Source organism: Perognathus longimembris, chromosome 28 (genome assembly GCF_023159225.1).
Source record: "Perognathus longimembris pacificus isolate PPM17 chromosome 28, ASM2315922v1, whole genome shotgun sequence".
Lineage (NCBI taxonomy): Eukaryota > Metazoa > Chordata > Mammalia > Rodentia > Heteromyidae > Perognathus > Perognathus longimembris.
The window spans coordinates 105,517,458-105,805,815 of NC_063188.1; the positions used below are offsets into that span (position 1 = coordinate 105,517,458).

A 288,358-nucleotide genomic window follows, 5' to 3' on the forward strand; every position below is an offset into this window, starting at 1 on the left:
CTCTGGCTACGGAGAAATATGTCAAACTTTATGCAAATGGAGATAGAACATAGTCAAGTTTAGTTGGGGAAATCTGGGAATAGTATGTGTAATGTGTTATCTTTTGTGACTGTCTCTTACATGCTCTGAAAGAACAACAAGGTATAAAAGATAGCAACTATATTGTAAAGTACAAAGAAATTGTAAACTATGGTTTATTGAAAGACTAAACTGGATTTCATTCTAATTATTTGTAAGGAAAGTTAAGATGTTAAATTACTTTTACAAGTTAGTTTTGTGCTCCAGAATAGTCTTTCTACTTATTACAAACTAGAAAAACTAAGCTTAAAGAAAAGACACCCTTGTCATTTTGGTGCTTCATTTGTCTGTTTGTGTTTGCAAGCAAATTCCATTGATCATAGACCTGTGGTCAAATCCAAGGTTCCCCTCAAAAGCACAATCCTCTCAAATGCACACTACTCACAACAAAGTTTCATTGTGAATACAGCCCTATTTGTTGGCCTCTGATCTCTTGAGCCCTTGACTAAAGATGTGACACACTGTTCAGTTTAGGGACTAGGTTTAGTGAGGGAGCAATAACATTTACTGACCAATGTCAAATCGTATCTTTGAATCACACATGTGCATGAGCGCATGCACACACAAATACAACACATACTCATATTAATATCTATACATACACACACATATATATGTATATGCATACATATTTATATGTGTAAGTCATATATATGTATGGTTAAAATTCTTTATAGAAATCCATAAACTATATTAGTGTTGTATTCAAGATGAAAACTAATCAAACTAAGGAGACCTAGAAAACCATCTTGAGCCTGTAACTCAGTTACAGATTATTTCAAAATACTAGACATTTTAAGAATTCTTAATAATGTACAATCTTTTATTTTCTATTACCTTTTTGTCCTATTTAAAATTGGCTTTTTTAATGTCAGAAAGGAAAAGAAATAAATTACATCCCGGCCTGCTTTCCCTAATAACCAATTTTGTCCAGTCTTGGATAGACACTAATATAAAGTCTCTCTTTCCCTCCTTCTCCTCCTCTCCTCTCCTCTCCTCCCCTCTCTTCTCTTCTTCTGCCCTTCCCCACCCCTTCTTTTGCTTTCATCCTTTCCTCTTGGACAAAAGCATATATAGAGCAGAATACTTTTTCTTCCTTGTCCTCTAGGTGGCAAAAATATTGCTTTCTATTCAGAATTTGGGGGTAAAATTTTTTTCTTTGACATCCCCTTCTAAAAAATGTGAGGCTTTTACTTCTGAAGACATTGTGATACAGTGGAAAGAAAGTTGACATATAAACAGTGTATTTACTTGAATTCTTCAAATGTTTGTTCTGTTTTCCATTTTGGGATGTGTCTATTTGTTACTTGAATTGTTTACTGCATGAACAAAATAGCCTTATCCTATTGTAGTAAGTCCTGCAATATTAGAAGTTTCTACGACTGGATTTTTATTTGTACCTAATTATGGGTAAATGAAAAATACAGCTTTTACTGGAAAAATCTCTTTTTATCATCTCTAGGTGTTTTATTTTTAGATACTAACAACATTCTACTAGGAAAACGAAAACATTTGACTTCAGCCCTTAGTCTGATCACTTCCTATGCCCCTATTTCAGGAGTCTGGTCTTGGCTTTTTATTCAGTAGGGATTCAGGTCCTATTCAGTTTCATAAGTGCAGTAGATCAAATACCCACAGTGCTCTCAATACTTAGATTTTTGCTTCTCTATACTTATGAGAAGCAGTAATAGATAAAAGTACCTCTGTGTCTAACTGTGGGTTAACATCATGATCCTCAGTTCATGTAAAAAGCTTCTTTACCACATTTAAATTCGTCTTTAATTATCAATTTCCCCACAGCAACAGCCATGTGCCAAAAATACAAGTGTTGTTATAGCCACTAAAGCATAGCATTTATGAGAACATTCAGTACTGGGTACTTGCTCAGTCATGAGTCGCGGCTGATTTTATCTTCCATGTTTATTTTCTCCTTTCTTTCTTTCTTTTTGTTTTAACCACAACTCTCCTTTTGTTCAGGAAACTCCTTTTCCCACAGTGTATGTGATTTGGAGATGGTCTCCAATCACAGTTCCACAGGTAAAGTCTCACTATTTTATTTTTTTTCTTATTTATTGTCAAAGTGATGTACAGAGAGGTTACAATTTCATACGTTAGGCCTTGGGTACATTTCTTGTGCTGTTTGTTGCCTCCTCCCTCATTCCCCCCTTTCCCCTCACCTCTTCCCTCTCCTCCCATGAGTTGTTCAGTGGGTTTACACCAAACAGTTTTGCAAGTATTTTAAAGTTGTAAATGTAATATCTCTCTTTAGCAGCGTAATCAGAGTGAAGGTAATAACTAGGATCATGGTCCAAGAAGATTGTATTTGTCCTGCTGGAAGTAGGTGCCTCTAATTTTAAAATGTTAGCATTCTAATAGCCACAAGGAAATTATGCCACCATACCCATCTTCAATTCTTCTTATTATAGCAACCCTTCTCATTTTCTTAGTTATCTCTTTGCCAGGAGGAAGAGGAAGAAATACTTATCAATTTTTATTCTAAGAACAAAAAAACTGATTTAATGTATGACTCTTTAGGAAATAGAATGGTGCTGTGATATCAAAAGACAGGTACAGCATTATTAATTTAAAGCTTGTAGCCTTTCCAAAGATGAGATATGTACTAGGAAGTGATAGATAACCCTTTCTAATTTCATTCTAACCTCCCCATAAGAAAACAAAGTGATGATAATTTTTAGGATATTTTTGAGCCCCAGGAGATATGAGATCTAGAGTGCTTGAATAATTTATGTCAAGGGTAATAATGAAATCCTGTCATAAGTTTTCCAAACAGGAAATTAGTATATTTTAATACTTAAAAGATTCTGATAAAAGTAGTAAATACCCTGAAAATTTTTATAGGTGGCACAATCTTCAAAAAGAAAATTAAAAACCTGAATAGGCAGTACACATGCGCAGGAAGGATACTTGGGGCTTAGTTTGCTGTATAGACTAGTGTGCTATTTCCTAAAGACAGTAATATCTGGAAGGGGAAAGAATTGGCCAGAAAATATAAACAGATGTAAAAATCATTATCCCTAAGACTTACATATTAATGTTTACTATTAATATTTATGTAGGTGTTAATTTGTAAATTGAGTTGTGTATTCCTGCAAAAAGATTATGTTGAGAGATCATGAATGTAGTATCTTAGAATATGACTGTATTCGGAAATATATCGCATATGTGGCTGGAATGAAGTCACACTGGAGTAGAGTAAGCCCCCAATAAGGGCTGATATCCTTACAAGAAGATGGTCACATAAATACAGGGACACAGTGTTTTTGCCATGTGACATTGGAAAGGACTGGATGCAAGCCAGGTAAGGCCAAAGATTGCCTGATAATCATCAGAAGCTAGAAAATGGCAAAAGGGGATTCTCAGTTTTCAAATGGAGCCTAGATATGTCAACACTTATCCTAGCTGGGTGCCAGTGGCTCATGCCTTGTAATCCTAGCTACTCAGGAGGCTGAGATGTTAGGATTGTGGCTCAAATCCAGTCTGGGCAGGAAAAGTCTATAAGACTCTATCTCCAGTTAATCACAGAAAAAGCTGAAAGTGGTGCTGTAGCTCAACTGGTAATGCTAGCCTTGATCAAAAAGAGCTCAGGGATAGCCCGCAGGCCCAGAGTTCGAGCCTTAGCACTGGCAAAAAACAAAAACCACACCAACACTTTGATTTTGGACTAACAGCCTCTAGAACTGTAAGACATATTTGTTGTATAACTCAGTAAGTTTTGGTATTTTGTCACAGCAACCCTAGGATACTAGTAAAATATTTATTCATTATTAGTTTTAAAGACTAGAAAAACAAGAGTATGTTGAGGAAAGGGAAGCAGTATCACATTTGCAAAAAAGTAAGGAGTAAACCTTGGGTGGGGGAAAAAGAAGTGTGGTTTTCATTTTATCATTAGTGGCTCCAGATTGTTATGTGGCTGCGTGTAATTTTTTTTTAATTGAGGAGACCCACAGAGTTGCACCTTTTTCTTTTGTGGGGTCAGAACACTAAAAAGTGGCACCTTTGTCATCATTATTTCATGAAACAGAGTATGTTGATGCTAAATATAAAATCATAGACTATAGATTATTTAATATGAATGAATTTCGTTTTAGTGAAAAAAAATCCCATTGCCTAAAATGTTTCTCAATTACATTGTATACCCCCAATTAAAGTGTGAGAACTGTATTAATGTTGATTCATTAGAGATTAGAAATTGGTATTGGAATGTGGCTAGTCAAATTTGTTTTTCATAAACTATCATGTCATTTGAAGAGGTAATATCAGAAAATTTGTTAATGACACTAACGCAAGGATGTGTTTAGAAAATCCCAATTTGAAAAACAAACCATATTTCTACTTATGATATGGCTTATAATGATGTCATCGAGGGTATATTGAAAGGATTAGAAAATAAAGACCCATTACCTTCAAAGATGCAACTGCCAGGCGCTGGTGGCTCACACCTGCAATCCCAGCTACTCAGGAAGCTGACATCTGAGAATTATGGTTCAAAACCTGCCCAGGCAGGAAAATCCTTGAGACCCTTATCTCCAATTAGTTATCAAAAAAAAGCCAGAAGTAGAGCTGTGGCACAAGTGGCAGAGTGCTAGTCTTAAGCAAAAATGGTCCAGAACAGTATCCAGTCCTTGAATTCAAGCCCTAAGACTGATACCTAAAAAGGTGCAACAGTATGACTGACAGCTGATGGTTTGTTGAAATGATTGGAAGCAATGGAACTGCATCTTTAAACTGATATTACAAATTACACCCTAGAATCCTATCCAGCAAAAATGGGCTTTAAAATTAAAAATGAGACATTTTTAGCCAAAGTTTAAAGGAATTATTTTCAAGCAAGCTTGCTCTGAAAAATATTAAAATAATTTCTTCAGGTATGAACAAGATGATACTGGATGGAACAAGGAAAAGCAAGAGGAAATGAAAACCACATGATAACATACAAGTGTAAATGGATAACATTATACAATATAATTGTCTTGTTGACTGCTATTGATGGAACAAAAGTGAATAACACTCAAAAGAATTCAGTCGAATAAGTAGATTTTAATAATTGTGTTCTAGACATGTCAGGAAAGCAAAAAGTACTTTGTATTAGGATGTAACCATCAACATACTCATAATCCATTAATTAAAAATTAAAAGTTATTATAAAAAAAAAGAAAATCAGAAATGGAGCTGTGGCTCCAAGAGGTATTCTTTCCCTTAGGATCAATGAAGGAGATCAAAACAGAATAAGATATCCCAGTCCTAGGCTGACAGATATTATTAAGTCTGATATTTATTTGTGAGGAATTTTTGCAAATTAAGCATACCCATATTTTTTCTAATTATGCTGCAAATATTTTCTTAAATTTTGACTTTGTGCCATTTTCCCTCAAGGAAGGTCTTTTTAAATTTTTATCAAGTCCAACAGACATTCATTTTTTTTTTCGTAACTCTTAATACTGGGACTCTAATGCTGTCATATTATTATCTTTATTCTTTTCCATGCCCTATTGTACCAATCAGTCTTCCGTGTATAATGTTAAATATCAGCATTAAAAGTTAGCACTTGTAGGGCTGGGGATATGGCCTAGTGGCAAGAGAGCCTGCCTCATATACATGAGGGCCTGGGTTCGATTCCCCAGCACCACATATACAGAAAACGGCCAGAAGTGGCGCTGTGGCTCAAGTGGCAGAGTGCTAGCCTTGAGCAAAAAGAAGCCAGGGACAGTGCTCAGGCCCAGAGTCCAAGCCCCAGGACTGGCCCCCCCCCCCAAAAAAAAAGTTAGTACTTGTATTTTTGGTTCTTGTAGGATCATAAAATAATTTACAATTTAATATCTCTCTCATAGGCTTATTTTTTTCAGTCATTCTTCATCATACTTGAGTAGTTTCCTTTAGCACTAACTCATTAACAGTTCTTTGGTTGGCTTAGTTTTGCTTTTATCATGAATGGATGTTGATACTCACCACATCCTTCAACACATCTATTGAAAAATGATTTTTCTGTAATGTGTTAATATGCTGTGATTCTGTAACGTGCTAAATTACAACCATAACTGTTCAATGATAAAAAAAATAAATAAAAATTAAAAGATATTTAGTCACAGTACATGAAAAAATTGTCCATTGAAATAATTTCAAAAACAATATTAGGTCATGCTATTTATTTATAATAGCTTCCAAATAAAGCAAAGCAAATGTCCCTCAATAATAGAATATATAAACTAATGATATGACGTCTACATTGTGGATTACTCATCAGAAATGAAATACAAATTCATTCAAGTAATAATACAATTTCACACCAAAAATTAATAATTAGATATCCTGTAATTCCTTTTATATGTAGTGAACAAATTTATGATTGGAGAAATTATTATTATATATTTTTTTGGCCAGTCCTGGGGCTTGGACTCAGGGCCTGAGCACTGTCCCTGGCTTCTTTTTGCTCAAGGCTAGCACTCTGCCACTTGAGCCACAGCGCCACTTCTGGCCGTTTTCTGTATATATGGTGCTGGGGAATCGAACCCAGGGCCTCATGTTGAGGCAAGCACTCTTGCCACTAGGCCATATTCCCAGCCCCAGCTGTCCTATTTCTTGATTGACATGATAGTTTCAGAACTGACACATGAGTCAAAAATCATCAAACTATTGTCTAAAATTTGTGCATTTTAAAGATTTTCATTAGTTGTACAAAAGCATGTGATGCACCCTGACCCATCTCACTCTTTCCATCACCCTCTTCCCCATTTTTGGAACAGTTTCAACAAGTATCAATGTATTTTCTATATTTTTTATATATGCATACAAATGGATCATATTCACCTTCATTTATCCTCTCCACCTTTTTACTGGAATCTACCCCCAACAGAGCCTGAACTTTATTTCATGTAACTTTACCTAAGTTATTGACAAAATCTCAATAAGTTCATGTAGCAAAAATATTACTGTTCAAAAAGACTGCAAGTTAGGTAGGCATGGTGATTTACACTTGCAATCTGAGCTACTTGAGAGGCAGAGATAGTAGACTCCTGCTTTGGGACTACACCAAGTAAAAGTTAGTATGACCGTTTCTCATAAAACAAGGTGGGGCTCATGGCTCATGCCTGTGGTTCCAGTGACTTGGGAAAAGAGGTAAGATGATCATGATCTGAGCCTGGCCCAGGTAAAATCATGAGGCCCTTATCTTAAAAACAAACAAAAAGCAATGAAAATAGGTTTTGGCTCAAGTGGAAGAGTGATTGCTTGGGAAGCCCTAAGTTCAATCTCCAGTACTGAAAACAAATTATAAAGGAACATAAACTAGATAGGTCAAAGAGATTAAAAAAGAATAAGATGGTGGATATAAAATCAACAATATTAATAGTAACATCAAATGTGGAGGGAGTGAAAAGACTAGGCTAAAAAAGTTATCAGTGTTGTTTTGTAGCCTTTGTAGTTTAGATTTTCTGTGCTTTATATAGAACAACTTGAAGTTGTAAGGCAAAAGAAAGGTTGAAAATAGAGTAGACAAAATACACTATGTAACCTGTAAACCAAAGCATGCTAGTATAATTATATATGCATGAATATATAATCAATATATATGCACATATGTATGCATGTGTATATATATATAGTGTGTGTGTGTGTGTGTGTGTGTGTGTGTTGCTGAGGATCAAACCCAGACCTTGTGAATACTAGGCAAGTGTCCTATCACTCAGCTACACCCCAGCTCTAGCATAGTAATTTTCATCTACAGACAGTATGCTACATCCTGTCTAAAATATATTGAATGAGCTGGGCACTGGCCACATCTTGTATAGAAAACCATTTGATGAGTTGGGCACTGGTGGCTCATATCTGTGCTTTGGGTATTCAGGAGGCTGAGATCTGAGGATCATGGATTGAAGCCAGCCCAGACAGGAATCTATGAGGCTCATCTCCAGCACCAAAAAGTCAGAAGTGGAGCAGTGGTTCAAGTGGTAGAGAGCTAGCCTTGAGTGAAAAAGCTAACAGAGTATAGGGGAGGCAAGGAACAAGTTTCTTTAGTCCAGAAATTCCATTATTTTCTTATAGAAGCCTTAGGAACATAATCAAGAAACTAATAGCAACAATATCCACTTTGGGAAACAGAAGTGGGAGAGGAGTATTTACAGGTGATCTTTTGTGTTATTTCACACAATGTATTTACATTTTAAAATGTGTTGAAAATCATTTATTTTCAATTAAAAACATTCTTCTACTTTCTAGTTAAGACCTGGCCCCAAATTCTGCAGAGCTGCCAGCCATAGGAAAGGGACTTGACTGTATTCCCGGACCTTCACTCTCTCTGTGGCCCTTGACTGGCTCCTGAAATGAAGACTCATAGGTGAGGAGCATTCCTTCCTTTTCCCTAGCACAGTCCAGCTATTCAGAACTCTTGTCAGAGCTGCTGATCAGCTATAGGCTGTTTTCTCATGGCTTACCCAAACTTCTCAGGAATTTGGGTGGAGGTCTTGACATTATTGCCTTTCATAACCAGGGTCAATGATGATTTTCTAACTCTCCTTGAACGCCTGCCTTTTGGCTTTACCTCTCTTGTGACACTCCTCTCTGGCAAGTAGCCCTTTTGAACAAGATCATTTCAAAATGGCTCTAATTGGCTACATTCCACTGAATCTGTCTGACCTATAGAGAAAATTACCACTATCATGCCCATTAATCTTGGAAGTCACTTGTTACCACTGTTTCTTTTTCTTCCAGATGTTGGGTGGGCAGCTCTAAGGCCCCTCCAAAGATCAGCCTGGAAGTGATCTTGGTATTTCTTGGAGGTCTAGAGTTACTATAGTATCTTCTGAAGATACCATGCTCTACTGTGTACACTCTACTGTGGGGTCTAGGGAAATCTTATGGCAACATTCAGCTCAGATGCATCAGCTATGCAATGATGTGTCCTCCTTCTTTTCTAACAGACATTCCTTCCATCTCTACAAAGGATTCATTTGCTGCCTGATGAAGGAGAGAATATTCCCCATGAAGAATATAAAATGCCAGGATGCTGTCACTTCTCACTTTGAGACATCGCCTCTCTTCTCATTTTTCTAATACGTCTATCTGGGTTTCTCTTACAGAAGCTAAAGGTAGGTGGTGGTCACTGAACCAGTTTATCTACTTCTTGCTAAGTTGGCAGCTGTCTTTAGAATGACTAGACACTTCTTGCTACTGGCCACAGATCTGTAGTCATCACAGGGCTTCACAGACACTAAGAAAACTCCCACATGAATTTGTGTCAACCCAAAAGAGAACCAGAAAGGTTATAGTTTAAATAAATTAGGTTATATGTGTCACAAATTATAGAGAATGTTTTGTCTTATTGTGTTCCATGTCATATCATATGTCATAACTATTTGTCAGCTATATGGCTGTGTGTTAATTTGTTGCTTAGAGGGCAGCATTTCTGACCAGATATTTTAAAATATAATTAGAAATGAAATTAGATGAACTCTTTTTCCCTTGTTTAACTGGCTTTTATCAAGCTTATACCCTCAGCATGGGGCTTTACTTTCCATGCAATTGTGTTCTCTGTCTCACAAGGGTTTTCTGTAATTGAGACATATAACCTATTCATGAACTGTGGTATTATTATACTACCTTTCAACTGTACCACTGTAATGTATTTCAACGAACACAGTTTTTAACTAAAATAATATTTTGACCATTAGAGGCATCATGGAATATTTAGAATTAAAGATGTTTGTGACAGAAATAATCTTTCCATTTTATGTATTTTATCTTCGTAGCAATAAAAGCAGGTTGTAAGAAACCAAACTCATGCTGAGTGCTGGTGACTCATACCTATAAATGTAGCTATCATGAAGCTGAGAACTGAGGATTATGTTTCAAAACCAGCCCAGGCAAACAAATCTGGGAGATCCTTATTCTCAATTGACAGACCAAAAGCATGAAGCTCAGGTGTGGTTCAAGTTGGACAGCATTAGCCTTGAGTGAAAAGGCCAGTGAGAACATCAGACCCTGCATTCAAGCCTCATTACTGGCACAAAAAAGAGAAAGAAACCAAACGTATCACAACACATTTTGTAATGTAATGAAGAGAATACACATCTGAACTTATGGTCGAAATTTGTTTGAGGAAAATTATCAGTTTCTCATTTCTTTTGGCTTGATATTTTATGGCATTCCTATGTTGAAGGAGATGACATAACTGTGAGGAAGAAGATGGATACCAAAAAAACACATCATTAAAAGCTTAAATTTAAGTCCATGTCAGATTACTATCTGAAGAGTTGCAGTTGTTGACAGAGAGTTCCTGTGATACTCTGGCTACGATTTAGAGAATAGAGTGGAGCAAGTCCAAACAGGCTGGATTGGGAAGCTGCAGCAGTAATCCAGATGAAAGATAAAAGTGCAAAACAAGTGAATGGAAATGAGAATTGTTTTGACATCCAGAATGGTAGAACTGGATGACTACTTGTGTAATAGATTGCCTGTTAAAGCATCTATTGAATAAGATGCGTTTGACAGGTAGAGTAGTCATCAAATATTGCAGACTGAACTCCTTTGGTTATATACTCTTCCCCATAAAATGCATGTAAAAGAGAATAGTGGGGGGGAAAATGAGGCACAGAAACTAAAACCCAAGCCAAAAGAAGGAAATATCACATGTATTCTTTGATCAAATCTTCCATCCATTTGCCTGTCAGATCCTTGACTCCCCTCCATTTTTCCTTCCCTACCACCAGTTCCAGTCCTCATTATCTCACATTTTTAAAACAATTACTACAATAAATGGTCCACTGTCTATCTGTTTGTCTGCCTTTTCCTTCAGTTTAATTTCCCTAGAAATCTGGTTTTGACTTGATACTCTCCTTTCAGTATGAGCTAGTATAGGATGGCTTAGTTTTGTAGACTAGTTCATCGGTGGTCTCCCTGAGTTCTGCCTTCTGAGGGTTTATGTAACTAAGAAACTTTTATTACTCACCCCCAAACCCACTTTCTAGACTTGAGCCACCTAATGCCTAGCCACTAGCCATATGTATCATTGAGTCTTTGAAATTCTTCCCAGGGCATCAGAAAACTGAACTTTTAATTAATTGGCATTTACATTTAAAAATTGAGGCAGTTATCAATGTAGAAGTAAATGTTGATAGACAGTGATTGTTTGGTAATTGATTCAATTACTGGAACACTTTTAAGTGTATTTGAACAATTTGGGCATGTGCATTCAATTCTAGAGCAAGTAGAACATTTTCCTCATTCTTGCATCTCTTCAATTTAAGATTTTTCCCGGGAAGTCACAAATGTTAACATTTCTTGTATACCCCCTAAATTTCATAACTAACTCACTCAGTTGAATGCTTTGACAAGTATAGTCCAAGTTTCTATCCCTTCTTGTACTTCTTCTTCTCCTCCTCCTCCCCCTCCTTCCATCCATCCTCCCCCTCTTCCTCCTCCTCTCCCTCTCCCTCTCCTCCTCCTCCTCTCCCTCTCCTCCTCCCCTCCCTTCCTCCTCCCCCTCCTGTCCCCATCCCTTTCTTCCTCCTCCTCCTCCTCTTTGTTTTCATGTTCCTTTGCCTTCCTCTTCTTCATTCTCTTCCTCTTCCTCCTCCCTCTCCCCTCCTCTCCTTCTCCTTCTTCCTCCATCTCTTCCTCCTCCCCCTCCTCCTGTTCCTTTCTTTGTGGTAAAGGGGATTGAACCAGAATTCAAGGGCTTCATCCATACTGTGTAGACATTTTTCTTCTGGATTATAAACCCAGCTTCAGTCCTAGCATTTTCTTACATTGTTCCTTTGTTCTGGAGACTTCTGGTTTTCTTGTACAAAGCCTACACAGTTAGGGGCCTAACTTAGGTGATCTTCCCCCTTAGACGACCATCTGCCATGGGTTGCTGTTTTCTCTCTCAGAGGTCCCAGAACATCTAGAGCTGTGATACATTCCAGCTTATCACTTGCATTGCATTTCCTCACTCTGACTTCTTACATGCTAATATTCCCTTTCCTTCTAGAAATTTAAGTCATTTGAATGGAGGGTCATGCTTTCTGTTTGATATACCTTCTACATGTAGTTGTTTGTGTTTTTTTTTTAACAACAGAAAGGCTCAGTAAGGAACAGTTGATTTCTAATAACTCATAATATCTGAGGGAAATTTCCCACGTAGTGGAAATATCTATTGGCTAGCTAATTATTAAACTTGTCTTTTTTCTTTCTTTTTTTTTTTTTTGGCCAGTCCTAGGCTGTGAACTCAGGGCCTGAGCATTGTCCCTAGCTTCCTTTTGCTCAAGGCTAGCACTCTGCCACTTGAGCCACAGCACCACTTCTGGCCATTTTCTGTATATGTGGTGCTGAGGAATCGAACCCAGGGCCTCATGTATACGAGGCAAGCACTCTTGCCACTAGGCCATATCCCCAGCCCTCTTTCTTTTTTTTCTGATACTGGGGCCCAAACTTGGGGCCTACACACTTCCAACTTACTTTGCTCACAGCTACAGCTAGTGCTTTACTCTTTCAGCCACATCTCTAGTGCTGGCTTTTTGCTTGTGTACTGGAGTCTGAAAGATTGTGTGTGCTGATTCTGAACATTGATTTTCAGATCCCAACCTCCAAAGTAGATAGGATTATAGACATGAGATACTGTCAACTGAATACATATGTCAATCTTTATAAATTGAGATATATATATATATACACACACACGCACACACACACATATATATATATATATTTGTGAAAACATACAATAGTGGAAAAAGCAGTTGCCATGGAGTCTACAAGTGATGGCTGCATCTGTGGTGTCTGACCTTGGAATATGCTTCACCTTTCTTGGATTCTTTTCCCATCTTGCAGACAGATTAGATAATCCCTAAGGTGCACTGCAAATCATATATTGTCTAAGTCTACAATGGAAATCTTTCTTGGATCCCTTATACACCACTCTGAATTTTCTAAAATAGAACATGCTGAACAGAAATTAGCATTTTTAAAATGTCAGAGTCATTATTGGGAATGTCAGTTATTATTCAGTGACAGTGTAATACAGCTAAGCGGTTATTGTGATGTATATAGCTGCTTACTCTCTTGAGCATTGGGTTATTTTTAATTAATATCTGCCCATTAATTTCCTCTTTGAATGTCAAACTCTTTTCCTGTCACTTCCTACTACTGACACCAGTCTTGCCTGTATGTACACTTTCCTTGTCCCTATTCAATTTAATCCGAGACTTCAAACATAGAGGGATGTGGAAAAACTTAGTAATGTTATGCTTATTTGACCAATGTCTAAAATTAGTCATTTAGACCCTCAGTAACCATTTACTGAGTACTTATACCTGTATATAAGTTGCAAGATCAGAGGAAGAAATAACTGATAAACCATCTTAAATATTTTGAGGTATTTACAGTGTGAAATGTACTGGGACTTTAATGCAGGGCTTCTGCATCCTTTTTATTCACACCTATACTTCTGACCCCTTTCCCTGTGAATGAATTACCTAGATAAGTCACCAATGTATAATAGGAGGTTCAACAACAACAACAATAATATTTAACTACTCGGTGTGACACCCTCACAGGAATATGCAGAAGCAAGGAAAATAACACAAGATACTGAAAGAGACTCCTATGAATATAGGAAATGGGGTATAATAGCAGTAGTTTCTGAAAAGAGAGGGAAAAATAAGTAATTTTAGTATCTCATTTGATATTTTCAATAAGCTTTGATTGGGTAACCTTGTTTCTTCCACTTTATAACTAAGGTAAATAGAGATTTAGAGTCATGTTCAAAGGTCATGGATGGAATGAATGGTAGATCAAGGAGAAAGTGTTCCATCTTTGATATATTTCTACCTGACTATTCTGAATAGTTTCATCCTGATTGCTAAGCTTAACTCTTTCTACATCCCTTTAATATTCAAAGGAAGCAAATAAAAAAGTAATCCCCAACTAGGAGTGAACCTGTTTTTAACAATATCTAGAAACCCTTTGATATTGAATTTCGATAGGGATGGCATTAAACCTGTAAATTATTTTGGATAATATTTTGATAATTTACCAATATTAATTCTGTCAAGCAACCCAGAGAGGGGTCTTTCCCTCTTCTTCTATCTTCCTCAATTTCTTTCTTTAGTGTTTCATAATTTTCATTGCCTTTCATCTTCTGGGTTAGGTTTATTCCTGGGTTTGTTTTCCTAAGGCTATCATGAATGAGATTGCCTAATTTACTTACCATGTTTTTGGGCTATAGAAAAATTTGATGCTGATTTTTAAAAATCCTACCTTTTCATTGAGGTATTTATTAGATCTAAGTTTCTTTTCCTTGTGGAGTCTTTAAGTTCTTTTTAAAGATTCTTTTAAGTATACTCATATTATCTGCAAAGTATACTCATTATATGCAAATAGGGATTATTTGAATTCTTGTTTTCCTATTATATATTTTTTATTTCTTTTTATTGCCTTATGGCTCTTGTTAATATTTCATTCATGATATTGAATAAGTGGAGAGAGTGAGCGCCATTCTCTCACTGCTGATTTTGGAAGTTAATGCTTTCAGGTGTTTTTTCCTAATGCACCATAAATTGATTCCTATATAACTCATGTATTTTATCATGAAAGGATATTGAATTCTCTCAAAGAATTTTTCTGCATCTATTAAAATAACCTGATTTTTGCCCTTAATCTCTTTTTGTGCAATATTAGATATGTTGGTTTATATATTTTAAACCATCATTGCATCCTTGAAATAAACCCAATGAACTTGTAGCATATGAGTTTTTTAATGTATTGTTGGACTCAGTTCGCAAGTTATTATTATTATGTTTTTGTCTGTCATGGGGCTTGAACTCTGGGCCTGGGTGCTGTCCCTGAGTCCTTTAGCTCAAGGTTAGCACTCTATCACTCGAGCCACAGTGTCACTTCTGGTTTTTTGGAGGTTAATTGAAGATAAGAGTCTCACAGGCTCTCCTGCCCAGGGTAGCTTTTACTGAGATCCTCAAATTTCAGCCTCCTGAGTAGCTAGGATTACAGGCGTGAAGCCTGTAAAGCCAGCAGTGCCTGGCTTTGCAAGTATTTTTATTAAGGATTTCTGCATATATGTTAATCAAAGAAATTGATCTATAGCTTCTTTTTTGTTGTTTTTCTATACTTAACCCAGTTTGAGTATCTGGGTAATACTGACTTTATGGAATGAAATTGGAAGTGCTCTTTCCTTTCTATCTTACAGAATACTATGTTTTACAGAGGAGTATTGGTGTTATTTTTAAAGGTCTAGCAGAATTCAGCAGCGAGCCATCATTTTCTGGACTTTTCTTTGTTGGGAGACTATTGCTGGTTCAATCTCATTGATCATTATTGATCTCTTTAGATCTTTCTTTTCTATGCTTAGTATTCCTTTAAGTATCTTCTGCAGTTCTAGCTTAGTGGCCAAGAATAACCTGATCTTATGCTTATGAGAAGCTTCTTATTTTTCCTTATACTTTAAAACATAACTCTCTTAGATGTAGTAATCATAGTTGGCAGTTATTTGGTTTCTGGGCTTGAAATAAATCAGTCCATGCTCTCCTGGTCTTCAGGGTTTCTACTGCTATTTTGGTAAGTTTGCCTTTCTAAGTAACCTGGAACTTCCCCCTTATAGCTTTCAGGATTCTTTTTTTTCTGCCAGTCCTGGGGCTTGGACTCAGGGCCTGAGCACTGTCCCTGGCTTCTTTGCTCAAGGCTAGCGCTCTACCACTTGAGCCACAGCGCCACTTCTGGCTTATTCTATATATGTGGTGCTGAGGAATCGAACCCAGGGCTTCATGCATGCTAGGCAAGCACTCTACCACTAGGGTACATTCCCAGCCCAGCTTTCAGGATTATTTTGCTTTTCCACTCTTGGAATTCTAATTATAATATGAAGGGTTTTTAAAGTCATATCTGTGTTAGGTTCTAAAACCCTCCAGGTCTTGCATGTCCATTCTTTTCCTTACATTTGACAAATTTTCTGCCATAATATCATCAAGTAGTTTTTCTGTATCTCAACTCTACATTTTACTAGCCTTTTCTGCACTACAGACTTGCATGTTTGGTTTCTTATGTACCTGCAGTGGACTTTGGGTTTAGGGAACTGTTGGTTTCTCCTTAGGCTAGGACTGAGTGCCAATCTCTTTTCACCCTGTATGTCTGGTTTACCTTGTGATTGTAGCTTCCAGAGCCACAACATTATAGAGCCAGTGCTGAGGCTATAGACTGTTTCCTACTTTTTCTGAATTGCCTTTCTATTTCTCTGTACTTTTTAACTGTGCTGTCACCACCTTCTTACTTTCTTATATTCTTCCTCTCTTTCTCTCTTCAGAATATAGTCTCTCCTTTGTTTCTCTTAGTCCTCTTATTCATGAGCACTGGCAGTGAATGTTGATATGAAGAGCCATAAAATCTAAGTGGAATGGATTTATAAGATGTAATCTGGTACTAAATCACTTATAATTTTGGAGTTATTAGTGTAGAAATTCTAAATTACCCTGAATAACACACCAATCTTAATTATCAACTACTGTTAAATCCTTGAGCTCTACAAATTTCTGAAATTCTGCTTCTGTATTGGAAATAAAGATGTAGTATTTTGCATACACATTGACTCACACTGCTTTCCTAGATTTGTATTAGCATTGTAGTAGTAGAGAGTTGTTAGCTTCCATAAATCGCTTGTGAGTCTATACTTAATACTATGTTTTCACAGATAGTTGTTCGAAGTGTGTGTGTGTGTGTGTGTGTGTGTGTGTGAATGTGAATGAATGATTTTTAAGTTTTAGAAACACATTTTTTGCCTGAAATGATTTCTGTTGGCATTAAAATATATCCTAAACTGTGACATCTCAAACTTGATGAGTTTTTCCTTCTTATATAAAATCTATCATATATGATATAATAGAAATTGGGGAAATTATAGGATGACTATAATCAACCTTTCTCTCTTCTCTGTCACATTGATTTGAACAGAAATAGTGCCATTAATTCCCTGATTCGTTGAAACAAAATAAGCTTTCTTGTAAATTAATATCTCTAGTGCAATTTTACTAGCCCAGTTTTATACCTCTTTTAATTTATACTTTATCTAATTATTATTTTCATCTACTCAAAAGTATTTGTTTACTTCATAGAAGTTCTACAGCTTTCTGAGTAAGGGCTATAATTGTAACCCAAGAGTCAGCTGCCTGGAAACACGTAATTTTTCAGTCTTATGAGAATTCAATCTCCTTTTCCCTCATGTCAAATATAGTGCTCTGGGACACAGTCTCTCAGGAGGTAGAAAATCTGATGTGTTAGCCAAGATGTGTTATTAGTTCTATACATCTGATTTTTTTCTCCTGGTCAGTCTATATTATAACCTACTTCCTTATCATCCCTTGGACACTGGCAGCTGCCTGTGTTTCATACCTCTAGCTTAGAGTACTGTTAGCACAAAGTACAAATGTAACAGATTTTTTTACAGGAGGCTTAGGGGTCACAAAGGAGTTCACCAGTCAAACTCGTCACAAGTCAGGTAAAAACTGATTAGAGGCATTCTATTTCTCCAGAATCCCTTGGCTAACCTGATTTCATAGCACAGTCCTGGGCTGTTTCATTTCCACACTCTCCTTAAAAAGCTTGTTTTCCTTTGTCAGAGCCGGCATTTCCTGTCAAACTTTTCTCATTTTACTTCTTTGAAACGTGAACCCTGGTTCTACCTTTCCATTTTATGAACTTCAGCCAGGCATTCTGCCAAACAGAGGTCACCCACTCTAGTTAGATACCCTTTTGAAGCATATGCCTTCAGATTAGCATTTTCCTTAATATAATTACATTATTAGATTGTGCCTCCTACTCAAAACATTTTATAAAAAAGAGGAAACATAAATTCCAAAACATTCAAGAAACAAATAAAGAAATAGGTTTATTTCTTTGTAGATAGGAGTAACAGAAATGTTGTGCTTTAGTCAAGGGGATTGGAATGAGGATAATAGACCATATAATGGAGGATTTGGGGAAGAGTTCATAGACAGCAGGAAACTGGCAAAAGTTATAAAGATGCATCATATACATCCATGTGAGGTAGTGCTTACCTATAATTCTAGCATTCAGGAGGCTGAAACAGGAAGATTGCCAAGTTCAAAGCCAGTCTGAGCTACATGATAAGACCTGTTCTCACAAAGAACCATCACACTCAAAACTGTACTCTAAAAAAAATCATTCAGAGTGAGGAACAATAGGGATAAGACTTTCAGTCTGAAAGGATGTGTGAAATTATGCCCTTGCTAAGGCAGAATAGGAGTGAAGAAGGAAAATGCATTCATGATAGAGCTTGGTAGTTGGATAGGCCAATGAGACAGTGAGAGGATGAAGCCAACTTGAGCATTTTAGGGAATAATGGTGCATCTGAGGTAAGAGAGTAAGGACTCAGGAGTAGTTGAGGTAGGATTAAAGGAGACCATGGATTCACTTATGGCTGAGATTTGTTTAAAGTGCACCCTATGATTGAACATACTTGATTTGGATTGTATTTGAGGGCCTTGACATCACTAAATCAAGAGTAAAAGAAATGGAAGAGGATGTTAAGGAATAAGCCATGAGTTTGAATGAGCCTCACACATCTACTTTTGAGAGGGATTTGGGATATTTGGAAACTGGGGGCACAGAGACAATCTGGAGAAGTAGTGAGGTAAGTTGAATGAAAAGGAGGAGACAAATCTATCTTAATTATGTGAGATGTGACAGGAGAGAGTAACGTTCAGGGGATATATCTAAATACTTCTCAAAAGTCAAGATTGGAGCTTGGATGATATTAGGACTCAAGGCAGAGATTAGACAAACATTTGAAAATCTACAACCTTTGATTTCTTATGTCTGTTAAGTAATGTATGAGCTGTGAAACTGGACCTGGCATTTGGAGTTTGCTCTACTTGATACAAAGTATACCATCAAAATTCGCCTAGAAAGACAGGGTTTTAACTTAGTGATTGTAGTGAATAATGGATTTGGAAAAGAGAATAGAATATAGTTCACATTAGTAGAATCTTTGTTGTCTATCTATTCTGTGGGTCAAAAGCAAATAGGGACTGGGGATATGGTCTAATGGCAAGAGAGCTTGCCTCATATACGTGAAGCCCTGGGTTCAATTCCCCAGCACCACATACATATACATACAGAAAATGGTCAGAAGTGGCGCTGTGGCTCAAGTGACAGAGTGCTAGTCTTGAGCAAAAAGAAACAGGGACAGTGCTCAGACCCTGAGTCCAAGCCCCAGGACTGGAAAAAAAAAAGGCAAATACAGTATTTGAAGCCAGAAGACATGCTAACTTTTAAATTGTAAAACCTTAATTTTTCTTCTTTTAACTTTACTGATAACTACATGAGGCTCCTGTCTCTCACCAGAAAAACAAAACGTGGCAGGAATTTCATCTCCTTAATACTCCCGCCCCTCCCCACAAAACATATAAGCACATCCACCCACTTGCAGAGTTATTATGTGTGCTTTCCCTGAAAAAGATATTTCTAAATGTAATGTCTTCATTAGTAAACACAGTGATGATTTAAACATATTGAGTGGCAAAAGGAATTCCTGACTATTTGTTTGAAAATAATAGATAACAATTGAATCTGTTTGCTGATGCCAAGCTTTGTAACCGAAACTTGAAATTCCTAGGTGATCTGCACACCACACCTCTAAGAATAATAATTACTTCCTTCAGGAGAGCTTGTGTTTGAAGCCCTCATAACCACAACCTCTTTGTATATACAAAACGATTGATTTTTTTTTCATGTCAGAGATAAATTCCTGAGATCAGGATTACAGCAAAGCCTGGCTGACGCTTCTCCTCCCATGCAAACATCTTGCTTCTTAAAATGAAGCTTAGTTTTGCATATATTGAATGATAAGAGTTTATTCAAGTCTCTGCAGTACCTAGGACCTGAATATATTAGCATCTATGCTGCAAATTTTCCAGACTGTCTTTTCCCCCATGTTGGTACTGGGGTTTGAACTCAGGGCTTCATGTTATCCTTTACCTTTTTTGCTCGAGGCTGAGGCTCTACTACTTGAGCCACATCTCTACTTCTGGCCTTTTGCTGGTTAATCAGAGATAAGTATCTCAGATTTGTCTGCCTGCGATGGCTTCAAACCAGAATCTTCAGATCTCAGCCTTGTAAGTACCTGAGGTCAGATATGAGCACTAACATTTTTCATCTTCTAAAATACGTTTTAAAGGAACATAGTAGAAACCATTGCCTGATGACATTAAAGGACTGCTTGACTGAAGGCCCACACATTGCTTAGATTGTTTGATTGCATTTGGACTTGGAAGACAAATGAAGCAGTGCCATATCTAATTATCTTACATCCTCATTGACCTAGATGTCCCATAGGCACAGTTACTCAGTTTGGCTCAAAGCATATACAGTTTCTCCTCCACATTACTATCGATCAATCCCCAACCATTTAATAATGAAGCTTAGATATTATTTAAAACTTCTGCTTTTTTTTTTTACCAGTTTTCTTGTTTTCTTGCCTTCATCTCTGAGAAATTTTATTTCTGTCCCTTCTCTTGCTTTCTCACCACTTTAATTAGTTCATCATTATGTCTTTTGGTCTGTGGTAGTCTCATCCTATTGAAGCTTCCTGTCTTCAAATAACTTACCATCCCTGCTCTCAGCAATTGATTTGACTCTGGTTACAAACTACCTGTGTTGCAAATATCATAATTTTATAACAATTCAACATCGCTCAGTGGTTTCCCATGACTAAAGGATGACTTTGTGAGTGTTACACAGCTTCTTGACCACTGAACAACACCCATCCAGCCTGTCTAAACTCTTTAGCATTCCCTCTTTTCATTCTAGCTGGTCTGTGCTATTCATGGTCTTCCATTCTTCTGTGTCACTGGTAGCATATGCACCGTGTAATATGATACTCTGTAACATACCAAGTCCCATGGACTTGTTTATGTTTATTTGATGTGCCCTTCCTAGACCCTTCTCTCTGCTTGCAGTGTTTTCTTCTCCATTCTCTGACAGAAAAATCTCCGAGTTATCTTTTGAAAACCTCTTACCTTTGGCAGTGGCATACCTTCTTTTCATTAGCACTCACTAAAACAATTACTGTGTTGTCTTGGAAGATATCTTTTTTTGTGTGTGTGTGTTTTGAAGTTTTATTTATTCAACAAACATTTACTCTCCTGAAAATTTTACAGACATGTTTCTAAACTTTTTCATGCATTTTATCATTATAAAGATGATGTACAGAGAGGTTATATCAGTCAGATAAAGAGTACATTTCTTTGTGAACAGTGTCACTTGCCCCTTCTCTGGCTCTGTTTGCCCTTCCGTCCGCACCCACAAGTTGTATAGTTCATTTTCAACAGTGTCTAGTGAGCACCACTGCTGCACTTGTTCACCCTTTGTCCCACAATTTCTGTGCTCGCCTTTACTCTCCCAGACAAATGAACAAACAAGACAAAAAGAAAGCAAAAACAGCAACAAAGAAAAAACTTCTTGCTTCCATTTCCTGGAGTTCATTCCGATAAGTAATATTTTGTATGATCAGAGTCACGAGACATTGTACCTTGGTGTTCTCCTAAGACTATCCTTCTTTGGTTTCACTGTGTGGATGCCTAGAGACCTGAATAATTTATCATGTCCCATTGTACTCTTTCTCTTTCTTTTTTTTTTTCTCAAATTTTTATTATCAAACTGATGTACAGAGAGGTTACAGTATCATACGTTGGGCATTGGATACATTTCTTGTACTGTTTGTTGCCTTGTCCCTCATGCCCTCCCCCCTTCCCCCCTTTCCCTCCCCCCCCCAGGTGTTCAGTTCACTTACACCAAACAGTTTTGCAAGTATTGCTTTTGTAGTTATTTCTCTTTTTTTACCCTGTGTCTCTCAAATTTGGTATTCCCTTTGAATTTCCTACTTCCAATACCAGTAAACACGGTTTCCAATATACTCAGATAAGATTACAGAGATAGTGTAGGTACAACCATAGGAAGATGATACAAGAACATCATCAATAATAGAAACTACACATACACATAGGACGTTGAAAGTAGTTACAACTGTGATATATCACTTGTTTCCATAACATGGAGTTCATTTCACTTAGCATCATCTTATGTGTTCCTAAGGGTATAGCTATTGGGCCTTGTGATGCTCTGCTATGGCTTGCCTAATCCTGTACTAATTATTCCCAATAAGGGAGGCCATAGAGTCCATGTTTCTTTGGGTCTGGCTCACTTCACTTAGTATAACTTTTCTTGGAAGATATCTTTAGTGTCCTTTTCAGGACCAACCTTGGGTCCTTCAGGACCCAACCTTTTCAGGTTGGGAGCACCAACCTAACTCTACCAAAATACAGAGAAGCAGATGTGAGGCCGTAGGAAATTCTTAAGGAAATCACAAGGCTATTAAGAACGACTAGACCACAAAATACTTCTTAGATGTAGATTTTTACCCTTTTCTTTGTGTCTTCTAAAGACTGGAGCTTTTGGAAGTCACTTGCTTCCAGCAGACATCAGGACCTTTGGCCTGGGAATATGGTATTAATTTAAAAAGCTGAAGAACAGCTACATAAACTGTTAAAAGGCCAAAGGCCAAGGTCAGTTTTAGACTGAAGGGAATTTAGAAGTATAGATCATTCCCTAATGCTATATTTTTCACATTTGTAGTGCACACAGACAGATAGACAGACAGACAGACACACACACACGCACACACACACACACACACACACACACACACACACAAAATGGGAAGCATTAACACTGTTATACCAGCACTTAGGAAGCTAAGGTAGGAGGATAATGAATACAATGTCAGTTTCATCCACAAGGAGAGGTTGAGACCAGCTGAGGCTCAAGTTCAGATCCTGTCTTATGAAAAGAAAACAAAAACAAATAAATTAATTAAACCAGTCAAATGAAAAACAAAGTGAGCAAAAAAGTTCGTGAAAGATTCTACTGTATGGCAAGTATTTTGTTTAGCATTCTATCTCATCTTTCCTGTTCTGTTTTAGTTTTTGAATGAATTTGCAACTCACCAGGAGGTAATGGCTCATAGTTTGAGGCAGCCTGCTGCCTAAGCTGCTTTCACTCAGGTATGTGGATTTATGTGCCTGAAGATGAGCCTTATTTCCAGAGGCCTAGGAGAGACAAAGGTTTGTGGGAGGGAGTGGTGAGAGTCAGTTGATCAATATCAACTTATGATAGAATTCCTTGCTGAAAGATGTATGTAATCCAGGCCAATTTCAACTCTTTCAAGAGCTGGAAGAAGTTATGGGATTAATAGTATTTAACTCAGTGACTATAACTGCTGATGACTGTAGATTGCAGTTACTTAAGTCACAGGGATTTGAATGCTTGTGTTATCCTTGAACCATCTTAGAACCATTGTGGTGGTCATACTGTTATCCATCTATTGATGCTTTTACTTCTGCATTTTGTACTCTGTAGTCATTTATATTGTGCCTAATAAGATGACTGACAAAAATGAAAAAAAGATGACTGATAATTAGCAGATCAATATGTAAGCAAACTCCTGCAGAATTAAAATCTCTTATTAATGAGTAGTGATGTTTGTCAAAAGAAAACTTGTTTATTCCTTTGAATTTCACCTGCAAAAGTATTGTCTGAGAGTTTTATAATGATGTAATAGAAGAAGAAAATCAGAGATCAAGGAATATATAAAGAGAACAAAATATAACTTGGAAATATAAGCTAAGTTTTAAAAACTTGAATTATTCAATTAATTTAATCTAATGTTTATTAAAACTTTTGTCATTCCATAGACAAATATAGATCTATATGTATGTTTGCTACAGAAGGAAATTTCAGCTAGTTAATATAGTTTTGATACTTTTCTGTATTACTTTCCTAGAATTGCAATAGCAAGGTATTATAAAATAAATGCCTTAACAAATGAAAATTTATTTTTTCACGTTTTTGGAACCTCGAAGTCTAAAATCCTAGTATTAGCAAAGCCATGCTTCCTCTGAAAGCTCATGGTTAAAATCATTCCCGTTCTCTTTTTAACTTGTTAGTTACTGACAAGCCTTCACTTTCCTTAGTTTGCAAATAGGTCTCTTCATCTTCACAGGGCATTCTCTGGGTGTGTTCTCCGTTGCCCTTTCAATCCTGGAAGACAGTGTTTCTTTATATGTAAGATTCTCAACGATTTGTCAGTTTTCATCAAATTAATAGGGGTCCAAATGAGACAAGGGTTCTTGATAAATTTTTCCTAGACAACCCTAGCTCTACTTCTGTCTGTTCTGGAGATTGTTGGTTGGATTAAAGCCACATGCTCATTTTTTTGTTTTGTTTTTTGCCAGTCCTGTGGCTTCAACTCAGGGCCTGAGCACTGCCCCTGGCTTCTTTTTGCTCAAGGCTAGCACTCTGCCACTTGAGCCACAGCGCCACTTCTGGCTTTTTCTTTGTATGTGGTGCTGAGGAATTGAACCCAGGGCTTCATGTATATAAGGCGAGCATTTTACCACTAGGCCATATTCCCAGCCCCCTCAATTTTTTCTAACAAATGATTATGTGATTTTTATCCTTGGTAGTTTTTCCATGGAACTTTCACATTTTCTGCTATCCAAGTAAACTGAGAATTTTCGAAATAATGAAATGCTGGCTCCTTTTTGAGTTATGGTATTTTCCCTTACTTACCTCTTTCCTCTAACATTTTACACTAAGCATCAAAAGCAAACTAGGCTATATGCCTTTGTCATTTTATTTGGAAAACTCCCCAGCTAGATATCCACAGAATGCTAGAACACAATCTACTCAAATTCTCTGAGACTTTATAACTAGGATCACCATTTCTCCAGTGTCCAGTCTGATATCTCAACAGAAGCACCTTTAACTTTCATATTTATACTAGGATTCTGTTTATGATGATATGTATGGATATATGTACATATATGTATATATATGTGTACCTTTCTCATTCTATCCCAATACATATATCTCTGTCTGTCTGCCTGCCTATTTATCTATCTATCCATCTGTCTATCTGTCTATCTATCTAATCTAGCTATCTATCGCTCTAATCTTTTCAAATATTTTGGGGCCTGAAACATTTAATGGACTATCCTAAACTTTATATTGCATTTATTGAAAAGGGAAACTTAAGATCCCTAACTTAAGTTAGAACTGCTTCAGAAATACAGTAGAAGAAGGAAATAATAGAATTACAAAGGGGTGATATTGTTCAAACAGAAAGGTATTTTTATCAGAATTATGTATCTGTAACCTCTCTGCACATCACCTTTACAATAACTGTGAAAAAATAGAATTGAATCTGCCTGGGGGCCATTTGCCATTACTTAAAGCAACACTACACAATTGCCCAACCTGAAATTGAGAAGCTTGAGACTCAAAAAACCCTTTCTCTTATTGTTACCCAAATATTCCCAACCTTTCTTTACTTTTTAAAGTCAGAAAGGTATGTTCACTCATAAATCATGATGAAATGTTCTGTTGGAAGGCAGCCTTATCTGGTGGGAGAATCTCTGTCACAGGGTGGCCACCATCCCTATCAACCACACCCTCTTTTGCATTCTTCCTTTGGAATGTAAACTACAAACCAATTACCCTGGGTTGTAATATCTCATCCAATATTGCAACTATCCTCTTCTCACTCTACAGGTATTTCTGGAACAAGTCCCTCTAATGCCATGTCTGTACGACCTAGAAAAGGTCAGTAGAAAACAAAGAAGACATGGACTTGTCATTTCTTAAGTTAGTTGAATCCTGGTTCTGCTTCTTACTAGCTGTGTGCCTTTGGGAAGATTCCTAGAATCTTAGTGTCCTCATCAATAGAAACATTGTACATCTCAGAGTTGTCAGGAGTATTAAATGAGATGATTTTTGACAAAGTTTTTATGGTGGCAGTTTCATTGCTTTTCCTAGTCACAGGTGACTTTCAAATACATGTAGTGCCAATGTTCTCAGTAAATTTAAAGCCATGCTTCCAATGGTGTTACAAAGCTGCTCATTTCAACACAGTAACTCAACTCATTGCCTTCATTATTTGTTCTCCTATGTTCTCTAGTTTAACAGCTACACCACACAGTTGCCCAACAAGAATACTTTTTTTTGCCAGTTCTGGGGCTTGAACTCAGGGCCTGAGCACTGTCCCTGTCTTCTTGCTCAAGGCTATCACTGTGCCATTTGAGTCCCGGTGCCACTTTTGGCCTTTTTTTTCTATATTTGTGGTGCTGAGGAATTGAACCCAGGGCTTCATGTATATGAGGCAAACATTCTTGCCACTAGGCCATATTCCCAGCTCCCCCAACTATAATACTTTTTCATCCTCTTTTTTCATGTTTCTCTTTTTTAGTTTTCATCTCAGGTTTGTCAGTCAACAAACTGTTGATTCACCCATAGAGTAATTTAAAAATCGTGTCTCTTCCTTTCTACCTCTACTGCCTTGGCTGTGTCTTCCTATGTCTCTTTGACCTGAGCTATTGACAGAAACATGTTGCTTATTTGCTTTATATGAAAAACAAGACAATGTCCTTAGTGCTTATAAGGAAAGCTGATTTATCCTTCACATTCTGACTTCAGACTTTCCATCCATCTCCTTATGCAACCCAAATGTCACTTTCTCCATAAATTCTTTTCTGACTGCGGATTCTCGCAAATAGAAGTTACCAATCTGTTTTCAATAATTGAAAATCATGTTTTATATTGCTTTACTTAACAAAAAAAGAAGTCTCTCATGTGTTTCCTGTGTTTAACTCAAGGTAAGAATTTCCATTTTCACATTCATTTCCCCCCTCATGTTAATTCTGCTTTTGCTTCAAACATTACAGAATTAAAGTTTTAATTGCATTTCTTACTGAAACAAACTTATTGATTTTAAGAATTGTCTTGTATTTTGGGTAACAGCTTGAGATATAATTGATGGACCATACAATGTATCTATTTAACTTATGTTATATAAGTGTAAATTATCCGAGAAACGCCATATTGGAGGATCGAGTCTTGGAGTTTTTAATTAGAGCATTAGCAGTCTGCAGACAGCCAGTTGTTACAACGCTCACAAATACCCTTAACACTATCAGGAAACAGACAGAGAGGAAAGAAAGAACAAAAACAATACCAACAAGCCAATCCCACTCCAATGGACAGCTGGTAGGGGAAGCCATGGTAACCAGAGAGGAGCCAGGAGACAGGACATAGGATGTAAACATGGAGACATGTGGCATGGAGTAATGGCCTCTGAGCTGGCCTGACCCTAAACCGAGTCAGGTCAGGGGGCTGGGTCACAGGAAGCTCCCAGACCTAGGCACTTGATGGACAGGTTCAGTAACCTATAGGCCATGTTCCCACCCCTGTCTTCTTGGGATTCAGGAACACCCATCAGCTGGGGGTGGGACTTCCCTTCCTGTAGGAATCCAGGCACACCCATCAAGACAAGATGCCAGACAGTACAACTCACCATGTGGCCAATGATGGCGCTGGCCAGATCTGACCTCCATATTACACTTATACAATTCAATTGTTTTTAGTATATTCACTAAGGCAGCTCTTAGAACTGTCAATTTTAGGATATTTTCATTGCTTAAGAAGAAATCCTATATACTTCAGTTATCACTCCAAGCAACCAATGACATGTATTCTATCTCTATATATTTGCCTATTCTGGATGTTTCATACAAATGGAACCATGTTGTATCTCCTCTTTTGTGACTGGCTTCTTCTACTTACCACATTATTTGGGTGTTCATCCATATTGTAGCATATATTAGTATTTAATTCCTCTTCATGGCCCAGTATATTACAGGTTTTTGAAAGATTTTCAGTTTTTACAAATCAATGGATAATTTATATGATAAAAAACACATATTGTCCTGCCTACTTTGAAAATTCAATTACTTAGCATATTAAATACAAATTCCAAGAGGTAAATATGGAAGATAAATTAAGTTATGCCCCACTAAAACATCAGTGCAATATATAGTTTAAGTGTGCAATTAGCTACTTGTGCCTTTAATATTTTTGTTTGGTGTGATATATCGCATGAAATTTCATAATAACTATAAACCCAAGACATGATAAGGTGAATATATAAAGTAATAAAGCAGAGGAAGAGGAAGAAGATGACAAGTGCCTGTGGCTCATGCCTATAATCCTAGTTACTCAGGAGGCTGAGATCTAAGGATCACAGTTTAAAGGCAACCTAAGCAGGAAAACTCACTCCAATTAGCTGCCAGAAAACTAAAAGTGGAGCTGTGGTTCAAATGGGTAGGGTGCTAACCTTGAACACAAAAGAGGTCAGAGACAGAGCCCAGGCTCAAGCTCCATGACCAGCCTACCAAAAACATAACAAAACAAAGAAAGAAAAGAAAAAGATTTTTAGGGGTGGCATCAATAAACATACATTGTATTCATAAACTGCTTGGTGAATGGCCACTTCTTTGTATAACTACACAAGATAATTAAAATGCAACTAATTTTTAAATTAAAAAATAAAATAAAATATTGTGGATTGAGGAGAATATCTTTACTCGAAAAAAACCTAATACCTTCATATGCCATTTACTTTGGAAATTTTGTGTGTGAGATAAAAATGTTGCATTACAATATATTTTGCTGTGTATTTAGTAATGAGAATATGTGTTAGAAAATAATAATACCTCTCATTTCCTATCCAACAGAATAAAACCTAAATATCACATTTCATTTTGAAATATTGTTTATAAGATGCCTTGAATGCTTCCAGTATGTTGTGTCCTTTGTGTTTTTAAGTCTTGACAAATTATAACTCTTTAAAAGTAAGACAATATATTGAAATTTTGACTTGAATATGTTAAATTTTTAAAAAATGGTTTGATTTGGAAATCGAACCCTTCCTTTCAGTTGATCAACAGGGTTCAATTTCTATATTCATTCTAGAAAATTGCTTCACTTCAGAGAGGGGCAGGTCAGCTAGGTGGGGAAGAAGTTAGCTTCTAATCAAAGCAGGCCATGATTAAGGTATCTATGGGAAGTTTTGTTCTTTGTTCATATCAGACTTACTCAACATCTTGAAAAAAACTCGTCTCACTAATGTGTGCATGTTTCTTTTGAGATTGATACTTTTGGAAGGAAAGTACAAAATGACTGTCTGAGAGCTGTGCTTTTAGCAAGATACTCCTGACCCAGTTAGAGAATTTCAAATTTTAGGCAAAAACAAAAAAAAGCCCCTCCACCATGCACCCAATTTCCTGAGTTTTTCTATGATACATTTTTAGTGAGTTCATTGCAGTTTTAAGAGCTTTCCAATAAAAAAGATTATGAATATAAATGTAAGATTTATAAGTGTGGCACTGTTCTATATTGTTTTCTTTTTTGAATCTCACCCTAAAAGAACAGAGTAATACTGGAAATCAGGCCATTAAAATGTCCCTTTTCAAATGTGTTAATAAATTGAATTGGATCATGTAAAAGAGCATATGGAATCTCACTGGCTGCTCTAGGGAGGAAAGGTGTATGAGCAATCGAGAATAGGAGAGTTTAATGTTACTTAAAACATATTGAGCACAAAACAAACCTTGAGAAAGCTTAGGTTCTAGTTCTAGTTATTGCAGGTAGTGATTTTCTTATTCTTTCTGGTGGGGTTGTTGAAAACCAACAGGCTATTATTGTCTGAGTCCCAGCATGTTCACCATCTTTTGGCTTTGAACTGCAATCCTTAGACCTCATAGTCCTGAATATGAGGAACACAGGTGTGGGCACTGACGTCCAGTATGGACTTGTACAATTTGAAGCTGAAAAGTTAGTTGTCCTTAGAGGGTTGGGATGTTGACATATTTGGGACAATATTTCATCACTCAGGAATGGGACACCGTGGGAAAATGTGCTGGAATCCAGCGTTTTTGGTTGACTGATTCTCAGGAATGTTGTCTCTTTTCAGAAGCCCTGGTGTGACTGGGAGTGCTAATTGCTCTAGCAGTAATTCCACTAACAACCCTGATTTTGCCTTTCTCTCTATCTCACTATCCTTTTTTCTTAGTAAAACTGTTACGATTTCTTTTCTGAAAGAAATGACCAATATTCTGCTTAGACTATCTCCTTGTCTTAGATTCTACTTATGATGCAATCCAGTATGTTTTTATCTTCAATAGAAAACCATAGCTAATCCCCAATAAGATTCTGTCTTGTTATAATGATAGTAATGCTTGTTAGGTTATGATTTGATAAATATGAAAAATACATCTTTATGGTCTCCATATACTTAGCCTGTTAGTATAATCATAGCAAACGTAAAATTATAGCTTTATTGTTGAAAATATCTCTGAGAGCCTCCTCACATTTTCACAAGCTCAAAAAGTATAGTTGATAATATTAGAAATAGGGCTATAATTTAGGTTCTCTGTTATCTAAATTAACATTTTTCCCCTGTAGATTTAATTTCTGTTGCCAGGAATACTTTGTTATTAAGTGCATTTTATTTGGAGGGGTATTTTATAAGCTTTTAAGGTAAAAGAATATAAATTTCATAAGAACAGGGACAATTCCTACATATATTTGTGACATACCTGGGATATATTGTTCAGAGAACCAGTGTAGTGCATATCCACTGTTTGCAGTATAGCGGTAGAGCATTTTTTTCTGGTGTACTCACTGCTGAAACCTAAGAAGGTGGAATAATGCCTAGCATATTATAGGAACTCAATAAAATTTATTTGAGTGACTGTAAAATGTATATATGTGTGTGTGTGTGTATGTTTTTATACGTGTGTGTGTGTGTGCATGTTTGTCAGACAAGAAATAATTGTGTCTATCTCTTATGCCTTCTAGTAGGGGTCCACTCCAAACCCATTAATAATAGTACAATCCTATATGTCAGAAATGTTTTAGATTTCCTATATTCATAATCTCATTTAGTCCTTCAGATATCTCTACAAGCTAAAGAAACTGAAGCTTAAAAGAGCTTAGTAACTATTGCAATGTCAAAGCTAAGGATTGACCTATGTCTTCACTTCACTACCATTAAATTAGCATGACATAGATAACTTCAAGAGTAAATATTAGAGAAAATAAGACCACAAAAGCCTGCAATAAGCAGTCATCTTGTAGATATCACAAACCAAAAGGGAAGATCTCAATCCACTGTTTCCAAACATTGAGTGGGATGGAGAGGGATGACTCATCCTAAAACTAGAAAGACAACCTTTATTCCTCCATGTTGGCTTATTATCAACATTGTATGTGAGCCTAATTCTTTCAAAGTTTAGTTACTTTCATTGTCCTACTTCTTTATTTTATTGTAAGCCATTTGATTTTTTTTTCCCTGAGAAGTAACATAGTACTGAACAACAAATAAAATCTTGGGGAAGTGTGGGGTCCATTTGATAGCCTAACATGTATATTCCAAAGGCTAAATCAAGGGCTCTGTAGTACAACCTGCATCCCTTTTGAACAGCAAGAACATATTTTACATAAACTACAGAAACAATGGTTATAGTGCATACTATTCCATAGGCAAAAAGCCACACCACATTTTTAAAAATTAGTTTATTTCTTTATTGTCAAAGTGATGTACAGGGGGTTACAGTTTCATATGTAAGGCAGTGAGTACATTTCTTACCAAACTTGTTACCTCTTCCTTCATTTTTCTCCCACCTTCCCTTCTCCCCCATTCCCCCCTAGTTAGACAGTTGGATTACAGGATATAGGTGGAAAGAAAGGAGCCACGTCCCCTCCTCCTTTCATTTCTCTGAGTTTTTATAGTGTTCTTATCATTCTTTTTTGAGACTCATTCAATTCTTCCTTTTGCTTTTGACATATTTTCTTCACTGGAACACTCTTGTGTGCTAATGACACATCATTTGACTCACACAGGTTTAAATAAATACATGGTCTATGAAATCTGTCATCATTGGATTTGCTTTTACAAATCTAGAGAGTTTGGCACTAGGGAGATGACAACCAGGGATAAGATAGCCCCATCCATGATAGTAACTTCTCAATACCAGTGAAGGCCAGTTGGAGATTGTTTATCTGTCTCTTGGACAATTGTACCCCAATTTCTTTTCTTTCTGCTGCTGCTTATTTTTTCCATTAAGGACATGGAAAATTTACTTTTAGGTTCATTTTCAACTTCCTTGTCAACAAAGGAAAAGAGAGATTAGGTGGAATAGGTATTAATACAAACAAGGGTTTAAAATAGATATTTTTTGTAAGAAGATTTATTCTTTTGTCAGATTCCATTCTTTTTTTGGTCAGACCTGGCCCTTGAACTTGGGGCCTAGGCACTGTCCCTGAGCTATTTGATCAAGGCTAGCATTCTACCACTTGAGCTACAGTACCTCTCCCACTGGCGATACGATTCTCATAGACTTTCTACCTGGGCTGGCTTCAAACCGTGATCCTCAGATCTCAGCCTCCTGAATAGCTAAGATTACAGGTGTGAGCCACTAGTACTGGACTAGATTTCATTCTTGATAATGGATGATAGAGGAAAGGGCCAGGCCTCATCATATTTAGATAAGGGTTCAAGATGTCACAATGTCCATTGGGAGATTAAAAAATTTTTTTCTTGGCATTTCCCAGGTGCTGTAGCAGGATTTTGCCATCCTTTTCTCATCACTCATATTATATGCTGCTACATATCAGCCACGTTTCTGCTCAGTATTAAGCCACCCATTTCCCGTTTACCATCTGGGCTGGTTGTCGTTGACAACTGTCAGCAAAATCTTTCTTTGGGAATTGCTTTTATACCGGAACCAATGCATCACACTGTTTCAAAGGGTGAGCTGCATCCCTTGGCTAAGGGGTGGGTGTATAAAGGTCCAGATTCCCTGGTTCAAGTCCAGACAATTTAAGGGACTATGTGAACTTAAGAGCTTGGCTCAACTAAGGCCATTGTTGTGGTCAGTACAATACATTTAACTCCTTTGTGCGCCCAATGGCTTTCCCAAGACCCTTGTACATATCTTCAAGAGTACGCCTACTCCTGAGAGGTTTCATTTTGGGTGTGGCAATCAGTAGAGGAAAGAGAAGGTCAGACAGCATATGGTATAGGATCTTATGATCATCAAAGCATTCCTAGGACACTTCTATTGTCAACCGAGAAGTACTCTCCTTCCAGGAGAGAAAAAGGATGATACCCTATGTTAGATATAGCTAACATATGCTGTTAAGGTGCAGAGGAGGACTATGCTAGTGGAGTGTGAAGGTACTTGTCCAGGGAAAGGGAAGAAAAATTTGAATCAAATGAAATTTATTGATTGTAGAGCTCTTTTCTGTGATGCAGGATTTAACACCTTGGCCAGGATTCAAGGAGACATTGTGGCACAATCAAGATGGTTCTTGGGAGTTTGGATAAAGTAATAACCTGCACCAAGTCAAAATTTCCATAGCAGATGGTGAAAGAAGAAGTCAAAATTTCAGAGAAAGAATATTGTAACCTAGATAGACTACTAGAAAACCCAACAGTTAATGATATTTCTAATCCTCAGAACCTGTGATTATGTTGTCTTACATGGCAAAAGGGACTTTGCAGATATGATTAAATTAAAAGTTTTGAGATGGAGAGTTTATCCTGGATTATCTGGGTGGGCCTAATGTCATCACAAGGATCTTAATAAGAAGTTGGCAGGAGAGACAGTGAAGTCATGAGGTGAGGATAGTCACAGAGGTCACAGTGATAGGATTCCTCGAATTGAAAATGGGGGAGGGGACATAAGCTGAGAAATGCAGATAGGTTCTGAAAGCTGCAAAAAGGCATCAGTTCTCCACCAAGATCCTCCAGAAAGGACTGCAACCCTGTCTACACCTCAACTTCAGCTCAGTGAGACCTACAGCAGAGGTGTATGAACACACATTCATATTGTGGTAGTTTGTTACAGAGACATGTGTTGCTATCATAACACGTCTGCATCCCTTGACATCACTGCTGCATAATTCATGGTAATATGAGCAAGTATCCTCTTCAGAAAATATTTTCCTGTAGTTACGTCCCCATATATTCTGTAACCCATTTTTATAGTAAACATTTTTATGCTGCCTTTATATATTCTCTTTGAATTCTACATTAAGTCCCACAAATACCTCCTGAATTTATTCTTTCATAGTTTAATACATTTTGTTGAATCTTCTACTATATCAACTTCCTCTTCTCTGGATATTCCACATCTTTGCTAGAATCTGTGGTTATTGAAACTGTGGCAATAACTGGTGGAACATAAATTTTCTGTATGGGAACTCACTCAGGCTAGGAAGTAACAGTTTCTTTAAGTAAGGAATGGACTAACTTACTCTGTAAGCAGAGAAGACTCTGTAGGAAGTACTCCATAGGGGGTGGGAACTTTCGGGACTCCCAAGAATGTTTTGGATATTTCCATTCAAATTGTTAGAATTGCACTTTTTAGGTCACTGCCTTTGCTCACATCAGACACCTGGAAGGACTGTGAATTCGACTGATACTGAAATTTCACAAATGAATTTGGATTACATCAGATTCAAAGTCTTAATTAGATTGTGGAATATTTATTCCTGCTGGCGGAAGAGATAATGTGAGTTTTTTTAAAGCATGGTTACATGAGTTTATTTGTTTTTTTTTTTGCCAGTTCTGGGACTTGGACTCAGGGCCTGGCCACTGTCCCTGGCTTCTTTTTGCTCAGGGCTAGCACTCTACCACTTGAGCCAAAGCGCCACTTCTGGCCGTATTCTGCATATGTGGTGCTTGGGAATCCAACCCAGGGCTTCATGTATAGGAGGCAAGGACTCTTGCCACTAGGCCATATCCCCAGCCCCAACCATGGTTCCATGAATACTTCAATTCTAATCTGGGCCTTGAGGTAAAATTTTAGGCACATGACGGTTATGTTCTGAACACTTCAAGTTTTGTACTGCCACCAGGAGCAGCCATCCAGCTTAATTAGTATTTCAGCCCTGCCTAGTGTCAACTGTATCAGATTGTGAATATACAGTCCAGCGTGTTTTCCATTTTTGCTAATCAGAGTATGATCTGCACATCAGCAATATGGACATCCTCTAGGGGTTTGTTAGACATGCAGCATCTCAGGTTCCATTTTAAACCTGCTGACAAAGTCTTCATTTTACTAAGACATTCAGGTGATGTGCATGTACATTCATGTCTACGAAGCACACACCATACTCTCCTGGCCAGGTAGACCATGGCTTGATTCCAAGTTTAGCTTCTTAGTGTCTTTGGGTATGGCTTTCAATTTGAAACTTCAAGTGCACCTCCTAGCCTCAGCATACTCCCTATCTTCTAGATTTCATGCTAGGAGTGGAGTACCATATTCTTTTTGTTTTTTTGAATTTTATCCTTTTGCTTCCCCTCTTATTTTATTTTTTTAAATTTTTATTATCAAACTGATGTACAGAGAGGTTACAGTTTCATACGTTAGGCATTGAATACATTTCTTGTACTGTTTGTTACCTCGTCCCTCATTCCCCCCTCCCTCTCCCACTTTCCCTTCCCCCCATGAGTTGTTCAGTTCATTTACACCAAACAGTTTTGCAAGTATTGCTTTTGTAGTTGTTTGTCTTTTTTTACCCTGTGTCTCGATTTTGGTATTACCTTTCAGTATCCTAGTTCTAATACCAGTATACACGGTTTCCAATGTATTAAGATAAGATACAGGATAGTGTAGGTACAACCACAGGAAGGGGATACAAGAACATCATCAATAATAGAAGAAGCTACAGATACACATGGGACGTTGAAAGTAGTTACAACTGTGATGTAACAGTCGTTTCCATAACATGGAGTTCATTTCACTTAGCATCATCTTATGTGTTCATAAGGGCATAGCTATTGGGCTCTTGTGATCCTCTGCTGTGACTGGCCTAAACCTGTGCTAATTATTCCCTATGAGGGAGACCATAGAGTCCATGTTTCTTTGGGTCACTTCACTTAGTATAATTTTTTCCATGTCCTTCCATTTCCTTACAAATGGGGTAATGTCATTCTTTCTGATAGAGGCATAGAATTCTATTGTGTATATGTACCACATTTTCCTGATCCATTTGTCTACTGAGGGGCATCTATTCTAACATGTCCCAGGAATGTGTAATTGCCCTGCAATAATTCTGACTGGGTCTCACATTATTCCTGAACCAACCTGAGGGTAGTGGGGGGGGGGCAATGAGTGTAAATATGGTCAGATTACTTTACATTCATGTATGAAAGTGGAGCAGTAAAACCTATTTAATTTAGAAATGTGGAGTGTGCTGAGGAGGAGGGTGATTCTAATCGAGATACGTTGTAGGCATGCATATAGGGAAGTGTCCCAATGCAATCCCCCAGTATAACCAATATGTGCTACTAAACATGTTGAAATAAAACAAAGAACAACCGATAGCAAGAGAGGGAGAGGAAGAGAGAGAGGGACAGGGAGAAAGAATGCTGAAATAGAACAAAGAACATGATGCTGAGAGAGTATGTGTGTATGAGAGAGAGAGAAGAAGAAGAAGATGAAGAAGAAGAAGAAGAAGAAGAAGAAGAAGAAGAAGAAGAAGAAGAAGAAGAAGAAGAAGAAGAAGAAGAAGAAGAAGAAGAAGAAGAAGAAGTGGCATACACTTATTGACCAATGGGAGAGGAGGTCCAGTCAGAAGCACATATTGAACATTGTCTAGGATTAATCAGTGGGGTATCCCAAGAAAATATCTAGAGCTTTAGTAGGTATTCTTTTACCAGAAAGGTAAATAAATAGGGGCAGAAAACAGCAGTCTGTTCACTGCATTTCTCCATTGGGTTTTTATGACAACTTCCACTGTGAGTGAGTTCTCTTTCCTGGCAAATTTTGCCCCAACTCAAAATGTCCACTTGCCCAACTTGATTTCAGACAATGGTGTCTCCTTTCATTCTCTTCTGAGTGAATGAGCGAGACTGCAGACCAATACTTTGTCTATCTCTTAGAAGATTTGTGCACTTGTCTTTTGTTGCATATACAATGCCTTCTGTAGTGCTAATGTCTTTTGTTGCATATACAATGCCTTCTGTAGTGCTAATGGCCTCATTTAAAAATCTACACTCACCCATAGTCAGGTATAGAGATAAATGTTTCCTTTGTAAAGTAACTGATTCTGGGGCACAGGAAAATAAGCCTCCTTTCTACAGTTGGCTATAATCACCATTCAGTCATGATTCTATTCATGCATTTCTAGAGCACAGAAAGAAATAACACCCAAAGAAATCAACACCTAAGAAATTTTCATTTTCCTCCATTACATTGTGCTATAATTGGAAGTTCCTCATTACTTAGTAATGCACTTGGAAAATGTCCAATAAATTATATTTAGTAGGAACTACAGTTTATTAATGTAGCCAATTCTATTTTATGCAGAATGTTCTTCCTTACTGCAAAATCATTAATGATTTTCCATTGCTCACAAGATACATCTAAATTCCTTAGTTAGACTCATCCTGGATGCAGTCCATCTCTGTTACCTTCCACTGTCATCAAGTCCACACTTCTCTCTTGATCTTCCTGACTTTTATATAGTCCTTGAGTATGTTTGTTTTGTGCTATTAGAGCAAAATGCCTGAGACCAGGTAATTAATAAAGTACAGACATTTATTTGCTTGTTTATCATTTATATGTATTTGTGTATATTATTTGTGTGCCTTTACTGGGGCTTGAACTCAGGGCTTCTCACTCTTGCTTGGTATTTTCAAGTGCTCTGCCACTTGATCTAGGCCTCTAATTCCCACTTTTTGCTGGTTAATTGGAGATAAAAGTATTGAGAATTTGGGGCTGGGAATATGGCCTAGTGGTATAGTGCTCACCTCGTATACATGAAGCCCCGGGTTTGATTCCTCAGCACCACGTATATAGAAAAAGCCGGAAGTGGCTCTGTAGCTCAAATGGTAGAGTGCTAGCTTTGAGCAAAAAGCAGCCAGGGACAATGCTCAGTTCCTGAGTTCAAGTCCCAGGACTGGCAAAAAACAAAAGAAAAACTAAAAGTGTTGAGAATTTATCTGCCCAGGCTAGCTTTGAACCATGATCATCTGATCTTAGCTTCCTGAGGAGCTAGGACTGCAGGTATGAGTCACTGGGGACCTACAAAGAAATATATTTTCTCACATTTATTGAAGCTTGAAGATCTAAGTCCAAGGTGACAGCATCTAGTGTGCAGTGAAGAGCCTCACGGTCTAATCATTTCTTAATGGTCTCACTTCTTGATACCATCACATTGCCAATACCTGAATTTTGGAGGGCTCCTATATAAGCTAGAGCATCTCCTAAATCCTAGCTAAATAGCTTTTTACTCTGAGAAACACCCCATTATTCCTGATGTCAAAGTCATCTCTTTTCTTATTTTTCCTTCTTTCCCTTCCCATCTCTTCCTTTCCCTTTTCTTTCCTTTCCTTCTCTTCCCTTCCTTTCTCTCTTTTTCTTCCTTTCTTGGCAGTACTGGGAATTGAATTCAGGGCCATACTAGCTAGGCACATATTCTACCATTTGAGCCCACTGAAGTCTTTTTGCTTTTAGTTTGTTTTTCAGAGAGGGTCTCATGCTTATGCCTGGGCTGGCAACAAGTATGATTCTTTTATCTCTGCTTCAAAAGTAGCTGCAATTAGAGGCATGCCAGGACACACCCAAAGTATCTCATCTCTTCTTATACAGTGGGTTGGGTTTTCCAGAAGGTGACCCAGTAACCAAGATTTATGGGTCTTTGATATCTTAAGGAAGCATTTTCAGCTGAAAACGATGAAGAGATGGAAGCAAGACAGGCAAAAATGTAATTTCATGTGAACAGTATTTCAACATCCTACAGGAAAACGTGGGAGTATAAGCTGTTTTTGACTTTGTCTTAACTTGAGAAAGAGCATTTGGATTTTTATTCTCTCAAAGCCTGGAATTGTTTACTATGGATTTGCTACTTTCTATGGATGCGGTCAAAACAGCTTTAGGTGCATAAGGATATCTTTCGAACAAAGATAGCACATGAAATCCATTCAAGCAAAAGTACAGTAAAGCCATAGAAATGCATACAGAAGTGGTAAGAAGAATCAATACTTTTAGCACATCATGTTCTCTAGTGTGTGCTTGTCATGAGTCATGTAAGACATGACTTGATTCTATGAACCAAATCAAGTGCTACTACCGAGTTTCATTGGAGGGAGAGCATTGTGGGAGAGAAATGTGACTTGCTATTCATCTGAGGAGCCTTGCTCTTATGACTAAACTTCTGTTCATCTTACATTGTGCCTCTTTAAATGAAAAGAGTTCAGTTCCATCTGCATCAAAGGAATATTCATCAAATTAAAGAGGCTGCTTGGGAAGCTAGAACATAAAAGCTGTCGTGCATATGTTAAATTTGAAATTGCCTCACTCTGGAAACCTCTTGTTATATGACACAAGAGAATGTATTAAAAGCTTCTCTCTTCATTATAGCTAAACACAATTTGACAAATTGTGCATCATGCCCTGAGTTAGGAGTACTTCTTAATACTCAACTAGTGACATTTTGGATGGGATCATTGTTTGTCATGGGTGGCTATCCTGTATACTTCGTAGCATTTCTAGCCTTTTAACATTACATCCCAGTAGCATTCCCCAAAGCTGTGACAGCCAAAAATGTCTCCAAACATTGGGAAAACTGTCTACAAAGAAGTAAAATCACTCCTGGTTGAGCACCCTTAGATTAAATAAATTCCCAATAAGTCAGAACTTATTTCTACATAGAAACCGTGCAGGTTAAAGAACAGAAGCACCCTGTAACTGCTGGAAACATTTCTCCCTTTTACTCTTTAAATAATTGAAATTTTCTTGCATGATGTCTTTTTCCCTTTCTTTCATGTTCTGGAGTGAGTAGAGTTCCTATTATTATATCTTGAACATTAGGAAGCAGTGAAAGGATTTGAAGAGTACCATGCTATGAGCACTATGTGGGTCTTGGAGATGCAGAGAACCTACAAAAATCTTATGTCTTCAGGGCTGGGAATATGGCCTAGTGGCAAGAGTGCTCACCTCGTATACATGAAGCCCTGGGTTCGATTCCTCAGCACCACATATATAGAAAAGGCCAGAGGTGGCGCTGTGGCTCAAGTGGCAGAGTGCTAGCCTTGAGCAAAAAAAAAGCCAGGGACAGTGCTCAGGCCCTGGGTTCAAGCCCCAGGACTGGCCAAAAAATAAAAAAATAAAAATCTTATGTCTTCAAAGAAGGAAAAATATGACTTGAAATTGTCTTGCTTAATCTAACGTTTTTGAAGCAGCCATTGAAAGTCTATGATATCTTTCTGATGTGATATTTTTCTGGAAATGAAAGAAATACAATGAATGTTATTGGGTGAGACAAGACCTCCTTTTAGTAAGGAAATATTGACACAGTTTTGTGACTGTGATTCTAATGAACCAAATCAAGGACTATTTCTGCAGAAAATATTGTCCAGTAATCTTACCTTTATATGACCTATTGGCTCCAATTTCAGTCATCATTCATTTTTGTCTTACTCATCCTTGTCAAAGAGAAAGCCCGAGTAGTTGAAATCATCAAATGACTAGAACTGCAACATTATACTAATCTAGTAATTATCTTTTGAATTCAGTTTTCAACATTAATTATTGAAAGACATGTTTTCCCCATTCCAGAAAAGTAATTTACCATTTTCAAGTTTTCTAGAAGTAATGATAGGTAACTACAACTGAGAGATAGCTCATAGTAGGTAGACTCCTGAGAAAAATCAGCATATTTGTATTAACATCAGACCTTCATTTAAGGGAGGCTTTTTATTTTATTTTTTTAAAGTTTTTATTATAAAACTGATGTACAGAGAGGTTACAGTTTCATACGTTAGGCATTGGATACATTTCTTGTACTGTTTGTTACCTTGTCCCTCATACTCCCCTCCCCCTCCCCCTTACCCTTTCCCCCCCTGAGGTGTTCAGTTCAATTACACCAAACAGTTTTGCAAGTATTGCTTTTGTTGTTGTTTGTCTTTTTTTACCCTATGTCTCTCAATTTTGGTATTCCCTTTCAGTTTCCTAATTCTAATACCTGTATACACGGTTTCCAATGTACTCAGATAAGATTACAGAGATAGTGTAGATACAATCACAAGAAGGTGATACAAGAAGATCATCAATCCTAGAAGCTACAGATACACATGGGATGTTGAAAGTAGTTACAACTGTGATATAACAATCATTTCCATAAAATGGAGTTCATTTCACTTAGCATCATCTTATGTGATCATAAGGGTATAGCTATTGGGCTCTTGTGATCCTCTGCTGTGACTTGCCTAAACCTGTGCTAATTATTCCCTATGAGGGAGACCATAGAGTCCATGTTTCTTTGGGTCTGGCTCACTTCACTTAGTATAATTTTTTCCAAGTCCTTCCATTTCCTTACAAATGGGGCAATGTCATTCTTTCTGATAGAGGCATAAAATTCCATTGTGTATATGTACCACATTTTCCTGATCCATTCTTCTACGGAAGGGCATCTGGGTTGGTTCCAGATTCTCGCTATGACAAATTGCGCTGCAGTGAACATTGTTGTGCTGGTGGCTTTACTGTGATTTTGTTTGTGGTTTTTTGGATAGATATCCAAAAGTGAGGTTGTTGGGTCATAGGGGAGTTCTACATTTAGCCTTCTGAGGAATCTCCATACTGCTTGCCAGAGTGGCTGAACCAGTTTACATTCCCACCAACAATGAAGTAGGGTTCCCTTTTGGCCACATCCCCTCCAACAACTGTTATTGTTAGTTTTCTTGATATAGGACATTCTTACTGGGGTGAGATGGAATCTCAATGTTGTTTTGATTTGCATTTCTTTTATGGCCAGTGATGTAGAGCACTTTTTCATAAGTCTCTTGGCCATTCTCATTTCCTCATCAGAGAAGTCTCTTTGTAAGTCTTTAGCCCACTTGATGAGCGGGCTATTAGTTCTTTGCGGTTTTGTTTTGGAGGAAGGTAATTTTTTTAGTTCTACATATATTTTAGATATGAGGACTTTGTCCGTTGAATGGCCGGTAAAGATCTTCTCCCAGTCTGTGGGCTTTCTGTTTATCTTGTAAGCTATGTCCTTTGCTGTGCAGAAGCTCTGCAGTTTGATGCAGTCCCATTTGTCCAACCTTTTTTTGATTTGTAGCCTTTCTGGGTCTTTGTTAAGGAAGTTCCGTCCTGCGCCAAGGAGCCCAAGTGTTTCTCCTACTTCTTCCTTTAGTTTTTTCAGGGTGTCTGTTTTGATTTCGAGGTCTTTAATCCATTTGGAATTGATTTTGGTGCAGGATGATATATAAGGATCTAGTTTTAGTTTGTTGCATGTGTTGAGCCAGTTTTGCCAGCACCATTTGTTAAAGAGGCTATCTTTCTTCCATACTATAGTTTTAGCCCCTTTATCAAAGATTAAGTAGGCGAAGTTCTGTGGGTTCATTCCTGGGTCTTCAATTCTGTTCCATTGGTCTTCAGGCCTGTTCTGGTGCCAATACCAAGCTGTTTTAATTACTATAGCTTTATAATACAACTTGAAGTTGGGTATTGTAATTCCTCCAGCACTGTTCTTTCTGCTTAGGATTGTTTTTGCTATTCTAGGTCTTTTATTATTCCATATGAATTTCTGGATTGCCCCCTCTATTTCATTAAAAAATGGCGTTGGGATATTAATGGGTATTGCATTGAATTTGTAGATAGCCTTTGGCAATATTGCCATTTTGATTATATTAATCCTCCCAATCTAGGAGCATGGGAGGTTTTTCCATTTTCTTAGTTCTGACTTAATTTCGTTTTTCAAGGTTTTAAAGTTCTCATCATAGAGATCTTTCACTTCTTTGGTTAAGGTTATTCCTAGGTATTTTATGTTTTTGGCGGCTATTGCAAAGGGAGTTGCTTTCCTGATATCAGCCTCGGTCTTCGGGTCGTTAGCATAGAGAAAGGCCGTTGATTTTTGAAGGTTTATTTTATATCCTGCAACTTTGCCAAAGTTTTGGATCAGCTCTAGTAGCTTGGGGGTAGAGTCTATGGGATTCTTTAGGTATAGGATCATGTCATCTGCGAAGAGAGAAAGTTTAACTTCCTCTTTTCCTATTTGGATCCCCTTTATATTTTCTTCTTGCCTAATTGCTCTGGCTAGGAATTCTAGTACTATGTTGAAGAGCAGGGGAGAGTGGACATCCTTGCCTTGTTCCTGATTTCAAAGGGAATGGCTTTAGTTTTTCACCATTTAGAGTTATGCTTGCTGTTGGTTTGTCATAAACTGCCTTGATTATATTCAGGAATGTTCCCTGGAATCCCAGTTTTTCCAGGGCTTTTAGCATAAATGGGTGCTGGATTTTATCAAACGCTTTTTCCGCATCTAGACATAAAACGATGTGGTTCTTTAGCTTGCTCTGGTTGATGTGGTGGATTACATTAATTGACTTGCGTATATTAAACCAACTTTGCATCCCTGGGATGAATCCAGTTTGATCGTGGTGTGTGATTTTTTTTGATGACCTGTTGAAATCAATTGGCCAGAATTTTGTTGAGAATTTTTGCGTCAATGTTCATCAGGGAGATTGGTCTGTAGTCCTCTTTCCGTGATGAGTCCCTGCCTGGTTTTGGGATGAGGGTTATACTGGCTTCATAGAATGAGTCTGGAAGTGAACGTTCTCTTTCAATTTCATTGAAGAATTTGAGAAATATTGATGTGAGTTCTGTTTTGAAGGCCTTGTAGAATTCTGCAGTGAATCCGTCTGGACCTGGGCTTTTCTTGGATGGGAGATCATTTATTGCCGTTTCTATTTCAATACTGGATATGGGTCTGTTTAGGAGGTTTAAATCTTCATGGTTCAGTTTGGGGATATGAATTTTTTCTAGGAAATCATCCATTTCTTCCAAGTTCTCGAATTTGTTGGCATAAAGGTTTGCAAAATAGTCCCTTATTATTTTCTGAATTTCGGTTATTTCTGTGGTGAAGTTACCTGTTTTATCTCTTATCTTGTTTATTAATGGAGGCTTTTTAATCCTATGGGTTGAATTTGTTTTTTTTTTTCCCTGTTAATACTTTTCCTTTTTTTGAATATTTTATTATCTTTAAGTACTTGTACAAAGGAATTGTAATTCAACAAAGCAGTTTATGAATACAGTGCCTCTTGATCTTCTGGACACACACACACACACACACACACACACACACACATATATATATATATATATATATAGAGAGAGAGAGAGAGAGAGAGAGAGAGTCCCTTCCCCTTGGTGACCCATTGTAAGATTAAACTGAGGTTTCACTGGGCTATTGAAAGTATTTCCCACAGCTTGAGGTTGGCTGTACCTTGGGCCCTCATCTCTCCTACTGGGTGCTTCTTGCCACATTCTAGCAGTGCTCAAAGTTGCAGATGTCTTTACAACCCTGTTTCCTGACTCTGTCTAGTTCTTCTGAATTTACCTGTTCCACACTATTTGGCCAAACAGTGCTACTAGAATGAGTGAGAATAACAAGGAGGTGGCTGACAGTAGGAAACTCTGTCAGGTACAGTAGCCACCATTATTTGTCTAAGACCCCAATGAAAGTTTGAGTTTGTGGACATACTATGTTTTCCTTTTACATACACAATACAAATTTAATGCATTCTCCATCTTGACTGAGCATGTATGCAGTGTGGCATTAACTTTTGCATTTTGAGGTATACTAGTGAAACCAGAACTTGTTTCTCTTTTTTATGTTTTCAATGATAAAACAATATCATTCTTATCAAAAGTCTTAGAAACCTCAACATATATTTTTTTTCTTTATTGAATTAATAACTTTTACCTTTTCATGTAAGGGAAGCACTTTATAGATTCTCTTTGGTATATCCATATGTCTAATGTTACCACTCTTGCATTTTGGCCCATTGTTAAGTAAAAGAAGAGTTACTTGAAGACAAGCATAGTGATACCACAACAAGCAAAGGTTGATCTGGTAATTGAGAAGATACTAAGTAAATAATGGGTGGATTGTTAGAGAAAAAATTGATTGTTTTCCAGGGCAGGATGGAGCCAAGCAGCACAACATAATATTACTCAGAATATTACTCAAAATGACATGCAATTAAAAACATATATGAATTTCTTATTTCTGGTGGACATGAACTATGCTAATAGGAAAAGAAGGGAGCAAAACTGGCTAAAAACTCCATTACTACAGTCTAGAGTGCAGCTCAGTGGTAGAATACTACTAGCTTAGCACACACACACACATGCCAGGAAAAAGAGAAAAAGAAAAAGGCCTTGATCACATGATCATGATACTCAATGAGATTCTCACAACTACACAAAGGCAAGTAGAGAAAAAAAAGAAATATTTTATATTGTGTAGTACTCTTTCAATTAAAACCAATTGTAGGGCTGGGGATATAGCCTAGTGGCAAGAGTGCCTGCCTCGGATACACGAGGCCCTAGGTTCGATTCCCCAGCACCACATATACAGAAAACGGCCAGAAGCGGCGCTGTGGCTCAAGTGGCAGAGTGCTAGCCTTGAGCGGGAAGAAGCCAGGGACAGTGCTCAGGCCCTGAGTCCAAGGCCCAGGACTAGCCAAAAACAAAACAAACAAACAAACAAAAAACAATTGTAGGCTGGGTGCCAGTGTTGGCTTATGCCTAAAATCCTAACTTCTCAGGAGGCTGACATTTGAGGATCAAGATTTGAAACCACCCTGGGCATGAAAATCCATGAGATACCTTTTTCTAATTAATCACAAAAAGCTGGAAGTGGAATTATGGCTCAAGTGGCAAAGTACTTCCCTGAGCAAAAACAAAACAAAGCAAAACAAAAACCCTCTAAGGGACAGTGCCCAGGCCCAGAGCTCAAGACCAAGTATAGGTACAAAAAAAGTTTGTAAAATGGGATTGCCTGTTGTGTCTCATAAGTAGCAAGAGTAGGATTATAGTTTGTGATACTTAAGAGTGTTACTAGGACACTCTGTAGATGTCAGCTTTCTTTTTTTCCTACTATTTTCTTTATAAAATATAACCCATCCTTCCAGCTTTGGCCTTACAGTCTTAAATTTCTCCACCCAAGGAAGTTTCCAATTCTGAGGTCCCAGAAGAAAAAAACAAAACAAAACTGATTGGCCCGAGTCACAGATTGATGTGTTCATTCAGCTTCCAGAATGTGGTAAGTTTCTATGCCTCATATTCCCACCTAAATCATATAATTAGACTGAGAAAGAAGCAATTACTTGAAAAATGAAGGCCACTAATAATCTGGAGAAACAACAAAAACTTATGGTTTAAATGTTCAAAATCAGTATAATGGTTAGATAAATAAGATTTAATGAGTCACAAGCAGCCACTATAACTTTAAATTGTGTTTGATAAATGTAATGAGATTCCCCCTAAAATGCTAATATATTTTCTCTAGAAGCAGGCAAGTTAGTTGTAAGGTTAAATTAGAAAATGGGCAACAATTACTAAAAACTAAGTGGGTGGGCAAGTAGAGAGGATGCACTTCAAAATTTATTCATTGCAAACTTCAAACATTTGTTCCTGATGTCTTCCAAGCTGCACTTATCGGAGGAAAACTGCAAAAGTTCTAATATATATTTATTTTTCATGGAGCTAACTAAAAATCACCCATTTTCTCCCCTCTAGGACTTTTAAGGTTTCAGAGTTTTAAATAACCAATGAAACTGGCTTGGCACACACTGTGAAGGACCAAGCAAAAATTCATTTTATAGCTGAGGGCTAATCAGTTGTCCCTAAGACATTTAAATGAATGGTGATATATTGTAATGGTGCTGTAGAAATCAGAAAATGGGCAGATCTTGGGAGTTTCAGGAGACATTTCAAAGGCAAAGGTATAAGGCAATCTGGCTGGAAAAAAAATCCTGGAACTGGCTCTTCAACCATTGCTAAAGTTTTAGTTTTCAGTCTTACTCTTTACAAATTACTATAAGCATAAAGAAAAATTAATTTGGAGCTGAAGGCATGGCTCAAATGGTAGAACACCTGCCTAACAAGTGCAAGACCCTTAGTTCAAAACCCAGTACTGATAAAAAGGTATATCAATGAAAACACATTTGGTCAGCTAGTTTCACACATTGGCCTAATATATCCATTGCCTAGCCCAGTGTTGGGATAATTGCTTTTCAAATGTTTGCTGTAAGAAAATTACTGAGAATCATACAAGTATTTGCTTGTATTAAACTTAACAGTTGAGTTTTGCTTTCTCAGGTTCTGTTTGTCCACACATACTTGGGAGAGAGATATTCAGAGGATTGTGGTTTGAGGCTAGCCTGAAGAAAATGTTCATGATACTCCATTTCAACCAATGGCTTGGTGTGGTGGGTACATACCTGTCACCCCATCTACATGAGGAAGTACAAATAGGGCTGGATGGACCAGTGCATAAATCGAGGCCTTATCTGAAGAATAACTAATGCAAAAAGGGCTAATGGAGTGGTTCCAGTGGTAGAGTGCCTGCCTAGAAAACACGAGGCCCTGAGTGCAAGCCTTAGTCCTACTAGAAAAAAAAGTTTTGCTTTATTCCTTCTTGTATTTTCCTGTGTGAATTTAGTATTAACTCAATTTTTAAATGCTTTTTGAGGAAAGAATACATACTTGATTTATTCTCCACATCATTTCCAGGTGCTCACTAATTTATTTAATAGCCAAATGAGTTTTTTGTACACAGTGATTTTTTTCCACAAACACCTGTCACACTAAAGCACTCAGTGAGATTTTGATGAATGAAAAAAGAAATGTTTGACTATATGAATGAATATCAAATGAGTAAATTAAAGAGTATAGACTAGATCAGTGAACTAAGTATTTTCAAAGTAGAAAGCTCTCAAACAGCAGAGAATTAGGGCAATTTAATTTGTCAGTACAACAAAATCGTCCATTGATGTGTCCTTTCCACAAGATTGGGTAACCTCAGCAATGATGACATTTTGAACTAAATGGTTTTTTTGATGTGAGGACTATGTGAGCTTGCACGCACACATGGGTGTGCATGTGCACAATGCAAGATGCTTAAGTAGAAGCCCTTGCGTAGACCCACTAGGAGCCAGTATTATCTGCCTCTAGTTATGACAACCAAAACATTTCTAGGTCTTCACAGATGTCCTGAAGGGAGTAAAATAGCCCTCAGTGGAGAAGCATTGTTGATAAGATCCTCTGGTCCCCCATGTCTTCTCTTCTCTCCAGCTACATGTTTAATAATGTGTAAATTATTTTTAAACGTCTTTCTCTTCTCCAGCATCAAAGTGGACACTGCCTGATCTCTCGGTTGTATAATGAGCATTTGCCATTTCTGTCTTAGCTTGAGGAACTATGGGACCTTCTATTTACAACAAACATCACTTGCCTGTCATCAGCATTTCCAGGCTGAATCAAGCTGTCAGCCTCTGTTATGTTGAAGCTGCTGTTGCCAACTTTGGTAAGCACGAATAACAACAAAGGAAAAGCCTTTTGACTTCCCTAGCAGGAAGTACAGTTTGACAAAATTAATTCAGTCGAATAGGTACTAAGGTGTTGAATATATGATGAAACTTAACTGCAATTTTGAGATTTCTTCTCACTTTTCCATTACAGAAGTTTGCCATTTAAAAGATGGAAACATTCTTGAGAAGTTTATCTCATGAATGAAACTGGCCAACTAACTAAGATGATGTGTAGACACTTATTGTATTGGTTCTCTCATGCTGTGTTACAAATCACTACATTTTCCCAACCTTAGAAGCTTTAAATAATAAGCCAGACACCAGTGGCTCACACCTGTAAGCCTAGCTACTCAGGAGGCAGACATCTGAGGATCCAGATTTGAAGCCAGCCCAAACAGGAAAGTCCAAGAGATTCTTATCTCCAGTTAACTAGCAAAAAGCCAGAAGAGGAGCCGTGGCTCAAGAGCTAGAGGGTTAGCTTTGAATGGAAATGTTCATGGAGAGCTTCAGACCCTGAGTTCAAGGCCCATTTTCTGCACAGAGGGAAAGTTTTAAATAACAAACCCACATTACCTCAGTTTCTGAAGAAGAGATACTTGAGAGAAGCAACTCCAGGTTAAGCCTTAGTGGCTCATAAAGTTGCCGTTATAGCCAGATAACCTGATTGAATTTGAGCTAAGGAATCTGGGACACTATCATAGCTGTTGACAGATAGGGTTACTATATTTTTGAAAACACATGCAAAGTACCTTTAAGATGGCAGATTACATTTGGATTTGATATACATAATGAATTTAATTTGGTACTATAAATTACATCTCATAACAATACTTTGGACGTATTTGCTCTGAACTATTTTTCTTCATCTAAAATTCAAATGAGACTGACATTCTGTTTTATCTGGAAACCTTATTTTTAGTAGATTTTAGAGTTTTGGGCCATGTGGGCCTCTCCTGAGACCTGTTTGAATTTGCTTATGGCATGTGGCCAGCTTCCTTGAGAACTAGTGACAGGTAAGTGGAAACTGCATTGCCTTTTTATGCTAAAGTCTCAGAAGTCCTGTCAGCACTTTGGCTATATTCTGTTGGCCACATAGAGCATCCCTGATACAAATTGTGAAGGAATTTATATATGGGTATAATCACTAGACATGATCTTAAAGGCTGGCTCCCATACTCTATGGTGGGACTTGAGGTTTCCTGAGGAAAATCCTTGCTAATCTTCAAACATTACCAATATTTGTGATAGACATGCTAGTGTGTTTTGCTCCTTTGTAATATCATTTCCTGTGTTGAGGCAGAACCTGGGATTTGCTTCTAGTTCACCTAATATGACAAAGATGTTGTGATAATATTCCCTTGATTGAGTTACACTATGTAGTAAAGGCAATGGGATGATATTTTCATAGCCCTAATATGTGAGTTCCTCAGCTTGCTCAGGCAAGTGACTCTTCCTTGCTTGCCCTAAAGAATCTGCCATGTTGACAGGCCTGTGAGAGAGTCTGCCAGAAGAGTACAAACAGACTGTAGGAACAAAGGATACCTCTTCACTGGCACACATCAAGAAATTGGAGATCTCAGCCTGTCAGTGGCAAGGACCTGAATTTAACAAATAGCTACAACTATGTGAGCTTGAAAAAGAACCCCAAGAATCCTAAAAGGACTTCAGCCCTGGTAGTATCTTGCTTCCAGTCTTAGGAGACCCTGAAACAGAGAATCATAGCTGATCAGCACCTGCCTCAACTTGTGAGGCACAGAAACTGAGAGTGTTGTTTTAAGATGTTAAATTTATAGAAATTTTTAATGTAGCAATAGATAAGTACTTTAGCCTTTGGCACTGAAAAACATGAGGACCCATATTCTACCCTTGGGGAAGTACTATAAAGTACTATGAACTCTTCATTCCTTCCTTTGTATGCCCTCAATTAAAGCTTATGCCTTTTCTATGTACCTGAAGAAAAACCCCAAAGTCAGTTTGCAAAATGTAATTAAGCAAGTACTTATAATTAATGTACACAGTTTTTAAGATAGGTGAATAATGAGGGTCTTGGAGCACGTAGTACGATGAGCTAAAATGTTCTAGACACTCAGGAAGGATTTCTAGAAAAAGTGATATTGCAAACTGGAATAACAGGAATTACATGGACAATACCAAGATGTGAAGTATGAAGGCAGAGTTCTTTTTAAGTGTCAACTATGACAAAGTAAATGGAATAAATGCTAAATGTACTTCTTGCATTTATATATACTAAGATCAGGAAGTGGAATATTTGTTGCCTCCTAGAAAAACCCCAGTCTCATTCCAGACAGTAATTTGTCATTAGTCTCTGCAAGGATTAACCTATTCTGGTCCAGAACACCATGTTTGGCTATTTTTGTACTTTATATACTTGTAATAATGTCATGTGTGCTATTCTATACCTGCACCTGCCCCCAGTGTTATGTTTGTGAGATTCATTTATATGGCATATAGTTTCAGGTGCTTTTTTGTCTCATACTATTGTGAGTGATCTGCGTTGGCTTCTGTTTGGGCCTATTATGTAGAGTGTTGCTATGAATTTCCTTGTGCAGAAGTTTGTTGAACAATATATGTTGAGTCGATGCCTAGGAGAATTAAATCATAGGACAAACGTGTTTGACTTTTGAAATCAAAGAAGACCTATACAATCTAACATTGATCTATCTTTACAAACTCTATTTAGACCACTCAGAAGTACAAATGTATGTGTATTAGAACTAAACAAGGGAAAGGGAAGATCAAAATCGAGAGACAAAGGATAAAAAGACGAACCACTCCAAAAGCAATACTTACAAAACCATTTGGTGTAAACCCACTGTACTACTTATGGGGGGAAGGGGGAGGGGGAGGGGGGAATGAGGGAGGAGGTAACAAGTTGAACAAGAAATGTACTCACTGCCTTACATATGAAACTGTAACCCCTCTGTACTTCACTTAGACAATAAAGACAAATTTTTTTTAAAAAAACAAGTACAAATGTTCTGAGAATTACAGTGGTCTAAATAGAGGCCAGAATGATATGTTCATGCTAGATTATTAATTCTACTGTAAACCATATTATCACTGAAGAAGTTATTTTTAGGAGCCAATAAAGCTTAAAATAAATGAAACACAAGATTAAAACTCATTTTAAATATACCTTCTTGGTTATATCTTGGAGAATGAATTGGAAGGAATCAATCCTGGTACAGGGGAAAGAAATCAACTAGTAGGTAAAGTAGTTGTGAATGACAAATTTGTTCTTTTAGTTTATTGAGTCTGATGTTGGAGTTTTTCAATTTAAGATGGAGGGGATCTTCCTTTTAGCCCTGATCGCTCCTATAAACCGAGGACTTAGGAGTATTTTTTTACAGGAGCAATTTAAGAGGTGCCGGCTTTACACATTGGATTTTGTTGGCTGCCACACATGTTTGCAACAGTTACACTGTCTGCAAATACCACTGCAAAGAAAACAGGAAACACATGAGGATCACTGTTCGAATGACAACCTTAGACAACAATGTTAGCTACATAGACATGCTTGATCTTAATGAGTTAGTAATAGATATGACTCAAGCTAGATTGAGGAGTGTACCCTTTGCTTTGTCTGTTTAGATATCTATAGCTAACATACCCTCCCTCATACATGGACACAGTTCCTCTACAATGCTCTGGTTAGTTTCCTCATTGACTCCAGGTTGCAAGCTCCTCATTTTGCTCTTTCTGTTGACTGCCACTTAGATTTAAACATCATGTCAACATCATGCATATCTCCATAGTGCCCCCTTCTTCCCTCTTATTGTAGAAATCTAGCTCTTGGGGCTGGGAATATGGCCTAGTGGTTAAGTGCTTGCCTTGTATACATGAAGGCCTGGGTTCGACTCCTCAGAACCACATATATAGAAAAATCCAGAAATGGCGCTGTGGTTCAAGTGGTAGAGTGCTAGCCTTGAGCAAAATGAAACGAGGGACAATGCTCAGGCCCTAAGTTCAAGCCCCAGGACTGGCAAAATAAACAAAAAACAAAGAAATGTAGAATCTCGTTCTTTCTATAGATTCAGCCATCCTTTGGTATCTAGCAGGGATTGGACCCAAGATCCCCTTGAATACCAAAATCTACAAGTTCTAATTTCCCTTGTATAAGATGACATAATTGCAGAAAACTTCTGCATGTCATCCTGCATACTATAAATCACGTCTAGATTACTTATAATACCTAATAGAAAGTAAATGCTACACAACTTCTATTTATAATGATTTTCTTATGCAATAATGATATGAAAAGGTCTTTATGTGTTCAGTGAAAATGTATTTTCAGATTTTTTTTATCCCAGTTGAGCCCACAGATGTGAAATCCATGAATATAGAGGGCTAATTGTTTATGCTTGCCCTCTTCCATGTGTATTCACTCTCTTGTCAGGTTTAAAAGCCATTCCTCACATCTGATCAGCTGTGTGAGCAGAAGTGGTAGATAACCCACTTCTCAGGTCAAATAAATGTAAAAGATGGATGAATTCATAGATTCATCCTTTGATATTGAACATACCGCAAGTTGTTCTCTTCCTACTTATGCCCTATTGTTCCTTTCTAAAGATCTTCCAATTCTCTTTTAAGGTTTTCCATGATGGGGTGTGTGTGTGTGTGTGTATGTGTGTGTGTGTGTGTGTGTGTGTGTGTGTGTGTGTGCATGTGGTGTGTGTTCTGGAGCTTGGACTCAGTATGTAAGTGCTGTCCCTGAGTCACAGCTTCACTTCTGATTTCTTTTTGGTAGTTAACAAGAGGTGGGTCTCATGGACTTTCCTGCCTGGGCTGTCTTCAAACCGCAAGCGTTAGATCTCTGCTTCCTGAGTAGCCAGGATTACAGTTGTGAGCAACCAGCACTTGGCTCTTCATGACATTCTTTATGTGAAAAATCAAGGGAGAAAGATTTCACACAAAATCTAACCCAGCCTTCATATTTATATACAAATAATCCATGTCCTATTTTATCTAGTGTTACAGATGTGTTACTCATAGGGAGATGGGGATGAAATCAGTCTTGGAAGCCTGAAATTCTTTCATAGTACCACAGAAAAAAATGGATGTTATCTAAAAGCCTGAATTTTCATCTATCATCTGAATCCTAACTCAGGTATAATAAGATAGAAAAATCTCCTTACTCCAATTATTATTCTTCCTTCCTCCTTTGTTCTTTTTCAGAATACCAGGCCTTATCTTAGTCTCCTCTTTTGCCATTAGGCAATCATGTAGATTATGCTTTTTGCAAAACCTCATATTGTGGACTTACAGTTGTAAGTCCATGAATGAATGAAACGATACCTTTTGGAGAGGAGCAAGATCTACTACTCTACATTAATGAAGCTCTTTTTGGGCTAGGTGAGGAAATGACCCCAGCTGCAAACTTGGCAGGCATGATGATGTATGTCACAGAGGAGCCACACTTCCAGGTGTGAGCTCATCACCATGAATTGCCAGGGCGATGTGACCCATTCAGTGTCCCCCATTAGTCCTCTGAAGTTCATGCAGTACAAATAATTCATATAAAGCTCACACACCCCTAAGAAAAGACAAGCCACTCTCTGGCTGTGGTAACAAACAGGATCTAAAGCTGTCCAATCCATTACTTATTTTCTGAAGGAAAGACAGTGACTGACTAATGTAACGTGTGTGTGTGTGTGTGTGTGTGTGTGTGTGAGAGAGAGAGAGAGAGAGCAAGACAGACATACAGAGAGACTGAAAGTGAGACAGAAGAATAATTTAAATATTTATTGGTCTGGGTGAAGTATATGGAAGTTCATTTTGTGTGTTTGCCTGGGCTTGAACTCAGGGCCTCAGCATGTCCCTGAGTTGTTTGCACAAGGCTAGAGCTCTGTCAGTTTGAGCCATATCTCCACTTACAGCATTTTTGGCGGTTAACCAGCTTTCTGATGGTTATCCAGAGATATGAGGATTTCCTGTCCTGGCTGGCTTCAGACTGCAATTCTCAATTCTCAGCCTCCTGAGTAGATAGGATTCAAATTGTGAGCCATCAGTTTCTGGCTTTCCATGATATTTTTTTATATGGGAAATCAAGAGAGGGAGACTTCACAGAAAATCTAACTCAGCCTTCATATTTATAAGCAAGTCATTCATATCCTATTTCATATAATGTTATGGATGTACTGTTAATTAGGGGGAGTAAAATCAATCTTGGGAGTCAGAAATTCCTAGAAGCACAGCAAAAGTGGATGTTATCTAAAATCCCAACTTTTTATCTATTATTTGATTCCTAACTTAGGTATAACAAGATAGAGAAATCTCCTTACCCCGATTCTTCTTTTTCTTTCCTTCTTTGTTCTTTTTCAGAATACCAGGCCTTATCTTAATCTCTTGTTTTGCCATTGAGTAAACATGTAGATCCTGCTTTTCGCAAAAACTCATATTTTGGACTTACAGTTGTAAGTGATGATGAATGAAACGATACCTTTTGGAGAGGAGCAAGATCTACTACTCTACATTAATGAAGCTCTTTTTGGGCTAGGTGAGGAAATGACCCCAGCTGCAAACGTGGCAGGCAGGATGATGTATGTCACAGAGGAGCCACACTTCCAGGTGTGAGCTCATCACCATGAATTGCCAGGGCGATGTGACCCATTCAGTGTCCCCTATCAGTCCTCTGAAATTCAAGTAAGTCATATAAAACTCACACATCCCTAAAGGAAGAAAGACTGTTCTCTAACTGTAATTATGATCAAATACCCAAACAGGATCTAAAGCTGTACAATCCATAACTGATCACATTCTGAAAGAAAGACAGTGACTGACCACTCCAATGTGTGTGTGTGTGTGTGTGTGTGTGTGTGTGTGTGTGTGTGTGTGACAGAGAGAGAGAGAGAGATTAAGGAGAAATTAAAATTTTATTGGTCTGGGTTAAGTTGCATGGAGGTTCCTTGTTTTTTGTTTATTTTTGTTCCTGAATTGGGCCTGAACTCTGGGCATGGGTGCTGTCTCTGAGATTTTTTGCTCAAGGCTTGATCTCTAATTCTTTAAGCCACACCTCCACTTACAGCTTTTCAGTAGTTAATTGGAGATAAGACATTTTCTTGTTTGGGCTGGCTTTGAACTCTGATCAATAAATCTTAGACTTCTAAGTAGCTATAATTAAAATTGTGATCCACTAGTGTAAGGGTCTTCTGATTTTGTTCTGCTAGGGCTTGAACTTCAGGCCTGTCTTCCATTTTTTTATTCCACCACTTGGAGCCATATCTTCACTTCCATATTTTTGCTTGATAATTAGATATATGGGTCTGGTGAATTTGTCTACATGAGCTGGCTTTGAGTAAGGAATCGTCTTCTGATGTCAGCTTCCTGAGTAGCTAGGATTACAGGCATAGTCGCCAGTGCCCATCATTTTTTGTCTTGCACTTTTTAATTTTAAATATACCTTAAAGTTATATAAAATATAGCAATAGAAGGAAATGAAAAGTTTATTGATACAGTTTCTTACAGAAATTGACTAACAATGATTATCTCATTTTTTAGGAAGAAGTCAAAATACTTCATGACATAGGCATTATTTTTAGAGGTTTTGATTGAAATAGGAAGTGGGATTCCTAAAATCATGTTCATTTCATACTGATCACATGTTAAGAGACACTGAAGCCCTTTAATGGTATGCAGTAGTAGGCTGGTAAATGGCTCATGTTTGTTATCTCAGTTATACAGGAGACAGAGATCAAGAGGAGGCTGGTTAAAGATCTAGGCAAAAGTTCAGAAGACCCTTTCTCCACCAATAAAAGCTAACCATTTTGGTGTAAATCTCTCATCCTAGGTATATGGAAGACATAAATGTGAAGATTATGGTCCAGACTGGCCTGGGGAAAAACAAAGTCATATTAAAAAGGAAGTAAATAAGGCCGGCCCAAGTGGTATAGTATAAGAGTAAGTAAGTGTGAGATCCTGAGTTGAAACGCCAGTACTGCCCCCAAAATGTATGAGGTAATAAAAAGTATGCTGGAGAGAAAGTAGAAAATATGTCTTTACCTTACTTCTGTCACAACTGTCACTGTGTCTCAAAGAAAACTAATCAACATTCTTGGCCTTAATTTTCTTCCTAGATTAAATGGTAATCTTTTAAGGTTCCTACTGATGTTAACATTAATCACTTATAAAATTAATGTGTTAATCAGTAATTCCTGCTGTTATGATCTTCGGTACCCTTTGTTATGTGATGACTATGAATGTCATATTTATGAATGCGCCATTCAATATGTAGAAGCAAAATGGAGCTAGGCTTGAGTTATGTGGCTACACCCGTGAAAGCCAGGTTATTTGGAGGTCATATCAGTAAGAGAATGAATATTTGTTTTGTTTTATTGCCAGTCCTTGAACTCAGGGCCTAAACACCATCCCTGGCTTCTTTTTGCTCAAGTCTAGCACTCTACCACTTGAGCTACAGCACCACTTCTGGTCATTTTCTATATATGTGGTGCTGAGGAATCGAACCCAGGGCTTCATGTATACGAGGCGAGCACTTTACCACTCGGCCATATTCCCAGCCCCTAGAGAATGAATTTTGCATGATCATAAGGTTAGAAGCCTCGTTGGTGATCAGAGTAAGTGATATAAATTTCAACAATTTGGATAAGTAAGGAACACACACACACACACACACACACACACATACACACACAGAGGCTAGCTCCCTCAGCATACCAAAATGACAAAAGAAAGAAGAATAGAAATTTACAACGACAGAATTCACAGGGTGGCATATGGAACAGGAAGACATTATAATCTAGAGGACATGTAGTGGATTACCCATGGGAACAATTCATACTTTTAGCAGTTTAATAAACTTTGCCAAACAAAAATGCCTAGGTCACTTTCAAAAAATGTCTGGAAACTTTTGTAATTATCAAGGATTTGGGACATATAACAGAGGTGTGATTTCAAAAAGTACTGGATATCCCTGGTTCTTGGTACCTTATAATCTTTATTCTGTGTCCTCTCTCTTCCCTTTTGGTGGCTTGCTTTTATGTTTAGAACATTCTGCTTCTTTCCCCCTCTTTCCCTTGATAAAGCTGGTAGCACTTTGGATTAACCTTTAAGCCCTATAGGCATCTTTCTGTCAAAAGACAGTATTAAAACCATTTTATGGGTGTAAATTTACATATTAATGCATTTTCACAAATTGCCATTTGCATGTCTTTTCTCATATACTAGGTCCTTCCAAGGGTAATAATTACTCTGATTTTGAACAACCCATTTGAACATAGCTATTTGGATCCTTACACAAACAGATTCATATTGCATTTATACTTTGGTTTCTTTTGCTCAGTATGTATGTATGAGATTTGTCCAATGTATGTAGCTATAGTTCAACAGTGCTAGGCAGTGTTTTGTGTGAAATATACCACCATCTATGTATCCATTCTACACTGTGGCTATGGGTATAGTTTCTGATTTTTTAGCCATTATGAACAGTATTGCTAAGACCATTCTGGTACTTAACTTTGGGTAAAGATATATATTCATTAGGTAACACCTGTGCGTGGAGTCTCTGGGCAATAAGAGATGTATGTAACCCAACTTTAATAGATGGTGTGAGGACATTGTTTTATAAGTGCCCTTTATGAGCTAAGCCCTTGCTATGTCATTACAGTGGTAATATTGAGCTTATGCTGTTGTTGAAGACATTGAGGTTTGGAAGGGTTAAGTAATAGAACATTCCTAATTGAGCTGCAACAGTGATTAGAACTTAATTTGGCTTGACTCCAAGGGTGTTTTTTGTCTTTGTTTTTGGTTGTTCGTTCAGATAGGGAAGTAGCCTGGACTAGCCTCCTGCATCAGCTTTCTTTGTGCTATGGTTACAGGAGTGCATTTCCATGCTCAGCTTATTCCTGTTTGTTTGTTTTTTTTATGCCATTTCACTATTTTCTAAGCTAGACTTAGAACCATGTCAGGACTATTTCCGTATGACTTAGAGATATATGTCAATGGCTTTGCAAGCAATGCTATCTCTTTTATTGGTAATATTTCTGGCTATAAAAACAACCTTTGATGTGTGCACTGCTTAAAAATACTAGCATAAGGAAAGAACACCAAGTATAAATCAATGTCTCCCTGCTCCCAGGTAAGGCAGAAATGACTACCTGTCTTTCAGAAATTTGGAGTCCTCAGTCAGTGTTGAGTTGTTGCCAGCCAATCAGGAATAACGTCTCCTCTTGTATCTAGAGGGACCTATAACATGTTCTCGTGACAAGAATGTGGATACAAATGATATGCATCATCTGTGGCATAATTGTGTGAAAGCAGCCATTCCTTTTTCTCCAATTGTTTCCTGTCTATTAGACAGATGCCAAGGATTCCAGGCACTTAATCTCATGGAGGTGGCAGAACGTTTGAAGCTTCCAAATCGCTACTTTGAAGGTAGGATAGCTATCTTTGAAATTGCTTTGAAGTAATGTCAATGCTTTGTACTGTGTTAAGCCTCTGTGTTTGGTGGTTTATCCATTATAGCAGCTAGTGTTACCTTAATTTACACACCAGGGAAGTCTCCATTCTCATCTAATCATTGATCCTCTGCTTTTGTCATTTGGATTCTGATACTTCCTCCATGGCAGAAACTTTGAAAACTTACTCATTTGGCTGGCTTCTGTCGACTGGCCAGAATCATAGGAATTAAGTGTTCTGTATATTAGTCATTTTCCATCATGGTGACAAAATATGTGAGAAAATTAGTGTAAAAGAGGAAAGATTGATTTAAGCTCATGGTATCAGAGAAAGAGAGAGAGAGAGAGAAAGAGAGAGTGAGGCTGGGTGTGGAGAGCAGGAGAAAGAGGAAGAGAGGGAAGAAGAGAGTCTGAGGACAAAATATAGTACTCTGAGGGTACAGTTTAAAGATCTACTACCTTCAACTATGTTCTACCTCCTAGGTTTCCAGCACCTTCCAATAGCTCATCAAATAATGAAACCATCATTTGATCAATCCATTGATGAAGTCAGAGCTCTCATGATTCAGTCACTCCCCAGAGCCCCACCTCTGAGTATTGCTGCAATGTGAATTAAGCCATTAACACATCAGTCTTTAGAGGACATTTCAGATTCAATCCCTAACACTCTGCCTTGCAAGACCTTGATCCAATTATCTTTATGAATCATTTCAGCTTCATTACTTATTGCATGTGCTGTGATAATGTGAGTCAATTTTATGCAATTTAGCCTTTGAACCTCTGTTCTTTGTGAAGGAAACCATTACAGAGAGCTTTTCGTGGCCACATGGAAAACTTAATAGAACCTCTTAAAATATATATTCAGATGTTTGCACAACCCTTCTAGACATTTCAAACTTCAACACTCATAGAAGGTTCATGACATGAGGAAGGTAGCTATTATGATCTCCATTGCACAGTTGAGGAACATGAAGAACAGGGGAGGTTAAGTCTTGCTGGACTAGAATCCAGACATGTGTCTCCAGGCCAAAGTTATTTGGGCTCTTCTCAGAGATGCCAGTGTCACTGTGTCAGGAGTCAGTGAATTATCACAGACTTTACTAATCTAATTGCAGAAGGCTATTATATTTGGTGTTCTTCTCCCTGATTCTGAAGAATCTATAATTAAAAGAAGTCGGTATTTTGGGGAAAAATCAATAGTTTCCTTGAAACTGGCTTATTGTGGACTAATTTTGCCTATCACAGAGCTGTCCTCTTCTATCCAGGTGTGTAGATGAGTAGAGTATTACATAACCATATGATCATGTCTTGGAAGATCCAATTGCTACAAAAATCCAGGTAAGGGTTTCAGCATACTTGTATGTAAAAATATGAGCCCAGTAGCTACAGATAGAAGCCTTTTCTATTATCTTCTGTTTCAAGATTGCTTTCCATGGCTATAACAAATACCAGAGATGCGTAATCTGAAAAAAGATTTGGCTAATAATTTTGGGCCTGTGGTGTTACATGATGATGGATGGGACTGTGACAGCAGAGACCAATTCATCTTATAGATGAATACAAAAAGAAAGACAAGAAGAGAATATGGTCCCACAGTCTCCTTCAAGAGCATTTTTTTTTTTTTTTGGCCAGTCCTGGAGCTTGGACTCGGGGCCTGAGCACTGTCCCTGGCTTCTTTTTGCTCAGGGATAGCACTCTGCCACTTGAGCCACAGCGCCACTTCTGGTCATTTCATGTATGTGTTGCTGGGGAATCAAACCCAGGGCTTCACCAATGCGAGGCAAGCACTCTTGCCACTAGGCCATATCCCCAGCCCCCAAGATCATATTCTTTTAAAAAAAAATTTATTATCAAACTGATGTACACAGAGATTACAGTTTCATACGTTAGGCCTTCGGTACATTTCTTGTACTGTTTGTTACCTCCTCCCTCATTACCCCCTCTCTCCTCCCCCTTTCCCTTTCCCCCTCGTGAATTGTTCAGTTCATTTACACCAAACAGTTTTGCAACTATTGCTTTTGTAGTAGTTTGTCTTTTTTTACCCTGTGTCTCTCAATTTCGGTATTCCCTTTCAATTTTATAGTTCTTATACCAGTATACACGGTTTCCAATGTACTCAGATAAGATACAGAGATAGTGCAGGTACAACCACAGGAAGGGGATACAAGAAGATCATCAATAATAGAGGATACAGTTACCTATGGCACGTTGAAAGTACTTACAACAGTGATATAACAATTGTTTCCATAACATGGAGTTCATTTCACTTAGCATCATCTTACGTGATCATAACGGTATAGCTATTGGGCTCTTGTGATCCTCTGCTGTGACTTGCCTAAACCTGTGCTAATTATTCCCTATGAGGGAGACCATAGAGTCCATATTTCTTTGGGTCTGGCTCACTTCACTTAGTATAATTTTTTCCAAGTCCTTCCATTTCCTTACAAATGGGGCAATGTCCTTCTTTCTGATAGAGACATAAAATTCCATTGTGTACCTCTACCACATTTTCCTGAGGGGCATCTGGATTGGTTCCAAATTCTAGCTATGACAAATTGTGCTGCTATGAACATTGTTGTGCTGGTGGCTTTAGTGTGATTGTGTTTGTGGTCTTTTGGATAGATACCCAAAAGTGGAGCTGCTGGGTCATAGGGGAGCTCTATGTTTAGCCTTCTGAGGAATCTCCATACTGCTTGCCAGAGTGGCTGAACCAGTTTACATTCCCACCAACAATGAAGTAGGATTCCCTCTTGGCCACTTCCCCTCCAAAAATTGTTATTGTTAGTTTTCTTGATATAGGACATTCTTACTGGGGTGAGATGGAATCTCAATGTTGTTTTGATTTGCATTTCTTTTATGGCCAGTGATGTAGAGCACTTTTTCATAAGTCTCTTGGCCATTCTCATTTCCTCATCAGAGAAGTCTCTTTGTAAGTCTTTAGCCCACTTGGTGAGGGGGCTATTGGTTCTTTGCAGTTTTGTTTTGGAGGAAGGTAAATTTTTAGTTCTGCATATATTTTAGATATGAGGCCTTTGTCCATTGAATGGCCGGTAAAGATCTCCCAATCTGTGGGCTTTCTGTTTAATCCTTCATGCTATGTCCTTTGCCCTGCAGAAGCTCTGCAGTTTGATGCAGTCCCATTTGTCCAACCTTTTTTTGATTTGTAGCCTTTCTGACTCTTTGTTAAGGAAGCTCCGTCCTGTGCCAAGGAGCCCAAGTGTTTCTCCTACTCCTTCCTTTAGTGTTTTCAGGGTGTCGGTTTTGATTTCAAGGTCTTTGATCCATTTGGAATTGATTTTGGTGCAGGGTGATATATAAGAATCTACTTATAGTTTGTTGCAGGTGTTGAACCAGTTTTTCCAGCACCATTTGTTAAAGAGGCTATCTTTCTTCCTGACTATTATTTTAGCTCCTTTATCAAAGACTAAGTAAGCATAGTTCTGTGGGTTCATTTTTGGGTCTTCAATTCTGTTCCATTGGTCTTCAGGCCTGTTCCGGTGCCAATACCAAGCTGTTTTTATTACTATAGCTTTATAATACAGCTTGAAGTAGGGTATTGTAATTCCTCCAGCACTGTTCTTTCTGCTTAGGATTGTTTTTGCTATTCTGGGTCTTTTATTGTTCCATATGAATTTCTGGATTGCTTCCTCTATTTCATTAAAAAATGGTGTTGGGATATTAATGGGTATTGCATTGAATTTGGGATAGCCTTTGGCAATACTGCCATTTTGATTATATTAATTCTCCCAATCCAGGAGCATGGGAAGTTTTCCCATTTCCTTAGTTCTGCCTTAATTTCATTTTTCATGTTTTTAAAGTTCTCATCATAGAGGTCTTTCACTTCTTTGGTTAAGGTTATTCCTAGGTATTTCATGTTTTTGGCGGCTATTGCAAAGGGAGTTGCTTTCCTGATATCAGCCTCGGTCTTCGGGTCGTTAGCATAGAGAAAGGCCGTTGATTTTTGAAGGTTTATTTTATATCCTGCAACTTTGCCAAAGTTTTGGATCAGCTCTAGTAGCTTGGGGGTAGAGTCTATGGGATTCTTTAGGTATAGGATCATGTCATCTGCGAAGAGAGAAAGTTTAACTTCCTCTTTTCCTATTCGGATCCCCTTTATATTTTCTTCTTGCCTAATTGCTCTGGCTAGGAATTCTAGTACTATGTTGAAGAGCAGGGGAGAGAGTGGACATCCCTGCCTTGTTCCTGATTTTAAAGGGAATGGCTTTAGTTTTTCACCATTTAGAGTTATGCTTGCTGTTGGTTTGTCATAAACTGCCTTGATTATATTCAGGAATGTTCCCTGGAATCCCAGTTTTTCCAGGGCTTTTAGCATAAATGGGTGCTGGATTTTATCGAACGCTTTTTCTACATCCAGTGATGTTGGGGATTCATCTTGGCCTTAAGGGGGGAAGGGCGAGGAGAGCGCTCCCAAGAAGCCACCCTTCCCCCAGCCCTGGGGCATTGTGGAAGTGAGCCACACCTATCTCCTTCTGGGTCCGGAACCGGAAGGGGTAGCTTTGAGACCATCCCCTACCTTGCACCAGCGAGCATGTGTGCTCTCCTTTCGCGGGCTTTGCCCAGAGGGCGGTACTATGGGAAGTGACGTTAGCCCATGTGGGAGGTCCTTGGGAGCTGTTCTTGGATGGACAAGCTCGCCAGCCTATCGCCAGCTCATGCTCAATCCTCATCATCACTACTATATTACTGTGAGTCCCTCCCGATTAAATTGTATTTTTCTCCGAAGCGTCTCCGAGATCCGTCTGCGCCTGGCTTCCTTGGTGGGTTTGGAGGGAGGAAAAGGGGATCTCGTTCGGCCACGTGCACCTTAGGCTAGCCCGTGTCCCTTTGCTCCACCTTGGCGGCCCGCTGTTCGGGTGCCCAGGGGAGAGGGTGAAAAGGGGAGCACTGATAAGGGAGTAAGCTTAGCATCCCCGCACCAGGGGAGGTAAATCTAGCCCGGCACAGTGATATAACCATGTGGTTCTTTACCTTGCTCCAGTTGTTGTGGTGAATTGCACTAATTGACTTGCGTATATTGAACCAACTTTGCATCCCTGGGATGAATCCAGTTTGATCATGGTGTATGATTTTTTTAATGACCTGTTGAAGTCGATTGGCCAGAATTTTGTTGAGAATTTTTGCGTCTATGTTCATCGGGGAAATCGGTCTAGAGTCCTCTTTCCGTGATGAGTCCCTGCCTGGTTTTGGGATGAGGGTTATACTGGCTTCATAGAATGTGTCTGGTAGTGAACGTTCTCTTTCAGTTTCATTGAAGAGTTTGAGAAATATTGGTGTGAGTTCTGTTTTGAAGGCCTTGTAGAATTCTGCAGTGAATCTGTCTGGACCTGGGCTTTTCTTGGATGGGAGATCATTTATTGCCGTTTCTATTTCAATACTGGATATGGGTCTGTTTAGAAGGTTTAAATCTTCATGGTTGTGTTTGGGATATGAATTTTTTCTAGGAAATGATCCATTTCTTCCAAGTTCTCAAATTTGTTGGCATAAAGTTTTGCAAATTAGTCCCTTATTATGGTCTGAATTTTGGTTGTTTCTGTGGTGATGTTACCTTATTCATCTCTTATCTTGTTTATTTGAGTGTGTTGCCTTTGATTTTTGGTCAGGTTTGCTAGGAGTTTGTCTATCTTGTTGATTTTTTTCAAAGAACCAACTCTTTGTTTTGTTGATTCTTTCGATGGTTTTTTCATCTCTCGTTGATTGAATTCTGATTTGATTTTAATTATTTGCTTCCATCTGTTGACTTGGGTTTGGCTTGTTCTATTTCAAGGAAATTAAGGTCCAAGAGCATATTCTTAAGGACTTAAAACCTCCTACTAGCTCCCACTTTTTGTGCCAGTTCTAGGGCTTGAACGCCGGACCTGGGTACTGTCCTTGAGCTTTTTTGCATAAAGCTAGTATTCTACCACTTCAGCCTCAGCTCCACTTCTGATTTACAAACAATAAGGTTTGGGGAGAGAACACACTTCTTTAGTCTGATCTTGAAAGTGACATCCTGTCAATTACTCCCTATTCTTCTTATTAATGGGAGCTTATGAATAGCCATCTGTTTCTTCTGTCAAGTTGAAAACAAGTTGAAAAATCAGAAAAATAAATAAGACAAATGAGAAGTACAAGATGGTGACACATCGTGCTTAACATTGCTTTTCTATTAATGAAATTCATTATACTACATGCTAGTAGTAAAGGAGCCCCCTTCTGATTATTGTAAATGGGAAAGCTTACTATTCACTACATATCAACCCAAACTGCCAACTAACTAGAATATTAGAATGCCCATCTATAAGTATGAGCTGTTATATCACCAAGTAAATGCTTAAATTATTGCTTCCTTGATACCAAGTAGTATAATTGTTAGCAAGCAGTGGTATCTTTATTAGTGCCAGCAACATCCTAGCCACAAATTCCTTCTGTTACCACTTCAGAATATCTGTGTGTATCTGATGCACCCCAACCTGATCCATTTGAAATGCCAATTATTTTGGAGTGAAACTTGAGGTGTTTCTACATACTCTTTTGTGAAAAAGAGTGAATTGTTTTTTAAGGCATAAATGTAATTTTTAAACACATCCCTCCTTCTCCTGAAAATCCTTAGGTGAAGGATGGATATTAAAAACCAAGAAGCATTATTCTGATAAAACATTACCAAGGACACATTCTGGACACTCAAGGATACAGTCACTTTTATTGTAAATAGCATTGATACTGGGAATTGTGACTTACATCCATGAGCAAGCCGGCTGTAAAGTTCTTTACCCTGGGATTATTAAAGCTTATCTGTTGAGTCATAGATTGTGCTGGAGAGTTACAGAAGCCTATAGTTCTCTCTGTATAGTTTTCTTCCTATAAAAATGCATCATCATTATATTGAAAGCGTTATATTGAAAGGCACAATATACCATTTTGCAGTATTTACCAACAAGAAGAGAGAACAATGGGCAGGAGAAAACCTCCAAACTCCCTAGTCACATTCAGTCAGTCTTTCTTTCTGGGTATTGCCTAAAAGAAACCCAGAGGAACACCCTAGTGAGCTCCTTCTGCATGTAAAGTAATTGCCTGTATGGGCACACTCTGAATATTATCTTCAAAGGTACCTTTTGGGCCCATTAACAAAACTTTTTTGTGTCTTCATGGATACTATTCAGATACATTGTAGTCTGCAAACCTTGATATGTGTCATTTTAATGATACCAGGCAATAACAAAAGAAGAAGAAGAAAACTCAGCCAGATTCATCCAAGACCTTACTGAGATCAATACCATAATTACATTTTAGACCCTCCAGGCATTAATCTTCTACTTTCAGAAAAGCAATTCCATTTTCCTAGCATGGTGTCTTAGAAATAATACTGCTTTTCTATGGTTCCTTTTTATTTTTTACCCCAAGGGGAAAGGGAAGGCAAGCCTTTCCCTGTTTTACCCCTCCTTGCTCCTCCAACCTTTCTCCGTTTTAAATTGAATGTTCATTGATGCACAGAGGGGTGATGTGAAAATATTTTAGAATATTAACGATGTGGATATTTTCTACTACTATCTGGCACTCTTTGCTTTTATTAGTTTATTTAACAAATACCATGTTCACTGTCCAAAAGGTTAATATCTTTTGTTGAAATTTATTATGAGATAGTTCTTGTTCTAAACCTTTGATCTCAATGAATCAATTGCAGGTGAACTCTGCCTGAAAAATACAGACCATTTTACACATTTGGACACTGAGGCATAAAGCCTTGGGAATCACTGCTTAAGGGCTCCCAGCCAGTAAAGGCAAATGAAGATTTAACCCCAGGCAATCTCACCTCAGGGCCTACATGCTCAGCCACTAAGATATATCTAGCTGAATCCATATTATACACTGGAACAGGTGCTTGGAAGACTATAAAAAATTGCACATGGTTGATGCCTATACAGGATTGAATAGTATCCCTTCCCATTTCAAAAAATCTGTCCTCACCCAGAACCTCAGGATGGGATCTTATTTGGAAATAGAATATTTGGTTATATAATCTAATATTAGGTCACATTGAAATAGGGTGGATCTTTTAAGATATCCTTATAAGGGGAGGGAGATTTGGAGATAGGCAGACAGAATGAAAATGGCCATGTGAAAACTGAGGCAGAATTTGGCGTGATGCAGCTATAAGCCAAGCAATACAAAAGATTTCAAGCAACCACCAACAGCTGGGAAGAGACAGAGCACCTGCTGACACCTTGATTTATAGTTCTAGGTTTCCAAATTGTTAGAGAATGCATTTCTATTCTTGTAGCCACCAGTTTTCAGTCATTTGTGCAACAGGCCTAGGAAATTAATGTAGTTCTCTTAAAATTTCCTTGGATAGTAAGGGGAAATAGATAAGGAAATGTATCCTTCAAAGTGATCTGTTAAGATGTATAAAAAGAAATACTCAAAATGTTACAAAAAGTCTTAAAGGGTATAACTAGTGGAGATAGGAGGGTAATGACATTTCTTCCATCATGATAATTTTGGTTAAGAAGCAATTGAATTTGGTGACTAAGAGTATGGATTCAAGACTGGGTTTGAATCTGAACTGTGACATGTATGACCCTCTTGTGCTTTAGTTTCCTTCTCCTGTTTACTAGTCCCTAGAATAGTTTTCAGATACCCTTGACACTTGTGGATTATTTATTATTATTATTATTTCTCGCAGCAAGGGTGATGGGACAAGTACACTTATTCTCATTTTAACAATATCACCTACAGTCATCATCGCTACCACTTGCTAGTGACTGTGGAACAGTTCCTTCAATATGCCATGCTTCAGTTTCCTTACTCATATGATGATGATGACACTGACGCTGCTGTTGGTGATAACGATGATGGTGAAGACCTTCTCTATGCTATGCTCTCTGATGAGCAACTAGTTTTTCTCCTTATTTTACTGAAGAATATACAGGCTTCAAGAGAAACTTGTCCAAATCTGTCATCCCTGTGCTCACATGGTGGTTTGGCAGAATTTGTGTGAAAGCAATTTGTAAACTGTGCTGGGTGTTCTATCAATATCAGTTATATATAGCCAAAGTCCTCCTTGTGACTTCCCCCACTGGCCTGCCTAGTTAGGCAACCTTTTTAATGTTTAAACCAGAAAACTCCTCCATTTTTATAAGGTCAAAGGTCAAAAAACCCTGTTTATTCAGACTATCTCTAGATATGGCAGTTTTACTTTCAGTCAGCCTTTCTGATGTTGAGATGATTTCAGTGGTGTGCTTAGAGCAGACCACACTAAAACAGAATCTACTTAAGTGAATAGATTCTAAATGGCATCATTAGTGAAATAAAATATTTCTAATTAAAGGAAAGTGACAACTAATATTTATTCAGTGCCCCTTAAGCAAAAGATAAAAATCAGTTTAATCCTTACCTGCAATTCTATGAGATAGATACTCTTACGTTTTATTCTATCTTCAGGCTTGAGGCGTCAAATCTTTGCCCAGGGACATGGAAAATTAGATAGAGAACTTGAACTGAAAATTGCATAAACTGAGCCTTTACAACCATGTCACCTGCTTTGCAGAAGGATGAACAAATAGCCACGTGGAGTTAGAACAATTTAAAGGAGATATTCCACTTAGAACTTTCTGTACCTGAGATGTATGGAGAAGAACTCATGGGAGTAGTTAAAATGGAACCAGAGTAGAATTCAGTGGATTTTGGTTCTGAGTTTAAGGTTGATTATATGCTATATGATACACAACATGTCACTTTGACGCTCTGACTCATGATCCTATTAAGCAATGATGTTGATAGAAGAGAGTTAAGTGCTACACCTTTGAATTGAACATGTTAGAAAGATTATCTGAATCTTGGAATTAGGCAAAGAAGATTCCTGGAGCTGAAGTTGACATTGTATCATGTAGGCTATTTTATTGCTCCTTAAAGGACAAAGTAAACTTGCAGAATTTTGTTCAGGAGAAACCCAAATGGCTTATATTCAAAGAGGAGGTTTATGACCCTATTAGACATCAGTCAGTTTTGTATCTAATCTAGGAAAATTCCTGTAACATTGTTTCATAATACTGAGTTTCTCACGTTAAATTTGGATTGATTTAATATTTTGCTAGTTATTTTTTTTTATTTTGGCAATTAATAAGCTAAATTGAAGCCAGGTGCTGGTGGCTCATGTCTGTAATCCTAGCTACACAGGAAGATGACATCTGAGAATCACGGCTCAAAGCCAGCCGGGATAGAAAAGTGTGTGAGGCTCTTATCTCCCTTAACCACCAGAAAACTGGAAGTGGTGCTGTGGCTCAAAGTGGTAGAGCATTAGCCTTGAGTAAAAGAGCTCAGGGACAGCACCCACGCTCTGAGTTTAATCCCCATGACCAACAAAAAATGAAATAATTTCAATGTAATTTTTGACATACCTTAATTTTATATTTGCCTGAGAGTCATGATTTTGTTCTTTTGAAAATTATTTCTATGTGTATTTGGATAGAACATCTCAAGTTTGCAATTTTTCTGGAATTCTGCCTCTGTTTCCTTCAGGTGTGGACAGTAATTTCACTGAACTGGAAGACAAGCTTGCCACCAGGCATTTTTGCCTTCCTTTGCCATAGGTTGGCAAGCCAAGTAAAGTGTTATTGAATTAGCCTGAGTGAATGATCTTGATTGTTAGTGGGAAACTGAGTTGCTACTAAATATTGGGGATAAGGACTATGTCTCATTTTGTTTTGTTTTTTTACCAGTCCTGGGGCTTGAACTCAGGGCCTGAGCACTGTCCCTGGCTTCTTTTTGCTCAAGGCTGGCACTCTGCCACTTGAGCCACAGCGCCACTTCTGGCCTTTTCTATATATGTGGTGCTGAGGAATCAAACCCAGGGCTTCATGTATACGAGGTAAACACTCTACCACTAGGCCATATTTCCAGTCCAAAGACTGTGTCTAAAATGCAGGAGGTGCCATTTCTCAAAGAATCTTAGCAAGCATCAATGTTCTGTATTTACACAGGTGCATAAACTATTTTGACCATATTCATTTTCCTTCACCCTTTCTGTTCTTCTTGTACCCTTCAACTAGTACCCATATAGCAAGCATGATCTGTTTTATCTTGCTATCATTCGTTTTTACATGTGTGATAATTGATCAAAGACCATGGAATTTCACACATGCATCTAGATTAAGTAAAGTTAATGGAGCACTACTCCTGCCATTGTATAGAACTACTTTTGTGCTCTAGTAGCTTCGTTGAATACTTGTGGCAAAGACTATATCGTTTTGCAAAGCTTACCCCACATCTGTCATGCCATTTATAGTAAAAGGCTGTGATTAAAAGGAATAGAGATTACCATAGAAAGTGTAAAGACCCTATGTCTTGCATGCATGAACACTAGTAAGTTGGCCATTATGCCTGAGAAAGAAAAGAGACAGGAGGAAGGACATGGGTGGTGGGAATTCAAGCCAAATCGTGTGGTCACAGTGAGGACTCTTGCATGAGAGCCATTGGAGATTAAGGCACACTGCTCTGCTTTGGTTTATGTCTTAAAAGGAAATTTCTGTCTGTCTTTTATTTTTTCTTCATTTCTCATTTCTCTGCCTCTAAGTCTTTCTCCTTAAGAAGCAGTGGTCATTTTAAGAAATTATTTACCCCACTGAATTTGATAAATGCTTGGTTAGCCTGATCCTTGAGAGAAAAGGATGTCCTTTTTTTTTTTGCAAGTCCTGGGGCTTGGACTCAGGGTCTGAGCACTGTCCCTGGCTTCTTTTTGCTCAAGGCTAGCACTGTGCCACTTGAGCCACAGTGCCACTTCTGGCCATTTTTTATATATGTGGTGCTGGGGAATCGAACTCACGGCTTCATATATATGAGGCAAGCACTCTTGCCACTAGGCCACATTCCCAGCCCAGGCATGTGCTTTTATTCCCTTCTATCACTTTTAGGGACCTGGATCCTCTAACAAGGCCATGTGCCTTGAAGACTTATCTGTCCATTCTGGAGCAGCCCTAGCCCCTATGTTATGCAAGACAGTGTATTACACACCTCATAATGTGTGCCTCAGAGCTTTAGGCTTCTCTTTGAAAGTACATTAACTTATTGATGATTCATTTGTGCCAGCATGATAATGTACTTTGTAAATGCTGGCTCCTTATTTAAAACCTTCATATCCACACTGTCTTCAGCTAGGGGAAATATATTATTTGTTATTTTAAAATGCATTTGCACCAGAGTGGGAATATCACATCTTTTCTCATGTGGGTATATGTGTGACAAAGTAAAGGTTATTTTCCTTCCTTCACAATGAGAATAAACACATTTCAGCTTAAATTCTGTTGGTCTTTTTTCAACCCTAGAAATTTTCAAACCATTCATTCACATAAGAATCTGAGTTCCTTTGAAGATGTTCTTTATGTTTCATGTACAATTTTGTGCTGTTTCTCTTATTCATTTTCAGTGTAACTATTCTGTATTTTACCTTCTTTTCCAATTATTTTTTTGTCATCTGTGAAGATTGGCCTATGATACTATGATCTTTGTATTTTCAAGGTTTTCTTTTCTTAGGCATTGAAGATCATAGAGAAAGCATTTAGTTGGCAGTTAAGAATCAAATTGAGCTGGATATCCAAACTCTAATATGAGACAAGATATTTAATTCATAAGGCTTCTGTTTATCTGGTGATCAAAGTGTGTTGACTCTTTGTGATCTGGCCCTATTGGATGACAGCTAGAACCAAAAACTGGTTGTTGCTGGTGACTCATGCCTATCATTTTAGCTCCTTAGGAAACTGAGATCTTATGGTCACAGTTTAAGCCAGCCCAGGCAGGAAAGTACATGAGGCTTTTATTTCCAATTAACCACCAAAAGTCTTTTAGGGCGGGCTATGGCCCAAGTAGCCTTGAGCACAAAAGCTAAGGGACAGTGGTGAGGCCCTGAGTTCAAGCCCCAGTCAGTACCAGCATAAACAAAACAACAACACATGCTGGATAGGAGGTTGTGGTGTTAGCTTTAGTTACTCTGTTTTGTAATCAGTGAAGAACATATATTTCTTAAATAATTAAAATTATACTCTTAAAAAGAAAAAAACCCAAATTATTAAGCATAATAAAATGTTTAAAGCAGAAGTTGAAAGAATTTAAAAGAATATAATGCAGACATATGATTCAGAACCATCCCACAAGTTGGTTTCAGGTTTAAACTAGGAAATGCAGTCTTAAAATTTCTAAATAGACTTTTTTCTTTCCCAAAGCTGAGAACCATGATATGGACTTTTATGCTATGTTTTGGTTGGAATCTTCTTATTTGATATTAGTGGAGTAAGTGAAATGTAAAATGATATTCATTTAATCTTTATTGGCAATTTTGCTGCCAGAATTTGGCAGTTGCCCTCAGTGGCAAAGACAAGGAGCTTAATGCTAACAATATTTGGAAGGATTTTAAAAAATCGACAGCTAATCTGGTTTGTAGCATCTGCTTAGGACTAAAGTATTTGAAAAAGCCATACAGATTCTGTTGTATTCTTAGAGCCAAATAATACAAATCAAAACATGTGTCAAGGGCAAAGTCCCCAGTAATCCACTATGCAAAAAATAGAGGCAGTATATAGTTTTCTTATGTGATTTCTGCATAGGGGAAAACTCATATAACTTTATCAGCAGGCACAGCAGAACTTTCTTCCCTCATTTTCCTGGTGTTAGTCCTAATATACACTAGGCATTTAAACTCTGCCACATACTGTGGAGAACCCAGGAATGCACAATCACTTTTTTACAGATGCTTCCAATATAATGAAAACAGATAGTAAAGTTTCCTTCATCAAAACATGATATTACGATATTAGTCTTCAACTATTTTCTTTCAAATAATATTGTGAAAGAAAAATAAGATCTCCAATATCACTATAGGGGAATTATCCCATCCACTAGAGCATGTAGTATTCCAGGTATTTTCCCTGAGATTTTATCTTATTTGTAAGACTCAAATTGGTTCTTCTTTCCTCCCTTCCTCCCTCCCCCCTCTCTTTCTTTCTTTCTATTGAATATAGGTTAGAACCATAGAAATGTCCTTTTACTATCCAGGATGTCTTTGTCTACTTGAGTGTCTGGCAGTCATATTTTCAGTTTTTTAATGGGAGAACTGAACTGTACCCATAATGATTTGGTAAGATTAAATATGACCTTTTGGTTTAGTCTGATCTTCTTAAAGTGCCTCTTCATGATGCCATAGTTACTACCAAGGTTTTTCCTAGGACCCCCCCCCCCCCCCCCCCGCCTAGGGTCAGGACCATTTTGGAAGGTATTTTTTCCTCAGTCTTATTATTTTGAGGTAGAAGAAGCAGTGAGGGCAAATACTTCATCTTATTTGTTAGGAAAAGAGTTGAGCTATAAAACAGAACATGGAGTAAAACATAAAGAATGATGCAAAAAGCACGGCATTAAACTTGCCAAGGCTAAACATTCTAAAGTTTCTTGTTCAGCGGATTACCAGCATGATTCATAATAATAGTATTTGATTATCTATTAATTTTTGAGAATTACACTATATCATGCACAGTGCTAGTGGATTTAACTCCCCCCCCCTTGTCAGTACTCTGGAAATAATCACAAAATAGGAACTAGTCACAGAAGTTAACATATTTCATCCAATATCACACTTTTGGTAGATGGCTGAGCTACTATCTCCATCATACATACTTGTCATCACTCTGCAATGTTTCAATGTATGGAAATGATTCAATATTTAAATAGGTTTAGAAGGTTGTGAATACTGATTTGTAAATCCACGACTTTCAAACATAATGATGGGTATCTTTTTCCAAGGGTTAAAATGATTTGCTTCTATCTATATTCATTTGGTTGTAAGAATTTTTTTTATTCATCTTGGAATGCCAATCCTGACAAAATCAGAACTGGTACCTGGGATAGTTTCTCTTTTCACTTTAAGAGTATATTATTCCTAATTATTTTTAGAGCTTTTTCATGCTTCGTACTCAGTATATAGTTTCAGATTCTGTCCAAAATGACTACTAGTAGTGCTATTTCTTTGTATTATCTATCTATCTAACTATCTATTTATAGACAAGAGTCTTGTATAGCCCAGACTGGCCTGGGAACTTACTGTGCAGCCCAGGCTGATTGTAAACTTGTCATCTGCTTGCCTCAGTTTCCTGACAGTTGGGATTACAGGTATGCATGTGTCACCATAGCAAGCCAATTTCCATGTTTCTACAATAAGAATAGCACATTTTTTCTTTCTTATTGGAATCCTATAATCATCCATAATGTAATATAGCTGTATAAGTGCTTCAAATTTATGAAGAAGGGCAGAGAGAAAAATCTAAATTATTATTATTTCCCCAAATGATTTACATTTTCATGCAAAAATGAAAATCTCTAGAGAAGTTTGTGGCACACATAGCTTTATTGAAATTGAACAAATGCTTTTTTAAAATAACCCCTTTGACAGCACATGTAAAATTTAATTATTTCCTTATATTTTTACAGGTTGTCTTTTGAGTAAGCAAAAATACGTCTTTTTTTTCTTACTTAAAACATATAGCCAGAATTCAAACCACATAGCTCTGGTACCAAAAAGGCAACAGGTTATGAAAATCACAGTACAATTTTAAGATTCTTTAAGTTAATCAAGGATATTTAAAACAATATTCACTTGGGTTGACAGTAGAAATCATGGGTCAGTTCACACTAGAATAGTAGTTACATCTATAATGAAAGCAGAAATGGGAAGTTCAAGGTAATCTGAGCTACACCATTCAGGACACACCATCTCCATTAAATACTGTTGTGGAGTGGCTGTAATGGCTAAGTCACACTTGGGCACTTAAAATTACACCAAAATATAGCAAAAGTGAAAAAAAGAGTGTGTCAACTTGGATCTAAAATAAGATAGGCATTTACTTTAAGAAGATACACTAGCAAATCAACTACACAACACACAAGTTAAATCTCAAATTTACATCTAGGAAAGAAACATAATATTAAAGTGCACACCTACATAGACAGTAGAGTAGAAATCTGGTTGTTTTGTGATTGGTGTTTATTTTTGCTGTTGTTGTTTTCTGGATAAGTAGAAATAATTTACAACCCACAAAAGGATTTCTCGGGTGAAACACTAATTATAGACATTGTAAAGAACATAGCTCTGGAGGCTTGTTTTAAAAACGAGGCAGCATTTTCCTGAAAAAGTTTGGTCCTCAATTCACTTAACGACTAGTCACTATGGTCAGATGGTAAGCATTTTCAAAGTTGTGTGTGTGTGTGTGTGTGTGTGTGTGTGTGTTAAGCTAACTTTTCATTACAATTATTCAAATCTAAACCAAATCAAAAGAGAATCAGCCCTCAAGAACTTGACCTTGCATATCATATTTGACCGATGTGTCATCTGAAGGAACAATGCTAAAGACTATGGATGAGAATTATGCTCATATGATTCTGCAACACCTTAATTTTGTGCAGTTTTCTCCCTCACCCCAAATTAACTTGTCTTTTTGCATGTAGGTGCTAGGAGCCCCACCCGCATGATGCTCCCTCCCCCCTCCCTCAATCTTCTCCTCTGTCAAAGTGATAGAAAGACAATTTTACTGTGTATTTACAAGCACAACACTTAGGCAAGAAGGTTCCCAGGGTCTGTAGGGCACATCTATTTCTTGTGGACATCTTCATGCCGTATGATCTTGTAGGTGATCCAGTAAAAGATGTTGAAAATGAGGAAGGCCAATGGGAAGGCAGCTCGAGATATTGTGTCAATCCTTTTTGCCCGGTCCACAAACTTCTTCTTGATTGCATCGGCATCTTTTGGGGGTTGTGGAAGCGGATTGGCAGGCGTGGCCTTGACAGCTGTTCCGTCTTTCACTTGGAGGCAGTGACCCATTCCATAGCCACTGAAATTAAAACGACTTTCACGAGTGCCATCTTCTTCCTGGGAGAATAAAGGCAGGAAGCACAGATTGGTCGTCAGTCAAGTTTGATGGGAGATGCTTAAAACTCTTCAGAAGCAAAAAGATAAATCACAGTTAACTGGAGGTGTGGGAGGCTTTGGAATGGAGTTTGCTTTCAAGTTGAGCTCATTTATTCATGGAACAGATAGAGTTCACTAACTTTTTTGGCTGAGAAATTAAGGGTAAGAACAAGGCTTTGTAGTCATCTTAGTTAATAAACAAACAGAAACTTCCTATACTGTCTTCAGTGCTAACTTCTCAGTCTAGTTTAATGAATCCATCCATTGTAATAAACTATTTAAAAATCATTCCTCCATATTCCAGTGCTATATTTCATATCTACAGAGGACCATTCATTCATCTGTTCATTCATTCATACAAAAAGCACTCAGTGAGCCCCTGCTATAGGCCTAGCCTGACTTAGGAACTCTTAACATTGTGACCTATTTATAGTCTTGTTACTTCCTTGATATTGGCTGCAATAATAACAATGTCAGCTCTCAGATGAGCCCCTGTTTCTCCTCTGGCATTCTAGTTTATCTCAGTTGTAGAGCAGAGACAAAATATTTGTGGTTTGGCGTGAATATTTCTATGATGAATACTTTTTTTCCAGTGCTGATTTTTAACATTCATTTCTTTGGCCATTGGAACATCCTTACAAATGTTAAACATATGCCATTTTAGCTGATATCAGTGATATCTTGTGTTGATGATTTCTACATGAATTAAATTAAAAAAATGAAGAATTGTATTTATTCCTTGGTGTGATAAGCACATCGACTTAGAGACAAATATATGTGATCTTGGCATGTAGTTGAGTCCAGTCAGGGCGTCAGTTAATTGTGTTGAAGTATTGAGGTTAATATGTTTAGTTCTAATAGCTATCAATTGAATTATCATCGTAAATTATAAGTAGGTTATTTACACTTTCACTGCATTCTTTTAATGCTTGTGTTTCCCACAGTATGAGGAAATTCAGAAATCATTTTATCAATTTAATTGCATGTTAGCAGTCCCTTCAACTACATGTGAAAAGTATATCAAATGGGAAAACATTTAACTCAGTAGGAATATAGGGTCAAATTATAACCCAAATGGAGTAGGAAAGACAAATTCTACCATTTGTATTCATTCAAATGAGACTTTTTAGGGTCAACAGAAGTTCCCAAGATGAGTGAGGAAGATGAGATGAGGTTTTTCAGTTAGTCATGCTTTATTGAATACAAAATGGGGAGTGAGAGAATGCATGGTTTAGAATGAGTATAGCAGATTACATGCACAGATAGCCCAGTAAAACAGAACCAGGAAAAGAATAGATTGACTACTTAGCTAGATTTGTATCCAAGTACCATTTCCCTGGGTGGGAGGTACATTGCAGTCTGGTAATGAAGAGGAAGAATTTAATAGAGTCGTTGAGACCTTTGGTTTATGGACATGGCCCACTGTGATATAATATTTCAGTTGTGGCCAACCCTAAACATGGTGAATGGCTTAACGGTGCATTGATTTCTACCTGTAAATAGCTCGGAATTTGAAGAAATAGCAAGTATGATTAATTGCTAAACATTTCCTGTCACCCTTTGCCTGTATATGAAGCTACAAAACAGAAAACCTGATTTATTTGTAGTTCCTCATAGTGAATGTATCTAGGATTCCCAATAAAAGACATTGATTGTAATTTAAATCTGCCCATTTAAATCTCAAAATATCAGCCAAAGCTCATTTAAAAAGTAATTGTGAAAGTATGAGTTTATATAGCTGTTCTCTTCACTCTTTTTTATGTTGGATTGTCCTAACAGGCTGATTCAATGTACACTGTCTCATTTCTTAATAAAATGTATTCAAGACTAGTTAGCAATTAATTATTGGTTGATGACTATGTGGCAATCATTGTGCAAACATTCTCTTACAAGGAAGCTGGTAAAAGTAGTCCTCCTGACATCTGAATATTTGCATGTACGTAACTGTACAAACTCAGTAACAAACACTTAAAATTGACACTGATTCAGTTACTGAATCTAATTTATTTTCCTCCATATGGGAATGATATATTTTATGGATATAAAAATTTCAAATAGGTGAACTTCTAAAAATGTAGCATAAAAAGATACATTAATCATTATAACCATCTGAAGACTTAGTGCTTAGCAAGCAAGGAAGTACACATTAGGGGGAAGGGACTTGCTTGCCACGTGGATTATAGACAACCTTGGGCTTTGTAACTGTTATAAGTTGCTAACTAAACTTCAGCCAGTATGTGAGTAAAGTAGAAATGGTGTTTATTTAGTAAGGAGAGAGCTACACAGAGAATTTAACTCTTTAGGTCTTTGCTCTCACTCTGAGGCTTATAAACTATGTTGATCTTAGGCAAACTACTCATTCTTGCAAGAACCCAGAATCTTTGTGCCAAAAAAAGTCAAGAGTTCCCTACAGCTGTGGGTCTCAACTTTGGCTGTGGGAGAACTTTTAAAAATGTGTGTATACCTGCCGTTCCTTCCGGCCCCTTAGAGAGCAACCTAAGCAGACTCGGGGAATGAAAATATAGCATCTATATGATGGAAAGAAAACCCAGTGACTCGAATGTAAAAGATTTGAAACCAGTGGCCCTGATAGTTCTAATGTCCATCTCTAAAATATACAACATATTCTATACTACTAAGTCTAACATTTATTTTTAAATGGGAATAGTCCCTAAAGATGTCGTTGCCTTCATTTGCTTAAATTAATTGTTTTTCCCTTCCATATCTGTAGAATCCCATAAATTGCTATTCTCACATCTAAAAAACATTTAGAAACTCATGATTAAACATAAATTCACTGCTTGAGTGAGATAATATTCTTTTTAAGTTCCTGATCCCCTAAAGACATACAAATGGTAGTTAGTAGCCTATTTTAGCTCATAAAACAGAAAGAATCCTAAATATATGCATCCATGTTTCTTTTCATACTGACTCATTCATTTGATTTCTATAGCCTTCCTCACATACTGTGAATGGACAGCTGAAGAGATTAACACATTTAATTAACTACCGGAGTTAGAATAGAAGGATGGCAGGTTGGAATATCATTATTTTGTTCATTGTCATGCAAACTGTGGGTTCTTAGTAAACATTTCCTGAATAATGAACAAGATGGAAATTTGGGACAGTTTTCCCTATGCTGGAAAATACTTTCCTCATTTGTTCAACAGCATTTCAAATTATGCTTCTGAGCATAGTTACAGTTGATTAAATCAATTCTTTAAAATTCTCTACCACAGGAAATAAATCCATTGTAGGCAGAAATTATCCATTTAATTCTTCCCAAGTAGGAGATATGAATATTAGTTTAAGGGTCTTCTTATTTACCAGTACGACTTATTCAATGCCTTTTAAATATAGAACTTAAATTATCCTCGTCAAATGGGGTGGTTTTAATTCTGAACACATACCTGCAACCAATTTGAATATTTTGGTGTCATACCAAATGACTAATTGCCTTTCTAGCAGGTTCAAAATTAAATGTTGTGGCAGTATGGCAAGATTCCTATCTAAGGGCAAAATGGAGATGAGTTTGAGTCATGGGTAGAATGAAGCTAAAATATAGAACAATCTTGTAAGCACAGATTAGTTGGGCATCATTCCCAGGAGAGTCAGGTTCTCCCAGTAAACAGAGAATTGTAGGCATATATTCTACACTTTTCCTAATTAGCGAGAAACCCAGTAAATCATTGATCCTGATCCACCTTCTCTAGTAACTAAGCACTAAACACCTCTATCTGATCCTGTTTTGTTATTTACTGATTAAATTCCTACAGAAAATGAATCATCTGATCAGTTTCACTACTTACAATTTTTATATTCCTCTCTGATAGGACTTCCTCAAAGCCTATCTGCTGTGGGAAGTCCTTTCATGGCACTGTCATGCATTTTGAGATTTACTATCTATGTTTACTTACTTTATCATTTTTTTTACTTATAAAATGTAACCCATTCTTATGTTTGGGAAAACTCTTATCTAGATGTGAACCAAAAATACACTAGAATTGCTTTGTAGTAAATTGATTGTTATAAGAAAATGATCACAATACAGGTAAACAGAGGAAGAAATAAGGGATTCCTAAAAATTTAGGTAGTAAAAACTTGTTTCTATTGCATTTCTTACCCAGATTCATTTCTTTTTTTTTTTTTTGTTTTGTCTTTTGCAGGGGCTGGGGGTGGTGGTGCATTGCTGGAATTTGAACTCAGGGCTTCACGTTTATTAGGCCGGTACTCTACTACTTGAACCATACCTCCAGTACTGATTTTTGTGGTTATTTTTATAATAGGATTTCACTTCCCTCTGACAGGTATACCTTTATAGATGAGTTGCTGGAGTCAAAGACCAACACAACCAAATCCAGCTTCCCTTTGTAGATGGAGTCTTACAAACTCTGCTGCCCTTTTCTGCCTATCTGTCCGGACACCATTATCCTTCCATTCCCAGCCTTCCATGTAATTTGGGGGTTGGGGAGCCTATACAAGTTTGCCTTACAAACTGTTCTGCCCAGGCTGGTCTTAAAGCGTGATACTCCTAATCTTAAACTTCCACATAGCTAGGATTATAGTTATGAGCCACCAGTGCCTGGATTCAACCAGTTTCTTTGATTGGACTGAATTTCCCTCTTATGGGAAAGAGGAAATTGTTCAGTTGGAAGAAAAGGTTGTAGTGGGCTGCAATACATGTAAGACATAATGAATTCTTTAGCCTACCTTAGGAAACAGTTAAGAGCAATCACATAGATTTTCAGTGAAAAGTCCCCAAGAAAATGATGGCTGGGTAATGCTTAATCATAAACCTGACTGTTTATATCATCTGGATATAGGCAAGAAGGATGGCCATGAGAAATTTTCCTAAATTTCTTGAGGCCTCAGTTTCTTCCTTCATGATCATAGGGCCTTGAGAATAGATATGAATAATGAATAGGTACAATTTATTACATTTATTTATCATACATTTAAAACGAGTCAATCTCAAACCAGTCCCGAAAAACACACATTTCCTAAGGAACTGAGGACAACAAAAGCTTTTTAAAATTATGTTGTTTTATTACAAATCTTGCATCTAACACTCAGATCTTTCTGGAGTCTTCAATTTTTATTAATTTTTGCCTCTATTAAATCTTAAATGGATTCCATTCAAGAATTTTGGACAAGGAGTCTGATCAAATTTTGTAAAAGTTGAAATAATGAAAATCAGATATAGCCCTTTGTTACTTAATGATGTGATGAAATGAATTAAAACTGTCAGAGTGTCATTTGGGATACATTATTAAAGGCAGTTTTTTATAAGGAAATTATCATATCAGTTTTTTTGTTTTTCAGTAGAGTTAAAGTGTTACTATGTATGTATACCAGGCTGGTCTTGAATTCATGATTGTCCTGCCTTAGCCTCCTGAATACAGGTATTGCAGTCATGTGTCACCATGCTAGGCTCAAGAAAGCCTTCTTTTAAGTGACAAATAATAATTGTATTTATTGATGGATCATATTGTAATGCTTTCTTCTATGTTTCATTGTTGGATTTTTCAATGACGGTAATTAACATTTATCACCTTATATATTTACCATCTTATAAGAACATTGAAAGTTTTAGGAACCTTGGAATATATAATACAGTATAATTAACTGTAATCATCATGCTGTGCAGTAGGCCTCTAAATCATATTCTTCGTGTCAAACTGCAATTGGGCATATCGTGAAGACATTTGTAAATATGACTCTTGTCTAATAATGTGAATTATAAACTGATATACAAGTAGCTTTCAACAATTAATAGAGTGGTGTCCACTTGTATTTGAAGGCAACAAATATAGTACAGAATGAAAAAAGACTTCTAGACCCTTAAGCATTGATAGTTAGGAAACAAACTAAAAGGGTTATTTAGGTGCAAACAAGTACCACTTCTTATGAGGAAAAAAATGACTCAACAAAGCAGAGAAAGAACGCAGAGAGCAAAGCAAAACTGAACAAGCACAACTCCAAGCAATGGATCTCTAGTCATGCCAACAAATGTTAAAATTCAGTGATTTACCAGTGACTGCTGTGTCCTCCTCACCGTTTTTGTTGAATAGGAGCATCGCTAGAAGTTACCCTGTGCATATCTTCATGTAGTCTGTTGGGTAAGTTGGGCAAATCCCTTGTTTCTCTTTAGCTCACAGGATTTTTTTTTATTGGCTGTGGGGCTTGAACTCAGGGCCTGGTCACTGTCCCTGAGCCTTTCTGTGCTAAAGGCTAGTAGTGCTCTACCACTTGAACCACAGTACCACTTCTGGTTTTTGAGTGGTAAATTGGAGATGAGTATCAAGGGGACTTTTCTTCGAGGACTGCCTTCAAACCTTGATCCTCAGGTCTCAGTCTCCTGAGTAGCTAGGATTACAGGCATGAGCCACTGGTCCCTGGATTTCTTATTCTTTTTGATGCACCAAAGATGGAACCCCGAGCCTCCCACATGCTAGGCAAGTGACCCACTTCTTGAGCCATGCCCCCATCCATCAATGCATCTTTGAAGCCCCTCCTACTGAGAACTGAGTGTCTGTGGTCTTGTACTTTGAATCTAGGTTGGCTTGTAACTTGTGTATAACAAAAACAATGCAGTAGAACAACGCTGTATGACTTCCAGGGCAAGTTCAGAAAAGGTGATGTAGCTTCTGCCTCGTGACTAGTGAACTTGTGCTAGGAATCCTGAGTCACTATATAAAAAGTCCCACCCTGCTGAGACCACCATGCTGGAAGAAAGTTAAGGCACATGGAAAGGTCATATTTAGCATTTCTAGTCTTAGCATTCTAAACAAGTTTACACATGACTAACTGTGTTGTCAAGTAATACCCATTAGACATTGAGCCTTTCCAGAAGAGACCTTAGACAGCAGGTAGCAGAGACAAATCAGCCTCACTCTGCCTTTTCCACATTCCTGAGCAGACTAAGCTGCTGGTGATTTTGTGTCATTGAGTGTAAAATCATTTATTATGCACAATCGCTAGAGTAGATTATATGACTCATTGTTTCACCATATTCTATACTTTTCATAGCAGTTTCTAGACCCAGAATTCCTAACATAAAGTAAATGAAGAAATATTACAAATATTTAGGATTATTCATGTTCCTTGTGAATGCCAGCCTTTTAGTTTTAAAAGTAGAAGTAAAAAAAATGTCAATTTAAATACAGTATTGGTTCTCCACGGATTCTATTATACTTCAGTTAATTCTTTTATAAACACTTGGGTGCCACCCATTGTGCTTACTTTTAGACTTAAGAAGGACTATGTCAAAGACCAGCAAAATGATACTAGGAAATGGAAAATTGAGGTGGGGGCAGAGATTCAGAGGGGAGGAGCAGAAGAATGAATGGGGGAAATGAATAGAATGCAGGCAAAAATGCCTAGTTTATGCCACAGAACAGAAAAATAAGGGAGTAGGCAGGTAAAGATGTTGAAGGGATGACAAGATCAATATGAATTTTATACATAAACTGCTTTGTTACGTGGCAAAAATTTCCATACGTAACTAAACAGTAAGAAAAGTGAGGGAAGAGGAGGAGTGAGGGGTGGGTGAGAATGATGAGAGGGGGACATTGATCAAGAGGCACTGGATTCATAAACTGCTCTATTGAATAGCAACTGCTTTGTACAGCCAACTAAAGAAAATCATATATATGTGTGTATGTGTGTGTGTGTGTGTGTGTGTGCATATATATAATAGTGTTGTTGAACACTACTCTGTAAGCCATGCTGAATAATGTTGGCAGTGGTTTGTTCTGTAATGAGCTTCTTGTATCTTCTCTTAGCCATCTGAGATAGAGCATCACTGCCTAAGGCTCCAATATCCACCCTGCTATAGGAATCATGTTACTGAAGAGCTAGCAACACTGTAATGTAATGTGATGTTGATGGGGGCTGTAGCTCCTGTGTGAAAAACAAACATCTTCACTTTCCCTCAGTAATAATGCAGCAGCAGGAGGCCAATGTCATACCTGATGACATTCTCAGGGGCACAATTTCAGAGATTCTCACTTATTCATCAGCTAATCTCTTGCCTGTTCTAAAAATCAAACACAAGTGTGCTTTCTTTCAAAATAAATATCCGAAGCAAATGAAAGTGACAAATTCCTGGGTAATGTTTTTGATATTAGATTCAGAACTAAGAATCTAAGATTCGTTCAATAAGTTCTTGATAAATCCTTATTGATTGCCTGGTGGATTTTTTTTTTTACTTTATAGAAGGATCTTCTAGTAGCTAGTAAACATAAGCTCACTTAGTTTCTGCTTTTACCCATAAAAACTAATTTATATTCAGTCTTTTCTATGAAATCCACACAGTCAAATATGCTCATAGCTATAAAATTCTAGTGCAAAGCAAATAAATAAATACAAGTACTGAAGAAGACTTATGGATAGGAAAAAATTACAGAATAATTTAAAAAGATAAGACTATATTATTAGGTAGTTATTTAAATTGATCAGTGAGGGATAAAGCATATATGATCTGGCCATAAAACTTATATACAGGTAGGGGATGTAATGTCCACTTTTGCTTATTTTATTCATTAATGAAATTGGCAGGAAGAGAAATAAAAGCTTCGATCCACTGAAAGCTGTTCTGCATGCAGGTCCTCCCATTGCAGGGGTAAATCCATTTATCAATCTGTTCTGTTGATTGGTTTTCAGCAGTAATGTTGAATAGAGAAACTCCTGTTATAGGACAAGCACTGTAGGCACAATGATATGTAATATCTCTTCTTGAACTCTACCTACCTAGGTTTATTTTTTAAAGATAGGGTATGAGAAATTCTTTGTGGTATGACCAGGATTCACGAGCTGCTATTGCCATGATCTAAAAGTGTCAGGAACATGAAAAAGGGGGATTGAGGTGGGCTAAGATTCTGAGCTACCAAAAAAACAGTCCATTCTCTCAGTAGTAGATTGTCCTTTAGCTCAGCATTGCTTAACTATATAGCATTGTTGGCAATTGTGTTCAGATATTTATTGTCAGGATATAAGTTTTGCATTCAGAATGTTTTGCTCCATCCCTGGCCTCTGTACATATGAGATGCCAGTAGCACCTCTTTTCCCGAATTATGACAACCAAAACATGTGTAGATTTGCTAGATAAGTCCTAAAAGAGCAAAATCGTTCCCTGAGAACCTGTGTTTAGCTTGCCATGTTTGGACACATAGAAAGACTATCTTCTCCATCTTCCTTTGCACCTCTGTAAGTCTATGTAAGTCTAATATATCAAGCATCTGGAATCAAATCAAGAGTCAAAGCAGAATCGAGTCACTCTGTTAACTCCAATATTACCTGGCCTAAGCCACCTGATAGTGAGTTGTCCAAATCGTTCCCATGAGAATTATTGCAATAATCTTCTAATATTGTCCATAGGCCTCTGGAGACTCCCTATCAACAATAATGTTTCAGCACAGCAACTAGATGGATCTTGTTATAATGCAAATCAAGGTTTTTTTCAGCTCAAAACTGTTCAGTGGCTCCCACCTCACAGTTTCTTGTAATGTTTCCTTTAGCTCTCAGACCCCAAGCCCTGCTGATTTCTCTGCAGCCCAGGTCAGCAGACATTTTCTGCCACTTAGATTGTAATTAGTAAATAGATAGGTGTAGAGTAAATATTTTTACACCTCATGGACCGTGTAATCTCTGTAATCCACATCTTTTTAACATAGGATTTGAATCAAATTTTCTATAGTAAAAGATATGCCTCACTCTATTTCAGAACATATCTTACCTATAGCAGCATATTTTGCTGCTTAATTATTGTCAAATCATTTATCTTTATGCTTAAAAATCTATAAAGCCAAAATATTTTCACTTAGTGTCTACTGTTGTCTTAGAAAAAGTAGCTAAGAAATCCATAACCTAGTTGTGATGTTTCAATTCCTCAAGAGGGTGGTTAGGCCTTACATAGGGAAATTCCTTTCTAGTAGCTCTGTCAATTCTTTTCTAGCTTACAGTGTTCAAGATACGCTAAATTCGAAGAAGCATGAAGGTGAACATCTTCCATCTGGAGTATGAGCTGTTTAATTATTAACATCATTTGCCATCTGTTCTGGGTGCTAAGTGAACATTGAGAATGGACGGGACAGGTAATCAGGAAGTTAATCTACTGCTAAGCTCAATGGCAATAGCATCAATAGGAAAAGTAATAACATTAACATCAATGACAAATCACGCCAAGCATTGGCTTGCATTATAACTTGGATAATTTGGATGTCCAAATTCTCTAGGCTATGATCACACCCATTCTTTCTCATGTGTGTTGTGTATATGGAATATTTATGTACATATATATATAAACATATATATACAAACATATGTATGTATAGATATAAACTTCATACACAACTGGTATCGGCCTCACTTTAACTGACCTGCTTTTAAATTAACATGCCATTTAGCCAGGAATTGCTGTGTTATAATCATTCGGCATTAGAATCCAAGGGAAGATTTGTAGCAAAGCACAGAAACTCACTAATGGTAGTTTAAATAAATGGAAGACTGTCTTTAATGAAGCCCTTCAAGAAAATTATTATTATAAGATAATCTCCTAAGTCTCCAAGGATCAGGAAAAAGAAATGTCCCTTAAAGGTGAGAAGACAGTCCTAAAGCTAGAATTCCTTGTTTCAAATGTTGGTTCTGCCACTAGTCATTGTGGGATCTGGGTAAGTCACTCAAACACTTATGTCCCTCATCTCCTCTACAGTAAAATGGAGACAATAGCATCTTCTTGATAAGATTTTTGAGAGGATTCAGTGAAACAATGGACTTTAAGGGCTTATAACAGCACTTCGGTATATAGTGTGTGTTCAGTAAATGATAGTGTCATATTGATATTTATAATAGTATAAGGAGATTTATTCACCTCAGAAACTTTAATAAGCAAGTCATTAAGTAAGACTATTCTACATCTCTCAACTATTTCTGCTTTTGTTCTACCAGCTTCCTTTATTAATTCATGTTTTAACCAGGCCACATCAGCTTCTATCCTATCGGAACCTGTTCAAATCAAGTTCTTACTATCATCTAACTGAAAGTATTAGGTCTTCTTCATTCACATTCTTGGAGGAGAGGCTCTTATTGATATTCCAGTTTTTACACTGTTTTCCACAAATCATTGGCTATGAAAAGTGACATTCATGAGATACTAAAAGGACACATTGGGGTAAGGGTAAAGAGGAAAGGAAGGCTTCCTGGGAAGTGAATGTTTCTGAAAGCACACCATATGAGAAACAGTAAAAGGAACAAGGAAGATGAGTCTTGAAGAGATAAGCTTAGATCAGATGAAAGCTGTTTCTAAAGAACGAAGGGTTTTTATGAATTCAGATTCGCATTTATTCAATGGCTTTAAAGTAGCTAATCAGAAATAATTGGTTGGCATTACGAGGAGATGGAATCCAACTCAATACGAAGATGATCCTTGAACAATCTATGAGTATGGAGCATTCATGAATATGGAAGTTCGTGAATTCCTTATTCCTAGAGATAGTCAAGTATTCTTCTTGGGTTTCATAGCCTAAAGGCTCCGAGCAATAACATCAGCCTTCCAAATAAGCACTTCTTTCTTTATTCCCATTCACTGCCACCGCTCAATTTCTGCTTGAGGGAGCTCAGAGGAAAGGGGGTCAATGCTTTTGGCAAAGTTTGGTGAGTTGTTTGTTCCTGCAGAGAGCTCAATAAACTAAAAAAAAAAAAAAACTGAGAACGGATCAATAGGATCAAATCTATACATTTTTTTCTTGTCCTTGATGCTTTTCTACCAACTTGCAAAGACAGGTAAAGTTCATCCTGCAATCACCCTAGTGTGGCTTGCAGAAGGGTTCGCTGCTTTGGAGCAGAAGAGCCGTAAGGCATATCTAGAATGGGGAGACATCTGTGGGCCATCACTTCATTGCTTTTCACAGCTGCAAAACAAACATGTTTCTCTTGGTGGAAAAAAAAAAACCCCATAAACCTACTTTCTCTGACCAATCTTATTTCCTTCTGCATTTGCATGGGCCTATTAAGCTAAGTTTTCTCTAATGAATATGGACTGGAGGTTCTGTGTTAAAATTAGCAGTTACTGAAGCAGGTGACCACTAAACCATCAGGAGGCATTTCTTATTGCTTCTCCCAAGGATATTCACTCAAAGCAGCAGAGTGAAGCAGAAACACATTCTATGCTCCATTTTTTTCTGGCTTAGCATTAAGTTCTGCAGGTCATTTGTGCCTTTGCTGTCTTCTACCCTCCTTATTCATCACCACTACAACTATAACTCTTGTAAGCACCTCTTGAAAAAAACTGGAAAATAAGGAATGAAATTAGGGGTGCTTTTTTGAGACTAACATTTCCAATGTTCCCCCACTGTCTGTTTCATTACTATGGTTACAAGATTTAAGGCTTCAGACAGAAATTCTGTCTGTAGGCCCAGAGGGAAGAGACTGGTGGAAGTAAACAAAGACAGAGATTGAACACATGTGAAATGAGCACCAATATCGGTTGGTCTAATTGTTGACCAACTGAGTTTCTAGTTAACCATGAGTGTATATATAATACAGTACTTGTGAGTTACTTCCCTTTCCTTTTCAGAAATGTCAGTGCAATAATTATAATCAATGGCAAAAATCTTATATGGTTATTAGAAAATATATTTTCATAGAAATTTGTCACTCACAAGACAATATGTTGGAAATGAGCTTTACAACTTGGGGGCATTGGAGGGGGAGGGAAAGTGTGGGAAAAACAAGGGAGGGCATAAAAATGTTGGACAAGAAATGTACTCATTGCCTTACGTACGTAACTGTAACCCCTCTGTGCATCACCTTGACAATAAAATGAAATTTTAAAAAATGAACAAAAGAAATTTGAATTCTATCTCCCAAGCTGTGTGCCTTACAATAGCACAAATATGCCAAATTGTGGTGATACAATGTGACACAGAAAGCATAAGTAACAGAGTGATGAGCATCACACTGGTCATGGGCATCATAGTCCTCAGGTGTGGGGTGGATGTAGAATGTTAAGCCAAGGACGGACAAGGGGCTTGGTGAGTTTTAGTGAGGTGCAGTGGTCAGTAAACGGGACATTTCCTGTCCATGTCATCATAGAAACCAGCAATGATCCTTGCTATTCATTGCACCTGTGACTGCTTCTTCAGGCTCTCTGACAAAGTTAGCTGAGGTAAACTGGTGAATTTGTTTCTCTGACCTCATCCACTTGAAAGTGCTAGCTTTCAAAATGTTTCTGATATGAAAATACTTCATGATCACCCATATGTTTGGAATCTAAGATAATCAAACTCATAGAAGCTGATAGAATGATATATATCAGAGGCTGGTGAGAAGGGAAATGGAAAAGAGATGTTAATCAAAGGGCACAGAGTTTTAGTTACACCAAATGAATAAATTGTGGGCTTCTAATTTATAGTAATGTATTTATTACATTGTATACTTGAAATTTGCTGAAAGTAGATCTTACATTTTCTCAACACAGAAAGAAACAAAATGGTAACTATGTATGATGAATATGTTAATTAGTGTGATTGTGGCACTTATTCCATAATGTGCACATAGATCATCAAGTTATACTCCCTAAATAATGTTCTCAATTACCCATTAAGATAAAGTTGAATGAAAACATAAAGACAACAATGTAATGATGAATACAAACCACACACACAGCCCTTTTCTCTGTAAGCCAACTTCTCCCATTATTAGGCAGAACAGACACATACACACACTTCCTCCACATTGATACATCTAACAGAAGCAACATTTCAATAATTTGTAATTTTTTCTAGTCAAATGGACTCCAATATTTTCTATTTTTGGTCCACTTTTTATTTCTTCATGTAGCCTACTGTGAAGCCATTGAGGTGGCTTCAGGACTTCTTAGCCAGCCACACCCTATAATTTGGTTTCTTTGTTGTTAGTATTCGTTCTGTAAATATTTACTGATCATCTACCACATGATAAGAATGTTCCTGGGGAAATCTTAAAGACAGGCTTTCAAAGACCTGGCCAGAGTCCTGTTAAGTAATGAGTTAAATGTTCTGTTTGAGTTCATGGCAACTGACACTTGTCAGAATTGAGAGAGCACTGCAATTTCTCAAGAGGAACCAGCCTATTATGTGCCAGGTATTATGCTACATCCTCAGAATTAAGTCCTAGACTATATGTGTACACACCTTTTTTCTGGCTTTTTAAAATTTGGTGCAATTCTATTTATTAAATTTTTTGATTTTTCCAGAAATATTGGAGATCTATTCAGAAAAGTCATTGCCAATGCTGACATCTTGAAACAATTCCCTTATATTTTCCTCTAGTAATTTCAAACTTTTATATCTTATATTAAGATCTTTGATCTATTTTAAGTTGATTATATAAGTGTAATTGGGATCCCATTTCAGACTTTTGCATGTAGATAGCCTACTTTTTCAGCAACACTTGTTAAAGAGGCTATCATAAGGGATTGATGTAAATGTATTGAAACATATAATCGGAAGCAAGGACAAGAATCCCATAATCATCTTAATAGATGCAGATAAATCTGACTGATAAAAATCAAACATACTTTCATGGTAAAAAAACTTGTATAAACTGGGAATAGAAGGCTCATATCTGAGCACAATAAATAAAACATTATTCTGAATAGAGAAAACTGAATGTCCTCTTAAATCAAGAATGAGGCAAGAGTGCCTACTTTCTCCGCTCAATCCCCTGGGAATCCCTAGATCCTGCACCAGAACATGCCTCAGAGGGGCAAAGAACCTAAGATTTTTTTATTGCCAGTCCTGGGGCTTGAACCCAGGGCCTGAACACTGTCCTGGCTTCTTTTTGCTCAAGGCTAGCACTCTACCTCTTGTGCCACAGCGCCCCTTCCGGCTTTTTCTATATATGTGGTGCTGAGTGATTCATGTATGCGAGGCAAGCTATCACTAAGCCATATTCCCAGCCCCAGAAGCAAAGATATGTATCTCGAGCTCTCGACTCTTATTGGCAGAGGAATGTTCATCAAATATTAAGTCTTCTCCATTTCCAGCTATTCTTGTAAAACACTGGCATGCTACTAAGACCTTAGGAAGATACCCTCCCTCTCTTCAAGCACTAAAGCTAAGTGTAACTCATAGTAAAATGTCAAGAGGATGCATGGTATGAGCGATCCAGGTACATGAGTGAGGTTTTGACAATGTCTTCTACAGCATGCCTAGAGGGCTTCCATAACATTCCTTTGGCCTTCATCATGATATCTATCTATTTAACTATGTGTGTGTGTGTGTGTGTGTGTGTGTGTGTGTGTGTGTGTGTAGCATAATATATCACAATATATCACTATATATGATATATAAAAAATGTATGTCCCTGAACTGTGAACATCCCAAAGATAAGGTCCATTGAACTTTGTGGATGGATATATATATATATATATATATATATATTATACCAAGCCTTTGAATGAATAAATGAGATAATCTTGAGATGAGATTAAAAATAAGAGGAAGAAAAATATAAAGAGTAGGAAACCAGAGGAACAGAAAAATATGATTGAGGAGGAAGGCAAGTTATAAAGAACATAGACCTACTGGGAAGGAGCTTGGAAATGAAAGAGAATTGAAAGAGGCACTAAAAAGACAGATTTCATTTGCGAGGCAATTTTCAAAAGAGAATTCCATATTGTAAGTCCTAAAAATCTTAGTGGTTTTTTTTTTTTTTTTTTTTTTGCCAGTCCTGGGGCTTGAACTCCGGGCCTGAGCACTGTCCCTGGCTTCTTTTTGCTCAAGGCTAGCACTCTACCACTTGAGCCACAGCGCCGCTTCCAGCTTTTTCTGTGTATGTGGTGCTGAGGAATCAAACCCAGAGTTTCATGCATGCTAGGCAAGCACTCTACCGCTAAGCCACATTCCCAGCCCCTTTGTTTCATAATACCTAACAAAATGGAACACGCTTTGAAGAAGATACCTTACAAACACTAATAGTCCCTATGTCCCTGACAAGCACCAGCTCTATATCTTGTAACACGAGGAATTACAAAATACTATGCCATTTATTTATTCTGGATGGCTTTTGAATTCCTAATGCATGCAGGCCTGTTGATGTCTTATCTGAATTCTTCAACCTTTAAGATAAAATGAAAAAAAAAAAAAAACAGGGCTTCTGCCTCCCTTGGGAAGTAGTTACAAGCTCGTCAACATTATGTTTCCTAAGGAAGCAGTTGTTACCTTAATTAATGATCTATGAAATCGTCTTTAAACACTTTGTGCAAACATGTAGAATATGAAAAAATGGTAAATGATAAAAGAAAACACACAGCCTTTCACTATATTTTCTTAAAAGGAAATATGCATACACATATATTATATATTATATCTGTATATACATGTGTGCTTATACTTATATATTATAATATACATTATATATATACTTAGATATAGTAAGAAGTTTCCAAGGACATGTATACAACATACCTATATGGATATATAATCTAAATATGTCTTTTACAAAATACCTTGTTTTCTATTAGTTATACTTTCAATGGGTACTGTTTCAAGATGGAATCAATCCATGTGGTTAATGATTGTTGGCCACTTTTGTAGCAAAGGCAGAAAGTCATAATAGCATTGCTATTACTGAAAGGCATTCTGGAGATTTTATGGACTGTCACTGGTCACCTGGCACTTGGAGGTAAAGTATAACCACGAGTTCTGTCATGACCTACTCATTAGAATCTCTCCAGCTGAGAGTCTGGGATTCATATTTTACCTCCAGATTATTCTCATGTACTCATAAGTTTGTGTCTAAGTGCAAAATGATCTAGGTGTGGTCTATACTAGTGGACTCTATGTATACAGTCTTCAAGTGGACAACTGTGTTTATATTATGGTTTATCTTCAATTCTTGTGCTTGTTGCTATTCTAAGCAGTGCAGCTTCTTATATGCATTTTCCTAGTTTTAGTAAGGAAGCAAATTTTCAAAGTTCCTACTGGATTCCCTCTATAATGCAAGCCATTGTGGATTAATGATAACACAGTGTCTTTCTCTTCTCTTTTATACTAAGCATCACTGCATATAAATGTTGAGCTACATGCACTAAGGTGTTCATCCTATACAAGAGCTTTTATCATGATTTTTTATACTACTGAACATTTTATAAACAGATATTATATGAACTTATTTTTCTACCCACATTAAAACATCTCCATTTCACAAAATATGGTTATTAGTTCAGAGTCTACAACTAGTATTTCCTAGATATCAGCCCTGACATAATTCACACATGAAAATATACAAAACATTATGGATTCATTTTCTTAAGGTAGACATGATTGGCTCTACATGATTTATCTTTCTATTTAAAAAGTGAGTCCAGTCAGAAGGACCTTTCTTTTCCATACAGTTCTGTGGACATTTGGATAAACAAATCAAAATTCAAAGACTTGATGTAGAATATAATTTGCCTTTTTTTGTATCCCTCAATATCATTTCAATTTTATATTTCTCACAAAATGCATTCAAGAAATGGTTAAAAAGTGACACATAAAAAGAACAGATCAGATCTATAAGTGCTTGGAAGAGTCCTATAGGATTTGGAGATTATCTTTTGAGAAGTTAGCAATTGAGCTAAGACTTAAAAGATGGATAAAAGAGTAGAGAAAGAAAGTCACACATGAAAATATAGTATGGAGTCTCACTTTCCTAAATAACTAACATCTGGGACATTTTTATCAAGGTCTGACAAATTTAGCTTAACTGTCCAATCTAGTTAAGATGCCCCAGATTTTCTTGGGGGTGCTAAACAGTGTGTTATTAGCATTATTCTTTTTAAAAGGCAGCTTTTCACTAGGTGCTCTTAGTGTCATAACTATATTCTCAAGCAGGCACAATTTCTGTGTAATCACTGAGAAAAAAGAAGTCAGGGATACCTGAGTAACTGAAGACATAAAACCAGGCAAAAGCCAGAAGTAAGGTGATTGCTGGTATAGGGATACAATTTATAAGGTATTGTACCGCTCCCATTATGAAAATACTTTGTAGCGGAAAAGAGATAACATGAAAATAGGGTTTGTGAGAAACACACAGCGTATCATAGGTATTCTAATGGACCAAGTTTGGCTGGTTCTGTCAGTGAAGATCTGGATGTGATTATTTCTGAGAAACTGATAAAAATGGATAAGTGTCTGCTTTGCGAAATAGAGAAAAGATGATTAAAGCAAATATATCCAGTTGCAAAAAGCCTGGCTCCTCCTTGAAAGTAACCCTGTTTTCTAACTTGACTGTGACCTTACTCATCTTCATACATGCAAATGTAATCTCAGGTATTTTTTCAATAGATTTTGAATAAATCTTAATTATATTGTCTCTGGGGAAGTGCTGTTCCTGTTTCCTTTTTTGTAGACAATTGACTAAATCATTCTGTATCATTTTTTCAAGGGCATTTCCTGATTAAAAACTAAAGAAATGATTTTATGAACTTTATGCATTGGGAATAGTGTGTGTGTGTGTGTGTGTGTGTGTGTGTGTGTGTGTGTGTGTGTGTGTGCAGTGTGCTGGTCCTGGGTCTTGCACTCCTAAACCCTGGATCTCAAGCTCTTGGTTGGCTTTTTCACTCAAGGTTGGCACCACTTGAGTCAAGCCCACTACTTCTGCCTGTTTTTTCTGGCTAGTTGTAGGTAAGACTCTCAGATTTGTCTGCCCAGGCTGGCATAGCCTCCTATATAGGTAGGATTATAGGTGTGAGCCACTGGTACCCTGCTAAACATTTTCAAATAATATTTTTGTCTTTTTGTCTATTAAAATTAATTTAGCAGTATATGATCTGTTGGCCTGAAGTCCTCGAGTGCAAAACTGAAGGTGTCAAAATTTGGTACTTAAGATAAATGATATTATTAATGCACCAATCCATTAATAACAACATTTTAAATCAAAACTTGATTTGAGCCAGGTGCTGGTAACTCATGTCTGTAATCCTAGCTACTCAGGAGGCTGAGATTTGAGGATCACGGTTTGAAGTTAGCTGGGACAAAAAAGTGCCAGTGAAACTCTTATCTCCAATTAACCATTTGAAAACTGGAAGTAGTGCTGTGGCTCAGGTAGTAGAGTGCTATCCTTCAGCACAAAGAGGAAAAGATGCTTGGACAGCCCCCAGCACCTGAGTTGGAAGCCCACAACCAAGACACACCACTCACACCTACACCCCCCCACACACACACTTGATCTAACCCTGTACTTGTATAACTCATGTCAGTTGTTTTAACCTGGCCTTGACTCTAACTAACCACTACCAAAAAAGAAATAACAAAATATTACAATGAATTAGAAATTGTGAGTATGTATATGTGTCTGTTTTGTATTGGAGCATAAAAAAGTAAGATATGAAATGTAAACTTAAACTCTGAGCAGTGGGGTACATAGTTGTTAAGATCAGGGTCTCCAGGTATGGTCTGCATATGTGGCTTTTGGCATTTTATATAGCCTCTGTTTGGTTTGGCTGGTCATCTGTAAAATAGGATAGAAATGCCTCGCTCAATGTTGGTAGTATAGCCACTTTATTGATCTAGATGAGGACAATATTGACTGTGGGAAATGGTGCTCATGAACATTGCAACTCTATAATGTTGATTATTGCAGAATTTAAAAAAAATGAAAGATAGATATAATATTTAAAAATTACTCAATCTTGATCAGTCAACTGCCCAACAAGACTGCTCAGCTTCTATTTTTTTTTGTTACATATTCACAGAACCTACAATTTTTTTTTAATTTGTTTACTACTGTTACTGCCAAGTGGTGGCCCTAAAGGCTTCATGAATTCTGCATGCCATGCTATTGGATAAGGCTACCGCCTCGAGTGGCCACTAGGGGCAACAGTCTTTCATGGCATCCAGAGACACAAGATTGTGTTCTCAACCTCTTTTATCCAGAGTATACCATTCATTTTATGAAAAAGCTCCCTCTAAGTTCCAGGAAGGGATGTTAAAATTTATTAGAGAAAGCATTCCACCACGTGAATCACTCTCCCAGCATTTTCCTAGATTTTTTTTTTTTGGAGTGATAGTACCAGGGCTTGAACTCAGGGCCTAGGCACTGTCTCTAAGCTTTTTTGCTCAAGGCTAGCACTCTTAGCACTTGAGCCACAGCTCCACTTCAGGTTTCTTGGTGGTTAAATGGAGATAAGTGCTCACTTGAGTCACATACCCACTTTGTCTTTTAATGGAAACATTTAGTCTACTTTTCTTTATAGTATTTACTGTGATATTTGTGCTTCATCTACCACTTTTCTTTTTACTCTCTCTTAAACCTTGTTCTATTTTTCCCCTTGCTTTTAGGTCTACTTGTATTTTTCTTATTCTGTATTTTCCTTTCCTCTGTTCACAATAGTTTTACTTTGACAGTTTTTACTAATCCTTCACGACTCTTATTCTGTCATGACAAGTTTCTATCAGAATTCATTTCCATAGATCCCAGATTCAGTTTAAAAGCACTCTACATCACATTCAAACAACATCTTATCAATTATGCAGAATTGGGAACCCAGCTGAAACTCATTTTTCATTGAAGGTCTAGGAAAGCACACAAGCAGTGAGCCAATATAGTGTCTCTTTATCTCATTATCAGAATCACCTAGAGTGCTTGTTAAACGTTTACATTCTTGTGTTCCAGCCCAAACTTTATGAATCAGTGTCTCCAGGGGAGTTAATTGAGAATTAGTATTACAGTTGATCCCTTGCCTATGGCTGGAGTTACGTTCCAGAGATCCCTGCCGATAGGTGAAAATCTGTACTCCACAGGACTCCCAGATGACTTATTATGATAAGGTAAAGTTGAAGGAAACGTGGGCAGCATTAGAGCCTAAAAGAGGTTGCTGAATGGCTTAAACCACTCAGTGACTAAGGTGGTTGCTCTGTGAGCTGTTCAAACTATGTCCTGTGTATGTACTGAAAAAGCACCCGTAATCTTACAGTATTTCCCAGGTGGTATAAGTGACCCCCAAACTTATGTCATGGTGTGCTGGTTTCCTGTGTATGAAATGAAGAAATAGCACCAATAAGAAGGCAGTAAGAAGAAATCCAGTTAAGGCTCAATATGAAAAGAGAAGTAGCAGAAATATGTGTGCATCTATGCATTTTCCATAGTTTATGGTAAGGCAGAACATTGTTGAGTAAGAGACACACAGCAAGAGGATATATTTCCCCTTTTCCATGGTACTCTAAGAAAATCTTTTGCAAATGTTTTGTGAGACCATATCCATATAAACCCAAGTAAGCTATATCTAACAAAAAACACTCCGTTTTACTGTAGGTGTTTGGAAGCATTAAGATTGACAAAATATTTTTGATTTTGGTCCACAATGCCTTCACCCACAGGTTTAATTTATGCAAGTTTTTGAGCAATAGGTTTTGGTGTGGTCTTCTAGTAATATTATTATATAAGGTAGCACTCATTATATCAAAGGGCATGTTTCTTTCCCAGATTCTGAAATGGAAGACAGGTGGAGATTTCTGATATACTCTATGAGACTGAGTTATAAACCAGAGTATAATGCTTTCCAAACCTGAATTGCCTGGAGAGCTTCAGAAATACTGATGCTTCTACCTTATCCTGAAATTGGGATTTAATTAGTGTAGTTATGTTTCGGGGTTTACAAAATCTCTAGGCAATTGTATTGTGCAGGTAAGTTTGGGAGCCACTTAAATGGAGATCTTGAGCAATATATTTCAAAACACAGCCTCTGGATAGCATAAAACTGATATTTCTGGGTTAAAGTTTAAGTCAAGAAAATGAAATCAGTCTAGTTGACTTGACCAATTTGTAATATACATGTATAAGGCATTAAAACCAGAGCAACTGATGAAAAAAGACAAATCAGTTTTGTGGACACATACTCACAAATGCACAAATTATTAATATTGGTTATGACCAGAACTCGAACAAATAATGTTGAGTGAGACAAGCCTAGAACACAGAAAACAAAGGGGCATGATCTCCCTGATATATGACTGTTAACAAAGGGAGATGGAGAGACAGTAGAGACCAAGTCTGTGAACACTGTATATGTGCTTGATACATAGTATACTGCATATGGGTCTACCTGACCTAGACAAGGGATGGGAAAACAGGTTGTAAGATATCACAAGAAATGTACACACTGCCCTACTATGTAACTGCACCCTCTTTGCACAGCACCTTGTAAAAAAAAAATTTTTGTTCAATTGATAATAAAAGAAATTAAAAAAAAAATTTATAATTTAAACAATTTAGTTTTCAGCAATAAGAAAACAACATTTAAAGGTATTATATGATAAATTGTTCCCTGGAATGAAAATACATTTTTAAGATAAAATAAAAAAAAAATATTGGTTATGACCAGGATTTTAAATTAAAATTTAAATTTCACATTGAGTCTACATGAGCAATTACAGTTGCCTGATAAAGTACAGAGGATAGGAAAATTTGAATTTCAGATAAATAATAATTTTAGTATAAGTACATGACTAATAGTATTTGGGACAAAAATTGTTATTTACTTCAATTTCAAATGCAATTGTATGACTTGTATTTTTGTTTGTTAAGTCATAAAATATTGCCCAACATTTTAAATAACTAAACTGAGGAGTAATTATGTATATTAGGACAAAAATTACCCTCAGGTTCTTGCTCATTGGATGTTCTGTTTTCTGAATGATATTGCCTGGTTAAGTGCTTTAAACTATAGATGGCTTTGTACTGAGAGCCAAATGTACCTTATTCTGCCTCTTCTGTCGTCTTCGAAGGCGCAGGAACTCCTTGTGCTGCCTTGAGACAAAGTTCACTGCTGCATATTCCAGTAAGGCAGCAAACACAAACAGAAGGCACACCGCCATCCAGATATCAATAGCTTTGACATAGGAGACCTGACAAAGAGAGGAAAGATATTAAAACTTTCAAGGAGACCAGATTTCTAATGGTGTGTGTGTGTGTGTGTGTGTGTGTGTGTGTGTGTGTGTGAATATCTTCATTTCCTTTGTATTTCCTAGTACTTCCTTAAGAAAGTGTATAAACTATTGTGAGTAGCACTACAATAAGTCACTTAAATGTCCATCAGCAGAGGAACCCTTAAAAAATTGTGGTCTGTATACACAATGGAATACTATTCAGTCATAGAATGAATGGAATTCTATTCTTTGTATGAACATAGATGGAACTGAAGGACATTATGTTCAATGAAACAAATCAAGCACAGAAAGAAAAAAACTACTACACTATTTCACTTATATACCGAATTAAAAAATTATTTCCTGGAAGTTCAAAGTAGTATACTGGTTTCCAGAGACTGAGCGAGCAGGGGCCATGTGGTGAGGAGGTCAATGGGTACATGTTACAGTTAGAGGAATCAATTCTAGTCTTCTACAGTACAGAAGGGGAACTATAATTAACAATACTGCATTATATATCTCAAAATAGAAGGTAGGATTTTTAACATACTTATCATAGAGAAATGAGGAAAGTGTAATCTAATGGCTAGTTACCCCAAGTTGTTCATTATTCAATACATGAACCACAGCATCACACATACATAAGGCACCAGTTCAATCAGTTCTCAGTAGCACATTGCAGTTAATACATATGTACCAATATTAAAAGCCAATCAAATAGTTGAAAGTATTATAATTAGATAAAGTAAAGCATCTTCTCAATTCCACCTTACATTTAAGAGAGATGGAACAAGGAGTTGGGGATGTGTCCTATACTGCTCTACTTAGGTCCAAATCTCATTTGACTTACAACTATTGTTTAAGATCAAGGGAGAAAATAAATGCATAAAGTTGGAACATGAGATCCCAGTTCCCCAAGGACACTTAAACTGTGAGTGCACTCTTCAGTTCTAATTTTTCTATAAGGTTTCCTATTTTTTTATAGTAGTCACATAAGTACTTGTCAGCCAGCATTTGAAGATTTGAAGATTTAGCCCTCACAACAACTGCATTTTCCCATTTTCAGAGGAAGAAATGAGTAAAGAGGGGTTTCTATCCAAGGATCTAAGACTAAAAAGTGGCTGAACCAAGATGGAATTGAAACTGTCTTGATTAGTGTATTTTCTTTCCAGCATATGTGCACAAATACACTGTTAGAATACCATTTGTGGGGCCAGGTGTGGCAGTATACACTTATAATCCTGGTGGGAGGCTGAAGCAGGAGAATCATATATTTATGGTCAATCTAGACTACATAACAAGGCCCTGTCTCAAAACAACAATAAACACAAACAGACCCCAAGCAAAACCCCATGTAATTTGTATTCTACATTTCCCTTTGACTTTTATAGTATTTCACATGTCATTTTATTTTCTTTTAACTCATAATTTCCAATGCTTGCATAATGGTGTATATTATAATTAATAATTTCATGTTTGGGGACATTCAGGTTATAGTTCATTTTTGTGATTATAAATTTTTCTGTTTTGAGAATTATTCCTCCAAAATATCAACATGCTCTCTGCCTTATTTGTGAGATTAATGTTCAGAGGAATTATTGGAGTCTAGGACAGAAAAATAGATTTTTCTCTTGGAAAGTTAGCAGTGTGACAGAGTTTATAAAAGCAGAGCTTGGAGCAAGATCCCTGAAGAACTGCTGCTTTGGCTGAGTGCCAGGGGCTCAAACCTGTAATCCTTAGCTAATCAGGAAGCAGAGATCTAAAGACTGAGCCTGCCTATAGAGGAATGTCCAGGAAAGTCTTATCTCCAGTTAAACAGTGAAAAGACAGAAGTGGAGCTATGGCCCAAGTGGTAGAGTGCTAGCAAAAAAGCCAAGCAAATATGAAAGTCCCTAAATTCAAGACCCAATAGTGGCAGAGACAGAGAGAGAGAAAGAGAGAGAGAGAGAGAGAGAGAGAGAGAGAGAGAGAGAGAGAGAGAATGAGAAATGCTGCTTTCCTATTTCTTATCTCTAAGTTCTCTTGATTATTTAAGTTCTCTGTTTCCATTCCTCAGGAATAATCATAGTATCTTCCTTATGGAGTTGCTATGTGGATGAAATCAATTAATGTATGTAAAGAGCTTAGAATAGTGTCAAATACAGTATAAGTATTATATGTAAATGTTTGTAATTATTTGGCCACATAAAGGTATAATTTTGTCAGTGGACGATCTCAGAAGAAATAAGAATTAACCAAGAAACTAAATATCTACAATTTTAATGTGTTACAATTAATATTTTTAAGATTACCACTTGTCTTCTACTCTAAGACACTATGAACTACTTGCTAGGCTCAGGTACATTGTGATAAATTGGTCCACCAGTTTATTCCACCAGTTCATTGCCTGCAATTCCCAATTCCTTTGAAAATATATTTTTTGTTGGCCCTGGGGCTTGAACTCAGGGCCTGGGTGCTGTCCCTGAGCTCTTCAGCTCAAGGCTAGTGCTCTAACAATTTGAGCCACAGTGCCACTTCTGGTTTTCTAGTGGTTAATTGGAGATAAGAGTTTCACGGGGACTTTTCTGCCAGGGCTGGCTTCCAATGGCGATCCTCAGATCTCAGTCTCCTGAGTAGCTAGGTAGCATGAGCCAATGCTGAATGGATAAATATTTCCCTTTCTACCTGGGGTTCTCATTCCTGTTTTTCTCTGATGATAATCTCCTGACTATCTTTCAGGTCCTGGCAGAAATGCCAGCTGTCTTATGTATCTTCTCCAGTCTTCCCCCTTAGTTCCATGTGGGTTGGAGTCTTTTTTCCTAATAGTTCTCTCAGTCTCCCTTGAAACTCAGTTCCTTCTTAGACCACTTATTTCTCTGATCCAATCTACAAACACTAAGCTTGTGAATTTTTTACTTTCTGTTATTTTTTTTGAGTATTGGTCCTGTTACTTGGTGTTATTTGGTATGTGGGATGAATAGATACATGATTCAATGTATGATTAAAGAAAATAAAAGGAAAGAAATATTTAACTCTTTTTGCATCTTTGTGCTCTCATTTAAACAATTCTAAACTATATACTATTACCTACAGTTAGATAGATAGATAGATAGATAGATAGATAGATAGATAGATAGATAGATAGATAGATAGATAGATAGATTCCTTTAAGAGTGGACTAGTTGGGTGCCAGTGGCTCACGCCTGGAATCCTAGCTTCTCAGCAGACTGAGATCTGTGGATCATGGTTCAAAGCCAGTCAGGACAGGAAATTCCATGAGACTCTAATCGCCAAGTAACTACCAGAAAACTGGAAGTGGTGCTGTGGCTCAACGTGGTTGAGAACTAGTCTTGAGCTGAAGAGCTCAGGGACAGTGCCCAGGACCAGAGTTCGAGCCCCACAACTGACAAATATAAGTGGACTAATAATGAGTCTTTAATTCTCTCAGAACACCTAGCATTCCTAAAAAATTCTTTAATAAACAATATTTTTCTTATACTTTTTGTTTTGAAGAAATCCTGTCTCCTGCAATAATAGAATAGTACCAATCACAGTATCCTCAGTTATATATTATTCAGATAGATTGTGAATGTTTTAAGACCCAATAATGAGAAGAGTTTGTCAGTGCCTGAGACATTTCCACATAGAGAGCTGAATCCAATAGAGCCAACCATCATTCCTCTACTTCCTGGGCGTCACAGAATTCAGTAATTTGTAATCTTTTCCTTCATCTCATTTTGTCCATTAGCAAGCGAAGCACATATTTGGCTTCTTTTATGGCTGTTCATGAATGAGTCCTTTCAGTCTTTTAATCATTTGGGTTAGTCTTTGAGTTTCTTCCAGATCATGAACATCCTTCAAGCATTGAAATGTGGGCATTGAATGCATTATTCACGTGGGCTTAGATGGTGTCTTGAGATGTCTATTACAGACGATGGAATGTCCCTTGGTGTTGGTCTCTCAGGATTGAAATTACTTTTTGTTACTTTGATCCAAGTCTAATGCCAGATTCTCTCCCTTTGCCTGCTAATCCTCAGATTTTTTTTTAGCTGACACATTTTTCTGTCACATTCTTTTTTATGATTCTTGCACTTCCATGATCCTTTCTGGACTACTTTACTATCAACTCACTAGATAGTTATCCATGGTTATTAAGCTCCCAAAATGCTGTCATTATTCACTGAGTGACATGGGTGCTGGTGGCTCATGCCTACAATCCTAGCTACTCAGGAGGCTGAGATCTGAGGAATGTGGTTCAAAGTCAGCCAAGACAGTAAAGTCTGTGAAATTCTTATCTCCAATTAAGCACCAGAAGTAGAGCTATGGTTCAAGTGGTAGAGCACTAGTCTTGAGCACAAAAGCTCAGGGACAGTGCGTGCACACACACACACACACACACACACACACACACACACACACGCACGCACAATTATGCATACATATACATATATTTGACTTGTAAGATAGGGTCTCACTCTGTAGTCCAGACTAATCTGCAACTAGTAATCCTCCTGCCTCAGAAGGATCTCAAGAGCTGGGATTTGGGATTACAAGCATGTAACCCCAAGCCAGCTTTCTTTTCAGGCACATTTAATTCAGAAAAATTTAAAAATAACATTAATGGCTTACAAATATTGATGTAGAAAGCATTGATCCAGATGCTGTGGGAGGTAGGATAGACCATACAAAGATGACTAAGATGCATATTTATTTTTCTCAGAATTTTTTAGATTATACAACAGGAGACCTTGTTCACACTCTGTACCAAAAAATGTCATTCATATAGATCAAGGAGCAGTAAATTGTGGCCCAAGGATCCAATCTAGCCCAACAAATGTCTTATAAAGTTTATTGGTACACAGCCTTACTTGCTTATTTACATATTGTTTCAACTACTTCTATACTAAAATGTTAACATTAAGTAGATGTAAAAAAAACAAAATGGCCCTCAGACCCTTAAATACTGTATTATCCTTTGCATAAAATGTTTGCTAGTCTCTTCACTATACCTGTAGTATTGTCTGGTTTGTCCTGGAATTATAATGTCTAGTGACACTGTTTTGATGCATAAGAAACCTATGGTCTACTGAGAAAGACAGTCATACAAATGCATGATGGGTCTACATGACAAAATAATGGAAGGACCATAAGGCTGGTGAGATTTGAGATGGCTGATACCAACAAATAAATCAAAGGAAGCTTCATCCCTCAAGGGTGTGGATTTGTTCTGGGGCTAGAGGAAAGTCAGAACATTGATTATTACAGACAGCTATAAAGGCAAAGGCTTGAAGAAGGGAAGTGTATGGTGGTCTTGGACACTGAATGGACAACCTAGTGACATAGATATGTCGGATACCCATGCTGATGGGTAGACCTATAGACAAGTTAGCAAAGAAGGCATTGAAAGTCAGGGATGAGGTATTCGACTCCTAAAGATAAGCTATGATGAATTTAAATGGGGTATAGATGAGTAAGTCATTTTGTAATTATTATGTTTTTCTTTGTCTCCAAAAGCAAAAAATCTTAGCATAGGTAGATGGGCATTTTCTTCCTTATAGGCATTCACCCCTCCTTCTCTTGAAACTTAGAATTTCTGCAGAAAGCATTGGATATATGTGAGATAAACATCCAATGGTATCTTTTGCATCATTACCACTGAGGACAAGTCTGGACATTTAATAAGTGCCACACAAATTGTTGCTGTTTGATAAAATTTCCAAGCAGTATATAACACTCAATTTTTTCTCATAATCATTACTTACTTACTTTATTGATTTATTTTTGCCAGTCCTGGGCCTTGGACACAGGGCCTGAGCACTGTCCCTGGCTTCTTTTTGCTCAAGGCTAGCACTCTACCACTTGAGCCACAGTGCTACTTCTGGCCGTTTTCTGTATATGTGGTGCTGGGGAATTGAACCCAGGGCTTCATGTATAAGAGGCAAGCACTCTTGCCACTAGGCCATATCCCCAGCCCTCATAATCATTACTTTATACAAAGGATCAGCTACAAGATAAAAGGTATTAATTAGAAGAAAAATTTAGCTCAAATATTTTAGACCTGAGAGTTAATGATATACAGATTATTATTTTTTCAATTAGGGAGAAAAGACTTATTATTTTCACAATTTTATGACTTTACATATCATGTAGTTTAGAAACTTTTCTGATGGAACAGTAGAGCCAATCAAGTGTTTTAGGTTTTCTTGACACTAGACAAATCTGTTGTTTGAACAGATCACTTAGAAGGTGGAATTCAATTATTTGCTCAGTTGTTTTGGTAACGTGCACATTCCTTGGAGCTATGTTTCATTCAAGTTTTTTTTCCAGTACCATACTATCATTTTAAAATACTTTAGCAAGTTTTCTTGAGTCATTTTTTCCTTTTAATATATTCTCAGTTACGTTTTGAAATAGAAAACCAAGTCATGAATTTATTTACTTTAGCCCTACAATTTGTCACTGTTTAGAAACTAGTCTGTTTTCTAAGACATGAAACTAATGCTTTATGAGTTGAGTCATTTCTATCTTAGTATCTTAGTATTTATCCTCAGGACAAAGGAATGAGTCATTGTTTTATAAAGATTACCTGAATATTTTTGAATTTTAGACATGCTCTCCAATTCTTAGGCAAGCACTTCCATGTAACAAAGTGTCAAAGTATATCCACATTCCCAGCTTGTAGACTGGACCCCTCCCCCCCAGTGACATTCCTCAAGGGGTAATATTTACAAAAATGTACAGAGACTTCTTTGTAGAGGAGAAAATTCACAAATGGCTGATGACCCAAGTACTATTCTAATAGAAAAGTGACAATATAGAATTCATAGGACAATGTCAATTTTACCTGCTGTTGTTCAGGTGCTATGATTTCTCATCCTCTCCTGCTTGAGTCTGTGTTTAATTATTCTCAATGCCTGAAAACCATTGCTAAAGTTCAATAGAATCTATTTTTCTCTGTATGGTACAATTTCATTTTATCAAAAATTTAACTTAATTAATGTCATTGAAATGAATGATACCTGTTGGCCATAGTAGTCTGAGATTTGCCACCTTCAAATGTAACAATCTTTTGGTCTCTCTAATCAACTTGCTTTTCTATGCACTACGAAATATGCCACTACTATCTCTATTCCCAAGTTTTGAGGGAAAAAATAAGCTTATTAAAATGCATTCAAATCTTATACGCCTAGTAATCGACAACGATCATAATGGGAATTCTGGCTTTGCTTTCTTATTTTGTCTCATATCTATACACATTCACTATACTATCAGAATAATATATACACAGCTAAATTAATCTTGGGACCAGAAATTCATGGTGTTATGCAATTTAATCTTTATAGTTGAACTGGCAATCGCTATTTTTTATTGCCTAATTAAAGAGCTTCCACCTGCTGTTTAATGCTGGGAAAATCACATTTCCTTGGCAGAAGAGATGACAGCAACTCTGTGGCCTGTGCCAGTGTCACCACCTCCACCCTATTTTCTCTCCACATTTGGCATTTTTGTTGGATTGTGCTTAAATATATCCAGCTCTTAAGCTGAGTCCTGGTGGTTCACACCTGTAATAATATAGGTACATATTTCCATATACAATTCTTGGGAAGGTGTTGTTTGTAGAAATAACCATTGGGTGGCAGTGCCTCCAAGCATAGTATCTTCAAAAACCAACCAGTTACAGGTGGTTCTGAACAACCCTAAGGGACTAATTAGTTTATTGGACATGGGATAATGCACAGGCCCAGTTAGTTGTTTATTATTTCTAAAGATGAACAAGCTTATCTCCATTATGATGGTCAGGAGACCATTAAAACAGTGAAAACACTCAATATTCTTTTGAGAGTTTTGGAAAGAGAAGTCCGAGAAAAAAAATTGAACTGTCAATCCTAGAATACCTAGGGGAATAATAGGAGACATTCATTGATAAAGGTACCATAGAGACACACTTCAAATATGCTCTCCCAAGTCTCAGCCTCCTGCAAATATAGACATCTGGAACCTCTGAGGTGAGGAAGGGCTCCATGTGGAGGAAGAGGAAGAAGTAGGACTAGGGGATATCGTTCCTGAGCTTCAGTCTGCCACCTCTCATTATGGTTTCAATTGATAGGAATAGATACTATTGCCACAGTCTCCTTTCTATGACTATACCTTCAGTGACTAAACTAGTGATATATATATTTCTTTTCTAATGAGGGGAGTAGTGAAAAGGGAGTGTGTCATGGGGGAGAGGCGTGGAGAGGGAGTCAGCAGCAAATTATCTACTGTTAGAAAAGAGCTGGTTACATTTCTTCCCCATTGGGAAGACGACTGTGAGCTTTGGGGGATGATGAGATGATGTTTCACTTAATAAACGTTTGAAATGTTTACTTAATAAATGAGAGATGTTTTACTTAGTAAATGTTTGTGTAGTCACAACATGGGGGAGTTACAGAGACAGAGACATATAGAGATGAGAGAGACAGTGAGGGAGAAGGAGAAGAGAAGAGAAGGAATAGAAGAAAATAAAAAGAAAAGGCAAAAAGAGAGGAGATAAATATCTTAGGAGCCTTACCAAATATCTTTGGATCTTAGCTGAATTACCAATGAACTTGGAAAATTTACTTATCCTTTTGGAACCTCAATTTCTTCACATCAAGATAAAGGCCCAAGGATTCTAATCTTATGGGGTCATTGAAGGATTGAATAAGACAGTTTATGTAAATCCTCACACTCATTTGGCAGATTGTAGAGGCCCAGTCACATTGGTTTGCAAGAAATGAGCTCCTGAAGACATTGCATAATTCAAAACTTGCATAATTCAAGACAATTTCCCCCCCAGAGGAATAAATGTAAAGTAGAATCTGTTGCATTTCTTGTTTGGTGCATGCATTAAGACTTTGTTAGTATTTTCATATTGCCCTATTTTAAATTCACATAACTTGGTTCACATAAAATGGAATCTTATTGTAGTGGACACACTTGTATGTCATAAAGACTGATCTTTTGTTACAAAATACCTAGCATTATCATCAACAAAAAAAAATCTAAAAACACACACCTCCATGAGTTATCTCCATTACAAGGATGGAATCACTGAGTTTACCTATTAACTTTATCAAAATCACAGCAAATGCTTGAAATATGATTCCCATTTCATCTGGCTGGTTTCCAAACTTTGTGCTTTTCTGTTTTACTGACCCCTGGGGAACTTCCATATATGGGAATGAGTTAGGAAAATTACTCAAGGCAGTGGTTTCACCAGATGACAGCAGCTGATGGGAAAGAGAGGTGAGAAAGTTTAGGTCGATGGACAGGCAAGTAAAATACAGCCATGCAGGTACTAGGACTATATATGTTCAAAGATGGATGCTAACCATAGTGTTCTTCCTTTGCTTTCTCAACCAGCAATTTGTACTTCATTTCCTTTATGTTATTTCCATTCGTGTGTGTGTGTGTGTGTGTGTGTGTGTGTGTGTGTGTGTGTATGTGTGTGAATCCTGAGACTTGAAATCAGGGCCTGTGTGCTTTCCCTGAGCTTTTTCACTCAAGATGAGTACTCTACCATTTGAGCCATGGCTCCACTTCTGCCTTTTTGATAGTTCATTGGAGATATGAATCTCATGCACTTTGCTGCCCAGGCCTGCTTTGAACCACAATCTTTAGATCTCAGCCTCCTAAGATGCTAGGAATACAGGCATGAGCCATCAGCACCCAGCACATATTTCCATTTCTTGATTTACTTCTCAACCCCATCTAACTCTAGATTTACATTTCCCACTTGTGAGAAATGAAGAAGTGAAAGACAATTTAATAGCAACCATCCAATCCTGTTCTTAAGTCTACATATTGATTAAGATGTGTTGTAATCATAAAATGACATGTTGAAACTTGTTTGTACAATTCCTTAAAGATAATTTTTAAATAACATGTTTTTAAAGAATCCACTATTAGAAGGGCTTTGGAATGGTTGAGTGGGTTTATGATCATAATAAAGGTTTTCTACGACTTTCCATTGTGTGGCTTCCAGAGAGGGGACTTGAGAATATGGGATTGCTGTGGAGTCTCCATCTTCTACATGGAGCTGGAGGATCTATGATTCGTGGGTCAGCTCTACCTCCTAGAGTGGGATAAAGATGGAAAATCAGGAAGACAACGCTTGTGAATCCTCTCTGTACCACCATTTCTGAAACTTGGAACCTTATCAGAGTGGGAGGGCCTAAATGTCTGCAAGCTCTTCATCATCCCATTGCAGTGTTACTGATAGTGTGCTACCAATGTCAGCTGACTTCTGAGAAGACTGGTGGGTAAGATATATAGGGAATATGATTTTTTTTTTCTGGACTACAAAGTAAGTCTTAAAAGCCCAGTTCAACTTTCAATGACAGAGAATCTATTTCTTTAAGAACACCTAGAATCTTGTGATAACTCTGAGGAGAAATTAGCATCCCTTCAATAATGAGATTCCCTATGAAGCTCATGAATGAACACCAGGATGCTACAAGCTGGAAATGAAGACAGTAATTCATTTTGTGGAGGACTGAAGAGTGTGCTTATATCCGTTGAGTGGAGGAGCCAGTGGTAGCCAAAAAGCTTTCCTGACTAGCCTCTTGTCTGTGGCCTGGTTTAGCATCTGCACTATACTTTAATGGGAACTCACAGAAGAGGATGCAGGTCAGTTAGGTTAACTCCAGGGGATCCAACTGGGCAGAAACCTTCTCTTCTTGGCATGGGACTCTGGGCACTCAAGCCCAGGGTGTTCTACCTTAAAGCTCTTGAAGCTAATCAGCTGCCTACTCTTTCATACCATCTAAAGTGAAATTGAAATCGAAAATGTCTAGGGCCCCACCATGCTCCAGATTCCCTATGGGGAAAAGAAAACAAGAAAAGGAACTACAGGTCAATCAGAGCCTTGGAATTAATGTGGCACAAAAGCCTCTTGCTGGGCTGGTTTTCTCACTTTTTGTCAGTGTAAATTACCAGAGACCGTATCTCCACTGTGTCCATTTCCCATAGCTGACCTGCATTTTGATGTTAGTCAGGTGTATGCCTTTTTCCTTACCACAAAACAGGAAGAAATCAACTACTAATAATAACATACTTATTTGCAATGGATAATAGTCTGCAGGAGTCTGATAGTAATTAAAAACATATCCTACAGAGTCTTGAGTAAATGTTATGAATAAATGTATGTTTTGAAGGAATGAAAAAGGGACATGGCATTAAGGGCACTATTATTTTTTCAATATGGAAGTATAGAGCATGCTTAAACGATAAATGGTAAGGTGTGAAAAGATTTTGATTGAACCCACTGAGCACATCACCTTCTAATAGATCAGTTGCATACATCTACTTCAGAAAGTTTTGCTCAATTTCAGTCTGTTGGTAGAAATCAATCCTATGGAATTACATAAATTAAGAAGAGGCAGTAGAGAGAACAATTAGAATGTGCCAGGGATGTGGGTATTACTTTGCAAACTAGGCCATGCCATTTCATCTTTCTGGGCCTAGTTTCTTCCTTTGGCATATAAAAACATTGGAATAATTTCTGTTTTTATATGCCATGCTGGTACTTAAATCCAGAGCCTCTCTCACTTGTGTTTTTGCTCAAATGTTGGTCTTCTACTACTTGAGCTCCACCTCCACTTCCAGGTTTTTGTCCATTAATTAGAGATAACAGTCTCATGGACTTTTCTGCTTCGGCTGGCTTTAAACTGTGATCCTCTGATAGCAGCCTCCTGAGTAGTGAGGATTCTACTAGTACCTGGTAAAGCATTTCTAAAGACTGAGCTTTAAAAAAATTCTATGACTCACAGAAAGAAAAAGTGATGGGAAAAGAAACAAAATCAATAGCCTTATTTCAAGGCATTGAGATACTAGCTGTTAGGCCATCTACTTTGCCTTCTTAGCACTTGCAATGTCAGATGATAATATGTATTCATTGGGTATCTCTATGTTCCAGACAGAACTTGCCCAAGATGGTGATCACTTGCTTAGAAACAAATAGTACTGATGAAAAAGAAATTACATATATAATACCAAGTGTGTAGCAAGTATACTGAGTTTACTGTAAAAATCAACCGGCAATTATGTAAACTATCAGCAAGTCACTTTCAGCGCTTGAATATCTCCATTGTTTTCTACATGAGAGTTCTCTGGAACCTCAGTAACCTACCCAACGTGTGTAAGAAACTTAGACCACTCCCAGAGCAAGCCCTAAACCATGGAGGAAATCCAGTTGCTGGATAAGAACCCTAGATTTCCTGTTACTTAGTAGGGGAACTCAGAAGTTCTACAAAATATTTTGGGTTTTTAGGCCAGTACTGGGGCTTGGACTCAGAATATGCACATTGTTCCTTAACTTTTTTACTCAAGGCTGGTGCTTTACCACCTGACCCACACCTCCACTTGTGGCTTTTTGGTGGTTAACTGAAGATAACAGTCTCATGGACTTTTCTGTCAAGATTGGCTTTGAAGACTCAGATCTTAGCCTCATGAGTAGCTAGAATTACAGGCATGAGCCACTGGCATCTGAGTCTACACAATTTTAAGAGTATTCCTAGTAGGAATTAAACTTGGTTGCTCTCATAATAACCAACTTGATATTACAGATTCTTTTCTTTTCTGCTCTTCTTATATGCACTCCACAATGTCTCTTGTCCTTCCTGAGAACAGCTCCCAAATAAACTATCTGCATCCAAAATATTACTTATAAACTCCTTAGTTTAACTGTCACAAGTAACCCATTCCACAAGGTAGGGAAATTTAACACAAAAATAATATCAAACACTATTATCAAACACCATTTGATCATATCAAACACCATTTAGAAACAAGATGTAAAGAACTCACACATCCTCCTAAAAAACTCTTTACTATTAACAAAAGCCCTTTATCAGGCTATTTCACTCATCATCAGTAAGCATAGTGTTGCCATTGGTTCATACTTGTAATCCTATCTACTCCAGAGGTTGAGATCTTAGGATCACAGTTTGAAACCAGCCAAGGGAAGAAAGTCTGTGATACTCTTATCCCCGGTTAATCCCACAAAAGCTTGAAATGGAGCTGTGGCTCAAGTGCTAGAGTGCTATCCTTGAGCACAAAAGTTAAGAATGGAGTGTTGACACAGTTTACAAAACAGTCTGAAGAGGTAAGTACTAAATCAATTTGGGAACTATATGACCTTCTTGAGTAGCAATGATTACAGTGGTGAGCCACCAGTGTCAAGCAATTTCTGGGTATTATTTAAATCAGGAAAATGATGGATTCTTTATTTTTTATTGTAAAGATGATGTATAGAGGGGTTACACTCATGTAAGTCAGGATTTGGTACATTTCTTTTGGATCAGTGTCATCTCTTCCCTCATTTTCTCCCAGGTTTCCCCTCCTGACCTCCCTTCCCCACAAGTTGTGTAGTTTATTTTCAACATAATGTCTAGTGAGTATCACTGCTGGCTGCATTGTCTCACCATTTCTGTGCTTCTCCTTCCCTTCCCCAAATCAGATAAATTTACGTACAAGACAAAAGGTACAGAAATCAAAGACAAAAACAAAAGGGGAAAAATAGAAAAAATGAAGAACAGCAAAAAGTAAAGTAAAACACCTTTTGTTACCACCATGGAATTCTCTTCGATAAGTATCATGTAGGTATTTTTAAGACTATGGTGAATAGCAGTACTTAGTATCTATACCTCTATTTGGCTTTATTTGCTTATTATTTATTCATATCTCATAAGATATAAAGATAAGAACATATTCATTCTGAATTATTTATCATTGTATCTTCACAGTATGAGACAGTACTTGGAACAGAATAGCTGTTCTTATGTATGTGTTGAGTGAATAAATATCTAAATAATATCCAAAGTAGGAATTCACTCATGTTTAACCAACAAAAATAATTTCTCCAGAAGTTCTGTAATCTATCCAATGAGAGTTGACACATTAGAGAACTGTTATATGAAGCCTATTTATCTCTCTCTTGTATAAAAGTACTCCATCAGCCATGCAGATGTCATTGAAAAACCACTATATATTAAAAACTACACCAAGGACAATTTGTGGAAGACACCAAATATAAATGTGAGTTGGCTTCCAGTGGTCTTCCAGTTTATCACAATACCCACCCACATAGATCTAAAAGGATACAAATGTCCCTGAATATTATTTATTCTAGAGAAGTGTGTCTTAACTATCAAGTGAAACAAATGTGGAAATTTCAGGTGTGGACCTTAAAATACTATCTAGTTCAGGGTGCTGTCTTGGGCCAATGAAATAATAATCCCTAATTGTGGGATCCAGTTGGATATTTTTTGTGCTACTAGGGTTGAATTCAGGGCCTCATAGTTGCTAGGTAGGTGCTCTATATCCCTGTCCTTTCCCCTATAATTATTTATCCATGAGAGCCTTGCAGGGGATTTTCATCTAGGCTGGCCTAGACAATGATCCTCTTACTGTTTCCTATGTAGCTGGGTTGAGAGGCACACACTACCATGCCTACTTGCATTGTTGTTATTGCTATAGAATCTTGTTAATATTTATGCCTTGGTTAACCTCACACCCAGGTACTCCCATTCTCTACCTTCTGAGTAGTGGGATTATAGTTATAAGCCTCTGCCCATGTCTTCTTTTTTAAGTTATTCCATGTGATTGATGTACAACCAACTTCAAAAAAAATCACCAGTGTTCTACAGAAACTCAAGTACCACATGTTCTTATTCATATTTAGAGGTTTAAAAAGTTGATTTCATAGAAGCATAGAAGAGAATATTTGTCACTAGAGGCTATAAACTATAGGAGAGAAGGGACATGGAGGGAACTGGATAATACACAGTACCATAGATAGGAGGAATCTGTTCTAATGATCTCCAGCACTGTAACATAGCTCTACTTTGGCATTTGCTGTAAATTTTATAAAGAACTAGAAGATTTGATCATTACCCATTATATAAGTGCATCACATTAGTCTCATTAAGTGTGCACAATTATTCTGTCAATTAGAATAGTTAAAATCAACTGCTCTACCGTGGTCTGTCTCAAATTGCAAAATGCACCTGAAACACCTAGGAAGGAGATCTTGTGAAATTTCAGATTGGTATGAAGTAGGTATGCGGCAGGCTTGAGATTCTGCATTTGTAGTAAGTTCCTAGATCATGCTTGACTAAGAAGAATCTAGAGTATAAGATGTGGCAAAAGGTAAGCAAGGTCTTTGTACAGTTATATTGTAAGTCTACAGAAAGGATAATATAACACAGATGGATCTATGGCACAGACCTCATACTGATCATGAGAATTACTATGATATCTGTTACTATTATAATACATTGCATTTGAAATTTATATATCCTCAGAAGTATTAGCAACTAAACTTAGTTGTAAACATAAGGCATGAATACTGGGATCATATGGAAGGAAGCAATTAAGAACACATTTTACAAGCTAAGAATAAGTATCAAGCTGTACAGAAGTTCTTCTGGACCAATTTCGAGAATGGAACAAATCCAAAAGTGCAGCTACAGAAGCTGACTTCAGATTTCTCCAGGGAACAGTGGCTATCCGAAAATCTGGCAGGGAGTTTGTTTAGGTATCCTCAACGTGGATTCGTTTCACCAGGAATAACAGGCTTAACATGGAAATCTGATCTTGCTGTCAGCTGTCATAGTCTACAGCCGTGGGGGAGGGAGGGGGATCAGGAATGGCTGAAGAAAAATGAAGTGAAGCCCGGTTCAGGTGTTCTTGTTCAGGGTATAGGTGGAAGTGGAGGGACTCACCCCTGTAAGGATGATAGAGAACCCTGCAATCATCCAGTAAGTACTATGTTCCACAGATAGCCAGCATAACCTAGCTTGGCTCTGCCCTTCTCGGATTTGTTTTTACTCTGCTTCTTATTTATAGAATGAAACTTCCATGTTCTGGGACTTGACTCAAGTAAGCACTTGAGAGAATTTTCCAAGTGCAGGGAAAACCTGCAATGTGTTCATATACCACTTGATTGGTTTCTTTCCAAAAACTTACTATCTGATGTTTTGAATAATCTGAAAAATCCAAGGTGCCCTTGCTTCAGCCCCAAATATTTCACTATAATGTTGTCATGCTTAGGGACTGAGTCTAAATTTTAGTTCATCAGAGATAGATACCGGTTTCAAGAAATAAAAATGCATTAGTGGCCAGGCACTGATGCCTCACGCCTGTAATACTAGCTACTCAGGAGACTGGCATGTGAGGATCACGGTTCGAAGCCAACCTGGGAAGAAAAGTTCTCTTGAGACTCTTATCTCCACCAGAAGTGGTGTTGTGGCTCAAGTGGTAGAGCACTAGCCTTGAGCATGAAGAGGCTCAGGAATGGAGCCCAGGCCCGGAGTTCAAATCCCACAGCCAAAAAAAACCCCTGCATTAGTGATTAGTAAACATGTAGATGCTTATATGGATACAAGAATGACACTCTTACGTTCCTAATTCTCTTATGTTTACTTTTTCAAAGTAGTGAATACCTTGGGAAAGCAGGCTAGCCAAAGTTAAGCAAAAATGTTATAAGTTAGTATCTTACTTAGCTCACTCTACCAGGATGACATGTCATAGATTAAGGTGGCTTAAACAAGAAGAAATTGTTTTGCAGATCTGGAAGCTGGTAGTCTGAGATGAGGGAGGCAGTGTGTTCATGTTCTTGAAAGGGCTATCACAGGTTTACAGATGCTTGTCTTCTCTATGTTCAACAGGAGGAGGAAGAGAACAAGCAAGTTCTCTGCTCTTTCATAATGGCATTAAACCTAGCACAAGGACTTCACCTTTCTTATTTCACCTCAAACTAATAACCTCTCAAAGGCTCCATTTCCAAATCTCATCACACAATTGGGTAAGGCTTCAAAACAGAAATTGTGACAGGACACAAACCTTCAGTCATGAACAATTAGTGTTTACTTTTTTTTTTCACTGAAGATTTTTGGTGAAATAGACTAGGGATATCAGTTATACATACATAATACAATATATAATTATACAATGGGCACAATTTTACTTTGAAATCTCTTACAAATCAGATCCTTCTTTTAAAAAAGCACAGTACTCCCTAGCCAAAGATTTGAAATTAAGGGTTATAGGTAAAGAAATGGTTTTGTAGATTATTTTTAATCTCTTGCCTAAATTTTATTTATTAGTAACTTCTTCCTTATGAAACAGTAATACTGCATTCATAAGTGATAAATGTCTTAATGTTATTTTAGAGTCAACAAGAATATTTAACGTATATTCATGTTTATACAAAGATCTCAGAATGACAAGTTCTACATGAATACTAGACTATGAGAGTTGAATTGTTGACATACATTTTCTGGAATATGGAGACCTTTCCCCTTAATCATATCTACATATAATCATTATGTAGATAATAAAAATGGTATAGGAAAAAATCCCTTTTGTCGCCTTCCATTCAAGAATATACTTTATGGCATCAAAATTCATAAAATGATATACTTTGGAATTTTATTTAAGGATTATTGCAAAAAATCTTTCATTTACGTATTCCAGATAATAAATGGAAGCTGATAAAATCCATAAAACAATAAAATCATTCATCAAAGGGATCTAGCTTGGGATTCCACAACTAAGATTTTTTTTATGTTTGTTTATAAATATAGGCAAATGTAGGCCCTCATGATTTCTGTTTTAAGATGTGAGAATGAGACATGCATTTGTGGGCAGTGGGTTAGAGATAAAAGGGGGATAAAGCAATGGGCTGAATATTAATAATTATGAAAAATTGTTATTAAAATCCCTCAGCCTGATGGTTTATATCTATAATGCTAGCTACTCAGCAAGCTGAGATCTGAGTATTGCAGTTCAAAGCCAGCCCAGACAGGAAGTCCTTGTTACCTGCAAAAAGCCAAAAGTAGAGCTGTGATTCAAGTGGTAGAATGTTAGCCTTGAGTATGAAAGCTCAGGTCCAGTGCCCAGGCCATGAATTCAAGCCCCAGCAACAGCCCCCCCCCCCCCGCCCCCAATCCCTTCCTCCATACACAGTAGCTGGATCCATTCATTAGGTCTCAATCCCCAGGCGCCATTAGGAAGGAGGCTAGGAGTGGTTAGAGACTAATGAGATAGAAAATTTCCCAAAGGTGAAAGGTATGGGAACATTCTGAGGTATTGTCCTTTCCTGCCAGGTTTACATGATTAACATGTCACTAAAGAACAAAAGAACAGTGGGGACCAAGGGAACAGAGATCCTGTTATTTTTTTGTGTGTGTGTGAATATAACCCAATTTTCACACCATGAAGAAACACTGATCCTTTTCTTCTGTGTGCTACTCTTTTGAAGATGTCCTAGGTAGAAAATCAATTTTCCTGTCTCAATTTGGTGTGCCTATTTAATTAACTTAGTGGCTTAATGGAGACAGACATGATTAAAACAGTTTGAAAAAGCTTTCAAAATCATTGTTTATTATATATAATAATATTTCATCAACGATTTCCTGGTAGTAATTATGATGTGTTTAGATTTTGTTTTTCTTACTCCAATGTATTATTAGTTCTTGAAGGTTATTAGCACAGTAGTCCTACGATACTAAAAACTGAAATATTCCTATTAAGTTCTAATATATGGAACATAGTATTACCTGGGATTGAATATTACATTTCATAAGAATATGTAACATTTTATTTTTTTCTTAACTTACCTATAGTTATTGCATTGAACAATAATCCTGCAGTTGTCAATGAATTTAAATCAATGATAAGCTTTAAAAATTGACTTTTAGGAAATTACTTTTTGTATCTGTTTAGCATTATTTAGCTCTACTCTTTTAGTAGTAAGCAGTTGAAATCCACACAGCCCTGATGGGATGTGGGAAAGAAGACTTAGACAAGAGTACATTTTCAATCAAATTAAGCAGATAAAGAAAACTTTTTAATATTAGGGGAAAAGACAATATGGAATTGTGTACCTTATTTATTTTAGAAAGCATTTCAAAGCTGGTGGCTCACACCTGTAATCCTAGCTACTCAGAAGACTGAGATCTGAGAATCGTGGTTCAAAGCCAGCCTCATCAGGAAAGTCCATGAGACTCTTATCTCTAATTAATTTCTAGGAAATCAGAAGTGGAGCTGTGGCTCAAAGTGGTAGAGTACATGCCTTGAGCATAAAAACTCAGGGAAAGTTCTCAGGCCCTGAGTTCAAGCCCCTTTATCAACAACAACAACAACAACAACAATAACAACAAAAAGCATTTTAATCTCAGTATTTAAAATTAAGTTTATTTAGAGTCACTTAATGTTTTAATTATAAAGTAGTGAGCTTATTCTTTTCATTCTTCTCTTAGTTTTAGATCTGTAGGTAAATACATATTTAGTCATTACTGCCAGCACTTATACTCTACCTTCAGTATTATACTAAACTGTATTATATTGTAAGTATACTATAGTTTATAGCATTTAACTGTTAATGGAAATTTTGGTTGTGTTCAATTTTTGCATATTGTGACTAAAACTACTGTGAACATCATATACAATTCTTTGTGTGAAACATAAGTTTTAATCATTCTTGAGTCAATCCTAGCAATGGGGTTAATTTTATTATATGGTTAAATGTAGCTCTAATTTTGTGATACATTATCATGTTATTTCCTAATGGGCATAAACATTTTTTATTCACACCAGAAATACATGAAGATTCTAGTTATTCCAACATTGGGTATGAACAGGCTTTTTTTGTGTTTTTTTTTTACTAGAATCATTCAGTAGGTAATAAAAGTATCTCATTTTGATTTTATTTCGCATTATCCTACTGACCAATAATGTTGAGCATCTTGTCTTGCGCTTATTGGCAATTAATTTATTTTCTTTGGTTGTGTCAGTTGAGTTCTTGGCCAATCACTTTATTGGGTTGTTTCTCTTGTTCTTATTTAATTTTAGGAACTATTTTTATATTTTAAATATATACTTCATATTAAATTATATGCCTTGCAAATGTTTTTTTTTCCCAAATTGCTGTGGGTTCTTTTTTTCTGTTTCTTAAGTGTCAGTACAGTTTTTTGCCATTGTTTTTGTTTGTTGTTTTGCCAGTCCTGGGGCTTGAACTCGGGACCTGAGCACTTCTTTGAGCTTCTTTTGAGCCACAGCGCCACTTCTGGCCTTTTCTGTGTATGTGGTACTGAAAAATCAAACCTAGGGCTTCATGCATGCTAGGCAAGCACTCTACCTCTAAGCCACCTTCCCAGCCCTTAATATAGTTTTAATATCTTACTTTTATCATTTTTCTTTCATGCGGTATGCCTTTTGTGATCAGCTGTCTAATTCAATATTCCAGTGATTTTCTCCAGTGTTTTCTTTAATTAAATGTGCTTTGGGCCTTTAATTGACACCTATGTAAAAGAGATCTAGTCCTGCCTGCCTCTAAAGGCTCTGGAAATTGAACAACCAATGAATGACAAATTTGATATGCCATATGAATATTAACTATCATTGTCGTTGTTGAGATCCATCTTTAGCTGGAATCCAGGCATTACTTAACCACACAAACACATTTGTTTGAGGAGGCATTTTGAGATAGATGTCTTTTTTGACATTCCCTCCAAGTGATTCTTGACTCCCGAGTCTTCCTGTGACTAAGGCAATCCCTAAACTTGTACCTCTGTTGCACCATCTGCATTTCGCTTTGTGTTTAATTAGATGCTTTTGGATCCCTCTGTGCACTGCCCAACATCTGTTCATGCTTCCCCTATGGCAGGCTCTGTACAGCTACTGTTGAAAAGCAATGTTGACCTATTTTGCCTGATTTACTCAGGTTTTTCCAGTTGTGAAAACCTGGCCTGAAGGTGGCTGTCACTGTCTTTTGCAAAGTCATGGGACACAGATGGTAGGAAGGGAATTTTGAAGCCCAGTTACTTCATATTTTTAGCACCACAGGCAAAATTGTGACATTATTGCCAAAGTGGGATGCCCACTCGTCCCTGCAAATGGACCTTCTCCACCTGTGTTGCATTTCCTCCTCTCCACTATATTCCTCAGTCTTCGCTGCCACTTAACCTCCCGAGCAGCACAATTACCTTCTCTCAAGCTCTCTAGACAAGTCTGAGACAACCTGGATCCCTACATGAAGTTTATTTTCTTAGCTTCCTCTCAGCCTATGCAACATGATTTTCTGAATTCAAATTCCAGTTTTGCCATGCTCACTTTCTAAAGGATTCATGTTATTGAACAGTCCTCGTCACAGCTTATAAAATAAAGTTGGCTGTTTCATTCATTTCTCATAAAATGAGTTAATTAACTCAAAATACTAATCTAGTCATATAAGAAATTAAAAAACAGTACCTACGTGCCAAGTAATCAGTCAATAAAAGCACAATATTTTGTGCATATTAAAAAAAATTAAAAGAACCTAGAACAGAGCTGTAGGTACATGGCTTTGAACTCTGAAATGTCTAAGTTCTTACCTTGTCTGTTCCCTTTATTGTCCATCCATGCGATCTAAATGTAGATAATCTATATTGTCTTCAATTTTTCATTTATAATAAGAGTACATTATCATATAGGATAGTATTAAACATGAAAGAACAATATAGGTAAATCAGTGTTATCACAAGTTTTGGTACATAAGAAGCATAAAACCAAATTGGTCCTTTTTTTTTCTTAGGCTATGGGATTCTCTGTAACTATTTCATTCTGCCCTGCTAGAACACCGTCCAATTGTCCCCGCATATTCTAGGGGGATAGGCTTAATGGCATATGCATAAAGTCAGGTTGGAAAGCAGAACTATTTTTACTATATTTGTGATACTTCTCGTGCACAGAAGACCAACGCAAGGAAGATAGCAAAGTTTGGGAGTGGGAAAACAAATGGGCAGTCTTAATTAACTCAACAGATGAAAACACTTTAATTCATTTTCAAAGTATAGCTACCTCACTCTGTTGGGAAACCTTATCTGATAACTAAGTCCAGCAGGTCCTTTGTGGACTGGTCCAAAAGCTGTGGTATATTCTTGTTCTATTTTCTCTTTTAGCTTAAACACAAAGAATTGAGAGTGGCATTTTGTTTGTCTCGATGCTCAAAGTATTTGGGCTCAAAAATTGCTCTGTTATTTACATACATATTTATTCCTAGTATCAAGTATAGGATTAAAGAAGAAATATAAAAAGTTTACTATTATTTTCTGTACTTCTCTGTTTTCTTTTGATAAATAAATAACTCCCATCTCAAAGGAAGAGAATGAAGAATATAACTCAATAAGCATATAACCCTGTACAGCCATCAGAAATGAGAAGGGAAAAAGTGAATGAATCAACCAAGGCAAAATACTTATTAGGAAATTAGATATGTAAGAAGGGTCTATTGTTCAAAGAAATATATGTCTTTTAACCCACAATTATCTTTTTTTTTTCTACTCTGGCTTTTGGTTCCAGCTTTTTGGTGGTTAATTGAAGATTAGAGTCTCTCTGGCTTTGAACTATGGTCCTCAAATCTCAGATTCTTGAATAGCTAGGATTATAGACATGAGCCACTGGTGCCCAGCCTAGATAAATATTATAAATGGAGATCAACTTTAATATTTTCTTTCCTTACATATTTATACTTCTGGTAATAAGGAGGTCAGCCTTGAATTTTTCACTGTTTTACTAAGAGATAAGTAGGGTGTTTTCAAAAGCAATTATTTAAAAAGACTATTTTACCCAAGATCAGATTCCCTTATGGTAGGATTTCTTTTATTTATATATCATCACAGATGAGATAAAATTCCTCACAAAAAGTTAGTGGTTGGAAGATAAGTAATTCCAAGGTATATGACATTACTTTTATTTATATGCTTGATGACTCTTCCTGAAATAGAGGTCATAATTTGAAGCTATATAAATCTCTTAGATGGAATCTCACCTACTCAGTAGGTGGAGATCAGGAGCATTGTGGTTTGAGGTCAGCCTAAGAAAAAAGTTAGCAAGACCCCATCTTGATCTATAAGCTGTGCATGGTAGTATATGCTTTGTGATACCAGCTACACAGGAGGCTATATAGGTAGGAAGATCACAGTCTGGGAACTGGAGGTAAGAGCATTGCTGTCTGAAGCCAACCTTGTGCAAAAGTATGATACCTTGTTCAAAAATTAATTAAAAGGCTGAGGGTGTGGCTCAAGTGGTAGAACACAGGCCTACCAAGCACAAGGCCCTGAATTGAAACCATAGTACTTGACAAGATATAATAAGATGAAGTAAAATAAAATATAGCTCTTAGAGCAGTGTTTAGTATATAGCAAGCCTTCAGTAAATATAGCTTATTGATAATATTCTTGAGTTGCTGGATTAGGTGCTTACTATGTATTCAATCGAGAGAAGTTGGGACCATTACCCAACAAATTGAGGAAGCATTCCATACTGATCTGGAAGATTAGATCTACATCTCGACTGGCTATGTGAAATGACTACTGAAATGATTGCTGAAGCCTGTTGTATATGTTCTTTCTGGTCCATTTGGCTTCGACAACCCATCATATGCCTAATGGCTCCATTAGTGTATGAGTTAGGAGGGCCTAGGCCAAATTATACATATTCATGACTAGTAAATTGTTCACTTTGGCTCTGGGTAGGAACTAAAAGATTTAGGAGGAAAAGAATGTAGTTCCCTTTCCAGGCAGCCCAGAACACAGGAGTGCTTTAATAGAAAAGGCACTTGGATTTCACAAGAATGATTTTGTGAAATCTACACTACACTACTATAAAAGCTATCTACCCAAAAGCATCATAATAGTCAGAGAAAGCAAGTCTAAGTGGAAGGGAGGAAATTGCCTAAGTACAAGAGCCTTCTCCCTGCCAGTAACTTATAGGGCCATGGTCTTTTTCTCTCATTAAGTCCATTTTCCTGGGCTGGTTGCCTACCAGTTCTCTTGCTAATGAGAATCTGTTCTTCATAATACTGAAAGAAATAAGTCTTCATCACTACCTCTTTGTATGTGCCAGTGGCATGTCAGAAACAATTTCTCATGAAAGAGGTATTTCAAGGCACAACTAGGAATAATCGTTTAGTCATCTAGCACATTGGCCACTGGCAACGAGGGAAGAGAGAATAGTAACTCTGACTGCCCATGTTTTCTCCGCTGACTCTTGGATTTGGAAGGAAATCACATCGTTTATCAGTTGATGTCATCAAGATATTAGTTTCTCAGAATGCTCATTAAGAATGCTCATGTATTGATTTGCATTTGGCCATGGATTTCTTGTTATTATCTATCCAAAGAGCAGAACATTGTATTTACTTCACTTAGGTTTTTCCTTTTAAATTTTCTTTTAAAATGTATTTTGTGAGAGACAAAGGGTAAAAGGCAAACCAATGCAACAGCAATATTTAGAAGACAATATGCTGTAAACCAACTGTACAACTCTAGGGGTGGGGTGGAGGGAATTGGGGAGGGGGAAAAAGTGGGAGAAAAATGAGGGAGGAGGTAACAAGTTTGATAATGTACTCACTGCCTTATGTATGAAACTGTAACCCCTGTGTACATCATTTTGACATTAAACAAATTAATTAATTAGAAAAGTATTTTGTTAGAATATATTAATTATACAAAGTGAAGGATTCGTTGTGACATTTCTATACATGTATTAATGCACACTGACCACCTTCACTTGTACTATTACACTTTTCTTATGTCTCCTTCATCAGCCTACAAATCTTTCTTACCTGCTTGCAAATTTTATTTTACTTTGTATTTTCTGAAGGACTAGGTTTTGAACTCCGGGCCTCATGCTTGCTAGGCAGACGCTCCACCACTTGAGCTACCCCAGCCATTTTTTGCTTTATTATTTTTTTTAATACGTGGTCTTGCTTTTTGCATGGACTCAGATTTGAACTATTATCCTCCTATCCAAACCTCTCTCCTGCCTTACAAATTTTCAAACTAGGTTTCTTTATGTCTTTTCATAGTGTCCTTTGTATTACATGGATTTTAAAACAACTACTCTTGTGAATTATCTGGCTTAAAAGAAAGACAAACCTGAGGACCCTTCATATATTCTTACTCTGGCAGGAAGGGTAGAATTTCAGTTATTATTTGGTGTCATTGTCAGGCATTGTAAGAATTTTGAATCTTAAAGGCAACAATATCTCAGAGGATTACAAGGATAAGGCCTGTTTGAGCTGTATGGTGAGTTTGAGGCCAGCATGGGCCACATAGTAAAATCCTGTTTTAAATAATCTAAGAAAAAAAGCCAAGCACTGGTGGCTGATACCTGGAACCCTAGCTACTTAGGAAGCTGAGATCTGAGGATCATGGTTCAAAGCCAGCCTGGGCAAGAATGTCGGTTAAACTCTTATTTCTACGTAACCACCATAAACCAGAAGTGGCACTGTGGCTCAGGTGGTAGAGCACTAGCCTTGAGCTGATGATCTCAGGGACAGCACCCAGGCCCAGAGTTCAAGCCCCAAGAAATGTATCCAATGCCTAACGTATGAAACTGTAACTGTTCTGTATATCAGTTTGACAATAAAAAAATCTAAAACAACAACAACAACAACAACAACCACAATTGCCAGTTATAGGCAGCATTTCAGGCTGAGGGTTATAAAGCAGAACAGAGAAATAGAGACATAAAACTAAAGAGCTGCCTTTAACAAGTTCTCTGAGGTTCATACTAATGTGCAAGTAAGGATGTATTGTCTAGATACAGAAGAACATAACTTATTGCAGTGCAGAAGAGAATTTTTTTTCTGATTGTTAGGTTGATTAGTTTTATTAAGTGTTAAAGATTTCCTTGCCTCTGATATGGATTTTCTTTTTTGTTTACTGATAGGGATTTTCAACCAATGGGAAATTTTCTCTGGTTATTCATGTCATCAATATGTGTTGAACATACATGCTTCATACCAATAGCAAATGATTGTCATCCCAAGCTATATAGGAATCACAATGATGGCTGGGCACAGTAGTATATGCCTGTCATCTCAGCCACAAAAGGAAACACAAACAGGAGTATCACAGCCAAGTTGGTCCAAGCATAAAGCAAAACAATATTTGGGGAATACCAGTATAAAAAAGGCTTGCCATTGTAACTTATTTCACTTAGATGTTTGATTATTAATATTCGTAAATTTTATTGTTAGTCAAAGCAAAAATGGACTCTAATACAGGTGTACATAAGAATTTTTTGGGATCCATATTTTCAGCAATTCTTGTAGGTAGAATGAATAAATATACCTCCACTTTTATGCTACTAATGATTGAATTCCTGTAGAAGTTGATGTAAAGATACTGAATTCATAGTCACTTTTTGTGTTTTAAAGTATATTTTCAGTAATTTTAAACCACTGGCTAGATTGTAGGATTAAAATAATATTTCATCATTACCATTAGATGTTAAAATGTTTATTTGAATGACAGAATATTTTGAAAATTGGATATTGAGGAAAGAATGAGAGATAAAAAATTATGTCATGAAAGATGCTAGTTGTAGAAGCAAAAAAAGATAACCTATATTCTTTGAAGATATGGCTAAAGTTTGAAGCTATTTTGTGCAGGTTCGTTCCAAAACTTATTGTCAAGCCTTCCTTTATGTAGGCCTCCAAACATCAAAGAACACATATATTAAGTAACTTTCCTATGGTTTTTTATGCTTGTGCTCAAAATTCTAACTTAATACCTCATTCCATCTTATATTCAGGAGAACAGAGTTAAGGAGACTTAACTGGTAGCAAACCTAGTACCAAGATTTTATTTTGTTTTCCAGTCAAACCTCCTCTAGGTACTAGCCATAAAAGGCATACTAGTCTTCATCCTGGTGTGTCCAAGACTTGGTTCAATAGTAAAAATAAAGAATGTAAAAGATATTTGGATACTATTATGAATTTCTATTTAAATATATGTATTAAAATGATAATAATGAATTACCATGAAGACATTTTACCTGTATTTTGCTCCAAAGAGTATAAACATTGTATATTTTTCTTTCAGTGCTTTATAGGATTTAAAAAAATTGTATGATCTTTATTTGTATAGTTCTTATTTGTAGATATACATAGAACTTGACATTTATGCACTTTAATATGTGTACTAATATAAATGCATCCCTTATGTAACCTGTGGGAGCAATTATGCATTGTAATTCAGTTTTTCATGTTTTATTAAGCTATCATAATAACATATACAATTTATTACACACTATTTGGGAATAGTGTGTACTTGGGAAGACCCTGTAATCAAACACATTAATATTTCTTTGCAAAACAGTATGAATATTCATACTAAATAGGATATGGAGAACCTGTAATTAGCCTCCTATCAGTTCAAGGCAGGTTTAGTTGCCAAATAAGCTATGATAAACCCTTTGGTTTTTAGAGCTTTGGGAATTTTACAAGTATAGATAAGGGACATTGGACCTATCGTTTGCCAAAGTGCTAAATACTTATGTTTCATACTAAGTCATCTTCCTATACTCCTCAAACTTAGATAATATATGGTCATCTCTATTCCTTTAGTGGATGAGAGCTGCCTTGCTGCCTTCTCTCCATACTGGGGGTAGTTTCTTCTATTTCTTAAGCTAATTCTCCCATAGTTCCCCACCATCTACCTGGTGGGACTCTGGAAGTCGTGTGTGTGTGTGTATTATGTATATTATATCATATATTATCTACATATCATCTATATTATACCATATGATATATAGAGAGATAGATATAGAAAGAGGTCATCCATAGAGATGGTACACACACATATATATCATATAGATGGTATGCATATATATCAGATATATATCATCCATATATGATATAGATTTTATATATATATATCAGATGTGTGTATGTGTGTGTATGGGAGAGAGAGAGAGAGAGAGAGAGAGAGAGACTCGGTTTCCTTAGAGTTACTGATTTGTCTAGATGGATCCAGAGACCCAAGTTGGCCTTATCAATTCATTTTTATTGAAGGATATAGTCCAAGATACCACATTACATTTAATCATCAGCTCATCTTAGCCCTCTTTTCCTAAGTTTGTCAGACTCTGTTTTGATGAGTTGATAGTTTGGAGACATGCTGCTTAGGTATTATGTATTATACTTTGTTCTTTGGAACTACCTTATTTTTTACTCATGATTATGCCAAGATTGTGGGTTTGGAGCAGGACCACAGACATAAAGTGCCAGTTTTGGTCATTTCATATCTAGGGTATATATTTTCAACATGACTTATTATTGGCTGAAGTGGTATTCTTTCAGGTTTCTGCACTATAAAGTTTTTTTCTTGCACTTGTATATACTTCATTCACAGGAACAAAATCATTATGGGAAGCCCTCACTTAAGTAGTTAAGAGTTAGGCTTTATGTCCTTGCTGATAAAGCATGCATATAATTTTTTTACTTTTTTCTACCTGAGATATTTATCTTCCCCTTAATTATTTTTATATTTGTATTTATCTCAGTTTGGAGTCATGCGTATATATTTTATAATTTGAATTATAATCCAATACTTCTTTTTTTGTTTCTTTCACAGTTATAGCTTTGGAGGATGGCATTCATTCAGTTGACTCCTGTTTCCCTTTGACAGACATATCACCAGCATGTATTTGTTTGTTTGACTCAATGCCAATTGAGCCTCAAAAGACCAAAAGTAGTAATTGCATTTGGAAAGGAAGGGAAACATGGTTTTTCTTTCCATTCAAAGTATAGTATTAGGTTCCCATTACTTGGGGATGTAGATCATACTGCTCAAAGCACCTATTTAGTAGTTGTTTCCAACATAGGTAACATGCCTAGAAACTCATCATTATATGATTCTGGGAATCTTTTTCTGCCTGCCACACATGTGTAGTCAGATTCCATCTTTTCATATTCTCAGTGGAGATGACAGAGTGGATTTATAATTTTGCTGTTATTTACTCTAATTGTAATTCAAGACGTTCATTTAAATGCTAACTGTTATGGTGTTTCTCTTTAAAGAACTACTTAGAAACAATGTCTTTTTGAGACACTATACATTTTACAAAATGCTTTTTATGGAGGTACTGATTCCAGGAGGATTTCAGAACTTTATCAGCTTTCCTGTCTTCTCAGGTTCAATTTGCCATAGGCGATTTTGTCTGCTGCTACATAATTAATTGAACACATAAGCTTTTAACTCATTTCCTAAGCTTTAATATTCATTTTAATATAGTACTGATTTATTTTAACCCATTTAAATTATTTATTTCTAATTCCATGTAAAATGTATTCAAATATAAAGATTAATTCATTTAATTAACCTTTTGATTAAAATATGGCTCTAGTACTTATCTATATGGATTTTCTTCTTGAAATAGATTATGGAGAATTGCAATGTAAAAGCTGTATTTCAAGTGCCTACTAATTATTGTCAAATCTATGATAAATGATGGGGGAATTAAAGGAATTACCTTTGTACAATTGAAAGATGTCTTACTGAAAGCTTTGTTGAAAAATAAACTTGAAGCTGGGCATAGTGTTGCATGGTTTTAGCCCTAGCACTTGGAGGCTGAAGCAGGAGGATAATGAGTTTGAGGCCAGTCTAATCTACATAGCAATTTTTAGGCCAGCCTGGGCAACATAGTGAGATCTAGTTTCCAGGAAAAAGAAGAACAAGAAGAGGAGGAGGAGGGGGAGGGGGAGGGGGAGGGGGAGGGGGAGGGGGAGGGGGAGGGGGAGGGGGAGGGGGGAGAGGGGGAGGAGAAGAGGGAGGAGGGGAGGAGGAGGAGGAAGAGGAGGAGGAGGAGGAGGAGGAGGAGGAGGAGGAGGAGGAGGAGGAGGAGGAGGAGGAGGAGGAGGAGGAAGAAGAAGAAGAAGAAGAAGCAAAGAAGAGAAAAACAAAAAATAACAATGTTGATATTATGAAGAGTGAACATTTTCTAGTCCTGTCAAACAGGCTGCTATTTTTTTTGGTCTTTTTGTAGTACTGGGGTTTGAATTTAGGCCTCTAGGCTTGCTTAGGCAGATTCTTTACCATTGGATGCATGGGCTTAGTCCCTTGGTTTTGTTTGCTTGCCTGTTTGTTGTGTGGTTTTTGCTTTGTTTATTTGTGAGAGGTAATTCTTTTCATGTGTTTTCCTCCAGAGCAGTCATTGGACTACTACTTCCTACCTCTGCCTTGCACATAGTTTAAATCACAGGTGCACATCACTATTGGCCAGCTTATTTATTGAGACAAGGTCTTTTGAACCTTCTGACCATGCTATACTTGAACTATGATTCTCTCACTCTCAACGTCTGGAATAGCTGAGCTAGTGTATAAATATCTGTAGGGCTCCAGTGTTTATCAGGCAAATCTAAGTAGTTTGGGCTGAAGTTAATATTTCCACTTAAGAATTCTTATTTTAAGATGTTAATATTTATTAACTCAAGTATATTTGCTTGACTGCTGGCTCCCATTCTCTGCTACAGATTCAGATTTGAATGGTATATAATGAGTACCCTAAAGGTAAGAATAGTCTAGTTGAAGAACAGAGAAATATAAAAATTAAATACAATATAAAAAGACAAAATGTGGTATAAAAGGCCAGGGAGAGGAGTTTCATAGCGCTGCCTGGATTGATGCTAAGGGTTTACAGTTTTTATATGTTTCTACTTCACTCCTGAATGCAATAGAATTTCTGGCTCAGCATAACTACTTTTCCCTTTAACTCTTCAGTGCCTACTCCTATTTGTTATTTATTTGAGGTGTTCTCTCATCATTCCTGCTTATTAAAATTCTACTGAATTTTAATCGATCAACTTAAATGTTTCTGCTTCTACCCAATCATTATCTATTTACAAATGGAGTATTAATATATGATTCTTCTTTGACATCTCATAACATTCATTTCCCATCATGTTTATGGCAAATATAACTTCCTATGCTTGTAATTCTCTGCTTTGTCTTATGAGATCAGTGGTTGTCATTGGAACACAGCCATGATAATTTGTTTACACATTGTCTATTGCTGCATCTATTTAACAACTGTAGTGATGGAGAGATGTGACAGAGAGTGATGGCTTACAAGCCTAAAATATTTGCTATCTAGCTTTTTCAGATGAAGTCTTCTGACATTTGGGGGACTATTCTGGGGTTTGAACTCAGGGCCTCATGCTTGTTAGGCAGGGACTATACCACCAGAGTCCTAGTCTTAGCCCTTTACTCTAGTTATTTTTTAGATAGGGTCTCATGTGTTTGCTCAAGGCCAGCTTTGGACTGTAATCCTCCTACCTATGCCTCCAGTGTAGCTGGGATCACAAAGTGTTTGTTGCAATGGGGGGAGGGGTATCTCAATAATTTTTGCCCCAGCTGGCCCTGAACAGTGATCCTTCTTTTGAGTAGCTAGGATTGTACTCATGTGATCATAACTGGATGTTTCTGACACTTGTACTAGGTCATAAATTCCTCATGATGAAAGAACTATCTAGCAATCTTTCAGCCTGTTTAATGTGTAATGCAGAAGGTATACCTTGAGTATTTATTAAATTGAACTGAGCAGTAGGAACAATAATAGAAAAGACTGTCAAGAAGGCAATATTTCAATGAAGATTTGAAGAAGGCAAAGAAGTTAGTGATGTAAATGCGTAGGAGCCAATCCTTGCAGGCACAGAAGCCATTTTAACGGCCTGGAGATGGCATGGTCGGGAAATAGCAAGGAAGCTAGTGAGGCTGGAGCAGTGAGAAAGTGGGTAGATCAATGAGAGAGGAGTTCAAGAGGGAATAAGGGGCTGACATTGCACCTGACAGTGAGGACACTGATTTTTTTCCCTGAGATGGATATCTATAGAAAAACTTTCAACAGAGAATCACTAAAAATGGATTTTTCTAATACTTTAAAAATATAATACAAAAGGCAAAATGGAATTAGGAAACCGTCCAAAAAGGGCTGCACTAATCAGAGATGGGAAACAAAATTCTGGCCACCCAATCCCCACTAGATTTCCGGTCTTTGGTATAAACACTCATGCTAGTTTGCTTCTTAAACCAAACACTAATCTAGGAACTGCTATGAAAGAGTTTTGGTAAATATAAGTAGAATCCCAAATCAACGGACTTTAAATATGGTGATTATTAAGCAGGTTTTGTCTAATTAATGAACAGTGTAAGTCTGAGTCTACAGGAAGTCAGAAATGCAAAGTGGAAGGAGTCAGAGCCCTGCTGCAGGCCTGCATGAGAATGGGACCACGTGCAAGGAAATGTGCATAGTTTCTAGGAACTAAATGTAGCCAACCAACAGCCAGAATAAAGGAAGTAGGGACTTAGAGCTCTACAGCTGCAAGATTCAGATTTGTGCCAAAACAAAGAATGGCTATGGAAACAGATTGTTCCCTAGGAACCTCAAGAGTACTATTCAGCCCAGCTGACAGTTTGCTTCCAGCTTTCTAGGACCCTGAGCATGAAAGCCCAAACATGCAGTACAGACGTTAGACCTACAGAACTGGGAACTAATAAATATATTTTGTTTTAAGCTGCAACGTTCCTTACACAGCAGTAGAAAATTAATACATCAGTAGACATCTTAGTAATATTCCCTATGATGCCATAACTATATTTATTCTAATTCATAAACATAATGCCCTTTAGATAGATGAATGCATTACACTGCCTATATAAAAGCATATGTTTTCTGAGACGTTATTCAGTATAAAGAAATGTACCAAAACAAAAAACAAAAAACAAAACAAAACCAACCTAGCATCCTGCTAGTTTGGGGGCTATGACTGATGTTTCATAAAGAGAATTAGTCACTCAACAATTAGCTCATTGGGACTTCTTGTAGAAAACTATGAAGAACACTTTTCAAACTATTTGAGAAAGCTACCTTGAAGAAGTAGCTTAAGAGTGGTTTGAAATGAGTATGAGTACCACCATGCTGAATTATATTTAGTATAAACTTGTTCCATAGGAACTAAAATTGATACCGGCCATTTCCTCAAAAAACATAGTGGTGTCATGGAATTTGTTTACAAGGATAAACTTCATCTATTTTCAAGGAAAGTTATCTCTGGCCCTTCCTCCTCGTGTCTCTTTTACCCGAAAGTTCCACAGTAGATCAAATATCTTTCATTAATCATCCATAGTCCTTTGCATCCAATACCATCATGGCCTTTAGCTATGTAACAAACTACCAAAAGACTTAGTAGATTAAAATAATGGCCATTTATCTATTTATGAAGGACAAATGGATCAGTGGGTCCACTTATGGATCAATATTTTGAACTATGGTAAACTCTGATGAATCAGATTTGTTCCACAGGGTGGTGGCTGGCTTTACTTATGGTCAAGTGGCAGTTGTTGGTCTCATCTGTCTGATGGTTAATTGGTTGTCACCATGGTGACTGAAAGCACTGGGTCATGTATCGCCAATTCAACTGTCTAGCTTTGGCCTTATTCATGGAATGGTGGTCATAAGATCTCAAAAACAGTGTACAAGGCTTGCTCTGATATATATTATTCAACTCTCTATTTAAAGCAGTCTTCAATTATCTACGACATATTTGTCGGAGCCTATGGTCCAAGGTAAGTCATATGGTCGAGTTTCCAATCAATGTAAGAAAACACTATGACGTATAGATGTGCTAATAAGGAAGGAAATTACCCTAGTCATTTTTACAAAAATGTTTCATTTATGTATCATTTGTAAAGGACAGAATCTCTGTTTCTTCTTATCTGCGCACGTAACATAGTCCCTCACACGGTGTTGCATGCTCAGCAATAGTTCTTTTTTCCTCATTGTAAAGTATTTAGAAGACAAAAGCCATTTAGCTTGTATGAGCCAGAGTGGCCAATTTCAATGAAATGGATAAAGAGAGATTTCAAAAGTAATCCTGGACCTCAATGCTACCCTCACAGAAAAGGTATAAGCCTTACGAGGATTTGAGAAGAAGCAGAGCTTGGATGATTTCCACTGTCAACTTCCTTGCAAAGCCTTCCAACAATATTCTCAACCTGAAGTGCTAGCGATGGAGCAGCTCTGTCCTCAGGGAATTCACACATGTTATCTCTGCATATTTTTGTCACACACTTACTGCATCAGTGACTCCTCAGTTTGCTGTGGTTTGGGAAATGTCAGAAGGGAAAGTTTATAAAAAGTCTCCCTTGTATGTAGACATCTGGCTAAAGTAAGCAGGCTCACAGATCAATTTATTGAAGTTTAACTTTCTTCCTTTTTAAGCTTTTAGCCAAGAATTTCATACAATTCTGATAATTTATCAAATGAAACTATTCCCAACACACACACACACACACATACACACACACACACACACACACACACACACACACACACCTGACCTAGCAAAGTCATAGCAATTAGCTGAGGATGTATCTGACTCAAGCAGCAATTATCCTTATGTTGTAGTGATAAAACAGACATCCAAACAACTTCATAATTTAAAACTCCTGTATTTAGCACTCTTACTGCTTTAACCATTTCTCTCACTGCAGCTCTAGTTAGAAGCATTCTGGTGGGAAATAAGGCAAGACTAGACATGGCAAGACTATGGTCTCTTTTTGTTTTAAATTCCATGCCTTTCCTGGCCTGGCAGCTGCTTGAAATGGTCCAGCTGGTCTTAGTTGACCAGATGGCTGACAATGAATGGGAAATTTCCTTATGCATAAAATAGGGCATCACAGTTACTAATGGCTAAAGACAATGCCTCTTCATTTTTGATCCAAGAAAATAGTTGGGAACCAGTCAGAGTCACCAGCAAACCTGCCCATCCCTTCTGTCCCTTGCCAGTGCGTGTCCTGTATCTACCATATATGGACTATGGTCAAAAAGGAAAATTCAAGATGTCCTTATGAGTAGCTATAAATCATGCAGCTATAGTAACACACATGGAATGAAGGAAAATAATTATTTAACCTCTACTGGATATCAAGCCTGCCTAATGTGCCACAGTTTTCTGTTCAATTCACCTGACGTTTTCCTGTAGGTTGGGAAGGCAACAATACACCCAACCTTTAGTCAGTCAGTGGGGCTTTCATGCTCCAGATGGCTAGAACATTGCCAGAAGAACCACTTCTTGGAAGTGGGCACAGATGTATATTTAAAAAGCAATTATACAGCTTAAAATTGGAAAATACCTCTGCTATTTGATTTTCCTGTATTTAGGGAAGGGGCTGAACTTCTGAAAGTAAAACAAAACAAAAGAAAAAGCTTTGTGGTTGGCAAGAAGGCATGAAGCAATGTTGAACTCCATAAACACAAGTTTCTTACTTGAAATGTGTTTAAAATTGGTGAAACATGCTGGAAACCTGCCCAGATTGTCTTCTAAAATCCGTATTTTATAAATGTAGCCCAAATATTATTAGTAATAGTCCTTATTGCCTGGAATGACCTTTACTTCCTCCTCCTTCACCTACTTAATATGCTTCAGAGCTGCAGCTCAGGTTTCCTCCTTCAGGCCATTTTCCTAACACTGTTCTTGCTTCTTCCAGCTCTCTTTTTGCCCTCCATCACTCACTCCTTCTTTGAATAGACTAGGCATCCTCCTTGCTATGTCCTTATATTCCATATTGATTAATAATCAGCATTCCAAATGCCTGTTTCTAGCCCACCAGATTACAAACCCCTGAGGATAAGGACTGTATTTTATTTATTGATTGATTTCCAGTGTGATGCATGGCACAGAGAAAATATTCAATAAGTTTTAATTGAAAAAATGTATGGGTCACAAAGTAAAAATGTATGAATCACAAATTAAATTTTACTGGGAATACCATTTAACTATAGGCATTTTCTCTACTGTTCATTAATTCACTAACCAACTGTTTATTAAGCACCTACTATGAATCATGTGTTGTATATATAAACAAGAACAAAATCAACTAAGTTGTTCTCATAGAAATACATATTTAAAATTAAGAATGCTTACACTGGGCACCAGTGGTTCACACCTGTAATCCTAGCTACTCAGGAGGCTGAGATCTGAGGATTATGATTTGACACCACCCTAGGCATAAGGGTTTGTGACATTCTTATCTCCAATTAACCCACAAAAAGCTGGAAGTAGGGATGTGGTTCAAGTGATAGCCTTGAGCAGAAACAAAAACAAGTGAGAGGTCTGAGGCCCCGAGTTCCATCCCTGGTACTTGCACACACACAACCTCCTGAATAGCTGGTTTTACAGGCATGAGCCACTGGTGCCTGGCTAGCATGCCTTATTGTTAAATTGCACATTTACTTAGTAAAAAAAAAAAGTGTGTCGCAGTATGCTTTGGAACATCTCTACAAATAGCACAGTGGAGTGTCTGGTAAGAAATCACTGTGTTTATAAAATAAGATGTGTATTTGGTGTGGATGCATATGTATAAGTAAGCCTGTGGTCAATCTGTTACTTTTCCTGAGTCATTTTCTATCCCATTTTGGTTTCTCACCACCATCCATATGAGTCATATCTTCTCTCAGTCACTTGAGAGCCAACCATGTTTAGTAATAGCCTAGAAAAAGTATACATAGGAAGAGACACTTGCTAGTGGCAAAAGGATAAGCACCATGAGTTCAGAACTAAGTATCAAATTACTTGATTTATATCCACTTTTGGTTTATCTGAGCTCTTGATTACATCTGCATAAAAAGAACACTTGTCAGTGACCACTTCTTTAGATATGATTTTGACTATTGATGCAGAATCATAATAGCTTCATGGGATGAATAACAAATTTATCTAAATGCAAGCTCTGGTTTGGAAAATAAATGGCTTCTCTTTTCATAGCAATGGGCAGTCAGAGGCTAACTCTCTTTTATATTTTGACATTATCTGTTCACAGTTTGTCACTAATACTTGAGCTTCCTATTAAATTGTAAAGTATATGGTTGTGCATCCTGAGGTTTAATGAGATGACATGCAGTGATGGCAATAACTAAAACCTACAGAGAAATAAGCAAATGAACATGTCTGAGATGGGGCACAATACAGGTTAGAGTTTCTATTAAGTCAAATTGGTCTGTGATTATGTAGCTGAAAAAAAACAGCTGTTAGTATTTCTGATATCTGTATTCCAGTAGACATATGACATGAGTACATTATATTATTTGTTATTCTAGAAAATACAAAAAGTACCCGTATGTGTCTTTATAGGCATAAAAAATCTTATATTTATCTTCAGAAGCATGGAACTTAATTCAGTTGTATTATAATTTCCCCAGTATTTATTTAGTCCACCTATATTCTAGTCACAGACTTCTCAATATTGTCATCTTATGTTCCAAACATAGGATATAATATAGAACATGATCTAATTCTCCTCATCATGTCAAATGCAGCACAACTGAACATAAGCTCAAGCCAGCAAAGGCAAGGGATTACATCTCAATTATTTCCTGGAACTGGATTTTGGAGAGACTGTTGAACCAGTATGAGACAGAGTACACTGAATACTAAAGTGGAAAATCAAAGTCGATCGCTCAGTGTACTCTTTGAAAAGGGAAAGCACACAAGAAGTATATTTATCATTCTTATTTAAGCAATATTTACAAATGAAGACAGCCTACTTTCATAAAAATAGATCATACAGTCTTATATGAATCATTGTTTTATTTTATTTATTTTTTGCCAGTCCTGGAGCTTGAACTCAGGGCCTGAGCACTATCCCTCTGCCACTTGAGCCACAGCACCACTTCTGGCCTTTTCTATATATGTGGTGCTGAGGAATCGAACCCAGGGCTTCAGGTATACGAGGCAAGCACTCTACCACTAGGCCATATTTCCAGCCCTGAATCATTATTTTAGATGATACAAAATGTGTATGTGCCCCTGAAACTCACCCTATGCATCCCTATTAACCTGCCACCATTTCTGGTGTTTTTCTTTTCTTTTTCTTCTTTTCTTTTTACAGTCTTTGATTGACTCCACTATTCCTTCTCTAAGTAACCATGTCAATCAAAAATAACCAATCAACCACTACAAAAATTAAGGTTTATTAAAAATCCATCTATCTGATTTTCTGCACCCTATTATTATATATTCATTTCCTGTAGAAACCTCCAGGATCTTATTTCAAACTTTTATTATTGCAAATTACTTCACCGGACACTTAGATTGAAATAGTTACAATGCAACATAAGCTACATCTATCTTACTCCAATTCCTACAAGTGTCATGACTCATAAATATCTGAGGTCAAAATCACTCCAGGGTTTCCTCAGATCCCCAGGCTATGTTTCTGGTTTTCTTCATTCCTCTTCTCTCTCAATCTATACTCCCCTTTCTTCTACCCAATCTGCTTTTGAAGATTTCCATATATCCTCAGAGCCCTAATACTGTCAAATTCAGCTCTTCACTCTCTCAATGCACTTTCATGTCCAATATGCCTGCATGATGGCAAAATTTCTGTCCGCACAGAATTCTCTACCCGACAAGAACTTGAGGGAACCTCTCAGATCATTCATTGTCAAGCAAGGGGATTTCTTACCTTTGGCAGAGATGCCCTAGAACCTGAACTCTGGGTGGTCATCGTTAAGACTGTGGTGATGCCCAGTGCAACTCTGGCCGGAGCTGCATCCATGTTTATCCAAAAGGAGACCCAGGACAAAATGACAATCAACAGGCTAGGGATGTACATCTGGATCAAATAATATCCCATCTGGCGTTCCAGGTGAAATTTCACCTCAATGCAGGTAAACTTTCCTAGAAGTAGGAAATAATCATTTAAATTATAACTTGAATTTATCTTTCCATTTCAGTAGCCTCTTTTAGTATTATTTTAGAAATAGATTCATATGAACTGGGGAGATTATCCAAAATGCTCACTGACATAATATATTCAATTATTTTAAATTCAAATAATAGAAATACTAATGTGAGAATGAGTAACCTGAAATCATTGGACAAATATTCTAATTAATAAATGGGCCTTAAATTGTTCTGTTTTCAAAAGTACAAATAGGCAATGTGTGAGGAAGTATTCAAAATTCTTTAATTATAAAGGAAATAAAAATGAAAAAGATTTGGGGCTGGGGATATGGCCTAGTGGCAAGAGTGCTTGCCTCGTATACATGAGGCCCTGGGTTCAATTCCCCAGCACCACATATACAGAAAATGGCCAGAAGTGGCGCTGTGGCTCAAGTGGCAGAGTGCTAGCCTTGAGCAAAACAGAAGCCAGGGACAGTGCTCAGGCTCTGAGTCCAAGCCCAGGACTGGCCAAACAAAAAAAAAAAAAAGAAAGAAAAAGATATTTATGAATGAAAGCAACGTAAAACAGGCTCCCTTTAGGGTTGAGTGCCCCTGAATGGTAAGATCGCCAACAAAGAAGGCGACTAAGTGTAAATATTACTGAAATATCCTGTAGAAATTGTCTTAAGAAATGGGAGAGCAGCCGTGAGGGATCAAGACAAATGCGGAGAATTTGATCAGGTTACACTGTACATATGTATGGAAATATCACAGGGAAACTCCCTTCACAACTAATATATGCCAATAAGTGTATTAAAAAAACAAAACACTGAGATTCCCTCTCACCCAAATCAGAATGGCAACCAAGAAAACAGCATAAAATGTCAGTGAGGATGTGGGGGACAAAGAACCCTCACACAATATTTGTTGGTGGGAATGTAAACTAGAACAACCACTTTGGACAACAGTATGGGGGATCCATTCCTCAAGAAATGAAATCGAAGACTGCCATATGTTCCAGCTATACCACTGCTGGGCACATCTCTAAAGGAATGTTAAATCCATGTACAGTAAAGACATCTGGAAACCCATGCTCATAGCAGTACTATTCACAGAAGTCAGGCTATGGAATCAGACTAGACGTCCATCTACTGATGAATTCATCAAGAAAATGTGCTGTATTCAAACATGTGCTGTATAGGAAAATGGAGTAATATCTATCCATAAAGGACAAAGTCGATAGACTCAACTCAGAATGTCAAAAATACATGTTTTCTTTTCTATGTGGAATGTAGATATAGAAAAGGACAACGTAGCCTGGAGACTGTTTTGAGGGAACCAGTAGGAGGTGGATGGGGAACAAGACAGGGCAGAGGAAAATATGAGTGAAATGGTTTGTATATGTATGCATAAGTTATATATAGAAATCCATTAAATTTTGTATGAAAGTTGAAAAAGAGGGTTGAGGAGGGGAAGAAAGAATAGAGGAAGAGTGAACATAACCAAAGGGTACCATATTTATGAATAACAATGAAAACCTTCATTTTCATATCAATACATACTAATTAAAAGGAGTTATTAAACTAAATTCATATATAATATTTCATTTTATTTTAAATCTATGCTTGTTGCAGACTGATTATTCTAGATAAAACTTCACAACTTACAAAACTGGCCAGTGGAAGTAAAAAATTCAAAAATTTGCAGTTATAATATGTACTAAATAACATAATATACATCCTATAACACATAATATATTGTACATAATTCATATACTATATACCATATAATAAGTAATCACACGACTTCCTCAAGTGGTAAGAAGTGAGCTCAAACATTTGAATACCTGTATTAGTCAAGAGAAAAATGTACATTTTTTGTGTGTAGGTAGCAGGGCTTGAACTCAGGGCCTGGGAGTTTTCCCTTGGCTTTTTCACTCATGGCTAGTGTTCCACCATTTAAGCCACACCTCCACTTTAGGGTTTTTGGTAGTTAATTGGAGATAAGAACCTCATGAACTCTCCTGCAGGGCTTCAAACCCCAGTCCTTAGATCTCAGCCTTCTGAGTAGCTAACATTACAGGTGTGAGCCCCCAGGGCCTGGGTAAAATGTACAGTTTTATAAGCCATATATGTCCTTTAGTCATTATTCCCTAGCCTTTGTATAATTGCTTGAAGACATTTGGAATTGTCTTCAAAAATGTCAGTTCACCTATGGAAAAGAAGAAGTATAAAGATAGTAACACTTTTAATATCCTGTTAAGAGGAAGAAGATGTTCCTGCCTCCTCTCATATTTTCCCCTCTTTATCCTGGAGTGAGAACCCTAGATCATTTGGCTTATTCCACAAAAATGGTAAGAGATAGGATCGGATTCCTCCTGGTCAGGAGAATAACTACCTTGGAATTCGATTTTAGTTATTTCATAGTTAATTAATATTCACTGCTGCAACAAGTGTTCATGAGCTGGTCTGCTCAGTACAGGGCTCAAACCAGTTACTTGGACAAACCATCATGTCTTCATTACCTCTCTCCGTGGCATCATAAACCAGGACATTTGTAGGAAAATAAATCAACTTCATTGGGCAAGTATAATCTTTCAGGCAAGAAAAGATGCCCACTTGTTGCTACCCTCTCCAATCCATGCCTTCTATGTCTATCAGCACTACTAATAACACAGGACTTATGGACCAGATGAGTTGTCTCCAGATGATGTTCATCCAAACTCCTATTATTTTCCAGGATTTGAGAGCACAACAGCTCTATTTCTGAGTTTATAAGAACCTCATTATTAGTTACTTTATTCCACTAAAGCTGGGTGTGCAAATTGAGCTCAGGATTCAATATAAAGATTGAATGCCAGGAATGAGCCAGGCTTTGTTTCCTGCACCCCTAATGAGGTCTCCTACACCTTTCAATTGACAGCAGATGTTCAGCAAGAGAATAACAAAAGATCCCTAATTCTCTCCTTTGCTCTTTTTGTTTTGGAGAAATTAGCTATTGTGCTCACTAATCTATTCCCGTGAGTATAGGAATTTGATCTGTCAAGGTGTTTTTTTTTTTTGTTCTTTTTTTTTGGCCAGTCTTGGGCCTTGGACTCAGGGCCTGAGCACTGTCCCTGGCTTCTTCCCGCTCAAGGCTAGCACTCTGCCACTTGAGCCACAGCGCCGCTTCTGGCCGTTTTCTGCATACGTGGTGCTGGGGAATTGAACCTAGGGCCTCGTGTATCCGAGGCAGGCACTCTTGCCGCTAGGCTATATCCCCAGCCCCTGTCAAGGGGTTTTTGAGCTACATTTGCTTGGTAAATGTGCATCCGTTAAGATAAGAAGATAGGTACTGTGTACTCTGAGCAGCAAATGGAGTCCAGTTGGGTTTAGGATGTGAAAGAAAACTTACCAGTGTTATAGTGTTTTGTGCAATAGCCAAGTTCCTTCTCTTCTTTCAAGATAAACTGAGGCAGTGTCAGTCCTTCAGCAACTTGCACAGGGCCATCACTTAACCACTCAAATATCAGGTCATTCATTGTGTACCCAACTGTAGTCAAGAAATAGTAGTGAAAAATGAAGAATGTTTGCAAAGAAAGTTTCCAAGAAAGTTGAAGGAAATCATCTAAAGCAAACACATGTACAATTATTTAAAAAACATTCTTAATAACAGTGCTGTAATCACCACAAGAGCTACATATCATTGGAACCAAAGGAATTGAATATGGCAAGCTATTTCTGGGTAATGAAAGAATGGAATCGATAAAATCTATTTTCTCTTGCCTCTTTACTTGCTATCTCTGAAAAACAAACACGTAAACAAACATGAAATTCCTTTGAAGACTACATTTATTTGGAAAAACGGTGTCCAGCATAATAATCCAATTCATGGTGCTAGTCTTAGTAGTTCAAATGAAATCATTCTTTATATTACTGAGAATGAATTTACTACTGGCCTGCTTAAAACATTGCAAATTTGGCCCTGTTTCTAAGGGTCTACTAAGCCTTGCTTATAGAAAATGATGTGAATTGCAGAAGGTCAACTGTCAGTTACTTTAACAAGTGGGGAAGGCAACAGCCAGATACTATAACCTGAGAGGATATGCAAAAAAGAAGAATCATGCGTGCTAATGTCTTGATAAATAAGCTCACTTCTCGGAATGGTTAATATGAAATGAAACAGAGTCTCTGTTATGTAAGGTCATATTGTTCTATGACTTGAACCATCCAGAGTAAGATACTTAATGGTTTTGTGAACCAAAGTTAGCTCTGTCACCAAGCTCCTGCTTAAATAGGTCATTATTTGTAAAGCGTTTCTTCATTCCAGAAATGACAGCGGCCCTTATTTCACTCACTATTTTTCTACCTCCACTTTTTTGTTTGTGGTACTTTAACTCTGAATATAAGAGGGAGGAGGAAAAGGATGTCATACGCAGTTTGAGCTGGCCAATAATCTCAGCATATTTATTAAGTTTATAGATTCTTACTCTTGTTTACTGAAAGATAGTGACTCACCTAAGCTACCCAGAAATCAATAACAAATTTAATTGGCATCTACTTTCCTCTTTCATTTAATCATCTTTCAAATTCAACCAAAAGTAGAAAAAACAACGTGGAAAGCAAGGAATTGCAGACAATCCTGCATAATGGTATTGGTGGTCCACAAAGAAAAGGACTCTCTTTCTTCCAATACAATTCTATGAGTACGTTCAGGTCACCTCCAACAAATATCTTTATCTAATGAGATTCTTGATAATAATAGTTACCAGCCCTCTGTAGCCTTGGCTACAGACGGAAGAAGTACATAAGGAGGAAAATAAGAAAGAAATGTTGTGGTAAACAATAAAGTTATTTCCACCCTTCATATGCAAAGTTAGTAATAAGTTCATTGCTCACTGATTGTATCATTTCTAGGTCCTGTAAGACCCAAGCATGCTTACTAATTGGAATTTCTTAAGCCTTAGATGAGCTTCAGTTGACAGTTATGGCTACTGTTTTAAATTGAAAATAAATGTGTTGGGTTGAAACAAGGGAGAGTTTACATTAGCAAGATAACGTGAAGAAGGAATCATTATGTTAAAAAAATGTTTTTCCTCATCCACCTTCTCAAGAGAAGGACAATAGGAAAAATAAATACATAGGACCTATTATATTAAAATCAAAATTTCCCACTTTATGTCTGACAGTGTCTTAAAACAAAGATGTTTCCTTGTTTTGCTTATTTCTGGAAGATTCAAGGGACATCTACAATGATTTTAAATGATCAGAAAGATACCCTCTTACCATTTCTTTAAAAAAAAATAAAAGTTGATGTGTCTTTTTACACTTATTATTTTCCTAAACCAAGAAGTTAAAAGTATTTCCTTTGCCCTTGCCTCATTAAATTTCCTAACATCCCTGTAGGTCAGTAACACTTTTCTTTCCATTCTACAAACAGAGAAACTGAAAGAGCAAGTCCGAAGTAATTCTGTATCTTAACTGAGAATCCCATTACCGTGGAGGCAATCAGCAGCTTATGGCACATGTCAAAGATTTCAGTGGCAACTGAGCTAGGGCCTAAAATGGACAACGTAGATGGCATTTCTCTTACTCTTCCTTTATGTAGTCATTGCTTATCTAAGGAAACTGCCATACTTCCAATTATATTCCATCTCAGTGCATGCTCTTCATTCTTTTTTTTTTTTTTTTTTTTTGGCCAGTCCTGGGCCTTGGACTCAGGGCCTGAGCACTGTCCCTGGCTTCTTCCCACTCAAGGCTAGCACTCTGCCACTTGAGCCACAGCGCCGCTTTTGGCCGTTTTCTGTATATGTGGTGCTGGGGAATCGAACCTAGGGCCTCGTGTATCCGAGGCAGGCACTCTTGCCATTAGGCTATATCCCCAGCCCCTCTTCATTCTTTTTACTTATGTTTGAGGATCAAACCCAGGGCCTTCCTCAGGCCAGGCAAATTTTCTACCACATATTTATATTCTTGGTCCTCGTTCCCCTCATTCCTTTATCCTTATCTGGCTGAGGCCCCGTAACATGTTCTCAAAAACACTGTCTCTCCCTGGAACAATTCCCTTGGTAATGAGGTATATATGGGTATAATAAGATGAAAAGAAATTCAATATTCTGATATGTAGAGTGATTCATTATACAAGTTGAGACATTGTCATTTTAAAGAAAAGATTACTAGATCAGACTCGAATTTTTGAGGAAAGACTATTTAGTATGTTAAATTGAAGTGTTTTCTATGGTATACTGATGATGTGCTTCTCCTATCACACACACACACACACACACACACACACACACACACACACACTTTTACCTCTCCTTTCATTAGGGCCTTGGGTGTTGCTAAGTAGGTAGAGAATGAGTCTTATGGGTCTTTTCTCTTTAATGGCATGCTAAAAGAACCAGGTCATTGGTAAAAACAAGCAAGCAATCATTTCAGCAAGTGGTGACTTACAGCTTTCCAGCTGCATTGTACAGGTCTGGACATCCATTGGAAAATTCTTCAAGTCCATAGGACAGGATAAGGTCAAGGTGAGTCTTACCAAAGAAAAACATATAAAACTTAGCTTCAATTTGGGAGATCTAATACTTGAGAAAAAAATCCAGTTAGTATTAAGCAAAATATATTGATTTGAATAAGCTTCACACACAGGAATGCTTTCTGTTTTTCATAATAAGAGTAGTCATAGGTAAATTTTTTAAATACTATAGCACTTCATCATAATGCTTTATTCTCTGTTGTCCGTCTTTTGGTTCTTTCTTTTATCCCTACTCCCACCAGTAGTATTGGTCTTAAGTTCAATCTTGTGAGCAAGATCACTAAGAAATCGTGTAACATGAACAGTGAGCTCTTATTCACATTAATGTCCAAAAGACATGAGGTTTATATTGCTTTATAATTGTACCTGTGATCCATGGACCTTGGTTCAAGGACAATAAATGATGTGATCATCACAATTGATTGTGATAAGCTTTCATTCCTTTTGCAACAAATGGGGACGTGCTTAATTAATGTCATTTACTTCATTTACTGATGTACATGGATTTGTTGACAATACATTGTAGCATACATTCTAGAATTATAACAAGTCCATAGAAGTAGTTCTTAAGATAGAAAAACCCATCTAAGAATGGGGGTTTGGGGAGTTGTAATCTGTCTTCCCCTAATTTGCCTTCCCCTAACTTTTCTGAGTTCCAACTGGCTTTAGATGAGCCTTAAATCAGGACATTGACTAAGCTATTAACTTTTCCCCATCACTTCCCTTTTTATTCCTCAAAGAGATGGTATACACTTCTTGCTCAGAAATGATTCCTTACCTCCATGATTCAATGAAGGAAATTAAGATATAATTAAGTGGGTCAAAGTTCTCTTACTGGTCTTGCCTAAAATTATCTTTCCAGCCTAAGGAAGATATTGATATTAAATATTTGTTTCTTCATCAATCAAATGATGAAGAAAGATATATACACTTATTCCCATTAGACTCCAATACCTCAAGTTCACTGTTCCCAATTCAGTTCTCATCTTTCACACATTTTTTTTTGTGTTCAAAGACATGGCTCTGACTGTTAGCACTATATATCAAACTCTCCCTTGACATTCTGCTCATTCTCATTCTCCCCTTCTCTTTACTTTGTCCAGATTGTATATATTCCCTTCAAGCAAAGACAAAAATTTGTGCCACACAGTTTAAAGGAAAGAAGGTTTGAGACTTCAAATTAGAGTAGATAAAGACTCCATGCTGACAATCTTTGAAGTCATTAAAATATAGAAGTGGTTGAGAAAGTCAAGGTACAAAGCAGTGCAATGTAATGACAATTATATAAGATTATGTTTTCAGTCTTGGAAATAAGCACAGCACTATATTAAGAATACACATTTCTGGTTGGTGAAATGATTCATATTTTGGTTTTATTCTGTATTGTTTGTGTTGACAAGTTTAGGCTATTTGAAAATAGCCAGAAAAATCTATTAATATGTTTCTCAGTTTCATGCAACTAGGTGTGCCTTTTCAAACAATAATTGAGAAATATGTTTATAAATTTTATTTTACTCAGCAGTTTACTATTATAGTATTCTTATTTTAAATATACAGTATTTCACCTTCACTGGACTATTCTAAGAATGCAAACACAATGATTCTTTAAGAAAAATAGTGTTTTATGAGTTTTAAGTGATTGACTTAAAATAGAATTTTAGATAGAGTTTTTCAATTGTGGGTTCATTTGTAGGTAAAAATCTTATAAATGTGTAGGCATCTACTTATTTTTCTCTAGCATGAAGGGTTTTATATTTTTGGAAAATGCAATTCTGTTAAGATTAATAAGATGAAATGTCGTAAAAAGGAAAAATCTCTAGTTTAAAAATTTGGATGCTTTAATAAGTAGTGAGGAGCTTCAAAAACATTCATGGTCTTAAAATTGTTATTAACATAATGAAATTCTTGTTTTCTTTCTTGCTCCTTAAGTAGGAAATATTTTCATCATACAAAAATATGTTCCTCCATAACTTGGCTATTGCAAATCATGCTGCAAAAGGCTACAAAGCCTCAATTAGGCACAAGGAAAAGCTGTTCTTTGAGATATGTAGCACAGTATGGTAAATTTAATAAATAATGTGTTATACATTTCAAAATTGCTTTAATTTGAAATGTTCTTTCCACCAAAATAAATATTTGAGATGATGAATAAATTAGTTTGCTTCATTTAATAATTTTAGTTGTATTCATAAATAATAACCTCAGTTTGTACCTTGTAAAATATACAAGTACAATTTGTCAATATACATATCACAAATAAGAATAAAATTATGCTCTTCCGACAAAACTAATCAAAACATGTGTGGATACTTTAAGTGAATCAAGACTAGACAATCTGGAAATTTCATTTGAATTTTGAAAACGTTACCTTTGAGAAATTAGAAGATAATAGTAGTAGGAATGAATGTAGCTTAAAAGAACATACAGCATGAAGTTCCATTTGCTACTGGAAACAATCCAACTTTTGTATTCCTACTCATAGGCTTAACTGAATCTGATTCTTTTCTAAAATGAACTTTCCACATTCATTCAGGGAGCAGAGGGCTCAGATACATAATTACTCCTGTCTTTGTGGCAGATGTAACAATTCTATAGGGCAAAGAATTTGGGAATGAAAACTATTAACAGTATAAAAGACCACATTGAGAAAAATTCCCAACAAGCATGAAACTATTCCTGCATCTTGTTTAAGCTGAGAAATGAATGGTAGAGTTTTCTTCATTTCTTAAGCTTTTCTTTACAGATTTTTTTTAAAATTTGGAAATGGATAGATGCCAATAATAAAAAAGAACGTTAACAACTCTGTGATTTCTTAAATCCTGTCATCAGCTGAGAAACAGGAAAAGATTATAAATACCTAGTCAGTCTCTATGAGCTGTGAGGCCCCAAATTGATGGTTAGTTTGCCATATATCTGAAGGCCTCAAATCTAGGCTTCCCTTTGCTTATTTTTGTCCTTTTTTCTTTTGATGTATGTGCTAAATACTGTAAAGATACAAATTTCAACTTACAATGTGATGACTTCTTGCATTTTTATTTACTTGCATGGTAAGTATTCAGATCCAGACTTAAAATAGTCTCATTGCCTCAGAATATTCTAGAACCTTCCAAAGTAACTACCACCTCATTTATTTTTAGAGACTTTTTTTTTGTTTAAAAAATCACAGCAAACAAACTTGATATTTTCTATAGTCATGATTCCAGAAGAAAAAGTACTTTGATTTTTAAATAACCAGTTTAAAATTTCACACAAGAAAAAGAATATTTGTCAGTTGTGGATGTAATTTATGGATATACATATGAACATAAATATATGGGTATCTAATTATTTTCTCCAGAATAGAAACCTTACCTTTTTTGAAATGTAATTTGGGAGATAAGTGCCATAAACTCAAGTAAAGGCAGAGTAGAAGAACCAAAATGAAAACCTCTAGCAAAAAGAAAAAAATGAGGTAAAGACTTGAAAAGCATTCATATGCTTAAAATTCTTATTCATATATTGATTTTCTTTTCTATGTTTTAAACAGGAAATATATTTAACATCCAAAAATATCTTCCTCCATAATGTGGCTATTGCAATACTGCTATTAAAGAATACAAGGCTTCAATTAGATACAAGGAAAAGCCATTTTTGAAATATACCAGTCTTATTGCAAATATGACTGACATGTATAGCAATATAGTAAAATGTGGCCAATTTTTGGTGGGCTTTTTTTGGTGGCTCTCACAGAATTTAATATATTCATTGAAAAGCCAGTATTCTTTCAAATTTGCCTGCAAGCTCTGACTTATCTTTGACAGACACTGCCTATAGCATGTCAAATTTCGTTTCCTCTTTCCCATGATCTGAAATATTGTGACTATTGCACCTGAAGGCAGGGAGTTGAGGCTACTTCCTTTTGATTTGTGTTAAAGAACTCATTTCCTGAAGCATTGTCACCCATTCTCTTATTGTCAAAGCAGCAGAAATAAGTGTAATAGGGTACCTTATTCCTATATGTACAAGGAAAAGGGATACAGACTTTGCTCTTGATTAAAAATAACAAGTTTGAGGAAAAATAAAGATTTTAAAAATGAAAGGCATAAAAAAACACAGAAAATCTGTTTCCCCAAATCTTTCCTTCTTAACTATTTCTCTTTCCCTCTCCTGTTCTGTTTTCCTTGTTTATAAAAGCAGCTCTTGGATTTATACCTTATTTAAAGCTTACAATTTCAAGTTATCTTTACAATATTTCAAATCAAATATTATTATATTTTTAAATTATCTTTCTCTTCATTTACACTGTAAGACCATGAAGTCTAGGACACTTTTTATTTTAATCATGTAAAACCATGCAAATATTTGTTAGCCAAATGAATGAAACAGTATCATATAACTCTGGGGGAGATTTTCTGGCTTCCAGTCCATGGGGAAAGAACAATTGACTTGGATGGAAGGAAACAGATTTTAAGAGCCTACAAGGTATTGCCAAATTGCAAGACTGCTAGAGAAAGCCAGAAACCTTGCCTGTGCCCCTGTGTAAGTTGATGGCAGATATTCCCTATAAATAAGGTTAATCAACATGAAGGAAATGCAGAAAGTGAAGGCCACCTGTTCATGAATTTTACACAAGTATATGGGGCACAACTAGGTTCCTTTTCAAATTACTAGGATGTAAATTAATCATTTAACATATCAACATGATGATAAACATCCTGTTGCCTCCTTGACTCACAAAGCAGCTACTGGTTCCTAAAACAAATGTACCCATGGCCTTACATATGAAACTATCTGTACATCACTTTGACAATAAATAAGTCATTATTTAAAAAAAAAACAACACTCAATATTAGGACTGGGATTCATTCCCAGTGAGATTTTGGAAGGACAATTTAAAAATAATCATCTGAAGGGAAAATAAATTTTCAGGTAAAAAATACAAATTTTAATGAGTGATCTGCCCACCTGGATTACATTGCCAATGTATTCTCTTGGCAATGTTTATTCTAGTGGTTAGACTGATAAGTCCTCTGTGGGATGGAAGTACAAGAGGATGTTGCTGTTTTTCAGGAGGAACCAAAGTTTTGGTGCCACTACTGTTGTTCACCGGTGGGGACGACATTTAGAGCACCCTATACAGGGCACTGCAAACCCTCAGTAGCACATGGACACATCAGAGTGGATAGAACCTCTGATGTTTCTTTGGGATTCAAATGTAAAGGAAAAATGTAAACTAAAATGATGATAATAATATTAATAATTACAAAAAGTTCTCTGCCAAGCACTCATTATTATGCAATCATGGAGTACTATCACATAAGTCAGACAGATAAGACAGCCTATCTCTATTTTTGAGATAAGCAAATTGAGGCTTGCAGAAGCTAAGCTATGTTGAGTGAAGGGCCTTTAATTACTCCTGTGGGCCCTGGATAAGTAGTCACGCTGAGTAGAGTCCATATCCAATTCTTACAGACTTAGATCCTATGGAGGTCCTTTGGATTTATAAGAGAAGCATGCTTGACATGAATCATTTGATGCTCCTGAATTAAAATCAAACTACCTGGTTCAAGTTTGACCAGGCCAGCAAGGAATGAAATTTCTAAGTGCATAATTCGTAAAGCTCTGTGATGAAATTCAAACTTTGAATTCATCCTATATAGCATGGAGAATGGCCTGCTCACTTCATCCCTGTTCTGGACCTCTGGACCATGGACAGGCACAGACATAGCCACACTTGACAAGGCTTTCCAAATTAGCAGTGTCCAGAAAATGCATCCTGTATAAACTGGTGTTCCACAAAGAGTCATTATGTCTCCGTTCAATCCCTATCAACTCTTAGCTCCATAGAATTAATATTCATTTTGCTACTGGATTCAATGACTATTAAGATGCAAAGCTAGGAAGAGAATAGCATTTCAAGTACGGAGTTATTTCCCCCTTGTGTAAGTCAGTTGATAGATACCTAGATTGTGTAGTCATATCCCTAAAAGCAGACTTTGATACTGAAAGTCTCAAAAAGAGAGATGAAGCTGGACTTTAAAAAAAAAACTGATCTTAAAACAATGGGAGTAGGCCCCAGAAATACTTCTTTTAAAATTTTCAACACTGAGATTTGAACTCAGGGGACATACTTGCTAGGCAAATCTTCTACCATGTGAGTTGTGCCTTCAGCCCTCCTTTTCTTGAAGATTGTCTGAGGTTGATGCTAAATTGAAAGTTGGTCTCAAAGAAATAGCTAGTCTCTTTTCTTGCTTTATTCCAATATAAGCAGTTGTGCTGCTTTGGGGATGTGGAGGACATGAACAGTAGCATTTCCTGGCTCATCATCTCTTCTATTCTTTTCTTCTGCCTTAAATCTCTGTAGCTGAGTAGGAAGGCCCATGTTTACCAAACACTATGAAGGCATCATAGAAAATACCCATATGCATTGAGCAGTGCTAGCAGGGAAGGACGAAAATATAATATCTGTTCCCATCTGTGTGTGGTCCCTTCAGAAAATGTGCACACATATGGTTAGCCCATGTTAATTAAGTCCAAATATGGATTGGATTCCAGTTGGAGAGCAACTGATAAATCTGCAGCTAAAACTTTTCCAAATGCTTTGATATTTCCTGAATAAAAATGTTTTGGAGGTGTTGAATAGAAGAAGGCTAAACTGAACACCACCAGAGGGGGGAAAAAAGAACTCATATCACCAGATTTAAACACTACTGCTCACATTTTAGTTACATTTTAATTTTCAAAGTTATTCCACATCTAGCATTTAGTGACACAGTGAAATATTTGTGAAGATTAAATGCTATCAGCCTGCACATTACAATAATGATGGCTGACTTGACAATCATCACTATCTATTGTTGTAGCTATTTAACAATGGAAAGAAGTATTATTATTATACTTTTTTCAACCTGCTGTTTGAGATTATCTTACTTTAGGCAAAAGAACAAAGAGAACAAGTGCCAGCATTATTGTGAACTACAAATATAGTTTTGAGAGAATCTAAGTATCTATGTTCCCATTGACAGCTGAGAGTATAATTATGTATTACTTGGCTAGGATTTTGATATAGTATGACTTCTACTGTGGTGGGTGAGTGTAGTCTCTATAGTGCAGCTACTGAATAGAGAATATGTATAGGAGATGGCTTAGATAGAATGGAGAGTACTGTCTCCCTATTCCTTTCCTTTATCCTTTAGCAAACTCAGAGGTGACTAAGAGATTCAGTGACTAGTATGAATCAGGAACTGAAAAAAAACTTCTTCAGTTAAGAGAAAGGTTAAATAATTTCTTACCCTTAAAATGACATCTGTCTCACCCCCAGTATTCTGTCTTTAATCTTCTACCTCATGTTTTACTTTCTATCCTTCATCTAAGTGATCAAATTTACCAAAATATTCCTAGTAAAATGAAACATCAAATTTATTTTTCATATCCCTTTGAAAGAACTGACCATTCAGATATGGAATGGTTTTGATCAGAGAGTATGTCACATGTATATATAAAGTACAGATATAACTATAGATGCCTTTTAATGACTATCCAATGATCAGTATTGTGCCCTCTATAGTACATACATTACTCTGTAATTCTAAATGCAACAAGCAAGAAGAAACTAGAGAGACTGCTGGGCCTGAAGGTGGACTCTGTTTTCCCTTTTTTTTAATGGAGTGCCATTCTTTTGGTATAATGCTATGAGGATGAACTAAAGTAATTTTGGTGTCTCTTAAGAACCGTGCCAATATTATGCCTGTTTATTTTGGGATTCATGCTATCCAGGGAGTGTTTCAAAAGTAACAGCATGTTCTAAAAAGGAACCTATGTCAACATGAGACAAGCAGCTCCACCAGAACCTCAGATTTTTTTTTTCCTTTTGATATCCTGCCATGAGAAAATTTAGGTAATGAGTAGTAGTAGACTAGCTCTTAAACTCTGCTGGATCAAATTTACATTGTGATTTACTTAGCCTACATATCTAGTCAATTGTTGAGCCAGTAAACTGTTTCTGTAGAATTGTTGAAACATATATTAATATTAACACATTTAAAATAATATCACATAGTTATCCCTGCTGATTGAGTCACTGGGTAAAAATGATCTAGTTTGTGACTGGGAAATTTCTTAATAGTGAGCTCATTACTGAGTATTTGTCATTGTGTAAACAATATGTTCAATGTTTTAAAGCTCCTTCTTAAAATTCAGGGAGCCCAATCTTACATTAACTACTTTCAAATCAGGTTCCTCTCCTAAAGAATTGAGTATTTAGTTTGGGAAACAAAGGACCCAAGAACCACAATTCAGTTTTCTCTTGCTGGTACAATCTCTAATACATTTGAAGAACTATTTTTGTACATCAGAAAGTAGTTTTTTGACTTTAAAATAAAAGGGAGGTCATTTGGAGTTCTAGATTTATAGTATGATAGAGCTCAGAGGTGTAAACTTAGGGTAGTCTTTTAGAATTTGTAAGTCTTTCAGACCCATTTTATAGAAGACACTGAGACAGACTGATGACCTGATGGGGCTGGAAAAGACTATTCTGTGACTCTAGAGGATTCACTAAATAATAGAAAGAAGTGGAGATCTCACATTGCCCTGAGATACCCTCTCAGCCCTTTCATCACCTGAAGAACAAATTTTGGTGAGTATTAATGGGATGGAAAGATAATTCCAAAGGTAGGAAAATCTTACCAATGCCAGTCCAGTCAAGTAAATGCTCAAAAACAAGAGATTGTGACAACTTCTGTTGGGGTCTGGCTGTACCTTTAAGGGGCAGTCCCAAGAGTCCTGCCTCTTCTCCTGCCCTGGGGCTGCTTGGCTGTTAGCCACTCCTACCCACTTCCAGATTCTACTGGAAGAGATAGCAAACCAGCCCCGCCTTCCGCCTCGGCCACATATGATATGGCGCCGGGCTGAGCCCAAGAGGGCGGTTCTGTGGGCCGTGATCTCCGCCCATAGAGGAAGTTCTGTGACATCATCATGATGAGCAGCTTGTCAGCCTATCACTAGTATGCAGTTAATCCCTCCTCTTCCTGCCGCCATTACTGTTATATAACCCCCCCCCCCCCCCCAGTAAATCCGGTGGGAGTTCCAGAAGCTCACCCTGAGATGCCCACACTCGCGTCCTGTGTTGTTCTTTAAGGGACCGAGGGGAGGAGGGGCGTCTCGCGACTACACACCCCCAAGGTTTGAACATTGGGCGGCACTCCAGCTTTTCTGCTCGGCGGGTCGGGGCAGGATACGCGCGAGGGTGAAGAGGGGAGCCGACAAACTTCCATGTATGTAATTGAACAATTCCCCTTTTTCCTTCAAATGAAATGGAATCCTTCTTCTGTTACATTTGAATCAATATTACGTTCCATGGTGTGTTTATATTTATGAAAACAGGAGTGCCACAAAGATTTCCAGCACATTATGAGAATACTCTAAACCTTATTCCCTTCTAAAAAGAAGGGAATCATTGTGGTTCCTATGGCATTTCCAACACTTTCCTGAAGATGCCTAATTATGATATGAACACTTAGGCTATAATTATTAATTCTACATTAAATGTAGTAAAAAAGATTAAGAAAGTGAGAATGTAATTTTCCCAGATTATGAGTTGTAAAAATAAATATAGTTTAAATATGCACAATGTGAGCAATATCTTTTCATAGCTGACTTACAGGGGAAAGTAAAGGGGTTTCTGTATCTCATCAAAACTGAGATTAAGATAAAAGAGCATCATCATTGCTAACATTTAAGTAGATCTTAATTCACTGTTCATATTATTTTCAGTTCTGACATCTGAATAATGTTCTTTTTTATCCCATTAAAAATTACTCTGTAACTAAAGTTAGAATCTTTTGACGTTCTTGCATCAAACTTTAGGATGAGTCAAGTGTGGTAGGCCATGTGAGAGAAGTTGGCCTTTTATGAGTGTGGATTGAATTGGTCATTAGACAGGATTGTTTGGGGGCACAGCTGGGTGTGTCTCTAGAAATCCATACTCCACCTACACTCAGTGGTACCTGTACTCTGTCATTAGAGGGAGAAGATATGTCCATCCCCCTAGGTTCTCTCTCACAACTCAAACACTGTTGGAAGACTGAATCATCAACGCCTGGAGTTGTGAACTGAATCAAAAAGGATTAGCAAGCGTGTCACTTCTAATGTCATGAAAGAAGAAGTTTCAGGTCAGATAAAGGTTGCTGATAAGCTGAGCAGATGCTTTGGTGCTATGGGTTGCTTTAGCAGAGGAACAGTCCCATGATTACACATGGTTTTGGGGAGTCTGAGAAGTAATGGAATTTAAAGGAAAACACATGTCAAGAATGAAAATTTGGTCATGTTTCTCTTCCCCTTTTTCCTTCTTCTTCCCCACCATGTCCTATTATGTTCGGGCCCACACAATAATACATTATACCAAATCCAACAAATATAATATTGTTGGGGCAATAACATACATGTACAGCATTCAAGCATCATCTATGGATTGAAGCATTTAGAAGTAACAGGAATTTTGAATTTAACATTCTCCATTGAGCATACACAAAGCAAGCATTGTTCCCTCGACTATACATTGGTCAGGAATGATCAACAATTACTGGGGAAATTCAGCAAAAATAATCTTAAAAAATAGAAAGTGTGATAAACATATTAAGGAAGTAAATATAAAGAAGAAATATGAACATAAATGGATGTGATGCTTTTGCATAATGAAAGACTATCTTATGTCTGGCATAACTGAATTCTATCAAGAGAGGTGATAATATTTTTACTTCCTATTTTAACCATTTGCTGCAATTTAAATTAGGAACCACAGGGCTGGGGATATGGCCTAGTGGCAAAGAGTGCTTGTCTCCTATACATGAGGCCCTGGGTTCAATTCCCCAGCACCATATATACAGAAAACGGCCAGAAGTGGCGCTGTGGTTCAAGTGGCAGAGTGGTAGCCTTGAGCAAAAAGAAGCCACGGACAGTGCTCAGGCCCTAAGTCCAAGGCCAGGACTGGCAAAAAAAAAAAAAAAAATAGGAACCACAAATGGTTGAATCTGGAATTACTGAACATTGGTCTAGTTCGCCTTTACTACTCCCTTTTCTTCTAGGTCTGTACTGTTTGAGATACAGTTATACAGAATGTTGGGAATTATCATCTTGCTTGTTATAAAATTAGCTAGGGGTGGGAAAACATTTTTTCTGCTAAGGGGCCATTTGGATATTTGTAACATTATTCACAGGCTTTACAAAATTCTCAGTATGGAGGGAAGGCCCCAAGCTACATACATGTCTATCTTCTCATGCCCCCAATGATTTCACAGTCTTCTGTGGCCCATGGGCCAGGTCTTTTCCACTCTTCAGTCTTCTTTAGGTTTTGTTAGGCCTTCAAATCTTTGGTCTTTCATTTTCATGCACAATTAATGCTACTGTTTACAGACTATATTGTAAATCTGTGGAAATGTAACAAGGAAATCTCTCCCTGTATAACTAATGTAAGCTAATAAAAAAGGAAGAAACAAAACAAAAGAATAAAGAAAACTCTTCTAGGAAAATAAATTACATTCCTGCAATTCATATCTGCCAACAGCTTGTGTTTCTCTAAAATAACATCTCCAGTTTTCCATCACCGAGGATTTTCTCTCTCATTTCAGAGAATCCCCACTGCCCACCATAGGAGAAATCCCATCCAATCCAAGTAATTGGTAGGACATTTCAGAGTCTGTAATTATGCCACAATTGGGAACCAGAAACATAAAAATTGCCTCTAGATCCAGGTCTGGGAAACATGGATTCTCTTCATAGATAGACAGGAAACAAGAACAGCAACCTGGTTTTGCTTCAACAGTGCACAATGCCAGGTATTTACTAGAGCAAACACCACCCAAAGCCCAGAGGATTCGCTGAAGCAGCTGATACCCTGTGTTGCTTTTTATAACTTTCCTTCACAGCACCATGCTCTACATATGTCCCATTTCATCAGGTCACATCAACTTAGGTCATGCCCAACACTGCTTCTTACACCAAACAAAACAAATTACCATGGAGAATATTCTGTTTTTTTGTTTTTTTTTTTTAAAAAACAGAAATGGAATGGACACTGGGGAAAGTTCCCCATTTCTTTGTGATAGCAGTGGCTTTGCTACATTTTTCCAATAAGCAGCCTCTTTGATCCCATAAGACCAAAGGGGGTGTGAGCCAGCAGGAATTATGAAATAACTAAGTATAAGAATAAAATAAGCATCTAAGAACCCAATGATTGTGATAGCAATGAATCTTCAAACTTACAAAAATTATTTGAGGCCCTAGCTTTCCATATTTGAGAGGTTATAAAATTGGAACAATGGGGATATTATATTAAGGGCCTTTAAAATACCAATAGGTATTCACTCTACTAAATCTCTCTCCTATACATTACATTGTTCCAGCCTTTGGAAGGTGGTCCCAAAGAGCTCATTTAAAAAAAAGAACATTGTTATTGTTTTTTTAATTCAAAGAACCAGCATTTTAATTATTATGTACACTGTGTCAGAGATGGTGGAAAAATGTAGCCAAGGACAAAATCCAATTCATTGCTTATTTTTTGTTTAATTGTTTCTTTTTTATTTGTGTGTGTGTGTGTGTGTGTGTGTGAAATGGTACTAGGGCTTGAACTCAGGGCTTCTCACTCTCACTGGCCTTTTTACTCAAAGCTAGCACTATAACACTTTACCTACACTTCTGGATTTTTACTGCTTAATTGGAGATAAGAGTCTCACAGATTTTTCTGCCTGGACTGGTTTCAAACCATGATCTTAGTCTCCTGAGAGGCTAGGACTATAGACATGAACCCTCAGTGCCCAGTGCCATCTATTTTTGTAAATGATAAAATTATTATCATAGATTAGTTGGGCAAAGGTATTTCACTGTGATATTCATATGCATGCCTGTGATGTACTTTGGTCAAATTTATCCCTTCTATTCATCTTTTTGACCCCACTATCCATTTTTGGTGAAACAGTTTTAGTGAAACAAACCATGCTCAGTTGTTTGCATATTGTCTCTGACTGCTAGTGAACTCAGTGACATAGGTCAGTAGGCAATCTAGCCTGCAAAATTGAAATACTGATAATATGGTATTTAAAAGAAAATATTTGCTCACCTCTACATCTTTCATTTTCATGACAATACCCAGAAAGTCTATAAAATGGTTTCCCAATTATAATTAAGGTAACTAGGTGTTAGAAGTCATGTAACTTAATATATACCAAAGCTCGCATTTGGTTTTTGATCTGATTCCAAAAATCCATGTTCGTGCATTTCATTCATGTGTGGCAATAATGAAAATATGTGTCAGGGAAGTGGTACTGTGGCTCAAGTGGTAGAGCATTAGCCTTGAGCTGAAGAGCTCATGGACAGTTCCAAGGCCTGAGTTCAAGCCCCACTACTGACCAAAAAAGAAAAGAAAATAGAAGTCAGAAAGAAATAGTGTCTTTTATACAGAAACTGCTATTAGAGTTCAGAAAAGGAGGATATTATTTCAAGGCTGTAGTGATAAAGATTATGGAGAAAATCATATTTGAGTCAAAAATTAAAAAGTAATTTCAGAATGTTTCTGGTTCAAGTTCAATTCCAAGAAAGTTAAAGCACAACAACAACACCCACTCAGCTCAAAGTATGCAATCAATACTGAGTCATTAGACTCCGTGTGTGTGTGTGTGTGTGTGTGTGTGTGTGTGTGTGTGTGCGTGTGTTAAAGAGGGAGAGAGAAAGAGGCGAATTTACAAGATTAGGGCAATGAGAATGTACACATTAAACCCAATGGCAATTGAACTGATAAACTTATTATTTCTTCATTCAAGCAACCAAAGATACATTTTTTAAAGGTATTTACACAATGCTATCAGCTACTCTCAAACTTAAAAATGACATTTTTCAGGTGGGAGAATCGCACTCTCCACTATGGGAACTTTTGCATTCTCCATCAACTATAAGATTCAAATGATACACAAGAGAAAACAAATTCAAATATCCATGTGCATTCTGTCCTGAAAATTCAAACCTCTCTAAGCCAGAAGAGAAATGAAGATGAAACAATAGAGGCTTACCTGATACTGTAGAGGACTTTGCCATTTTTTGAAATCCGTAGCAATTTATTATCGGTGGTGACATCATGGAAATTGGCACCTTTCTCATTAGCAAAAAATAAATCTGGTTTCCAAATGGAGTCTAGCATAGATGGGTCCAAGTCCAGGGAATCATCTGGGTACTCACTGTATGCCAATCGTGAATCATTCCACTGTTGTCTCAGAAAAATGTTCACACGGTAGTCCTACAGAAATGTCATGCACAAGAGCTACTTATTGCCCACACTAGTTTAAGATGTCCATTAAAATTCCTCTATGCAGACCTTGGTCAAAATAACTACTTTGTTTCATTGGGACTGGGGCTGAAAGAAAGAAAATAATATTCAAACAGGAGGCTGGGAATGTGGTTTAGTGGTAGAGTGCTTGCCTAGCATGTGTGAAGCACTGGGTTTGATTCCTCAGCACCACATAAACAGAAAAAGCCAGAAATGGCCCTGTGGCTCAAGTGGTAGAGTGTGAGTCTTGAGCAAAAAGAAGCCAGCGACAGTGCTAAGGCCCTGAGTTCAAGCCCCAGGGCTGGCTAAGAAACAACAATAAAAAAAATATTCAACCAGACCAGAACACCAATGGAATAGATTGATGTAGTTTAACTTTTATTCAAGATGTGTTTACATTAGAAAAAGATAACTAGGAATATAGCAATCGGTCTGTAATGACAGATTGTCAAATAAACTGGATTCATTTTTCAAATCAGAAATGATATGACTTCTAATCTCTGTTTCAATTCTCTGTGTAGAAGAAAACCCACTATGTAATTGGGATAATGAAAATCTTATAAAACTGTGACATGGTTGGCCAATATTCTGAACATCCTTAACATAAACATTAAGATGCTTCATGCTGACAGATCAATTCAATTCCAGCTACTTCTTTAATTTTAAGGTTATTCCATTGCATTCTGCCAGTGTATCTACAGGAGCCAACTTGATGCCTCATCCAAAGAGAGAAATATTTTACATTTTCCCAATTTGAGAGCCTCTGACAAGGGTGTTTTCCCTTGTGGGAGCCTCAGGTATACCCCTAGCATTGTCACTTGATCTGGGAACTTCCTTTTGTGCTAATGAATCAGCTTAGGGCAGAGACTGCTCTCTGAGGACTTCTATGTAAAGATCTTTACATTCATAGAAAGCATTGCTTCATTCGATAATCTAGACTCTGATTGAACCTTCATCTGGATTTCCTGATCAAGCAGGACTAGGGTTGTTTCAGAGACAATAGCACATTCTTGTCACCTGTGGTTATTTAAGGTGATAAATAAACTCGCTCATTCTTACTTGCCTTTACATTTTTTAACCTCATTGATTTTATACTTGGCAAATGGGTTCTTTGGTAATTGTTTATCTTGCTTTTCATGATGACCAGTTTGTTTTGATTTGCCTAAGAACTCCCCAGTGTAGGCCTCTAAAGTCTCACGCGCAGGGAAGTCCCAAGTAAATTGGGGTGGTTGATCATTCAACTAGGTATCATCAAGACTACCAAGATACCACCAATTTTGATTAATTCTTCAAGGTAAAAAAAGAGGTTAAGTTTTAAAGGTCAGAGTATGTGGAAAAGTTTCAATCTGCTTCCATCTATTTCCTTAATAATACTGTACAAATCTCATGTGACTATTTTTCAAATGTAGTTTCCTGATCATCAAACTCAGCTTTTTGCAAGTAGCAGTCCTTAAGAAGGGTGTACAGTGCATAGCCAATAGCAAACAAATTCCTAAGCACTGAAAATCAGTATTCAAAATCCAGACCATTTGGAAAGATTAAATTATTATTAAGAGGAAAGAATCTTAAGGTCTTCATTACATAATGAAAGGATTCTAAGTTGGAATCCTGCTTATATTTATTTGGGATTTTTTCAGGCCTGTGTAGGAATTTCTCAAACCCAAGACGGTGCTTTTATGGGTCTAAGTAGGCTTGTATCCCAACCTACTGGTTCACTGGCTTCTGCAGTGAGGGAACCAAGCAAATGGTAGATCCTCAAAGTTTTAACCATACAGTTCTAGACTTGTCCAAATAAATGAGGGTGTATCTGGAAGGGCATTAATACCAATTTTATGTCACCTGGGGAATTGGAGTTATTGTAAGCTTTATGGGTTTTTTGCAAAAACATACAGATGAAAGTCCAAGAAGGAGCCATCAAAACTATAACAATCTGGCTGGGAATAAGGCCTTGTGGCAAGAGTGCTTGTCTCGTATACATGAAGCCCTGGGTTCGATTCCTCAGCACCACATATATAGAAAAGGCTAGAAGTGGCGCTGTGGCTCAAGTGGTAGAGTGCTAGCCTTGAGCAAAAAGAATCCAGGGACGGTGCTCAGGCCCTGAGTTCAAGCCTCAGGACTGGCAAAAATATATACATATATAACAATCCAGTTTACATATAAATAATGCATCAGATACATAAGCTGTAAAATGTTCTTAAGATTTCTTGAGGAGGAAAATGCTGCTTCTCCTGTTTTGACATCTGTTGCTCATTTCTGAACTGCTCATTTCTAAAACTGTTTAGAAGTTTTGGGGCTTATTTCAAGTGGAAACAGGAAAGACTAGGATTACCACCCTTAACAAATTCTGGAGGATTCTTAAGCATAGGAAGTAGTAGATACTGGAAAGAACAGATGTGAATGGGTTAAATATTTTAGACAGTTGGGGGGAGCAACAACCTTCCCACCCAGGAAGTAATACTAGGTTGAGAAAGACATGAGAATCCAGTTAGATTATGCTAGACAGAAAAATCACCACCAAACATCCTTGTCATTGTCTCTTGAGCCTGAGCATGATTTAAAGACATAGTTGACTAGAGAATATTAAATAAGTAACATGCAAAATGAAATAATGACCTTTAAGAAAAATATCTCAGTATAGATTCTCAAAGCTAAGAGACATTTTTAAGAAAATCTTTCCCACGAGTATTTTCCAATGCTTGCTGGTTTCCTATCTTGAATTTTATAGGTAGAAAATGATGAAACGATTTATTTTAAATTAACCTTTAGACATTTTGTGGTTCTAGTGAGATATAATACTCTCATTTGTAATCAAGGATAAATATAGAACTTACATGAGAAAATATGCTTTATGATATAATTCCAGAGCTTTTTATTATAAGTATTCTTTTTAAGGTATAGTAATTAAAATTTGTCTATAGTGTTGTATATGCTGATATACAGTATTCTAAAATAAACAGCAATTCTTAAAAGTCTAAAAATAAAATAAGATACCCATAGATGCCAAGGAAAAGAATTTTATGGAGCTGTGCCTTGTAACTCTTCCAGTTCACTGTCATTTCACTGTCAATGTAGGGTAAAGAGTTGGCACATATGATTTATCTACATATCACTTCTGTTCATTTACAGATAGATTTGTTCTCTCATGATATTACCAAATCACAAGAGTACAGTTATATTGTTTTGTAGTCTTTGTATTCACTTTTGCTTCTAGGTTTAAGGAAATATTAAATGAGAAGTAAATATTGAGAAATGTGTTTAAATGCAGAGTTTTCTTTTACATTTCTTCTTTCTCCAGGGAAAGATTCTACTTCAAATATATGACATATTTCCTTGTACTAAAATTTATTTTCCTATGATTGACTATCTTGGTATTGTATTAGATAATGGAAACATTGAACATATACAAAATCTATGTGTAATCCACATTATTTTTATTATATTCGTAACACAGGTATTTGTGTTTACCCACAATCCACATTACTGTTTTATGTCAAATTTAGGGTTTCCTGAATTCATTCTTTTTCTGATGCCTTCTAATGCCCTCCTCATTCCATAAAGATCGTTTCGTTACGTTGAATTATTTTGGCACTGTTATACTTAGCATTTGTACATAGAGATTCTCACCCTTTTTCATAAATATTCCTAATAAACCTTAATATTACCATCTTATTTTATATGTTGTTCAATCTAATTATGTTATAAAGGTATCAAAGACAAAGATATGCTTAAGGATTTCCCACTATATCTATGTGGTACTTCAACTTAAAATTATGGAAAAGAGAGACAGGTTTTTTTTTATGATGAAGTCAGTCTTAATATTGTATTGGTAATTTAAATTCCAAGTTCATTTTATAAATCCATTAAACAAAATTCCAGATTTTTTGGTAGTTTCTTGATAGTCATATTCTATCAGTTAGCATCCTCTTGTGACTTGCTTATGTAGCAATAGAAACCTTCAGTAGCAAGGAAACCTTCAGTATTCTTTTGGTTGTTATAACACAAATAGGTATTTTTGTAAAAAAAGGACTCTACTGAGTTCCTCAGGAAATGTGATTTCAGACCAGAGGCATAGTAACTCTTCACCCTACAGCAGTCACCAGCACACAATGTGTATTTGTCTTTAGAGTTAGGGACAGCCAAAATTATAATCTGGAAATGTTCCCAGAGTGAACACATTTACACGCTTTTAACTCTATCTATTAAACAAGGAGAGGATAAGGATCTAATGTTGTGGCATGGGTAGTAATTCAATATTCATAGGTTGAAATCATACACTCACATCTCTCTAGGAAGTCATTTGGAAGCTGAGAAGAAAATGTGTTATCCATTTTTTGATGATCAGCCTTGGGAAGAGTTGCCTACAAATTTATGCAAGCTTGAACTTTACAGACATTGGTAATATTATCAAATCACATCCTTATATCAGAAAAGAAGGGATTGAAACTATATCCTCTAACCTGTTAATCCATTTTACATCAGAAAGTAAAGAATATAGAGAATAAATAAAAAGAAATGATAAGCTGACATTTCTAGACCAGGATATAACCTGTCTCATTATGTATTACTCAATACTCTTCCAAATCTTTGGGATGATACAACATTTGTTTCATGAAGTAATGTTAATAATACAGACCATTTGTGAATGGCTACCAACAGTTTCCTGTTTATCTTAATTTACAACTGTATTTTTGAATTATGTATATCATTGTGCTTATTTATAAAAGTATTCCTTAGATTAACATAGATGTGTTATCCTGTGAATACACATCTGTATGCTTGTCTCAAAGAAGTGGAAATTTACATTGGGTCTGGAAGTCAGTCAATCCTTTGTGGGATACATAATATCAATAGTAAATTAGAGGAATTCATTAGCCATAAGAGGAACAGATCATACAGGACCCAGAGAGAGTCACAGTGAGTTTTTGAAACAGATAATTATTTCAAAGCTATCTCCTTCAATACTGCTATTTTGGCCATGGGATAAAAGTATAAAGGAGAACAATCAGCAGTTAGTCAATGTAAAATTAAAAAGCATGTAAAATAGTTAATCAAATGTAAAATTAAAAAGCATTCTCAGGGAAAATATTCCTTCAGAAAATGTAGAAACAAAACTATCTTTCCCAAGGACAATGGTAATCAATGTCTTCCGTGGCTTCACCACTGTGTACAAAAACAAGTTTCTGATTCCAACTAAAATAGGTTGAGGGAAGATTCTTGTTATATTTAATTCCTTTAACCAAATTTTTCAAATCCAGTTTTGAGAAAGTTCATCAGAGAACTCATGGACAATAGAATCTTAGAACTTTGGTGAGTTTTGAGATGTGATAATGCTTATAAATGTGGAGTACACTGTATCCTATCATACTTCACTGTTTAAATCCTAACCTCCAGTGCCATGTAGTAGCTTTTGGAGGTAATTCAATCATGAGGAACCCCAGAGAACTTTCTTTCCATCATGTGAAGATAAGAGAAGTCAGAGAATTATAACCTTAATAGATCTGTCATCAAAACCTGACCCTACAGGAACCCTGATCTTGGACTTCCAACCTCCCAAACAGCAAGAAATAAATTGCTGTTGTTTGTCAGCCACCCAATGTACATTACTTTATTTAGTAGCCTGACCTGATTGAGACAGGGTGCATCAGGCAGTTTCCCAAAGCCAAGATTCTTTTTAAAAGGAACAATTGTCGCATTCTCATGAACATCTGAATTATGTCCATTTAAATATTGATTCCTTTATCAGGGTTTGGAAAATTTGGCCACAGCCTATTTTTGCAAATAAAATTTTCCTGGAGCACAGCTACATTCATTTGCTTACTATCATTTCTGGCTGTTTTCATGCCAAAAGGGCAGAAGTGAGCAGTTGTAACAGAGACTATCTGGCTCTCAAAAACGTAAGTATGTCTGACTGGCCGTTTACAGAGAAAGTGTGCCAATACTCTCTCCTAGATGTCTTGAGATTTTTTTTCTATCACATAAGCATGAAAGCTTTTCAAATAAGTATAGTTCCACACTTAAACCATAACTAGGAAGAAGAAAAGCCAAAAGAAATTTGTCATTACATCAAAAGTCAGGTAAAGTAAAAGTAGCACAATAGATATCATCTAAACATGCAATTGAATCTATGTTACACAGTAGAATACACAAGGTGAAAATATTACCCTTGTTTACAAATATTTTGGTGGGAAACATGACAAAGGACACTTGCAGCTAAGTGGTCAGGAAGCTCCTAAGTGGTCAATTTAGTAAATACCTTCTGTTTTAACTCTTTAATGACAGGAAAACAGGATACTCATTGCTTCCATTTTCATCTCCTTAAATGTTTAGCTTATTCTTGCATTAATGAACACTGAAAGGTGCACATTTACATATTTGATTGAGAGTAAGATGCAATGAGGAGATTTAATCAAAGCAACTTAGGAGTCTAATTAATGCAATCAGCATTAGGTCGTGCAAATATTGTCATTGAATGCCATCGTGTAAAGCTGGTGACAATGATTTGGGCTACCGGAAATGTTTCCATTTATATGAATAAAACCAAGAGGTGCAGAGACAGAAACTGAATGCCAAGTCCAGAGTTAGGTTATTTTTCCATGCTTAATCTTTCTTGAGAGCCATTTAAACCTTAGCAAAAATACATTATTAACATATAATTCTTAATGCCCTACATCCTGCAAAAAATCCCAGAAGTCTTGTTTCTGGACAGTGCTCTTTCCGGGTAATATTAAAATGAGTAGTGCATATGCATTGTTTAATTTTGCACTGAAAGGTAAAAGATAAATGAATTTCTCCTGGCAGCAAAAGCACCACAATGTGGTACATGATCTTAGCAACCTAAAAGAGAAAATAAACAAGCAGCCAAATCATGTTTTTCACTTCTCACTGATATTATGCTCATTCATTCAGTTCTTAAGTATTGTTAGAATAACAGCTATATTTTATTTTGGTCTCATTCAATAATATGATTGCATAATTCTCATAGGCATACAAATTTGAACCAAGTGATTGGCTAAGGATTTAAAATAAATCACAAGGATGTCAAGCAAATATTACACCCTAAATGCCATCAATATGCTATAATCTAGTACTAAATCCACTAAGATCATGTTCTATCAGGCTATGTATGTCACCAGTGACATGACCATGACAACTATAAGAATTTTATATCTGAAATCTCTTTCAAATGAATGAAAGATGTTTGCATGTATTCTATGATGATCTTTCAATTAATTCCATGTCTATAATTTTAAAGATGTGCGTATGATATAATTGGTATGAACTCAGTACAACATTATAATGTCAACAAAACTATGTGTGCATCTGTGAATATCTTTGTGTGTGTGTGTGTGTGTGTGTGTGTGTCCATTGTAAACTCAACATACTTAAAATATATGTCAATGAGCTTATCTTCTCTGCCAAGCTGGATAAAAGAAGATCACTGAATTTTAAGTAATGACCACTTGGTAAATGACTTTAAAATGAAGGAGTGTACTGTTTTCTAGAGATGGGGTTGGATATTGGCACTCAGTAAATGTCACCCAAATATGCACCAATGCTCTGTTCCCATATCCCATTCCTTCACACAATGGCTTCAATGCTCAGTCCCACTCACCATTGTAGTTTCTGCTATTGACCCAAAGCTGTTGATAAATATGTTGCACGTAACATTTACAGGAGGCCCTGCAAGTTGAACAATAGAAAATTTGACAGGTTGTGTTCATGGCATAATTGAGTCACGTTTTTCTCTTGCCAGCGGCATGGTTACACTTACCATGGTGGTTTCTGTGACTGATCCAAAACTGTTGATAAAAATATTGCAAGTAACGTTTACTGGAGGACCTGCAGAATGTAATAAGAATATTGCAATAGACATTGAAGCAAAAACCCAGCTCCATCAACATCTGTGCAAATGGCTAGAGATGAAAATAAAATTAAAATGATGGTGAAGTTGCAAAAACTATATAAATCTTAACTAGAGTTGTATAATGATAACATTCTGGCTAGCAGTTTGGATAATGAATATTAATTGATGGTAACTTACCCCAAGGAGTTTTGATTTCTGGAAAATATAAGCTAAGGTCATGTCATTGAAGTGGCTTTCTTTGACCTTAGAATCATCCACATTTTAGGGATCAACAGTGGGTGTCCCATAGTCATAAAATATCTTGAGTCTTGTGCTATCTATGACTGAATATTATGCAATTCCTTTTGTGTGAATTACTTTAAATCACTGGGTTCCTTTCAATCACTTGACACCTCTGAATTTACCCATTTTCTTCTTTATACATAGTGAACCTCAATGGAAAAAATGTTGTAAAGAAATGCAAAAAGGAAATTAAGTGATTTTAAAACAGAAACAGAAAACTATTTAATGTATATTGATGCCTGAGTTACTAATATGGTATAAAACAGACACTATGACATTTTATTATTTTGTTTTATTTTATTTTTTTGTTGCCATTTCTGGGCTTGAACTCAGGACCTGGGCACTGTCTTTGAGCTTCTTTTTGCTCAAGGCCAGCACTCTACCACTAGAGCCACAGCGCTACTTCTGGCTTTTTCTGTTTATGTGGTACTGAGGAACTGAATCCAGGGCTCATGCATGCTAGGTAAGCACTCTACCACTAAGCCACATTCACATTTTCGATGTGCTTTGGACTGAGTGTACTGTTGTCTCCTGATATCCAGAGTCTAGAGAGTAGGATGGCTAGTTTTATTTTCCTTTTGCCTTTTGTTAATAGGTAAACCCCTGTCTGATGATTCCATGATTCAGATTTTGCCAAAGAATATGTTTATTGCCCTTATGCATTTGCCCCTGATGCTTCCAAAGATAAAAAAAATACTACCTCGAACCAACTGTTCATTTGCTTCTTTTCTTTTTTTTTAAAAAAAATTTTATTGTCAAACTGATGTACAGAGAGGTTACAGATTCATACTTAGGCCTTCGGTACATTTCTTGTACTGTTTGTACTCCTCCCTCATTCCTGCCTCCCCTCCCCCTTTCCCTCTCCCTGCATGAGTTGTTCAGTTGGTTTACACCAAACAGTTTTGCAAGTATTGCTTTTGTAGTCGTTTGTCTTTTTACCCCGTGTCTCTCGATTTTGGTATTCCCTTTCAGTTTCCTAGTTCTAATACCTATATACATGGTTTCCAATGTACTCAGATAAGATACAGAGATAGTGCAGGTACAACCACAGGAAGGGGAAACAAGAGGGTCATCAATAATAGAAGCTACGATTTCACATCGCATGTTGAAAGTAGTTACAACAGTGATTTAACAGTCGTTTCCATAACATGGAGCTCATTTCACTTAGCAGCATCTTATGTGTTCATAAGGGTCTAGCTATTGGGCTCTTGTGATCCTCTGCTGTGACTGGCCTAAACCTGTACTAATTATTCCTTATGAGGGAGACCATAGAGTCCATATTTCTTTGGGTCTGGCTCACTTCACTTATCATTTGCTTCTTTTCCCAGAGGAAATTTGTTTTCTCTTCACTCAACAAAGTCTCAGCGGCCCAGTGCAGGCAACACCTAGTTTCAACTACTATTGTAGAAATGTTTATTTTTTCCCATCAAATTTATCGGTTTGTTTTGTGTATTTTAGAACTCTGTTGTAAGTTATTGAAAGTGCAATCAGCCTGTGGAATTCTGGACCTAGTTAATGCTGTCAAGGTAATGAACTAATTAGTATACAGAATAGGAAGTAAAGACTTTATTTAATCATTCTGTTTGGTTTCCTCATTGGGTAATAATAGAGTGGAGATTAGAGTTGGTTCAAAGAAAATATTAAATAGGATTAGTTATGTGGTTCTAAATATCATGATTAAAATATTTGTAGAAAGATTATTATTGAGATATATAGTTGCATGTATTGGAAGTGTTATATCTCCTTGATGAACCGATTGTTTTATTAATAGCTCATTTTGTCTTTAAATGTTTTCTTTATAGTCATATGCTGACTATATTTAAATAATCTTGTGTATTATTGTGTAACATTTATATGTATGTTAAATATCTATATAGCTCTTACTGAGAAACAATTTTTCAATTTTTTCTTTATTGTCAAAGTGAAATACAGAGGGACAAACACTTTCTAAGATAATGAGAAGTATTATTTTTTGTTTGGGTATTTGTTAACTGTGTTATTTTTGTCTTTCTTGGCAGTGGGGATTGAACCCAGGATGTTGCACTTGCTAGGCAAGCACTTTACCGCTGAGCTACATTGCAGCCCAAGCTATATTTATTTTAAAAGCTCTATGACAAGTCTCCTTAGAAATAAGCATTGGAAAAGAATAGGTGGTCTTATATGACACCAATACAACCGGTACAAGCAGTCATTTATGGTTAGTTTTGTACCAGGTATTTTCCAACATTATTTTTAGGTGAAATACTACTTTAGCAAATGGAACAATATTTGAGTTCTGAGATGAAAATGTGACATTTTTCTTTCTTGTTGCAAATAGACAAGAATGGCATTTTCATTTTGCATTTTATTTCTTGTAAATAATTTAACATGTCTTCAAGTATCACAATTGCTTGAGTGAGAGGCCCTTGGATGAGTATTGAGTACTAAAACTACGTTATTGACTTTTACGGAAGTTAAATTTCCTTTGGAATAAGAAGCTTTTGTAGCAGAATGATCCTTTTTAAAATCAGGTCAAGAGATAAAGGAAAAATAAAGCACACAGATAAAGCAAAAAGATGTAAATTTAAAGAGTTAGAGACGTGATATCTGTGTACAGTTTCTTTTGATAGCTTCCTATGTGGAATGGTGATGTTTATAGAAGCAAAAAGCCTTGAAAGATGGGAGGATTATAAAAGAGAACGAATGGCTCTTCATGGCACTTGTGAGGTAGGGTTTGATACTCCAAAAGAAAGTAGTACTTTTAAAAATATTGCTATAATACTTAGAAACAGTCACATACAGTGACCCCTTGTACTATTTTCATCTTCTTGAACATTTATTTACCATGAATGAATTATCTACCATTAATTCTTTTTCCCAGTGCATGGTCGAAATGACTTTCACTAGTTCCACTGCATTCTATTTGTGGATATCCTTACCTATACAAACGACAAGTCATTCAGAAGTTAAAAAGGCTAGGTGTTTACTGACTCCAATTAGATAGCAAACCATGTTCATCGAGTGAGGAAGTTATAATGCAATATGATCAATTACCACTTAAGGTAACTTAAATATCAAGAACCAAAAGACAGCTTCTGTCAGCCCTTGCCACTAATGGCTACCTATTGCCAACTGCTCCTGTGCAATGTTAGTATATGGGCAGATCGTTATATGACTTATAACCATGTCAGAGGAACTTGAGTGTGTTTTGTTTCTATTTTTGTGTGTCTCCACAGTTTAAAGAGAAGGATCTTGATGGAGTATGTCATTTCATATAGGGTTATCACTTTCATTCACTTGCTTTTTGTTTTTGCTTCAGAGATAATTTTCCTATAACAAAGTCCAAACTGGTCTGAAAATGCAATCTTCCTGGCTCCATCTCCTAAATGCTGCCATTAACACAGCATGTAGTGGCTGACTCCAGAGAAATCATTTTTAAGAGAGAAAGTAAATGCTCTCAATGATACTCAGAATCATTAGGCATAAACCAAGACTGTCCTGAGGAAATCTGAACTTTGGCTCATAGTTTTTCATCAAAAGTTTGAAAAGGAAAAATGTGAAAAAATTATTTTGGAAGTATAGTAGCTACTAGTTTGTCTTTCATGCTTGATTGCCTCTTGATGTAAAGTTACAGAAACTCTGAACCTGTTAATTATTATTTACAATAGAATTAATAACTATTATTTTGAGAATTGGTAGCAATGTATGAAGTGCACACAATATTTGTTCAATAAATTTTAGTTACTCTTATTTATTAAAATAGTGGCCACTTTACTATCATCTATACAAGTTACTTGGGTTGTCCAAATGTCTACGTGGAAAGTATAACATCAAATTCATTTTAATATAATATAGGGTGAAGTCTTGAGACCACAACTTAAATCTGACATCCTCTTATACCAGTTTTTCATAAAATGTGCTCTAATCTTAACCCATTTTCCTCTCTCTTATTTCTATTAAGATTGTTTTAATCTCTGCAGAACTTCTTGGCAGGGCTCAAACATTTTTTATGACATTATTGCTTCCAGGAATTATGCATAAACACGAGCTTAATGTCTGGTGAACCTATGTGGCTACTGTGAGTTTAAGATGATTGTTGCTGGCTTCTTTGTTTAAAATAGAACTTCTCAGCTTTGGGACTAATAGTATATAGGGAAGAACATTCTTTGCTGTGGGGGGCTTTCTATGTATTGTAGGTTGTTTATAATTGAGGGAAAATTGCTGCCATTGAGAGTCACTAAATTATGTATATACATATATATATATAGAAAGAGAGGAAAGATGGCCGAATGAATGAAAAATTCATTCAACAAGAATCAAATTTCATGTGATAATGAAATGAAGTACAGCTTCTTCTATTTGAGAAACAAATGTTAATATGGTATTAAAAAGTCCCTAGTTATATGACATTAAGAGAAAATCATATTTCAATTAAAAGTATCGATTTATAAAATATGTAGACTACTTTTGGTGAAAGTAAGCAATATTACAAACAGGCAATATTGGTTTCATTTTTAATTGATCTTGTTCATTAAGTAACTAAATGTGCAGGGATTTGTTTTTTTTGTATTTTAGTGTTTAAACCTTTAGACACTCATACCATCAACCGATATTTATTGATTATTAATTATGTGCCATTCTATTTGTTATTCTACTAATTATTTTTATTATTATTGTTATTATTTACAATTATGTGGTGGATTCTGGGGCTGAAGATAAGTAAATAAAGCATTAATGACAAGTCAGAAACAATGTGCTGAAAAGCTCTTCAATCATTCTGAAAGAATTGTCAGATGAAACAAAACATTTGCCTAACCACGTATCTTAGAGAGGGTATTTTTCCTAAGCCTATTTCTAATACAAGAGAACTGCTGCATTTTTCTGCATTGCAAGATTATGGGCCTTAAATTAGTCATTTATGTTTGGGAGATTCAGGGCATTTTGCTTGTTATAACAAGGTTTATTTCTTATTTTAAATATCTCAGAGACTAAACGAAACCTTCAGGTTGAAAATAATTTCTAAGTACAATCTACATATATTTCTGTTTATGCCACAATAAATGTCATCAAATGGAAAACTGCTGGAAATATGGAGTTCTTTTTATCTTGAGATTTTTGTAGATAATAAATAAAACTCCATTTACTCTTAGAAGAAGGCAATTTTAAATGCCATTTGAAATCAGTTTGGAAATAAAAGGACTGAGAATTTCTCATGAACCCAAATGACATTTCCTTTTATTGTGGGAAATAATAAGAATAGAATTAAATATGATTCTCTCTGGTTAATTGAATCCACTACTACTTTGCAAGATGAATATCAAGTTCATCAACTTGTTAGGTCCTAACAAACTGAAAATCTATTTTTGGCATTGATAATTTTATGAAGAAACTACTTTGTTATTGGGGTTATAGTAATAGAATCAGTGGCCAAGATCCACACACATATACATATTTGGTTGTATTCAACACTTTTCATTCTTCAAATTCAAATGATTATGACATTATTCATGATTTTCTCCATCTGAATATCATCTTTCTTTGGCATTTCCATAGCTCTATGATCTTTGCCATGTTGTCTTAAAGTCTCTTTTTTTCTAGTCTGTTCTATCCAGGGCATTAACTCTAATATTATGTACATTTGAGTACTCACTGTAGTACTAAACACATAATATATACTCAGTAGATGAATAAGGAATTATATTGATCAAAATAAAAAATGTTTGATCAAAATAAAAGTATATTTACATCGTTTGTTAAGAAAACGTCAGTAGTAAAGAAAGTGGAAGTATCAGGGCCGGAAGGACTTGATGTGTATCACTGCTCTCCTTATGCATTGATTTTGTGGCTGTGTACACTATCTACTTACTGCAAGCTCTACTCTCTTCATTCATAAAAGATGAAATATCTTCACCTAACATTCAGGCTCAAGTAGAAAAATGAAGGGTATGATATGTGTGAAACGCTAGCTGTCTCTTATCATCTTCTTCTCCTATCAAGGAAGGACCATCTTTCTAAACCTTGAGATTTGCCTTTTATTTTACAGTCACTTGTACTTTTTTACTCTCATCCCTGTTCACAATGATAAGGGAAAGACCTGGATTTTTTTAGAGTGGTGACTTCAGAATAAGTCTTCTCTCTCCTTATTGGAGAAGTATTACATGATTAAATGTAATAATCATGAGTGTTGGGAAGAGTATATAAGTTCAGTGGGAAGTCTACATTATCCGTATGGCATCCTTCAGTTTTTTCTTACTGTTTCTATGGAAATTATTTTAAAACTGTGTAAGTTGTACAATCAATATCAATGTAAAATGTATCTTTTAAATAAACACATAAATTCTTCACAGTAGAGGTTCAAAATGACTTCCTTTCCCCACTCTGAGAAAATAGAGAAAAATTTTGCTACCACTTTTACACCCATTTCAATATTCTTTAATTACTTTATTTGTGTGCAAGTCCTGGGGCTTGAACTCAAGCCTGGACACTGACACTGAACTTTTGTGCTTAAGGCTAGAGTTCTACCACTTTGAGCCACAGCACCACTTCTGGTTTTCTGGTGGTTAACTGGAGATAAGAGCCTCACAGACTATCTTACCTGGGCTGTCTTTGAACGGTAATCCTCAAATCTCAACCTCTTGTGTAGCCAGGATTACAGGCATGATCTATTGGTGCTCAGCTCCATTTCAATATTCTTAATTTGTGTCTGATCTTTGGAGTTTCCTATGTTCCCTCATTGACTAATGAATTAGAGAAATATTTAATACATTATCAATTTTATATGTCTATGAGTTATGACTTTACCTTATTTCAGGAAACTATTTTTTAAACATAAAGGTTGTTTTTAAAGAGATTACTGGCCTTTGGAACCCCAAATCCTGCTCATGAGCATTGCAGTGTTTGGTAATCCAGCACTTTGTATTTATCTATTAAAAGAGATCTTAAAGGACCAAGTCTGCCATTGAACAGCATTGAAAGCTCTCATTTCCCTTTCTGTGTCTCTGTATCTTCTACAAATGGAGACTTTTCCCCTTAGGCATTCTGCACCATTTCTCTAAGGGTGAGAAGGTCATTACTGTACTGTTAGGAAACAGGTTTTCTGTGTCAGCAAGAGATCTATAAATAAAAGGCAGATTTCCTGACATGTACTCTTCCCTACCAACAACTAGGACAGCTGCTTCCCTGCTTCACAGGGAAACCCTGGAATCATGGTGCTTGTTTTGTTTACAAGTGCTCTCATTAGACTGATAGATCCCAGCATCCATACCTTATTTCATGTTACACCAGGCATCTTTGTGATCTAGTATACTGAAAAGGCAAACTATTACGCTCTTTTTAATATCAGTTGTTTACTTAGTTTGATTTCTTAGGATTTCTTACAAGTCAGGGATCAGGTAAAAACAGTTTATGAGGAATGTGAACAAAATGCTGGATGGGAAGTGGGGGAATTGAGAATTGAAGGGGGTAAAGGAGACAGGTAAGTCAAGTAAGAAGAGGGGAGTTAATGTGTTTATCACATGAGCAACCGAAGCCAGTACCAGCACACTCTTCAACTTCTGCCTAAGAGGGTTGAAGGAGCTTGGGTAATTTACAGAATTTCCCATTTGTCATCAGATGGGTGTACACAGAAATCATTAATTCACCTTTACTTCCGGTCTGCCACAACTAGGGACAAAATGCCTTGGGTCAGCGAAAGTCCTTACGTAGAATGTAACTACTGCCTTTTGGAAGTCAGTTTGTGCACTAATGTAGTTCAGGATTAGGGTTATGGTTGAAGTATTGACACTAGCGCTTTGTAAGGTTGTGAAAAGATGTACAAAAATATACTCAACTTCTGCATTTAACAAAGATGTTAGACTAAGCACAATATAATGTGATAGTAAGGTAATGTTTTAAGAGAATATAGTAGGGGCAGTAATCAATAGTGCAAGAAGAATGGAAAGGAGTAGATATACCTGATATAGCTCCTTTTTGTCAGTCATGGGGCTTGAACTCAGGGCTTGAGCGCTGTCCCTGAGCTTTCTTGCTTAAGGCTAGTGCTCTACCACTTTGAGCCACAGTGCCACTCTCAGTTTTTGAGTGATTAATTGTAGGTGAGTGTCTCACAGGGACTTTTCTACCTGGGCTGGCTTCAAACCACAATCCTCAGATCTCAGACTCCTGAATAGCTAGGATTACAGGCATGAGCCACCAGCACCCAGCCCATAACTCTTTTTTTTTTTTTGGCCAGTCCTGGGCCTTGGACTCAGGGCCTGAGCACTGTCCCTGGCTTCTTCCCGCTCAAGGCTAGCACTCTGCCACTTGAGCCGCAGCGCCGCTTCTGGCCGTTTTCTGTATATGTGGTGCTGGGGAATTGAACCTAGGGCCTCGTGTATCCGAGGCAGGCACTCTTGCCACTAGGCTATATCCCCAGCCCCCAGCCCATAACTCTTGCAAGGGATTAATGTACTTCTTTAGCATATAGAGAAGGAGGAACATATGATTTTATTTTACAGTGATATAAATATATTCTACCTCCATCTCAGTGTAATAGGATTGTTTTTGTAGTCATGTGGCTTGAACTCGCGTCCTAGGTACTATCCCTGAGCTATTTCACTCAAGGCTAGTGCTCTACCACTTTGAGACACAACACCATTTTTGGTTTTCTTGTAAATAGTAGATAAGTGTCTCATGGGCTTTCCTACAAGAGCTTGTTTTGAATAGCATCATGAGATCTCAGCCTTCTGAGGCACTAGGATTACAAACGTGAGCAAATGGCAGCTGGCTATGTGATAGGATTTCTAGTGCTAAGCTGAATAGAGCTGCCCCTCTAAGAATGAAGAAGCCATATCGCCTCTCACTAGCCATAGTCGAGTTCATCCTTGAAGTGAAGGACTTCATTATCCTTCTAGACACCATGACTCCTTGTGGAATCATGATAATGTACTTTTGACATCACTTTTGACTCTAGAACATTAAAATGTAAATGCATGGGAGTTTGGATGGTTTGCCAAACAGAATGAATGGAGTCTGTACCTATGATTCTTTCACCATAGAGACCAGATTCTGGAGGCCTTAAAAAGATTCTGTGTTTTTTTTTTCATGTTGTACCAAATACAATAAAGCCACATTGTAGAAAAGAAAGTCCTTTTGAGAGAAATGGCCTAATTCCACAAACCTCAGGTAATGGAGATAGAAAGTTTGCCAAGTCAAAAGGCAAGAATCTTCCCAGGAGTGTCTTCTCTTTGGAGATTAGTCTAAACTGATACACACCTCTCTGAACATTTGTCTCATCATATGTGCCATGCAATTGTAAACACAGACAATAGTAGCTTTCATAGGCCACAATAAAGAACAGTACAGTTGTTGAGTACAGGGTCTCAACATCAGACTGCCTGGATTTGCTCAACTGCTCTGTCTTCCACAGCTGTGCCAGCTATTAAAGATCTGGAATACTAGTTTATGGATCAGGAAAATGGGAATTGGTAACTACAGTCCTTGTCAGATTTGGAGGGAACAAATGAGAATATGCACGAATCACATTTAATATGTTTCCTGGTATAGGAAGAACACTTTTTGTAAATCCTATCCATACTCTAAATCTTCACTTATTTTTCATCTTTTCCTTATGCTTCAGCCATTGTCAACTCCCTTAACCCAGAACTACTAATCTGCATAACATAATTCCATGTGAGGTTGCATGATTACACATAAAAGAATTGGTTTGTGCTGTTAAGGTCAGACTGCATATCTATTATTTCATTTCCTCAGGAATGTGTTACATTGCTAAGGAGCATAGAACTTACCTGTTACTGGCTCTAGAAGTTCCTAAAGTCCTTATAAGTTCATCATAAGTATCTCCATCAAATATTTTGTCATCAATTCCAACAATGTTCATATAACTTTGTATGTAAGTGTAAAGTATCAAGTGGTCTTAAGAACAAATAAATGTTATACAACAATTTTGGTTCTGAAACAATGGAGACTTGTTAGTTTTGAAAGAATGGTATCCCATGGGGCTGGGAATATGGCTTAGTGGTAGAGTGCTTGCCTCCTATATATGAAGCCCTGGGTTCAATTCCTCAGCACCACATATATAAAAAACGCCAGAAGTGGCACTGTGGCTCATGTGGTAGAGTGCTAGCCTTGAGCAAAAAGAAGCCAGGGACAGTGCCCAGGCCCTCAGTTCAAGCCCCAGGACTGGCAAAGAAAAAAGAAAGAATAGTATCCCAGCAAGCAACCCTCAGAACCTACACATTCCTACTTCCCAAGCAAGTTTGGACTCGAGATATGTTATAAAGTAATAATAAAGATAATACAAATATGGAATTCAGATCTCAGGATTAGTTTACTCTCATTCTGTCTAAATGATTGAGATTATTAAATGAAAATATTCCCGTAAACCACACAGTAAATTCTACTAGAAAGTGTACTTACTAAAGACTGCATAAAATGACAGGTGGAATGGTATGGTAGCCAGGATTTTTTAGAATATGTTTCAGTACATCACAAATCTGTACTGAAATAGGGTATCAAAATCACATACTTCATTTGTCACATATAAAAATTGTAGAATGTGTAACTTATGGAGAAACAAGTCTCTGTAACCCTTCTCCTCTCCTCAAACACTAATTTTCCTGCCATCAGCCCCTCTTTCCTATGCTCAAGTTAGTTCCAGTACACCACAAGCAGAAAGATGTGTTATTAGAGAAGATATGCTTTGTTTGTTCCTGTAAATATTCAGCAAATAATGTGCTCAAATCTGAGGGAGCTGAATAATAAAAAGATCCTGAAGCAAATCATTCTGAAGGCCCACACAGGCCTCTAGGCACACAAAGCCCTAGAATGACTATGTAATTAATCAGAATAAGAGTAACTTGTGAGTTTAATGTACAGCAATACAAATCTTAAAGGCCTTTCTCATATCACTCATTAATGGTAATGAAGGTGACTGAGATTATGCAAGTGACTGAGATCAAAAGCCAGCTCTTCACCCTTACTAATGGTAGGTCCATGAGCAAATGCATAAGCCCTCTATTTTACTTCTTTGTAAAATAAAGATAGTTGTAATTTGTATGTACTTCTCTATAAGGTTATTAGGAAAAGTAAATAAATTAATATTGGAAGTCCTTAGAACAATACTTGACCCACAGGAACTCAATTAATATAAACTAATCACATTGTTTTAATTATTTCTGGGACCCTACAATGGGAAATTCATGAAATATGTGGATGATGTCTTACATTTAAAATATATAAAACCCACAAATTGTCTCCTACTGAATATGCCCATTGAACAGTAAGTTTGTGTAAAAATACTGTTTATGATGTTTTATTCTTTTAATCCTATCCACAAGTCTTGGTGTTCTGCCCTGTCACAGAGCTAACAAGTACCAAAACATCTCAAGTAGTGTAATTCCTTAGAAAGACAAAGTTCAACAAAATAAGCACTAGGAAATGGGTACCTACCAAAAGAGGATGAGGCCAAGGGGAAAGAGATAGACAAATGAAGAAGGGAAAGGAGAGAGAATGCAGTCCAGAATCCATTGTATATACTACAAAATTAAGAAAAATACGGGAAGGGATTGATTGAAGGGGAGTGAAAATGTCAAAAGGGGTGACACACACTGATCACGAGCATTATATTCATAAAATGCTTTGTTGAATGGCACCTCCTTTGTATGACTAAAGATGATCATGAAAACCCATTAAGATCTTAGTGTTCTTTGCTACCTTCTTAGTGAATGTAGCTAGGAGCAATCTATGCCGGTAGAAGTAGCATCTCTGTGGCACATGACAAGAATACGACTTCATCAAAAAGGTAGAGGCCATTGGATGAGATCTTACTTCAACTACCTCCTCCTCCATTTCAAAAGTTATTGAGGAGTAAGACAATGGTATTTCTCCAGTGCAAGAGATAATCTTTCCAGCTACTTTATGAGATCAGTCTTTCCTGTCTCTTTGAGAACCCTACTCCATCCATTGTTTACTGTCTGTCTTATACTGAACTTTTAATATCCTTCTGTATTCTACAAAGGGAGAATTTCAGAGAGACAAACAAAGGCTCAATAGTTCGATGAAAGTTAAAGCTATAACCATGATGTGAGCCTGATATCACCTTCACAATCAGACCTGACCTGCCTAGCCATTCTTAGTATATCACATACTAACAATGAGGGTTATTCGAGTGCCTGTGGTTTTATTTACTAAGCCCTATAGATATGGAGGAGAGTTAGCTTTGGCCAGTTAGGCTAGTATATTCTACCATCCATCACTATTCAGTATTGGGCATGGAAAATAAAGTATTTTCATAAATGGGATTAGACCTGAAGTAGTGGTAAAAGTTGGAAAGTTAACAATTCTCTGTTGAACCATACTTTCTTTGGTACCTCCCCTATGTGTATGCATAATTAAGGTTTAATTATGTCTGTATATGAAACAATCCACTTTATTAAGCTCCTACATAAACAGGAAGTACACAAGATCCTAGTGCTTAAAATATAAATTACATTCAACTCACAACAGAAAAGTGAATGGATGTTAAAAAAATATATCCAATAAACTATTACAGAGTAAGAATAAATGACCTTGTCATTGTTCTTTAATGACCTACACTCTTCTCCTTTGTAAGCTTTATGTATCTGGAAAGGTAGTGTTTGTCTAAGTCCTGTTTGACAGCAAAATAACATTTCTGTCCCCTAAATAATATGAATGATAAACAAAATTCTTACTGTTTTCTATGCAGGAAAATGTGGTAAGGAAGAAAATGAGATAACACATAAGAATTTTTTTAAAAAAATAAACCTTGGCAGATAATAATTTACTATTTTAGTTCCATCACTCATACTTTAATTTTTACTAATAAAGATTATGGAATTTAGTACTGGTATTTATAATCTATCTATCTGCCTGTCTATACATCAATCTACACATTATCATATAGAAATATATGTATCATCTGCCTGTCTGTCTATCTGATAAATATTTGTTGGCTGTGGAAGTATTGGAGGTATCATGAAAAATGAGATAATCCCAATCCCAGTAACTTTGAACTAGTTTAGGTAGGAATGAGACAATGAAGAAGGCAATCACATGCTCAGAATTCAGATGGAGGGTTTAAAGATTTTCCTAAGAGGATTATACTGAAGCTGAAATGTGAAAGACACATACAGAGTAGGCTGGTTTAAAAGCTGGCATGGTAAAGAGCAATTCCAGTGCCAAACACCATAAGAAAAAGGCTTGAGGAATTTAGCACTAAGACTGGAGCATAGTATTGGGAGAGCAAGAGAGATGGGCTGAAAACATTGAAATGAACAACATGAATATTCTATCCAGGTTCCTTATATCCTGCTTACCATATGTTTACATTCCTCTCAGTAGCCTTTCTTTCCAGTAGCTATCACTTGTGGTCTTTCAAAAAGAACTTTTCTGGCCTTGCACTTGTGGCTCATAATCCTAGCTCTATTCCTAGCTACTCAGGAGGCTAAGGATTGTGATTCAAAGCCAGCTCGGGAAGAAAAGTCCATGAGACTCTTATCTTCAGTTAACCACCCACCAACCAGAAGTAGAGCTGTGCCTCAAAGTGGTAGAGTGCTAGCCTTGAGTAAAAGAGCTCAGGGACAGCACCCAGGCCCTGAGTTTAAGCCCTACAACTGACCAAAAATTAAAAGAAGATTCCTGGGGCTGGGAATATGGCCTAGTGGCAAGAGAGCTTGCCTCGTATACATGAAGCCCTGGGTTCAATTCCCCAGCACCACATATACAGAAAGTGGTTAGAAGTGGCGCTGTGGCTCAAGTGGCAGAGTGCTAGCCTTGAGCAAAAAGAAGCCAAGGACGGTGCTCAGGCCCTGAGTTTAAGGCCCAGGACTGGCCAAAAAAAAAAATTCTTGTGGCTACTGGAGATCACTTGGTCCATATGCACAGAGATGGGAGTACTTGAGACACTCCCCTACGCACCTATGCACAGACTGAGAGCAGTCCTTCACTAATCACTGAAAGTGAACAGAAAGTGGTAATCCAGCTTACATTTCCAGGCAAGACTACTCTGCATGTTGCCAGTACTCTAGACTTCCCCTGAGGGATCCTGGAGACCCTCTGCCCTGTTGAACTTTGCCTCACATTACATCCTTGCTTGGCTTTCCCTCTTCCTTGTCTGATTTTTTCACCTTGTTATATGTCTTCCCTGCTTGCTTATCCTTAATAAAACATTTGCAGACAGGTTCTGCTTTTAGGAAGCTCAATATCAGATATGTGTAGTCAACAACTTAGCCATGAAGACCCTTGTAAACCATATGCAGAAATTTGGAGTTTATCTGAAACTGATGAGAAGTCCCAGAGTTTTGAGAGTCCTGAGAGACCTAGAACACCAAAAATAGTAGGTGTTGAGCTCTGCCCTCTCTTAGGTTATGGTTCCATTTTTTGTTTTCTCTGCATTCAGATAAATATATAGACAATCAGGCACCCTGCAGCAGCTGCACTAGGGGGTATCTATCTATCTATGTACACACACACACACACACACACACACATATATGTATATATATGTGTGTGTGTATGCATATCTGTGTGTATGTGTATGCACGTACATACCCATATATACATGCATACACATATGAGTTTATTTTTGATGTTAGTTTCCTTCAGGATCGAATTATCCACTCTTTGTTTCTTTGCCATCTTTGCACCTGGCACATCATTCTGCAATTTACAAGGCATATTGCATGATATCACCAATGGATACTTTGAGTCAAGTGCGTTATTTTATCACTGGAGTAGGTAATTTATTTTGGCATTTATATGAAAAGTCAGAACCTGAGGAGCACCTGCTCACTTGAGATTTTGTGGATGCCTTGTTTATTATGATGCATATTGTTATCACTTGGTTCCAAATTCTTATGTCATTTTTTTTGAATGAAGAAGGCCCCACCGTGAAGGAGTAATTTAATCATGGGAGATGCAGCCTGTCAAGCTACCTCCCCTGAGCTCCATAAAGATTCCTTCTCCCATGTTACAGTGCTTTTAGCTATATATTGGCATCTCCTAAATGAATTCAAAGAAGGGAGGGCACTGTGGAACATTTTTTTTACCCAGAAGCCCTTTACAAATCCATTTTCAAAAGTAGGTATGAAATAAAATATGTGTGTAATTATCCTACTCACAAAGTCTAGTTGACAAGTAGAAAAGTAAAATTTTCTCTTGGAGATAAATGTATTCTCTTGTAGAGGAAATTTTTATTCCATGGGTTTCAAGATATTTGCCCCAAGTGTCAAATGCATGCATTTTGCTGAAGTCCTTGAATGTTATAAATTTGGTTGGCATTCAATAGAACTATGGAACAAGAAGCCACCTGCTGGGTTTAAAGTGAGAATATTTCTCAGAATATTTGTATGAAGTGTATGTATAAATGAGGCATATGTGAATGATAAACAAATGTGAAGTGAAGAAATGTAGGTGTTGGGGAAAATAAAAGGAACACATATCCCAGACTGTGGATAATTCTTCCTATTTTGGGAGAGCTCAAGAAAATCTCTGGTCTCAAGTTTTAGAGAGAGCAGGTAGTGTGACATTTAGCTATTAAAGACCCTCTGAGTAAAGACAAAATCTTTGCTGCCAGCTTTTCTATTCACAGGGCACAGCACTGAACATTTGCTTTCAAACAGGGATGATGTCTTCAATTTTGAGATTTTTAGAAAGACACTGAATACTTTGGAAAGAAAAAAAGCCTCATAATTCTAGACAAAAGTTCTATCCTTGCTGGTGGTCCATGCCTGTAATTGTAGCTACTCATGGGGTTAAATTCAGGTTTGTGGTACAAAGACAGCCTGGGAAAAAGTCTGTGCAATTCTTATCTTTAAGCACAAAATAACTAAGAGTGGAGATAGGGCTCAAGTGGTAGAGTGACAGCTTTGAGAGGGGAAAAAAAGCCATGTGAGAAAGCAAGGTCCTGAGTTCAAGCCACAGTATGGTTACAAATGAAAATATTATACCCTTTGCTCATATTCCATGACATTTATAGCTAAGGAACTAGAAAAAACACCTTTCTGCTTTCTCCCAGTATCTAATGTCCCCTGGAAATGTTGAAACATCTGTTTCTGAATCAGGCACCCAGGCTAGCCAAAAAAAAATCTGACAACAGACTTAAGTGAATAATATATATGCCAAATAACTTCTTTACAATTAGTTTTCACTCAGTTTCTCTTCTAGGTCTGGTATATCTGCAACTGCCAACCCTCAAATACCAGAAACACTCAATTAGTATTGTATTATCTGTGACGAGTATATTAGAAAACTAGCAATGGTAAGGCCATCACTATGGACAACTGGAAGCAATGTTTTATATGAAAGAGGAGTTTTATATAGAGCTAGTCTATCACCAATGTGTGTTCATGTACTCTACTTAAACAAATGATGTTGACCCAGAGCTGTTGATTACAAACGTCACTATTTCTCTACCACTCCCTTTTTCAGTCTCTGTGTGTTTCTAACAACCTGGAACAAGAAATTGTGACATTCTGAAAGAAAGCATGAGCTATACTAGTAAGAAAGAAGTAAAAACTATATATATTTAAGAATATATATTTGTGATATATATTAAATAAGATGTTTGGTTATTATTTCAAAGACATTTATTTTGTCTCCATCTGTATCAAACACAATTATTAACAGTGTCAGTGGGATGTATATATCTAAATATATGAAGCATGATCATAACTAAACATTGAATATACTTTGATACTAGTGAGGAAACTAATGCTCACTTCATAAGGTAAGATAAATATTGATTAATTTCACTTGTAAATGGAATATTTAGCATACATTTACATTTTTATTTCAAGGAAGCTATGGGAAAAAAAACCCTCAACACACTGTTGTGAAAGTTGTACAACTACAAAACGTATTCATCTTTAAAAGCTGCCTAAAAGAGAACATGGAAATCTAAAATTTTTCATGCCAATATGAAACTTCATTTTATACAGAGAAAATGTCTCAAGTTCAAGAATAAAGTTCATGTGTTGAAATACGTATTTGACACTCCATTTTTGTAAATCTTAAAGACTAAAACAGAAAAGTAAACTAAAATAGAAAAATTTTAAAAACCAGAACACAAGAAATCAATTGTGAATATTGTACATTATATTTATAAATTTTATTATGTACATTTCTAGATACGTTATTAGATAAAATATTTTGTATGTTGATTAATATCTCTTTTCTTTAGTATTTGTTTTTTGATACTCCTATTTATTTATATAACTAAATAAAGCAGGAGATAAATAGCTGTCAATGATATTCTAACTACTCAAAAAATTCTCTTGTGGCATTAAAATGCTGGTGTTGATCATGAATTGAAATGAAAGTTTCATTTACTGAATATAAAAGCTTTTTTACTCTTATCGACACTATCTTCCCAAAAGATCATTATATTTTATTTGAATTTTGGGTTTCTATCACATCATTTCTTTTGATGGTAACATTTTAGATTTATGGATTTTCCCAAGACCAAATTTTCCAAATTATTTCCAAGAATACTAACATGCCCAGGCTATGGTCAAATGAGTATTGGGAAGACCCAAACATTTCTGTGCATTTTCACTGCAAGTTTTTCAAAGCTCCTTAACATAGCAATAAATACTATTTCTCTCAGATGTGGTTTCACAGAATTGTCCATACTTACTTTACATTTGAAATCTCATATGGGAGAATATTTCATAGGTCTAGTGTTTTGAGATGCAACTTTGACTAGATGCTGATCTTAAAAACATGGTAGCTTCTTTTCCAGTAGCTTCATTTGTACATAAATTTGCAACAATCAAATCAAAGCAACACAAAAACTGTACATGGTTGATTTATTTAAGAATATCCTCTTAAGTTCCCAGGGCCTTCTTACAGAAGACTGACCATCTTTTTAATATTAGAATTTGAAATAAGATATGGGTAAGAGCAAAAATTTTGGAAAGAATCAGTAATTTCTCAGAAGAGACACCAATTCTCTAGGAAGACTGGATGTACCTAAGCTCTTCTGTGGTTAAATTAATAATTGACACAAGAGTATTCCCAATGATATTAATTTAGACTGTTAGAACAGACAAGAGCAAAGTTGGAACATATCTATAGAAACATGCAATTCCTTTATTTGAAATTGACAATAGTAAATCACAGAATGGTTAAGTGGCATGTTTGAATCACAACTTTCAAAACTACAGTTAAAACCAGAGTCTATTTTCTTGTGAGATTTCCACCATTATTTGGCGAGAGACTATGGACCTAAATTTTTTAAGAAAAATACTATAGAGAAGGTATCATCCTTCAAATACAGGGGAAAATTTTCTCATTTTAAACCTATAGTTTATATACACTGAAGAAATGAATGAATCTGTTAAAAATTCCAAGATCTTTTTACCCAGGTATCCAGATATTTTGAAAAGGTAGAGCTGGAGAGGAGTAGGGCCCAGGATATGCTTTCACCATTTTTAATTGATGTAACATATATAAATATATATACATATATTAATATATGTTATATATAAATATATGTTAATATATTAATATATGTATATGTATAAATATATATATGTATATTTACATATGCATATATATTAAGTACCACACGATATTTCAATATACAATTATATTATGTAAGGCTCAAATTAAAATAAGCACATCTTTTCCAATATTTATCATTTCCCTGTAGCAAAAATATTTGAAGTGGTTTGTGAAAACATGGCTTGAGAGATACATCTTCTTGGTCACAAATTTGTTTTCATATTAAATCCTAAATCCTTCAATTTGGCATATTCCTTGCAACACTCATATGGCAAAATTAAAAAAACCAAAACATTCCTCAGGTCTCAGGCTCCTGAGTATCTAGGATTACAGGCAAGAGCCATCAGAATCTAGCTCAGCCATGTAATTTTATTCTCTTCTTTCTTTTCTCTTAGTTGTCCTTCAGTTTCTTTATTGAAGAATCACCACTAGTAACTATGTACAATGTATTTTGCATAAAAAACAATGTTTTCCTAACCAGTGCCAACTATCTTGCAAATGGGTTTAGTTCTAAGCCAGTCAAAATGGAGCATAATTAAAAGGTAGTATCACAAAAATCATATTCTGTATTTGTGTCCTTAAGTCTGACTCATGCTTGACATTTATAGATATCTGAAAATCAATTTTCCTTTATATTTCCTAACAATGACTCTAGTGTGTTTAAACATTGGCATTGTTCCACTGGAGTTCTTTTCCTCTCAGCAGTTAAGGGGCAATTTACCTCAAGCCTGTTGATTAGGAGACAGAATTAAAGCAGAGTAATTATTTTTTCTGTGAACAAGGTAATTATGCAATTTATAAACCAGATAATTCCATAATCTCTACCAAGTTGATTTATAGTTGCATCCATTGTCTTTTGAAGCTCCTAATAAAATCAAAGTTTCAGTGTAACCAAGGATTTACTCTTTTGGATACTTCCGCTACTTTGTGCATTTAAATTTAATTCTTTTCATTCTCATAAGCACCTTGCCCTATTTCTCAGGATCCATAATAATATCTAGTGTCCACATGCAATGGAGTGATCAAGGAAATGATCATGTTGGGGCTGAATTATCACTAAGGGAAAGAAATATCTGTTTTACTGGGAATATATGTGCAAGCACACCTTATAGAAGTTGCCATTCACACTTGAACTTGGACTCTACTGAGCTACAAAATTTTCAAGGGACAAAGCCTGAAGAGCTCTGTTTTCATGGAAATAGATCAATCTAGTTGTACTTAGGTATGAAAGATCTCTTGAGCTGCTAATTCAAACTACTGGAAACCATATTTCATACAAAATGTACTTTTTAATGTCACATGTCAGATTTTCAAAGTTAGTTTTTAGACATGAAAAAAGTAGTTTTCCTGGTATACAAAAAGAAGTGGAATGAATTATTATCTCCTGGTATTATCTACTTTTGATCCTTTTCCCCATGAAATGCTGTAGTGAAATGTACTTATTCACATTGGGATGAAATTTGTGATATAACGCTGTTAATTTCATTTCAAAGAAAATTTCATTAAAATAAATAGAGGCTTTGTTTCGAAAAGAGAAATAGAGCTAATGCATTTTACCCAGCTTTGAGCATTTCATTAAAAATATAATGTTGAAAATGACATTTTCATGATATAATAACACTGACAAAAGAAAATCTGATAGGATGGTGGAATAACACCATGGTAAATCAACTAAAAGTAGACAAAACAGCAAATAGGGAAAGAAGCACCTCTGGTAATATAAGATCAACATTTTCCATGGTGTTTTGACCAGGTAATTGGAAATGGACATGGCTTGATTGTTGTCTGTGTAGAGGATTTTAAAAATTGGTATTTTGACAAAATGTGATCCAGGTCTCTATGGATCTTATAGATAGAATTCAGTTGGCAACTGTGACTCATGACTTTGTTTATACACTTGTGCTTCAGCACATCAGAAAAGCTATTTTTTCTTATAGTTTCTAAGAATGTCTCTCAATTACAGAGCCTAAGTCTGAATCATTTCTGGTTTCCTTTTCTAGCTTACATCCATCTTCTTTCTTGTATGTATGCTCATTATGACATCTTTCAGACTCCATCAGGGACACGGGCAAGACATGCAACATTTTACTGACTTGAAAGTATGCAGAGAAATTTATTTCCAATAAGAAAAAGTATGCTTATGCATTCATTTTTTCTCTTGCTGATGCATGGCAACAAGGAAAACGGAAAAATTTGTTAATTTTTAATAAGGCTGCCAGAATAGCCTGGTTTTTTTAAACTTCAAAAGCCCACATTTGCCTTTTGCTTTTGTTCTTGTTAATTTCTGATATTGTCATTGTCAACATTATGATGATGTTTATTATTATTGTGGCTTATTTGCTTGGAATACTTATAGGAAGACTATCACTATCCTAAACGCAATTTTATTTCCTAAACACTTTTCATTTCTACCTGCTAAATAACATAACTCATTGATATATTGCCAAATAAATATGGTGTTTCTAGGTCTCTATTGTTTCTAACTGTTTTCTCTCTTTGGCTAGGCTAAGATCACTTCTATTTGCCTCTGTGACTACTGCCAAATTTCCCACCTCAACTTCTATTACAATTAATTGGAAACAACAATCTTCATAAATGATCTACATTTTCTTCTCTTTCTTGTCTCTTCCTCATTCTGGAGAAAAAGATGAAATATTTTATTTGATCTCACCCCTAAAATTTTTGGTAGGTCTACAATAGTGTGTGTAAAACAGGCATCTTTGTTCTGTCTCAAATACAGTGTAGGGTGGATTGAGAAAATATAAGTATGGAAAAGGGCCATGTTACATATGTAGCGTTCTGTGGAAAAACCAATGAAGGGAATTTATTCACTCAGAAATAATGGAAGATCTTTTACATTGGAAAAACCAATCTCCCCCCAAATAGAGGGAACTTTTGGAAATGTCAAAAAATGATCTGATATAGCCTATATAAATAAAATTTATTAAAAGAATAGTGGTATTCACTGTGGTGCAGAGTTAAAGAGGTAAAAAGTCAGTGAAGTTAATAAATCATAGAATTTTCAGTAATTACCCCATTTCTTGAAGTTATTGTACTTTAGGCACGACATAGCAAGTAAATCACACAAATGGGATCATGCTTTGGCTAAACCTTGCTGCTCTATTCATTTGTTCTCTTAAGATCATAGCAAATATCCTTTGTAAAGAGAGGCATCCCCCGAAAAATCAGGAAAAAAACACACTAAAAATGATGCCTCATTTCTACGTCACTTACAGTAGCAACATCAACATTGGTATTTGTTTTATAACCTTTTACATTTTGTAATGGTATCTTGACATTAATGAACAATGAGCAATATTAGAGATACTCATTAACCTGAATATTTTTCCATCTCTAGACCGTCTCTATGGCCTTTTTCCATGAATAGCTTAATAGAAAATTATCTCTGGATTTCATGGAATCCTGTGGTGTTTTATCAAACTTCCTGAGGGTCTTTATTTCTAATACTAAAAGCATTTACACAACATCTCTCACCTCTAAAATTATTGATAGGTACACACACACACACACACACACACACACACACACCTGTTTCATCTTTCAACTTTCCAAAGTACTCAGAAGTTCACATATTGCATATAGTGCAGGCATTAAATTAGCAATCCCATTGAGAGCTGAATCTTGGCTTGTTCTCAACACCTTTTTATTACAAATATCGACTTCCAAAGCAGTGACCTCAGAACTGTGGGAAAGAACAATGTTGAAGGGTTTTTTTTTTCCAGAAAAATTGAGCTCTATGCTTCTTAATCTCTTTTGGAAATATTTTAAAATAAGAATTCTTATTTTTCCAATTTTTGACATATTTTATTTATGAAATGTTCCCATATCTGGGTATATTCAGAGGTGTTAAAGAATGAATGAATTTAGAACTTAGTTATAATGCTTATATTTTCCAGATATAAAAATCAAAACTCAAGGAAATGCAGTCAAGTTGTAAATAAACAAAACCAAAACAATGCATAAATCACTACATAATATCTAAATTATAAGCCTCTCTTGTTATAAAATATTATAAACACCTTGTAATGATAAATTAAATTATAAAAACAACTGTCATTTAAAATGAAAGCATCACAAGAATTCAATTTAATTAATAATTTTCCTCTTATACCATTTTTTGCTAAATCAAAATTGAAGTAAACCAAATGGATAAAAGAAAAACTTCTACTTCTGTGACGTCAAACTAGAAAAAATAAAAACCTCTTCCATTTGCTTTTCATTGAACAATGAAAATATCCACCATCTTTGGCATGTGCACTCTATAATTCTATAATCTTCTTTATCTCCACATAAACAATTTGAAATCAGTAGACAGAAAGTGTAAACAAGTGGGAATTTAAAAATTCTGAGATATGAAATTTCAGCCTCTTTTTGGAAAGTCTAAAACTTAAAACATCCTGGAAATGTGCTTAAAAGGCATATTTTATATTGACCTTTAGGCTTGATTTTGAGGGACACCCTCAAAATACAAACCAAATATTTTGGTATAGTCATTAAGTCTGGCATGCATTCTTATGGAGATTCATGATAGTCAAGACTATCATTTGCTCTTGTATTCACTTTCAGTCATAGTTCCACTGAAGACGAGATAGGGATGGTGTTAATCTTTGCCACTAGTATGATTTGTGAAACAGAGCACCAACAAGTGAAATTCTGAAACATGGAAAGCAACAAGTAATTTAAGATGCTTCAATCAGTGGCCAACTGAAAAAAATGCTAAAATAAGATGAGCTCTACTTGTCACTTCCATTTTACAATAAGCAGACCAAAATTATTTGCACACTGAACTGTTCACTTAGAATGTTTCTCAAGGGCTTAGCATAAGTTTTAAGTAAAACCTACCTTTAAAGTTTGGCCTGATTCGTGCATCATATCCTGATGTCCTTCCCATTAATTTATCCAAAAAATCTGAAGGAGATAGGGTCTGTGAAGGTTGTTTTCCAGACCTGGAGTCATGGTCTTTGCAGAAAGCCTCCCTAAAGAGATCATTAACTCTTTTAGCAATAGTTCTATTTTCATCCGCTGAGAACTAATACTTAAAGACTATTTAAATAACATTTTGAGAAATATACTTGCTACTTTTCTATAGAGGACACAAATTGTACAATTACTTAGAAAGATTAATCAGAGCCCAATAAAATATATACTTGAAGTGGGGAGGAGAAAGGGGCACAAGAATGTAGTAGGGAAGGAAGTAGAATACAGGCAAGAATGCATTGTACATGCCAGAGAACTCAGAAAAATAAGGGGAGGGGTGTGTCAAAGGGGAGTAAACATTTGGAAGGGATGACACAGATCAAAATGCACTGTGTACATACATTACTTTGTTAAATGGCAAAATTTCAATACATAACCTAAAATTTAAGAAAAGTGAGGGAAGGGGTAGGGTGATAGAGGTGGGTGAGAATGTTAAAAAGGGGCAACTGATCAAGAGGCACTGGATTCATAAACTGCTCTGTTGAATGGCAACTCTTTTGTACAACTACAGGAAGAAAATAAAAATATACATTTAAATGGAAGAAAAATAGGAACACTGATCAACTGTTGAACTTGTATGTAAAGCTAACTTTAAAAGAAGTATAAATCCTGAGTCATGACTCTCAAGTTTCCAAACTTTAACCCTAAGATGTTTGAAATGAAATTACATATATATGTTGAAGATTTTATTTATATATAAAAATTGAAGCTATTTATTTACAGAATTATTAGAGATGTGGAGGTGACAAGTTTTGAAACTGATGTAATGATATAAAACTATGTTCCTATACTTTAAGAATATTGTAGGACTGCATCTTTAAATGTAAGTCTTCTATCACTTTATATATTTCTATGTAAGAAATATATAAAAAGATGGAGTAACAAAGTGGGCAGTGCAATCAATTATTTCTCACATACATATACATATTTTCTCACCTGCCAGATTCTATTCCAGTTATCAGCTATTAGTATTTTCAATGTGGTGTCTAAAAGAGAACTTTTACTTAGAATTTTAACATAATTTTAAAATAGGTCAATAATGAGCATATCTATTGTTTTTATTGTTTGTTATCAGTTATTATTTGTTTGTGAGTATTCAAATTGTTGATCCTCCAATAAAGTATTAATGAAAATAAACTTCAAAATCACTGCTCTTTCTGTATTATCAAAACACAAAAAGTTGATTTGCCATATTTTCATATCTGTGTTCAAGTAATAAAGAGCTTATGAGAAGATCATATTGGGTTTATAGGAAAATTAATTCTTTCACAGACATAGTGGTTGACTGAGTATCACTAAAGTATAATTTTATGAGCATTGTTTTCAACAGTTTAACACTTGTTAATTCTGACACTAAGATAATGCCACATTATTGTCAGATTTTCAAAGAAAAGGCTTGAAATACAAGTGCCAGAATGATATAAGCGTTTACATTGATATAGTTATCAAGAAATACTCACATTCCCATATGCAGATTCATCTTATGAATCAAGTATTATTCGATTATGATGGTAGTGTGGTAGTGGGAGTGATGATGGTGATGATGATGATGATGATGATGATGATGATGATGATGATGATAGTGATGATGATTCTAAAGAAACCCAGCCTATAGTCTCTTTTAATCATAGTAGGACATGTGAATCTGAAAGAAACATAGTAGGATTTCCCCAGTATCCATAGCATTATTTCTATGTGTTCCATTTTTCTTGATTCTGTGAAAAAATGCCATAAAATTTGATAAAATCAAATGAAGAACCCTATACTTTGTTATAAGAGCATCTCCTATCTCCTTCCTGTCTTAGACGCTCTGCCTGCCATTAGATGGTTATTTCAGTTACTGATAATAAAATTGATATTTTAAGGCATCAATTGATTTGACAAATAGATAACTATGTGAACATGCAAATAAGCAAATAATGATTTCTCACTTATTTTAATTATGCACTCCCTATTTCTCATACATGCATCAATACATAGATGTCATTTTAATTAAGTATTGGTAAGCAATCAATTTCCAAAGTGACTAGAGTAGTAAAAAGATTTTAATGCTTTAAGAAAACCCATGAACCATAATCATCATAGCATGCTTCTTTCAGTTGAAGAAATATAATAGAAGTCCCAACTTGGCTAAGAATCAGGGTTCTTTTCTATTGTATATAAAATGAGCGTGCTCTATGGAAATTAATCAAATCAACTCCATATGAAAAACATTACACCCAATGTTCCCTTTAAATCACTTCCAGAAGAATTTGAAAGAACAACGATCAACCTTACATAGAAATATATAAAGAGCATGCAACTCATCAGACTACCTTTGTATCGCATTGACTGTGAAAAGGTGTGTGGAAATGCATAGAGTCTAGCTATACAACATAAAACTTGCTTTTGTGATCATTTACCACCCTCCCACCGTAATTAATCTTTTTTAATGAACAAAAGAAATCCAACTCTCTTCTCTAAAATTAAGATAGCATGATCCAGAGCACCAAGAAAACCCCAAAAAGATAATTGCATGACACTATTTCGTTCGCAACAGTTTTCATGTGGAAAATATCAGCATGCAAAGTCGTTTCACCTACCTGAAGTGGTTTGTCTCTAAGAAAAATGCAAACAAGGCTGTCAAAATGTTCACTAGCTGCCGGTTCATTCCTGTTTCTGTTGATGCTTGTGGAAAATATCCCGAAATGATTCCAGAAAGAAGCTCGAACAAAGTATCTATTTATTGTCCAGATTCAAAATCTGGCAGGAATCTAGTTTCCTTGAAAATCAAAAAGAGATTTGGGGTTGTGTAGTTTGCTGAGAAAAAACAAAAAGTGCCAGTCCTGGGCATCATGGTCAGGTCAAACCGAGGCTCAGGACCATCAGTTAGCCCAGGAAAGACAAAGCCTCAGAACTGATGAATCCCCCAGCAGCTTTTCCTGGATAATAAAAATGCTGCTACCTTAATCGCATCACCATGCAAAGGGGGCTGGTGACAATACCATGCTGGAAGTCGGGTTGCTGTGGCTTTTGTTTCATATAGCAAAGCCCTTTCTTCCCCCAAAATGTTCTCTTTTTGAAAGAAGTTGTAAATGAGGGAGAGAAAAAGACTCTGAGCGCTGGAGTGTTTGAGGGGAAGAGGGAAAAAATTGCTGAGATCCTGTGCTGGAATGAGGGCTACAGAAAGAGACGGAGACGTGATCTTACCCAGCCTATAAATTTCAGCACTCGGACAGCTCCTAGCTCTGAAGTGCGCATGTTTCCCTTTTCGGTAGCTTGGGGCGGGGGTCGGGGAGAAACATTCTAGAGGGGACGTGCCTGCTGTTCAAAGGCTGCGAGTGCCTGGCCCTAGTGAAAGGGGTGCGATGACAATAGAGGGGAACAGAGGTCAGGGAGCAGAGGGAGGGTGAGAAAGTCTGGGGTCTGTGCTCCTGGCAATGTTAGTCTGCGGGTGGTTGGGCGGGACGGGAGTTTGAAAGCAGAAAAGAGAGGGGAATAAGGTTTAGCCATGAGGAAAGAAAGCTGCGGAAATAGGGGACATGATTCGGAGTACTGAGATCTTAATAGGGGTGTGGGGAGCTCACTCTGTGTCAGTGGAAGCCGCAGGCAAAAGAGGAGTCCTGTGCTGAAGTACAGGACATTTATTTGGCATAGAGAAAGAATCGCGTGTGCAGAAAACGGATCGTGAGGATCAATCATGTACTTGAACATCCCTTTCCGTCTTCCTCCCTTTTTAAATGTTCCCGTTCGATTTTAACCGCCTGTTCTCAAAGGATCCCTCTTCCTGGGAACCAGGGATAGCCCCTTACCCTAAGCTTTCTTCAGTGGCTCAACATCCTTGGGACTCTTTTTCTCTTCAAGTCACATATATGTAGAGGAGTAGAGACGGAAAAGACGGCGAGCCAGCAGGGGGCAGCAGTAATCTTTTCCTCCCTTGGTTAAAGGTTAGAACTGGGCTCCAGGTTAACAATGGAGCAAGAAAAAGTGCGTCTGAGATTTTCATCTGCCCATCCCAGATGTTAATCACCTGCAAGGATCATGTAACAACATGTAGAATTTCTATATTGGCTAGAGAGTCTGCAAATACCCTGAAAGTTTATGTGTCGAGTGCAGAAGTGTGACAGGTAACATTGCCAGCTCAAATGTGGAGAAACAGTAAATATTTCAGCACCAATAGTTAGCAGCTTTGGAAAAGAGAGGATGAAAAAATGCTTGTCCTACCATGGGTGGGATGAGTAGTTCACTTTTGTCTGTAAATGTAGTTTGATAGTCATCTGTACATTTCATTGCAAAGCTTAATTTTAAAACAGAATAACATCATTAATTTTGGTTCCATAAACCAACTTGTCCTTGGATGAGTTTATATAACATAGCAGAGTAACAAAGATTCTGTTTCTTAAAAAATTATACGTGTATGTCTGTTCTGAGAAAAATATGCATGGTCTTTTCATGTTTTAATATAACTTCTTTGAAGATCCTGTTGGAACGCAAAGTCTTTTGCCACAGATCTGAGTGGGGCCTGAGATTTCTAACAAGTTCTTAACTCAAGTTGATGCTGACAGTCTAGAGATCACACTTTGAATAGCAAGTTCTAGATGCCCCTTTGTCACCAACGATTTGAGATGAAATACAAAAGTTGAAGTGTTTTGCTTACATACAAAATCAATCCTTTGAATGTATAGATTTTTTTTTATTTCTCAAAGCCTAAAAAATATGATGCATTTTTTTAAAGCACAGAATGTTACAAAGTGAGACATTTTTGGCCTGCAGCTTCAAATCTGCTCACTGCCAAATTCATCCACATGGACACTCTAGAAACGATTTTATCCCTACCATCCTGACTTAAATAGTAAAATTAATTGCTAGAAATATATTTCTTCAATTGATGCTAAATGGAAAAATAATAGGAGCTTCCCCCATAATATTTTTCCAAAAAGTAAACATATAGAAGTAGAAGAAAATTAATTGCCACAAATTTAAGATTGTAATGATATTTAAAACAATATAGTCTTTTAGTATTTCTAATCATTTTTTTCAACAACGAAGCCATGTTATTAGCTACATGTAAGGTAATTTGAAACAAAGGGCGATTCTGAAGAACAGCGTGCAATCACAGCGTTATATTATTTTAGATAAGATGTGCTCTAGCCTCTTCATTTACTTCTCAGCTCTTCTTCAGTTTGGATTCCAGCCCTGTCAATCCATACAAACAGACCTCATTAAGTCTGACAATGAATTCCCTGTAACTGAGGCCAAAGAATGTTTTCTACTTTCAATTTACTTGACATTTCTATGGTACCTATGTCACTGGCCTCTCCTTTCTTAAAATATTTTCCTCTTGTGACACAGTGAACTCCCAGTTAGCCTCCTATTCTATTATTTCAAGAAGGAATTTCTTGACCATAAAAACACTAACGATTCTCCCTATTATAGGCTGCCTTAATACTTTGCAACCTGCATTCGTGAAGCACATCTCTGCTACATATTGTGTGTGTGTTTGTGTGTGTGTGTGTGTGGTTATTTGCTTTGTGTTATAATTTGGATCTCAAATGTTCCTCAAAGGTTTATGCATTGAGGTCCTGGTTCCTAGTATAGCAATATTCTGCCTCAAAACAATCCCCCAGTGATGAGGCCAAACAACTATGAACTAAAACCTTCAAATTAATGAGCCCAAATAAGTCTTTTCTCTTTAAGTTGATTCTCTCTGGTATTCAGCAGCAGAAACCGAAATCTGAATTCACACTTAGATAATTAGCTTGGAAATGAACAGGGATAGCAGTCTCAGCCCACTGTTGTAGCCTTATCTGTTTAGTGGTAATGACAATCGTCACTGCTGGATTGGTGGTAACAAGGAATTTTAAATATACACCCAGAAATGTCGCTTAAACAAATAAATCAGGCATTTATGTATGGTTCACAAATAGATCATTCAAAAATTACTTATTGGGAAATTAATGAGTTAAAACTCTGCTTATTTGAAAAGAAACCAAATGTATTGGTTCAGCAGTCTATATCATGAGTGAAAACCAAAGTAGAAGACGATGAATCTGCTCAAGTGGTAGAGTGCTAGCCTTGAGCAAAAAGAAGCCAGGGACTATGAATTGGATGTACTTGATTCAAGTTCTACCTCTTACATTCAGTTAATCTCTCTGATCTTTAGTCTCATAAGATGTAAAATGCAGATAGTATTGTTACATACAAAATTTCTATGTAAAATTCTGTTGAACTTCTCAGGAAATCTTAGTTGAGCAAGTGTTTTAGACTCTGTGTTTTTTTTTGGGGGGGGTTGCTTGTCCTGGGGTTTAAAATCAAAAACTAGCTCCTTTTGCTCAGGTCCAGCACTCTGCCACTTGAGCACAGCTCTACTTCTGTTTTTTTGGTGGTTAATTGAAGATAAGCATCTCATGGTCTTTCCTGCCCTGGCTAACTTTAAACTGTGACCCTCAAATCACAGCCTCCTGAGTAGGTAGGATTACTGGTGTAACCCATGGGCACTAGGATTGTTTTAGAATCTTAATTTCAGTTCCTGGTATTTACTGATGGTTAAAATTTATGTTTTGTCTTTGTTTCTTGAACAATTCTACTTTTAAAGGCAGTAAGTCATAAGAACTTTGAAAAGGCCTTATTTGCAATGCAAAGGAAATCCTAAACCTAATCCTCAAATGCTTCTAACTCACTAAATTACAGTTGATTGAAGCATATGACACCTTTATTTAAACTTTTGTCCAAAAAGAAGATTTTGACCTATGTAATGATGTTATAAGGATCAGTGCACAATACTCTGTTTATATTATGCTACATTTAAATTGTAAATAGTTATCAAGAAATAGAAATATTCCTTATAAAGATCACTATCATGTATTGACAAAGAAGCTGTAAGAGCATCTAATATCTACATGATACTTGTTAGTCTTTGAAGCCCATGCTACGTGGAAGAACAACAATTGATATAAAATTTTTAATGAGGATTCTAAAGTTCATGTAAGTTGATCAATTTTCCTTGGTCCACATGATGAAGTGACAGATACTTTCTATATTTACTACCAAGTGACAAATGCTTTCTTTACTACCACAATGAACAGAATAATTTCTCATCATTTGTGATTGATGTTATGTTTCATATTACTAGTTGCTTACTCTATATCCACAACTGTTTTTAATAATTATGTTCTGATTCCATTGTAGTCAGTTCCCTTTAGTGATAGAATTTTGGTCACTATTACGTTAATATATACACACATATATACACAAATGTCATGAATGGAAAACTTTTATTAAAAATGTTGAGCACAATTCTTAAAGGAAAGAATGAGAAGATTTCTAATATATAAATATCCTACACCAGGATTCCTAGTAAACTCTTATGAATCTTAATATGTAAAGATAGTCCATTTCAAATACAGACATTATTCCCTCCATTTGGTACAATTTGGTTAAGGTTAAGAAATCACCTATTAGCTCATAATTGGCACACACTGAGGCAAATTCGAGAAGGCAAGAAGTTGTTCTATCAAATCTTTAATTATCAGGAGATGTTTCCCCACAGAGAAAAATAAAACCAACTTCAAGTTAGTGAAATGCTGTTGAATTACAGGAGAGACTCACCCACAAAGAGACTGTCTTTTCACTATATGGCCTTACATTAGAATATATTTCCAGGGAAGACAACCCTCTGACATGAGGAAGTCTGATCACTGTGATATCCATTAAACTATGTTGCTCATGAGATCACTATTAGTGATTATCATTCCTTACCTACATATGATATTGCATATAGATGGACAGGTAGATGAGAAATGATTTATTAAAGAGATTGGTGCATGTGATTATAGAAATTAGGAAGGCCCACATCAGGAGAGAGGCTATCTGAAAGCTAAAGGTCCTGATAAGCAGGTAGCATGTCTCAACTCAACTCTGAAAGCTTCCGAACAAGAGAAGACAATGGTGTAACTCTCAGTTCAAGACTGACAACCTGAAAACCTAAGTAATATAAGTGTGGGAGTGCAAAGCTGACTGTATTGAGTTCTGATGTTGAAGGACAAGAAAATTCCCAGCTCATTGGACAATGCCCACCACATTGAGAGCAGAATTTTCCCATTCAATCTGCTGACTCACATACTCTTTCAGAAATGCTCTCATAGCACTCCCAGAAATAACATTTTGCCAATCTCTAGGTATGTCTTACCATCCAATTTGATAAGCCAGCACAAATTAGGGATCAGGTAGAGAATCTTTCCCTCAGACTGCAACTTCTAAGGTATCACTTCAGACTTCACACTAGCTCTTCGCTTTCATAGTCATTCACTGGCCCATGTATCCTTTATTTCCTTCACAACTGGTTATATTGGAAATGAAAGGTAGGTTTCAAGCCCATTTTGTAGATTAGCTAAATTGTTGGGATGACAGGAATAAAAAAAAGAAGGAAAGTGAAAATGGAATTATAGTTCCTGTATGTTGATATGTGCATGCTGTTCCAAGCATAAAATATTAACCAATATAAGTCTATTTTCAATGGACGGCATTATGCATAAAGCAAGAATATCTAAAGAGCTGATGCTACTCTGTTTATTTCTCTCCTCATTATTTTGCAGAATGCAGGGAGATACCCAGCATACTATAATGCAGGCTTCAAGGCTGGAAATGCTAAATGTAAAATCATTGCTTTTCCAGGATGTTTGTCTAGAGAATTTTTTGATTAAATAACTTGAAAGCCATCTAAAGACTAGAATATTTATTATTATTATTAGTGTTCAATGTTCATAGACCACAATTTACCCAACACACCAAATAATTTCTTTCCCAGCAATGATTCATTCATGACACATGATTGCATCTCTGCTGGTTAAAGTGAGAAATGCAGTATTTCTTTTCATTAACAACAGGAGGACATATAGTCATTTGGAGAACAAATTAAATTTCATTTGATTGTTAGAAAAATTCCTTCTTTGCTACAATTATAAAGATGAATATAATTAATAATAGAAAGATTGTTGCAGTATCACGTGTGTTCGAATTGGTTAAGTTTGGTTCTACCACTAACATGAAAACAGCTGTGACTTCACTTTCATTATATAATATTTGAGGGGGGTAAATTCTTTTTATTTCTTCTTTGTTGTCAAAATGAAGTACAGAGGTGTTACAGTTTCATATATAAGGCAAATATATTACTTATCCAACTTGTTACCTCCTCCCGCATTTTTCCCCCAACTCCCCCTTCCCCAGTTCCCCCACCCCCGTGAGTTTTATGGTTGGTGGTTGGTTTACACCAATTGGTTTTGTAAGTATTGCTATTGAATTGGTTTGTCGTTTTATCATTTGTCTCTCATTTTTGGTATTCCCTTTCCCTTCCCTAGTTCTACTACACATCTATACAGTATTCGGGGTACTAAGATCAGTTACAGTAATAGCAGGAGCAAAACCACAGGAAGAGAATACGAGAGAACAAAAGGTATGATTTGTGGCCAAAAGGGAACCCTACTACATTGTTGGTGAGAACACAAACTTGTTCAACCACTCTGAAAAGCAGTGTGGAGGTTCCTCAGAAGGCTAAACATAGAGCTCCCGTATGACCCAGCAGTCCCATTTTTGGGCATCTACCCAAGAAAGACCATACTAAAGCCACCAGCACAACTATGTTCACTGCAGCTCAATTTGTCTTGGCTAAAATATGGAACCAACCCAGATGCCCCTCAGCAGATGAGTGGATCAAGAAAATACATATACATATACATATACATATACATATACATATACATATACATATACATATATATATATACATATATCACAGAATTATATGCCAATATCAGAAAGAATGATACTGCCCCATCCGTTAGGAAATGGAAGACCTTGGAAAAAAATCATACTAAGTGAAGTGACCCAGACCCAAAGAAACATAAATACTATGGTTTCCTTCATAGGGAATAATTAGTACATCTCTAGGCTAGACATAACATAAGAGCTCAAATAGCTATGCCCCTATGAACACATAAGACAATGCTAAGTGAAATGAAGTCCATATTATGGAAATAAGTGGTAAGTTCTTATTTCAATTTTTTGTCAGTGACTTCAGTAATGTCTTTTTGTACCCTCAAAATTCATTTTCTGGATGGCCTTGGATGCATAATGCTAAACAGAAGCTGATTTTGGCAAAGAATGAATTCTCTGAATTTGAATACTAACAATAGTTGAATATAGGCATGTAAGTTATCACTTAGCAGCTGAAGTATAGTTACATTCATTATGGTCAATGCAGACATTTTTATTATCATGAAACATAATGTAGGTCCTAGCTGGTTGAAGCATTTGACACCAACATTCTTGTTGACCACCCACTCAACAATAATCAATTGTTTACTATAAAGCAAAGTAAAGTATATTTCTTTAAGAAGAGGCAAAGTACTGTTTCTGTCCTCCAATGACCTATGATCTATGTGCAAAGTGATGAAAAATAAATGTAAATGTGGAGTTCTAGGTCAGGGTATTGTTGGGGAAAATTATCTTACTGGTTATGCAAAGAGCTTTAAAATGTGCTTTTTTCTATATATTCTTCATAGTCTAAACTTTGACTCATAACCTACCAATTTACAAAATCAATCTTGTTAGTTACCCAAATATATTACTGATCAAAGGATATTCTAGCTCTATAATACCCAAGAACCTGACATATAAGGCAGAATAAATATAGGTAGTGAGTGAGTTGCCAAGCAGCCCATATTGACCTAAGTAGTATTTAAGCTTCCTGGATGTATACTGGAATGTTTCATGACCAGGATAGGGCCATGGCTCAAGGGATAGAGTACCTGCCTAGTAAGCACAGCCTTGAGTTAAAATCCCAGTTTTGAAAACATATAGTTGTCTGTGGTAGAAAATTTAATGATAAGCATGCCATGTGAATAACAGAATATGATAAAACCCATCTTTAAAAATTGCAAGCAAGTTTTGTAAGGGATTATGGGAAATAAAGAAGAGTAATGAAGGAAGTGAATATGATCAAAGTACATGATCTGCTTGCAATCATCAAGAAAACAGTAAAAAATTCTGGTGAGTTTATAGGAAGAATGAAACCCTTATAGAGTATTGGTAGGAATGTTAACTAGTATAACCACTATGAAATTCACTATGGAGTTTAAAAACAGATTTACCTTAAGACTCTACCATACCCCTCCTGAGCAACATATTTCTAAAATGCTGTATTATCTTCCAATTCAAGTAACAAAGATTGGACAGAGACAAAACATCTTACCATAGAACATCCAAATTTCATGGATAAAAATGTATATTTTTAAAGGATGGATGAAATTTCCCTGAACTAACTGAAATTCTCAGAGACTTAATCTAAGAAAGCATGAATTCAGGGTAAAATACAAATGCAAAAGGCAGAATGCCTTTGAGCATATTTTGATTCCAGATACTTAGTTTCTGTTTTAGTGGTACCATTAGACGTCAGGAGTATGAGAGAAAGATGATAACCTAGGCACACTGGGAAGTCTATTTGGGGGTGGGGGTGCAAGTCATGCAGTGTGCTACAAAAGGAGAGATAGCAATGGAACAAGCTCATTTAAAGCTTGATTCTAAATGGATGTAGAACATATGAGAATTTCTAACCACAGGAAAATGCTGTAAAGGTTTGTGATCTTAATTGACACTGACTCTATAATACAAACACTTCAAGCAGTAATTTATTTAAAGTTGTTATAAGTTGATGATTGCAAGTGTCTCTGGTAGAAGAAACAATAATCTATTTGGGTGATACAAATTTCTACACATACCTGAAGGTTTTACTTCATTTAGTGTTATGGTAGATACGAGCTGCAAGTGCAAATCATTGAACGAGTAACATAATGAAGAAGCCATAAGAGCCTGGAGAAGCAATGAATAATAAAATAGAGAAGCCACATTTTGAAAGATCCATTTGAGAGTCTTTATTAAAAGGCCAATGACTGCGTGGTGGACTCCTGTCTCAAAGAATACCCTTAACACTGTTAGGAAACTGAGCCATGAAAGCTGGAAAGAAAGAACAAAAACAATAGCAACAACCAATTCAGTTCTAATGAAGAGCTGAAGTGGAATACCATGGTGACCTGAGATGAGCCAGGAGAGAGGAGACAGGACAGGAACACCGACACACATGGCATGGCGTAGTGGCATCTGAGCTGGTCTTGGCCTAAATAGGGTCAGGTCAGGGGGCCGGGTCACAGCAAACTCAGTCCAGGCACTGGACTGACAAATTTAGTAACCCAAGTAAGCCAAGTACCCACTCCTGCTTCAAGGTATTCAGGCAGGCCCATCAGCTGGTAGGTGGGGGGGGCCTTACCTTCCCCCACCATGAAGACAAAATGCCAGACCATACCATCCACCATGAGGCCAAGATGGCACCAGCCAGACCTGATCTCCTTCCTTCAAGAGAAAGATACTCATATCCATCATGCATTAGAATTATCAGATTTATAATAAAGGTAATCAACCTGTTTAGCAATTACAATGGAAAATGAGGAAGACATAATTGATTCACAAATGTAAACAAAAAGAATCTCTCAAGAAATGAAAAATGGGGCTGGGGATATAGCCTAGTGGCAAGAGTGCCTGCCTCGGATACACGAGGCCCTAGGTTCGATTCCCCAGCACCATATATACAGAAAACGGCCAGAAGCGGCGCTGTGGCTCAAGTGGCAGAGTGCTAGCCTTGAGCGGGAAGAAGCCAGGGACAGTGCTCAGGCCCTGAGTCCAAGGCCCAGGACTGGCCAAAAAAAAAAAAAAGAAATGAAAAATGTAAAATTAAGCTTCTAGAAGTCAGTGAACGATTTGAATAGCATACTAAATTTAACTAATAACATGACTTGGACAATCGAGTGAAAGTCTTATTCAGAATGTAGCACACAGAAACAAAGAATTTGAAAACATGAGAGCAGTTAAGAAACATGTAATTGACATGGAGGATATAGAGGGAGAGGTCTTAATCATGTCAATTAGGAGTTTTCTGCCATAAAGGACTTTTTCTCGGAAACATTGTTTCTTAGGGAAACACAGTGTGAACGTTTTTTTGTTCATTTCTTTGTACTTCCAAAAAAGAAAGGAAAAACAGAAAAAATGAAAACAAATCTCCTGCCCCTCCCCGTCCCCCAAAGCAGAGCAGGTATGTAAATACTTCTGGAACAGGGCAGTTGATTCAGGCGCCCTCTTGACTCCTGGTGTATGGGCCAGTGCCAAGTCTGAACCTCTGCTACCTCAGCTTGTGTCAAGGTTGTTATCATGCAAATTCTGTACCAAGAATTGTTATTTTTCATTGGTCAAAAAAAGGAAATAATAGACTTTAGGAGAAGTGATTTTTACAGAGATAACAACTAAAATTGTTTTCAGAATTGATAAAAATGGATACAAATTTGGAATCCCAATGAAATTCAGGCCAGATAAAAACATGCTACAGTTAAATGCACTGATACTCAAAATCCAAAGACCAAGAAAAGACCTTGAGATCAGATAGAAATCAATTTAAAAATACTATGTGGAAATAACTGAACAGCTAAATTTTCAGCAATATGAACAGGACAAGAAGGTATAAAATAACCTACACAATATACTTAGGGGACTACACCTGCAAACCTTGGATCATGTATCTGCAAACTTATTGTACAAAACAAAAACAAGTATGAAATAAGTGTATTTTCTAACAAATGAAACTGGTAACATTTACTTACAATAGAACTTCAAAGCCAGGTGCTACTATATTAGCTCACACCAATAATCCTAGCTCCTCAGGAGACTGAGATCCAGAAGATGTCAAACTCAGTCTAGGCAGAAAAGGTTCCAGTTCCAATTAACCAACAAATGGCCAAGCTGGAGGTATGGCTCAAGTGGTAGAGCACCAGCAATGCAAGGAAGTAGCATGAGCATGAGGTTGGGAATTCAAACTTATGTACTGACAAAATAATGATAGTAATAGTAGTTGTGGTAGTGGTGGTGGTGGTGGTGGTGGTGGTGATAGTGGTAGTAGTAGTAGGGTAATGATGATGATAATAATAATGATAATAATAACATAATAACTTCTAGAAAGGAGTTAAAGTAAAAACACAACTAAAATAATTTAGGGAAAAAAATCCTGGAAGCAAAGAGTAAAATGTAAGAAAAGTGACTAACAAAGAAATTGCCATGCAAATGGGGAAAGCATAAACAAACATTAACGGTATATGTTAGTTTCAAACAAAAGTAGGTTTTAATGAAAAAAAGGGAAATTTTATTAAAGGAAGCCAGGAATTATATCAAAATCTATCTGATTAAAGCTCTACAGTGACACAATGAACAGAGAAGAGAAGGAGTAAAAGGCTGAAAGGGCATTCTGAGTAGCTTTTAAATGCTGAAGAGGAGAATCAATCTTTATCTTCTTTACTCCGGGCTTGACTGGAATTGATCCAATTCCAACAATGATCACCACTTTAAAAAGATGTCACCAAATACTGAGAAAAATGGGTTCTCAGAGGTTAAGATGCTAGAATTATTTCACTGTATATGAGAAGGTTAAAGGACATTGGCATTGTTGTCTTTAAGAATACAAACCAAGCCAGGATTACACCTGTAATCCCGGCTACTCAGGAGGCTGAAATCTGAGGATTGTGGTTTGAAGCCAGCCTGGGTAGGAAAGTCTGTAAGACTCTTATTTCCAATTAACCCCCACACGTGCAGGAAATGTAGCTGTGGCTCCTGTGATAGAGTGCTGGCCTTGAGCAAAAAGGCTCAGGGACAGTGCCCAGGCCCCAAATTCAAACCCCAGAAGCTGCATACATGCACAAAAAGAACACAAACTTCATCTCCTTTCAGGACAGACATATAGGAGCAACGAATGGTTGGAATTCTTGCCAAATGGCTGGTCTGTGTACCAGACAGTGAAGGAAGGGTGAAATCTCGATCAATCTAGTTTTTTTTTTTTTAATGGATGTCTTTAAAAAACCCACTCACCCCACTCTACATGTATGGCACATGATCTTAGTTGAAAATTTTGATGTATTCAGGTTTTGACTTCCTTGCTTACTGGTGTTGGAATCTTATACAGATTGTTCTCACTCTGTAAGCTCCAATTAGCACTTCAGTAGGCTAGGAGATACTACTAGCTTCCTGTTTACCATTCTCTAGTTCTAGCAAGCATGCAATCACATGAGTAGCAGGGTCATATTGACTTTAAGAGTCCGTTTTAAATTATTCTTCAATAAATACTGTTATCATAATCACAAGAGAAGAGTTATATAATAGCCTTCCTAATCATTTCCTTTATCTCTGTAAATGATTATAATTTGTATTGAATATTATATATTAAAATAAAAAGACATATTTTGAGGATGATGAATAAATGTAAAATATATGTGGATAAAGTAAACTAAGTCCTATTGTTCTTCAGATAGATTATTATCTGAATCTCTGGAAAGAAAACATAAACCAGCATTTAGGTTATTGACTTTAATAGTTTAAAGCATGTTTAATAGCCTTGACATATGAGGGACGAGGTAACAAACAGTACAAGTAATGTATCCAATGCCTAATGTATGAAACTGTAACCTCTCTGTACATCAGTTTGATAGTAAAAATTTGAAAAAAAAATAGCCATGCCAAATGACTTGGATACATTCATGTATATGAGTAATATATTGATACAAAATACAGGTCTTTAAAAAATTAAATTGTTATTATAAAGGTGATGTACAGAGAAAGGGACATGTCTTCTTAACAAAAAAAAATTAGGAGTCCAGCATGGATTCAATATAACCATGAGAATAGGTAGAGTTTTGTCTGCTTCTAGACCAGCATTTACAAAATATAATCAGCTGAATTGTACTTATTCGTCTTTTTTTCTTTTAAATAAGGCTATTTTTGTTATAGTTTGTCTTATCTTAAAGATATCGCCAAATGATTTTCAGTTTTCCAAGCTTCCATCATTTAATTAGAAAATAAGACTTTCTATTTAGTTATAGGATGTCCTAAAGAAGGAATGAATGTAATATCTACAAAATTGCATTGATACAGATGAGTAAAGTGCATATTAATAATGGATAACACACAATTTTCTTGGGTCAGTAGAAGACACATAAATATTAAAATAAAATGATATGTTTTGCTATCCATTATGCAACCTCTTATCTCCATTTTACCACCATTCTGAGCCTCTGATAATCTCTTTTATATATTGCAATCAAAATGCAGTTACACAAAAGTAGTGAGTTCTCACTAGAACGCTATGGAACAGTAGGATAATTATAATTCACAATAATTGCTTTGTACTTTATGAACAACTAGAGTAACTTAGAAGCTCCAATATTATAGTACTGATGAAAGGATAGAACTGTTCACTGTTGTTCTTTGATCAACACATATTGCTTATGTGTACTGAAAAATTACATTGTGCCCTATGAATGTGTCCAATTACAGTAATTAACAAAAGAACAGATACCGCTACTGATCCTCTAGCACATAATGATATTAAATTCAGTCTTATTATGAACTTTAGCCCCTTTGATTCTGTTATGTTAAATTGACCCATTAAACCTAGAAGGATATCCTTTCACCATGGAATTCCATGTCCTGGTACTTTGACATATTGCTACTTTTCACTCCTGTCAGTCCAGTAGCTTCTTATCAGCAAGGACCAGTGGCTCTATGATACTTTGTTTTCTTTCTGTTTGTCCCTCCAGTTTCCCTGTCCTTCCTTCATTTTGCTCTATGCCACTGGAGGCTGATGTTTATATACAGAAAAAATTAGGTTTCGTTGACATCTGGATTCCAGTGGAGTCTATGAAATTAAACTACGTAATTAAAAGGAAACAATAGACATTTTTAGTTGCCATTGTAGCTGTTTTTATAGTATCTTTCCCTTTTGTCGCGTTTGTTAGCTTGTTTGTATTTGGGAGGAAGACAAAGGTGGAAGAAAGATGAAAAAGTACAACACTGATACTCGCTAGACACTATGTGGAAAATGAACTGGATATCTTTTGGGTGGGGATGGGTGGGAAAGACTGGGAGAAAATGATGTAAGGGGAGGCATGGTTCAAAAAGAATTGTCCTTGTTACTCATAACCTGATTTGTGTCACTGTAACCCCTTTGTATATAAACTCTACAATAACAATTTTTAGAAAAGTGTGACCAACATAAGAATTAGAAAGTAAGGAGAAGTTGGGGGTATTTATTCAGTGGCTCCTTTTCAAATGAGCAGAAATTTTGTGGTGGCTTTCATTTTCTCTTTGAGGCAACAGTTCCTGAGAAGCAACTCTCTGTTAAAGCTACAGCTCTTTTCTTGGTTTTGGCAATAGCATTCTGGTCCCAAATTTTCAGGCCTATTATGTTAGCAGCATCATGCTATTGTAGCTACCTGAGTGTTTTGCCACTTGTCATTTGTTTCCCTTTAGTTCTGATCAAAACTCTTTGTAAATTGTCCTTCTGTCCAATTATTCCATTTAAGTTCATCCTTACTTTCCAGCCAGGATCTTTTCCTATATAAGCCTATATTGCCCAAATTCAAACTCTTCTCTCTAACCTTTACAGTTTTTTTCTTCTTCTTCTTTTTGCTGTTTTTCACTTCTTTTGTAAACTGTAAACCAATACTATTTTTCCTATTCTACATCATTTCTAGCACACATTTCATCTGCTCTGACTACTATGACTTTGCACTGTATTTTTTGTTATTTACTTAGATCAAGACATATTGCACCTAAAGATGATATGAAAATCATTTCTAATAGCTAGAAAACCAATGAGAGACACCAGATAAATGCTGGGTTTGAGTTTTTAATTCATGTTTCTTTATTTGCTTGTCTTTTTTTCCAACCTCTCAATTTCTTTTGATCTTGACTCATCAGTAATTTTCTTCATCCATATTTTTCATCAGTATTTTTCTCCTGGTCCCATTCCTTTAAGTCCCAGGTCCCTCTTTATAAAACTACTAAATGGGATTATTGATGACAAATTAAATGATTTTGAGTTCAGGACCCTGAAAGCCCTTTGCCTCTTCAATACAACTAAGTCTGAATCATCTACCCTTTAGGGTATAACACAGACCTTAGCTCTTATTTTTGTCTGATCAAAGTAAAGGGGTCAATTTACTTTGAAAGTGTCATCATTTTTACCTGAATTAAACACTGTTGTGTTCTACTACTGTATTAAAAAATAGTCACATGAAGAATTCTTAAGGACCAACATGGTAACCGTAAGTCTAGAATGGATTTTTTTTTTTTTTTTTTTTTGGCCAGTCCTGGGCCTTGGACTCAGGGCCTGAGCACTGTCCCTGGCTTCTTCCCGCTCAAGGCTAGCACTCTGCCACTTGAACCACAGCGCCTCTTCTGGCCGTTTTCTGTATATGTGGTGCTGGGGAATCGATCCTAGAGCCTCCTGTATCTGAGGCAGGCACTCTTGCCACTAGGCTATATCCCCAGCCCCTAGAATGGATTTTTTAGAAACAGATTATACGTTCACTTTATCCCCCAGTTTATCACAATAAAGTCTTACTTTGCGCCCTCAAGAGCCAAGTAAGGTTCATCAAGACAAGGACAGAACACATTTGATACATGAAAATAGTAAAAGCATCCAATATTATCTTTCTAGTCGGAAGTGTAAAAGGCACCTCTTTATAGAAGAGCAAGAGAAGTGAAGGGTAGCAGTGCCACTGAGACCTGGAAGTTGTGTGGTTCTGATCAGACACACTGGTACCACTCAAATTGTGCAAGTGGTGGTAGTTCATCTCTCGTGTCATATTTTCAATAGGCTATGATAGAGTGTGAGCTCTAGAGTTGGAAAGTTTTGTGTTTAAATACCATTTGCCACTGACAAGGAGTAGCTATCCTAAACTGAACTGATAATAGGAGCTGATGTTGAAATTCATTTATTTATTCAACATACATTTTACAAAGTATCTATTAGGCTCTAGGCCCTATTCTAGGCATAGCAGGTATTAAAAAAAGAATTAATAGAAAATTCCTATCTTCATAGGATTTACCATGACTTTGCAAAAACTGGGTTTCTCAGCCATTAACTGACCCTTAAAGAGCTAAGTGGCACATTGCCAGTCTTGTGTCCATAGGCAATCATGCAAAATGCACTAATTAAATGTCTCCATAATGACTGTGTGCTTCAGGAATGGCCCAGTGCCAATGCCTTGAAAAGTCTGCTCCAAATGCCACTCTTGTCCTGCAGCTAATGGATAAAGTGACCACAGCATACACTTAGAATTGATTGTTTTCTTTAGATTTAATCAGGCACTGCTCTCCTCCTCCTCTGAAAATGTTAATGCTTGCTTTCCACTACAGCCACTATACCTTAACAGAAAAAGAATTAAATTTTCCCCTCTGACTTTTAATTATTCCCTGACAGCTTTGAGAAATGGCATGAGTAACACAAATCAGAAATGCCAGTTGGCTTCAGAATGCATCCTGTGTGCTTTTGAAGCAGATTTTCAGAGTTATGTTTTGAACAAATGTTAACGTTAATTTGCGTTTCCTTAACAGCCACCAACAGATGAGCTGAGGAAGAAAGGAGTCTTTTATAAATGTAAGGATGTGATGGGGACTTTCAGGATTCTCAAGACCATGAGGACAATTGGCAAATAATAAAGAATGATGAATACTGAAAGTTTCTTAAAAGTATCTTTCGAGGTGATATGTGCTAAACTGTATGTCAGATGCTTTCTCAAGTGAGGTCCTATCTACAGCAGTGATTCTCAATGTATCTGTGGGGACTACCTCTTTTCAAAAAAAAAAAAGATTTCCAATCTAGAAGTTTCTAAGTACTAACTTGGAATGCCTGCAATTTTTTTAAAAATCAAAGAGCAGCCAACAATGGCTTCTGTAGTACACTTTGAAAGCGAGGCAAAAGAGAAGAGCCACAAAAAAAGATTCTTAGTGTTATGTATAGTGTTGCCCAAGGTTTGTCATAAATATCCTTTATTATATTGAGGAATATTCTGTGTATTACACAGCTTCTCCAGAGCGTGTAGCATAAAAGGATGCTGCATCTTGTCAAAGACTTTTTCTGTACCTATTGAGACAGTTGTGTGCTTTTTACCTTTACTTCTGTTGATGTGTTGTATTATATTTATTGATTTGCGTATATTGAACTAGCCTTGCATCTCTGGGATCATCCCATTTGATTGCAGTATATGACTTTTTTGGTTAGTTGTTGAATCTAGTTGGCCAGTATTTTATTAAGAAGTTTTGCATCTATGTTAATAAAAAAGGTCTGCTATGATCCAGAAATTTCACTCTTGGGCATTTATCCAAAAGATTACAAATTAGGACACAGTAAGGCTATCTCTAAAACCTAGTGTCTTTGAAAATAAAATTTTCAGAGCTGAGTGCTGGTGGCCCATGCCACTAATCCTAGCTATGTGGGAGACTGAGACCTGGAGGATCACTGTTCAAAGCCAGAGTGGGCAGAAAAGTCTGTGAGACTTCAACTGCAAAATACCCAGCAAAATGCTGGGCTTGAGGCATGGTTTATGTGGTACAATGTATGTAGCCATGAGCAACCAGGCTGAGTGAAAGCATGGGCTCTGAATGCCCAGCCTGGTATTGGAAAAAATATGTTTGTTTTTTTTATAGGTCTCCTCTCCTGGCTTCAACTTACCAACTCTGCTTTATCTGGTTTATGTGTTCCTTTCTGGGTAATATTTCATTTGAACTAAGAGCTCTGCTTCTTTGAAAGGAAGAAAATAGAAAAGACTGAAACTCATGGCACTCGTTCCAAATAAACAGTTTGAGGATGTGGAAACTAAAATTCCTAGAGATGAAAAGACTTTCAGAAGATCCATGGCAAGGTATATATGATCTAAGGTTCATCCTTAACTCCCTGTCCTGTGTCTAACATTCTCTCCGCATTGGCTGCATCCTTTCATCTTCTGTAGAACAGATCTTTTCCTATTCAGAAGATGCCATGTCTTGGCTCAGTATTACACAGCATTAAGACAACCAATTATCCTTTTTTTTTCTCCAGGAGTGAGGGTTGCAAGCCTTTGAATGCTAAAAGAAAAAAGTTTCAAACCAGGATGGGTGATGACTCTACCAAAAAGCCCCCAGAACTTTCCCTCTGATTTTGCTCTTGGATAAATATTCATGTCATTTTAGATTTCTGACTCAAAAAGTGCTTCAACCCTTAAGAGCACAATATTCCAGAATAGCTTGCTAAGTTATCCTTCCCGACCCCTGAGCTTCTAACGTACACCTGTGAAGACAGATTTTATATGCTTCATTATCTCTGTCCTAGACAGTACTCTCTATCCAATCTTGATTTATTTCCTCTGAAATCTGATAACATGTCATCTTTGACATATTACTAAGGGTCACTTGCCATTCAAGTGAATTGCCATTACTGCCAGATACCTTACTACTTACTCAGTTCTTCCCAACTTCTATTCTATTCTGGAAGCTTCTAGATCCTAGTTCAGAAGTTTTTCAAAGCTTCTTTTTTTTTTTTTGCCATTCCTGGGCCTTGAACTCAGGGCCTGAGCACTGTCCCTGGCTTCCTTTTGCTCAAGGCTAGCACTCTGCCACTTGAGCCACAGCACTGCTTCTGGCCATTTTCAATATATGTGGTACTGAGGAATCGAACCTAGGGTTTCATGTATATGAAGCAAGCACTCTTGCCACTAGGCCATATTCCCAGCCCCTCAAAGCTTCTTTCCATCATATTTTTTGTATTTATCGCTAAAAGCTTTTGAGACTATCATGTCTTGTCTGCTGAAAGTTACCTATATATTGTCCTCCCTTACAGTTCATGAACTTAGTATCCCAACCTAACAGAGTGGCAAGGGATATTTTTAACTGTATCTACTAACTAGTTAGAAAGAATTCCTTTGGATCACTGCTGATCAGTATGCATAAACAATTCTCATAATTTCATCTTCTTATTCTAATTTTATAGTTATTATTAAGGTGGTGTGCAGAGGGGTTATCATTTTGTAAGTCAGGTAACAAGTGTATTTCTTTTTTTGTACAGTGTCATCCCTTCCTTCCCCTTCCCCTCAGTTTCTTCCTCTCGTTTGTACCCACAAATCATAATTTTTTCTTAAGAAGACCTACTGCATATCATTTAAAGAGGTATTTGTTGAGTGACCTAAGTACAACATTTTAGCATCTCATTTGGAAAGAACTCTGCCAAGTGCTTTTGTTACTTCACTCAGCATTTGGCCTGTAGGACAGCCCGGTGGCCTTTGCTCTGTTCATCTGCCCACTCAAATCTATTCTAGGCTTACTGCATAGATTCTCATCTGAACAATTTTTTTTCAGAGTTCCAGACATGATTTTTTTCAAAAACAAAAACAAACTGTGCTTAGCTCAAATCTGTGTCTTTCCTACTCTCTCCAGCCACAGACTTAACTGCTCAAGGGATGTTATTACAAACAGAAAATGGCATTGAAATTCATGCCACACAGTGTTCAAGTTCAACTATCATGTGAAAGATCATGGTGCTTTTGTTCCTATTCAGTAAACACTGAATTATACGTCTTGGCCTCCTTTGTTTTTGTTTCTTTAGAGGGAGAAAACATCACTTTACTTCCTTCCAACCTTGTGAATAGTAAGCTAGACACTAGTGATGTTGGAAACATACTGTAGGGATGAAAATATTAACGGAGCTGGGGATATGGCCTAGTGGCAAGAGTACTTGCCTCGTATACATGAAGCCCTGGGTTCAATTCCCCAGTACCACATATACAGAAAACGGCCAGAAGTGGCGCTGTGGCTCAAGTGGCAGAGTGCTAGCCTTGAGGAAAAAGAAGCCAGGGACAGTGCTCAGACCCTGAGTCCAAGGCCCAGGACTGGCAAAAAAAAGAAAATATTAATGAATGGATTTCCGATAGACGCAAATTCAGTGGAAGAATAACTATAGGAGGGAGGTGAGAAGGGTCTTGCTAGTTTTGGAGATTAATTTAGGATTCATCTTGAAACACATTAGATAGCAACATCTTTTCCCACAGATAAAGAAATTGAAAGGCAGGAAATCAGAGTGGTGGTTCTGCACTCTGGATGCGCATTAAATCAAGTCTAGAATTTTTAATAAATGGAGACCTGGCACCTACTTATAGTTAGAGACCATCTGATTGGTCGGGAAGGAAGTCTGACTTCGATGTTTTTTTAAATCCTTTCAAGTGGTTTTCTTTCACAGTTTAAAACTGAGCATTCCTGTTTTAGTATTAAGTGACAGGACAAGTTCTTACCACTCCTGAACAGAGTGCATACTGCCATCTTGCAGAATACCGACTTTTGGCATGGAATAAAGCCCTGAAAGGGGAGATAAAACCATCCTGAAGAGGGAGAATATTAAATCCAGAGACAATTGGAATTAAGGATGAACCCTAGTCCCATCTCAGTCAAGTACAAGCATTTAATTGTAGACAGAGTACACACAAGGACATGCTGACATACTACATAACTCAGTTTGGACTTCTCTAGGATCGATCTCCTCTGGTTGTGATGCCTACTGGAAGGCTAAACCACTCTGTAAGTGGAGTGACCACAGAGCTCCTCCAAGAAACATATGCTTGGATCCGCTTCCTCTCCAGATCATTAAAGGCCTCAGATTATACATGATGACTCTGTAGGTCCACAGATCACTCATTGTTCCATCTTACCACCCTAGACACCCCTTTCAGACAGTAATCATCGCTGAAGAAACTGCCTCATTCTGCAGTGATCTAATGCAGCGTGTGACATACAATCCATCTTTATTATTTGAGAAATTTTCCTACTTGCTGACATTTATTTGTAATCTCAAAATCAGTACAAATAGGACTTTGGTGGACATGTGCAGAGCAAAAAAAAAATCTTCGGTTTCCCAGTATGCATGTGCACTCTCAGCTGTTGTGGAACAAGGTGACACTCTGCCTTCTTTCAGTTCTTAGGCTATAAATAAACATCCTTTAGTGGGACTATTTGATGGTGTTTTTTACATTTTTGTGCTATGTTGTTGGATTCATTGTTTAAAATGGCCCCCAAGGGCTGGCAGTTTTCTGAGTGGTAGAGGACATGCCCTAGCATGCATGATGCCCTTGGGTTCCAAACTCAGTCCCAACATATAATCAAATGACATCCAGTTGTAGTGCTAAAGTACTGCCTACTGGTCCTGAGTCAAAAATGCTGTGACAGCCTAGTGCTGGTGGCTCACTCCTGTAATCCTAGCTACACAGAAGGCAGAGATCAGCAGATGGCAGAAAAGTTCGAGAGCCTCCAAACTAACCAGCAAAAAGCCAGGCTGGAAGCATAGCTTAAATGGTAGAGTGCCAACCAACCAACAATGCAGAGAGCTTAAGGCTATGAGATCAAACCCTGGTACCAAGCAGAGCGAGAGAGCGAGAGCAAGAGTGAGAGAGAGAGAGAGCGAGAGAGAGAGGACAGAAAAGAAGACTAACTTAAGGGATCCAGTGGGAGGAAGATTGGGTGAATATGATTGAAGTACATATGAAAATGTTGCAATAATACCCATTTTAAAGGTGAAAAGGTAAAAAAACATAAAACTTTCTTCAAGCATGCGTAATCACATTATTGGCCATGAATTCAATGTCAGTAATCAAAATATATATTAAGTTATATGTCTTTAAACAGATACAAAGATGGTTATATATTGATCAACTGACAAAACTGTTGTGACTAGAAGTTAACGAGAATATGACTTGATTCAGTATTGTGCAATTCAGAGTTCATAGTAGTTGCATAGAACATAATCACCAGAAATAACTAGAATCAACCCTATGTAAATTCTCAGTAAATATGTGTTAAGCAAATGAGCAACTGTACATAGTTTTCATGTTTAAGATGATTTTATGTGTATTTTTATTGGAGTCTGTGGAGGATATGGAACTCAAAAGATATCAATAGTAGTTAACCTTTATTGAGTGGTAACTATGACTCAGGCCCTTTTTATATGTCTATTTTTATGTCATGGTCACAACAGTTCCATGAAGCAAGCACTTCTTTTCATTTTATACAGAAGATAACAGAAACCCAAAGAAATGAAGAACTTGATCTAAGTCTCTTAGCCAGAAGATAGAAGTGTACATTGGGTATAGGCAGATGGGTTATGGTCTAATTGTGGGCTAAAACTGTGTTTTCCCCAAATTCATATACTGAAGTCTTTACCCCTAGTAGCTCATGATGTGACTGCATTCAGCCCTAGGGTTTTAAAAAGTAATTAAGTAAAATGAAGTCATTGGAGCTGAGCCTTAGTCCAATACAACTAGTGTTCTTATAGGAATATGAAGTCAAGACACAAACACACTAAGGGAAGATAATATAAAGACACAGGGAAAAGAATGTCATTACAAGCCCAGGAGAGAGGCCTTAAAAAGAAATTAACCCGGTTGACAGCATGATCTTAAACGTCTAGTCTCTAGCACTATAAAGAAAGGCATTTCTGTGTTTTTTAAAAGCCACCTAGACTATGGTACTTTTCCACTGACTGCTGAGCAAATTAATGCAACTGTAATTGAGATGCCTGGCTGATCTATCAGATATTGAGCCACTTTCAAATCTGAATCTAGTCACTTGTTACAATCCACTAGAGATGGTTTTCTCTAGGGAGGGAGAAGTATAATTACAAATGAGGCTATGACTAAATCTGGAATTCTGGAGCTGCCTGAATGGACAGAGCAAGTGAGAAAAAGTGCTAGAAATTGGGCGAAAGCCAAGTGGAGCAAACCAGAACAAAGCACCAGGAATGGTGCCAAACCACAGAATTCCAAGCAAAGCAGGGAGTGATGGTGCTGGATTAAAAGAAGCCAAACAATCCAGCCAAGGAGGACCAGGTCAAAAAGCAAATGTTTAAAACCCAAAGCCCCAAAGCATAAGACAACAGGAAAGGGATTGTAAGGACAGCTTTGTGGATCCTTAGCTTACCTAGTCATATCATGTAACTTTAATAAAACCTGAAACTCGCTTCTTTTTATTTCTTTTCCTAAATTAAAAAAATACAGTGCTGAAATTGAATTCTGACATCCCAGTCATGGTTCAGTGACAGGTTGATCATAACTGTCATTTTGAGTACCCCTGAAGCAGATACTGAGAGGAAGTTTCTGGAAGACAGTAATCTTTAATTTCAGTAACAAGGAAGATAAATATTTCTATCTTTTGAATTCTTTGGCTTCTTATACACATTTAAAAGCATTTTTTCAACTTAAACCTTATCAGAATCCTGCTTTAAAATGTATTTAGTGTACATCTTTATATGGAAAATGGTAGTATAGCCATATGGTATTAAGACTGTGTTGAGGAATATGCCTCTACAGGTTTTGCTTTTTGTGTCTCAATAAATTTTGTAGTACTCTAAATAAATTTTATACATTCCTTATTGAATTTTCCTCTTTATTGTGTAGTTTTCATCTCAATAATTAATGGTACATATATATATGTTTTAAATTTCTGTCTATGTCTGGTTTTCCTAGTATATAAATTGATTTTGAAAACATTTTTCTTGGTAACCAGTGCCTTGCTAATTTATTTCATCTTTAAATCCCATAATTAACAATTGAGTTTATGCTAGATTTTATTTTTGTTTTCAGTGCCGGTCGTGGGGCTTGAACTCAGGGCCTGGGCACTGTCCCTGAGCTTTTTGTTCTTAAAGTTAGTGCTCTACCACTTGAGTCACACCTCTACTTTCAGCTTTTCTGGTTAATTGGAGAGATAAGTCTCACAGACTTTCCCACTGGGGCTGGTTTCCAAAATCCCTAGATCACAGTCTTCAGAGTACCTAGAATTATAAACCTGATCCACCAGTGCCTAGCTTGCAATATTTTTTAAGCTAAAGAACCAAAAAAAAATCAAGTGTCAGTGCTTCACTCCTCTAATTCTAGCTACTAATGAGGTTAAGACCTGAAGGATTATGCTTCAAATAAGTCTGTGAGCCTCCATCTCCAATTAACCAGCAAAATGGCAGACTGGAGCTGTAGCTTAAGTAGTAGAACACCAGCCTTGAGAAAGAACACCAAGGGAGAATGCAAGGCCCTGGTATTAGCGCGCGCGCACACACACACACACACGCACACACACACACACGTCTTTTTTGTTCATGCTTTTCTTGGTCAAATATCTCGCTTTATGAAAGAGTGGAGTAAAAACTCTGTAAGGAACATGTCATGTGGTTGGATGGGGAGGTCAAGGCTGTCTGGCAATCCCTTACTGTGTCATCCAGAACTGTGCTGTAGGCCTGGGGCTCAGCTGTTGTTTGTAAAGCCCAGTACCACATCGTGTACCCTTCTCTGTCCCCAAGGACAAAACCCACTTCATCTAACTAAGGCCACATGGATCTACACACTCAGAATTATAAAAGGCTGTGCAGAGCTGTTTTCCTCTTCTTGCTCTTATGATGAATTCCTTTCTGTGCTTTAGAAATAAGAAGTTCAGGTAATTTGTTCCTTTTACCTTCACCTTTCTGCTTTCTCATCTTGAAGTTACCAAAGCACAGAGAAACTAAGATCAAGTTGCTCTAGTTATTGTATGATTTCTGTCCTCTCTCTTGACCCTTCATCATACTCTTTACATCATTTCCCCATGTGGTATAAGGATTTATTTGAGTGCCTTGGGGGCTAAGCTCTTTAGAGCAAGAAGCCTGTACTTTATTCTCCTCTTCTGTGCTCTAAGACACCTGGATAACTATCAGCTTATAATTAACCCAATCTATCAGATGCACAGTGCTTGGTAGCCGTTCAAAGATTTTTAAAATTGTTCTTGCTTGTTTTTGTTTGTTTCTTTTCTTTTGTTTTCCTGGTTGATCCAGGCTGCAAATGGCATGGTACTAGACTAAATTTAACATGTATACAAAAAACAAAAACAAATATGATTTGGCCTTATTTTGCTAGGACTTTGATGCACTGATAATTTGAACCAGTCAGGCTGTGATAGCTCAAGTTGCCTAGTAACCAGCTGAAGTCCAGCACCAGAGTGGAACCAGGAGAAACCACATTCCTTAATAAGAGCAACGGGGGGAACCAACAAGTCCAGATCTCAGTTGCTTTGGATCCGCACTCCTTTGAGGATGTGACTGATATGCCTTTTGTTAAGCTGCTCAAATCCTCCATCTGTAAAATGGGCCTGACATTTGACAGTGGGTACCTTTGGCACATATTGTGAGGCTTAATAAGGAATCAGGAAAATAGTTTGAACCTTTCAGAATAAAAGCCCATGGGAAATATGGAGGACTTATAATAAATTGATATTAACATGACGAAATTGTTGGCAAGCTAGATGAGCTAAACCACCAATTTCTAGCATTGAAAGACAGAGTAGTATCAGTTTCTCTGCTTGTCTTATAACCAAGATAATTGTGTTTATATGAGTAACTCAAAGCGCCAAGTGGCCTTCGCCAGTGGCTCATGCCTATAATCCTAGCTACTCAGGAGGCTGAGATCTAAGGATCATAGGTCAAAGCCATCCGGGGCAAGAAACTCTGGGAGACTCTTATCTCCAATAAACTACCCAAAAAGCCAGAAGTGGTGCTGTGGCTCAAGTGGTAGAGTGCTCACTTTGAGCATAAAGAAGCTCAGAGACAGAGCCCCCAGAGCTCAAGCCCCAGGATCAGAACACACACACACACACACACACACACACACACACACACACACACACACGCACCCCATGGTGATAAGTTAATTGAAACACATTAAAATCAATAAATGATGATGTCTGAGTTCAACCCATATGTGCAGGGATTTACTCAGCACAGATTTAGCTCATCTTTCTTAGAGAAACCTGTCTCTTCTATAAGGAAGAACTCCAGGTATGAGGTAAAACCATCACTTGCATGGATGATCTGACCAACACACTATCAAAGTGGCTTTTCTTTGTGTTGCAGTGCCTTTTTTTCATGTCAGTTCAGAGTTTTTTGCTCACCGGAGCCAACATACTTAACTACAGTTCAAATCCCCAGGCCTATAATCTGTGAATTCATTTTTCTCTGTATGATGACTTTGAATTTCACCTGTATTGGTTTATTTCCCCTTCCTTGTCACAAAATACAATAAATTTTTCTCAGTTGCAAACAGTAGTTCACAAGATTTTTGCCTGCAAAGTTGTTTGTTTTTGTCATAGTTGTCTTGTATAATCTGAAACAAAAATGAGAAGTCCAAACTCAAATACCCCTTTGTAAACTCATCCGTTTTATTTTCCAGGCCCTCAGTAATGTTGAGGTCCCAGAGGAATCATCAGGCATCAAGAAGCACTAGGTTCAATTAGTTTCAGACCTTTTGCCAAGAACATTTGAATCTGAATCTTTTCTCTGTAGCTTTCTATATAGACTTAAGGCAAATTTCTTCACCTCTCTTCATCTTAGAACCTCATCTATTAAACATATAATAATACATTCAAAGGATGTTGAGAAGATTAAGTAAGGAGATATGTATATAAACCTAAATGTGTATGTGAAATAAATACATATATCTATTTTCATAGGCATCCATATATGTGTAATGACATATATGCAATGTGTACATACAAGTGTGTGTGTATATATATATATATATATAGTATGTCACAACTTGCAAGTACTTAGTACTCAACAAACTTGCAAATGATGAAGCTGTCTCTTTCTCTGTCCATTTTTGCCCTCTTCTAACTCTCATACTAATCACAGAAACGTTTCTAGAGGCTGAATTATGACCCTATAGTATCTAACAAGTCATATACATTCTTTGGAAAGGACTTGAGGTGGGATTTAAAAGCAAAGCACACACCGGAAGTAGTGGCTCATACCTGTAATCCTAGCTACTCCAGAAGCTGAGATATGAGGATGACCAATCAAAGCCAGCCTGTGAGACTCTTATCTACAATTACTCACCAGAGAAACCAGAATTGGAACTATGGTTCAAGTGGTACAGTATGCTAGCCTTGAGCAAAAGTGCTCAGTGATAATAACATTCAGGCCCTGAGTTTAAATCCCAGTACCAGCGCGCGCGCGCACACACACACACACACACACACGCACACACACCAGAGCACAGGCCTATTTGCCTGCATTACAATTTCTTTCATGTTTAGACAATCTAGCCTCCTTGCTCCTCATGCTAAGATCATTCACGAGTCACATTTGGAACAATCATGATTGCTGAATAAGGCAAAGGGCCTCTGCTTTTTTTTTTTTTTTTTTTAAGAAAATTTGCCCCGATCCTTTATTAGGTAGAAACAAATTTGTTTCATATTGAATCTATATTTTAAGTGGTGTTCACCTACTACAAGATAAAAATATCAAAAGCTACAATCTTAGGAAGAGGACCCAACTTACATGAGAAACTCTCAAGAGGTTTGAGGCCATTTGGGAGTTCTCTCATTGTTCAGAGACATGTGGTTGCCTTGGCTGAATCTGATCACCAGCAAAGATTCTGAAAGACACTCATTTTATCACTTGTCCTGCTGCTGCTGCTGAAATTGCAGCCGTTAGCAGTGACACTGGCTACCAAGTCCCTGCACTTAACGTGGCAGATGAAAGGAAGCGTCATAAAGAGGGTTGATTAAAGGCCAGGTGTTGGGGAAGGCCTCAACCTCAGAATACCAGGAAATTTCCAAAGGCTGTCCTAACCTGAATTAGGGGTTTTGGTTTTTTTTTTAATAAAGAAACTGCTGGAAATTTTACCCAATTTCTTTGTGAAACCTGTCTGGGTAATTCAAAAGGGCAGATGAGTTTGAGCAGTCAATTACTCCAATGATATAGGGTGTTTTGGAAATTTGGTCTTTTTGAAAAAGCATTAGACACGTTTCTCCCACCTTTATTGTGGTTGCCCTAGAACTTTCACAGCTTTAGCAATGTAAAAGCCGTAGTCTTGGGAAACCCTTTACTTGTACTGAATAGACATAGAAGAGCTTTCTTAGGAATATATATATATATATATATATATATGTGTGTGTGTGTGTGTGTGTGTGTGTGTGTGTGTGTGTGTGTGTGTTGGGACTGTTACAGGACCATGAGTTTCTTTAAATAGGATAAGACATAGACTCATTCACTGTTCAACCCTAAATCCTAATGTCATTTAATATACATTCTTTCTTTTCTAAATAGTTATGTTGGAAGCAGGAAGCTCTTTGTAAAGTTGATGTACGATATGGACATTTGGGTAGTTTATTTAAAGATTTAGTCTCTTGTGAATAGTTTCATGCATTTAACGTGCATGCATAAACAGATAGATCTTTGTTGATATAAACAAAAGAGAATGCATATATATGTTCAGCCACATCAGGCACTATTTTTAAATCTATCTAGGGTAAAATCCACTTCTGTGTTAGCATAAAGTTCTGTGAGTGTAGCCACTTTTAAACCAATCTCTTTCATTTCTGACAAATATTAGAGATTCATTTATACTATTTATAGATTTTTGGTTTCATTTTATTACTGACTAGTATTCTATTGTGTGGATATATCACAATTTAATCCATTCACATGTTGAAATGCATTGGTACTTAAAGATGCTATACATTCATATACAAGTTTTTTAATATATTTCTCTTTTTTCTACATGGTATGATTTGAAAATTTGTGTTTTCCAGGATGCAAATATTGGAGCCTAGCCTATCACTCAGTGTAATAGTATTAAGAAGTGGTTCTTCTGAGAGGAAATTCAGTGTCATCTTGGAAACATGAAACAGACATTCACCAGATACAGAACCTTCCAGCACCTTGATCTTGGCCTTCCCAGCCTCCACAAATATGAGAAATAAATTGCTATTCTTTATAAATTACCCATCCTTGGGTGTTTTTGGATTAAACCAAAAGGATAATCATTTAAGAATAGTGGTTCATTTGGTATTTCTTTTAACTTCATTAAGAAACTTCAAAATTCAAGCATGACTGCCCATTTGGTGTTCCCATCATTTCATGAGATCTCTGGTTACTTTACATCCTACTTACCTGCATTTGGTTCTTGTCAGATATTTGGGAATCCACACTGATAATTGCATAGTGATATTTTATTGTGGTTTTAATGTGCATTTCCATAATGAGTAATAATGATCAATATGTTTTGATGAGTTTATTTACCATCCTCATGTAACTACTTCATGTAATCCGTTCAGAGTTTCTATTTGTAATTAGTGGGAACCCAGGGTGAAGTGTGCTTATTGTATCTCAGAAGTCCTCAGTACCTTTGAATTGAATTTTAGTACATTCCTCAGACAATATGCTTTCTGTTTGTCTGATAGATAGCAAAGCAAATAAATTAATAGCACAAGGAAGGACACCAGATGATATGAATGCATTTCAATGACACTTAAGGATACCTCATCTGCTTTGAAATCAACTCTCCTGTTTTGTGGCAAGTCTGCTGTGATGTAGGATAAGTTCCCGTGAAACTTGAGTGGGCAAATCAACTTGCGCAAATTCATTGAAATTTTCTGACTTTCCATTTCACTTACCAGAGGGATAAGTTCACTCCTCATTCCCCCTTGGATTATAGTATTTTAAGATGCTGTCCTAGAAAGTAACTTGATTCACTTGACCGCTTTTATTTTTCCCTTTTCCGTTTACTGGAATGACTTGATTTGAACCAGTAGTTCTCAGGATAGGAAAGCAGGCTTTCTATAAAGTATACACATCTTTTTTTTTTTTTTTTGCCAATCCTGTGGCTTGGGCCTAAGCACTGTCCCTGCCTTCTTTTTTTTTTTTTTTTTGCTCAAGGCTAGCACTCTAGCTCTTGAGCCACTGGGCCACTTCTGGCTTTTTCTGTTTATGTGGTGCTCAGGATTCAAACGCAGGGCTTCATGCATGCAAGGCAAGCACTCTACCACGAAGCCACATTCCCAGCCACAAGCTCAAACATCTTTAAAGTACACATAGGCTGCGTTAACAACAGAATTGGTAGGCCTGGGTCAGGATAATCACCTATGAAAAAAATATTTGTCAAGCTTGTCTTAAAACATATTTCTAATATAGCCAGAGCTTAAATTTTAAGATGCTCATGTCTTGATATCTGTCCTCACTTATCAGAAGGATTATTTGAATTGACACATCATTTTCTAGGAAGATGATAGGTGCTTTCAATGGCTTCATTAACGCATCCAGGATCTTAAGAAGGCACCACTAATAAAGCATTGCTTGTACTTGCATCATCATCATCACCTTGGAATTTACTAGAAATTCCGATGCCTTTCAATCCCTCCTGAATGTTACCTCTGGGATTAGGTAGAGGAATCTTGTATCTAAAGCTTTCTAAGGAATTCTTGTGCATTATGATGATTAAAATAAATAGTAATTTGCACTTTTCGTAAAACCAAATTAAGAGGTTGGAAAGAGGAAATGAGATGCTTCTCCTAATACATTCAGATTTCTACTGATTGCTGATCTATTATTGATTTTTTAATTAATAGTAAAATTACAAGAACATGTATAGGAAATTTACAAAACAAACAGCTAAGCTGGTTTCAGCAAATCAGTGAACAAGACCACCAACATGCATGAGAGTATATGCCCTTACTTTTCAATTACAGGCAGTAAATTAATACTATGATGTGGATGTCAAAGTGCAACCTTGATTTTTGAACTAATTTAGAGAAATGTAATTTTTAAATGAAGAAAGCTTCTTGTATTTTGATAATTAATGTTTTCAAAATAATATTCAAAACACAGGAGGCAAAAACAAAGCTGTTTATGATAGGTTTCCCTATATAAAAATATTACTTTCTGATCACAATATCAGGGCTAAATGAGATTATTTTAAAAAAGTAAATCTGAATATAATCTCAGTCTTAAGCCTAGCTAGAGGAATTTTAGGCCTGAAATTTAGTAGAGGGTGACTGGCAAAAGAGACAGAAACAGCTTCCTAAATGGATCTTGAATTGGTCAGCTGCTGTTAATAAATATTTATTGAGTATTTATAATGTGTGGATTGTGTGCTGCATGCTGAAACTGGCCATCATTATATACATTTGGAGCTATGATAAGCTAGCTTTATAAAATGCTATAGAAGTACTAGAAAGTGATGAAGCTTTCTTCTACCACTACCCCATACTTTCCTACTCTCCATTCCCTCTCAAGGTGTACTTCATACACAAGAAGCTCCTCGTACTGATTTAGCATCAAGGACACAGAATTTTCATTGTTGGAGTCATTCAGCCATGAAGATTTTCTGTGTCCCCTTCCCCCTCTCAGTTATTACCAACAATATGAACTGTGCCAGCTGATAAAGTGAAATCTGGGGTGAAAACTGTGGAATGAGAGTGAGCTAAGAAAGCTTATTATACAGAAAGAATTTGCTTTGTGGTGAAATTTCTATCCTTGTTGTTTAAATTTTAAGCACAAGATATGCATCACTTATCAGATTGTACTTTGGTTTTCAAATTAATTTCACTATGAAACAAATCACTACATGTGAATTCCTTATCACATCTTATCTCTTGATCTTAGGACTATTGCAGGAGTGTATCACCTGTCTCAATCTTCCCTTCAGCTGTCCCCTACCAACTTCAATTGAAATTTACTGAGGAAGAACAGCTAACGGTGGCCATTTAACCAGAACTGTAGAGGTATCTGACACATTGCAATGCCTCCTCTGAGAAATGGCAGCTGACTCCCTAGTTTCCTGCATCTTGAAACCCAGGCTGAGGGTTTTCTGAAAGGAGTGGACATTGATAAATATGTTAGCTTGGATACAACTCCTACCTGGCAACTAAGAAAGCTCATGGCTCACTTCTGTAATTCTAACTGTTCAAGAGGATGAGATCTGAGGATCAGAGTTCAAAGTCAGTTTGAATAAGAAAATCCTTGAGACATTTATCATTAATTAACCATGAAGAAGAGAGAAGCAGCTCAAATGGTAGATTGCCAACCTTAAGCCAAAAAAATGCTAAGAGAAAGTGCCTATTCCCTAAGTTCAAGCCCTTGTACTAGCACGTGCGCATGTGGGCTCGTGCACGCATGTGCACATACACACCCCTCCCCCAAAGCAGAAAAAGAAGGGAGAAGCAGAAGAGAGAAAAAGGCAGTAGGAAGAGGAGGAGGAAGAAGAGGAGGTGTATATTTCCAGTATTTGTTTATTAAGAAAATATTGAACTAGGATGATAAAAAATTGCTAGCTTAAAAATAAAGTTTTATACCACCATGTGCTTGATTAATCATAACACCTGTAGACATCTAAAAATAGTAGTCAATATACAGAAAGATCTTGTTTATTTGGTATGGGGCCAATACTTGGGGACCAGAAAGACTAAAGAAAGGTTACTCTTGCACAGCACTTCAAATTCCTGACTACTCCTGACTTGACTCCAGTGATTTAGACAATAAGTGATATCAAATAAACAAGTGAACAAACACAACTAAACAAATGACTGGAGGAAACAAACTTGGGTTAAGTAGTAAAATATAGGAAAATTGGATATGGAAGTAAAATTACTTTCAGTGTTAAAGAAGTTATTTTGTGAACATTATTTGTGTGTGTGTTTGTGTGTGAGAGAGAGATGGGGGGAGGGAGAGGGAGAGGGAGAGGGAGAGAGAGAAATGAGAACCAAAGAGTGTGTTGGGGCATCAAATCAGGGCCTGCACATTTTCCCTGAGCTCTTTTTGCTTAAGGCTAACACTCTACCACTATGAGCCACAGCTCCAATTCTGGTTTTTTGGTGGTTAATTGGAGAGTCTCATGGACTTTACAGCCTCAGTTAGCTTTAAACTGTGATCCTCAGATATCAGCCTCCAGAGTATCTAGGATTACAGGCAAGAGTAACCTGTGTCAGATGTGAGTATTCTTATTACTGTTCTAAGCATCTATAATGCATTTTAGGATACTTATTACTTTTTGGTCACCAACCTGAATTCACCATCAGGATGATATTTTTCATTTAGCTATTAAGTAGTGTTTCTTTTTAAGATATTTTATTATCTTTAAATAGTCTACAAAAGAGTTTCCATTCAACAAAGCAGTTTATGAACACAACGTGTCTTGACCAATGTCACTCCTTTCAACATTCTCACTCATCCTTCCCAACCTTACCCCTTCCCTCTCTTTTCTTAAATTTTGTAGGATATACATTGAATTCTTGACTGCCTTCCCCTAGCTTCTTCTCTTCATTCATCTACTCCCCTCCCATTAACCCCATCTCACCCGTTTCAAGTACTCATTTCATTGTGTTTATTTTGTTGAGCCCTGATTTTTGCCTTTCTAAGAAATTAAACTGTTTGAATTTTTCCCTGAATCTTCCATATTCTAATCAATGCATTTGAGTTGGGAATATGGCTTAGCAGTAGAGTGCTTGCCTTGAGTGCATGAAGCCCTGGGTTCGATTCCACATACACAGAAAAAGCCAGAAGTGGCTCTGTGGCTCTAATGGTAGAGTGCTGGCCTTGAGCAAAAAGAAACCAAGGACAGTGCTCAGGTCCTGAGTTCAAGGCCCAGGACTGGCAAAAAAAAAATTAATCAATACATTTATCTACCCCTGCATATGACCTAAGGTACATACTTTTATATTTAGGAGCCAATTCTACCTTCCAAATATGAAAGAAAACATGTTACCTCTGTGTCTTTGTGCCTGACTTACTTCACTTAATGTAATTTTTTTCAGGTCTTCTCATTTCTTTGCAAATGATGCAATGTCAGTCTTTCTAATGGATGAGTAAAATTCCATTGTGCATATGCAGCAAAGTTTTGATCCAGTATTTATCAAGGGGCATGTGGGCTGATTCCATACCTTGGCTATGGTGAATAGTACTGCAATGCACATGAACGTGCTGGTGGCTTTACAGTACCCTGGCTGGTATCTTTCTGATAAATTCCTAGGAGTAAAACTGCTAGATCTCAGGATAGTTCTAAGCTTAGCTTGCTGAGAAACCTCCATACTGCTTTCCTAAGTAGTTGACCAAGTTTACATTCCCACCGACAGTGTATTAGGCAGTGTATTAGGGTTTCCTTTTGTCCACATCCATGCCAGCATCTGTTATTGTCTGTATTCTTAATGATGGCTATTCTAACTGGAGGAAGATCGACTTTCTATGCTATTTTGATTTGTGTTTCCCTTATGGCCAGAGATGAGCATTTCTTCCTGTGTCAGTTGGTCTTTTTTACTTCTTCTGAGAAGACTCACTTTAGCTCCTGAGCCCATTTACTAATTGGATTGTTGATTCTTTTAAGGCTCAGTTTTTAAGCTCTCTATATTCTGCATATTAGGGCATTGTCTGATATATAGCTGGAATTCTGTAGGCTGCCTTTTTAGCTTGATAGCTATGGCTGTTGCCATGTGGAAACTTTTAGTTTGATGCAATCCCATTTATCAAGTCTTTCATTTGCTCTGCTTCTATTTCTTCACTCAGAAAGTTCTTGACTATGTCAAGGAATCTTAATGCTTCTTCCACTCCTTCTGGTAATAGCTTCATGGATTCAGGTCTTATACTGAGGTCTTTGATCCATTTTTAATTGATACTGTTGATAGGTAGGAATCCAGTTTCAGCTTTCTATGTGTAGAAGATTCAGCAGATGCTTTCAAAGATGGGTTTCTCTTCAGATTTTCAGGACTGCATATTATGTAAATGTACATAGCTTTGAGAAACAACATTGCCTAAGTAACCTGGGCTCTGAAGGGAATCAATTTGATGCTGGCTGATAGACTGAATAGTGTTAAAATGACACTGTGACCACCAGTCAAGTGAGAGAAATACCTGTTTAAGCAGACATATTGGCTTCTAGCAGAACTTAGGTCCTAGTTCCCTCAAGTTATATTTACAAGTAGGCTAAACACTGTTCCTTCTCTAACTCCTTATTTAATTTTGACTCTAGTACCTCTTTGGGGTTATGGGGAAGCTTCAAGTGTTATTAAATGACTTTTGGCTAAAGAATAAAGCATCGCCTAAGTCTGACCTTTTCTTCTCCTAAAGTCTCCAAAGACATTGTACCTACTTTGGACAATGACATGGCAACAAAAAAGAGCATTATTTCTGATCAGTTAGTCTGTACTTGAAATTCCAATTTAAGTTTTCTGTGCAACTGGACAGAAATCCATAGCTTAGACACAAGAGAATAAAAGAAAGTTTTTCCTCTCTCTATGCCCAAACATCACTCTGAAAACTGTTAAGAATATGAGGCAGGGTTTGTAATATCCAAAAATATTTAATATTGGAAAGTACAGAAGATTTGTGTGCCTCTGGCACACAAGGCCAGATGAATATTAGAGTAATAGAATCTAAACTACTCATATTATCAATGCTTGTTTAAAAGAAGGAACTGAAAAGTAAGTGAGAACAAAATATCTTTCCTTTCCCTAGTACTTGTATATTTCATTCTAGATGACCATTACCTATTTATCTACCTTGAATGGCATTAAATAATTATACAATAAATACTGCTAGCAGAGGAAATTCAGCTAATGACTGTGTTGACACAAGCTGAACATATATGCATGGAAACAGTCTTTGACTTCCCGAAGCCAAAGAATAATCAGGCTCATGCTGGCACTTGATGAGTTAAATGAGCTGAACTATGATGTCTGACAAATTTGTTAATGGCATTTCCTTTAACCAAGAGGATCAACAAAGTCCACAGGAAGCAAGTCTTTGCTTCATTTCCTACTGATGTTATTGACAGAATTATAATGATGCTTTTTACAAAAATCCATTGAGTTGCTTGCTTTTGTAACAAGTGGATAAAAACAGTATCTACCTCTAAGGAAATAAGAATATTCTAGAACTGTGCTAGTCAATAATCTGAACTATCTGATATGGTAGCCATAGGTGCATATAGGCCTAGTGGACCTTTCAAATCTGGCAGCGTGACTGATGGGATAAATCTCTATTTTTTTTTTTTCCAGTCCTGGGCCTTGGACTCAGGGCCTGAGCACTGTCCCTGGCTTCTCTTTGCTCACTCTGCCACTTGAGCCACAGCGCCACTTCTGGCCATTTTCTATGTACATGGTGCTGGGGAATCGAACCCAGGGCTTCATGTATACAAGTCAAGCACTCTTGCCAGTAGGCCATATTCTCAGCCCTAAATCTCTAATTTTATTTCATTTTAAGTAATTTAATTTTAACTAGCTCTGTGTGCCTTGATTACTATATTATACAGTACAGTTGTTGAAAAAAACTGTTCCATTTATGGGTACTATATTGTTTTTAAACATATTATAGATATAAATTATATTATATTATATATGAAGTTCAAAGTATAGTAAAATAATCATTCATCACATAATCTACCTTAAGAGACTGTTCCCTAAGCTTCTGAAGTTCTCCTGATGGCCCTGCCTGATTCTTCTGTACCTTGCCCCATCTCAGAGGTAACTATCACCTTGAATTTTATATTTATCATTCCTGTACTTCATTGTATACTTTTATCAAAACTTGTATGCATGCCTCAACAATATTTTATTTCACTTCACATATTCTGAATATTTGACAAATGTGATTATATTCTATGTACCTTTGGCGAGTAAATGTATTTTTATTTTACAAGGTAATGTCAAATTGTTGTGAAAGTTATATTCATTTGTATACTCATTAGTAATTTAAGAACTGTTTGATTCCCTGCATTCTGATAATAATCATCTCTGTCAGACTTTTAAATTTTGTTTATTTAGTAGGCATGAAATGGTGACTCATTGTATCCTTTATTAGCATCTTCGGATTATTTATGGAATTAGGGAGATTTTTATTTATATCTCTTTTTTTTTTTTTTTTGGCCAGTCCTGGGCCTTGGACTCAGAGCCTGAGCACCATCCTTGGCTTCTTCCCACTCAAGGCTAGCACTCTGTCACCTGAATCACAGCGCCCCTTCTGGCCATTTTTCCATATATGTGGTGCTGGGGAATTGAACCGAGAGCTTCATGTGTAGGAGGCAGGCACTCTTGCCACTAGGCCATATTCCCAGCCCCTATATCTCTCTTTTTTGAAAAACAGGCTTGCTTTTATTTTTTTCTCATTGACTTTTGGGGCATTTTTATATACATTGATCTCCTACCCTTATTCAAGTCCTACACCAGGATTTTTTTCTATTCAAATAAAAACGATGATAAAGTTTAACTTGTAAATTAGTCACAATAACAGATAAAAAACAATCTGTAACAAAATGAACAGTTATAACACACCATAATAAATGTTATGTGAACCCAGTCTCTCTGTTAAAATAGCTTTTTGTACCATACTCATCCTTCTTGGGGTGATGTGAGAGAATACAATATCTATGTGATGAAATGAAAGAAAATGAATAACACAGACAGACATTGTGATATAGCATCAGGCTACCAGATAAATCAGACTTGAACACACGCAGTGCTAGAACATATCGATCTCCTAACTGAGGCAGCTACTACTTGACTAATGGGTGGATAGCACATAGAATGGAGATATGGTAGAAAATGGGATGATTCATGACTCAGATGAGACAGAATGGGATCATGCTACTCAGAGTGGGGCACAATTTGGAGGTTATGATTTTTAACTCTCTATTTGATATTTTCAAACTGTGTTAGGATAAGCAAAACTGGAAAGTGAAACAAGTAAAGGAAGATAACTGTATTTGGAATATTAATGGTTTGTCATTTCTTTGTACTACAAATATCTTCTCCCTATTCATGGCTTATCTTTTACTTTTCGTGGTCTAGGTATTGAATGGGAAATCTGAACTTTTAATGTACTTAAATTCGGTATAAATTTATTTTGCTGTGCATTTGCTATCATATTAAAGAAACCCCCTTACCCAAAGGTTGTAGAGCTGTTGTAGCATATTTTCTTGGTGAGTTTTAGATTTCTTGTCATTTAAATTCTTTATCAATCTGCAACTAATGGTATGAATATACAAATGCATTTCTTAACTATTCATGCAATCTTAGTTGTTGAAGAGCTATTTACTCACTGTTTTCCCAGGTCAAATCATATCATACATTTGGGCAGAATCTAGGCCCTCTCTTTTCATGTGTATTTAATCTGTTTCAGATTTAATTGATCTTTTCTTTGTTCCATTAATCTGTCTAATATTGAGACAATACCACAAAGTCTTCATTACTATAATGTTAAAAGAAGAATCCTACACAAAAGAATAACTAATATATGCTTCCCTTTATGTAACCCTCAAGATAGAAAACTCTAATCTTCTCTGACAAGACAGGGAGAAGAACAAGAGATGAAGTCAGAGAGGTATACAGTGAGATGCAAGTCACTAGGTTTTCAGCAGAGACAAAACATAGCCTGGCTTATACTTCTCCATAGAGCAAGAGCCACCTGTTAAGAAAATGGAAGAGAGTGGAAAAGGAATCGGCTGGACTTGATTCTCAACAGATGAGGATTCTTTATTGCCAGTGAGGAGCACAGACCTTCCTGTGGGTTTGGAGGTTGTGCAAGGGACTGGCTTTGGGGTCTGGCTTATATGGGCTTAACAAAGAAATAAAAGAGTAAAAAAATCAGGCTGTGGTTATTGGGGAGGAGTGTGGAGTAGGGGGCTAGGCCCAGAGTGGAATGTCTTGCCTCAGGCAGGAGGTGATGGGAACTTGCAGCTGAGCCCAGGTCTGAGAGGTCAGCCCGCAGGCAAGCATGTGACTAAGCACCTACTAAAGAATCTTTCCTTCTCATCTCCAGTATGTGGGAGCCACATTGGTTGTAACTTAAGATCACATACTTGAGGACTTGTGTCTTCTCTCTTCATCCTGTTTCATTGGTCTTTCGTTTTGGGCCAATACCCTCAGCTGTCATCCTGCAGCCTGGAATAGGAACTTATATCTTTTTTTTTCTCTATTTAGTTTAAAGTAACCATATGAAGTTCTTCAAAATACCCATCGAATGTCTTGGGGATTGTACAAATAAAATGCAAAACGTAGTGAAAATGATAGGAACATTTATTAGGAAAAGAATACATTTTCAGTAGACTAGAAAGGGCTCAAGTCCAGGATAAGAATGGCATTGTCAGCTTTGGAGTTTGAATGCTTGTTGGTATTATCATTGAGAAATTCCTAGCACCAGGTACAGAATTTAGGGCTCAGACTACAGTAAGCAATCTAGTCACATTTGACCTTAAGTGTTTGAGTAAGCTAAAGATCTGTTGTTCCAGGATGTCTTGGCTGCTGACCCACCTTTGGTTGGATTGAAGCCACAAGGGACTGAAAACCATTTTACAACATTCCATGACCTTGGTAGGCTACAAAGGCATATCACTTGTGAGTTAGAAAATTTAATTACATTTTGGTTTCTTTTTTTAATGCTGGTATTGAAGCTTAAACTCAGGTCCTGTGTGTTGACCCTTAGATTTTTCTACTTGAGGCTAGTGCTTGACAACTTAAGTCACACTTCCACTTTCAGGGTTGTTTTCTATGTTTGTTTTGATGGCTAGAGAAAACAGTCTTACAGACTCTTCTTCTGGGGCTGGCTTTGGATTGTGATCCTGAGTAGCTAGTGATATGGGTAAGTTGGGTTCTTGATCTCTGGACAGTATAGAAATAATGCCAGGAAACAGCAAAAAGAAAAAGAAAAAAGAAAGAAAGGAAGGTAGAAAGGAAGGAGGAAGGGAGGGAGGGAGCGAAGGAAGGAAGGAAGGAAGGAAGGAAGGAAGGAAGGAAGGAAGGAAGGAAGGAAAACAACTTATTTATTGGAAAGAGAAAGATTAAGCTGCCCCAGGAAACAAAAAGGGGCAGAGTTGGTGATCCAACCTCAGCTTGTCTGAAATGTCCTTTTATTCTTTCTTCTGGAGTCTGGGAGCTAGATGGGGAAGGTGTGTGTGTGTGTGTGTGTGTGTGTGTGTGTGTGTGTTTATTTCTTTCCGAGAAAGGCCCAGAGCGTTTCCTCTTGCTCCAGGCAATCTGGTCAGGTTGGGAATAGATTTGCCTTTAAGAGTGCTAGTGGTTGGGCGCCTGGGGGAGGGAGTAGCACAATTGTCTTAAGATCATTATACTACTGGTTGCAGCTATTTTGCCCTTCAGGCCACTGACTGTGGCTGCCTTTACATCACTAGGAATACCTATGTTGGGCTTCAATGTGTTGTTTCAAGAAGAGTTCTGAATCAAGAATACTTAAAACTGTGATTATATAACAAATCTATGGATGAATGGTATATGATGTTTAAATCCAAAGTATACTATTCATCCAGTGATTTGCTCTAAGATGTAGTTGCTCCCATACAAAAGGGAAAAAGAATTACCTCCATCTGTATGAAAATTCAATACACTATGAAGAGTGAATATGGTGACACTGATGATGATCATGATGATGGTGATGATGATGATGATGATGATGATGATGATGACAAAAAGAACCTCTGGTAAGACACTCTATTGTAGGACCCTTACATCCTACAATGCCTAGGCAAAATATTCTCTATTTTCTTCTTACAAATACAGTTTTTGTAATTAGAAACATTCATATATAAAGAAGATCTCATTTAATTTAGATTTATCTTTGCTGTTGCTCTGAAAACCTTATAAGAACATTTAAAAAAAGAAATTTATTAGGATTTAGTAGCCTTCTTTGTCTCTTCTTACCGTTTTGAATTTGAAGTCAATTTTATCTGATACTAGGATTGCAACTCCAGCCTGCTTATGGGGGCCATTTGCTTGATAGATTTTATTCCAGCCTTTCACTTTTAGAAGATGTTTAAATTTGCTGGATAGATGTGTCTCATAGAGGCAGCAGAAAGATGGATCTTGATTTTGATCCAGCTTATGAGCCTATGTTGTTTGATTGGAGAATTAAATCCATTAATGTTTAGCGTTAGGATTGAGAGATAATCGTTTGTTCCTTTCATTATAGCTATCTTGTTAAAAGCTGTGTCTTCCCATTTCTTGATCTAATATTCTGGTTTACTATTTAGGGTTCATTTCTCTGTCTGTATTGGGATCTTGATTATTTTCCCTGTATAGTACATCTTTGAGGCTAAACATAGAGCTACCCTATGATCCAGCAGCCCCACTTTTGGGCATCTACCCAAAAGACCACAAACAAGAAAATACTAAAGCCACCAGCACAACAATGTTCATCGCAGCACAATTTGTCATAGCTAGAATTTGGAACCAACCCAGATGCTCCTCAGTAGATGAATGGATCAGGAAAATGTGGTACATATACACAATGGAATTTTATGCCTCTATCAGAAAGAATGACATTGCCCCATTTGTAAGGAAATGGAAGGACTTGGAAAAAAGTATACTAAGTGAAGTGAGCCAGACCTAAAAAAACATGGACTCTATGGTTTCCCTCATAGGGAGTAATTAGCACAGGTTTAGGCTAGTCACAGCAGAGGATCACAACAGCCCAATAGCCCTTATGAACACATAAGATGATGCTAAGTGAAATGAACTCCATGTTATGGAAACGATTGTCATATCACTGTTGTAATTACTTTCAACATGCGATGTGAAACCGTAGCTTCTATTATTGATGAGCTTCTTATATCCCCTTCCTATGGTTGTACCTGCACTATCTCCTTATCTTATCTGAGTACATTGGAAACCGTGTACACTGGTATTAGAACTAGGAATTAGAAAGGGAATACCAAAATCGAGAGACACAGGGTAAAAAAAGGCAAATGACTACAAAAGCAATGCTTGCAAAACTGTTTGGTATAAATGAACTGAACAACTCATGGGGGGGGAGGGAAAAGGGGAGGGGGAAGGGGGAATGAGGGAAGAGGTAACAAACAGTACAAGAAATGTATCCAATGCCTAACATATGAAAGTGTAACCTCTCTGTACCTCAGTTTGACAATAAAAATTTAACATAAAAAGGAAATGTATCCATTTCCCTGTAACAAAGGTTGTCTTGAACAAAATTGGTTGAGAAAATTTTTGCTCATGTGATAGTTTTCCCATTTCTAGTCTGCTGCATTGATAAAGAATTTGACTAGGAACATGATTCTGAATATTCTTATGAATAGATTAGGATTTGCCAGAGATCAAAGAAATAGGATTATAAAGTCATCTATAACAGAAATGTCTCAGTTAATTCATTATGTATACCATAATACATCTACTTTCAATCCATAACTTATTATAATCAGGCACAATTAATTTCAATGAATAATTCTTTGGACATTCTTAACTAATTCAATTCATGTTCACTGAGCATACATATTCTATGTAATCACTAAGAAGATATCAAGAAAGGTTATTTCAGATTCTAGAATTGTATTCACTATGATAGGATGTTTTTTCTCTGTTTTTAGACTACCAATTGTGTGTTATAGAACATTTTTAAAAACCTGGGCTGTATAATTAAACCAAATGGTTAGTCCAACTTGTTATCATGTGTATGTATATAATCACTTTAATTGTATTCAGTTAGGTAAAATAGAAACATTTTTTTGATATTTTCCCTTCAACCTTCTGGAAGCAATATTTACAATGCCATCTTGCATGGGACATTGGGTTAAAATGTAGACTTGTATACATAACTAAATTTCATTGAATTAGCATAAAAATTACTATTGTGTGTATGCACACATGTATACATATGTGTGTTGTTATGTGTCCACTCATCACAATCACACCCAGGCTCCGAAGGCTTTTTATGAATGTCATAGAAATTTCTTGTAGTAGCACAGTGAAGGAAAATCTCTCTGTAGCAACACATAATTGCCTTATTGGAATATCTAGTGAAGAGAAGTAATAAGGCTCTAATTTTAGTAATGAAGATTGGGTGATTTTCTATTCTCTATTCTTTTTTGCTGCACAGGCCTCTCTCCTCTTGCCAGTAAACATCCATTGTTTCAGTGTGGAAAAACTCAAGGAAGGCAGCTGGATTTTCACTCTAAATTGCCAGTCTGCATGCAGCACCAGCTGCCAATATGAAGTGTTCATCCCCATCTCCTGACTTGCCATTGACCACAGAAAGAGAAGTCGTCATGTGAAGGCCTAATATTCACTTAGCCCTGGCTTTGAGATATGCAGCAGATACCAAAGGCTTTGTGAAGGCTGAGAAAGGCCAACCAGGCACTAATTAGGCTACTAGGTGAAAAAGTGGAATCCAGTAATATAGATCAAAACTAAAGCCAGGAGCTCCATTGAAAACTAGCCTGGACATAAAAAGAGATAACATCCCGGGTCTCCAATATTTCATCTGAACCTGTTACATCAAGTTTTAGAAGATTATCTCTCAGTGATAGTGTGCAGGCTCTCAGCATAGTTTCTTCTAAGCACCCACTAAATCTCCAGAAGATAAAGGACGGAAGGAATGTGACTGTTCAAAGCAAACTTTAGTGTTAAGTCTCCATTTGCCTCTGTTTTCTTTTTCTTTTTTTTTTTCTTTTCTGTTTGCCAGTCCGAAGGCTTGGACTCAGGGCCTGAGCATTGTCCCTGGCTCCTTTTTTGCTCAAGGCTAGCACTCTACCACTTGAGCCACAGCACCACTTCTGCCTTTTTCTGAGTATGTGGTGCTGAGGAATCAAAACCAGGGCTTCAGGGGCTGGGGATATAGCCTAGTGGCAAGAGTGCCTGCCTCGGATACACGAGGCCCTAGGTTCGATTCCCCAGCACCAAATATACAGAAAACGGCCAGAAGCGGCGCTGTGGCTCAAGTGGCGGAGTGCTAGCCTTGAGCGGGAAGAAGCCAGGGACAGTGCTCAGGCCCTGAGTCCAAGGCCCAGGACTGGCCAAAAAAAAACAAAAAAAAACAAAAACAAAAAAAAACCAGGGCTTCATACATGCTAGGTGAGCCTAGGTGAGCACTTACCACTAAGCCACATTCCCAGCCCTTTGCCTCTGTTTTCTATATAACTACTTCTATCATCTTGCATTCTCCTCTCTCTCCTACTTTTCCCTCTCCTAATGTTCTTCCCACCTCATAAAATAGGATACATATATATATCCTGTGTGTGTGTGTGTGTGTGTGTGTGTGTGTGTGTGTGTGTGTATCAATACTAGGGCTTGAGGGTCTTGTACCCTCCCTCAGCTTTTTTTGCTCACAGCTGCTGCTCTACCACTTGAGTTGTGCCTCCTGTCAAACACTTTGCCTGGTTAATTGGAGGAATCTTTTGGGCTTTTCAGCCAAGGCCAGCCACAAACTGTGATCCTCAGATCTCAGCCTCCTTAGGATTACAGACTTGAACTCCTAGCACCTGGCTGGCCCTACCTTCTCAGTTCCTGAGATAATATCATCTTCATTCCAAAGACTAACCCAAGTAGAATCAAATTTTATTACTACTAATTCCAAATAATGTATATCCAACTTTTTTGCAAAAATACTGAAATAAGCTTAAAAACAAAAGTGCTTACAGATTTGGACACTGACCATGTAAAAGAAATTAAAACTGAGGGTCAGGGATCACTTTTTAATGAAGCTGTGAAATAATAATAAGATTAAAATTATATTATGAATTTAAGTAGTCACCATAATTAACAAATAAACTTAATTACAAAGTTCTGGGTAAGCAAGATAACTAGGAAAACAATGTAGATTATTAAACTGTTACATTCTTACCATCATGGTTGGCATTATAATAGGTGGTCAATAAGCATTTGTCAGATGACTACATTAAGGTAATCACCTTGTGGTTGAAATAACTTTTGCTCAGTGGCCTGGATGATAACTCCTCAGATATGATCCTAGAATATAGGAGAGATCATGTTGACTTGGAAATTTCTTTTTTTTAATTTATTTTATTTTTTATTTTAATTTTATTGCTATGGTGATGGAGAGAGTGGTCACAGTTACATACATAAGGTAGTGATTACATTTCTTGTCAGTCTTGTTACCCCCCCCCCTCACTTTTCTGCCACTTTCCCTCCCTCAACGCCTCTCAAGCTGTACAGTTAATTTCCAACATAATGTCTTGTGAGTGTCACTGTTGCATTGGTTCACCCTTTGTCCTTTGTCCCACCAGTTTGTTGTTCCCCTTCCCTTCCCTAATTCAGATAAACATATATACCAAAATCAAATACAACAGGACATAAACCATGGTAGAAAAATGAAAGAAAAAAGTACATAAAAAACAACAACAACAACAAAGAAAAAACTCTTGTTTCCATATCTTAGAGTTCATTTCGCTTAGTATCATCTTATTGTTAGGTCCTCTCCCTGAGGGCTCCATGTAGCTGCCCCCACCTCATTAAGACTCCACCCAGTTACCTGGGTAACCTGCAGACCTGGAGGCAGTTACCTCCCCTTTCCCTGAGGTCACCTCCTAATCCACCTGGCCACACCCCTTGCCCCTGCCCTAGATATAAGGCAGGGCTGGGTGGGGGTCTCTCTCTCTCTCTCCTTTCTCTCCGGCCATGGATCACCTCGGCCACAGGCCAGCAGTTCGGTAATAAACTTTCTCTCCTGCCTGAATACTGCGTGGCGTTCTCCTTTACCGGCTACCTACTTTAAAAACCTAACATATGTGATGCCATGACTAGGATAGGGCTTAAGAGTCAGGACAGGCAGAATTCCCCTCTATTTTTCTCCTTTTTCTGGGAGTATCCCCAGTCCTGACGGCCCTTTTCCCACGAACCGAACTGCTGCGAGTCGCCATGCGGCACTTTTCACTAATACCATTGCTGGCCTCCACACCCACCTCCACCTCCACACCACGTGTCTACCCTGGTGAGTGAAACTGCTGCTGCTCGGGTTCTCTGCTGCTCCATCCGCTGCTTCTGCCGCTTCTGCCCGGTAAGCTCATTCACTCACCAGGCGCCTCTCTCCCGTGCTTTTTGGGTTTTGCATCACAGTCACACCCGAGCCGGGACACTGCTAGCACGCCTCTTGACAGTGCAATGAGGCCTGCTCGAAATACTCGCTCAGATACAGTTTTTGCCACTGCAATGGTAAATGGTCAGAAGTGACATATTCAGGCTCTCTCTCTCTTTCTCTTTTCCTCTCTTTCTTTCTCTTTCTCTCTCTCTCTCTCTCTCTCTCTCTCTCTCTCTCTCTCTCTCTCTCTCATCTTCCGGCTTACTTGCTTACTTTATAAAATTCCCAAGTCTTACCATCGTTGTGTGCCTTGCTCACAAAGCTGCCTCTTTTCACAGACCTCTGAAACAGGCCTGACCACCAATGTGCTTTGTCGGCAAAGATCTAAAAGTTCTTTTCTCTAGCATTGACCAGGTGGTGGATGTTGGGTTTAACAGGCATCAGCTCAGGCGCCATTATGCCATGCCACGTGTTCTCTATTAGTGTGTTTGTGTCCTCCTGCCACCCCCTTCAACATGGCATCCCACTGGAGTTTATCAAAATATGGTTTCTCCATTTTATAATCTGAAAATTGTTGTTTGCTAGCAAAATTGTTTTTCTAACCGACCACGTGGTTCTAAAATATTGGACAAAAAAATGTCATTTACTATTGGAATTCCGAAAGAGTCTACTGCTGAAATTCATTTTTGCATGCTGAAAAACCTGTGTGCATAGTGTGTATGTGTGTTCCATGTGTGTATATATGTGTAAATGTCATTTGTTAGTATGTCTATCTAGCTATATATCTGTGCTAAAACTCATCACATCTGAGTTTTGTCATTGCAGAATTCTGGCAAGTATTTGGTCAGTTCTGGACAAGGTACAGGTAAGCTCTAGTCCCCTTGGTCTCCTTGTTGTTTTAATTGGAAATCAAAAAGGGCTTTTGTTGCAAAGACTCCTTGGATTGCAGTTCGAAGCCAGCCAGGGCAGAAAATCTCTCTGAAACTCCATCTCCCAACTAACCAGCGAAGAGCCAGGCTGGAAGTGGAGCTCAAGTGGTAGAGTACTAGCCTCAAGCAGAAGTGCTCAGGGACAGTGCCCAGGCCCTGAGTTCAAATCCTGTGAATGCCAACAGGGGCAAGCCATCCCAGCAACAAGCACCTAGACCACTGGGACTCAGCCAGTTCCGGGAACAAGTATCATGGAGTGGGGTAAGAGGAAAATGATCACATCCAAAATGGAGTCACTTTGTCTCACCCTTTAAATTAATCAGAGCTGGGGGATCAAGAGATAGTAGCTTGTCCATCTAATGTCCATACCTGAGTATAAGAACTAGCCAAGTCACCCAATTTTTAATTTTGTGCCCTAAGCCCTTCCTTTTGCCTTAATATTTTGTCCAGCCCCTGCCTCATGAGACTTCTTCCAGGCTTCATTCAAGGACTGGCATCTACCACCAAGGGACCCTGCTGCTCGCCTTCTCCAGGAGGGCCACATTTCTGCCTTTTACCCCTAATGCCGATGTCCCTTGCCAGCAGGAAGCAGCCAGAGAGAGAGTCTTTGCCCTTTTTCATAACTATTAAAAGGCTGGAATGTTAGGTCCTCTCCCTGAGGGCTCCATGTAGATGCCCCCACCTCATTAAGTCTCCACCCAGTTACCTGGGTAACCTGCAGACCTGGAGGCAGTTACCTCCCCTTTCCCTGAGATCACATCCTAATCCACCTGGCCACACCCCTTGCCCCTGCCCTAGATATAAGGCAGGGCTGGGTGGGGGTCGCTCTCTTCTCTACCTTCTCTCCGGCCATGGATCACCTCGGCCACAGGCCAGCAGTTCGGTAATAAACTTTCTCTCCTGCCTGAATACCGGGTGGCGTTCTCCTTTACCAGCTACCTACTTTAAAAAACCTAACACTTATATGGTCATATGTACAAAGCTATTGAGCTATTGTGATCCTCTGCTAGGACTACCCTAGACAAATACTAATTACAAATGAGCGAAACCATGTTTCCCTCTATGTTTCTTTGGGTCTGGCTCACTTCACTTAATATGTTTTTTCCAAGCCTTTCCATTTCCTTACAAATGAGGCGATGTCATTCTTTCTGATGGAAGCATAGAATTCCATTGTGTGTGTGTGTGTGTGTGTGTGTGTGTGTGTGTGTATGTTTGTGTACCACATTTTCTTGATCCATTCATCTACTGAGGGGCATTGGGGTTGGTTCCCTATCTTAGCTATGGTAAATAATGCTGCAATGAACATGGTTGACTTGGAAATTTCTAATGGAAGATGTTAATATCAGCTTTCACCATAGCACCATTCTGGCCTTAAGGAATGTCTCAGCCACACTGTAGAAGGGAATATATCTATGACTTGAGAGTCACAGATTACATTTCCTTCAAAATCACTAAGGGAGTTTATCTGCTTGTCAGGACAAGAAAAAGAATGACTGACTGGTCATGAGACAATGGAACTATATGGCACTATAGCAGTGTCATAAGACAGGGGTCTCATGATAGGAATGAGTTCCCTATCCATTGCATTAAACTAAAGCTGTTCATTCTAAGCACAAATTGAAAGGAATATTCAGGGAGATTTAGACTTACATCGGTGTCTCTTCCCTTTCGTCACACCCAAGACAAACTGGATAGAATGGCTAAAACAAAAGCTACATTTATCCACTGAGAAGAGCCGCATTTATCCATTGAGGGGAGAGAAAGCAATATAATAACTTGATGCATTGTCTAATTCCCAGCACATAGATAACATTTACAGGGGAATTTTATTCTGTGCTTGTTTAAGTGAATTTCTAAGCATCTTAAGGCACAATCATACACATTTCTTTCCTCCCTAAGTCAGTAGGTTCCAGAAAAGATCTAGCATACCCTTGGAGGAAGAATGATTATCAGTACCAGGATGACATCCTGGAGAGACTGATCTGTTATCCTTAAGACAACAATAATCTAACTTCACAGAACAAATGGCACTTCTTGACTGGAACTTGAGCCATCTTATTTCATTCTGAAAAAAAATGGAGGAACCAATTGAACAGTTTTAGCATCATAGTCAAGAAAAATGCCAGTAAGACAATGGTTAGAGTATGCTTGGCAGGGTTTAGGAAAACACTAGCTGAATATGATATATTCATTACGTAATGCAAGCAATGTCTGAGGGAGTGGGAGATCAATTGAAACATATATGCTTGGAAAAGAGTAATAAAATTAATCATGAAATGGAGAAAATATGTTAAATGTCACTCATAAAAAAAGGTCAGGAGATAGGGATTTCTTTGGGTTTGTAAGCCAAGTAAAGGAGACTGGAGTATACAAGGGCAGTAGTATTGAAAATGGAGCAAAAATTCAAAGTTTCAGCTACATCTCTGCCTTAATGAATCAAATGGGAGAGGGGATCTCAGAAAGATATACTTTAATAAGTGCTGATTCTTAGAACCACTATTACTAAGAGATGAACAATATAATGCACTTAATAAGTACAGGTAAAGAGGCATCATAGCAGATTCCAAGTAGAAAATATTTACGATATAGTTGTGGTTTAAGTCTTAAAGGTTTCACAAAGGTCACGTGTTAAAGGTTTGGTTTCCATCTCATGGAACTATTGGTAGGTAGGGAAACCTTTAAGGGGTTGGACCTTGTTGGAGGAAGTTAGGACATTGGGGGTTGCCTTTGAAGGTGATCCTGGGTTTCCGCCCCTTCCTCTTTTGTCTCCGTTTCCCAGCTGCCAGGAGGCAAGTACCTTTTTTCTTCCACATGTATCTTATCATGCTGGGCTACCTTGCCCAAAGCCTAGAAGCGATGAAACCAACGTGGCCATAGACTGAAACCTCTGAAACTGTGAGTTAAGATAAATCTTTTCTCCTTATAAATAGATTTTTCTCAGCTATTTTGTCACATTGATGGGACACTAACACATACTTATTTTGCATTAAAAGGTTTTTTTGTCAGTCATCTGTCTCTGTGTACGTATGTATGTTTATGTTGGCATGGTGTGCTCTATTACCTTCAGGATTTTATAAAATTGAAAAAGCTATTTCTTGAAAGCGGTGGCCTGCAAACTTTCATTAATATAAATATTTCCTGAATGTGTAAAAGACAAGTTCCCATGTCATCTGCAGAGATTTTGGTACACTAGACCTCAGATGGGTCACTTAAGGAAGTTCTGATTCAGATTTACAGATTTATAACTTTCTAAAATAATGACTATAACTAATATTAGTTTAAACAGTTGACAAATCAGACTATATTTTTCAGTCCAAATCGCTTACAAAGCTAAAGACTATGGAATTTACGTAGTTTAATTGGTTATGAATCTTTCCCTTAAAGGAACATTAAAAAACTGTTTAAGAACCAATAACCAATAACTTGTTGGACCTGCTTGACTTTGAAAGTTTGTTGTTGTTGTTTTTTAAAGTAAACTATGACTTGAAATTTAGTAAGACCAAACCTATATTGGAGCAATGAGACACTACTAGCATAAACATGTAGTGACCTTTTTGAATATGAAAATGTTAGTCACTGTGGAAAAAAATGAATTGGAAAAAGGCATCTAATGTGTTAAGTTTTACCTAGAAACAGCATGTTTTAAAACTGATATAGCCTCAAATTCATGTCATGGTTTTGTGTGGTAGATTGCAACATGATTCACAAATTATCCTTCCTTTCCATGCTCTTTGGTAGTGCTTCTCCCAAACGAATTCTAGACTATCCTTTAGATTTTACTCGAACCTCAGCAAACACGATACAAGCAAATATTTGAAAAAAAGATATGGTTTGACTTGCACTCTTGCTCTCTCAGGGAACCTTAATCTCATGCAAACAAACCCAGGTGAGCCAGATGGCTAATGGGAGGCTATAAACCACACGTTTCCCAGCTAAGATCATTCTAAACCATTCAGCTTCAGCCCACTCACCAGGATGACTATAGATGTAAATGCAAGCCAGGTGAGTCCAGGTGAGTGCCCTAAGACCAGAAGAATCACCCAGCTGAACCTATTCCACATTGCCAACTTCTGAAAATCATGATGAGAAATAACAATCCCGGTTTTCCTGTTTTTAGACACTAACTACATTTTGAGGTGTTGTGAGTTGTTAATGAAGTTTAGCGAGACATTTAGCCAGTGATACCTGGTTACAATTCAATCTTTTGTCAAGCCTCCTAACTCCAATAGGACACAAAGTATACCATGATACAGGGCAGACTAAGGTACTTAGTAGCTCAAATCAGGCTAATAAGCAGAAACTAGAGAGTAAACAAAAATAAATCTCTTCTGGGAAGAATAGTTGGAAGTTGATCATTCATGAGAAATTAAAATGATTTGAGAAGAACCCGATGAGTTGGAAAATTAGATAACTCAGACTCAGTCAATGCATAATGGATTATACTGCATGATAGCAATTCCAGATTGTTGTAATCAAGGTAATCATTATACACACTCAGGGCCTCATAGACCTAAGTACTCCTTTGGAGCATTTTTATAAAAAAATATTCATGTTGAGACAGGGACATTCTTCCATAGTACTTCAATATTTTATTCGGACTAGATTCCCTAAGCAAAACCATTCTGAAAATGTTCTTACGTAATAAATAGAGCAGCAGGAATCAGTCAGACAAGCACCAGTGTTAATGCACCTTCCCCACCCCCACTTTCCATTCTTAGTCATGCCATAAAATGTAAAGGGAAACACTGGAATCTCTCTTCCATCGTTTATTTAAGTTGAAAGGATTTCTCTTTCCTTTTAAAATCTGAAATTGTGTTTTTCATAATACCAATAATTCCCAACATAAGCCATAGATAAAAGGGAAATTCTATCCTGGAACAGTGTCCTCTGCAAAGAAATACAGACTGAGCTCCTATTTTATTGTTCTAAGTGGGCGCTAATAACATTTGAATGAAAGATGAACTGGATGTATAAAAGATGACAAGACTTGCAGGTGCTTACAACACAAGAGAATTATACACTTAGTGGAAAAGGGTGGAAATTTAGAGAGCATAGCAATGACAGTTGTTCTCTAATGGGCTCCATGGATAAGATATCGCTGTATTCAAAAATCACCAGAATTTAGCACAATAATTCATGTGTATAAATGTATGCACTTTTATCTATTGAGAGGGCTCATTATTTTTAAAATCACTAAAGGAATGTTTGTTCTCACCAAGTTTTCTAAAAGGAAGTGTGAAGTCTTAATTTATAAACATCTCAATTCATTAATGGATGACTTTGTCTTCTCCTCAATCCAGATACTGACTATTGTCTGCACAATAGTAGTTTTTACAAATATGTAATGTGAATCTTCTGTTTCTCTGACTTTGTAAGAAATTAAATTTATTTTCCCATGTAGAAAAAGAAAACATTTTCCAATTGTTACTTTGGAATCTCTTGGCAAGAGGAAGGTCAAGCTAGAAAGGGCAATTCTCTTTCCGGATCTCTTCTCTAATTTCCCTGTAGTCCTCTTTTTATTTCTTCTGTGGTCCTTCTACCTTTTAAAATATTTTTTCTAACTCTAAGATACACTTGATGCTCTTTGCTTCTTCTGTAATCGAAAAGAAGGCATTGGGTCATGAGGGTCCTTTGAGATCCCTTGGCTCACTGGGTCTTCCAGAATTGTTTTATCTTCTTGGATATATTTTCTAAAGCTGAGATGCTCATTCAGAGTAATATCTTTCCTCCCACCCTTCCAATTACTTCACCTGATGATATTTCCCTAATATAACTCTCCTGAAGTCTTGAAGGTCCTTGTTTGAGAAGTAATGACATACAGAGTATATCAACCCTTCCTTGCCTAAATCTTGGTGGAATCAAGATTTCATTTGACCAAACACAATAACCAACCTTTCACAAAAAAGAATGCTACATAAGCTCATCAAAGGTTTCTTCACCCTGCCATCCCAATGCTCCTGGACAGGATCTGGAATCAGGAGATGAGAAAAAAACTTCCTGAATTCCCTTCAGCTCCAACTGATCAGCCCAGAATCCTTAGCTGATGGTGTTCCATCATCAGCCAACTTGATTGCTGAGGCTAAAACTTTTATGTGTGAGCACACAGAGAAAACCCATTTTAACAGTGATGTTGGTGTGGTCATCCTTTGTGGGTAAGTCTCAGGTTAGGTGAAGTAGGACCTGTACATTCTTGACATGTGGTGGGATTTCTGTGTTATTGCCCACTGTTGTTCATTTTAAAAGCAGGAAAATTGCTTCCCACCAAAAAGTGGAACAAAGGGTAAAGAAGTAAAAAAAAATGAACTAGTATTTCTACTTCTGAGCCATCATTTTCACATAACCAAACTTCTGATTCAGTGAGTCTACTCTTGTGTATAAAATTCACTTATCAGGTGATCCTATTCTGGAGACTTACAATTTTTCTTCACCCATAGGATTTCAAGTTATGTGTGAATTTGTAAGAAAACATCTTCCAGCATATAAAATTAAGCTGTGGGATAAATTTGACTGGCCTACCTCACCTAGTGTAGCTTGGACTATCTACATATACTTTTTTTTGCCAGTCCTGGGGCTTGAACTCAGGGCCTGGTCATGGCACAGGGCTTCTTTCCACTGAAGGGGAGCCCTCTACCACTTGATCCACAGTGCAACTTCCAGCTTTTTCTGTTCATGTGGTACTGAGTAATCAAACCCAGAGTGTCATCCATGCTAGGCAAGCACTATACCACTAAGCCACATTCCCAGCCCTATACTTTGTTTTTTCCTCTGTATGATGAAAATCATAGTGATCACTCATTATATGCATTGTTGAAGAGTTCAATATGATAATATGTAACCAGAGCACCTGGCACATTGTTAAGTATTCAATAAATACTGTCAACTAGTAATAATAGCCTTTCCTTGACATTTGTTGGTTTATGTTTTCCACTACTGTTTTCATCCTTCAAACTGGTAGCTCAGATCCTGAGTTAAAGAAAAGAAAGAGAATTATAATTATATTGTGATCTGTAGTTGTCATGGTTAGTTCTCAAGTGAGAACAGAGTTCCTCTGATAGGCTGTTAGCTTTATTTGTTCATAATACCATGTTGGTTGAAGGTGCCCTTGTGAGCCTACTCAGCACTGCTATGGTTTTCTTTTACCATCCATCAGGGCAACACATGTTAATTAAGTGGTTTACTGTTTTTCACATGATTTATTAGATCTTTTCTCATTAAAGCATTTGATCAAAAATAAAAGTAATTAAGTAAGGAACAGTGGTGGTAACTCATACTCTACATCAATTATTAAATATAAAAGTTCTTAGGATGAGAAGCTGATCATTTGTCCTTAAGCCATCTGGGGTGTCTCAGCTGATGTCAAGACCATCTGAACTATTACTACCTCTAATTCTTAGATTCACTGTTATTTTATTTGAAGAATGCTAAAGGGAATATAATTTGATATTTGCAATCAAAATACCAGCAACTGGCAAAGGAAGACTGGAAATGCACAGTTTTCTCTTTATCCTTTAATCATAGAAAGTCAATAAAAGGCCTCTCCAGTCAAAACTCTGGTTTGTCCCTTAAATATCAGTAATATGATTTTGTAATATAGGCTTCTCAGCAAAAAATGATTACCTAATTGGAAAAGTAGAAATACAATCCATTATAAAGGGAAAAAAGTCAACGTTATGCCATCTTTGAGTATCTTGTTTTCTCTAATGGATCAGATCATAACAATTTAGAAGGCAACTCTGGAGGTCATTTTTGCTTATACCTCATTTTTCTGGACAGGGTTATAAACAAGACCTCCTAGAATTTCCAATAAATGCAACCAATGTGAAAGCTATTATTAAGGTATTATTATTAATCCCGGTATTCTAGTGAATTTGTAAAATGAAGGTCAACATTTCCTACCCTCAGAGATATTAGGATGATGTTGGTTTCCAATATCTTAAGACCAATGGGTGTTAATTTTTGCAGTGACTTTAAAGGCAGTTCAATAGTCATCATAAATCTTGTTTGAATAAGGTAATGTATAAACATATAAAGAAATCAAACAGTGCTATTAGGGGATATTCAGTTAATAGTAAGAATTATTCAGCTTTAGGATATTGTCATAAGAATAATATATCTGACCAGAAAAATGAAGATGAATTTTCCAACCTTGCAATTTATTACCACCTAATTTTGAGGATATCTTCACCTTCAGTGTTCTACATTTTATTAGAAAAATTTTGTGCATGAGGGCCCTTTTCTTTTAAAAAATGACTGAAATGCAAATGTAGTGTTGCCATATAGAAACCAAAACATGAGGCATGCAACATGGAAGACAGACATCTTGACTTAAAAATGAAAATGATAAAGTTAATTTAAGAAGTACTTTGACTTTTGGAAGAATCTCTTTGAACATAGTAATGGTTCTGACTTTTTGTAAATTGTATTTCTTTATTGTCAAAATGATGTACAGAAGGGTTACAGTTTCATATGTAAGGCAGAGCATACATTTCTAAACCAACTTGTTACCTCCTCCCTCACTTCCTCCCTCCCCCTTCTCCATTTACCTTTCCCCTTGAGTTGTACAGTTGGTTTACAGCATATACTTTTGTAAGTATTGCTATTGTATTGGTTTGTCTTTTATTTTTGTGCTGTTTTTGTTTATTATCACTAGAACTCAAATATCCTGAATTCTTACTGGAAACTCACTTTCAAAATAACCAAATACTCAACACTTTAATTCAAGGATCAAGCAGTATCAAATTTTCCTTCTACATCTATCCAAGAGTCCTTTCCTCACCCTGAAGGAAATGGAGCAGGAAAGATTTCTTCTGACACTTCCTTCCAAGTTCAAGTCAACTGACCCCTGATGCACCCTCATACCTTTAATATTTGGGTGATTATGAACAGACCTGAATAGTTCATCATCTGACCCACTTAAGAAGGAAAATACTGCCTTACCAATTACTATTCCCATTCTTGCTCATTTGAAATGCCCACAATAACCTTGAAGTAAAAGAGTATTTTTTCTTAACGCTAATGCTTCTTGAAAGCTATTTATGTCACACTTCAGGAGCTTATTCCTAATTACCTAAGGAACCATGAGAGAGTGAAAAATCTATCCTTCTGGGAACTGAAATGGAATGTATGTTCAGAAGAGAACATTTACAACTAATCTCCACTAGTTCTGTTTTCTTATTAAACAGAGTTTAAATGGTTTAGTCATACAGAAGTATAACATCATCCAACTCTAATTTGTTCAATGACAGTAAATTATCTGCTTTTCACTAACTGAAACACTTAGGTATTATTTGAAAATACTAACATTCCCATATGTCCTTCATTACCTTCTTACTTTCACTATTCTTCTTCTGGTACCATTATAAGATAATTAAAAAATAATTTCCTTGTGTCACTGTGCAGCTCTCTTCCTCATACTGTGGTCTGAGGACATCACTTCGTGAGATATTAAGAATGCAGCATCTCCAATGCCATGCAAGTTTACGGAATAAGACTGTATTTTAGCATGGTCCTCATGCAATTTATGTCACCTCAAAATTAGGAAAGCACTGGTATTAGGGTTATGTTACAAGGCAATGACTTAATTTGTAAGGCACATGCTAGAATTACATTCATTTGCCAATCCCTTCTGAATTCAAGCATCCTATTTTGTTCTGAAATACATACCCAAACTAATATTATTATGGATATGAGTTTTGAATTTTGTGAGATAGAAATAAACATGGAGAGTTTCTGAAACATTTCAAGAGGAACATCAGAATTTAGCTCACATGACACATTGACTCAATTTGACGATGATATCAAATAAGCTAATGGGAAGCCTTCTTGTCCTCTTGGAACTGGCATGAAACTGGGCAGCACAGTTCAGCATCCACCAGAGTAGTACAGAAGTGTGAATGGCATCAGTGAAACTCTTTCATTCTCATGTAGAACCATCCTGGGGGAAGCATTAGCATGCACAGCAGAGATGAAGTCAGTCGCTGGCTTTATTCTCTCTGGGTATTTCCCCTCTGTGATTTCTCTACATCTATCTTCTTGGGACTAATGGGGAAAGGGAATGAAGTTTTAACACTTCCTTGATTTAAAGAGAAAAGCATGATTTTCTTCAGGATACTGAGATGTGGTATATGTAACTATGCACTAATCTTATTTGATAAGGGCTCCATTGATTTATTTTTCCATGCATTTTGAAGTGCTGTATCCTATCAGTTGTTTTCTCTAAGGAGCTTTACACAAGCAGCTCATTACACCACCAAAAATCTCTATGAGGTATAGAGATCAATATTTATTATGCTCAGACTTAGTGCTGATGGAAGACAATACATAGAGAGAGCTACACATGGCCAGTTAAATTTCAGACTGCTAGCTTTGATAAATACACTAAGTTGGAGTCTCCCAGACTCCATGTTTAGAATTAAGGAAAACCAGCTTATTATTTCCAGTGGTTTTACTATTTAGGTAGTTCTAAGCATTCATTATGTTTATAATAGGGAAATAGATGATGCCAAGAAACCTAAGATGTATCTTGATCAATATAAGTTTCAAAAGTAATGAACAACTGAATTTCCAGGCTGTTGGTTCAATACATATTGATAATTTTATTATTGTTAATTAATTTTTCCACCAGTTCATGTGTGGTCAGTGGACATCTATGTGTTTTTCTACTGAGAGATTGTATCTTAGTTCACCAAGATCACAATCAAGATTAAACATCAAAACTAATATCATTACTGTAATCAAAAGGCTAGCAAATTTGAAGCCACAATTAAGCATAGGTTTCCTGGCATGGAAAAAAATCTAGATTATAGTTAATAAAACAATTATCACTGATATATTTCTCTATTACAAGTATTTGGATGCATGTACATTTGTAAAGCATAGTTGTAAGTGTTCAGGAGTCCATGAGGACTCAATAAAGTAGTGGTGAGATGAAATGAAAAATGTGACACCTATTATATATGGAGAGCATTTTTGCACTCAAGCCAGGGCCTCCAAAGTCTTGTTGTGAATGGTGCCTTAATAGTGGGATTTGTAGTTATTGAGACCAAGATGTGATAAAGAATGTGGGACAAATAGGCATTTGGTTTCCCTCAGTATGCACTATCAAGAAAACTACCAATTCTGATTGTGCTTGGAGCAAGCCTTTCTAAAAGTAGAAGACATTTAAGAATCTGAGCCTCAGGACTGTGAATGTAGCTTAGTGGTAGAGTACTTGTGTAGCATGCCTGAAGCCTTGGGTTCAATTCTTCATTACCACATAAATAGAAAAAGCCAGAAGTGGCCCTGTGACTCAAGTGGTAGAGTGCTAGCCTTGAGCAAAAAGAAGACAGGGACAGCGCTCAGGCCCTGAGTTCAAGCCCCAGGACAGGCCAAAAAAAGAAGAAGAAGAAGAAGAAGAATCTGAACCTCAATGTTTCTTTTGTAAAAAAAAATACTTTTTAAGTAGTGGTACAAGGGAAGTGTAATTTAACAAAGCAGTCTATGAATACAATGTATCTTGATCAGTGTCACCCCCTTCAACACTCTCTTCCTGCTTTGACCCAGCCCTTCCCATAGGTCAGGCTGTCAGTTTCCCTAAATCCAGACTTGTTTTACAAGAACTGGTAAGAAGATAAGTATTTTCAAATTATGGTTTGGTCAAGGCATTGAAAAATATGCAAGGTAACTACAGAGTTATAATCTAATATCTTTGAAAAATCTCCATGATTAGAACATTTTTCTAGGTATTAAATTGGACATGAGTAGAGTTAGAAAGACTTAATAAGCCATATATTTTTCCTTAAAAATTTGCCATCCTCTATAGAAGCCTCTATAATTCAGGGTAGCAAATCATTCTAATAAAATAAGATATAGTCTGTCTAAATTGTTCCAATTCTAAGGAAAATATAAAGCTCCAAATTCATTTCTATGAGATTTACCTTACTGAGATGCAAATCAGATATGGAGACACCTAGTCCAAGAAAATTATTGGCTGATCTCATTTATAATTTTCATGCATGCAACAGCAAATCAAATACTAACGTATATTTTTAAACAATATAACCACATACAAGAAATTAATGGTAAGGATATTATATGGTGGCATATACCTGGTAATCCTAGCTACTTTGTAGGCAAAAATAAAAGGATCAAGGTTTCAGGACCAAGGAAGCCAGTAAGACCTTATCTCAATAAACGATCCAGACTTGATCGCCCATGGCTGGAATTAATCCCAGCTACTATGAGGTATAGAGAGAAGAATCAGAGTCCAACACTGGTCAGTCAAAAGCACAAAACCCTATCCAAAAATGAACTAAGGCAAAAAAAAAACTTGAAGATTGAGAGCATGGTTCGAGGAGTAGAGTGCTTACATTTACAATCACTGAGTTCAAACTATAATACTGTCCAAACCAAATATATAATAACAATTCCACATCAGAAAATGTTTTACATAATTAAAGATGAGCAAACATTTCATTATTTGAATAGATTAAGGTGCTAAAATTAAATGCAAATTGATAATAAAATTATTAGTAAGTTACAAATAAAAACATACACATTTTTAAATTGAAGCAAATATGTTTATCAACACTATGAGCAAATATTTTCCTAAATTGTAAAATACACGGGAGAGGATGAAGAGAGAGAATGAGAAAGAATGGGAAAGAATGAAGGAAGGGTTGACATTTTCCAAAAAGAAATGTACTCATTAACTGACTTACATAACGGTAACTCCTATGTACATTACATTTATAATATTAATAATAAAAATAAATATTACAAAAACAAAATAACCAAAAATAGTAAAATACATTCTCATTAAGAACAGAATCAGGACAAAGATCCTCATAATTTACTTAACAATTAAGGTATTTAAAAATCTTCTTAGGGGCTGGGGATATGGCCTAGTGGCAAGAGTGCCTGCCTTATATACATGAGGCCCTGGGTTCGATTACCCAGCACCACATATACAGAAAATGGCCAGAAGTGGCGCTGTGGCTCAAGTGGTAGAGTGCTGGCCTTGAGCAAAAAGAAGCCAGGGACAGTGCTCAGGCCCAGAGTCCAAGCCCCAGGACTGGCCAAAAAAAAATAAAATAAAAATCTTCTTAGCCAATAAGAAACTTTCAGTTTTCAAAATCATTGTTCAGAACAGACATCACTTTTTATTCAAATAAGTTAATTTTTTTAGTCTTAATACAATTTCATCTTTGAAAATTTTGTCAGTTAATTTCTATAATCATCACAGTGCTTACTAGCTACAGAGATTTTTTTTTTTACCTTTTACAGACACATAATATCATTCTCCTATGTAACTTTTAGGATGTTTCTCTGAAATCATGCTGACACTTTGGTTCTATCTCATCTTGACATGTAGACTATAATTATCTTCTATGTGTCAAATAAATCAAAAGGAAGAGAGTTGAAAGACCTAACCTTATTCTCTCCTATGGCTTTCTACTTTGCACAGTTTCAGAAATAGCAATATCCTTCACTTCACAAAGCAGGTTTTACATCTTTGATCCACCATTCTCTGAATTCCTGTTAGTACTAGAGGTAGGATAGTACCTGGTTTAGAAGCAAAGTTACTAACACTAATATAATAGGGATAGCAAATCACTGTTCATCCTGACCAAAAGAAATGAAGATGTATTTCTAACTGACAAATTAATAGAACATAACACTCAACAGTTACATGTGTAATATTTGTGGAGTTCTGATTAGAAGTGTATATTGATTAGGAACATTAAATAAATAAAATGTAAAATGAAAGAACTTTTTGAAATCTTCAGTTTCTTAAGTGTCACTCTGTTATATTTATTTACAGTCGCTGATGAGCTCAATTTTTATAGTATTCTTTTTTGGTTCTATAAATCATAATACATTGGAAATGAGTTACAGTCTAATAGAGAATGAACTTATTTCATGTGCTATATTTGTTTTTTGTAATTTATTTATTAATTAAAGAAAAAATTTTTGACAAGGTGTTGTGCAAAAAGGGTACAGTTACATCGTAGGGCAGTGTGTCCATTTCTTGTGATATCTTACACCCTGTTTTTCTTTCCCTTCCCTAGGTCAGGTAGACATATATACAATACCCAATGTACCAAGAACATATACAGTAGCCACGTGGCCCATGCCAAAGAAAATTCGCCTATGGCTTTAAATGTAGTGTCGACAGTAGACAATATGTCAACAATAGTCTTATATGAACATACATACATAGCTTTTGAGCTGTTGTGATCCACTGAGAGGTCTATTTTTGACCTTTATATGTTGAGTAGTTGTTTGGTTTTAGTTACATAATGTTGGGTCGCTGACCCAATCCTGTGGGAAAGAGCATTTGACAAGAAGTTTTTGGTTTCACAGACCTGGTCTCTACTGTCTCCCCTTCACCCCATCTTAACAGTCATATATCAGGGAGATCATGCCCCTTTGTTTTCTGTGTTCTAGGCTTGTCTCGCTCAACATTATTTGTTCAAGTTCTGACCATTTCCATGCAAATAACAATATTTCACCATTCCTAATTGCTATGTAGTATTCCATTGTGTATAGGCACCATATTTTTTGGATCCATTCATCTGTGGAGGGGCATCTGGGTTGATTCCATATTTTGGCTATTGTGAATTGTGCAGCAATAAACATGGAAGTACAAATGTCTTTTTGATATCTTGGGATCTGCTGTTCAGGATAGATGCCTAGGAGTGGTATGGCTGGGTCATAGGGTAGGTCTATATTGAGCTTTTAGAGAAACCTCCATAATGTTCTCCAAAGTGGTTGTACTAATTTGCACTCCCACCAACAATGAAGAAGGGTTAATCTTTCCCCGCACCCCCTCCAGCATTTGTTGTTGCCTGAGTTCAGAGTATAGGCCATTCTAACTGGAGTGAGGTGGTAATCTCAGGGATGTTTTTATTTGCATTTCCTTTACAACAAGGGAAGTTGAACATTTCCTCATATGTTTCTTTGCCATTTTTATATCTTCTCTTGTGAAGTCTCTCTTTAGCTCCTTTGCCCATTTCCTAATTGGTTTATTGGGCTTGGAGGGGCTTAGTTTTTTGAGTTCTCTGTAGATGACAGATATTAGGCCTTTGTCTGTTGCTGTGCTGGTAAAGATCCTTTTCCATATGGTTGGCTGTCTTTCTATTTTGGTGGCTATGTCCTTAGCTGTGCAGAAACTTTTTATTTTGTAGTAGTCCCATTTGTTGAGTCTCTCCCCTATTTGTTGTGTCCCTGGGACTATATTCAGGAAGTTCCTTCCTGTGCCTATAAGTTCTAGCATATTTCCTACTCTGTCCTGCAGTAGTTTCAAGGATTCAGGTCTGATATTGAGGTCCTTGATCCATTTTGAGTTGATCTTGGTGCATGGTGATAGGCTTGGGTCTACTTTGAGTTTTCTGCATATGGCTGCCCAGTTCTCCCAGCACCAGTAGTTGAAGAGGCTCTGTTTATTCCATTGTATGTCTTTAGCTCCTTTGTCGAATATCAGCTGACTGTAAGAGTGCGGCTTTATTTCTGGATCTTCAATTTGAATCCATTGCTCTTCCAGTCTGTTTTTATACCAATACCAGGCTGTTTTTGTTATGATGGCTCTATAGTAGAGCTTGAAGTCTGGTATTGTGATACCTCCTGCACTGCTTTTTTGCCTAGAATTGCTTTGGCTATTCTAGGTCTTTTGCCGTTCCATATGAATTTATGGATTGCTTTCTGTATTTCAGTGAAGAATGTAACTGGGATTTTGATAGGGATTGCATTGAATTTGTATAACAATTTGGGCAATATGGCCATTTTCACTATATTGATTCTGCCTACCCATGAGCATGGGAGGTCTTTGCATTTCCTTGTGTCTTCTTTGATTTCCCTTACTAGATTTTTATAGTTCTCATTAAATAGGTCCATCACATCCTTGGTTAGGTTGATCCCTAGGTACTTTATTTATTTATTTTTTTGCTACTGTAAATGGAATTGTTTCCATAATTTCCTTTTCTGCTTGTACATTGCTGGTGTACAGAAAAGCTGCTGACTTTTGTGGATTGATTTTGTATCCTGCTACTTTGCCAAAATGGTTTATTAGGTGTAGGAGTTTGGGGACTGAGTTTTTTGGGTCCTTCACATATAAGATCATGTCATCTGCAAATAGCGACAGCTTGATTTCATCCTTGCCGATGTGGATCCCTTTGATGTCCTCCTCTTGCCTTATTGCTATGGCTGCAGATTCCAGCACTATGTTGAAAAGAAGTGGGGAGAGTGGGCATCCTTGTCTTCTTCCTGAGTTTAGGGGGAATGGTTTAAGTTTCTCTCCATTTAATACGATGTTAGCAGTTGGTCTGTTGTATATGACTTTTATTGTTTTGAGGAATGTTCCATCTATTCCTGTTCTCTCCAGAGCTTTTAATAAGTATGGATGTTGTATTTTGTCAAAGGCATTGACTGAGATAACAATGTGATTCTTGATTTTAGTTCTGTTTATGTGGTGAATTACACTGATTGATTTATGGATGTTGAACCATCCTTGTGACTGTGGGATGAAGCATACTTGGTCATGATGTATAATTTTCTTGATCAGTTTCTGGATCCTGTTAACTAATATTTTATTGAGGAGCTTTGCATCTGTGTTCATTAGTGATATTGGTCTGTAGTTCTCTTTTTTGTTGGTTCTTTGCCTGGTTTGAGGATGCGTATATTATTAGCTTCATAGAATGAGTTTGGGATTTCTCCCTCTGTTTCTATTTCACGGAAGAGTTTGAGGAGTATTGGCATTAGCTCCTCACTAAAGGTTTTATAGAATTCATTGGTGAATCCATCTGGGCCTGGGCTTTTCTTTGTTGGGAGGTTCTTGATTACCCCCTGTATCTTGCTGTAAGTTATTGGTTTATTTAGTTGATTTACTTCTTCTTGGTTTAGTTTGGGCAGTTTATACTTCTCTAAGAATTGATCCATTTCTGTAAAATTATTGTTTTTTAGTGAGTAGAGGTTCTGGAAATAGTTCATTATGATTGTTTGAATATCATGTGTACTTGTTGTAATTTTTCTGGTGGAGTCCCTGATTTTACGTATATGAGTCTCTTCTCTTCTTTTTTTCTGTAAGTCTTGTGAGGGGTCTGTCAATTTTATTTATTTTCTCAAAGAACCAGCTTTTAGTCTTATTTATTTGTTGAATGGTCTTTCTATTTTCAGATTTATCTCTTCTTTAATCTTTGTGATCTCTCTCCTCCTAGTCATTTTAGATTCGATCATTTCTTGTTTCTCCAGTTGTTTTAGTTTCATCGTGAGGTTATTCACCTGCTCTGTTTCCATTCTTTTAATGTGAGTGCTGAGGGTGATGATCTTGCCCCTCAGTACTGCCTTAACTGTGTCCCATAGGTTTCTTTGTGATGTATTTTTATTGTCATTGTGGCTTATGAATTCGTTAATTTCATCTTTAATTTGGTCTGTGGCCCAAGTGTTGGATAACAGTGTGGGGTTTAGCCTCCAAGAATGTGTATAGCCTCTGTGGTAACCGTTGTTATTGAGGGTTACCTTTATTCCACTGTGGTCAGATGTAATACATGGGATGACGTCAATACTTTTGTATTTGCTGAGGTTCTTTGTGTGGGCTATGACATGGTCTATTTTGGAGTATGATCCGTGGGGTGCTGAGAAGAAGGTGTATTGGGTCTCTGTAGGGTGGAAGATTCTGTATAGATCTGTCAGATCCATTTGTGATAAGGTGTTACTTAGGTCCTCAGCTCCCTTGCTAATCCTCTGGGTGTTGGATCTGTTTCTTGGAGAGAGTGGGGTATTAAAGTCACCCACTATGACTGTGTTTGGGTCTACCTTGTTCTGTAGTTTTGTGAGAACTTGCTTGACATATGTAGGGCCTCTTTTGTTTGGTGAGCATACATTTATCACTGTGATGTCTTGATTCTGGATTTTTCCTTGTATTAAAATGTAGTGACCTTCTTTGTCTTTTTGAGTTGATTTTAATGAGAAGTCCAGCTTGTCTGAGATCAGGATGGCTACTCCTGCCGTTTTGGTAGGTCATTTGCTTGGAACATCTTGCTCCATCCTTTCATTTGGAGCCTGTTTTTATCCCTTGCTATAAGATGGGTCTCTTGTAGACAATTGATGGCAACTTTTTGTTTGCGGATCCACTCTGCCAGTCTGCTCCTCTTTATCAGAGAGTTTATACCATTTATATTCAAAGAGATCAAGGATAAGAGTGTTTTTTCTCCTTCCATTTTCTTGTTAGGCTGTTTTTCCTCTTTTTTTTTCTTGTCTTTAGTGAGCTGCTCTTTCTGTTAGGCTCTGGCTATTGTAGTTTCTTTCTGTTTCTGTCTGTGTGTCCTGTACGATTTCTGTTGGGTGGGGTTCCCCTCTTAGAATTCGCTGTAGGGCTGGTTTTTTATTCATGTACTCCTTTAGATCCTTTTTGCTATGGAAAGATCTGGTTTTCCCCTCGAATATGAACTCCAGCTTCGCTGGATATTTTATTCTAGGTTGGCAGTTGTTGGCCTATAGGAATTGGATGGTGTTCTTCCACTCTCTTCACGCATGGTAGGTTTGTGTGGAGAGGTCTGCTGTTATTCGGATCCTCTTCCCATTGTAATAAATTTTTTCTTTGCTTTGGCTGCATTCAAAATTTGCTCTTTATTCTTGAGATCTGAAGTCTTGATTATTATGTGCCTGGGCGTGACTTTTTTAGAGTCTATTCTGCCAGGTGTCCTATAGACTTCGGTTACCTGGAGGAGGTCCCTTGTGGGATTGGGGAAGTTTTCTGCAATCACTTTATTGAAAATATGTTGAAGCCCTCTGCTCTGGTATTTGGCTTCTTCTTCTATTCCAATTATGCACAGATTATATCTCTTGTCTTTGTCCACTAGCTCCTGGATTAGTCTGCCCTGAAGCTTTACCGTTTCTTGGAGTGTGGTAATTTTCTGGACCTTATTGGCTGCATCATCGTCCAAGAGAGAGATTCCGGATTCAATATGGTCAATTCTTTGTGCTGTGGATTCAAGTGTGGAGTTTATGGATGTCAGAGAGCTATTTATGGTTGCCAGATCAGCTCTGCTTGTGGAAATTTCTTCCTTTAAAGAGTTGTATTTTAAATCTATTTTTTCATGCATTTCACTTCTCAGGATGTTAAGGTCTTCTTTAACGGAGGTTTGCATTGTATCCATTTTTGCTTCCATTTCTTTCTTGGCTTCCTGGATGTCCTTCAAGACTTCCACTCTAAACTCCTGGAATTGTTTTCTGATTTCGTTTCTGAGGCTTTCCATCATTTCTGCTAGCATAGCCTCAGTTGTTGTTTTTTTATCCTCCATCTCCTCTTCAGTCGTACTGCTTTTTGGAGCTGGCAAGTTGGCTTCCCCTTTGATGAAATTTGTTATATTTCTTTGTGATTTGTGCATCTGGAGATCTGTGGGTGGCTTCCCTGGTTTGGCTTTGTGCTGGTTCCCGCTGGTCCGTCAGTGGGAGACTTGTTTGTGTCCTGGCTCTGGGTTTGAGTTTGGCTGTTGAACCTTGCTTCCCAATGGATGAGCATGCCCGTCTCAGTTGTAGCCGGGGTGGTCACCCTCACTGCACTTGGGGGTCGGTAGGTTCTGTGTCTTTCTCTGCGGGATAGTGTCCTGCCGCTGTGCTGTGCTGACCCTAGCATGCCCCTGGTGGGGGTTTGCTGGTCACTGATTCAGCTTGGCGTTGAGGCTTTTCTTTTCTTTGGTTCTTTTTTCCACTCGGTATCTTGGTCAGAGGAGCTCACCTCTCAGGCGGTTTGCCCACCTGTGTGGATTGCTCCAGGGCCGGTGTTGTTGAGGGGCAGCCCACCCACTTGTGCGAAATGCGCCAAATCTGAGTGGGCGCTGCCGCTGGGGGGCTCTGCCCTCCTGTGCGGGTGCGCCTATCAGAGCGGGTGCTGCCGCTCATGTGCTATATTTGTATTACTGGCAACAAATTAGGATTTCTTGCCTAGAGAAGCTTGTGGAGTTAGAACAGACAATGGCATTTCACAAACAGAAATGCTAAAAGAGTACGAAGTCACTAATTTTCATATCTAGTAACACTGGGAAATTATCAAAGAGAATATATTTTTACCTTGAGGCCTTACCCTTTATTTATGAAAGAAGAAAATAATTACAAATTGATAATGAACAAGAATGTTAGGTATGTTGAAAGATTGTTCAGACCAAACCATTAATATCTTCAAAGCTTGTAGATCTGAATTAGTTTTTCTTTAACTTTATTTTACTTTGAAATGATTGTAACTGTAAATTTAAAACATTCTACAAAGATGTAGTAACCAAAACAGTGTGGTACTGCCACTAAAAAAAAAAAAAAAAAACAAGCCAGGGACCAGTGGCTCACACTTGTAATCCTAGCCACTCAGGAGACTGAGATCTGAGAAGTCAGGAAAGTCCATGGGGCCATTGATTCCAATAAACTGCTTAGAAAAAGCTGCAAGTGGCACTGTGGCTCAAGTGGTTAAGTGCCAACCTGAGCACAAAGGTGCTCAGGGACAGAGCCCAGGCCCTGAGTTCAAGCCCAAGGACCAGCACAAAAAAGCAACAACAACAAAAACAACACAGAGCATTAGAGCAGAATAGAAATCCCAGAAATGAATGGATCAAAGACTGAACTGGAAGACCTAAAACTAAAAGCAGTACAGGAAAATAGAGGAGAAACACTCAGCCAGTGATTTAGGCAAAGACATTTTCAGATAGGATTGTGTAGACAACAAAAGCACATTAGACAAATTAGGTTTTTGAACTAATACACTGCTGTACAACAGTTAAGAGACACATTATATGATGGAAGAAGGTATCTCATAACTATTTATGTGATGAGGATTAAAATCCAGAATACATAAGGATGAATTATAGAAATTAAATAACCCAATTATGAATAACCAAATAACCAAGCATAAAAACTAAATAGCTCAATTAAAAACTAGTTGAACTCACACCTGTAATCCTAGCTATTCATGAAGCTGAGATCTGAGGTTGGCAGTTTGAGGCCAGCTGAGACAACAAAAAAGTCTTTGAGAATATTATTTCCAATCAACCAGCACAAAGCTGGACAGAAGCATGGCTCCAGTAGTAGAGCTCCAGCTATGAGCAAAATAGTCAAGACAGAGCATAAGGCCCCAGGTTCAGAGGTTGATACTGCTCACATACTTTTCAAAAGGATAGGAACAGAAAGAGAATTCATGTATTGCTGGTGGGAATATAAATTAGTAGTGCCATTGTGAAAAACAGTGTGAAGATTCCATTTAAAATTAAAACTAGAACTACCAGGTGATGTGGTAATCACACGAATAGGTATATATCTAAAAGAAATGAAGTCATTATATCAAAGAGATACCTGTACTATCAGTGTTTATTGTCATATTATTTACTATGGCCAAGATATGGAATCAACTAACGTCCCTATCAATAGGTGAATGGGTAAGGAAAAGGAAACAATAATATAGACAATAGAATATTATTAATTCTTGCAAATAAAATTCTATCATTTGCAGCAGCATGAATAGAACTGGAAAGCATTATGTCCAGTGAGATAAGCTAGATAAGGGAAAGCAAGTACCACATGTTCTCAGTCATTTGTAGAAATTAAATATGTATCTGATAGAAAAATGAAGTGGAATAGTGGTCACTAGGTCGAAGGACAGTAAGAAGTTAGATAAGGAGAACCTTATCTAAGTGTGGAGAAATTAGTTTTGGTTTTCTGTGGCATACATAGTAAGAGGTATGGTAACATACTATGGTTGCAATTGGTTACCATGATCCATGATAGAGTTCAAAACAATAAGAGTATAAAAATATCTAACCCATAGAAATGATTAATATTTGAGGACAAAGAAGTGTTTTAACCAAGATGTGACCACTACATGTTATATACATGTATCGAATTATCCTACTATGCTTATAAAGTTGTACATATATCATGTCTCAGTAAAAATAATAATAAAATAAGCATTCTGTGTGTATTCTGTTCAATTTTACTCAAACGTCGTGAAAACTGATCATAACCAGTGACAGTTTAGGAAATTCCCTCACCTTCCCTTAACTTGACTTGCACTGATTGGAGTTTCTGTATGCTTATATGCGCATGCATTCACTTCTATTCAAGTTTGTCATGAGTAAGTTCATCTTGAAAGTTACACTCACCCCTCTGCTGTCCTCTACCTTATCTTTAATCCCTGGCATCCACTAAAATCTAATCTCCTTTGATATGATTTAATTAATTCAAGAATACTATATAAATGAAGCCATTCAATAGTTAGCCTTTGGGATTGCATATTTTCCCTTAGTATAATTATCAGGTGATTCCACCTAGTTGTCTAGACAGATAATCTTCTCTTTGAACTCTTGAGTAATATTCTATGATATGAATGATCTATAATTTGTTTAAGTTTTATCCCATTGTAAGACATCTGTATTATTTATAGTTTGGGGTTATTCTGAATAAATATGCTTTGAATATTTGTACACAGGTTTTCTTTTGAGGGAAAATGAATTTCTCCTTCCTTTGGATAAACACCCAAGAGTGCAATTACTAGGCTTGAATTACAAATACAGACTTAGTTTTAGAAATATCTGTCAAACTATTTCCCAAGTGGTTATAGCATTACACATTCTCTCAAGCAGTGGATGGATGATTCTCCTTGGCTTCTCCACATCCTTAGTGGCATTTGGTGAGTTTCCACCAAATGAAATAGATGTTGAATGTACATTTAAATCCATGCTTGTTTGTTTGTTAGCTCAGCATTATTAGTACTGGAACTGGCAGACTTTTATGGGATTGGTAGGCAGACTGTCCTTATAAGGTTTATTAAAGTAGGTAGTCAATAAAGGAGAACACCACAAGGTATTCATGCAGGAGAGAAAAGTTTATTCCCTAACTGCTGGCCTGTGGCTGAGATGAAGCATGGCTGGAGGGAGAGAAGGGCTGAAGCACCGAAGGGCCATGCCTTATTTAGGATAGGGGCAGGAGGTATGGCCAGGTGGATTAGATGTACCCTCAGAGAAGGGGGAAGTAACTGCCTCCAGGTGTGCCAGTTACCTAGGTAACACAGGGGGGAAGCGTCTGCATGGAGCCCTCCCAGGGGTGGACCTTACAGTTCTGTGTTGATAAGATGCTTAGCCACAGTCCTGACCTTGACCTATTGGATGCCCATATAATACCACATCCAGGACTCTACATCATTACCTTCATGACATCCAAAAATGGCATCAGGCATTGTAAATGTCCACATGAGGCAGAACTTGCCCACTTGAAAAATCACTGTAATCCATCATAACATTCTAAATCTAAGTAAAACATAATCACTAATGCTCATTTATCTGGGCTCTTTCCTCTTTTTTGAAATTAATTTTTTTTTCTTGACACCCACTCTCCTCTTCTTGTCCAAACAAATCTCACAAGTCATCACTCAGATCCATAAGATTATAAACCTGCTATGATGACTTACTGGGCTAAGACCAACGTGAAATTGCTTTTGTATGATCATGTTCAGGTTATTAACTCTCAAATTGTCTCCATCAGCTACCAATGTGCTTGGCCCAGCTTGTTTTTTCAGATACTAGTCAAAGGCTAAAGAAAATTCAGAAGATTTACAAGATGAAAAAGAAGAAAACTTGAACAACAGGTTTGTAATAAGGGCACTATGATAGACTAGGAAGAATCTAGGCTAAAGCAGGTAATACTGCAAGTTGAGAAAAAACTTTAATTCTATTTGCTATACCTGCCGAATCTTACAAACCTCTGACACCACTTTAGGGATATGTCAAAACACTAATCCGTCTACTTGTCAGTCTATTTAAATGATTCTCATTCTTCAGAGCCTGGATTAAGTGCTATCTCTTAACACCTTCTCCAGTCCACCCAACTGTAACAAAACCATCTTTCCCCAGGATTCTGTCAACATTTATCTCCACCTTGATCATTACTAAGACTTATATCTTTTGGTCCCTGCTTTGAGGATGTATGCATCTATGTCCATCCTTACATACCTATTTTTTCCAATTTTATTTAGCAATAACTTAAAGAGCAAGGACAAAGGACCTGTGATGACTACAGTAGGGTACATAGAACTCAGAAAAGGGAAAGGATGAAGAAGCAACAGGCAGCTGAAAGACAATGGAAGGAAGACACAGTGTCTTTCATGACAGAGTTTTTAAGCACTTCTGAAAGAAGTCCCACAGTGGAGTTTGGATCCAAGCAATCTCTATAACTTGGAGTTTGAGGAACCTGTTTACTGTGAAATCATGGTAATGGATCTTCTGAGTTAGAGGCTCTTAAATGGAATCATTTGGGAAGTTTCTTAAAACAGATTATTGGTTGCCACCCTTAGAAATTTTAATTTGTTGAGTCCAAGGGAAGGCCTAAGAATACTTATGTCTCACAAGTTTCCAAATAATGCTGATGCTTGTGGTTCTTCATGACCACACTTTAAGAACCACTGGCCTGGGTGCCTTGTGTTGGCTAACCCACAAGGTTTTAGTTCAGCTGCATTGGCTACAAAATGCTGTTGGAGGAAGGGAAAACAGTAGCAGTTTTTCTTTGCTTGAGTCACATCTAGCAAATCCCATGAGCATGAGCATTAGACATCTTCAATGACTTATAGAACAAACAATGTGACATTCATACTCATCTTTTATCTCTAAGATGCTTTGCACAGAGTAAGTAGGGGGTATTCAACACATGCTTGTTGTTTTTCTAAGAGGATGAATGGGTTTAATATCTTTGTAGTCACTGCATAGAGCAGATTCTCAGGAAAACTTTATTAGTCTTGTTGCTAATGATGTCATACCATTCTTCTCAATATGGGGCTAAAGCAGGTTTTACTTACCTAAAGGGAGGAGATGTTAAAGTGGATGAATAATCGGTTTTGAAGAAATGTCTAGAAAAGTAACCAATGCTGCCATGACCTGGAGGAGGGTAGGAAGAAGGGAGACCAGGTGGGAGAGAGGAGAGGAGGGAGATAAGAGAGTGAGATGAGGATGTGGTAGAATGAGATGGGATGAGATGGGATGAATAGTTGTAGATATAGAGATGTGGTTCTCACCCTTCATAAATTCAGTTGCAGGAAAACTTCTAAGATGATTCCAAGGCATTTTCACAGGGTGGCTAGCATCATAATCATTTGTTCTAGACTTGACCACAACAAAAATAGTGGAATGTTGTATATTTGACTAGGTTTTAAAACATGGTGACTTTCTTCCATCTTGTTCTCCCTGTCTCTGTTTTTCTAGTGTTTTCTTGTTAGTTGTGCCCACAGAGCAAATATGTTGATCATATTGCCATTTGTGAAATTCTATACTCAAAAAGGATGATTCTTAGGAATAGAAGTCTACCTTTGGCAGGTGCTTCTACTAGGCTTTCCAAAAATGAAATGCCAACAGCAATCCCTTTTACTGTTGCTGTCATGACATTTGACTTGGGCTTTGAAACTTCTGGCTGGCTATTTCCCAGGGGAGCTATCATGAACTCTTAAGGGGTTTCTCTGTAAAGATGAGCCACCACAAAACAGACGCTAGTGTGTATCTGACATAGATTCATCTCCACTTGCACTGCACAGTTGAGCATACAGCAGAACTGTAGCTCATAAAATCCAACGTCCCTCAGGGTTCACAGGAAACACAGAAGAGAACTAAAGGCAGAATAAACTCATAAAACACATTGCTTGTAACTTTAAAATCTTATATATTATAATGTTATATAATATATAGGTACAGTATATATGCATATTATATAAGTATATAACATATAATAAATACACACAATATACATAAAATAATATATCATATATAGTAAATATATAATAATAAATAAAATATATTTATATGTGTATGCTATATAATATACACAATTATATATGTGTGCATATATTATATATGGATATGTGTATCTTTTATGTATATATAATAAAATGAATTATGTAAGTACAGATTTATAATTATTACAATAATACAATTATATTATATATGTATAATTCATAAATATACATGAATATTTAGAATGTAACAAAATAAATCTAGAAAATGGAATTTGGCAATATATGTCAGAAAAGTTAATTTTTATTTTGCATGTCTGTTGATGTAGCTAATCTACTTCTAGAATTTATTCTAAAAATGTATTAAGGGGAGAAATCACAGGGCTTTGACATTTATAGCTATTTGGGTATTTCCTAAAGTGATCCTTGTGAGACAAAATTGACATTCACTCAACGGGAGTAGATAAATTATTACATAATTGCATAGTGCAATTTGATTCAGATATTAATGTAGTATATGGGTAATGAAGAACTATGGTGGGTTGGAGGCATGGCTCAGTTGGTAGAGTACTAGCCAATGAGGAAAAGTGTCAGGTACCGAGTTCAGGTCCTGGTCTCTGACCGAAAAAGGAAAGGAAAAGTATAGAAAAGAACTATGGCTGACTAAGCATAGTGGCAGATGCCTTTCAGAGCAGATATGGGAGGTGGGGATAGAGATAGGAAGATTTTCAATTGTGTTCACCCTAGTGGGCAAAAAAGTAGAGAAACCCTTATTTCAAAAATTGAGCTGCAAATGGTGGTACAATTTTATAATCATAGCTTAACAAATTGCGTTTTGAAACTGACAAAAAGCACGATATCCTACCTAAAAAATAAATTGAAAAATGTTTAGAGTGTGGCTCGAGTAGCAGAACATTTTCTTAGCAACTGCAAGGCCCTGAGTTCAAACTCCTACAGAAGAAATAAAGGTGTGGATATCAATACTACTTAACATATATTATAAAGTTAAAGGCAGGTTAATGAACACCATGTACATTATTTGTATATTTTAGTTTAAAAGTATGTGTGTCTAAACATAAATATGTGTATATGTGTATATATGCATATACATATTGAGGCAGGCCTCAAACTTGAAATTGTCCTACATCAGCTTTACAAATACCAGAATTATAGGTATGTATTACCACAGTGAGAAAATTATTATTTTTAATCTAACTCTATGATCTGTGTTTTCCAAAATGAGAATATAGTTTTGAAATTAGAGTTCATTTAAATTTTATTAGTTTTATTTTATTATTGTGTATTTTCTACTATTTGGTATGTATTATTTAGTAAATATTAAATTGTTATTAGCAAAAAGGATCAAATAAGTGAAAATGTTCCTTCAAGGAACTCTTAAACTGAATTTTGAGGTTTTAGATACACAAATAGGAAATATAACCAGATGCTAGTGGTTCACACCTAGAATCCTATCCAATCAGAAAGTTGGAATCAAGAAGACTGAAGTTTGAAGCTAGTCTAGGTGAAAAAAATGTCTGTGAGAATCCATTGCTAAAATAATTATAAAAAATCCAGATTCCAGGAGTCATAGGTCAAGTGGCAGATCACCAGCCATGTTACAAACTGAGAAGGAGCATCAGGCCCTGAGTTAAGGTTCTGGGATTGGTGCAAAAAGGAGGGAACATATACAACCAAATATGTTTACTTCTTTCTGCCCAGCAAGTTAGTTATTAACTTGCACTTGAGATACCACTCAATTGGAAGCACACTTGCATAGTGTTCAGTCAGAGGCCATGGGTTTAATTCCCCAGTACTTTCCCTCAAAAGTTAGCATTGAAAATACAACTGTCAGGTAATTTCTATTATCTTCTGGAATGTGCACTCCCTTTCCATTTTTTCAGTGAGTAAACTAAAAGGAACTTATCTTTAGACTGGGGAAAAAGAAAGAGGTAACCTTACCAGGAGTAGGATGAGGAAATGGCAGCAGTGAATGAAAGCCACATGTGTGTAGCTGCTGATTTGAACTGTCTTTAGAGACACTCCAAATATGAACCATTTCTTCTTCAAGGCAGTAAAAGTTTTCCTGGTTTTAGAGGGTTTTTTTTGTTTTGTTTTGTGTTACTTTTCTTTCCTTTGTTTTTAATCCCAATATACAACTTCAAAAAAATCCTAAATAGTAAAAGATGAGCTATTGTAGATGTAGAAATACTTGTTCTCTTTCTGAAATCATGTAAAACACTTTTAGCAGACAACTGATTTTTATTTTAAATCAAAACAATGCTCCTGGCCAGGATGTAGCTCAGTGGTAGAATTCTTGCCTACTCTATGCAAAACACTGGGTTACAGCCCCATCATTGCAAAATAACCACAGATAACAACAAGATTTTAACAACTTATGTTTAAGTAATTTTCCCAAGTGGAAATTTTTCCATTTTTGAGGCCTATATAAATTATCTAAATAGACCAAAGCATATAATTCAATTATATTGCTTCTTTCTAGGAGGCGCAAAACATATCCTGGGAAGATGTGCTCACTACATGTTCATGGAAATCATTCATTCACTTACTCCTTCAGTGTGAGCTATCAACAATAAGTGTTAAATAATTGGGATAAAAAAAAACGAGAATTAATCCTGCCCTGCAGATCCACAGCATCGACGATAACAAAGCCATTGAGAGAGACATGTTAAAATCTTCTTTGTATGCTGGATAAATGAATTCCATTTCTAACAAATGTATTAAGTGCCTTAATGGATTAATGCGCAGTGTGAATACTATTGGCAAGCAATGGACGTTTGAAAAATATCCAACAGTGGGAGGTATTAGGGAAGTTTCCAGCTTAAGAAAGGCCTTGCCAAATCTTGAAAGGATGCAAAGTTAATCCAGTAGGGCACCCATGAGAGGACACAGAGAGGTATCTTCTCTGTTTTATACCAACACATATAAAACAGAATAATTCTTAGGGTGACATAATGCCTCTGTTAAGTTTGGTTATTTCCATGACATTTACAATTAACATCATAAGATTTAAGAATTTATAAGATTTCTCAACAATAACGTATTAAGTTGCTGTTAAAAATTATTCACTCGTCATTCCCCATTTTAGGGGATTGAGTATACTTGTCCATTCCTTGATTCTGGGTTTGTCCATTGACTTGAAGTGGATACTGTATTATTAGAAGTCAGGGACTTGGGAAACATTGGAAGATTGGGTTTTCTTACTAGTACTACTGCTCTACCTGTAAGAATTTGCTCATAAACTTTCCTGTCCAGGCTGGTTTTGAACCTTGATCCTCTGTCCTTATCCTTCTGAGTAGCTAGTATTATTGGCATGAGTCACCAGTGTCTGGCTCTCTTCTTTTTGTAGTATACTGTGTACAGATGAATCAAGTACCTAGCAGAGACATAGTTAGTTCTTTATAAACATCAAGCTCAAAGACTGGCACATACTACCGAATTTGTTATTTTGTCCTTATGTATTTGCAACATGTTGCTAAATTGTTTTATGAGGAATTTTAAGATAGCACTTAGCAATTGAGGAAGCATTTTTAACATCCTGTGTAACTCACAGAGAAGAAAAATGGCAGAAGCACAGAGCAAAGGCTTCCTACTTAAATCCTGTGACTCAGACATTGCCTAGATGATCTTCAGATTTATGAACTTATTCTTATATGTCTCTGAGATTCTATGAGGGTAATTTTTGGTTGATGTTATATAACAGTATATAGTTACTGCTACCACAATCAAAAATATTTCTGATATAATATGTGTGAGCCCCATCATAATTAACATTTCCTATATGACTAGCTCATCACAATTCCATATTTGTTACTATGTGATGAATGACTTAATTAGAGAGAAGTGATATGAAGTTGGTGAAAATGAAGATACCTAGATATTCAAAAGAAATGATGAAGTCTCTGGGTTTCTGAAGAGTGGTACTGAAGCCAATATTCACCTTCTCTACATATTCACACCAAATCTTTTTCAATTGATTCCTGTAGTTTCACAAGTATTATGTCCATGGATTGAAAGACTCTGTATTGCAAGCATTCCATTCCTCTCCAAGTTCATCTGGAGGTTTGCTTCCACCTCAGTCATAATGAAAATGCCCAAACTGATTCTCAGTATATATGGAAGTTTAAAGGCCAGGAGTTGCCATGGAAATTTTTGAAGAAATACAGAGAGTTGCAGGACATTGCCAGATATTAAGGCCCATTATAAAGTTGCAACCATTAAGCTTATGTAATACTGTGTAATACAAAATTATGGCACTGGAGCAAAATTGAGTCCAGGAACTGAACTACTTCTGCATAGTCATATGATTTATGACAAAATTGACTGTGCTCTTTTCAATAAATAAAATTGGATTTTTTAATGTTCAAATGACAAAAATGAATTTTGATCTCTAAATCCCAAACCAACTCCCACACCAATTTCAGATGGATAGCAGATACATCTAAAAGCAGAATAAAGGAGAGAATAGAGAAAACAATTTTTATGATTTACAAGCAAGCAAAATATTTTTAATAAGACCATAAAGTAACTAAATGATGATTTGGACTACATTCTAATCATGTAGTTGCATTTTGGGGTAGGAGAAAGGGAATTTTATATGGATCATTCAGTACAGTTGTATTTATTGGGTAGCCACAAAAATGCATTTTCCCACCTCAAACCTCGTTTTATATGATATGGATGAGTACAGAATGAATGAGTTTCCAATATAGAGCTTATTAACTAGTATTAGAATGAGTATTAGGGATCAATTTAAAAGAGGTCATTTTACCAATATAATTTTCTCTAATATTAGTATGTTCATCACAGAGAGGTATCAGTGAGCGAAATATTAATAGTATGTTTTTACTTTTCCTTACACCTTCTTGTAGCTTTATATTAAAGGTCCCTTAAATAACAGGTTTTCCTAACTACAGATCACTCTGAGGAAAAAACAAACAAACATCTTTCATCATGATTGGAGTTGAGTGCAAAGATTAAGCAATTGTTGACTAGCATCTATCATATAAAATGAAGTAAACACCTCCAGTTTCAGGTATTTCAAGAGCTGCATGGTTCTGCAGAAATGGAGGCTCAAAGGAGTAACTCCTAAAGAAAGAAGCCTGGAAATGAACCAAGTAAATGGCAGCCTGAGCAGTAGTTTCTTGTTCCCTCTCTACTCTGTGATGTTTGCAAACACCCAGATGGCTGACCTCACCTGAAGTGGCCTAGAGTCTGCCAAAAAAGGTGGCTCTTAAGCACTCTGTGAGCTATTTTTTTCCTCTGCAGATGTGTGTCAGGATAGATTTGTGTCCCAAAGGGAGAAGTCAGAGCATCAGCCTTGAAGTCATTCCACAGAGAGACGTCAGCACGCCCCACAGAGATCCTTCCCTCCCTCTGAGCATGTTAGAAACATTTGTCTGGCAGAATCAGAAGGTTCTGATTGCAAAGTGTGTGTGTGTGTGTGTGTGTGTGTGTGTGTGTGTGTGTGTGTATGTAGATATTCATACATGTGTATTCTGCCACTGACAACAGGATTGGGAGTTATGTTCTATTATCTATTGCATGTAGAAACTCGGACTTCACAGTATTGAGCCGTATTTGGTTGTTTTTGTTTCTTTTTGAAGTGCTTACATGAATTGCTTTTTAAATATTGCTGGAAGAGAAGAAAATATAATGCCTTCCTAGAAGGAAAAATCCAACATCTACTATCAGGATTTGAGAAATGTTTTCAAAAGATTATTCCCCAAATTCAACTGCTACAGTGATGGATGGCATGTAACAATAGCCTCTCTGCTGTCATCTGGCTCAGCCTTTGAATTTAGTCAGTCAAGTACTTTTGGGTTTCTCTGGCTGAAAAATTAACATGTAATACATTTGTTTATTGCCTGCTTCAAGGTCTCCAGCAAGTAAAGAATCTATGAACATTTAAAACTTATCTGATTACTTTTTGTTCTTTTAGTTTGCTGTATTACACAATAGCATGCTAATACCCAAATGTACTTAACCTTGGTAAAGAATAATTGATCAACCCTAAAATGACTTCAGCTTTTATTTTCAAAGTGCACAAGTATAAAATATTTCCAGCATTACTGCGAGAGCTTTGATGATTTATTTCCACAGAGCAGAACCAAAAGAATTTTCATTAAAAATATGAACCATTGCTTAATCTGAAAATGACTTTTCCCTTTTATAAAAGAAAAATCAGCCATTCATTTGAGCTTCATGCATAACTGACTAGGTGTTAAATACACTAAAAAGGTTTATAAGATTAATGATATATTTAGAGATTTTAGCACAATTAGGAACACATGTCACCTCCCTTTCCCTTTAGGCATCCATCTCTAACAACTGGACTCACAAATGGATTCACAAAAAGGGAGAAAAACAATTTGTCAGTTCTAAAGTATTTTGTAATAGAGACTCTTGAGAATCAAAGACTGCATAAAACTAACACGTCAATCTGTATGTCTCGAAGACAACTCTGCAATAGATTTAAGAAAAATACATGGAGAATCTGTTATTAACCATCAAAGAGAAAGATGTGAACAAAAATGGCTTGGTTGTTTAGTCTGATCAGTATAAATTGTAGTGATCATCAGATGCCAATCTCTCTTACCAGTCACTGTCCCCCTCCCTGCATCTTCTGATTAGATCAAATTGTCTATACTCTGACGGGCCACGGAGATGAATTCTGGATATGTGCAGAATCCACCTGGAAAATTGATAAAGGCAGCTTCCCAGTGTAGAGATGGAAGAAAGGCACAGTTCGTGATATAGGAAAATTTAAAAGGACAAAAATATGGGCCACCATTTGATAGTGACAGCAATTACTTAACTAAATGTCAAAATGCTTGAAAGAAACAAGAGGCAGATAAATCATGAATATTTAAAGCTGAAATATGTCTGCCTATTGATATGCCATTTAGAAAGAGACACTTTTGTTACTCAGGTAGTATGTTTTGGCATTGGTATTCAGCTTGTCCTTTAATGGAAAACTGAGTTATAATGATGAAATGTACATATGTTTTATTCAATTCCTTAGTGCCTTGCTTCTAAAACTACTATTTGTGGATTAGCAGCAGCTCAGACCCAAACTTAGACATACCAGGTCAGAGTCTGCATTTTAACAAGATCCTCATGTATTAAGATTTGAGATGCCCAGTCTCAGAACATTTTTAAATGCCATCTTTTCAGTGATGGCATGTTCTAATCTCCTGCACTTAGAATTCTTTACTAGATGGTAAAAGGATTGCTGTTGCCTCAGAGAATACAACTATAAATAATTTGCTAACCTATCTGGTCTGTTCATGAATCACTGTGTAGGATCCTGAACTGTCCAATCATGGTAACTCATAAGAAAACCTCTGGGAAATATGTAATCCCATAGAGGTTCACAGATTAGAGTTCAAGAAGACTAAAAATAATCCATTAAATATAAAGTTCCTGCTACATAGAACAATCTCCAATTTCATAATTTACTTAAAATTTTCATGTAGCATTTCTTAGAAAAAAATTTAGATTTCAGTTACTGATGGGAAATGTTATCAAAATATTTATGACCTGAAACAGAAGTCTGAATCAATTTAGTACGAAGGAAAGTTTGATGTGCTCAGTTGTTGGTTAGAATTAGCAATCATTTTAGAAATAAATTACTATACCACACTCTATTTTTACTATTCAGAACATAAACTACCCCCAAGGTAACGTGACCTGTGCAAGACATCACAAATAATTAATAGAGCTAGAATTATAGGCTCAGGCTGATGAATCAAATCAGTGCCAATTCTCTGCTCATATGTGCATATGTGACCCGGTGGTGATTGCAGAGTGCAAATGCCCTAAGCCTTTTCTATCTCCAGTTGTATCATCCACTGCATTTAACACAACGCCTTTACCTGCTCATTTGGAAACAGTTATTTTAAAATGAATTTCAAAAGCAGTGTCCAAAAATAAAAAAGGGGTGTAGCCATTAAAAAATAGAACTGCTTCACAAGGAGCCAGGTGCCTGTTTGAGCAGTTAATGGATAATTTTAAGCATCTGATTGAAGTTAACATTTATAACAATTACTTGTGCCAATGGAAGCTTTTTTTTTTTTGAAGAACAGAAGAGGTGGTTTGAGCAAATTGCTTTCCAACTTGAGACCTGCAACGTCACAATGAGGCCTGTTATTTTTCCCCTGTCTTTGCCTAATAGCAAAGAATACATAAGGAAGTTAGAAAGACAAGCAAGTTTTCTCCCCCTGGGCATGGAAGTGTGTTTTGTACAGAGTATTCAGCTAGAAGAGTGAGATTAGAAAGCCAATGTGCTCTCCAAAACCTCAGAGGAAACACTCCCAACAAAAGCTCACAGTGTATTGCTTTATGCAACATAAGATGATAAACTAGAGTTGAATGAAGCAATATTATTTTGGAGGTTAGTGTTAAGTTTGGTATTACTTTTCCCTAATTACCTGTTTCATTATAATATTTTCTCTTCTGAAAAGTTTGTATTTATGTGAATAAATTATGTGCTGAATTCTTGATATCAGTTGTCCCCAGCAACAGTAAGTCTTAAACACAGATTAATGAACTATGTTTGATAACTCTACTGGTATTTGCCTAAACAAAATGCAAAAGAATAATTAATTTCCTAAGGATTAAGCACAAATATTTTTGGTAACTAGATATTAAAATGAAGTTCTACTTCTCTTCAGTTTTGATTGACAGATCAAAGAACAAAATAATCATTGGCAAAAATTTCTACATTCCAAGGGGCTGGGAATATGGTTTAGTGGTAGACTGCTTGCCTTGCATGCATGAAGCAGTGGGTTCGATTCCTCAGCACCACATAAACAGAAAGAGCCGTAAGTGGTGCTGTGGCTCAAGTGGTAGAGTGCTAGCCTTGAACAAAAAAGAAGCCCAGTACAATGCTCATTCCCTTATTCCATGCCCCAGGACTGGCCAAAAAAAAAAAAAAATCTACATTGCAGAGTCAGAACACTTCTATAGGACTAAAATAAGAATATGAAAACCCAAGTTTCTTTCTCTTAAAGCCTTTGCCTCTCAGGAGCTGGTGTCCCATTCAGTACTTACAGCAAAGAATGTATAATCCCATCAGTTTATTCATGTGAGCTTGACCATCAACTATGGATAGAGCTGATTTGGATGCTCTGGAGAAGAAACATCAGGAGAGAAGCACTACCTTAATTCAATGGAACAAAACTGTTGTTTTTCTGGTAACGAAAGACAGAGGATCTTCATTGTATATATTAAGTCACACAGTATTCTACCACCTTTATCAAACAGACAAGGGGGTGGCCCTCAATGGATCACATCTCCCCAAAGTCTTGTCCTATATAATCCTCTCCTACTTGGCTATGTGCCTTTGGCCAATAAAACATCATGAGATTAACAGGCATTGAAGTTTGTCCTCTGAGACCATGCTATAAAAAAGCTTATATGAAAGACCCTGTGACCACCCAAAGAGAGCCCAGTGCTGTTGTAGGTACTATAGTTTAATTTGTTACAAGGCAACAGATAGCTGAAACATAATGTAGCAAAATTGTTTACTACATCCTTGCTAAGAAGTAAGCAACAAATAAATGAAAAATATAACTTAAACTGATCTTAGAAGCTATTTGCTCTTCGTAAATTTATAACTCTGAATAATGGATTTCCAAAGATTAACAAACAACACCACACATACACATACACATACAACTCTCAATTGATTTAGCCCTTAGTTTCAACTCATTAGTGCCTATTCAGTTCTCTAATTTCCAGCCCTTTAAAAGGCCACACAAATTTCTGTCTTGAATATTTTTAGTATAAAGGACCCTAGATATCAATTAATACATACCTATGTGCATAATCACAAATCCTAATTAGCAGCAGGACTATTCAAAGTTCAAGCCTGGTCATCTTAAAGCTTCTCTCTGATGTGCTTTGTAAACTGCTGTGCATGGATTCTTGAAGAAGTCAGGCAAAGTGTCACAGGTATGGAAAATCATGGTACGTTTTTCTGATGAGTTCATTTTACTTGATGTAATTTATGATACTGTGTTTAAAGTAAACAAATGTAAATGTGTTGTGTAAACAGTATTCATGAAAGATTTATGCAAAAAAATAAGCCCTCAAGATTTTTTTGGTCACAGTGGGTTCTTTGGTAGAATCATTATTTTTGTTCCTGCTGGTGTCTCATTATCATAGAAAATAAAAGGATTCCACATGGAAAAGCATTAGAATTATGAACTTTCTCTTGTTGAGCTACTTTTCCAGAAAACATACATGTAAGAAGAGAAGTGGTGAATAGAGATAATTAGATCATCTGTATGCAGCATCATGTACAGATTATTACAAATCACTGCTTATTCAATTTGAACCAAGCACCTAATGGAAATGAGTGGCTTTCACAACCAGAAATTCCAGTGGAATTGACATCATTATAGGAGTAGGATACAGATATCAACATTTTCAAAGCCCACCCCCAGAGTTTTCTTTTAAGTTGGGCAACATTTTTTATATTAGAAATTCAATTTGTTCCTTGTCTTACCTAACAGTAATTTACATGTTAAGTTTACAATTTATCCCGTCTTAAGGATAACAGGGTAACAAAGGAGAGTGTAGTCCGTTTGCTGTTGAATATGTCTTTGTACTAATATAAGATTAGATTAGAAAGTCATTATGTTTAGGAAGTAGAGATATGGCTAAAGTGGTAGAGCACCAATCCAGAGCAGAAAAATCTAGGTATGAGTCCAAGTCTAAATATCCAAGCACACACACACACACACACACACACACACACACACACACACAGAGAGAGAGAGAGAGAGACACAGAGACAGAGAGACAGAGAGACAGAGACAGAATGTTCAATTTTTTGATGACCTATCTTAAACACTGCAATATCTTGAAGCTGCCCACAGGGTCTACATCTTGATTCTTGGGTTTTGTTTAATATTGAATGCCTTCAGTGTTACTATTCTAAGATCACATTGTAATGTGATTTTCATCCTCACAAGTAATTGGCTTTCCATTTATTAAGAATATTCTGAACATTCATGAGGCACAAACTATTCTTCAAGCTAAAATTGCAATGACCTAACACACCAATCTGTGTTATTATTCCTAGGCTATACAGTGATCCCTCATCTATTGCTGGAGTTACATTCCAGAGACCCCTGCGATTGGTGAAAATCTGTGAAGTAGCAGTGTTACACAGTTTTATTTTTTTTATTTTTTTTAAGTTTTTATTTAAAAACTTATGTACAGGGCTGGGGATATAGCCTAGTGGCAAGAGTGCCTGCCTTGGATACACGAGGCCCTAGGTTCGATTCCCCAGCACCACATATACAGAAAACGGCCAGAAGCGGCGCTGTGGCTCAAGAGGCAGAGTGCTAGCCTTGAGCGGGAAGAAGCCAGGGACAGTGCTCAGGCCCTGAGTCCAAGGCCCAGGACTGGCCAAACAAAACAAAACAAAACAAAACAAAACAAAAAACTTATGTACAGAGAGGTTACAGTTTCACACATTAGGCATTGGATACATTTCTTGTACCTGTTTGTTACCTTGTCCCTCATACCCCCCTCCCCCCTCCCCCTTCCCTCCCCCCGAGGTGTTCAGTTCACTTACACCGAACAGTTTTGCAAGTATTGCTTTTGTTGTTGTTTCTCGTATTTTACCCTTTGTCTCTCAATTTTGGTATTCCCTTTGAATTTCCTAATCCTAATACCAGTACACACTGTTTCCCATACACTCAGATAAGATTACAGAGATAGTGTAAATACAATCACAAGAAGGTGATACACGAACATCATCAATAGTAGAAACTACAGATACACATGGGATGTTGAAAGTAGTTTCAACTCTGATATAACAATCATTTTCATAAAATGGAGTTCATTTCACTTAGCATCATCTTATGGGATCATAATTGTATAGCTATTGGGCTCTTGTGATCCTCTGCTGTGACTTGCCTAAACCTGTGCTAATTATTCCCAATAAGGGAGACCATAGAGTCCATGTTTCTTTGGGTCTGGCTCACTTCACTTAGTATAATTTTTTCCAAGTCCTTCCATTTCCTTACAAATGGGGCAATGTCATTCTTTCTGATAGAGGCATAAAATTCCATTGTGTTACACAGTTTTAAAAAATATTTTATTTGTTTATCTTCATCAGTCTTGGGGCTTGAACTCGGCCTGGGTGCTGTCCCTGAGCTCCTCAGTTCTAGTCTAGAACTCTACTACTTGAGCCACAGTGCCACTTTCAGTTTTCTGGTGGTTCAGTGGAGATTAAAGTCTCACGGACGTTCCTGCCCTGGTTGGCTTCAAACTGCAATGCTCAGATCTCAGCCTCCTGAGTAGCTAGGATTACAGGCACAAGTCAGAAGCACCTGGCTGTCCCTCGCTATTGTGTGGCTCACTTATTGCTAAGAATTTGAGTAGCACTGTCAATCTCAAATAAGCAAGGAAGCTGGTACTCTCATCCGAATCTACCTTGGACCAGGTTCCAGCCATTGTTCTTTTCTACTTGCAGTCAGAGACCGTGAATATGTGTTTGTGCACCTATCAGCATCTCTATAGGCCTATGACAATTCCTTAGTCATACATTGTAGGCCTTCGATTCAGAGCCTCTGTGCTTGTGAGACTAGCACTCTACCACTTGAGCCACACCTCCAGCTTTGTGTTTCACTTTGTGTTTACCTAGGATTTTGTTTGGTTGGGTTTTTTAGATGGGTTCTCACTTGTCTGTTCATGTTGGTCTCCAATTCATGAGTCCCAAGGACGCTCCCACCTCAGTATCCCCAGTAACCACCATGCCTGGCTCTTTTGTCTGGGTTTCAATCCTCACTTCTCCACATGCTAGCTGTGTGTTCTTGGACAAATTACTGGCCTTCTCTGTGCCTCAAGTTTCCTCATATTAAATGGAAGTAACAGTAATAACATCATTAAGATATCTAAGGATGTAGAGCACTTTTTCATATGTCTCTTGGCCATTCTCATTTCCTCATCAGAGAAGTCTCTTTGTAGGTCTTTAGCCCAATTGATGAGCGGGCTATTAGTACTTTGTGGTTTTGTTTTGGAGGAAGGTAAGTTTTTTAGTTCTGCATATATTTTAGAAATGAGTGAGGCCTTTGTCCGTTGAATGGCCGGTAAAGATCTTCTCCCAGTCTGTGGGCTTTCTGTTTATCTTGCAAGCTACATCACTGGCCATAAAAGAAATGCAAATCAAAACAACATTGAGATTCCATCTCACCCCAGTAAGAATGTCCTATATCAAGAAAACTAACAATAACAGTTGTTGGAGGGGATGTGGCCAAAAGGGAACCCTACTTCATTGTTGGTGGGAATGTAAACTGGTTCAGCCACTCTGGCAAGCAGTATGGAGATTCCTCAGAAGGCTAAATGTAGAACTCCCCTATGACCCAGCAACCCCACTTTTGGGTATTTATCCTAAAAACCACAAACAAAATCACAGTAAAGCCACCAGCACAACAATGTTCATTGCAGCGCAATTTGTTATAGTGAGATTCTGGAACCAACCCAGATGCCCCTCCGTAGATGAATGGATCAGGAAAATGTGGTACATATACACAATGGAATTTTATGCCTCTATCAGAAAGAATGGCATTGCCCCATTTGTAAGGAAATGGAAGGACCTGGTAAAAATTATACTAAGTGAAGTGAGCCAGACCCAAAGAAACATGGTCTCCCTTATTGGGAATAATTAGCACAGGTTTAGGCAAGTCACAGCAGAGGATCACAAGAGCCCAATAGCTATACAATTATGATCACATAAGATGATGCTAAGTGAAATGAACTCCATTTTATGGAAATGATTTTTATATCACAGTTGTAACTACTTTCAACATACCATGTGTATCTGTAGTTTCCACTATTGATGATGTTCTTGTATCACCTTCTTGTGATTGTATCTACACCATCTCTGTAATCTTATCTGAGTATATTGGAAACCGTGTATACTGGTATTAGAATTAGGAAATTTAAAGGGAATACCAAAATTGAGAGACAAAGGGTAAAATAAGAGAAACACAACAAAAGCAATACTTGCAAAACTGTTTGGTGTAAGTGAACTGAACACCTCAGGGGGGGGAAAGGGGGAGGGGGAGGTGGGTATGAGGGACAAGGTAACAAACAGTACAAGAAATGTATCCAATGCCTAACATATGAAACTGTAACCTCTCTGTACATCACTTTTATAATAAAAACTTTAAAAAAAGATATCTAAGGATAAAATAAGATAATCAAGTATTTTTTGTTGAATATAAATTAAGAATTTTTTCAAGCTTTCTGCAAAACTAGAGCTATGATTGTTTCCTTGCCAAGATATACTTTACTTTGTCCCCAAGATTCTAAGTACCTAGGCATTACTAAAGGAAGGAACTTACAGAAGGTGGTCTGAGCCCAACTCTCTAGTCTTCCATTCTATTATGCTTCTGCCTCCTCTAGAGATAGCATTACCAATACAGCATGTGATAAGATGCTTTTGCAGTTTGGGCATTGGGAGCTCTTCTTCTAGGGTCTTTGCTCCATTCTACTTCTCTGCCTGAAAAACTCATTCCAACAGGTGTGGAGGGCTCTGTTCCCTTGTAAAGCCACAGTTCTTGCCCCAGTAGAGAAATAGTGAATATTTATACTTTGTTACTAATTTGTACACAGGTCTATTATTGTAAATGTCAAACCACATTGTAGAAATGTATTTTTCTTTTTTTTTTTCCACATACGTCTTCTTCTTCTTTTTTTTTTTTTTTTGCCAATCCTGGGCCTTGGACTCAGGGCCTGAACACTGTCCCTGGCTTCTATTTGCTCAAGGCTAGCACTCTTCCACTTGAGCCACAGCGCCACTTCTGGCTATTTTCTATATACGTGGTGCTGGGGAATCGAACCCAAGGCTTCATATATACTAGGCAAGCACTCTTGCCAGTAGGCCATATTCCAAGCCTCAGAAATGTATTCTTCAACTACAATTCTAGTTCTCTCTCTTGGGTGGCACTTGAGTTTTGAAGGCCTCATGCTTGCCAGGCAGATGCTTTACTTCTAACCCATTTGTTTTCAGTAGTTATCTTTTGAGATAGGGTCTTGCTTCCTGCCTGGGCATGGACTTGGATTGTGACCCGCCTATTTTAGGCTCCCTGTTATAGCTGTGGTAACAGGCTTTATGCCATCATACTCAGCTTCTTCCATTGAGATGGATTCTCATGGAGTTTTCTGCCCTGGAATAGAGTGGATCTGAGATACTTCCAGTTTCAGCATCCCATAAAGCTTGGCACAGACACACACGTATCCTCCCCCCACACATATACACACACCATAATGCCAAGCTATGGAATGATAAGGGGAAGTCTCATGAGCTTTTCTACTTGTGCTGGCCTCGAACTGTGATCCTCCCAGTCTCAGTCTCCAAAACAGCTAGGATTACACCTGTCAACTACTGGTGCCCAGCTCCTAGCACAGTCAATATGTAATACTAAAATCTTGATACCAACTAAAGCTAATCTACTGGTGGAGTGGTTAAGTGTCTGCTGGTATGATTTGTGGCTTCCTGCAGTTCTCTCTGTTCTCAAACAGCTCAATTTTTTCTACGTTTCCCAGTTATCATGCTATTCTATGACTAATTGTAACTAACACAACCTGAACAGAAGTGTTGTGTATCCTCCAGTTCCAGAAAATTAAAATTGTTTGCTCTATTCTCTCTTGTTCTTGTGTCTACATAACTAGAATCAAAGGAATTTGAGATATTAGAGTTGGGAAACAAAATCACCAGTCAGCACTTGGAAGAAAAGCAGGCAAGAAAAGCCCTCCAGCTTATATTAAACTGTTTTTGAAATGAGATATCTGTTTTTAGGGTGTCAAGCCACTGAAATGTGAAGATTTGTTACTACAGCAGAGCTCTGTATAATCTAACTAATAAACCCACTGTGATAAATATAATTAGGAGATTTCTTCTCCCTGACATTATGGGTTAGTTGCAAATGCTCCTGGGAGGAAAAGTAACACATGAAACTAATCTACCCTGATAATAACAGATGTTTTCCCTATCCTATAGAAATCTAAGAAATAAAAGATGTGTTAGAATTGTAAGTAGCAAAGAGGGCCATCTCTGAGGAAGAGAGTTTGAAGGAGAGCATGGAAGTGAGTGCAGAACCGAGAGAGCCCTCATCCTTTCTCAGTGGTTAAAATTCTGCCAAAAGAAGATAAATCATGATCCATAAAGAATTAGTATGCACAGACCAGTCTCATTCAGATATATGATGTTACTTCATTCTATTTTACTCCATGGTAGATAAATCTGAGATGTTGTGTAAATAGAAATGACTAGAGCCTTTATGTCTAATAGCACAACTCATTTTCTTTCCTTTTGTGTCTCTCGAGAAAGCTTAAGGATAAAATCCCTTTTAGAAAGCTTTCATTTTGGATCAGTTGGGATGCTGTATTCTAAAATACCATCAATATTCTTTAAGGTATCAAAACTAATTTTAGCAGAAAGCCCCAAGTGTTGATTGTTGCTGGTCCAATAATGGATATATTTTTTTTAACTGAAAACAACTCTGAGCCTCTAAAACCCCTCATAAACTAAGCAGATTTTCCTCCTCAGACAACAAGCTTTATGCTTGCACTAATCTCACAGTTGTGTCTTTTGTTATAAGCTACATGGGCTGTATCTGCACTAAGCCAATGATATAATTCCTTCCATCTGAGACTTCTCACACTCTCCAATTCATGTAATCTAGCCACAAGGGAGTATAGTGAGTGTCATACACCAATATTTTCAGGGAAAACAATTGACCAAATATATATGACAATGGCCCCTGAGATTCCAATGGAGATGGAAAATTCTTATAATCTAGTGACATCATATCTGTTGTAACAAAACACATTACTCACATTTTTATGATGCTGGTGCAAACTTCTATTTCCAGTCTTATAAAAAATAGAATATACTGTTATACACAATACACAATGTTTGGCAATGATAATAAAGAATTATATTACCTATATATTTATTTTATACTATACTTTTATAGTTATTTCTGTGCACTATTATACTTATCAAAAGTATACACTGTAAAATAGTACGTCATACTGTCAGCAATCATAGAACTCTCATGTTTACTACATTCTTGATTTGTGTGTGTGCGTGTGTGTGCGTGCGTGCGTGTGTGTGTGTGTGTGTGTGTGTGTGTGTGTGTGCCCCTTTGCTGGTACTTGAACTCAGAACCTCTTGCTCTCACTTGACTTTTTCCTTCAAGGTTGGCACTCTACCATTTGCGACATACCTCTACTGTCAGCTGTTTTGAGTGGGGAGGGTTGATTGAAGAGTCTCATAGACTGTTCTGCTTGGGCTACCTTCAAACCTTGATCAACCATGTAGGTAATCGATTGATTGTGTCTAAAAATGGAGACCAAGGAAAAGCTGTAAATATTGGCACTTGAGTGAGTTTCTTTGGTTGGTAAAACTCTGGATATTGCATATATTGTTACCTAGAGTAACCTGTGTTGACTCCTTGGGTAGAAACCAGTGGAAGCTTTATGTTTAGATCCATCTTTTACTGTTTTATGTACTTCATCCCTTAATTTATTTTAAACTGCAAAGAAAAATGGCTCCCAGTGATTTTTATGAATTCTACTAATGAATTATCGATACTGAGAGTGATTTTAAGAACCTCCCAAACTTAAAGTTTATGTCAGAAATCACGCGATGGTTTGTCCTGAAGTCCCTGTAATAGTAAAAATACTTGGCAAAGGAATGTGAGGGAGAAAATCTAGGTTCAAGTGTAGGCTCTGTGACTTATGAACTGTCTTATTTATTCTCTTTGTACTTCAATATTCTTATATATGAACTGTAACTAGTACCATTTATGTGTAAAAAGACTACTGTAAACAAATAATAGAGTACATATTGAACAATGTTATTATTTTATACGAGGCTTTATACTCTTGCTTGAACTTTTTACCCAAGACAGGCATTCTACCACTTTAGTCACGCCTCCAATGCCCTTGTTTTGGAGAGAGTTTTACAGAATTTTCTGCCTGAGCTAGCCTGAAACCATGACCCTCAAGTCCCAGCCTCCTGAGTAGTCCAGATTACAGGTATGTGCCACTAGTGCTTAGCTCTATATGGGACATTTATAAATTCTAAAGTGTTATGTAAAAAAATTAACTCTGCAAGTGGTTTCTTGTTGCCTTCGAAATTATTCCACGCCAAACCACATTATTTTGCTACTACATCTAAATTATTTTTCCCTTAAAAACAAACTGTTTGCAAATTGTGGGTGTTACTTATAATACCTATAATCCCACATCATATTTCAAACCTATAGTGCACTGAGAATGGAAAGATACTAATCATATGTGTAACGACAGGGTGAAAAGCTTCAAATAGGATGAAATACATAATCCAGTCAAATTGGATATTGAGATTACAGGCATTAGAGGGAAACCGTAACATTGCTAATACTGGCATTTTATACTTGTATAGCTCTCTCTAGATTTAGAACCATTTCAAGCATACATATTTCCTGTCTCAATAGTTCTCTAAAATTGCCAGACTACTTAATATTGCTACATTTTACAATTACTTGAGCCAAGTAGAGTATATGGACAAATGTTTCATATAGTCATTCAAACATAATTATTGAGCAGTAATTATCTGTTATAAAAATGCCACTGTTGATGCCCTAGTTCAGTGATGAACAAAGTCCTTCATCTTAGAGGAGGCAGGAGGCAACTGAGATCTAGTCAGAAAAGTCGTCTCACCTCTGTGTCCAAAATAACCAGGAAAAAATCTGGGCTGAAGGCCTGTCCCCAGCACTAACCTGACTCTAGCACTAGCCCTGATCAAGGAAGTCAAGCTAGGGCACAAGACATTGAGCCATTTGGTGTAAACCAACTGAATAACTCATGAGGGGAGAGGGAAAGGGGGAGGGGGGGAATGAAGGAGGAGATAACAAATTGTACACGAAATGTACCCACTGCCTTACGCATGAGTGTAACCCCTCTACACATCACTTTGACAATAAATAATTATTCAAAAAAGACATTGAGTTCAAACCCCAGTACCAGCAAAAAAAGAGAGTATTTTCACAAGTCACAGCACACAGTAAGTGAGAAAGTATAAGCAGACACAAGAATCTAATGTATATCCTACAAAATTAAGAGTGAAGGAAGAAGTAGTGGGGGGGGATGGGTAAGAATGTTGAAAGGGGTGACATTGACCAAAATATATTACATTCATAAGCTGCTAAGTAACAATTTCTTTGTGTAATTACTTAAACATAATAAATATTTTGGAAAAGCTAAGGAAAGTACCTATCAGATGGATTACAGTCTCAAATCAGTAGAAGTATGTACAAACATTCAGAGTATGAAGACAGGTCAGGAAAAAAAGGGAAAGATGAAATAAATAAGCAGTTCCTGCTCATTTGGAGCTAAGTTAAAAACTTGTAAATTTCTCAAACTTGAATTGATTATAATCCATTCATTAAATCATCTCATAACATTAAGTTTCTCCAGAGCCAGTAAGATTATTGGCTCTGACATCAACAATGTAGCCATGTGGTCAAACTTATATAATTCTAATACTATACCTCCCTCCCTCTCTCTTTACTTTTTCCTTTTGCCAGTCCTGGGGCTTAAACTCTGGACTTGGGTATAGTCCCTAAGCTTTTGTTCTCACAGCTAGAACTCTACCACTTGAGCCACTCTACCACTTGGCTGGCTAGCTTTGAATCATGATCCTCAGTTCTCAGCTTCCTGAATAGCTAGGATTGCAGGCATGAGCCATTGGTGCCTTGCTACATATCTCTTTCAAAAAAAATTTGGTGAATTCTATCAGTCATAGGTAGAATTAAAGAATTTGATCATTCAAAAATTATTATAGAGCATCAATTATGTGTGAAGAGTTATGCTAGTAGTATGAATGCAGCTGTGTGTTTCAGAAAAATCAGGAGCAGTATATACCTTTTTCAGGCCTGTAATTCATGCTAACTGAATACAAAATATCATACAAGGGAAGAGTGTAGGAGTGAAGCAGGTGAATGGGTCGGGGTTGAGAAGAGATGGTAAAAGGAGGTAGGAGTTCAGTTTCCCTCACTGATAATAATTAGTACATGTCTAGAATAGTCCTAGCAGAGGATCACAATAGCTCAATAGCTATGTACACACAATCATACAAGATGATGCTAAGTGAAATGAGCTCCAAGAAATGAAAACAGGTTTTTCATTGTTGTTATTTTTAATGCACTATATGAAATTATTTTTTCTTTTGTTTTTATTTTCTATGGTTTATCCCCTGTTGTCACTGTATTTGATTCTGGTACCCTGGGTATTGTATATATGTATATCTGAATTAGGGAAGGGAAGGGGAACATCAAAATGGTGAGATAAAGGATAAAGGGTGAAGCAAAGCAACATGAAAATCACAAGACAATATGTTGGAAATTAACTGTACAACCTGGGGAGGGGGTGGGGGCAAGGAAAATGGGAGAAAAATGAGGGAGAGGGTGACAAATTTGACAAGAAATGTACCTACTACCTTACATGTATCACCCCTCTGTAGATCACCTTGACAATATAAAATGAGGTAGGAGTGGGGAGAAAGTAGCTAGTGTGGAGACAGAGACAATGGCACACCCAAGATCACTCAGAAGGGTTAAGCATAATGGGTAAAAGAGAAAAGTTGGAGCAGAACATGCAAGCCTTCCTTGGAAGGTTTCATTATCTGTGTTAAGTCTGAGTTATTGTAAGACATTTAGTAAGCATCAAAAGATTTTATAGAGACTGTACTGGAAGAAATCAAAACTTCAACGATGAGACTAATTAGGAAGCAATAAAACTGGTCCCAGTTACAAAATAATCATAGCTTGAGGGCTGGGGATATAGCCTAGTGGCAAGAGTGCCTGCCTCGGATACACGAGGCCCTAGGTTCGATTCCCCAGCACCACATATGCAGAAAACGGCCAGAAGCGGCTCTGTGGCTCAAGTGGCAGAGTGCTAGCCTTGAGCGGGAAGAAGCCAGAGACAGTGCTCAGGCCCTGAGTACAAGGCCCAGGACTGGCCAAAAAAAAAAAAAATAATAATAATCATAGCTTGAGATTGTGGTTTTGTGGATAAAGAGAAGACACACTTAAGACACTTGTAAACAGAAAAAGGCAGGATTTTTAAATCAATTGAACTTACAGTTCAGTTGGGTAAACAGTTCACATAAAAAGAAACACTAACCAGGAGCTAGTGGCTCATGCCTGTAATGCTAGCTAGTCAGGAAGCTGAGAGCTGAGGATCATTGTTTGAATCCAGCCTGGGCAGAAAAGTTTCCATGAGACTCTTTTTTTTTTTCTTTTTTCTTTTCTTATATATTGTCAAAGTGATGTACAGAGAGGTTACAGTTTCATACGTTAGGCCTTGGGTACATTTCTTGTACTGTTTGTTACCTCCTCCCTCATTCCCCCTCCCCCTCCCTCTTTCCCTCTCCCCCCATGAGTTGTACAGTTGGTTTACACCAAATGGTTTTGCAAGTGTTGGTTTTGGAGTCGTTTGTCGTTTTATTCTTTGTCTCTCGATTTTGATATTCCCTTTCACTTCCCAAGTTCTAATACCAGTATATACAGTATCCAGTGTACTCAGATGAGATACAGTGATAGTGCAGGGACAACCACAGGAAGGGGATACAAGAGGATCATCAACAATAGAAGCTAGGATTTCACATGGCATGTTGAAAGTAATATAATAAAGGCAGTCTATGAGAAACCAACAGCAAGCATAACTCTAAATGGTGAAAAGCTAAAGCCATTCCCTTTAAAATCAGGAGCAAGACAGGGATGTCCGCTCTCTCCCCTCCTCTTCAACATAGTACTAGAATTCCTATCCATGAGACTCTTATCTCAACCACTCAAAACTTGGAAATGGTACTGAGGCTCAAGTGGTAGAGCACTAGCCTTGAGCACAAAGAGGCTCAGGGACAGTGCCCAGGCCCTCAGTTTAAGCCCCACGACCACTACCAACAATAAAAAAGAAACACTAGAGGAGACATTTTGTGTGTATATATGTGTGTCATAATTTGATTTACACTTAAATTTGAGACATCTCTGGAGATACAGAGAGAGATAACATGACTAATGAAAATCTATTCCTAGCTATTCTCATATAGCTCATAGGAGAGACATGAAAATATACCTGAAGAAAGTATTGTATCCTTTAAACAAACTAAAATCATCCTTATTCCTTTATCACTTGAGTCTATCCTTAACTTTCTTCCTGTTGTAATCATTTGATACAATTATTCATTAAATTGATAGGCAATAGGGATAGAATCTTGAATGCATATTTATTATTTACCTTTTATGCAGTGGGAACATGATGTCTTTCAGGCATTAAAATATTCCCAACTTTGTGTTGTGTACTTTTTGGTGTTCCATTTATTACACCCTAGTTGAGAGAACCTCTTAAGGGCCATCTGCAAACATTTCTTTAAAATATATCTATACTCCTATGACAGATTAATCAGAATTCTCATGGCCCATCGAGACCAGCATCTGAGTATCAGAGAGAGTACATTGTACTATTTTAGTAGTGAACTTGCAGAAAAAAGCAACATGTTTGATTCAAACTACTTGCTTGGCATTAGGCAGAAAAGTACCTTCGTCCAAGTATTTAGATTTTTTTCATTTTGGTCTAGAATTTAAGTTTATTAATCTATTTCACTTATTTCTTCCAGTAATGTGTGGTATACTTTACCATAATTTGTCACAACAAACAATACTTTCAATTTACATTGTTGATCTATGGTTAGAATTATTACTTTTTTTTTTTTTGGCCAGTCCTGGGGCTTGGACTCAGGGCCTGAGCACTGTCCCTGGCTTCTTTTTGCTCAAGGCTAGCACTCTGCCACTTGAGCCACAGCGCCACTTCTGGCCGTTTTCTGTATATGTGGTGCTGGGGAATCGAACCCAGGGCCTCATGTATACGATGCAAGCACTCTTGCCACTAGGCCATATCCCCAGCCGAATTATTACTTTTTGTACCTTCTCTTTTGCTCAAACATTGTGGGATGGGCATTGAGGTATGGCAGTATAGATCAGAGTAAGTAAACAACAGTGCAACATCAAATTTACTGCATCACATCCACATTCATTTGTTTACATGTTTTCTTTATTGTTACAATTATTTATTATTGAATTGCCATATATTTGTAATATGAAGGGATTTCATTGGATTATTTCCACACATGCATACAGTGCCCTTTGAATAAATTCACCTACTCTACTATGTTGCCTCTCTCTCTCTAATATTGTATTCTATACATATAAATACATAATATGTTGTGTCCTTTGATCCTTATTACTCTTCAGCATCCCCTCTTTCCTCTCCTTTTCACTTCTCCCTCCTATTAATCCACTCCCAGACAGTCCCTGTTTTACGTTTGTGTCCCATTACCATTAATATCATCATCATCATCAGAAGTGTATACTCCAGTAATGAGTGAGAACATGCAACATCGGGCTTTTGGAGCCTGGTTTATTTCAATTAACACAATAATCGCCAATTCTGTCCACTTTTTTGCATATGACATAATTTCATGTTTCTTTACAACTAAGTTGAGAACATCATGGTATCTGTGTGTAATATATATACATATATATAATATTC

At 37.0% G+C, this 288,358-nt stretch overlaps 1 protein-coding gene across 2 annotated transcripts; it reads right to left on the reverse strand.

Annotated features, from left to right (window-relative positions):
* Window positions 1–75,427: 75,427 nt before the first annotated feature.
* Window positions 75,428–192,235, reverse strand: Glra2 (glycine receptor alpha 2). Of its 2 annotated transcripts, none has more exons than XM_048336124.1 (9): window positions 192,168–192,235; window positions 189,451–189,584; window positions 165,556–165,623; window positions 157,690–157,913; window positions 143,569–143,651; window positions 140,528–140,665; window positions 136,935–137,149; window positions 98,467–98,616; window positions 75,428–75,706 (listed from the first exon to the last, which is right to left on the reverse strand). In XM_048336124.1, exons 1-9 carry the CDS (start codon window positions 192,233–192,235, stop codon window positions 75,428–75,430), a joined length of 1,359 nt encoding a protein of 452 aa, XP_048192081.1. The 2 variants fall into 2 exon arrangements, with proteins under 2 accessions (XP_048192081.1, XP_048192082.1); XM_048336125.1 differs by lacking the exon at window positions 165,556–165,623 and adding an exon at window positions 165,715–165,782.
* Between the last annotated feature and the right edge of the window lie 96,123 nt (window positions 192,236–288,358).

Bases quoted from the DNA above. Each gene is read 5' to 3' on its own strand.
- Glra2 (XM_048336124.1), bottom strand. From the start codon at position 192,235: ATGAACCGGCAGCTAGTGAACATTTTGACAGCCTTGTTTGCATTTTTC. The intron at 137,150-140,527 runs GTAAGTTTTCTT...TCCTACTTCTAG, and splicing joins CACAAAACACTATAACACTG to GAAAGTTTACCTGCATTGAG. The intron at 98,617-136,934 runs GTAAGAAATCCC...TCTCTTTGTCAG, and splicing joins CTAGGGCATCTCTGCCAAAG to GTCTCCTATGTCAAAGCTAT.